Below are 216,731 nucleotides of genomic sequence, written 5' to 3'. Positions count from 1 at the left end.
TTCTAAGTACGAAGGCCCTGAGCTTCTAGGCCCCTTCTCTGTGTTTTGAAAGTTTCTAGTGCCGCATCCGTTAGTCCTGCAAGTGAGCAAGTGCTCCCCAAAGTCAGGGCCCACAGCTTGTCACTGTCCCTATTCCTGCCTCTCAGGCCTACTCTTACTCATTTTCAGGTCTCAGCTGACAAACCACCTCAAGCCTCCACTGCTTTTGATCACTGCTTCCTTTTCCTTCACATTTCCTGGATGCTCTCTTTATTGTCTGCCTCCCTCCTCTCAATTTAATGGCAAAGATGTTACCAGTTCTAGTCACCAGTGAATACCCACCGCCTACCTCTACATAAACCATACATCACTTGACGTTCTCCTCCCCTATGTACATACTTCAAATTTTTTATTGAAAGGATAATACAGATTGGCTGCCAATTAAGTGGCTATCATACCAGCATCAGCTCATTGCTTCTTTCTAAGACGCTTGCAGTAGAAGGTAGACTGTAGGATCTCATGCTGGAGTCGGAAAAGACCTGAATTTGAAACCTCTGCAATTTCCATTGTCAGTCGCGGGGTGATGCCAGGAAAATTTATTGGACTCACCTACACTTTCCTTTTCTTCACCTGTGCACTGGAAACAAGGATGACACTCACCCCCACAGATTGGTTAAGAGGAATCCATGAAAATAGGCCACCTGGAAGTTCTCTGAACCTTAGCTCATAATATTGAGTAATGCACAGTAGATGGGCAAGTGGAGTCTGAACCTCAGTATCTCTCCCTCAGGTAGTAGTTAAGTGTCCTTGACTTGCTAAACACGGAGGGGGTTCCCAGCCTCCAATGGTGCACTGAGCAGACAGTGTTCCTGCTGATGGTGTGGATAGTATGTGAGCTCAGCTGGCTCTCTCCCACGTTGACCAGCTAATATGTGATAGGAAAATGTAAGTGCAATGGAAGGAAAGCCCTGGGTGCAATGAGATCATAACACAGGGCACTCCTGGGTTTATGCCAGCTCCCAAAGGATGAGCAAGAGCAGGGAGAAGGAGGGCACTGGGTAGAGGAAACAGGATGTGCCAACATCCTAAAGAAAAGAATGTGGGAAGAGAACGGCTCATTCAGCTGAGAGGGAGGTAAGCACAGTTACGTTGGGCAGGGAGGGCCTCGTGAGCTTTTCCTGGAGTGCAGTAGGAAGCAGGAGATTCCCATAATTGCTCATGCTGCAGGGTGGAGACTGGGCTGAAGGAGGACAGGAAGTGATGAGTCCCTTTAGGCCATTGCCATGGCCCAGGTTGGAGAGGACAGCGGCCTGCAGTGAAAGTGGGAGAGGTGAAGTTGGACGAAGTCAGAGGTAGAAAGGTTAGCAACCCGGGAAACAGACCTGAGAGGTGAGCCCGCGAGCAGCTTTCTCTGCCGGTGAGACAAGGGGGACGTGAGTGCCAGAGTCTGGCTTTAAGGCCAAGATGGCTGTTGGGAGCAAGTTCATAGACCGTACGTTGACGTTGGATTCCCAGGTTAAGCAAAACTGTTCTTTTAGCACTTGGTCTGTGATACATTTTAAGTTAATTTCTGTGTATGGCATCAGGTAAGATGGAAGTTCATTGTTGTCCTTAGGGATGTTTAGTTGTTCCAGCATCAGTCCTGAAATGTCTGCTCCCGCCCTGAATTACCTTGGCACTTCTGTCAAAAATCAGTTCACCGTTTAAGTGTGAGTCTGATTCTGGACTCCGTATTCTGTTGTTGATTGAGAGGTCTGCCCTTACCCTAAGACCACACTGTCTTGATAACAGTAGCTTCAGTATAAGTTTTGAAATCGGTATTCCTCTTCCTTTGGTATTCTTCTAAATTGTTTCAGCTACTCTAGGTCCTTCGCCTTTCTGTGTAAATTTTAGAATCAGCTTATCAATTTCTACCAAAAAGTGCTGGGATTTTGATTAGGATGGCATTGACTCTGTAGGCCAATTTGAGGAGAATTGTTCTCTTAACAATATTAAGTCTTCCCATCTATAAACATGGTGTATCTGTCTGTTTATTTAGGTCTTCTCTAATTTCTCTTTGCTCTTTTCAGGCCTTTCCTACTCTGCTGAAATGACTGTTTTCAAGGTCACAGGCACCTGCCTATTGCTGGATGCAGGAGTCCGTTCTCCTCTGCGATTTCCATGACCTGTTGGCAACAGTTGACATGTTACTTCCTTAGAACATTCTATTCACTTGGCTTCCAGTGTCCCCCACACTCTGGGTTTCTTCCCCTCCCATCGTCTGTTCCTTCCCAGGCTGCTCCATAGCTGCTCTTTCCACCTGACCTTAAATGAACTACCTCAGGACTTGGTCCCCGATGTACCTTCACGCCCTTGTCTTCCAGTCTTGCCGACCTTCAAAAGCCATCTGCATCCTATAGCTATCTAACCCAAAGGAGTAGAAAACAGGTATGTGAATAAATCCCTACAAACAAATCGTTATTGCTGTTTCACTCTTCACAAAAGCTAAACGTTGGAAACAGTCCAAATATCCATTAACAGATGAAAGGATAGACCGTGCTGTACACATTCGATGGAATATTCAGCCACAAAAAGGAATGAAGTCCTAATACTTCATTCCTTCGGATAAGGATAGGCCTTGAAGCCATGGTTAGTGAAGGTAGTCAGACCCTCAAGGGCACGTGTTGTAAGTCTGTATCAAATGCCCGGAATAGGCAAATCCGTACAGACAGAGCACATGGCCCGGGAGCTGGGGCAGGGGGGAGTGAGTAACTGTTTAATTGGTTCAGGGTTTTATTTGGGGATGATGAAAATATTTTGGAACTAGAGGTAGTGCTTATACAACACCGTGAATGTCCTAAATACCACTGAACTGTTCATTTAAAAATGTTTAATTTGGGGCCCCTGGGTGGCTCAGTGGGTTAAAGCCTCTGCCTTTGGCTCGGGTTGTGATCCCAGGATTCTGGGATGGAGTCCTGAATTGGGCTCTTTGCTCAGCAGGGAGCCTGCTTCCTCCTCTCTGTCTGCCCCTCTGCCTACTTGTGCTCTTGGTCTGTCAAATAAGTAAAAAAAACTTTTAAAAAAATGTTTAATTTGGGGGCGCCTGGGTGGCTCAGTGTGTTAAAGCCTCTGCCTTCAGCTCAGGTCATGATCTCAGGGTCCTGGGATAGAGCCCCACATCGGGCTCTCTGCTCCGCAGGGGGAGCCTGCTTCCCCCTCACTCTCTCTGCCTGTCTCTCTGCCTACTTGTGATCTCTGTCAAATAAATAAATAAAATGTTTTTTATTAAAAAATTTAAATAAGTTAAAAAATTTAATGTTTAATTTTTTATATGAATCTCACCCTAAGTTTTATTTAAAAAATTAACATGCCGATGGTTCCCAAATGTTTATCTCTTGTCTGGACTTTTCCCTTGAGCTCTAGAAACCTGCCTCCCAGATGCCATCATTGGATATTTAATAGTTTAATTTTCAGTTCCGTCACATCCCTATTTTGCTCAAAACCTCCAGTGGCTCCCATCTTGCAAAAAATCAAAGGCAAAGGGGCGCTTGGGTGGCTCAGTGGGTTAAGCGGCTGCCTTCAGCTCATGTCATGATCCCGGGTTCCTGGGATTGAGCCCCGCATCAGGCTCCCTGCTCAGCAGAGAGCTCGTCCTCCTTCCTGTCCTTTGCTGCTCCCCCTGCTTGTGCTCTTTCTCTGTCGAATAACTACATAAGATATTAAACAAAGAATAAAAGGGAAAGACCAAGAGAATGAGAAGACGAGCCACAGAGGAGAAGAAAATATTTGGAAAGACACCTCCGATAGAGGATTACATCCAGATTGGCTGGCTCAGTCTGTAGAACATGAGACTCTTGATCTCAGGGTTGTAAGTTCAGACTCCTCCAGCTGCACATTTGGTGTAGGGATTACTTAAAAATAAAATCTTGAAAACATGGGTGCCTGGGAGGCTCAGTGGGTTAAGCCTCTGCTTTGGGCTCAGGTCATGATGTCAGAGTCCTGGGATGGAGTCCCACATTGGACTCTGCTCAGCAGGGAGCCTGCTTCCCCTTCGCTCTCTCTGCCTGCCTCTCTGCCTACTTGTGACCTCTCTCTCTCTGTCAAATAAATAAATAAAATCTAAAAAAGAAAAAGAAAAGAAAGAAGACTGTTATCCAAAATGTAAAGTCCTGAAACTCCCACAGTAAGAAAATGAACAACCTCATTAAAAAATGGGCAAACCCGAACAGACAACCAGGGATGGCAAATAAGCCTGTGAAAAGATGTTCAACTGCCATTGAGGAATTGCCAATCCAAGCACCAAGGACATGCTACCCTACGCCTACTAGGGTAGAATAGGGTAAATCCAACTTGGAAAACACGAAAAATGCCCACGAGGGTATGGAGCAACAAGAACTCTCATTCTCAGCTGGTATGAATGGAAAATAGTACAGCCACTTTGGAAGACAGTTTGGCAGTTCCTTGTAAAAACACTCTTCCGGGGGCGCCTGGGTGGCTCAGTGGGTTAAGCCGCTGCCTTCGGCTCAGGTCATGATCTCAGGGTCCTGTGATCGAGTCCCGCATCGGGCTCTCTGCTCAGCAGGGAGCCTGCTTCCCTCCCTCTCTCTCTCTCTCTCTCTCTGCCTGCCTCTCTATCTACTTGTGATCTCTCTCTGTCAAATAAATAAATAAAATCTTTAAAAAAAAAAAACACTCTTCCGTATGACCCAGTATTCGTACACCTTGATAATTACTCAGAGGAGTTGAAAACAGGTCCACATGAACACCTGCACGGGAATGTTTATAATAGCTTTATTCGTAGTTGTCAAAACTTGGAAGCAGCCAAGATGTCCTTCAGCAGCTGAGCGGATAATCTGCAGTCAGTCCAGACAATGGAATAATAGTGTTAAAAAGAGATGAGTGGGGGCTCCTGGGTGGCTCAGTCTGATAAGCATCTGCCTTCGGCTGAGGTCCTGATCCCAGGGTCCTGGAATCGAGACCCTGCTTATCCCTTTCCCGTTTCTCCCGCTGGTTCTCTCTTACTCTCTTTTTTGTAAACAAAAAACCCCCAAAGTCAGGCATCCCCAGGGGCTACCGGGCCTTTGGTCCCTCCGGGTCTTTGGTCCCTCCCTGACTGGCTCGTTCCACGTCACCATGAGCCTCCTCATTCTCTGTTCTTCAAGGCGGCACATCCCTGCCCTAGAGCTTTGCCCATAGGCTCGACACCTGCATGGCCCCCTCTCCCTCTGACTCCGTGTGATGTTGCAGAATCCCCCTCCTTCTTTCCGGGTTTATTTTTCTGCACGTTCCTAATACCCCATCCTGGAACATGAGCTTTGTGTCTGTCTCCATCACCTGTATATCCTGTTGATTATAAGATGCTTCCTGAGACCTCACTATTACACCCCCACGTCAGACGCCCTGGGGAGAATGACCTTGGCCTAGAGTCCCATTGTTAGGCTCCACCCCTCAGCTCAGGTGTCCTTGGCCAAGTCAACTTCCTTATCTGCCCCTCCTGCCTTCCCTGGTGGGAAGGATGGTGTGAGGTGTTGGGGGCGGGGGGCATCACTCCCTGCTCAGCAAAGATAAAACTCCAAGATGGCTTTAGCAAGCTCGGAGGCTGCAGGTTCAGGTCCACATCTTTACGAATCTGTTGCTGGTATCTGGTGGGAGTTTCTTACATTTTTCATGTGCCTCGGAGGGTATGCTAGGGTTTTCCAGAGACATGAAAAATATGTATGTACATATTTGTTCACTTGATTTCATTGTGTCCACATACAAGCATACCTCCTTTTATTTATTTTAAAGATTTTTATTTATTTATTTATTTGATAGAGATCACAAGTAGGCAGAGAGGCAGGTAGAGAGAAGGGGTGGGGGAAGCAGGCTCCCCACTGAGCAAAGAGCCTGATGCTTGATCCCAGGACCCGGAGATCATGACCTGAGCCCAAGGCAGAGGCTTAACCCACTGAGCCACCCAGGTGCCCCCAAGCATACCTCCTTTTATTACACTTCGCAGATGCTGCATTTTCATAAATTAAAGGTTTGTGGCAACCCTGCGCTGAGCAAGTCTATCAGTATCATTTTTCCAATAGCATTGGCTCACTTCATGTCTCTATGTCATCTTTCAGTCATTCTCACAATATTTCCAACTTTTTCATTATTTTTATATCTGTTCTGTGATGCAATTATGATGCACTGAAAGCTCAGATGATGGTTAGCATGTTTTAGCAATAAAAAATTAAGGTAGTACTTTGGATTTTTGAGACATAATGCTATTACACACTTAATAGGCTAAACTATAGTGTAAACATACTTTTATATGTACTAGGAAACCAAAAAAATCCATTTGGCTCTTTTTATTATGATACGCACTTTAGCATAGTGGTCTGGAACCGAACTCACAATGTCTCTAAGGTATGCCTCTGTGTGTGTGTGTGTGTGTGTGTGTGTGTGTGTGTGTGTGTGTGTATAAAAGAGGGAGAGAGAAGGAGGAAGAATTATTTTGAGGCATTGGCTCATGTAATCCTAGGAATTGGCAAGTCACAATCTCGTCTCTTACGTGTATATCGCACATTCCTTCATCTGTCCTTGGGTTGCTTTCGCATCTTGTCTATTGCAAGTAATGCTGCTGTGAACGTGGGAGTGCAAATATCTGTTTGAGTCTCCAGTGGTAATCCACTGCAAAATGATAGTATAGTGATAGCCTACGTATGTGCATATACATATATGCAAGTGTGTGTGCACGAGGGTATGTATACACGTATAAACATACACACATTATGACCAACACGCTGGATTCAGGGAGAAGCACATGTTGCAGTCTTGTCTCAGAATTCTACACGGCAGCAGCCTAGAAACTCGAGGGGTTCTATGCAACAGTCTTAGAGAGATTTTAAGATTTATTTATTTTAGGGGCACCTGGGTGGCTCAGTAGGTTAAGCCTCTGCCTTCAGCTCAGGTCATGATCTCAGGGTCCTGGGATCAAGCCCCACATCGGGATCTCTACTCAGAGGGGAGCCTGCTTCCCCCTCTCTGCCTATTTGTGATCTCTGTCTGTCAAACAAATAAATAAAATCTTTAAAAAAAAGATTTATTTATTTTAGGGGCGCCTGGGTGGCTGAGTTGGTTAAGCATGACCTGCCTTCGGCTCAGGTCATGATCCTGGAGTCCCAGGATTAAGTCCCACATCGGGCTCCCTACTCGGCGGGGAGTCTGTTTCTCCCTCGACCTATCCCCTTTCATACTCTCTGTCTCTCATTCTCTTTCTCTTTCTTTCAAATAAATAAATCTTTTTTTTAAAGATTTTATTTATTTATTTGACAGACAGAGATCACAAGTAGGCAGAGAGGCAGGCAGAGAGAGAGGAAGGGAAGCAGGCTCCCCACTGAGCAGAGAGCCCGATGTGGGGCTCGATCCCAGGACCCTGGGATCACGACCCGAGCTGAAGGCAGAGGCTTTAACCCACTGAGCCACCCAGGCACCCCAAATAAATAACTAAATCTTTTTAAAAAAAATGTATTTATTTTAGAGAGAGAACAAGCAGGAGGGGCAGAGAGAGGGAGCGAGAATCTCAAGCAGACTCCACACTGAGCAGGGGTGGAGCCCAGTGCAAGGCTTGATCTCACAACCCTAGGGTAGGACCTGAGCCAAAACCAAGAGTTGGATGCTTAACCAACTGAGCCACCCAGGTACCCTGAGACCGTGCAGCTTTTGGGGAAGCCTCCAATCTTTGCTCTTAACACCTTCAACTGGGGTGCCTGGTGACTCAATTAGTTAAGTATCTGCCTTCAGCTCAGGTCATGACCCCAGGGTCCTGGGATTGAGCCCCACATCGGGCTCTCTGCTCAGCGGAGAACCTGCTTCTCCCTCTCTCTCTGCCTGACTCACTGCCTACTTGTGATCTCTGTCTGTCAAATAAATAAAAAATCTTTAAAGAAAAAAAAAAGAATTTTATCGGTGTTTTATTCTAACTATAGCATGTTTTATTTGAGGTTGACTTTATTAAACTTCTTTGAATTCCTCTACTTTGGGCTTCCATCAAAAGTAAGCAACTTTACATATGTGTACATATGAATATCATATGTATACATCACATAAAATTTGGGCTAGGTTTGAAATACTGAGACATTTCATCCCAGAGGATATCCAGTTGGCAAATAAGCACATGAAAAGATGTTTAGTTAGTATCTTAGCCATTAAGGAAACGTAAATTAAAACCACGCTGAGAAATCACTACCACCTATCAGAATGGCTAAAATGAGAATTGATGACAAGACCAAATGCTGGTGAGCATGTGGAAAAACTGGAGTACATCAGAATACACATGGACCTTATTGCAGGTGGAGATATAAAATGGTACAGCTTGTCTGAAGAACAATTTGGAAGTTTCAGAAGAAACTAAACAGACAAGTATCACACGACCCAGTAATTGCACTCCTGGCATTTATCCTGAAGAAATAAAAACATGTTCACACAGAAACCTGTGCATTAATGTTCATAGTAGCTTTATACCTAATAGACAAAAACTGGCAGCAGCCCAGGAGTCCTTCACACAGGTGGAATGATTAAACAGACCATGGTCCATCCATACTAGAATACCACTCAGCAGGGCACCTGGGTGGCTCAGTTGTTACTCATCTGCCTTCAGCTCAGGTCATGATCCCAGGGTCCTAGGATCGAGTCCCACATCGAGTCCTACATCAGGCTCGCTGCTCAGCAGAAAACCTGCTTCTCCTTCTCCCACTGCCCCTGCTTGTGTTCACTCTCTCGCTGTCAAATAAATAAACAAAATCTTAAAAAAAAATACCAATCAGCAATAAAAGGGAATGAACCCTTGATTCATGCAACCAACCAAATGAATGATTCTCCAGAGAATTATGCTGAATACAAAAAAAAACCCACAAAAAAATGACAATTTCAAAAGATTACAAAATGTCTGATTCCACTTATACAACATTTTTGAAATGGTAACATTTTTTTCTAAATGGGAACAGAAGAGCAGTTGATGGAAGGAAGGAGGGCTGACTCTAAACGGGCAACAATAGGGATAGCAGTGGCATTGGAACTGTTTGTAATCTTGACTGTGGTGGTGGATATGGAAACCCACCCACATGATAAAATTGTATGGAACTTAATACATACACGCAAACAAACAGATGCAAGTAAGCCTGAGAAAATCTGAATAAGATTAATGAATTGTGTCAGTGTTGATATCCTGCCTGATAAATATCAATAAAGCTGGAAAGAAAAAATAGCAGGAAATTTATCTCTATCTTTATCTATAATCTATATATTTACCTCCTGGTTGTGATACTACACATCATTTTGTAAAAGATTGCCACTGGGGACTCGAACAGATATTCGCACACTCATGTTCGGAGCAGCATTACTTAACAATAGAGAAGACATGGAAGCAATCCAAGAGTCCATCAACAGATGAATAGAGAATGTGATGAATCCACACAATGGAATATTATTCAGCCTCAAAGAGGAAGGAAATTCTGATGCCTACTACAACAGGGATGGACCCTGAGGCCATTATGCTGAGTGACATAAACCAGACATAAAAGGACAAGTACTGTATGATTCCTCTTTTACGAGGTACCAGAGAATAAGCAAACTAATAGAGACAGAAAGTAGAATGGCAGTTCCCAGGGGCTGAGGAAGCAAGTGGGGAAGTTGGTATTTAATGGGGACAGAGTTTCAGTTTGGGAAGATGAAAAAGTTCTGGAGATGGGTAGTGGTGATGTTTGCACACATCAGTGTAGATGTACGTAATGCTACTAAATTGTACGCTTTAAAATGGTAAAGTGTATGTCACATGTGTTTTACCACAAAAACAAACAAAGCGGAGGCGCCTGGCTGGCTCAGCGGGTAGAGCTTGCGACTCTTGATCTTGGGGTCATGAGTTCAAGTCCCACTTTGGGCATAGAGCTTACTTACTTAAAAAAACAAAAACAAAAAAAGTTACTATTGGGGGAAACCGAGAAGGTGAGGAATCTGTCTGTATTATTTCCTAGAACTGCATAAGAACGAACAATAATCTCAATAAAATTTTCCATTAGAAAGCTTCAAGAATATGTAATGGGCCAGAGATACTCTCTTCAGTAGCGTTGGGAAAATGGGACAGCTATGTACAAAAAGAATGAAATTGGACCACTTCCTTATACCATACAGAAAAATAAACTCAAAATGGATTAAAGACCTAAATGTGAGACCTGAAACCAGAAAACTCCTAAACACATAGACCATAATCTCTTGGATATCAGCCTTACCAACATTTTTCTAGATATGTCTTAAGTAAGAGAAAGCAAAAATAATCTATGGGGACTACACTAAAATAAGATGCTTTTGCACAGCAAAGGAAACCATCAACAAAATGAAAAGGCGACCTACTGAATGGGAGAAGATACTTGCAAATGATATCCGATAAGGAGATAATATCCAAAATATGTAAAGAACTTATATAACTCAACGTTAGCAAAACAGATGATCCTATTAAAAATGGGTAGAAGACCAGAATAGACATTTTTCCAAAGAAGACATACAGATGGCCAACAGACACATGAGAAGATGCCCAACGGCACTCATCATCAGGGAAATGCAGATCAAAATCACAATGAGAGGGCGCCTGGGTGGCTTAATGGGTTAAGCCTCTGCCTTCGGCTCAGGTCATGATCTCAGGGTCCTGGGATCAAGCCCCACATCCAGCTCTCTGCTCGGCAGGGAGCCTGCTTCTCCCTCTGCCTACCTCTCTGCCTATTTGTGATCTCTCTCTCTGTGTCAAATAAATAAATAAAATCTTTAAAAAACGCACACACACACACACAATAAGATATCTCACACCAGTCAGAATGTCTAGGGTCAAAAAGACAAATAACAAGTGTTGAGGGCACGGAGGAAAGGGAATCCCATGCACTGTTGGTGGGAATGCAAACTGGTACAACCGCTGTGGAAAACAGTATGGAGTTGCCTCAAAAAAATTAAAAATAGAATTTATCGGGGAGGGAGGTGCCTGCGTGGCTCAGTGAGTTAAGCCTCTGCCTTCTGCTCAGGGCATGATCTCAGGGTCCTGGGATCGAGCCCTGCATCGGGCTCCCAGTCTGGTGGGGAACCTCTTCCTCCCTCTCCTCCTGCTTGTGCTCTCTGTCGCTATCTCTGTCTCTCCTTCTCAAATAAATAAATAAAATCTTTAAACTCTTTTTTTAAAGATTTTATTTATTTATTTGAGAGAGATCACTAGCAGGGAGAATGTCAGGCAGAGGGGAACCAGGCTCCACAGGGAGTCTGATGTGGGGCTAGATCCCAGGACCCTGGGGTCATGACCTGAGCAGAAGGCAGAGGCTTAACTCACTGAGCCACCCAGGTGTCCCAATAAATAAAACCTTTTTAAAAAATGCAGAAACAAAATAATTAATTAATTAAATAATTAATTAATTAATTAAAAATGCAGAAACAGAACACAAATACAGAGAACAAACTGGGGGTTGCCAGAAGTGGAAGTGTTGAGGGAATGGGTGAAACGGGTGAAGGGGATTAAGAAGTACAAATTTAGGCCTGGCTGGCTCAGTTGGTAAGTGTGCAACTCCTGATACTTAAGGTCGTGAGTTCAGTCCCCAAAAGGGGCAGAGAGTTCACTTAAAAAAAAAAAGGTACAAACTTCTAGTTACAAAGTAAGTCATGGAGATTAAAAAGTACAACATAGAGAACATAGCCAATAATACTGTGATGACATTGTGTGGTGACAGATGGTACGTACCGTTACCATGGCGAGCCTTGTGTAGGATCACCGAATTATAACGTACACGATTGTCGAATCACTACATTGTACACCTAACATCCACTAACATAACACTGTACATCAACTTTACTTCAGTTAAAAAACTGACATCAATATGCAGATAATTAAACAATCCAAACAGTGTTGTATGCTTCGACTATGACAGAAGCAGTTGGTTTCTAGCGCAGTGTAAGTCTTCTTCGAAGATTTTTTTTTTAAAGATTTTATTCATTTATTTGGCAGAGAGAGATCACAAGTAGGCAGAGAGTCAGGCAGATAGAGAGAGAGAGAGAGAGAGGGAGAAGCAGGCTCCCTGCTGAGCAGAGAGCCCGATGCGGGACTCGATCCCAGGACCCTGAGATCATGACCTGAGCCGAAGGCAGCAGCTTAACCCACTGAGCCACCCAGGCGCCCCCGAAGAGTTTTTTTTTTAAAGATTTTATTTTATTTATTTATTTTTTAAAGATTTTATTTATTTATTTGACAGACAGAGATCACAAGTAGGCAGAGAGGCAGGCAGAGAGGGAGAGGAGGAAGCAGACTCCCTGTAGAGCAGAGAGCCTGATTGGGGCTCGATCCCAGGACCTTGGGATCATGACCTGAGCCGAAGGCAGAGGCTTTAACCCACTGAGCCACCCAGGCGCCCCCCCCCCAAAGATTTTTTTTCAAAGGTTTTATTTATTGGGGCGCCTGGGTGGCTCTGTTGTTAAGCGTCTGCCTTCGGCTCAGGTCATCATCCCAGGATTCTGGGATCGAGCTCCCCTTCAGGCTCCCTGCTAGGCGGGGAGCCAGCTTCTCCCTCTTCCACTCCCCCTGCCTGTGTTCCCTCTCTGACTCTCTCTCTCTCTGTGTCAAATAAATAAATAAGATCTTTTAAAAGAGATTTTATTTATTTAGTTGACAGACAGAGCACAAGAAGGGGGAGCAGCAGAGGGAGAGGGAGAAGCAGGCTCCCCACTGAGCAGGTAGCCTGATTGGGGGGTGGGGGCTTGATCCCAAGAACCTGCGATCGTGACCTGAGCACAAGGCAGGCACTTAACTGACTGAGCCACCCAGGGGTCCCTAAAGAATTTTTTAAGATATAGATAAAGATCTTACAGATCTCTGGGGTGAAAATTCTGATAAACATAATACCGTGAGATTAAAAAAAGTACAGCTGCTGATCACTTACTTGTATTTTCTCAGTGGTTCTAAGCTTCCATCTAGAGAAGCAGGCAAAGTGCTTAGGACAATGTTTACCAGGAAAACTTGGGCTCAGAGGCCTTCCATATCCATTTGGGCCTGTTTGGGCTCTCCTGCTCTTGGGAGTGAGCGTGTGTGTGTGTGTGTGTGTGTGTGTGTGTGTGTGTAATCATACTTCTTGTGGCCCTTCTGAGTTTTCACCCCTGAAGAATCAGCAGAAGCAGCCATGGGATCTGGTCAGGGCATCAGTCCTCACAGCATCACTCTGCCTCAGAGACTGTAGGAACCTTCCACAGCGCTCTACAGTCTAGAGAACTCACTACCTGGCTTTTGTACCCCGAGCTGTGTGGAAAATCTGCTTATTTCACTCCACCCAGCCGGCGGTGGATGCATGAGTTTGGGCCAATGACCACATGAGTAGATGCTCCTGCTTATTAGTGATCTCGAAAGATTTGCTAGGTCCTCTCTCTGTGATAATCATACCTCAGTTGCTAGAAGAAAATTGTAAAGGAAAGTGGGGCATCCGGTGGCTCAGTCGGTGAGGCGTCCGACTCTTGGTTTCAACTCAGGTGGTGATCACAGGGTTGTGAGATCGAGCCCCATGTCTGGCTCCCCGCTGGGCATGGGGCCTGCTTGGCTTCTCTCCCTCTCACCTTCTGCCCCTCCGCCTCTCAAAAAAATTAAAATTAATATAAGAAAATAAAAAAGGAGGGTGTCTGGGTGGCTCAGATGGTTAAGCATCTGCCTTCGGCTCAGGTCGTGATCCCAGGGTCCTGGGATGGAGTCCCACATTGGGCACCCTGCTCTGTAGGGAGCCTGCTTCTCCCTCTCCCTCTACCGCTCCCCCTGCTTGTGCTCTTTCACTCCCTCTCTCAAATAAATACATAAAATCTTTAAAAAAAAAAAAAAAAAAAAAGCAAAGAGGTTCTCCCCACTGGGAGCTATAGTCACAGTGGGGAGCAAGACAACTGAACAAAAACAGCTTAACTCGTCACTTGATTTATTCATCTGTATTGTGTCACTCCTCTGCCCTGACACAGGATTCGTTCTAGAGAAATCAGCAAAGAACTCGCCTGAGCAGGGCTTCCCACCTTCGCCAAGTAGGCACCCGGGCAAGGGGGCTGTTCCAATCCCAAGCCTGGAGAAGCTCCTGGAGGTTCTGAGACCCTCGCTGGTGGACATCTGGAATTTGTGTTTTTATAAAAAGTACAGTGTTAGTCTTACCATCTGGAAAATCTGTGAACAGCGGAGGAAGCAGTGCCTCCAGTGGGGCAAACCCACGGACTCCCCAACCTACCCTGCCTGCTTGCCAAATCTCAGAGAAAGTCAGGGTCCTCCCAGCAAGGAATTCCCAGCTATTGTGACCATGTGATTAAAGTTACCATTTTTTTTAAACTCCAGATTTAAGTGTGTGCTAGAATCCACATTTTTAAAATTTTTTTTAAAAAGATTTTATTTATTTCTTTGACAGAGATCACAAGTAGGCAGAGAGGCAGGCAGAGAGAGAAGGGGAATGCGGGGCTCGATGCGGGGCTCGATGCGGGGCTCGATCCCAGGACCCTGAGACCATGACCTAAGCCTAAGACGGAGATTTTAACCCACTGAGCCACCCAGGCGCCCCACAGAATCCACATTTTTAGAGTGGCTACCAGAATCCCTCGGAGGGTCTATCACCCTTCGGAAGGCTGGGCCACACCCACAGAGCAGATCCGGGGCGGGGCTTCAGAACCCGAATGGCCTGCGAGCTCCCACGTGAGGCTGTCCCTGCGGCCCCGGGACTGGGTTCTTGGATGAAATCCTCAAGGCAACCCGAGCAGATTCCGCCTGTGATCGCCCAGTGGCCTCTTCCCAGACGAGGCAGCTGAGCCCTGAGGTTAAGGAACTTGTCCTGGATCACAGATGGTGGGGTAGGCCAGAAGGGGGGAGAGAGGCGCAGGCCCCCTCCAGCTCAGCTCTGGTCTCCTGACTGGGAGGAGCAGCCATCTCGGAAGGGAGATCTACCCCTTTTAGGCTAAGTGTAGGTTTTACCTGTTTAATCAGTCCCGGATGCTCAGAATGCGGAGTGTGCCCCGTGAGGCCCCGCTCCCCTCCGCTACCTGCAGTTCTTGTCAATCCTTTCTCCACCTGCTTCAAAACAGCAGCTGCGCGCACCTGACCGTGGGTCCCCTTTTGTTCTTTTCTGGTCTTCAGGCCTCCACACACGACCCTTCAGCATGACTGCCCTCACACGCGGCCTCCGCTCCCCGGCCTCCCTCCTCCGCGCCCACAAGGATTCAGCTCAGACTTAACTTGGTGCCCTGCCCAGACTGGTTAGACACCCTCCTCTGTTGGGACAAAGAGGAGCACTTGAGAAGGCTTCTTTAAAAGGTGTTGAAGAGGGGCGCCTGGGTGGCTTAGTCCGTAAGTACCTGTCTTTGGCTCAGGTCATGATCTTAAGGTCCTGGGATCCTAGGATTGGGCCCTTCGTGGGGCTCCTTGCTCAGCAGGGAGCCTGCTTCTCCTCCCGTTCGCCCTGCTTGTGTTCCCTCTCTCGCTGTATCTCTCTGTCAAATAAATAAAATCTTTAAAAAGGGGGGGGGGGGGCACCTGGGTGGCTCAGTGGGTTAAACCTCTGCCTTCGGCTCAGGTCATGGTCTCAGGGTTCTGGGATCGAGCCCTGTATCGGGCTCTCTGCTCAGCAGGGAGCCTGCTTCCTCCTCTCTCTCTACCTGCCTCTCTGCCTACTTGTGATCTCTGTCTGTCAAATAAATAAATAAATTCTTTTAAAAAAGGGGGGTGGCGCCTAGATGCCTCAGTGGGTTAAGCCTCTGCCTTCGACTCCGGTCATGATCCCGGGGTCCTGGGATCGAGCCCCACATCATGCTCTCTGCTCAGCAGGGAGCCACTCCCTCCCCCTCTGCCTTCCTCTCTGTCAACCCGTGATCTGTCAAAAAAAAAAAAAAGGCAACAACAACCAGATGTCCACAGACATGACCATCAGCACACGCTATGCCCTAGCTCCTGTCATCGCCCTATGTTATAGCTGGAATGAGGCCCAGAGAGGGATAATAACCCACCCAAGATCACACAGTCCTGCAGAAACTGGCATTACCTGCAGGCTAGCCAATGCTGGTGTTCGTGCCCTTAACCTTAACCACCGCACTCTTCCGTCTGCTGCCAACACAGCACTGGAGATGGGGTGGGAGGCGGCCCTCCAGAGGTGATACGTGAAGCCATCGAGGGGAGGGGAACCCTAGGTTTGCACGTGCGCTCCGTCGTCTGTGACAAACAGTGCTGGTGTTTTGGTTTTTTTTAGAAAGTCTTGTCCCACTTCTGTCAGCGTGTTCCAGAGAGATGGAACGAGTCAGATGTGCACGTGGATAGAAGGAGATTTGCTGTGACCTGGATCGTGTCCCCCCAACCCCCAAATTCATATGGAAGCCCTGATCCCCAACGTGACTGCATTTGAAGATAGGCCTGTAAGGGGGTAAGTAAGGTCAAATGAGGTCATGGGGGGGGCCTAGATCTAATGGGGTTAGTGTCCTTGTAAGGCCAGACACTGGAGAGCTCCATCTCCCCCTCAGCAAGTCTCCCCCCCACTCTCTGCCTCTCTCTGCCTAGTGAGCACACAGCAGGAAGTATCTGTCCATAAGCCAGGAAGAGAGGGCTCACTGGAAAGTGAATTTTCTGGCACCTTGAATTTGGACTTCCTAGTCACCAGAACTGTGAAAAAATAAATTTCCGTGGTTTAACCCTCCAGCTTCTGGAATTTTGTGATTGCAGTCCAACTGACTTTAAGAAATTGGGTTCAGGGCCTTGTATAGCTTGCCAAGTCCAAAACTGGCAGGCTGGAGACACAGGAAGGGTCGATGCTACAGGGTAGGCTCCAAGGTCATGTGCTGGCAGAATCCCCTTCTGCTCAGGGAAGGTCATCCTTTGGTTCTATCCAGGCCTTCAGCTTATTGGACAAGGCCCACCTCCATTATGAAGGGCAATCTGCTTTACACAAAGGCTACTGATTTCTGGGAATATCATCCCAAAAACACCCTCACAGAAACATCCAGAATAATGTTTGGCCTTGTGTATCTGGACACTGTGGCCAGGCCGAGTTCACACCTAAAATGAACCGTCACATCCCCAAAATAGACTAGAAATGCGTGGACACCAGATCACAGTTCCTTGGACACCTTTGGCATGGACATACTGAAAAATTCGGTTTTTGTCCCAGGGCCTGGCAAAGGAGGTCTATTGTCTCTTCTTTGCCAGGATGAAGCTGGCCACAGGGAGTGTAAACTCCAAACATCTAACACGTGGCATTTCTCCCTCTTCTGTTCGGGTGACGTAAGCAGGCCGTGAGTGTTGGGGTTTGGCCCATGGTGGGTCCATTCTACCCAGGGTGTTAGAAGGTGATCTCAGGCAGAGGCTCCCCGCCCCAGCACCATGAATGTTTGGGGGCAAATAATCCTCTGCTTGGGGGGCCAGCTTGTGACCGTGGGGTGTTGAGCTGCAACGGGGGCCTTTGTCCATCACTGGCCTCATCCAGCACAAGGACTGGGGCCTGGACTCATTCCTCAGTGACACGCTGGGACTCAGGTCTGCGTCTGGCCTTTCTTGTAGAAGCATCCTTGTGGCAGACAGTCCAGTGTTCATGGTGTCCGTCCTTTCTCTTCTTTTAGTATTTCACCATGACTGAGCACGACCTGACCGACCATCCCACTGTCTGCTGGCTGCTCAGATGATGGTGAAGGAGAGATGGGGTTGTCTGGGTGTCTCTCCCCTCTGTGTCCGCTCTCCAACATGTCCATTCTCTAGAACTACCTGGGTCCTCACCACTAGGCCCCGTTTCGTTTTTTTGTTGGTATTTTTTTTAATAATTTTTTTTTTGAATGATAGAGAGTGTGCACACGTGGAGAGGCAGAGGCAGAGGGAGAGAGAGCATCTTAAGCAGTTTCCATGCCCAGCGCTGAGCCTGACGTGGGGCTCAGTCTCACAACCCCGAGACCATGACCTGAGCCGAAATCAAGAGTCAGGTACACGCCCCCCTGCCTGGTTTTTTGTTTTTTTTTTTAATTTGAAAGGCCAAGGGTGGGAATATTATTCAACCATGAAAAAGATAGAAATGTTGCCATTTGCAACAACAAAGACTTTGAGGGCATTGTACCAAATGAAATAAGTTAGACAGAGAAAGACAAATACCAAACTCAACTCAACAAAAACAAAACCAAGCTCATGGACACAGAGAACCCATTGGCAGTGGCTAGAGGTGCCTGTGGGAGTGGGTGGAATGAGTGAAGGGGATCAAAAGGTAACAAATTTCCAGTTATAAAGTGAATGTCGTGGGGACTAAGGTATAGCATAGTGACAGGAGTGAATACTGTCTTGTGTATTTGCGTATTTGAAAGAGCAAATCTTTTTTTTTTTTTTTTTAAGATTTTATTTATTTATTTGACAGAGAGAGAGAGAGCGCAAGAGGGAACACAAGCAGGGGGAGGGGGAGAGAGGGAAGCAGGCTTCCTGCCTCCGAGCAGGGAGCCCGATGCAGGGCTCGATCCCAGGACCCTGGGACCATGCCCTGAGCTGAAGGCAGACACTTAACAACTGAGCTCCCCAGGTGCCCCTAAAAGAGCAAATCTTAAAAGTTTTATCAGAAGGAAAAAAAATTTGTCACCATTTACCATGATGGACGTTAGCTCAACACTGTGATGACCATTTCACGATGTACACAAATACTGAATATTACATTGTACGAGTAAAACTAATACAGCAGTCGTATGTCAATTTTATTTATTTAATTCTGTTAAGATTTTTTTTAATTAACAAATAATATATTATTTGCCCCAGGGGTAAGATGGTAAGATTTTTTTTTAGTTGTTATGTTTATTATTTTTTTAGTAATCTCTACACCCAACATGGGGCTCGAACTCATGACCCTGAGATCAAGGGTCTTGTGCTCTTCCCACTGAGCCAGCCAGGTGCCCCAGTTATACCGCAATTTTAACAAAAGAAATAAAAGGAAAATACCCCTACAGGAGAAGAAAACATGCCGAGGATGAGAAGGGATGGCCACGGACTCGCTAAGGCAAGTCCCTCCGGCCTCCAGCTGGGGGTTCAGGGCCAGGGATGACCTTTCAGAGCATCTGCTCTTTCTCCCTGCCCTGTCCTCCCTCCTTGGCCCCAGACGCCAGGCTCTGAAGCCTCCACCACTGTGGATGTCTGTGCACGGATGTGGGGACAGAGACCCCCCTCATGGCCAGCCGAGGGCGGGACTGTCCCTCCATGTTGGGTGTACAGAACCCACAGTCTCCAAGACCCATTAAGTTATGATACTTCAGTGACTCGTATTTTTTTTTTAAAGATTTTTATTTATTTATTTAATTGACAGAGAGAGATCACAAGTAGGCAGAGAGGCAGGCAGAGAGAGAGGAGGAAGCAGGCTCCCTGCGGGGCAGAGAGCCCGATGCGGGGCTCGATCCCAGGACCCTGAGATCATGACCTGAGCCGAAGGCAGCGGCTTAATCCACTGAGCCACCCAGGTGCCCCTCGTATTTTTTTTTTAAGATTTTTTTATTTATTTGACAGACACAGTGAGAGAGGGAACACAAGCAGGGGGAGTGGGAGAGCAAGAAGCAGGCCTCCCACTGAGCAGGGAGCCCAATCCGGGGCTCGATCTCAGGACCCTGGGATCATGACCTCAGCCAAAGGCAGACACTTAATGACTGAGCCGCCCAGGCGCCCCAGTGACTCGTATTTAATCTTGACCTCCTACTATAAAGTATTCTGTATTTATGTGACTTCAAAGACTTCCATGTGAAAAAAAAAAAAAAAAGAACACCCTCCCTCTGGTTTAATACCCCGTTCCAACCCCAAAAGGGTGGGGCAGATTTTTGTGTTTATTGGTCTGGGTCTGTAGGCCTACAGGTCCAGAATCCTGTTTCAGGTTTTAGAATGCTTTCAGTCTTTTCTGAAATAAAAGTAATTCCCACAGGAGAGCGCCTGGCCAGCTCCGTTGGAAGAACATGTGACTCTTGATCTCAGGGTCGTGAGTTCAAGTCCCACACTAGGTGTAGAAATAACTTAAATAAACAAAACTTTAGGGGCACCTGGGTGGCTCAGTGGGTTAAGCCTCTGCCTTCAGCTCAGGTCGTGATCCCAGGGTCCTGGGATCGAGCCCTGCACCAGGCTCTCTGCTCGGCTGGGAGCCTGCTTCCTCCTCTCTCTCTGCCTGCCTCTCTGCCTACTTGTGATCTCTCTCTGTCAAATAAATAAATAAAATCTTTTAAAAAAATAATAAACTAAAAAAACTTTTTAAAAAAGGTAATAATTCCCCTAAACAAAGAAACTCCCACAACTCTCCAGCCCCAGGGTTCTGACAACCCAAAAATGTCTTCAAACATCACCAGGTGCCCCTTGGGGGTCAAAATGGTCCCCCAATGGAGAAGCACTGATCAAAGGTGGCTCCTAACGATCCTTTCCGCCTCACCTGTTGCTGGAGGCCCATAGTGGGAATGACAGGTTACCCCGGCCCCGGGGTTTGTATGGGTGCACTCTTTGCCTCTCCCGTACGTTCTCTTCCCGGTCTTTCCCTGACCTCATCCCAGTGCAAATTGGGCCTGGGAGTGGCATCCGTGAGACTGTGGCAGAACAGGTTGTCCCACCCCGAACTGGAGAAAGGAGAACCTGTCTCCGCCTAAGCCGGCGTTCCCAGGACGCCCCCGGCTCGTGCCCTGGCTCGCAGGCTGACCTTGGGAAAGGAACAGGTATGGGGCCTCGCTGGCGCGGATTCTCCCAGGAGCAGAGTTTCACTGTCTGGGCCTTATCTGGCTGTTACTTCTCCCTGCGGCTGCTTGCTGGTTCATCTGATGACTTTATTAACCCAAGACGCAGTCCTCTGAAGGCGGAAGCTGCCTCTTAGCTCTTGAAAGTGACAGCCAGCTCACACCTCATCACGATGGCTGCCCTCCAGAAAACAGGAGATAGCAGGTGCTGGCGACAAAGTGGGGAAATCGGAGCCTTTGTGCACGGTTGGGAGGAGACCGCAGGACAGTTCCTCCGACAATTAGAAATCGAATTAACCATATGTCGCAGCAATTCCACTTTTGGGTATAGAACCCCCCAAAAATGGAAAGCAGGGTCTCAGAGCTGTTCGTCCATCCATGTTTAAAGCACCACTCTGCATGAGAGCCAAGTCATGGAAACAGCCTTCATGCCCATCACCAGGCGATAACAAAACACGGGCACTGTCATTCCAGCTTAAAAAGGAAGGACATTCTCTCACCTGCTGCAATGTAGATGAACCCTGAGGACATTAATGCAAGAAGCCAGACACAAAAGGACAAAAGGACAGATACTGTCTGCACCTTCTTACGTGAGGTCCCAGGAAGAGTCAAACGGATAGAGACAGACAGCAGGATGGTGGGAGACAGGAGCTGCAGGACGGGAATGAGGATTTAGGGTTTCATGGGCGCAATGTCAGTTTTGCAAGACATAAAGAGTTCTGGGGACGCCTGGGTGGCTGGCCTGATCCGTTGAGTGTCTGCCTTCAGCTCAGGTCATGATCCTGGTGTCCTGGGATCGACCCCCACATCAACTCCAGGCTTGGCAGGAAGCCTGCTTCTCCCTCTCCCTCTGCCACACCCCCTGCTCGTGCTCTCCTCTCTCTCTCTCTTTCTCAAATAAACAAACAAAATCTTTAAAGAAGATATACAGCATTCCGGCGACGGGTGGCCATGATTGTTGCACAACAGCGTGAGCGTATGTGGATTAACGGCATGGAACTGGACATGGAAAAATGGTTACGATGGTCAATTTTTTTTTTTAAAGATTTTATTCATTTATATGACAGAGGAACAGTGAGAGAGGGAACACGAGCAGGGGAAGCAGGAGAGGGAGAAGCAGCCTCCCTGCCGAGCAGAGAGCCCGATGTGGGGCTCGATCCCAGGACCCTGAGATCATGACCTGAGCTGAAGGTAGAGGCTTAACCCACTGAGCCAGCCAGGTGCCCCACGATGGTCAATTTTATGGTGTGCATATTTTACCCCAATTTTTACAAAAGTCCTCACAAGCAGTAATAAACCCAGGCCGTCCAGCTAACTTCCGCCAAGCCGGCCCAGGTCCTCACAACCAAGCTCAGCTGCTAGCTGGGCAACAGGAAGAGTCTCCAGATGGGAATCCCCAGTCCGGGTTGCCCCTGGGAAAACCTGCTGTATGGAGGGAGGGCGCGCGCAGGTCCCCGGCACGATGCACGATGCTCTCCTCGCCGGCCCTTCGGAGATCGGTGGTGCGGGCACAGGGCAGGATGGAATTAGGAAAGCACCAGCCCTGAGTCCGCACGCACACACAGTGATTCCTGCTGAGAGGCCTTGCCTGGCAGGATCGGGAGGAAGAAAAGCTGCTCTTTCAGCAGCTCCATGGCAAAGTGGCCGGCCGTGCCTTACATTTCAATTGTTTTTCCTTCATATTTCAAATTCCCCAAAAAATAAAGTAGAAGAGGCCCTGGATTATGTTTCTAATGCAAGGTGAAGACCACATTTCTTACTTCTGAAATCAGCCTCTAGAATCTTGCGCTAGAGGGACTGGACCAGCGGCTGCGCTGACCTGGGCTGAAATCCTCACCGTGCCCCACGAGGCCCCTGCCCTCATCTCAGCAAGTCCCCACTCACTGGCTCACTCCAGCCACACCAGCCTTCTCGCCATTGCGCCAGCCTGCCACAGGGCCTTTGCTCCTGCTGTCTTTCTGCCCGGAGTGTTCTTGCCCCCATCCCTCAGCTCCGTCACACGTTTGTTTTGATCTCAGCTTCTCTGATGACTGCATTTCGTAGTGCAACTCCTCCCTCAGCACCCAGCACCCAACTCTCCCAACTCCCCGCGTGCTTTCCTGTTTTTCTGTGCCCCTCGTGTACCTCTCCCACTAGCACTAGAGCGCTGTGGGAATGCGGGGGTTTTCTTTCTGTCCATCAGCTTATCCCACGTGTCAGTAATAGTGGATAGTACGTGCTTGGTAAACACTAGTCAGATAAGTGGATTTACCTGGGCCACCAATATGACACTTTGGTTTACAGTTTGAAAGGTGAAAAGGATTACCAGACTGTGAATGATTTTTAATTATTTCTATGTTCGTATACTATATTTAAAAAAATAGCAACGGGGGCGCCTGGGTGGCTCAGTGGGTTAAGCCTCTGCCTTCAGTTCAGGTCATGATCCCAGGGTCCTGGGATGGAGCCCCACATCTGGCTCTCTGCTCAGCGGGGAGCCTGCTTCCCCCGCCCCCCCCCCCCCCCCCGCCTGCCTCTCTGCCTACTTGTGATCTCTGTCAAATAAATAAATTTTTTAAAATCTTAAAAAAAAATAGTAACAATTTTGTGTGTCGGCAACTGCAGCTCCGTCCCTCCAGGGACTCAGGCCAAACATCTCAAGAGCACCCTGACCTCTGCTCACCCCCACATCCAGTCCCTCTGGAAATTTCTAATGGTTCTGTTCTGTGGTATTGTGAACGTCTGTTTGGTTTTTGTCCTAATCCTAGCACAGAGCTCCTAAAACCCTCGGAATGCCGTAAGTGATAAGAGTGATAAAGGTTTGGGGGCACCCGGCTGGCCCAGTCGGAGGAGCACACGACTCTTGATCTCAGGGTTGTGAGTTTGAGCCCCACACTGGGTGGAGAGAGGACTTAAAAATAAAATCTTAAAAAAAAAAAAAAGAGTGATAGACGTGTCTTGATATCCATAACAAGCACCTTTCAACCACACCTGAGTTTGTATTAACGAGGGAACTTTTGGAAAGCGCAGAAGGATGGGGGCTGGCTGTCCCACAAACCAGGTATGTGATTGGAGGACTGGCACTTCCGATCCCTCCCCTCCCTGCTCCCGCCCCCCACCCCGCCTCCAGGGAGGGGAGAGGGGCTTGAGGATCACATCAAGGACCAGTGGCCGATGATTTAATCAAACACGCCTATGTCATGAAGCCTCCATAGAAACCCAAAAGGATTGGGTTCAGAGAGCTTCCAGGTTGGTGAACCAGACGCATCAGAACGCGGAGCCCCAGACACTGCAGGACAGAACCCCCGTGCTGGGGATCTTACACCTGGTACTTCTTCATCTGGCTGTTGATTTGTATCCTTTGATCCGCTGTGGTAACCTGCCAATCTGGTCATGAAACGATTCTCTGAGTTCTGTGATCTGCTCCTACAAACCGTTGGAACCAGAGGAGGGGGTGGTGAGAACCTGTGGTTTACAGCTGGTCCATCAGACGCACAGGTGACCGCCTGCACTTGTGACCGGCAGCAAAGGGGCAGGAGACAGTCTCGTGGGTCCGAGCCCTGAACCTGCGGGATCTGATGCCATATGCAGGGGCGTGCGGGGGACCATATGCATCTTGTTCTCAGAAAGCTGTCATACATTTTGACCTGCCCTCAGGTCCTGCCACCACCAAGGGACCTGCACTAAGGCTTAATTTTGCGTCACCTCCCTCAGAGTCATCCCAGGGCTGGGGCCACTTTCTGGGCGGCCTCTGTCAAAAGCAGTAAAGACATCGGCTCCCCCAGGGTTAGCAGAAGGGGCAAGCAACAGACAGACCAAAGAGCCTAGGGAGGATGGAATCGAGATGGGAACTAGAAAAAAAAAATCAAACACAAAAGAAAGCGCCCTGGAGGGCTTCTGGAACAACTAGATATGAGACCTAGAGGAAAAAAAAGTCCTAAGCGTCTCTCAGCAAATGTCTCTCCAACCTTAACTGTGGCCAGACGCTGGAGAGGGAACATCCAGAAGTTTTGACTGTCTCCAGGGATGTGTTATCTTCCGAGCACATCGCTGTGTGACATGACATGGATTATTGCCGACCAGGAAAGCGCACCCAAGGTTCAGAGTTTTTACTGGGGTTTCATTAGGTAGGAGTGACTGATTGAACCATTGGCCGTATGGATCCATCTTCAGCACCTCCCATGACCTCGCATGGCTCAGCTCCTGCCAGCCGGTCACATGGCTGGCCTTTTTGGTGCGGTCAGCCCCCACCCTGAGTCATCTCGCGTAAACTTTCCAGGGGCCCACCCTGAGTCATCAAGTCCACATCAATTACCCAGTGCGGTCTGAGGTTCCCACCACGAGAAGCCAACCAGGCTCCTGCCGGGAAATCCCAAGGCTTTAAAGGTTACCTCCGAGGAGCCAAGACAGAAACCAGACCTCTCTTTGGGTAATTCTTTACTATACGGTGTTACACCTCAATTTAAAACTTATCAAAATAATAGTTCCACATCTAAGCCAATTGTAATAAGACCTAGACATCAAAGAGAGAAAGAGAGACAGAGAGGGATATGACTTCAACCAGAATAAAACAGCAACAATCCTACTGACCGCTGACATTGCAAAAGCAACAGTGAAAAGTCAGAAGACAGGGAATCCCATCTTCAATGTACTGATTTTTATAAAAAACCAGGGCGCCTGGGTGGCTTAGTCATTAAGCGTCCGCCTTTGGCTCAGGTCATGATCTCGGGGTCCTGGGATCGAGCCCCGCATCGGGCTCTCTGCTCGGCAGGGAGCCTGCTTCTCCCTCTCTCACACCCCCTGCTTGTGTTGCCTCTCTCGCTGTGTCTCTCTCTGTTGAATAAAATGTTTAAAAAAAAATATTTTCTCAATGAGGCTAATCATCAGGGAAATGCAGATCAAACCCGCAACAAGATACCACCTCACACGCATCAGGATGGCTATCATATAAAAACAAAACAAGGAAAATTGCAAGTGTTGCGAGCACGTGGAGGAGAGGAGGCCGGTGCAGCCACCATCCAAGACAGCTGTCGCATGTCGGGACTGCCTGCCTTTTTGAGACGGAATCCTATTCAGTTGCGTGCTTAAATCTCTTTTTGTTCATCCATTCATTCATCGACGGGCACTTGGTTTGGCGGTTGTGAATCCTGCTGCCGTGAACATGGGCTCACACACATCTGGTCAAGACCCTGCTTCCAGTTCTTTCGGGTGCCCACACGGAAGCGGAGCTGCTGGGGGCGCCTGAGGGGCGCAGTCGGACATCCAGCTTGGTTTCGGCTCAGGCTGTGATCCCAGGGTCCCTGAGATCCGCCCTGGACTGGGCTCTGCGCTTAGTGGGGATTCTGCTGGAGATATTCTCTCTCTCTCAAATAAATAAATTAATTAATTTAAAAAAAAAGTGGAATTGCCAGATTACATGGTAATTCTGGGTTTCTTCTCTGGAAGTACAGTTTTCCATAACGGCAGCACCATTTTACGTTCCTAGCAGCGATGCCCCAGGCTTCGGCATGTCCTCACCAACCCTTACGATGCTCTTTGCTGCCGTCATGGTTTTTATACTGGCCATCCTGGTGGGCGTACCTCATAGTGCCAGCCTAATATTTTGAAAGCACTTTAACTCTGTAGCAGCTTTATATATATATATATATATATATATTATTTGAGGGAGAGAGAGAGAATGTCAAGCAGACTCCGTGCTGATCGCAGAGCCCTACTCCGGGCTCGATCTCACGACCCTGAGATCGTGACCCCAGTCGAAATCAAGAGTCAGAAGCTCAACTAACTGAGCCACCTGGACGCCCCAAACTGCAGGGTGAGGCTCATGGGATTATTTCCCAAGCCTACACCCAACAGCTAACTGTTTTCAGGAGGAGTAGGGAGACTTTCCAGGCACCAGTATATCAGCAAAGCCACAGCGCAGCAAACCAACTGAGATAAAACCGAGCTGCCGATGTGACATGCGCCGCCACAAAGACTCCAGCAGCCCTTGCAGGAGATGACAAGAACTTCCCACAGATAGCTGCTCCAAGAGTAACTTTCGAACCAACCTGGAAACACACTGCTCACACTATAACTGGTCAGGGCTTAGCCGGACGCAAAATGATGGAAAACTCTAGAAGTTCTAGCATGAATAAAACCGGAGGAACTAGGTTCTCAGAGCACCCCTCCCTGTTGTTGTTGTTTTTTTTAAGATTTTATTTATTTGAGAGAGAGAGAGAGAATGAGAGTGAGCATGAGAGGGGGAAGGTCGGAGGGAGAAGCAGACCCCCCGCTGAGCAGGGACCCGGATGTGGGACTCGGACCCGGGGACTCCAGGATCATGACCTGAGCTGAAGGCAGTCGCTCAACCAACTGAGCCACCCAGGGGCCCCTCCTCCCTGTTTTTGATTCAAAAGATTATGAGAATTTCAAATGTGTTCTCAATTATTTGCTGGGAAGGATCAGAGGCAACTACAGCGTTTGAGGACACAGTTCCCCCAAGACTGCCCTCATTTCTCATCTCAGTTACAAGTTCAGGTTCCCTCAAGGCCACCTGAAGGTTTGATAACTGACTGGAAGCTCTTACGCCCACAGTTACAGTTTATCACAGGGAAAGGATGGTTACAGACTGAGATCAGCCGAGAGGGAGGCGCACAGGGCGGCATCCAGGAGAAGCGTCACAGGTACAGTTTCCGTTGTCCCCTCCCGGTGGAGACAGGACAGCTTTCCTCTCCCAGCATCCATGGGTGATGCAACACAGAGTATCACCGGTCAGGGAAGCTCACCCAAGTGCAGGGTCCGAGTTCGTAGGGGGCACTATCGTGTGGGCACAGTTGACTGACTGCACTGGTCCCACGTGACCCAAAGCCCCCACCTCAGACCACGTCATGGGTCTTTCTGGCCCCCATCCTAAGTCATCCCACTGGACTCTCCGGTGTGACCCACGGCCTCCTGGCAAACAAAGACCCTCCTACCCAGCATGCATCTCTGAGATGACCTCCCAGAAGTGGGAGACGAAGTCCACACCTGGTTTTGGACAAGGAGAAACTCTGCTTACTGTGCAGTGTCCTGGTCCGTTTCCTCCAGGAAACTCTAAAGGGCAGAAGGGCGGGAACTAGAACCATCTGTGTCTCCCAGGGCCAGCGATTTTGTTGGATGCAAAGAGTGGGGACGACTGAAAAGGGAAATTCTTCTAGGACTGAAGTATTTGGGTCCTCGTCATAGGAAGCGTGGATGGGGCTCTGCCTCCAAGGCTGCCCCCGAGCTCTTGTTGGAAGAGAAGCCTCTTCCTCTCCACATGACGGCGATTGTTCTGGAATGAATGTGGAAGCCCCCAGACCCCATCTGTTGAAATCCTAACCCCCAAGGTGTTGATATTAGGAGCATGGGGGCCTCTGCACAGCGATTAGGTCGTGAAGGTGGAACCTTTGTGAATGACCATTCGTGCCCTTATAAAAGAGACCCAAGAGACCTTTCTTCCCTTCTTACTGCTAAGTGAGAGTCCCCCGAGATGTCGACCATCTCCAGGCCAAGGAGAAACATCTCCTCTGAACCTGACCTTCCTACCACGTTGATCATGGACTTCCCAGAAATCAATCTTTGTTGATAAGCCGCCCAGCCTGTGGCAGAATGAGGCCATACTGGGCTGTCCCCACCACGCCCTGCCTCTCCTGAGCTCACAGAGTCGCTTTTCAACAGCAACCCCACGAAAGAGCTCACTAAAAAAAAAAAAAAAAAAAAAAAGTGCTTTCTGCTTCCTAAGAGCAGAAAACGCCCACTCCAGGGACAGAGACAGGGCTCCCCTGGTCAAGCGGCTTTGGGCAAATCACAACGCCTCTGGGCCTCCATTCCAGTGGCTGGACTAGAATTACCTTTCGGAGGCCATGGGGCACTGTATCACTGGTGGCACGGTGACACTCGGTGGGTGTCAGCGCTGTGAGGGGTCTGCGTCCTTCGAGCTCTGTGCCGTGTTCCTCAACACCTGTCCCCCCCGGCTGACATCTCCATGTAATGAGGTCGCGGCCACAAGGCTCAGGCTCGGCAGCTTCAGCAGGTAACAGTGTTCCCCTAAAGTGCATTTCATCACTGATTTTTAAAAGTAATTTTTTAAAAACCATGTTTAAATATACACAAAATGTACCATCTTAACCAACTTTTAGCGTCCAATTCCGCGAGATTAAGTATACTCAACATTGTTGTGTAGCCAATCACCTCCATCCGTCTCCAGAACTTTCCATCTTCTGAAACTGAAACTTTGTCCCCCCGCAACACTGACTCGCCTTCCCCTCCCCCAGCCGCGGGCGCCACCATCTTCTTCCTGTCTCTTTGGATGCGTTACCCTACATACTTCGTAGAAGTGGAATCACACGCATTTTGCCTTTTGTCACTGGCTTATTTCACTCAGCACAGTGTCTTCAAGACTCATTCGTGTTGTGTCAGACTTTCCTTCCTTTTTGAAGCTGAATAATATTTCATCGTATGGATGGACAATGTTTTGTTTATTTATTCGTCTACGGATGGACCCTGGGGTTGTTCCCACTGTGGGATACTGTGAATAAAGCTGCTTTGAACATGGGTGTTTAGTTATCCTTTTGAGACCTTCCTCTCAGTTCTTTTGGGGAAACACCCAGAAGTAGATTCTTGGACCATATGCTGATTCTCTTTTGAGTTCTTCCAGGAGCCGCCATACTGTTGCCCATAGTGGCCATTATCACGTCTGTTTTTACTGTTCTCTTGTACATTAGAGCGAGCAGTGCTGGCTGCCATGTATGATAATGGTAGAAAATTGTCTTCGAGAGGCTTCCTTAGATGGAATGGTGAACCCACTAAAGTAAAATTAAAAGTCTGCTTAAAAAATCTGGGTGTTGAGGCACACCCCAGCTGCTCTGACTTCGCTTCAGGTGGACTCATGGGCTGAATAGGAAATTTCAGGGTGGGCTTGTTTCTGTTCTTTGCTTTCAGTGTGTTTTCTTTTGCTAATGGGACAAACACTTCTGGAACAAGCCTTCAGCAAGCGGGTGGACTGGAGGATTTTTCTGACGTTCTTTCTGGTGATCTTACGCATTCCATCTTCGCGATGTTTCCCAGAGATACTTGCTGGCCTGTCGTTAAAAACACAAACTCACGCAGACTTTGTAGCAGTCGCATATCCTGGGAGCTGCTGGCATGTTAATTTCCTCACACCCTTTTTTGCCAGGATAATAGCTAGCGCGATCGCAGCTAATAGAACCAGTCCCAGCTGTCTCCATGGTAACAGTGTACCCTATCAATGTCACCTTCATCCCGCCAAGAACATGGTTCATAGGACCAGTCCCAGTCGTCTCCATGGTAACCTTGTACCCTATCAACATCACCTTCATCCCTCCAAGGACGTGGTTGCACAGAGATCAAGGTAGAGCCGGGAGGGGGAAAGATACCAGTATATTTTTAATCTCCACTTAAACAATTTCCATCTCTGTAGATCAAGGTAACAATATTTAAAAGCAGAAAGGCTCATTAATGGGCTTTGACATTTTTATAAGGCAGCATTTCAAAACAGAGTAACATGGAGCAATGGCCTCAAATGGTACAGGCAAGCACATTCTCCTGACCACATGATGAGGCAGAACAGGCTTCATGTGTGGTCTCAGGAGCAGAGACTATTAGGAATCATACTCTGAAAAAAACAATTGCATTATGGTGGAAAGAAATCTGAACGTAAGCTATAGCTACCAGGATCTAATGCCTGGGATCCACTAAGTACCAATCATAAGTACCATCCGTGAATGGGCAGGATTTCACATTGGCAGCAACTTCGGCTCTCATTTGGGATCACCTCAAAGCCCTCGCTACAGAACATAAGGTCCAGGATGTAAATTCATCATTGACAGCAAACAATGACTCTCGCTGACTCTTCAGCCTACTGTACCGGGATACCATAGGCTGGACGGCTTATAAACAGCAGACATTTCTCTCTAAGACCTGAATGCTGGGAAATAGAGGATCAAGGCATCAGCAAATTTGATTCCTGCTTCATTTCCTTGTAAAGTATTCTTACTGTGTCCTTGCATGGTGGAAAGAAGGCAAGAGAGAGCTCCCCAGTATCACAGATCCCATTCACGAGAGCTCTCCCCTCCAAGATATAATCACCTTCCAAAAGTCCTTCCTCCTGATACCATCACAGTGGGGGTCAGGATCTCAACATGAATTTTGAAGGGACACAAACGTTCAGATTATAACATGAACTGAGTGTGTAGTACATGCCAGGCACCAGAGAGGTGGTAGGGAACAGGAGGGACAGATCCCGACTTCTTTGGACCTTCATCCAGGGGGGAAGATGTCAGAGAAGACATCAGTGAGTACCAGGGAGAAAGGCAAAGCTGCTCACGAGGCTATAGAGTGATCTCAAGAGTAGTCAGGGAACACGTTTTTAAAAAGGTGATTCTGTTCAGGCGCCTGGGTGGCTCAGTGCGTTAAGCCTCTGCCTTCGGCTCAGGTCGTGATCTCAGGGTCCTGGGATCGAGTCCCATATCAGGCTCTCTGCTTGGCAGGGAACCTGCTTCCTCCTCTCTCTCTCTGCCTGCTTCTCTGCCTGCTTGTGATCTCTCTCTCTCTGTCAAATAAATAAATAAAATCTTTAAAAAAAAAAAAGGTGATACTGAGCAGAGTCTCAGGGGGAAGTCTGCTTCTCCCTCTCCCACTCCCCCTGCTTGCGTTCCCTCTCTCATTGTGTCTCTCTCTGTCAAATAATAAATAAAATCAAGAGGCGGTATATTATTGGGGCGCCTGGGTGGCTCAGTGGGTTAAGCCTCTGCCTTCAGCTCGGGTCATGATCCCAGGATCCTGGGATCGAGCCCCACATTGGGTTCTCTGCTCGGCGGGGAGCCTCCTTCCTCCTCTCTCTCTGCCTGCCTCTGCTTACTTGCGATCTCTGTCTGTCAAATAAATAAATAAAATCTTTAAAAAAAATTAAAACTGCTCTATAAAATAAAGTCTATGAATTTTCACACCTGTGTCTGAATCCACCGGGGAGCCCTGCACACACACGAGAAGCCCCTCACCTCGATGGGGTCACTCTCTGGGTGGGTCCCTCAGACCAAAACGAAACCCCACCATTCCCAGGCCATTCATTCCCCACTCCTCTCAGACCCTGGTTTCTGACTGAACCAGACAAAAGCACTGTTGGGCAAAAAGATGTTAGAATTGCGCTCATGGGAAATCAGAACTCGGGGCTGCTCTTTCGCCCGCTCCCCCTACAGCCAGACTCATCTCTACAGATGGCAGGTCAACCTGGCACAGCAGTTAGCAAACTACTTTGGGGACAAGCCCCATAAATGCTGAAGAAAAACAAAACAAAACAAAAGAATTCCAAGGAAGACAACTAGGCATGAAACCCGGGTTTTTATTCCAAAGGAAGCGAGTCCAGCTTTCCCCTCCAAGTCGTTTTCCTGATCAGCCCTAGTTCAAGGCAAAGACCAGATCAACCCCAGCGTGGGGAACAGTGCATTGGAACAGAGTGGGGGGACACGGTTGGCACCAGCCTGGTGAGAGAGACAGGGGAATCTGGCTCCCTCTGGTGGTCACTGTGCGCCACACACTCATCCGATGGTGAGGTCACCAGCATGTCCTTCAGCAGGGACATAAATAAACATTGCGTGGTCATCCAAATAGTGAAACACACACACGCATATGCAGAGAGAGAGGGAATCTATACAGACAGTAAAAAGATCAAGGGTTGGTGGGGAGGAGGGATGAATAGGCGGAACCAGATGAGTTTTAAGACACTGACGGAGTGCCTGGGTGGCGCAGTCGTTCGGCGTCTGCCTTTGGCTCGGGTCATGATCCCCGAGTCCTGGAATCAAGCCCCTGCATCGGTTCCCTGCTCAGCGGGAAGCTGCTTCTCCCTCTCCCACTCCCCTACTTGTGTTTCCTCTCTCACTGTGTCTCTCTGTCAAATAAATAAAAATACTTTAAAAATTAAAAAAAAAAAAAAAAGATTAAAGACACCGAAACTATTCTGTACCATAGTAATGGATACAGGACATTATACCTTTGGCAAAACCCATAGCCTGTACGGCACTGAGAATGAACCCTAATGTTGATCGGGGGCTTCAGTTAATAATAATAATAATGTACCAGTGTTGCTTTATCCGTAATAATCAGTTACTAATCCAAGGTCTTAGTAACAGGGGAAACTAGGCGGGGGGTGGTCCGGGAGGATACTCCCTGTATTATACACTCGGTTTTTCTGTAAACCTAAAACTGATGTCGATTTTTTTTTTCTGATGTCTTTATTTGAGGCATAGCTCATATAAAAACCAGTACAAAAAGACAAATGCCACATGAGACAAGTTATAGGAGTTCCCTGAGGAGTCACATCCGTGGGACAGATAGTAGATGGTGGGAGCCAGGGGCTGGGGAAGCGGGAAATGGGGAGTTAGTGTTTAGTGGGGACAGGTTTCAGTTTGTGGGAAGATGCAGCGTTCTGAAGGTTGGTGGTGATGATGGTCACACAGCACGAACGTGCTTAATGCCTCTGAACTGTATTCTTTCAAATGGCGAAGATGGGGGGAGGCGCCCGGTGCTTCAGTCGGTTAAGCATTGGACTCGATTTCTGGGAGATCGAGCCCCACATTAGACATCGACATCACACGAGGCGAGTAGCCTGCTTAAGATTCTCTCCCTCTCCCTCTGCGCTTCTCCCTCTTCTAAAAAAATAATAATAAATAAAATGGCTCTGATGGTAAGTCTTACGTGATGTTGTATTATACCACAATTTTTTGAAAAATGCTTTGAGGGAGAAAAAAGATCACACAATTCTTTGAAGACACTAATCCCTTTCTTTCTTTTTTTTTAAGATTTTATTTATTTATTTGACAGACAGAGAGCACACATAGGCAGAGGCAGGCAGAGAGAGAGGGGGGAAGCAGACTCCCTGCTGAGCAGAGAGCCCGATGCGGGGCTCGATCCCAGGACCCTGAGATCATGACCTGAGCCGAAGGCGAGGCTTTAACCCACTGAGCTACCCAGGCGCCCCAAAAATGGCTTTTCAACCCATCAGAAGATGCTCAACCTCACTCATAAATGAACTACAAATTAAGGGGCACCTGGGTGGCTCGGTGGGTTAAAGCCTCCACCTTCTGCTCAGGTCATGGTCTCAGGGTCCTGGGATCGAGCCCCGCATCAGACTCTCTGCTCAGCAGGGAGCCTGCTTCCCCCTCTCTCTGCCTGCCGCTCTGCCTACTTGTGATCTCTGTCTGTCAAGTAGATAAATAAAATCTTTAAAACGAAATACAAATGAATGCTGCAATCGCAAGCCATCAATTGATAAAAATCCAAAATCCATTTTTCAACCCCCCATTTGGTGAAAAGGCAGAAAGTCTGATAACGCCCTCCATGGCAGGGGCTGTGCAACGCCCGGCAGGTGCTCACACCGTTGCTGGGAGGGAACGTGGGCCGATCCCTGCAGGCAGCAAATGACAATAATGCCCCAAATGACAAACACACACACTTGCGTGTGTGGGAAAATACACATAACATAAAACTTAGCACGTGAGCCTTTTCTAAGTGTCGGGGTCAGTGGTATCATCCACGTTCGCATCGTGCAGCCATCCCCACCATCCGTCTCTGAACCCTTCATCTTCCCAGACTGCAACTCTGGACAGACAGAGATCACAAGCAGGCAGAGAGAGGAGGAAGCAGGCTCCCCACTGAGCAGAGACCCCAATGCGGGGCTCGATCCCAGGACCCCGAGATCATGACCCGAGCAGAAGGCAGAGGCTTAATTAACCCACTGAGCCACCCAGGCGCCCCTTAATTTATATTTCTTTTCTGAGTGAGGTTGAGCATCTTCTGATGGGTTATTGCGCTGAGGTCTCGTCTCCCCCCTCCCCCCACACTCTGGCTCCCACCCTCACACTTCCTGTCTTCATGACCTTGACTCTACTCAAAACACCTCGCACACAGTATCTGCCCTTTGGCGACCGGCTTACTTCACCTTGCATGATGTCCTCAAGGCCCCTGCGTGTTGTAGCAGGTGTCGTGTCCGAGCTGCCTTGCTTTGCGGGGCCGAATCCTATTCCGTTGGGTGGATGGACCACAGTGGCTTTACCCGCTTCTCTGCAGACGGCCCCTCGCCTCCCCTCCGGCTTCAGCTGTTGGGAATCGCGCTGCCAACACAGGTGAGCACGCCCGCTGAGTCCCCGCTTCCAATGCCGAGTGGAGTTTCCGGGTCCTGTGGTCGTCCTACACTTCACCTTCTCGGGAACCCACCCAAACGTTTGTGCGGCAGCCGGGCCACGTGCCATCCCTACCGGCCGTGCACAGGGCTCCTACATTTCTCCGCCCCCGGGCTAGCACTTAGTGTTTTCTGGAACTTCCGGCCACTATTGTTGCCTCACGGACGCGGCTACCGGTTTCGGTGTTTACACACTGGCACCCCGTAGCAAACATTCCCTTGATAGGGGTGCTCCAGGAAATCCAGCCCCCAAAACCTACTTCCAAAAATCCAACCTTCGCTGTTGGGCTCGGTAGGCCCCACTAAAAGATGGGGAGTTTGTGGGCTGTTTGCTCGCACACCGTGGTTCCGTGAGAACTCTTGCATGATCATTTGGACTCTGGAAAGTCTCCTCCAAAGTAATAGAGCTTTTGGTGCCTGGACCCAAATTCCCACCTAACATGTCTGCCAAGGGGCTGTTAAAAAGACAGCCTCGGGCCCAAAATGGCGTCACTTAGGTTAAGTCAGTAAACTGAGTCAGTAAACCAGACTTAAGAACTAACCCTGACTGCCATTCAGCACCTCCAGAAACGTCGCCTCCGGCCATTTCCTGCTCATGCTAGGAAATTTACCAATAGACTCCTTCAATCCCCCTTAAAAGGGTGACCTTACCGGGGCACCTGGGTGGCTCAGTGGATTAAGCCGCTGCCTTTGGCTCAGGTCATGATCTCAGGGTCCTGGGATGGAGCCCCGCATCGGGCTCTCTGCTCAGCATGGAGCCTGCTTCCTCCTCTGTCTCTGCCTGCCTCTCTGCCTCCTTGTGATCTCTGTCTGTCAAATAAATAAATAAAATCTTAAAAAAAAAAGCGGTGACCTTGCCTAAAACGATGGATTCATTGATATTTTACTTATTTTTCCCACTCATTCTGTTTTTTTTTTTTTAAGTAACATTTACTTTTTAAAGATTTATTTGTTTGTTTGAGAGAGAGAGAGAACATGATCCAGAGAGTGTGTGCAAGTGGGGGAGGGGTGCAGGGAGAGACTGTTGTAGCAGACGCCCCGCTGAGCAGGGAGCCCAGCCCAGGGCTCAATCCCAGGAACCTGAGACCGTGACCTGAGCCCAAACCCAGAGTCAGACACTTCGCTGACTGAACTACCCAGGTGCCAGCTTTCTCCCCCTTTAAAAACCGTTCCTTCTCTGGAAGCCCTTGGCAGCTCTCCCTGCTTGCTAGATGGGAAGCTGCCCACTTCGTGAATCAATGAATAAAGCCAATTCGACCTTTAAAATTTATTCGTTTGAATTTTTGTTAGTTAACAGGGGTAAAGGTAGTTTCCCACTTGTCGTGAGCTCCAAACTGACTCCCTAGTACCCCTGAACTTGGGCAGTGCTGAGGAGTCAGTGGCTGGCCTTGTCCCCTGCAAATGTGAGGCCACCCAGCCTGACTTGTTCCCTGACCCTCTCCCCATACGCTTTGATGCTCTCTAACTTGCTACGCAGAATTTCAGAGATACAGAACAGGGGCGCCTGGCTGGCTCAGTCGGTTACGCGTCCAGCTAATGGCTTGAGCTCGGGTCCTGATCTCATGGGTCGTAGGATCGAGCCCTGAGTCAGGTTCCCCGCTTGCATGCTCGCTCTCAAATAGATAAATCAACAGATCTTTTAAAGAAAAGAAAAGAAAAGGGCTGGTTCTTTACAAATGTTCTCCAAGTGCTCACGTGCAGCCACACCAAAGCGGGAACCCTATGCGGAGTTCCTGACTCTCTGGCCGTTACCTCCTCTCTCGGCAGCTAAATCACCGTTGTCCGCATGTTTGGGAGTTTTTCCTTTGAATTTTTGTTTACTTGATGTTGTCTGCACATCGTTTTCTTTTGAGAGAAGGCATTAGGCCAGAAGTAGCCAACCCCCTCCTTGCCTCGCTGGTGTCCCCTATGCTGTTCGGGGGGACGAATAGAGGCGCGTGGATGTGGGTCATTCACCCTCTCTTCCGAGAGGTCCCCGCTGTGTGCCCCGCAGCCCGAATCCATATGTGCGACCTCACCCCCGAGGTGACGGTATCAGGAGGTGGGATCTTTGCGGGACGCTTCTGTCCCCAGCCTGGAGCTCTCATGAATGGGCTGAGCGCTCTTCTAAGAGACCACAGACAGCTCCCCTGTCCCTTTCACCACGTGAGGACGCAGCAAGAAGGCTACAGTTCAGCCAGCCGAGCCGGCGCTCAGATCCCAGACCTCGGCTTCCAGAACCATGAGAAACAAACGTCTTTTTGATCAGCTACCCGGTCTGTGGTGTTTTGTCGGGGCCACTGGACCGAGCAGAGACCAAACCCCAGCAGCACAGGACGGTCCACACTTGCCCTATATCTGACTGATAGACGTTTAATCATTTGCCTCGGACGGTCTGGGTGTCCCCCTGGGGTACACAGCTTCTCTGGGGGAGCTGCCCGTGCGCTCGTGGCAGCTTCAGTGAGGACGCCCGGGTCCCTGGAGCCACCCTCCCACTCCGTGGTCAAGGACAGCTCCCGGTTGTGTCTCTGTGGTGGCCGCTGTTGTCACACTAACCTCGGCCGGTCTGATGATGGTGACATGGCATTTCTGTTGGGATCCCCTTCCTGATGTTCCCAGCAGTCTCGGGCCAGCATGGGTACTCGGCTGAGACCACAGCTTCCGGTCTCCGCAGTGTCATCGGGGCCCTCCCCAGAGGCTGGGAACTCGGGCTCTCAAGGGCCTTTCCGTCAGCAGCCACTCAAATGCTTAAGATCAATCACCGAAGCAGCTTTTTGAAAGAAGTCTGACTAAGGAATTAACATTTCTTACTGTATCCTATTCAGTGATGTCCCACCCTTGGGGTTTCCACCAAACAGCTTACTTGACTAGACTTTTCTTGTTCCACTGAACTTTAACTTCCTGCCTTTGATGTTGTTAAAAACCAAGAATACTTTTTTTTAGATTATTTATTTGTTTATTTATCTGACACAGAGAGAGATCACAAGTAGGCAGAGAGGCAGGCAGAGGTAGGGGGAAGCAGGCTCCCCGCTGAGCAGAGAGTCCGATGCGGGTCTCAATTCCAGGATCCTGAGACCATGACCTAAGCTGAAGGCAGAGGCTTAGTCCACCAAGCCACTCAAGCACCCCCCCAAGGGGCCTCCAGTAAAAGTCGAGAAGAAAACTCAGGGGCCTGGAACAATGGGACATAATTTCTTTTACTAATTTCTGTATTTTTAAATTTAATACAGCGGGCATATTGCCTTGGGGGAAGAGAAGAGTTCAAAAAAAAGTTTGGGAGAGAGAATAACAAATTCTCGTACGAAAAGGTTCAGAGCAGCCTTGTTCCTAAGAGCCCAGAGGTGGAAACAACCCAGATGTGCAGTCTTTGGATGAGGGAGGAAATCAAACTTAGTAGATCCATAAACAGAATATTATTCACCTGTAAAAAGAAGGAAATCCTGATCCTTGCTACAACATGGATGAACCCCGAAAACACTAGGCTAGTAAAAGAGGTCGGACACCAAAAAGTCATAGCGTGTATGAGTCCATGTATATGGCATATCCAGAGGGATACCTGGGTGGCTCAGATGGTTAAGTGTCCATCCCACATACGTGGGATGCCGGTGTCTCCTGAGCTCCGAATAAGGTGGCCGGACAAAAGCATCGGGCTGCATTCCATAGGCCCCTAGTGACATCATTGATTCCAGCCTGGAGCAAAAATCCTTAGATGAGGGGCACCTGGCATCACTTGGGGAGATTTACAAACTGTGGTTGCCAGCCCATGACAGTGACTTCCCTGGTCCAGATGGGTCCCCCAGGTGGACCCAACATGCACCCTGAGTTGAGAACTGATTTGCGAGAACCATGGGGGCAAAGGAACTGTTGAAGGACACAACCAGCTGACAGATCCCAATGTGGGCTCCAGCTCAAGACGGCTAAACCCATTTCTGCAACAGGTCCAAGGTACAGGGACTGGGAGACCTCTCTAGATGAAAAGGGCATTAAAACAACCACATACAATGTGCGGACTGTGCTCGGTTCTAGACTGAAGCAGATCCAAATTTAAGGAGACCCGTTGAGACTGAGCAATGTGATCGCGGACTGGCTTCAGATGATTCCAGAGAATTACTATGGATTTTGTTCGGCGTGACAGTCACGTTGCCACTGTGAAAAATGCATATGTGGTTACAGGGGTGAGTCAATGTGATGTCTGGGATTCTCTTTAAAATATTCCAGCCAAGAAAAAATGAAGAAGGAACACCTAACACAAATGTGGCAAAACCTTGGGCGGCCTGGGTGGCTCAGTCGCTTAAGCATCTGCCTCTGGCTCAGATCATGATCCCGGGGTCCTGGGATCGAGCCCCACATGGGGCTCCTTGTTCAGTGGGGGATCCTGTTTCTCCCTCTGCCTGCTGCTCCCCCTGCTTCTCTTGCCCGTGCTCGCTATCTAAAATAAATAAATAAAATCTTAAAAAAGGAGTGACAAAATCTTAACTTTTTTTAAAAAATATTTTATTTATTTGACAGAGAGAAATCACAACTAGGCAGAGAGGCAGGCAGAGAGAGAGGAGGAAGCAGGCTCCCTGCAGAGCAGAGAGCCCGATGCGGGGCTCAATGCAGGGCTCAATGCGGGGCTCGATGCGGGGCTCGATGCGGGGCTCGATGCCGGTCTCGATCCCAGGACCCTGGGATCATGACCTGAGCCGAAGGAGGCTTCAACCCACTGAGCCACCCAGGCGCCCCAAAATCTTAACTGTTGAGTTGGGCGATGAGTATGTGTGGAAATTCAAACATACTTCTGTGTTTGGAATTTTTCAGGCAAAAGAGTTTTACGACTTTATTAGCTGTTCCCAAACCTTAATGTCCTTTCGGTGCTGCGTCTCCTCTCAGTTGTCTCCCAAACAGGTACCTCTCGCGTGACCAAATTTGGAAGGAGGGTGACTGGCTGAGAGTTTTCCAGAAGTCAGGTGCTTGTTCCGGCCCTCTCACCTGCGGGCTCTGAGCATCACTCTAAGACCCATCCGGGTGGGGCGCGTCTGGAAAAGCCCACCAATCACACTCAGATGATTGCAGCTGTGCTTGCTGCAGGGGCCTGGACTGAAGTGGGGAGGCCCCTGGAGCACAGGATTTAAGGAGGCACCTCCCTCTCCGGGGCAGACCCTGCACTTGCTGGACCTGGACACAGAGTTCCTCCTTAAAGCCTAGACCAGCCATCGGCACCTCGACTGCCTGCCTGCCGCTTGCCATACCAGGTCCTATGGCGTTGGAGGCCTCAGTACAATTCCCAGAAAACTAGGGAACTGGACAGGCTCCCAAGGCAATCCAGGGGGCCCTGCCCATCCCTCACCCTCCGTGAAGTCTCAGGGGAGAGGACCAGGCCTCCTGCTAACAAGGCAGGTGCAGGTTCGAGGGATGGATGTGGTCCCTCCCTGCAGCCCCGACTTCGGCCACGATCTACCCACCATCTCTAAAGAGCAGTGTGTCTCTAAAGAAGGGATGTGTGCTGACCGCGCTACCTCGCCCACTGCTTCTCAGAACAAAAGCAAGTGGTGGCCAGCCGGTCCCACTGGGGTAGCGCCGGGGAGCCCGCCTCGGAGCCATCTCTCTGGTGCCCTCTGCTGGTCGCTCTGATTACAACAGCCTCCTCCGAGGTCAGCGGGGGAAAGCTGGAATTATTAAAACTCATGAAGAGTAAATTTTAAGAAAAAGGGAGAGCTGGAAAATGTTCATATTGTATTCAAGTGTCTTTGGGCTCTGAGAGACAAGTTCCAGGCACTGTCGGTCCTCCGTTTACTGAGCATTCCCCATGGGCGGCCCTGGACCAGCTCTATCCCTGCGGGCTGGGCTCTGGGCAAGACTGGTGAGCCGCGGTCCCTGGGCTAAGGCGGAAGGCTGGGGCATGGCTTCAGAGCCAGGCTCTTACCCGTGGGACACGCCCTGGAATGCACGTGCATGCCCGGTACCAAGTGCTTCCTCGTGGTTTTTGATTTCTCTAACAACCCTGGGGAGAATCGTTCCCATTTACAGATAAGGAACTTGAGGTCTGAAGTCACTCCACCTTGTCGGTCACAAGTAAGTGTGAAAGGTGAGATTCAAACCCTACTTTTTCTTTAAGATTTTATTTATTTATTTGAGGCAGAGCAAGAGTGATCCCAGAGGGAGAAGGGGAAGCAGAACCAGCCTCCTCATTTGGCAGGGAGCCCAACACGGAGCTCATCCCAGGACCCTGAGATCATAACCTGAGCCAAAGGCAGACGCTCAACCAACTGAGCCATCCAGGTGCCCCCAAGCCCTACTTTTTAACAAAATATACAATATTATTAACTGTGGTCACCATGCTAATTATGATATCCCTGTGACGTACTCATTTTATGACTCGATGTTCGTACCTTTGACTCTTCGCCCATTTTGTCCGCCCCACCCCCATCCTCTGGCAGTCACCAATCTCTTCTCTGTATCCGTGAGCTCCTGTTTTGTTTTTTTCTTTGTTGTTCTGGCTTTTTTTAAGATTCCACATATAAATGAGATCACTTAGCATTTGTCTTTGTTTCACTTACTTCCCTGAGCATAATGCCCTCAAAGACCATCCACGTTGTCACAAACGGCAAGATTTCCTTCTTTTTTATGGCTCAGTAATAAAACTTATCATGTATATATATATACTACATTTTCTTTATTCATTCATCCACTGATGTTTTCGCATCTTGGCTATCGTAACTAATGCTGCAGTGAACATGGGGGTGCACATATCTTTTTGAGTTGGTGTTTTTGTTCAGATAAATATCCAGGAGCAGAATTGCTAGATCATACAGTTCTTTTTTTTTTTTTTTTAAGATTTTATGTATTTATTTGAGACAGAGAGTGAGAGAGAACATGAGAGGGGAGAAGGGTAAAGGGAGAAGCAGGCTCCCTGTGGAGCTGGGAGCCCAATGCGGGACTCGATCCTGTGAAATGTCCACCACTAATGGGTCCGTGATTAAAGGAGCAAGACTGGGACGCCTGGGTGGCTCAGTGGGTTAAGCCTCTGCCTTCAGCTCAGGTCATGATCTCAGGGTCGTGGGATCGAGTCCCACATTGGGCTCTCTGCTCAGCGGGGAGCCTGCTTCCTCCTCTCTCTCTCTGCCTGCCTCTCTGCCTACTTGTGATGTCTCTGTCAAATAAATAAGCAAAAAAAAAAAATCTTTAAAAAAAAAATAAAGGAGCAAGACTGATACAAAGCAAAGGTCAAGCAAAGCTTTATTTCGCACCAAGCATCGAGAATCAAACCAGCCAGCCAGGGCCGCCCCTCTTATAGAGAGGGCGACCTTTCTCTGCCTTACAGACTAGCTTATAAGGGCAAAGGCCATGTCGTTGGGCCTGGCCACGCACAGGTGGCCAATGAGATTGTAACACACAGAGAAAGCTGCACAGTCCTGCTAGATCACACATAAGTGATCCTTGAATTATGATTTACCCTAGTAGATATTTGAACCAGCCTATCACCTTGGTCAGAATTGGCGCCCAAAAGGTGGGGCCCACACTCCTTGGTAGCTAGGGAGACATTATGCGCCCCCACTGATCGGATGTCTCCACCTGGCCTGACCCACGCTTGTATTTGGGCTTTGTTACCTGGGACTGGTCTCCCGAGCTTGCTTTTAAGTAAGTCCCTGAGGGGGGACAGAGTCAGTTTAAGTTTTACTGCATAAACAACAAAATCACTGTTTAACCCAAGACGGAATCCTCTGGCTAAATAGGCCCTTATACCTGGACTCCGGGACCATGACCTGAGCCAAAGGCCGTCGCCCAACCAAGTGAGCCACCCAGGTGCCATTTTTTTTTTAAAGATTTATTTATTTCAGAGAGAGAGAAAGAAAGCTTGAGCAGGGGGCCACAGAGGGAGCAAGAGACAAGCGGACTTGCTGCTGAGCGGGGCCGCAGCATCACAGGGCTCCCATCCCAGGACCCCGAGATCATGGTCTGAGCCAAAATCAGGAGTCAGAGGCTTAAACAACTAGGCCACCCAGGAGTTCCTGGATCATATACTAGTTCTATTTTTAAGTTTTTGAGGACCCTCCATACTTTTTTCCACAGAGGCTGCACTAATTTTCAGTCTCAACAGTGCGTGAGAGTTCCCTGCTCTCCATGTCTCGGCCAACACTTGTTGTTTCTGGTCTTTTTGATATGAGCCATTCTCACGGCAGGGGGTGATACCTCATTGTGGTTTTATTTGTGTTTCCCTAATGGTTAGTGATTTGAGTATCTTTTCATGTGCCTGTTGGCCATCTGTTTGTCTTATCTGGAAAAATGTATATTCAGGTCCTCCCCCCCTTTGTTAAATCAGCTTGAGTTTTGCAACTGAATTGTATGAGTTCTTCATATATTTTGGATATTACCTGCTTATCAGATTTTTTTTTTTTAGATTTTATTTATTTATCAGAGAGAGATAAACAGAGAGAGAAAGATCACAAGTAGGCAGAGAGGTAGGCTGAGGCAGAGGGAGAAGCAGGCTCCCTGCCGAGCAAGGAGCCTGATATGGGACTGATCCCAGGACGCTAGGATCATGACCTGAGCCGAAGGCAGCTGCTTAACCAACTGAGCCACCCAGGTGTCCCTGCTTATCAGATTTTTTTTTTTCATAACTGGGTTTTTATTGGTTGTTCTGAGGATCAGTACAGACATTTTAATTTGTACACAATTCCTAACATACGTACCAAAAATCTAAAAAATCACATAGTTGTGATTCTTTTCTAAAAGTTATTCCAGTGACCTTCCAGCTTAAAATTTGGAGGCAATTTTTCCTTAACAGTGTATCAAGTACCAAGAGATTCAAATGCTGATACACTGTTACAGTGTTAAGTCCCATTAATTCACAATTTAATATCATATACACTACATACTCCAATTTTCAATCTTGCACAGCACATTAACAGAGTTACTAGGAAAACTGGACTACCACGACCAAGATGTTACAGAGTGCACAAGAATTCTGACAGGGAGAGCCAAGATCTAGGAGTGGTTTTCTTTAGGCAACAATTCTACCAAAACAACATGGGAAAAGGAGTAATTTAAAATATTCAAGACATATTAAATGCACGACTGACTCCAAATTGCTGTTTAGTATGCTTGGAATTACAGGATATAAAAACTACCCCATCTATGGAATGTTGAGCTGACACCCAAGACAATCAAAGCCTCCCACATTCAATATCCCACTATTTTCTGGTTGTACCAAAAAATAAACAACCAGCGAATGATTTCACCTCTTAAAAAAAAGCATTTACACTTAAAAAATGGGATGAGGTGGGATTCCCTCCTTCTTAAAAATGTTTCTAGAGCTACTAAAAAACTTGCATTTACAAAATAGTTGATAAAAATATTCCTCTGGATTGTACAAGAAGGGAGACAGGGACCACTGATAAGACATGGTATGTGATATTAATCAGACTTGGCTTCTTTCTCTCCTGCTTCATCGGATGCTGGACTCTCCTCATTTTTAGTTTCTCCGTTTTCTGCAGGTAAGTCTTCTTTCGTTTCTTGGTTAGCCACTTCAGCCTGTTTTCCCTTTGCTCCCCTTTTCCCCTTTGTTTGCACTTTTTTGTCTGAAGATTTATCCTTTGCGGCCGCCTTCTTGGGCTTCGCTTCCACTTTCGCAGGCGCGGACAACCGCGCCGACCTCCTCTTGGGCTCCTCCTTCGCCGCGCCCTCGGCGGAGCTCACCTTCCTCTTGGGCATCGTGGCGGCGGGGCGGGCGCGTGCCGGGTGCCTGCGGGCCGCGGCGCGCCGAGAGCCTTCGCGAAGCTGGGCTGCGTGGCCGCTACCGCTCCTCCCGCCCTGCTTATCAGATTTTTGATTTAGAAGTATTTTCTCCCATTTGGCAGGTTGCCTTTTCATTTTGTTGATGGTTTCCTTTGCTGTGAAGAAGCTTTTTAGTTTGCTGTCGTTCTACTTATTTATTTTTGCTTTTGTTGCCTGTGGTCCTTGGTGCCAAATCCAAAAACTCATCGCCAAGACCGATGTGAAGGAGCTTACTGCTTGTTTTCCTCTAGAAGTTTTATGGTTTCAGCTCTTACATTCTTTTTTTTTTTTTTAAAGATTTTTATTTTATTTATTTGACAGAGAGAGAGAGAGATCACAAGTAGGCAGAGAGGCAGGCAGAGAGAGAGGAGGAAGCAGGCTCCCTGCGGAGCAGAGAGCCCGACGCGGGGCTCGATCCCAGGACCTTGAGATCATGACCTGAGCCGAAGGCAGCGGCTTAATCCACTGAGCCACCCAGGCGCCCCCAGCTCTTACATTCTTTAACCCATTTTGAGCTGTTTCTCGTGTACGGTGTAGGATAGTGGCCCCACTGAATTTTTCCCCGTTGCATTCTTTCAAATGTGTCTGTCCAGTTTTCCCAACACTATTTATTCATTTGTTTATTATTTAAAGTGATTTATTTATTTATTTGAGAGAGACAGTGAGAGAGAGCATGAGAGGGGAGAAGGTCAGAGGGAGAAGCAGTCTCTCCATGGAGCTGGGAGCCCAATGCAGGACTCTATCCTGGGACTCCAGGATCATGACCTGAACCCATAGCAGTTGCTTAACCAATTGAGCCACCCAGGCGCCCCCAACACCATTTATTGAAGAGACTGTCCTCCACCCATTGTATGCTCGTGGCTCCTTTGTTGTAAGTTAATTGACCGTTTGTGCATGGGTTTATTTCTGGGCTCTCTATTCTGTTTCATTGATCTGTGTGTCTGTTAGGTGCTGATACCATACCGTTTTGAATCCTGCACCTTGTAACATACTTTCTCAGGAAGGGTGACGCCTCAGCTTTGTTTTTTCTTGAGATTGCCTTGACTATATAAGGGTTTCTGTGGTTCCCTACAAATTTTAAGACTCTTTTTTTTCTATTTCTGTGAAGTCCCATTGGAATTTTGGTAGAGTTGTAGATTGTTTGAGGATAGCATGGACATTTTAACAATATTCTTCCCATCCATGAGCACTAAATATCTTAGCATTTATGTGTCTTCAATTTTTTTTTTTCATCAATGTCTTGTAGTTTTCAGAGTACAGGTCTTTCAGCTCCTTGGTTAAAATTATTCCTAAGTGGTGTTTTTGATGCCATTGTGAATGAGATTGCTTTCTCAATTTATTAGTTTGTGTAATTCAACACTTTTGTGTATTTTGTATCCTTCGACTTTACTAATCCTCCTTTCCAATTTATTTGGCTTTCTTTTTTCTTATCTACTTGTTCTGGCCCAGGGCAATCACAACACTCGTGGGAAAGCTGGGATTCAAACCGTACTTTTAAGTTCCACTTCTTCCCCAGATCCTGCACTCCTTATGGAAAGAGCTCATCTGCTTTGCTGTTTCTAGTACTGGTAGAGTTGGGGCGGTGGGGGGGGATCTCTTCTGGGCTGGCAGCCAGTCCTGCAACGCTTCCCTCTCCCCAGCAGGATCACAGGAGCTCCTACCCACAGTGGGCACATGCATCATCTCCTTTAACTTTCAGCATTTGCTGGGGCCCGCACTGGACTAAGCACTATAGGGTGTTGGGAGCTCAGCGGTGAACAGACACCCGGACCCACCCTTTGGGAGCCTGTGTATACCCCAACACCCAGTCCCCTTGTCTGATCTAACAGTTCCAGTCCACGGGCTTTACAACAACTCGGGAGGCAAGAGGTACTGGGTTGGGGGAGGGGGGGAGGCAAAAATATGGAGGACTCCTCTGGGAAAGGCTGACCTTCCAACGGAAGACAAAGACACACAGACTTTAGGCCTACACTAAGCCCCTAAATTCCTAGGAACACTGAGTTGTCTACTTGGTTGCCAACTGCTCCTTTCAGCTTCACACCTACAGGGGGTCTGCATGAAACCCACCCTGGCTGAATGTCAGAAATGGCATTTGATAACCAGCTCAAGGGGTGAGGCCATGCCGCTTTCAGTACTTCTGATCACAGTGAGGAACAGGTCTCACTTGATGCCAGTGTGTCTTAAACCTTTCCCTGAGGTTGGTTAGTATCTCTGTTGAACAGAAACATCAGGATTTAGGTCTTTGGTAGGGAACACTGTAAGATTATAATTTAGGATTTGCCGTATTTGTTTCCGTTAATTTCTTTTTCATATTCACTTACTCACTGTATTCAAGTTTTACTTACGGCTAATGATAGCAGCATTTAGTAATGTCTAGCAGGATGCTGTTAGGATCAAATACAGCACCCTGAGTTTGAAGTAAGGCCACAGGGTTGGAAGTTACAGCTTGAATCATGGCTTTGCCACAGCTTTGGAATAATCAACTTTTTTTTTTTTTTTTTAAATATTTTATTTATTTAACAGACAGAAATCACAACTAGGCAGAGAGAGAGGAGGAAGCAGGCTCCCTGCAGGGCAGAGAGCCCGATGTGGGGCTCGATCCCAGGACTCTGGGATCATGACCTGAGCCGAAGGCAGAGGCTTTAACCCACTGAGCCACCCAGGCACCCCTGGAATAATCAACTTCTTGAACACCACTTTTTCCACTATACAATGAAGAGTCTGACTCTTGAGAAAGTAGAGCTTTGTACACTAGCCTATTCCATCCCACAGGATTCTGGGTTTCCAGGGTTATTGAAATATAAACAGAATCTGTGATTCTATAGATAATTCCAGATCAGAAAATGTTTTTCCCTCCAAAATCACTTCAACATCACTGTTGTATCTGGGGGAAAGGTTGTTTTTGCAAAAAGATTCCCTGTAAAATCTGTACCACTGACAGTCCCCTGGTTTGGTACAGTTTGTCGCAAAACATTACCATTTGGGGTAAGCTGGGTGAAGGGTACAAAGAACATCTTTGTGCTATTTTTCCTCTTTCCTTTGAAACTGGTTTTTTTTTTTTTTTTTTTTTTTATTTGACAGACAGAAATCACAAGCAGGCAGAGAGGCAGGCAGAGAAAGAAAGAGGAGGAACAAGCTCCCCGCCAAGCAGAGAGCTGGACGCAGGGCTCGATCCCACGACCCTGGGATCATGACCTGAGCCGAAGGCAGAGGCTTTAACCCACTGCGCCACCCAGGCGCCCTTGAAACTGTTTTTTTAAAGATTTACTTGAGAGAGAAAGGGAGAACAGAGAGAGACAGAGCACAGAGAGGGAGTGAGAGAGAGAAGCAGACTCCCTACGGAGCAGAGTTCCACGCAGGGCTTGATTCCCGGACCCTGAGATCATGACCAGAGCCGAAGGCAGATGCTGGACTGAGCCACTCAGGCGCCCTCCTGAAACTGTTTCTTAGCTTTATTTCAGAATGATTAAAACTACTACTCATGAAAATGAGGATAAACTTTTCAACTCCAAATTTAAAATAAAAATCAGAATGGCCTTAGGATGCCTTGGGAGTCACCTGACAGATGTGACCAACCTTGGTCGAGAAACTGTGAGGCTCAATGAGGAAGGCTCGTGTATGTATTAGACTCACAACTAACTCGACAATGATAAACATCACATGGTCTTGTCGCTTTGCTCTCCCCCAACTCCTAGACCAACCGAGGCGGAGACCTAAACCAAGCTAACTCTGCATTTGCTTCAGCTAACAGGAACGAGAGGAGAGTGGCCAAAAAGTCCGTGAAAACCCAAGGAAAAAATACTCTGCACATAATTTATTGAAGTCACTCTGCATCTGATGCTCGCTCGCACCCACTGCACCATCCGCGCGGCAGGTGGTCCGCCACGGCTTGGGCCCGGTCTGCGCCCGGGCCTGGGTCTCATCTGGGGACCTCCGACCGCACCAGGGAGTCAGCCTGACTCAGGGCGAGTTTGTCTTTCTTCTCCTTCTGCAAGACCTGCTCCTCCCACAGCGCCTGGTCCACCTGATCGTCGGTGAGCACGACGGGCTTGTACTTCTCGTCAAAGAGCCGCTCGTTGGTCTCGGAATGCAGCTGATGCGGCCCGACGACGCGCAGATGAGCCGGCAGGTGCTGGAACTCCTCGTCGTTGATGTCGCAGTCGCGCATCCGGGCGGCCAGCACCCACCAGCGGCCCACGAAGCCCAAGTCCAGGATTCGGTCCGGGAAGTCGGTCCAGCGGGGCTGCAGGTAGCGGCAGCGGGCCTGGTAGAGGCTGGCCTCGGCGTCGACGGGCGCCTCGTACACCAGCGCGCAGAGGCCCAGGTTGACGTGGCGGAGGCGGCCGCGACCCCGCAGCCACAGCAGCCGCTGCACGTAGTCCTCGGAGGCGCGGTTGCGCGTGGCCGGGGCCAGCAGCAGAAGGGTCCCGGACGCATCCAGCAGCGCCTCCTCAAAGGCCGCCTCGCTCGGCGCCAGCGCACAGCAGGCCGCCGCGCCGCCCAGCAGCCCCGTGTACACGGCCGCCCGCCAGGGCTGAGCCCGCGCCGCCGCCGCCGCGTCCCGGCAGGCCTCGGCGTAGTCCCGCAGCAGCACGCGGGCCCAGGAGCCTGAGGGTAGAGAAGCAGAACAAACGGGTGAGAGCAGGCCGCTGCGGCCACCCCCCCCCCCCCCCGCCGCCTCCCGCCGCTACTCACCCAGCCGCGTCCACACGCCTGGCTTCGCGGCCGCTGGGCCACCAGACTCTTCTCGGTTTCGGGACCAAAATCTCTTCAGAGCGGCCGTCGCCATTCTCTTCCGGCTTGGCGTCCCTTTTCCGAAGAGAAATACCGTGTATGCGAAGAAAAAGGCCCGGGGGCCTCCGGCGCAAGCGTGAGCAATGCCGGAAGTGGTTTCCCATCGGAAGAGGATAGAAAAGGGACCGGTGCCGGATGTTGCTGTCCGGGATGAGCGGGATCGGCTGTGGCGTGGAGGCGGGCCGCGCAGGCGCAGAGAGCCTGGGCCACGCCGACTGAGGCAGCGTCAGGTGAGGAGGGCGGGGTGCACCTGTGGGGCGGGGTCGGCGAGTTTCACACCCCCCCCCCCCCCTCGGTGCCTTAGAGGCTAGGCTGGGCTTGGGGCTGAGGGAGAGGCCCTGGGGCACCGAGTAGGGTTGGGGGCGGGTGTCATTGGCCTCTGTCCTCAGAGCGGGATGCGGTGACGCCCCTGAGCGACCATGGCAGCGGCCGACGAGCTGGCCTTCCACGGTGAGTGCGGCGGCGACCCGGCCGGAACCTCCCACCCAGGTTCCAGCTGACCGCCAGCCTGAATCCCCGTCAGCCGTGAGCCCTAACCCCGACCCAGGCAAGATGCCCATCCCGGACTCGAACCCCACTCCTGGCAGAGCCTCTGTCCCAGAGCTGACCCCATCCCAGAACCAGCCATAATCGCAGGCCCTGGCTGGGAGTGGGGGAACACGCCTTCCAGCTGCTCAGAATTTAGGAAGCTGGGCCCTTCGGTGGCCCCAGTTGGAGTCTTGGTCCCCAGATGAGCCATGGACCAAACCAAATTGTCCTGACTCCCAAACCACGCCTGTGTCCCATATTCCTTCTCGATAGAGTTCGAGGAAGCTTCTGATCTGCTGGCCGAGACCCCAGATGCTGCCACCACCAGCGGAAGCAATCAGCTGACCCCACAGGGGCACGTGGCCGTGGCGGTGGACTCGGGTGTCAGTTATGGAGCTGAGGAGGAAGTGGAGGAGAGTGACAGGACTGCGGTGAGTCCCTGCGGGGCCCTGGCTGCCTCCCGCCTGCCTCCCGCCTGCCTCCCGCCTTGCCCCCAGCCTCTGCCCAGGCTGTACGGGCCGCTACTGAAAGCCCATGCCGTTCAGCTCCTGCAGGAGGAGAAGCAGCAGCCGGGATTCTGGACGTTTGGCTACTATCAGAGTTTCTTTGATGTGGACACATCCCAGGTGAGGCCCGCGAAGCTGGTGGGATGGGGCTTGCAGTCACACGGGGCTCCAGCCACCAGCACTGAGCCCTTCCTGGACACCGGAGTGCTGGGGATGCCCAGGTGGGAGAACAACGAGTTCCCACCCAGGCTGGCTGGATTAACTGATTATGGTGTGACCGGGGCTTGTGGGGACACAGATACATGTGCTCAGGCAGGTTAGAGAAGGGCCTCCTGGAGGAGGTGAGGAGTGTGCTGAGACGGAAAGGAGGAGGAAGCCTCAGCTGGGCAGACTGAAGGAAAGCACGTGTTACAGGCACAGGGAACAGCAGATACAGAGGACCAGAGGTGAGAGAAGGTGTCAAGTGTCACAGGAGCCCGCTGTCACTTGGTCTGGTTGGAGAGTGTGAAGTGGGGGACAGGTAGGCAGAAGCCAGAGCACAGAGGCCTCGTATGCTGGGTTAAGGAGTTTGGGTTTTATCCTGAGGGTGCTGGGAAGCCATCGACGGATTTAGAGCAGGAGAGGAATGAGTGGAGTTAGCAGACATGGGGCAAGGACGGTGGGTCAGAGGCCCCAGGCCAGGAAGGGAAATAATAAACTTGGGGCGCAGAACAGGGGACAGAGTGGAGAGAGATGTAGGCAGAAGGAGACCAAGGACTTGACTGTCCCCTACCTCACAGTCCAGACACATCACAGCATGACAGGCTGTTTAGGGCAGCCAAGGGAAGGGGAGGCAAAGGGAAAGATGACTGGCCCAGAAGATTCCTTCAGTGGGCACACTGGGGTATTGAGACTGGCTGGGGGAGGGGCTCCAGCCCATCAAGAATCCAGCGGGAACATCTGAGTCCTTGCAGGCAGGGCAGATGGGAGGTCGGCAAGGAGGGAGCCTCTGAGGGCAGGGCAGGAGCTCGGCCCTCTCCTCTGTGGGGGCTAAGGGGCCCCGTGCAAGGCTTCCATCCTGAGCCCCATCTTGTCTCCAGGTCCTGGACCGAATCCGAGGCTCGCTGCTGCCCCGGCCTGGCCACAACTTTGTGCGGCACCATCTGCGGAATCGGCCAGACCTGTATGGTGAGTGGTGTATGCGTTCAGCTCAAGAACTCACTCGGCACTCGTGGACCGGGTGCTGGCCCGTGGATTCCAGCTGAGAAGAAAGCAGGGGGCACTCCCAGAGAGCGGGGGACACACGTTCTGTCTGGGGAGACGGTTATATACAAGGCTGCCAAGGGCAGCAGGGCTCAGAAGAAGAGCAAACAGTTTAGAGCATGTGAGTTGCCGTTTTGCATGGGTTGGACAGGGAAGACCCCTGTGAGAAGGATGAGGCCTTGTTGATGTTAAGGGATGGTGCTGAGGAGATTTAGGGGAAGAACATTCCAGAAGGGGACACGGGTCCAGTGGTGGGGCAGTATTGTCCTTGGAGTAGTGAGCTGCATGAGGTCACAGAGGTGACAGGAGGAGACTGCGCTTGCCGTACAGGTGTCCGTAAGAAGGCATCTCAGTTAAGGGCTCTGAGGCTTCCTCTGGCCATGGGGGCGGGGGGGCACGGGGTGGGAGCGGTGACTGCCATTTTCCACATGTGGGATGGTGGGACCCAGCACCAGGTGGAGAGCAGTGGTTGGACTGTGGACTAGATGTCAAAGTGGGAGCCGACAGGATGTCCTGACATGCCAGAGGTGGGGCGGGAGGAGAGAGAGGCGAGGATGGCTCTGGGGTTTTCATCGGGACTACCAGAAGGATGGACCTGTCATTTACTGACTGGAAAGGCTGGGCAGGCTGGAGGGGAGAGCACGGGGGTGGGAGGCTGGAACCGGAGAGGCCTAGATGTGCCCGTGGAAATGTTGACTGTAAGCCTGTGGTTCAGGACACAGCCCGGACTTGAGGTATTTGGGAGACATTAGGCTGGATGCGACATAAGGGCCTGAGGCGGGGCAGGATCGTGCAGGGGATGAACGCAGAGAGGAGGCTAAGGACTGTGCCCTGAAGGCCCCCATTATTAAAGGGGTCAGGGACTCACAGATGTTGAGGAACTGCCAGGGGAGTGATGGGGCAGAAGCCAGGAGCATGAAGTCCTAGAAAGCACATGGGGAGTGTTTCCAGAAGAGGGAGATCGGCTACATACAGCAAAAGCTATGGAAAGGTCAGGAAAGCTGAGGGACTGAGCCAGCACTGGCTGCAGCCACCCCAACTGGTCATCACTGGTGATGTGGGGGAGTCAAGTCAGGGTGGAGCTAGCTCGGACCTTGGAAAGAGGCTTGGGTCCCGGCACAGTTGAGATGGGACAAGTCACCTGTCCTGGGAGCCCGGTGCTCCTCACCGCACCCGGCCCGCAGGCCCCTTCTGGATCTGTGCCACACTGGCTTTCGTCTTGGCCGTCACTGGCAACCTGACCCTGGTGCTGGCCCAGAGGAGAGACCCCTCTATCCACTACAGCCCCCAGTTCCACAAGGGTAAGTGAAGTGGGTGAGGCCCCAGCCCTGCCTGAGCTGGGAGTGCCTGGGAGTGCCGCGGAGCCCCGAGGGTGACGGCCTGCCTCGCCCCTGCCCCCCAGTGACAGTGGCCGGCGTCACCATCTACTGCTACGTTTGGCTGGTGCCGCTGGCGCTGTGGGCCTTCCTGCGGTGGCGGAAGGGGGTCCGCGAGCGCATGGGGCCCTACACCTTCCTGGAAACCGTGTGCATCTACGGCTACTCCCTCTTTGTCTTCATCCCCACCGTGGTAAGTGCGGGCCCCAGGCTGGGGGCAGGGCAACACGTGCCCTGCGGAAGGCCTGGCGGCCAGCTGCCCGTGTCACCCCCAGGTCCTGTGGCTCATCCCTGTCCCATGGCTGCAGTGGCTCTTTGGGGGGCTGGCCCTGGCCCTGTCAGCTGCTAGCCTGGTGTTCACCCTCTGGCCTGTCGTCCGAGAGGACACCAGGTTGGTGGCTGCGGTGCTGCTCTCGACTGTCGTGCTGCTCCACGCCCTCCTGGCCATGGGCTGTAAGGTACAGGCGATCGGGGCTGGGCCTCGGGCTGGGGGGGTGGGGAGTCACCGACCGCCCCCCAACACTGACCCCAGGGGCTTCGGCACAGTTTTACTTCTTCCAGCCGCTGCCTCTGGCGCCCCCGGCCCCCCCCACGCAGGCTGCATCTCTGTCCCCAGACCTCCCGCCTCTGCCCACCGCTAGAGCCCACGCCACCTAGGGAATGCCCAGCCCGCAGGTGAGGCCGGTTTCCCGTGGCCCCTGGGGGCTTCTCCGGCCCTTCCTCCCCGAGGCCAGGAGTCACAGCTCCACTCCCAGGCGTCTCTCTCTCAGGCCCAGCATGAGGGGACACCGCTGCCCGCCCTGCCCCTCAGACGATGACCGAAGTCTCCCCTGACACCTCGAGATCACTCTGCTGCTTTCCAGACTTTTCTTACAAAGCAAACACTTTTATTTTCTATGCAAAGGTGATTCCGAGAATTTGTAGAAAGGTGGGAAAAGGGCAGCTAAGCAGAGAGCTTCCAGGGGGGCTGGTGCCCCGGGCTCCCCGCCAGGTCTTCTGCTTTCCCTGATGGGACGCGTGGGAGAGCAGACAGGGCCACCCCGGCCTCGACTGTGCCTGCCCTTCCTGGGTGCCCAGGGAGCGGGTCCCAGGGCCGAGCCTGAGCTCCACCACGGCCGTGTTCTGGGGGGTCGGCAACAGGGGAGCAGAAGTAGAAGAAAACTGCCTGTGCTGAAACATACATTTCCTTGTTTATTTGTTTTGTTGGGGCGGGACGGGGGTCCCTGCAAGGCCCCTTCCCAGGCTGGGGAGGGACCAGAATGCCATCATAGTAATAGGGACTGGAGTCTACAAATATCGAGGGAAATACACAGGCCTAATGTGAGCTACGAGGGAAAAGGACGCCTTCCACGATCGATTCTTGAGGTTTCTCATGTCGGCCCCAAGCGGCTGACGGTGACCCTTCCCTCCAGGCCCAGGGCCCATGGGGCCACCTGTTCTAACTCTTGGCAGGGGTGGGGGAGGGGACCTGCAGGGGCTCAGGGACAGGACAGCAGCAAGAGGCAGGGGCCGAGGACGGAGGGCCTTCCCGACAGCCGGGGTGGGTTGTACATTCAAGTGTGAGGTGAACCCTTTGGTGGGAGGGGGGCCTCGGGTCTCCAGAGGCCTGGCCCCACCCCTGTCCCGAAGACTCGGCAGGGCTGCCCCTCACCACTGAGCCTCTGAGTGGGGGGAGAGGGGCTGCTGGCTCGGCCCGGCCGGCCTGGTTTCTCAGAGGGTCTGTGGATTGACACTGGTTCTTCTCGTAAAAAAATAAAATTAAAAAAAGCAGCATGTCACGCCCATTGTGACCAAGGCCTGGTAGTTGAAGGGGAGGCCCCGCCCAGTCAGGACCGCCTTCCCACGGGACACAGGCAAGGGAAGCAGGCGCCGGGGGACCGGGTGGGGTGGCAGCTGCTCCCCGCCCCCCCCACACCGGGCCTGCAGCTGTTAGCCCCGGACACGCCTGTTACAGAAGATGTCAAACCCAGGTCAGGGTGGAGGGCAGGAGGGGGAAACAGGGCTCCCACGACATGATCTTGTGTAAAATACGGCAGCGACACACGCTCAGGGCCAAGATGTGGGTGGGCGGTGGAGAGGGGACGGCGGCGGCGACGTCGTGTAGAAAAGTGTCCGAGTTCCCAGAGCAGAGGGCTGGGGCCGGGTGCTGGGGCTTCCCCGGTGGGGGGTTGAGAGCCGCCCAGGCGGGGAGGGGGTGGGCAGGGTGTTCATTTGGTTTCCTGGTGCTGTCAGTCTGTGCCACGCCGGAGGGGCCTAGCTCCCGTAGTGCATGGTGTTGGTCGGGATGGACATGGGGGAGGCCATGGAGATGGCGGGGCCGCCCATGGTGAACTGGCTGTTGACCGCGTAGTGGGCGCTGGAGCCACCGCCGCCGCCGCCCTGGGCGCCGGAGGACCCTGTGGGGCGGGGGTGGCACGGGCGCTGAGGGGCCGGCTCTGCCCCCTCGCCCGCCCAGACCCGCGGCAGAGTCAGACAGAGACAGAGAGCAGGCGAGAGGGCAGGCGGGCAGCCCCGGGGGTCCACACGCTCACACCCGCGGGGCCCCGCTCCCGCCGCCCACCGTTACCTTGGACAATCCCCGTGCTCATTATGGAGCCCATCCGGGAGTGGGTGTGATTGACAATCCCCGTGTTGGCTGCGCAGCAAGAGGGAGGGAGGAAGGAAGGGAGACGGCGTCACCGCCCCCGGCCCGGCCCACGCGCTCGTCACTAGGGAGTGGGGAGGGTGGGCGCGGCGGCTGCAGAGTGAGGCAGAGAGGGACGGAGCGGGGCCACTGCCGGGAGCCCCAGGAAGAGAAGGGAGTCGCAGAGAACCCAGGCCCTAGAGAACTGTGGCCGCCCACCCTGCGCCCCCCCCCAGGCCCCAGGGGACACTCACCTAAAGGAATCAGGTTGTTGTGGCCCACGCTGGAGCCGCCGGCTATGACACTGCTCAGGTCGTAGGCGGTCGGCATCCCTGTGTGCAGAGCGGGCGACGTCAGGGGCGGGGAGGCCGTGTCCCCCACCCCCCAGCCCCGCAGGAGCACCCCGCCCCGCGCCCACGGGCCACTCACCAGCCACGGCCATCCCACTGCTGAGGTTGTAGGTGCTGCCCGTGTTCCACATGTTCTCCGAGGGCGACGTGTAGTGGGAGCCGGGCGGGGGCGAGGGCGTCGTGCCCGTGTATCTGCAGCACAGACAGACCAGCGTGCAGGGCTGAGAGGCCGCAGGGCAGGACGGGCACCCCCTGTGTAGGCTACGGGCCCATCCTACCTGAAGAAGGGGTTTTTCAGGTCCAGGAGGTTACTGGATTTGGAGCCCGTCTGGTCTACCTGGGCCACAATACTGATGTCGTAGCTCTGTCTGCAGAGAGGGCAGGGCAGGACGGCCATGAGCTGGCTGGGGAGACAGAGCCCTGCCTCCCCCAGCCCCGGGTGGCAGCACCCACCTTTTGTTGGCAATAAGCAGACATGTCCCTGAGAGCGTGTCCCCGGCCTTGGCGAACAGTGGTGACTGGAACAGGCAGCGGACCTGGTACCAGTGGGTCAGGGGCTCCGTCGGGGCCGTGGACAGCCATACTGTCATTCTGCCAAGCAAGGACAGGCACACGCTGGACCAGGCTGCAGCCCCCACACTGTGTGCCTCGAGCTCTCCCCAGACGTCTCTGATGGGTCCCCTGGGGCTCTGGAGCTGAGACGCTGGCTGGCCCGGCGTCCCAGGCACACGCCTATGCACACACGTCCATGCGCACACACACCCCCACAGCTAGGACGGGCCCACTCACCCTGACCTCTGTGCCAAGAGACGGAGACCAGGCCCCATGAAGGACAGTTACTGAGAACAAGAGAGACGTCCCCCGCCCCCAACAACAGTCTCTGGCTCACAGGGGAGCTCTCACTGCTTTTGCGGGGACGATGAGTCTAGAGAATCCTGTCCTGTGCTAGCCCCGAGCCCGCCCTGGGGATCACAACTGCAGGGAAGTCGCTGGGACTGGGCCGGGGCGGCGCACGTAGCACGCCCTGCGCGCTTTGCACTCACATGGAGCCGATGAAGGCGACATCAAACCAGAAAGCCAGACCGTGAACTAGCCCGGAATGCAGCATGTGGAATTTGAATGGGATTTCTATCCTGGAAGGCAACGTGCAGTGATTGCTGGGGAAGCCAAACACGGACGGCCAGGAGACAAGAGGGGTGGCTGGGAGCAGTGTCCCGGGGCCCCTGCCGGAACGCCCTGGGGCAGAGAAGGCCCGAGGGAGTCTGTGCCGGCCCTGGGCCCTAGCAGGAGCCAGGCTTAGCAGGAGGACCATGGGTGCCGGTACCTGTGCAAATCTCCTTCTTTGGCTTCTAAGAAGTTCACTGTGTACTTGACAGACTTGGCCATCAGGATCCGGATGTCAAATGTGTCCTGGGAGAGACCACAGTGTGACTTGGCTTCAGGCACGGAGGCCAGCTGGGAAGGGGAGAGCTCTGCCCCTCTCCCTGTCTGGCCACGGCTTTGAGGCCGTTCGGCTAAAACCATTCTCGGACGTGCTGGGGGGTGGGGGGGGGGGGACGGACGACGTGGCTCGCCACCACAGAGGACAATGAGGAGACAGCTCTCAAAATAACCATTCACGTGCATTAGAGACTTGGCAGCTCCCCTTCTGGGAGTCTGACCTACACGTGTGCGTGGACGTGTCCAAGCTCGCACACACACAACTAGACGCGCTCCGGAAACTGCCTAATGATGCCACCAACGTCCCATCCATCAGAGACTGAGCAAGGACAGGGAGGCTGTTCGAGAACAGGTGGGGAGGGTCTCGAGATCGACTAAGTTAATAAGCAAATGGGGGAACTGTGTTGCCGTCCACAACCGCCAAGCCGGAGGCTTTAGAGCAGACGGACGCTCCTGTGAACAACTACAGCAGCTGAATAAAATACCGGGGCGGGGGGGGCCTAGTTTGCGAGTCCGGAAGAGCAACAGCGGTGGCCGCCGCTCTGGGAGCCAAGATCCTGGAGACACGCTTTTCCGCCTGTGCCTTTCCCCTTGGGGCAGGACCTTCTGGCGGCCTCCCGGGATGGGGACAGCAAAACGGGGGCTCAGGGTCACCAAGGCAGCTAGGATTCCAGGGCTCAAGAAACAAACGAAAGGGAAATGCAGAAACAGGAGGTAGGCGTTCTGCACGCGATCCCACTCCGCGGCGTGGGCCAGTTCCCGAGCCGCACGGGCCTGGGGCTGAGAGGTGGAGAACTCACATGGGAGCCACTGGGAAGACGCTGATAGACCAAGGGGAGGTTCAGCCGCACACGGGTGCTGGACGAGGAGCCCCATGAAGCAGCCACCAGGCTTGCACTGAGACCCCGACTGCCGGGCCCTAAAGCAGCAGTTCCCCAAATGTGGTCCCTTCCAGAGCACTCGCAAGGTCAAAACTATTTTCGTGATAATACTAACACGTTTTCTGCCTTTTTCTTTGGTTCATTCACTGACTGAACACAGAAGTAGAATCCAACTGTCTTCTATTAAGCCAGACATTAAAGAGATTTGCAAAGTAAAAATGCCAACTGTGGGGCGCCTGCATGGCTCAGCTGGTTAAGCATCAGCCTTTGGCCCAGGTATTGATCCTTCGGGTCTTGGATCGAGCCCCACATCGGGCTCCCTGCTCAGTGGGGGGGGCCTAATTCTCCCTCCCCTCCCTGCTCATGCTCTCTCTTGCTATCTCTGTCTCTCTCTCTCTCAAATAAATAAAAATCTTAAAAGGGACACCTGGGTGGCTCAGTTAGTTAAGCAGCTGCCTTCGGCTCAGGTCATGATCCAAGGGTCCTGGGATGGAGCCCCACATCGGGGTCTCTGCTCGGCGGGGAGCCTGCTCCTCTGTCTCCCTCTGCCTGCTGTTCTGCCTACTTGTGCTCTCTCTCAATCTCTCTGTCAAATAAATAAATAAAATCTTTTTAAAAAGCCAATTGTTCTCACTGTAAAGTTTTGGAAAATCCGTTTTTGTGTTGGGCACCTGGGTGGCTCAGTCAGTTAAGCGACTGCCTTTGGCTCAGGTCATGATCCCAGGGTCCTGGGGTTGAGTCCCACATAGGGCTCCCCCTACTCTATGGGGAGCCTGCTTCTCTTTCTCTCTCTGCCTGCCACTCCCCCTGCTTGTTCTCTCTCTCCCTCTGTCAAATAAATAAAAATTTTTTAAAAAATACTATTTATGGGGGTGCCTGGGTGGCTCAGTGTGTTAAAGCCACTGCCTTCGGCTCAGGTCATGATCCCAGAGTCCTGGGATCGAGCCCCAATCAGGCTCTCTGCTCTACAGGGAGTCTGCTTCCTCCTCTCCCTCTCTGCCTGCCTCTCTGCCTACTTGTGATCTCTGTCTGTCAAATAAATAAAATCTTTAAAAAAAATACTATTTATGTTAACATGTAATGGGCCTGTTATTTTAAAACATGTATTTTTAAATTTCTTTGGCTTAATTTTTTTTTTTTTAAATCCGCTCCACATCCAGCATGGCGCCCAACACAGGGTTTGAACTCAACCCTGAGATCAAGACCTGAGGTGAGATCAAGAGTCGGATGCTCCACCGACTGAGCCACCCAGGCGCCCCATCTTGGACTTAATTTTTAATACCAAGAGATACTGACAGCACAGAAATAGCTAGAACATTAACACAAGCTCTTTAGGATCCTCCATTTTTAAGAATGTGAACAGGTCACCTGAGACCAAAACGCTTAAAAAATCATTGCTTTACAGGAAGCCAAGAAATAACCCAGCAAAAGTCAAGTCTGAAAAGCAGCCTCAAAATATGTCAAATGCCTGACAAGGCCAAGGTGATCTATCTATATGGCTAATTGCCTGAAGAAAAACAAATCCTTGGGAGGGAAAACATCATCCAGGGTCTCCATATTTCATTCTGGCATCCAATAAGCAGGTATATGGAGAGAACCAAAGGATGAGAACCAAAAACTAAGAGAGTAAACAAAAAAGAGAAAGACACTTAGCACCTACATAATAAAAGTGACCAGAAACTTAGAGATGTACAAGGGAAAGAAGGTAGAAAAAAAGAAGAATTTCAGAGGACACAGATAATAAGCAAAATGATATCCTAGAACTGAAATTAAGAATTAGAAAATCAGGGGCGCCTGAGTGGCTCAGTGGGTTAAGCCTCTGCCTTTGGCTCGGGTCATGGTCTCAGAGTCCTGGGATCGAGCCCTGCATGGGGTTCTCGGCTCAGCGGGGAGCCTGCTTCCCAGCCCCCCTGCCTGCCTCTCTGCCTACTTGTGATCTCTCTGTCAAATAAATAAAATCTTTTTTTAAAAAAGGAATTAGAAAGTCAGCTTAAACAGCAAAGAGAAGACTGGAACTGGAAGATGGATCAGTAGGAAATATAAAAATGAAGCAATTCGAGAAAAAAAGGATGGAAAATGCAGAAAAGAGCCTAAGAATCATCTGAGACGAAAGGTCTTAGGAGAAGAAAGAGAATGGGGCAGAGGTAGTGTTTAAAGAGACAGTGCCCAAAAGTCTCCCCAAAACTAGTGAAAAACATCAAGTGGGCGGAAACAATAACAATTTTTTTAAAAAGTTTAGAATAAATTTTAAAAAGATGAGAAATATACCCCTAAAGACCAGTAATCACATCAAATGGAAAATGGTCTCAATGTTGTAATCAAAGGACAAAAAATGTCAGTCTGGTTAAAAAGCAAATCCCAAATATGTGCTGCTTCCACAAAACAAACCTTAAGTAATAGGGACACAGAAAGGTTTGCAAATAGAAAGATGGAAAAACAAACTGTACGAAGATTAACCAAAAGAAAGCCAAGGTAGCTGAACTACTAACAGGAAAAAGAAAAAAAAAATGGGGGGACTTTAGGGCAACTAGTAGTACTTGAGAGAAAAAAGGGAACATTTTTTATGATGACAAAAGGATAAATCTAAGAGGAAGATACAATAATCCTAACCTGTATGCACTTAATAAATTGGTGCCTAAAAACATAAAGCAAAAACTCAGGAACAGGAAATCTACAACCAGCGATAGGAAAAAGCAGAAACTTCCCTCCACCACCACCCAACATTAGGAGATAGACAAGATTAGACCAACATGATTAACTAATGTGGCCTGACAATATAACACTGTACGCAACACGTGATAAATACACATTTTTCTCAAGTACACACAGAACTTTAACCAAAAGAGACCATGTAAGTGGGCATAAAGCAACGGTAGGCAAATTTCAAAGGACTGAAATCACATTTCTCTGTTCTCTGTATGTATGTTCTCTGGCCAGAGGAAGAAAAAGAGTATGTAGATTATGCTGCATTTTGAGAAAAAAAAAAAAAAAAAAAAAAAAAAAGGATCATATACATATAGATGTATTTGTGTGTGTGTTTATACATATACACATATTTGTATATGCACGTTTAGATATAAAACTTCTGAAAAGATATACAAAAAATATTGTTTGCCTATACACTTTTCAGTTTTATATTTTTCTTGATTTTTGAACCACGGGTCTGGGTCAGTTCAAAAATCTCAATTAAAATCAATCAAAATCAGTTCACCAGGCATCAGCCCCACAGCAGTCGGCACGTCCTGCGTGCTTACTGCGTGTGAAAGCACTCTCCACGCGCCGCCACTTTCCCCCGACATTCCTACGTGAGACTTCTGTGTCGCAGCCAAAGCAAGAACTCAGTGGGGACGGTGGCTTTCCTAGGGCTGCACAGCTTGCACAAGGCCTGACAGGAAAGACCACGGCCTCCTCTCGTCACCCCAGAGGAGGGCCATGCCCCGTGCTAACTGCAACAGTGCCTTGGGTGCCCCACTCACCACCACAGGCTGCCGGAAATACTCGTCCACCGCAGCACCTCGGAGGGCTGACAGGTCCACTCCATGGAAAGATGGCTGGTACCTGCAGAAAGCCCCCAGCCCCCACAGCAAGGTCACCAGCAGCAGGAGAGACAGGTGGGGCAGGCTGCCTTTTCTCCCAGCTGGCCCTCATCCAGCCCAAGTCTTTCAGGTCCTACTGAGGATGAGGAGAAAGCGAGAAGCGGGCTGTCCCTGAGAAGGCAGGACACGCAGGTCACACTCACCAGAAGTTGGCCTTGGTGAACTGCTCCATGTAGAGCTGTTCATCCGTGAAGGGTGCGAGATGGACGTCACCAATGGTGGGGAACATGTTTCCTGGGGGCGGGGGCAGGGAGGGTGCTGCCATCAGCGCGGAGCATCCCAACGGGCCTGGCAGAGCTTCCAAATGGCCCCAAGATGCCCAAGCCTGGGACTGCCCAGCCTCTCTCTCATTCACCGCTGCGTTTGCGCGACACAGAGGTCGTGAGCACCTTCTCTCCCCGCAGCCAAGATGAACACTTGACACGCACAGACGCGTTACGCTCGGACGGCCAGCCAGGGAGGCAGGAAGGCCTGTCCTTTTGTTCCACTACTAGGGCGGGGAGCTAGGAAGGCGCCCGCCAAAGCCTCAGGGGCAAGCAAGTGGGGCCTGGGGCACACAGCCAGGCCTCCGGGTCCCCGCGCCGTCCTCCAGGCGGGGTCTCGCGGGTGCCGTCGTCCACGGACAGGCGTGCAGCCAGGGAAGGCGAGGCAAAGCTCTCCGGACCGAGTGAAGGTGAGCCCTTGGCCACACTGTCCGGGCCTTGGATGAGGCCAGAGGCCGGGTGGGGGGTTTCTCTGAACCCAAGCTCTGGCATACAGGGTGGGCCACTGGGCTGCCCTGGTCTGCGACATGGCCTGAAAGGGGAAGGGGCGGGAGGGCAGGGTCCTCCCTCGGACTGATTCGATGACCAGCCCGAGGAGCCGGCGGCAGCAGCAACAAGCACCAGGGCTCAGGAGGTCCCACCAGCCCGGGGAACTCGGGCCCCGGGTCACCTGGTCTCCAGATGTGGGCCTCCCTCCCTCCGATGCAGGCGAGGGGGGCCCGGAGGCAGGACTCTGCCTTCTCGTCCAGCTCTGAGGCTCAGCTGAAGCCACTGGGATGGGGGGGAGGAGGGGCGGCGCGACTCGGAGGCTACACTCCAGGCCGTCCGGCAGGAGGACGCGGCTACCGCCCTGGGACGGCAGAGCCAAGGGCGCCTGCTCTGATGGCACCTCAAGGTATTTGCTGGGGAGGGGATTCCCTTCAGCCCGCCACGGAGCGTCCGGAGGTGGGACGAACCGCGTGTGCAGGCTGAGGGCGGGGGGGCGGGGTGGGGGGTGCTGGCCCGAGCCCCACCGTGCTCCGGCTGCCTGACGACCGCGTGAGCCACCAGGGGCCACCGGAGCTGGAGCCACACCGCTGCTGACATCCTCTAAGAGGAGCCCACTCTGCTGGCGCGCCCCCCGCCCCAGCCAGCTCAGCTCAGGACACAAAGGGAGGAGAGTGGGTCCAGGATAAGCCCCCAGGTGGCCTGGCTTCCCGCTCAGAGGCGTGACACGGGCCACGGCGGCGGCAGTGGGAGGCGCTGCCCACGTCCTTCCTCCAGGGGCGGAGCCTGAGGTCGCTCCCCGCAGCCCAAATCTAAGGAGGCCTGAGGACCAAAGTGGTGCTTCCCCCCCAACAAGCACCCCGGTCCCCAAGAGGCCTGCCAGTCCACCAGTTTCTATGTTCTGCCCTGGCCAGGGTCCTCCCAGGCTACATGCACGCACGTGCACACACACACACACACACACACACACACACACCCTCCTACTTGTACAGAAATACTCGAAATACATACACAATCCCAAACCATGCCCGGAAATGCACGCACGTACACACACACACACACACACACACACACACACACACACACACACACCCTCCTACTTGTACAGAAATACTCGAAATACATACACAATCCCGAACCATGCCCGGAAATGGGACACACCAGCAGGTGTTCGTGGCGCCCACGCACAGACCCCCGGTGACCCAGATAAGGAGATCTGAACAGCCAGTGACCCAGCCGCATGGAGAGGCAGGCACAGTGACACAGACAGGAGGCCACAGAGGGCACACAGACAGCTGCTCCCTGATACCGAGAGCCCCCAGCCCACCCTCAAACACACACACAAACGCCCTCCTTCGTCTCCTCGGCTCGGGGAAACTCGGGGGCCTGCCAAGCCAGGGTGAGGTCTGTGGTGCCTGGACGAAGACAGAAGGCGGCCTCCCGGGAAGGCGGCCACCGCAGAATACCTCTGGACCTACCACAACCCCCATTCCCAGCCAGACACGTCCCCACGACACCAGGGCACAGATTCCCCCGTCATCTGGGATAGTCTCTGGGGACCTGGGGGGGGCCCTCTGTACTCGGGCCGGGCCGGCAGATGTCTGGCCCAGGACTCATGAAGCCACAGCCAGCTGGGGTCGGGTGGGGTTCAGGGGTAAAGGCCTAGACGCCCCCGGCCCCCCAGGCCGCCAACACAGGCAGGCAGTGTCAGGAACCACAGTCGGACCGACCAGGCAGCAGCCACGGGCTCTGCGACGGGACCCCGGCCCGGCCGCCACCCACGCCAGCAGGGACACTCACCCCCGGGCCGCAGGTACTTCTTGGCATGGAGGTAGCTCTCGAGCATGCGCTCGTTGAAGAGCATGTAGCCCATGGGCTCCGAGATGATGATGTCCACCTGCTCGGGGAGCGAGACTTCCTCCACCTTCCCGGGGATGACCACGATGCGCTCAGTGAGGTTGTTACTCTTCACCAAGACCTGTGGGCGGGGGGAGGGAGGGGTTCCAGAGGTGTCATGGGGACCCCTGCCCCCAGTCACACCATGGCTCGTCCCCAAACCCCTCCTCTGAGGGGACGGCTGCGACCCACACGTGGCCGCCAATCCCCTGCCTCCACGTTGGCGTCCTAACCACGGCCATCAGCAGCCACGGCCTGTCGGGAGCTCACCGCAGCCCCAGCCCCGAGGTCACCTCTCCCCTTCGAGGACAAAAGCTGAAGAGAGGAGACAGGACGAGCAGGCTTTGCTACAGTCACCAAAGCTAAACTTGGACGCACCCAATCTAGTGATTCCAGTGCTAAGCACGTGTCCTACGGATGGGACCGCACAGCACAGGGGGGACACGTGCGTCAGGATTTGGCGCAGGAGGTGTTTGTACCGCAAAGATCACCGAGTGGACCGAAGGTCGATGGCGACAAACAGTGGTCCCCCCTCCTCGCTCCCCCCACCCCGCCCTCTGGGCCAAGAGATGCTCTGAAGCCACAGTGAGGAAGCGACAGTGAGGAAGCTTGTCCTGTGGGGACACAGACCATCCCAGACAGGCTGTTCGGGAGCAGAGCACCACGTGTGCTGGGCTGTGTCACAGGAGGACGCCCGCCAGCGTGCGGAGCCCGGGACAGCTCGGGAGAACTTGCACACAGGACTCTCCGGCTCCTGCGGGGTGGGGGGGCCCTGAGGGCTGGGAGTACGGGGGGACCATCTGCCGTTTACCCTCTGCGGCTTTTAGCTTCTGAACCTTGCGAATGAAGGTTTCAGGGCTCGGAAAGGAGAAAAGAAAACGAAACCCTGTTGCTTCCCACGTTGCACAAATGTGGGGGGTGGGGCTCAGAGCAGGGCCACTCGCCCAGACAGTCCAGCCCCAGAATCAGGAGCCTCCGAGGACACCAGACGGGCCCGGACCCCGTCGTGGAGGACACACGGCCTCAGGCCCAGCCCCTCCCTCCCTTAGCCAGTAGGTTCTAGACACGAGAGACCACAGAAAAGCAGTGTCCCCGAGGGGGCACATGCCCTGGCAGGGCCGGCTTCCCCAGGCGGGGAGGGGCACAGAGCTCAAGGACGAGGACGAGCAGGGGTCGCCGTGGGCTGCTGACCTCTGCGTGCTGGGCCATGGTGCTGGCCTCCACCGCGTAGATCTTCCTCGCTCCAGCTTGGGCGGCAAAAAACGAGAGGATCCCAGAGCCACAGCCAACATCAAGAACGATCTGGAGGAGGAGGGGGCAGGGAGAACGAGGCACCGGTGAAGGGGATGGTGATCGTGAGGGACGAGCCTGCCCGGGGTGCTCGCTCCGTCAGGTGCACTCCGGGCCCCGCACCCCCCTTCCCTGCAGCCCCGGCTGGCCGTGCCCACGGCTGGTTTCTGAGAGCCACCTGGACGCATGTGAGCCCCTCATTTGGATCCGAGGGTGGCAGGCAGGGGTTTCTGAAGACTGCTAGGCTGCTCAGACCGTGACACTCTCAGGCCAGGTTCAGAAAGGAGAGTTTGCGCTGTGATCAGTCTACACAGCACGGCAGACGCCAGGCGGTCACGAGCGGGCCTGCAGCTTCTCTGGGAGCGAGCACTCGCCAAGGACACCCCTGAGTCCTGCCGTGCGACTGTTAAGGCTCAAGGCAGACCAGCCAGGCCTACATATGGGGCAGGAAGGGGCGGCCCTTGACCCCTGACCCCGCAGGGCATCCCAGCAATGGGAGCGGTGCCCGGGGAAGGCTCCACTTGGCCCAAACGCACATCTCTTGACTCGCTGGGCCAAGGGCTGTGGTTCTCCACAGATGTGAAACGGTGTCCCTCTGGGTCCTCAGCAGCCCAACAGGGAGGGAAGGAGCCCAGAGTGGGGGTGTCATGCGGTCGGTGGCAGGATCTCTGGGCTGTATGCTGACGGCTAGGCTGGGGTGGGGAAGCTGCCCGGCACCCGCAAGGGCCGCTCAGCCCCCAGGATGTGGACCCTTAGAAGAGCCCAGGCTTGCATGTGGCCGGCTGTCCTAACCCGGGACTGGACCGACTGCTCCCTTAGGGGCCGAATCAAGTCGGCATTTCCGGGGGCGCCACGCATGAGCTTTCTGGAGCAGAACTGCTCTGTGGATAGCAGCAAGCCCAGCGGGGGCACCCAGTCGGGGCGCTGGGACTGTCGGGGCCGGGGTCCAGAGATCTGCTCATGACCCTGAGCTCGAGTCACATACACGTGCCACTGGCTGGGTCAGCGAGGCTCCCGTCTTTCTTTCTAATCACGAGTATATGCTACTTGGTAAGAGTAAAAAGATTTTTCTTTTTTTAAATTAGGTATTTTGGGTTTTTTTTTTTTAAGATTTTATTTATTTAGTCGAGAGAGGGAGAAAGCACGAGAAGTGGAGGGTCAGGGGGAGAAGGAGACTCCCTGCTGAGCAGGAAGCCTGATGTGGGACTCGATCCTGGGACTCCAGGATCATGACTTGAGCTGAAGGCAGTCACTTAGCCAACTGAGCCACCCAGGGGCCCCAGAGGAAAGAGATTTCTAAAGCAACGAGGACAGGAACTAGATAAATTACAGTGTACCCACATGTCCAAGGTGTAGCATTAGGTGGAGGAAAGTGTTTTATATAAAGAACCTACAGAACAGATCTTGTTTTGTAAGCTATTAAATTAACTAATTTGAAAATGCATACGCTGATAGATGGGGGGGGGGGTCCCCTGACTGGCAGCAGAGGTGGGTTTGCAGGAAACTGACAGAATTTTCCCTACCTACATTATACACACCAGGTTACTTTTTTTTTTTTTACACAAAAAGTAGAGTTAGCTTTTGTAATAAGAAAAAAAATTAAAGATCAAATCAACGAGCAAAGAGAAACGTAACCAGGGCTGAGGACATAGCACCGCGGCTCGAAACTGGAGGCAAGAGGCACTTAGGACAGCGGAGGGAGGCCGGGCTCTGCCGGCGGGTGCCGGGCCCGCTCACCTTGTCCTTGAAGTCTGTGTGGTTCTGCAGGATCGCGCGCTGGTAGGTGCCCGTCCGCACGTAGTCCTGCATCATGTTCTGCTGCTGGGACAGGTAGCCATAGAACTGGAACAGAGACAGGCCAATGGCACAAGGCACGCGGCAGGCAGATGGCCGAGGCCCCGGCCGGCCCTGTGACAGAGGAGGGCCCACTGGGGCACGAACCTCCCTCAGGAGGCTGCACCCCCTCCGGCGAGCCAGGCCCTGGTGGCAGCTGCCGGCCACTCCAGGGAAGGGAGCAGAAAGCCAGAGTGGCCCCCGGGAGGGACACCGCCACCGTCACCGCGGCCGAAGTAGGCAGCCAGGTGCTGCCTGGACCTGGACACCAACCCAGGAGAAGTCAGAATTTGCCACGGGAGGGGTCCTGGGACGGGGGGGCCGCCTGCCCCATCTTAGGGTCCCCAACGAAGCAGAGTTGTCGATCAAAACAGAACCCTAGAACTCAGGGCGCCAGACAGGTGAGGTGGTGCGGGGTCTCTCTGTGAGACAACGGGCGAGCGGGAGGCAGCGTGGCACCTGCGCCGGGCCACGGGCTTTGGCATCAGGCAGACCTGGCTTCCCGTGTTGGCTCTGTTGCATATTAGCTGTGTGACTTGGAGCAAGTCATTTAACCTCTCTGAGCCTCAGTTTTCTCATCTGTAAAATGGGGACAATAATAGTACTTACCTCCTAGGGTTGTTGGGAGGATCAAGTGCCTCTGTGTGTGTCAAAGCGCTTGGACCAGGGCCTGACCTACAGCACGGGGTCGGGGCGACCGGCTCCCGTGACTCCGAGCGCTCATGTCCCGAGCTCCACCTGCACTCACATACTTCCAGCAACCCTCCTAGGCAGGCCCTGGCATCTCCGTCTCACAGATGAGGAAACTGAGGCCCCGCAAGTGAAGGACACCTGCCCAAGGTTACATGGCCAGCGAGGGGCAGAGCCGGGACGAGAACCCGGGTGAGCCCGCCCTGTGCTGTGCGGCCTCCCAGGGGCCACCCGGTGGCGACAGCCTGGCTGGGGCGGTGACGGGTACCCACCTGGAAATACTGTACGGCAGAGGACTCCTCTGTGCGCTCGCTGAACACCGACCGCTCCAGGGTGTGGCCCCGACAGGTTTTCAAGATGTTATAGAAGGAACAGAAATCTGGAAGGGGGAAGCCAGGTCACACGTGGCATCTCGGGGGGCGGTCTAAGTGCACAGCCCAACTCTTCCCTTCGAGCACTCAAGCCTGGCGATTGCTCTTTCCCAAATAGTATTGAGACTGGAGAAGGCCAGGCCAATCTGCCCCTTGGTGGCCACCACAAGAAGGCCGGCGTCCCGTATGCTCTGTGAGGCTGGCAGGGATGAGCCGGGCCGAAGCCTCGGAGGACGCACGCCCGCCGAGCCACAGTCAAGGCCTGCGGGTCTGCCCCAGCCAAATAACGGCGAGCGCACCCGGCGGCTCCCGGCAGGGTCTGTGTGGGGTGCAGCGGGGGGCGGGGGGGCTGAACCACAACGTAAAGGTAATTGCTGCCCCGGGACCGCCCACTCAAAATGGTCACGAGGGCCAAGTTGTGTGAAAACACAGCGTTTTTGTGAAAACACAGCATTGTGTGAAAACACAGCGTTTTCAAAGGAGAACAGAATCTGTAAGGCAAGCTTTTAAAAACTGCAGGCGCACAGCCTGGGCAGATGAAGTCCTGGAGGCGGACAGCGGGGACGGCCGCACAGCAGCGGGAGCGCACGGGAGGGCCCCGCGCTCGGCCCCAGGAAGGGTTCAAGTGGCACATTTTCGCTACCCGTACTTTACCTCGATTTAAAAAACTGAGAGAATTAAAAGGGAAAAGAGTCAACTAAATCTCCACAGAGCAGCACCAGACCAGCAGGACCTAGAGCGGTGTAAAGGCGGACTCGGGGCTGTCTGTGCAAGCAGGGCAACGGAGTGGGGGGGCTGCCTCTGCGGGGGGCCGGTCAGTCACCTGGCTGCTTCCTCCACCACCCTCCCCCGCCACCTCCTCCTCCGTGGCACCAGGACAGCTGGGCGGCTCCTGGGCATCGGTGGCGGTGACCAGGCCGGGCTGCCGCACCTTCACGCGCTCTCCAGCCCCAGGCGCCCCGTCACCCCCACTGCTGACCCCCACGAGCCACCAGCAGTGGTGTGGAGACCGCCTGCGTCCACTAGCAGCCCCAAAAAGGGTCTGCTCAGAACCCTCCCGTGGCTTCTCTGTGCACTTGGAACAGGGCTCTGTGCCTCGGGACCATGTCTTGCCCCTCTCCTCTGCTTCTAGGAGGCCCAGGTCCCAGACAGCCCCCCATGGGCTCCCCCGTGAGCCCTGGGAGGCAGCCAGGTGGTCGGGGACAGGCTTCTTGAAGGAACGGCGGTATGAGCCAAGCCAAGAAGGGCCCAAAGGACTCAGCAAGGGGAGGTCTGGGGCAGAATGTTCCGGGCGGTGACAGCGGACACTGATCCGCATGGGCATCCTCTGTGACGGCGACCCTGGACAGAGGGATGGGCCGCGGTTCCGCCAGGCTCCAGGTCCCCCTCGGGCCAAGCGCCGGCAGGACGAAGGGCCACGTACCGTTCGGCGTGGCAAACTGGATGAGGACGCTGTTGCAGCCCAGCGTGATGATGAAGGACTGCTTGCCCACGCGGCTGCACTCCGTCTCCCGGGACACCGAGCACTTGAACACACACACGTCCTCGTCTGCGGGAGGAGAGAGGCGAGCATGAACCAGCAGCTCCCAGGGCCAGCCGAGCGAGGCTCCCCGCCCGCCGAATTAGTGCGAGTCGTGTCCCTGCCCCCCCACCTCCCTCTCGTCACGGCCCCCCAGATGCTTCGGGGGTACCCAACAGCCCACTCGGGGAGCGCCTGCCACAGGGGCCCGCCCACATGGCCCAGGCCGAGGAAGAGGGGATGGCCGGGGAAGGCGGGACAACGTGTGGCCAATGGACAGGAGGGCTGTGCACGGAGGGACCAAGGCTGAGAGTAAGGTGAGGGGTGGCCAGGCGCCATGGGCCCAAGCAGGACCTCCCAGCCTGGGGGCACCGCTGCCAGGACGTACCCTCACAGGGCACCTCCTGGGGCCCAGGCCCCAGGTCATCCGGCGGCACTGAGATGGCTCGCCTAGGCCCCACTGAGGGAGTCTTGTGTGAACGCAATCCTGCTCTGTTACATGGGGGGACAGTGGGCCTTCATCCCTGAGCAGGGTGGCTGGGGGTCAAGAAAGAATTCCAGGGGGTGCCTCCGTACCTTCACCTGACTCCTTTCCCTCTCGTAGTGACGTGGCGCCGGGATTACGAGCGCGGCCACTGAAGCCAGACGGTCTGGGCCCGTGCCCCACCCGCACTGCTCCCAGTAGGACTTGGACAGGTCATTCCGTCTCCCTGAGCCTTGGTTTTCTCATCCATCAAATGGGGCTAACGGTAGGGTAAGCGCTGGGCCCCGCACGCAGGGATCACAGCACCCGCGAGCTGCCGCCACCGCCAGTCCCGCTCCTTCATTCAACAAGTGCAGGACGCGCTGCCCCCAACCCCAGCCACATGGTGAAGCTCGGCAGCACCAGAAACAGGACAGACCAATAAGCCAGCGAGGTCCTGGTGGGGGGCGGCCGGACAGACATGCCATCTGTGTCGTCTGCTTGGCAAAAGCGTTTCCTCTGGTCCTCTCATGATGGTTCCAGATCATGAAAACCTTTTCACAAGCTACAGAGGACGATGGGGGGTGGGGGACGTGAGGGTGCAGGTGTGACAACGTGAAATGACCCAGGCGTGACAACAGCATGTGGTTCTGGAGAATAATGCTCCCCTGCTTCCAAGAAGTAGGGAAGTACCAAGAGTGAATTCTCGTGATGTTGGCAACATGCCTTTGCACTCATCAAACAGACAACTACGAACTGTGCACACAGACACCAGCACCAACACGAATGGGACGGAATGTCCCAGGCCCTCCAGAAAGCCAAAACCACCTTGAGAAAGAATAAAGGCACCCCTTAAGTTTTTGTTGTATGTTGTTTTTAGTAATCTCTACACCCATTGTGGAGCCGGAACTCACACTCCGAGGTCAGGAATCCCACAGTCCACCAACTGAGCCGGCCAGGCCCTCCTGACATTCAACAAGGGTGCCGGGAGCATTCGATGGGAAGAAAATCATCTTGAGAAATGGTACACGGATAACTGGATGTTCACATGCGAGAGAATGAAACTGGACCCCTACCTCACACCACAACTAAAGCCTCACTCCACTAGATCAACGACCTAAACGTTAACAGCTGAAAACTGTAAAACTTCTAGGACGAAACAGAGGAGTAAATCTTCCTGAACCTGGATTTGGCAAAAGACTTCTAGAGGTGACATCAAAAGCAAAACTAGATCAACTGAACATCAGAACTGAAAAACTTTTGTGATCACAGGACACTATCAGGAAAGTGAAAACTAGGGCACCTGGGCAGCCCAATCCGTAAAGCGTCTGCCTTAGGCTCAGGTCATGGTCCCAGGGTCCTAGGATCGAGTCCCGCATCGGGCTCCCAGCTCCACGGGGAGTCTGCTTCTCCCTCTGACCTTCTCCCCTCTCCTGCTCTCTCTCTCACTCTCTCTCTCAAATAAATACATAAAATATTTCAAAAAAAAAAATCTTTAAAAAGAGTAGTGAAGACTACCTACAGAATGGGAGAAACCATTTACAAATCATATGCCTGATAAGGATTGTGTCCAGAACATATAAAGAATTTATTCAGCCCAAAGAGAACACAATTTAAAAACAGGCAAAGGACCTGAAGGGACGTTTCTCCAAATAAGATACAGGACTGGCTAACAAGCACATGAAAAGATGCTCAAACCTTATCGGGGACACAGAAATCAAACCGCAAGGAGACATCACTTCACACCCACTAGGATGGCTATAATTTAAAACAAGTAGGGGAAAATTACAAGTCTTGGCAAGGACGTGAAAACTAGAACCCTCACACCCTGTGAGGGACGTGGGAACGTGAAATGGCACAGCCGCTGTGGAAGAGAAGTTAGTGGTTCTTCAAACAGTTAAACATAAAATTACCACTTGACTCAGCCACCCCACTCCTGGGTACGTACGCAAAAGTACGCAAAAGGATGAGAGAAGCAGCCAAACGAGCACCCGTATACAAATAGTCCAAGCAGCACTATTCACAAGAACCAGAAAGTCGCAACAGCTCGGATGTCCGTCACCTGTGGGACGGACACACAGAATGCGGCAGACCCACGCACTGAGGTGTTATGCTCCCATAACAAGGAATGAAGTCCCAGGGCGCCTGGTGGGCTCAGTCAGAAGACAGAGCAGCTCTTTGATCCTGGGGTTAAGGGTTCAAGCCCCATGCTGAGTGTAGAGATTACTAAAAAATTAAATAAGTTGGGGCACCTGCATGGCTCAGTGGGTTAAAGCCACTGCCTCCCGCTCAGGTCATGATCTCAGGGCCCTGGGATCGAGCCCCACGTCAGGCTCTCTGCTCCGCAGGGAGCCTGCTTCCCCCTCTCTCTCTGCCTGTCTCTCTGCCTACTTGTGATCTCTGTCTGTCAAATAAATAAATAAAATATTTAAATAAATAAAGAAGTAAACTTTAAATCATCTTTAAATAAATAAAATATAAAAATAAATAAAATTTTAAAAAATTTAATCTTTAAATAAATACAGAAGTAAATTTAAAACCCAAAAAACAAAAAACTGAAATCCTGACACGGGCTGCAACACGGATGAACCTCAGAGGTATTACGGTGATTGAAAGAAGCCAGACACAAAAGGCCACATACATGTGATTCCATTTATATGAAACATCCAGAATCCGCTAATCCGCAGAGACAGAAAGCAAACTGGTGGCCGTCAGGGGCTGGGAGGAGGGAGAATGGGGAGGAACAGCTTAATGGATTCGAGGTTTCCCTCTGGGGTGATGAAAACGTGCTGGACCCAGACAAGGGTGGTGGTCACCCCATCCTGTGAATCTAGAAGGGATTTGTTTTTATGTTATGTGAACTTTATCTCCATAGAAAAAGAAAAGTGCTCCCAGCGCATGAACGCAGATAGGAGGGGCCTCGGGTGTTCACAGCTCCCGAGCTCTCCCCTCCTGTAGTCTGAGCACCAGACCTGGGTCCAGCCCTCCTCACCCCTCCGGAGCCAGGTGCCCCCGTCCTGGGAGGAAGGCGCGGCCAGGCCCCCTGACACCGTCCCCCGTGGCTCCCCACGGCTCCCGCATGCAGCCGGAAGTGGGTCCCAGGAAGGACCCCGGCATGGTGCCGCCCTCCACGGCCCTCCTGGGGCGGGAGATAAAGCCAATCTGTCGGCCGCGACAGGGGAACAGCAAGCGGACGAGGAGGGCCTCTGTTTCCCACGCAGCCTGGCAACCCGACCAGTCCCCCGAGGCGCCCCCTGCGAGCTGGCGCCCGGCGAGCCACCACGAGGACCTGTGGCCAAGGGGAGCTTGGCCGCGTCCGGGGAAGCCAGTGACCTGACCTGTCCCACCGTGGCAGAGGCAACCGTGGCCCGTGGAGCCTGCCCCTTGTGAGAGCCACAGCCACGCCACCCCACAGACAAGTCCCAGGAACACAGAAAGGGCTCGGTAACTATTCAACAAACCAAAGGAAAAAAAAAAAAAAAGCTGAACCATGTTCTTCCATTTATTTATTTATTTATTTTAAGACTTTATTTAGGGGCACCTGGGTGGCTCAATCGGTGAAGCGTCTGCCTTCGGCTCAGGTCATGATCCCAGGGTCTGGGGATCGAGCCCCTCATTAGGCTCCTTGCTCAGCAGGAGGCCTGCTTCTCCCTCTCCCGCTCCCCCTGCTTGTGTTCCCTCTCTTGCTGTTTCTCTGTCAAATTAATAAATAAAATCTTTTTAAAATTTAAATTTATTTAAAATTTATTAATTCTTAAAATTTTATTAATTTTATTTATATTAATTAATATTAAAATAATTTTATTTATTTAAAACTTATTTTTATTTTAAAAAAATAAAAAAAATTTTTAAGATTTTATTTATTTGACAGAGAGAGCTCACAAGTGGGCGGACTGGTAGGCAGAGGGAGAGTTCCGAGAAGCAGGCTCCCTACTGAGCAGGGAGCCGGATATGGAACTCGATCCCAGGACCCTGAGATCATGACCTAAGCCAAAGGCAGAGGCTTAACCCACTGAGCCATGCAGGTGCCCCTTCTTCCATGTATTTAAAAGACTCGGAAATCGAAGCTCTTGGAAGGCCCTGTGTGACCCATACCCCTCATTCATCACCCCTCCGGTCTCACAGCAGGCCCGCTCCTAGCCTGGAACAAGCCTTTTCCCCTTTGCCTACTCTGCTGTCTCACTAGGATGGGCCCTCGGGACAGGAGTGGGGTGGCGCTCTGTCTACCCCTGCCAGGGGACAGCCCACAAGGGGCTTCTGCTCATTCACTGCCCAGGGTCCCCCAGGCCCGGATGAGCAGAGCCAGCACGCACACCTCGTCTTCTGGCCAGTTCCCTGGGACAGGATGCGGGGGTGTCCTGGGAGAGAGCGTCTCCCCCCAGGCAAGAGGTCTAGGGCCTGGACCCAGAAGTGGCAATTAGGTACGCACCGCCCCCCCCCCCACCACATACACGCATGCACACACACACACACACAGGAGTGCCTCTGTTGGCCAGGAAACCTCCTGGTAACTCAAAGGCTGGCACTTTCCGCTCTAGTCGCCCCTTTATCCAGCCATCACTGGGTGAGCCATGGGAGAGGCAGGAATGACTCTGTGCCCCGCCTCCAGAAACCCAATGAGAAAACCGATATGCCCTTGTCACACGGGCAAGGGCAGCCTACTGAGGGGCTGGGAGCACAGGGCCCAGAGCGGTGGGGGACAGGGAGAGGGAGAGGGCTTTGAAGGCTGCTATGATGATTTTAGTGGGGGTGACCACAGGGAGAGCTGTTGGCCACGAGGCTGTGCGGGGTTCCTGGTGATTGAGGTCAGCGGAGCTGGGGTTTCTGCCCTGCAGTAATACGATCGGGCGGCAGAGCTCGGGAGGGGCCCCGTCCCCAGGCTGGCTTCTCTGGAGAGGTTCTCCTCCCAAAGCAGGGTCTGAACAGAGGAGTACGCGGGAAACACACCTGGACCCGGGAGTAGTCATCGTGCCACAGACGCGTCCAGCCGGCTCTTGGCCCCAGCCTGGCACCTCGGGCCGGCCTCCCACCTGCTCCGCTGCAGGGCATCCCACTGGGGCTCCGATGCCAGGGGACTGGGGACCAGTTCGCCCAGGGACAAACACAGGGCCAGCATGATGGTGTACTGATGGGAAGCCCAGGGTGGGAGAAGCTTCCTGCACCTTGCTCCCCAAGAGGGCAGGCCCCTGTAGCTCCGAGCGCCCCCAGGGAGCCAGGCCCAGCACCCGCCCACCCCTTGCTGAGACCAGGATAGGGCTGGCATCCCACACTGCACCAATACTCTCCAGGAGCCACACTGTGTCCTGTCTTTATCCCTCAGAGCACCTCTGTGTCTATCTACTGCCCCACTTATCCGTGAGGAAGCACGGCTCGGACAGGTGAAGAGTCTCTCTCGAGGTCGCACAGCGCGCGCGTGGCCCAGCTGACCGGCCCCAGGCTCTGTGCCCCTAACCAAGGCGCTGCGCGACACGACTGTGCTTCCTGGGGTAGGTGTCGGCCAGCTTTCCCTGTAAAGGAGCAGGGAGTAAATATTTGGGGTTGGCAGGCCGCAGAGTCCCTGCTGCTAGGACTCACCTGTACGCAGGCCATGCGCGAGCGAGCACGGCCGTGCGCCGACACGACTTTTGCACAAAGCCAGCAGCGCACCTAGAACCGGAGAGGCTGGGCGCTGAACCCTTGCCGCCCACCTCCCTGCTGGCTCACTGGACACCGGGAAGTGGAGTTACCCTCCCGGTCCCCGAGGAGGTGAGGACAGGCGGTGGGGGTGGTGACAAGGACCCACAAGTAACGGGCACCGCTGCCGGGGCACAGGGACCCCGAGGGAGCCCAGAGATGGCACCTGACTGTGGCTGGGATAAGGAGTGGGAACGAATTCTCCAGCAAGAGAACAAGAGGCACATGGGAAGGCAGGGAGAAAAGGAGGCTGGCATGTTGTGATTTATACTGAACAGACACCTGGCACGGAGCTCCCAGGACTCTGGGAGTGCCTGAGCTGATAAGAACAATAAAGGGGTCTCCTGTGAGTCCGTCAAAGCCCCCCCGGACCACTTGAGTCTATGGTAATGAGGCGACTCTCCAAAAGCCCCTAAGGATGGAGGCTGGTTGCCAGGGGGACCAAGCGAGTAATTAGAGGGCTGGAACTTTCAGTCCCCCTCCTAGGCCTCCAGTGGCTAAGGACTTATCAATCATTCCTGTGTATAAAGTCTCCATCAAGATGAAACCCAAAGGACGGGGCTCAGAGAGTTTCCCGGCTGGTGAGCACAAGCTGGCGCTGGGAGAGGGGCGCCCCTTCCCCACACCCTGCCCTACGCCCCTCTTCCCTCTGGCTGCTCCCGAATTCTATCCTGTCTACATTAACCACCGATCAAGGAAGGGAACGGTTTCCAAGCTCTGTGAGCCGCTCCAGCAAATGCACTGAGCCTGAGGAGGGGGCCCTGGGAACCTCAGATCTGCAGCCAGGCGGTGAGGAGCTCAGGGGACATCCTGGACCCGTGGTGGGGGCAGAGGGCAACAGTCTGGTGGCCCCGAGCTCTTACCCTGGGGGGTCTGACACCATCTCCAGACAGGCAGGAGTGTCAGGATGGAGCCGACTGGGCCATGTGGCTGGTGTGGGGAGGCCCCCACCCACACAGCGACCGGAAGCGGGCAGTGTCAGTCCTCAGAGTAGAGGAGACACCCAGGAGGCTGCTTCTCCTCAGAGGACCCCAGTTGGCAGAAGGAGGGGCCCAAGACAGCCTGGCTGCGGCCAGGGAGCCTGCTGGGCTAGACTCCCAGGCGGGATGGGCAGATGTGGGTCTCCAGAGGCTGGGGAGTCCGGCTGCTCCCACAGCCGTAGGCGGCACCTGGAGGGACTGAGTGCTGAGCCGGCCTCGGGGACAGGGCTGGACGAGCTGCAGGCCAGGCAGGAGAGGAGGGAAGCTGGGAAGCCAGCGGCTCTTGGGGCAGGGGGACGAGCTGCCTGCTCCCTAACCATTACAGAACCAACCCAGACACCCCCTTCTCAATGGCTCCCTGGGCAGCAGAAGCTGGGGGACCCTGCCGCACAGGGGCCTCCCCGGCCCTAGGCTTAAGGGACGTGCCTCGCTCAGCACCTCAGCCCTGGGCCGACCCCAACGCCTGGCCCCCAGGAGGGCCTCGAACAAGCTGGCTGATTCAGGGAGCAGCAGACACACGGGCGCCTGTCTCAGGGGCATGACCAGATGGTCCCAAGGACACATGCTGGGCCTCCGTCACCTCCTGGTCACAATGTCTAATGTGGCCAATCTGCTGTGGCCATTCTCCTGCTTAGACGATGGTTTCCCAGAGCCTTCTGGAACAAGCACAAACTCCTCACAGAGCTCACAAGCCCCTCCTCCAAGTCCCCCATTGAGCCACACTGGCCTTCGCCACCCCCAGACCATGGGCAGGACTTCTTTCTGGCCTCCACGGCTCCCAGGATCCAGAGCGCCCTTCCTCTCTTCCCCATGTCGCAGTTACCTCCTCCTTGAGGTCCTCCAGCACTTCTCAGACAAGTGGCCGGTCACACGTCAAATCTTTAGTTAACGCCCTCCCCCCAACCCCGCTGCCCAACTGATAACCCAGAGAAGCACAGGCCCAGAGGTCCACACGTGGCTACCATGGCGCCCAGACCCAGGGGCACTTGGGGGATGCTGACCTACCTGGTGGGCCTGGGGCGTGGAGTCTGAGAGGCCAGGCTGCTTCCCTACGTGCAGGGGGCAGATGGCGTGGGGATCCCGGTGCCTAGGCCCTGGCGGCACGCGTGGCCTCGGGAAGATCACTTAAGCTAACTTGAAGACGCTGGGCACTGGGCACCCACACAGTCAACTTCCTGCCCACACTGCCCTCCTCTGCCTCCCCCTCCCTCTGGAACAAGCAGTGATGGGACACACAGAGGGTCACTGGGTCCTTCAGGCTGGTCAGACCTGGGTCAGAGGGACCCAGTGGAACAAGGACAAAGGCCTGGAGTTACACTCTCCCCCCGTGGAACCTTCCATCCTCACGCAAGACGGGGGGAGGCTGTAGCATGGAGAACAGAGGCAGAGGGCAAGACAGGCAAGCCGTCACCAGCTCAGGGGGAAACGGGCCACATTCCAAGTCCCTGCCTCTTTAGCGGGGAAACTATCACAGCCATCAAACGAGGACTAATTAAAGCTATTTATCTTGGCAGACTTGGGGCACGGGGGGGGGGGTGGGGGGGTGGAGAACTGCTTGTCCAAACGTGAGGACTTTCACTAGATCACCTCCCGCCACCACACACAAGACAGGCCGTGCACCTTGCAGGGGAAACCACCCGGCCGTAAAGAGGGGTAGGTGAAAAGGAGCACAAGGTGCAGAAAAGTCAAGGTGCTTTCCTCAGCCTACCCTGCTTGGGGCCATCAGCTCCCGCCCGGCCCTGGGCCCCAGCCTTCCAGCACTCCCGGGTGCCAGCGGGAGGCCAGTGGCCCAACACAGAGAAGAGAGGGTAAGAGGGACCAGAAGGAACTCAGGGAGGGGGGCTCTGATACACGTGCACGTGGGGTGCAGGCAGATCACAGCCTGCCTCGGGGAGCAGGCGACACCCCCGCCGAGGCAGGCGCTGGGTGATGCAGGGCTCACCTTCCCGGAAGGGCCCCCGTGTCCCAGAGGCGCCCCGTGCCGGGCAGCAGGAACCAAGTTTCCAAACTGTGGGCACCAGAAGCTTCCCCCAACCCCGTCCCTGTGTGGTGTGGCGTCCCCGTGGCCAGGAGAGGAAGGAGGTCACTCTCGGCTCAACGAATGACTCGTTGAACACGATGCAAAAAACTAATGATGTACTCTTTGCTGGCTAATTGAACAGAATAAGTAAATAAATAAATAAATTGCAATGAATCGAAATGAAAAGAAATGATGGGCATCAAGGAAGATCGGGGTTCGGGGCCGAACTTGCTACTCTCCGGCTGTGTGACTGTGGCCCTACGTTCCTTCATCTTCAAATGGTGAGAGTGACGCAGCCCCCGGGGGGACAGGACATGACCGGTGCGGAAGCCTGACTGCCTTCACTCTCGACCTCAGGGGCCTCATCCGGGAAGGGGGGCTCACAAGTGGATAAGGCGCCCTCCCTGCGGCCCGGCTTCCGTGAGATGTGGGGGGCAGCACGGCACCAAGCACGCAGCAGCCGGAGCGGCCGCTCCACGCTTCAGCAGACCCGCGCCAGTCTCAGAAGAGAACCCGACCCCGGGAAGCCTAAGCCGGCCTGGCCTCCCTCTCGGCCAAGTAACCTAAGCCCGCTCCTCCGATGCTGTGCCAGGAGACGCTCCACACAGCTGCCGGCCCCGGGGGTGTCTAAGGACCAGGAGGTCACCCTGGGCTCCTCTGGCCTGGCCGGGCCGCGGGGGCAGAGCGGGGGAACGGACTGCCTCTGCGCATCTCTTCCCAGGGCATCTGTCAGGGCCTCCCCACCCAGAACCCCCCCCGCCAGCCCTTCGGGGCCTTATCCTGGAATTCCACTTGCCAGTGTCTGCGAAGATAAACCCAGACCCGGGGAATGTCCAAAGCAGCTGAAAACCAAACTGCCCGCTGAACGGGGGAAGGAAGGTGCAGCCAGTAGCAAGCCGGGGGCGGGGGGGTGGTGCGTGAGGGCCGGCAAACATCCAGGTGCCACGGGAAAACGGGGGGTGGGGGTCAGACAAGCATACACACACCGTAGGTCTGGGGGCTCTTCTGGAAAGAAACACCGACAGAATGGCTTCGTGGCTGCCTCTAGAAGGCAGACGTCCTTGGCACCGCGCCACTTTGCTCTCCCAGGGCTTAACCATGCAGAACTTCGGGTGCAGTGGGTTCCCAGGGAGAGATTGCCGAGGGAAAATCCAGGCAGGAAAGTCACACCGGAAGACGACAGGTGATGTGGGACACGGGCCAGGACCAGGAGGGAGGAAGAGAACTTTCTAGGTTCCACCCTCCTGAGCGGTTTGAGTTCTACCCTGGGCACAAGAGATAACCGGACAAATGGCAGTCATGATAGCAGGGGAGGTCTCGTGCCCACTCGAGGCGTCTGGGGTGTCCCAGAGTAAGCAAGTGTGACCACGTACCTCCCTCAACCTGCTAGAGGGCCAGGGGTGGGGGGAGGGGGTGGGAAAGGGCCTGTGACCGGAGGGTCCCTCTAAGGTAAGCGGCTGGACGGCATGGACTTCTCAGCGATGGCTCTCGGCTGGAGCAGAGAAGCACCCACACCCCTCTCAGTGTGACGGGCGGAGGGGCAGTGAGCCCACAGCAGGGCCTGCATTTCAAACAGCTGTCACCCAGGGAAGCCCTTCTCCCCGCATCAGGGAGGCCACACAGTGAGGCACATTTCCCAGAACGCCAGCTCGCATCAGAACCAGGTCAGAATCTGGGCTCTGCTACCCAGAGCCTCTCCCTCCCTGCCAGCCCCAGGAGAGAGGCGAGTTCCCACGGCTCCCTACTGTGCTGGGGACTAACACCCACTTCCTATCCAGCCCGATACCCGTGGGTACAGAGTAGGTGTTACTGGCCCAAAACACCCACCGTGGCTGCCGTGTCCCCAAGGCTTTCTGGCCCAAGGCAGAGAGTGGAGCCCCAGACAGAATTCTGGCCTTATCCCCCCAGCTCCCATCCGGCCACTGGACCAGCTGGACTAAGCGCTCCTCAGGGACACGGAAGCAGCCATCTGGCCGAGGCAGAGAGGGGGCCAGCTTTACCCGGTGCCTGGGAAGGTCTTCGGTTTAGGCCTCGCAAGCTCCCGGATGGGTCTAAATTGAGGCCCTTCTAAAAGGGCCCCAAGTATGGAAAGCACCTCCTTCCCTGTTACCTTCCTGGGAGGAGACCAGATAGGGGCCCTTATTTCTATCGGCAACAGGTTATTTTCTAAAGCAGGGATGGGATCGCACAGTGTGTGTGTTCGTTCCTTTGAGAAGAGTCACAGGAACTCAACAGCGAGCCCCCTCCGTGGGCACCCCGGTGGCACCGGGTGGCAGGGTGGGCAGCGTGCAGGGCAGCCTGAAACCGCAAACGGCAGGTCTCCTTCAGGAGGGGCCCCGAGAACACAAGTCTCTGAGGAGGACACTTCCCGAACTACCCAGCAACAGGTGACAGGACACTGGGACAGACACTGATGGGGCTAGGGGTGGAGGTGGAGGATGGAAAAGGCCCCTGACCTGAGAGGCAACCATCCAGGGGGTTTCCTGCTGGCACAAGGGGAAGCAAGGTCCCCCGTGGCCCCAGCACCACCAGGGCCACAGGCCTCCCCGGCTCCTACTGGGTCTGACTGAGAGCTGCCGGTCACGGTCACGGCGGCACCCCGGGGAACGTGAGCCGCCAGCCACCCTGCACCATCTCCCCCCCAACCGCCCGGGCTGACCCAGGCTGCAGAAGGGCCGGGCGCTAGCAGCACCAGACCCCACGGACTAGCAACAGCTCCGCGAGGTCAGAGCCCTGCAAGGGGGCTCCCCTCAAAGGGCTCGTCCGTGGCTGGGCAGGTGGGGGGGGGCAGGGGAGGCCAGCCCCACCTCCAGGCCCCGCAGGACGGGAACCCAAAGAGGAGTTGAATTGTGGGGTGTGCGGAAGGGCAACCCCAAGAGAAGAAGGGGCAGACAAAGAAAGAGCTTGGCTTTTCTGAAAAGAGTCCTAGGGGGACCAGGCGGGAGCTATTACATGCAAATGTCTCCCCCATCCATGCTAATCAGCTGCGCCGCCCAGGCTTTGTGAGCCACAAAAGGGACAGCAGATGTGCGCCAGGGTTCCCTGGCCTCTGAAAGTTCGGGCTTAGCTGGTAATTATTGGGGGGGGGGGGGGGGGTTAGGCAACAGAACCAGCAGCCCCAGCCCCTGGGCTCCTCCGTCTGGGACCCGGAAGCTGGGACGCACCCACTACTGGGTAAACACCTAAGGCTGCTGGGTGCCTCACTTGCAGCTCCAGACCACGGTCCTTTCAAGAGAGGAAACCGAGGCACAGAAAGGACGTGCTCAAGGGAGCTTAGCCGGGGGACCCGTATCTTGTGAAAGAGCCAAGCCCCACCCCAGCACCCACCGGGAAGGACACGGGCTCTGGGCCCCTGCTGGTTGACGACAGGGGCCATCCCCGAGCCACCACCACAGGGAAGGCGATGGAGCTCGCCTCCTAGGGCTGTGAGGAGTCGCTAAGGGTCTACACCTCCCCCGCCCCCCGCGACGGGGAAGCCTTTGGCAGAGGGGCTACGCAGGGAGGCCTGGGAGGCAGGGCTGGAAGGAGGCATGTCAATGGGCAACAAGAGGACCCCGAGGACCCCGGGCTGTGGGGAGGGGGGCAACCTTCAAAGCGGGAGTACACTGCACCTTTTGGCCCTCCTCAAGGTCAGGGCCAGTGTGCTCAGCCCAGGGAGCTTAGCCGGCCATGGCTGAGGGCCGAGAATGCAGTTCCTGGGGGTTCTGCCCTGGGGCTGGCGGAGGGCCCTTGACATGCAGAGCAGAGTGGCTCCAGAAAGGCTGAACAGGGACAGGCAGGATGACGGGGAAGGGGCAGCCTCAGCAGAGGACAACAGAGGATACCGCAGCACAGGGGCTGAGTGGACTCAGAGGCCACCAGGGGCCCGCCCCTGCTCTCAGGCTGCCTCACCGAATGGGACTCCAGATGAGGCACAGGCCAGAGGGGACAGAGGCTGCCTCACCCCAGGACAGAATCAGCAACGAGGCAGGAATGAGGAAAGACTGGCTCTGGGCCCCAGAGGAGTCCCCGGGGGCCACTTCTCCAACACAGCACAAGGACCAGAAGGGGCAGGTGGGCGCCTCCCCCACGCGCCGTGCAGTCTCCTTTAGGGCACGGATGTCCCCGCAGCGCCTGAAAGGCAGCACGGCTAAGTGGGGGCGCTGGAGCCAAACGGGGGCTGGCATCCCAGTGGCTCCCTGCCCCCGAATGCCTCTGTTTCCTCGTTTATAAACCGGGAGGGGCTGCGGCTACTCAGCTCCGCACAGGGTGTGCATGGCTGGGGGAGCAGAGAATGGGCTGGTTCCCCCCGCGCTCACTGCTCCGCCCAGCACCCCTGTGCCAAGCACACGCGGCAGCCAGCCGGCCCGTCGGGGCTGCTCTCACGGCGAGGCCGATCAATGAACGCAGAGCAGAGCGCCTGGCACGGAGCCCGCCTGCCGGGCACATGGTCGGGCTCGAGCTCAGCGAACATCCGCTATAGCAGGCCTCACGGATAATCGGAGGATGCGGGCAGGGGGTAAGGGGCATCAGAGCCAGGCATCCTGTCGGTGTCCCCCCCCATCCGGGGGGCCCATCCAACACTCAGGACTCCACCCTCTGGCCACACAGAGCCGGGTTCTGTGGGGGGCCCCTCCCGGGCGCACAGCAGGTCTGGAAACTCCAGCCAGCCTTCGCCTTCCCCTCCAGCTCGAGGAAGAACATGGCCAATTTTCTGGAATGTCCCTCTCAGGTCTGCAAGAGGCCCCCCAGTCTGTCTGGGATTCCTTATTCACATGCCCCCTCGAGGGGATCACAAGCGCCCCTTTCTCATTAGAGCACAGACCTGCCAGCCCCGCCCCCAACTGTCCTCACCTGGAGCGTCGCCCACGCCCGCGGCGTCAGGCGGGTTTCTGGATGTGAAACCACTCCGCTCTGACGTGTGTAACACAGCCAGCGCAGACGAACCCCCGCCACACGAACACAATTAGCAGGGAAGCAAACCCGCCGACAATCTTAAAGAACAACAGCCCAGACCCGCTCTTGCCAAAGCTGTGGGTGATGAATTGCTTGAAGGAGACACACAAAAAGAGGGAATAAAAGGGGGTTCCCTCTCTCCATGCAAGGAGTGGGGGCGGGGAGGGGCCCTCCCGCAAACCAGTCTGGACCTGTTTCCAAGAAGGCCCTGCCTGGCAGAACAAAAAGCACCCAGAGGCCGGGGGACACATTCTGGGTCGGGCCTCGGGCGGCGGTTTCACGGGCCACAACAGAACCACCTGACGTTTGGGCCTCTGTGGGGGTTGATGAAACAACAATGAAAACAAGTCATCGAGAGTGTCACGAGACCACAGAGTTCCAGGTCCAGCTCCCACCGGCCTGGGGGAAGCCTGGTCTCAATTTCCTTCATCGAACTGGTTTTCGGGAAACAAAGGGAACGGGGGCAGGGAAAGCCAGGAACTCCAGATTCTTCAACCAAAAGCCAGAGCAGGTGACAGGGTCTCTCGGGGAGGGTGGGAAGGTGCAGCAGCCCTAGCCCACACCGCGCCTGTGACCCTGAATCCTGAAGCCTCCCAAGCAAGTCCCTGAAGTGAGAAAGCAGGAAGGCGGACACACGTGGGGGCAGGGGTGCCCTCCTGAGTCACGGGGACCAGGCACGGCCAGGCAGGATCTCAAGGCCACTGTGGGCCCCTCCCAGCCCTCAAGGTCTCAGGGTTTTCTGATCGCCAGGCACCTGGCCACCCACACCTGGGACCCATCTTCCCTTTTGGACATCGAGGCAGGTTTAGACTCTGTGTATTATCCCTCTCCTGTGCGCTGGGTTCACACCAACCTTCAAGCCGCCCTCCATCATCCCAGAGGAACCGGAAGCTGAACTGCCCTTGCCTGGCCAGAGTCACAAGGTCACATCAAGGTAAGACTCCACTGCCTTTATTCCTCATGACCTCCAGCAGCTTCTGACCCAGACAGAGCTGCCGCAGTCCCGGAGGGGGAAGGGAGAACATTCATTCCAGCTGGGGAACGCTGAGAGAGCAGGATGACCGACCCAGGGAGGCTGCAGACCCCAGGCACCCCCAGAGCCACTGCCCCCTGGTCCCCTCTCTGGCCAGGGGCCTCCCGCCCCCATGCTCAGCCCCTCAGCTGCCATGCTCCGCAGGCTGACTCCTGGGCCACGTCCCCCGCAGCAGGGTGGAGAATGGTGCCTGGCTTGTGCAGAGCTATGCCTCCAGCCCAGCCACAGATGTCCCCCAGCACCTGGGCCACCTGCCACCAGCTGAAGCCTCCCCACCCACAAGGAAGCGGTGATCTAGGAGTCGGAGTCATTAGCCAGGGATCACCCTGCGCGGAAAGGACAGGGGTCTGGAGCTGGGCCGGAGCCCAGACACAGCCGCAGGCGTCACCTCCCTCCCCACCGCTCTTGGAAGAGACACCGTGGAACCCCTTGTGGGGCCCCCACACTCACCCCCAGCATCCTGCTCCAGTAACATCGGGGCTTGCCTGGTGGCAGCCTCGACCTTAAACCTTCCTACTAAGTCCCCCCAGCCCTCCGAGGTAGGTGCCATCAAGAAGCCCATTTTACAGTCACGGAAACAGGCACAGAGCGGTCACGCCGAGGCGTGGAGCCAGGCCTAGGCCCCCCCTAAGCCCTCCCCGGGCCGCACCTGCTCTTCTCCCACAGGCTCTACCGCCCCGCCCGGGCCGGGGGGGCCACCCTGCCGAGCCCCACCACCCCCTCATCCTCCCCAGCAACTTCAAGCCTCTGCCACCTTCGCTGTCTTCTGGAGGACACAGACCACTGAGCACAACGTGTTTAGGTGACTGCGGACTTAGCTCCTGTCACACAACCGCCCCCAGGCCGGCAACTGCGGGAGCATGAGCTTGGCTTGGGGCGTCACCATATCCGCAGCTCCTAAAACGGTAACTGGCACACAGCAGACGCTCAGTGCGTTCTTGCCAGCCGGCCAAAGGTAGACGCGAGGTAACCTACCACCATAAAAAGACGGCAAGTCCCCCGCCCAGTCTGTGCTTGTGGTTGGAGGGAGGGAAGGTCAGGTCTCTCCATCTTCAAAGAACTGTGGCGAGGCCTGGGAGGCCTGGGCGAGGTTGGCCCCCCCTCTCCCCTCCTCCCCTCTCCTGGAGACTCCACCACCCCGCCCCCACCACTGCCATCTGGCTGGGTCCCCTCCCCCAGCCCTCCAAGGGGGTTGCCCCTCCTGACCAGAAACCCAGTAACCTCCCCTTTGCTCTGGCTCACTCTGACAGACATTGCTGACCTCCCGGTCCTGGCCGCTCAGAGCTGCACCCCAGCCCAACAGACCCAGGACCCCCGCCTCTCCCACCGACCACCCCATTCCTCAGAAGCCAGAAGCATCCACTTCAATCCCAATCCAGGACTAACCTCCAATGACTCTCAGCCTTTCTCGTGTCAGAGATCTGTCAGGGGGAGGATCCGAATGGGAAGCCTTTCCCCGGAAACAAGCACAGAGAACCCACAGCAACATCATGGTCATGTCCATCAGGTAGACACACCATGACGAAGCTGACGTGTGTTCCCGCCAGACAGCTGCCACTGTCACCCGCTTTCTCCTTTTTGTCAAGGAGGCTGGTTCAAGGTCACAGCCGCTGACTCTTGTCCCTCTAGACTTCTGCAAAACTGCATGCAATTTCAGGGCATCATGGGACCCCCAGGGACCCTCCAAGGACTTCAGATTAACAGACGTGTCTAGGGACGTCTCGGTGGCTTAGTTGGTTAAGCATCTGCCTTCAGCTCAAGTCATGATCACAGGGTCCTGGGATCAAGCCCCGCATCGGGCTTCCTGATTGGGAGGAAGCCTGCTTCTCCCTCTCCCTCTGTCTGCTACTCCCCCTGCTTGTGCTCTCTCTCTCTCTGTCAAATAAATAAATAAATCTTTATTTTTTTTAAGATTTTATTTATTTGACACAGAGAGAGAGAGCAAGAGAAGGAACACAAACAGGGGGAGTAGGAGAGACAGAAGCAGGTTTCATGCAGAGCAGGGAGCCCGACTTGAGGCTTGATCCCAGGACCTCGGGATCATGACCTGAGGTGAAGGCAGATGCTTAATGACTGAGCCACCCAGGCGCCCCAATAAATAAATCTTTAAAAAGAGAGAGAGGTCTGTCTCTGAGCTGCCCAAAGCCCTTCCCAGCCTCCACTCTCCACAGGGAGCAGCAAGTCTGTCCCAGGTCTGGAACCTCCATCCCACACTCTCCAGGATGGGAATTTCCCATTTGTCCCGGCAAATTCCCAGCAGGTGATCAGCAGATCCCAGGCACCCGGCGGGCTCCCCAGGAAAGGAATGGCACCTGCCGGGGGAGGTTCCCCAGCCTCTCCCACTCTGCTACATCTGACCTGCTCAGATGTCTTGTACCTCTCATCAGCCCTGAGCTCCCGCTATTCTCCTTCTGCCCAAAGGCCCTTCACGCCCACCGTGCCCAGACCCCGACCCGAGACACGGAGCGCTTACCAGGTATGGCTCATGGCGCTGGCCACTTCGCATTTGTGATCTCAGACGCAGGCCCCCACAAGCCCAAAAGGTGTTGGTCAGACTAAACCGGGTGCGCGGGGATTGTAAAGGGCCCCACGTGGCAGCTCAGGTGGGATTCCACCAACCGAAGAGTTTGGGTCAGGTTAGGTTTTGCTGTCAAAGGAGCAGCAAGCCAGTCCTTCAGAACTTCTGGGTTTCCAAATGGCCACTGAGGGGCTTTGGTCAGGTAGAGAGGAGGAAGGGGGGCTGGGAGGTGGGCAGCGGGCGGGACCCGGGACTGGAAGAGCAGACCAGCTTAGGATCCGAGGCAACAGCCCCCCACCTCCATAGGGCTCCAAGTCAGATGCCCAGAGGAAGGGGCCAGAGGCCGAAGGAGGGTGCCGGGTAAGGAACATTTATTTTCCCACACCCGAGGGCAGCCTGGGTTCACAGAAATGCCTCTCTATTTTAAGCAACAAACCACTGCAAGTGGAAGGACAAACGGCTACTGGCACAGAGCCTCCGTGCTGGGGCAGTGACAAGCAGGAAGGGGACTTCGGGCAAATCGGGGCAGCAGGCCCCTTCCAAAGGTGGCAGCACTAATCAGCTCCGCCTCAGGGCACGGAGGCCCGGGCTCGCCAGCCCTTCTGAGTTTTCACAAGTACAAAGTCAGATTTTGATGTGAAATCACACAATTTGAAAAATAGCGGGGGCTCTACTTCTGGTTTAACCACATAGCGGGAAGCAAACCCGAGGGCAGGTCATTCACAACCCGGGCCGCAGGTCATGGCCTTCGCCCTGGGCAGAGCTCACCTTCTGTTTCATGATACAACTTCCCAGCCCCTGACACACTTCTGGGGCGGCTAAGGTGAGACTATTCGGTTACATTCCTATTGTATTTCCTAGTCTGGAAGCTTCCACGGGCCCCTCTCGCCCTGCTCCCCTGCACTGTAACCTGTTGCCACAGTAGTCTTCGGAAATGACATTTTATCACTTAGGCCGCTCCGGGGAAAATGGCGGGCAGCTCCTGATCACACACACGAAAAGGCCCTGTCGTTTGTAAAACGTCACTTGGACCTCAGCTCGCTACCCCGCCTTTGGCTCCCCCATTCTTCAGAGACCCCCTGGCCCCACACCAGGCTGCTGTCCCCCATCCCCACTTGAGCCCTCCATAAACCAGAAACGCCCTTCCCAACCCTGGCTATGTCCACATCCTACCTACTGTGACCAAGGTGACTGACTGCCTCCCAGCGTCTGTCCTCTCTCCTACAGAAAGGGAAGCCCAGAAATTAGCTGAGCTGAGCCAGCGGACCGCGCCGACTGGCGACAGACTACATTTCCCAGCCTCTCTTGCAGCTAGGGGCGGCTCCGCGACCGCATTCTAACCAATGGGAAGAAAGCAGAAGTGCCCAGAGCCAGCCTCCGGACACTTTCCTTAACAGACACCTGGCCCAAGTGTTCAACACCTTTGTCCCTCCCTCTGTCCTGCTGTCTGGACACCAGAGTAATAGCTGGACTCCAGCTGCCACGTTGCTCCACAAGGACAGGACCTCACCCTAGAAACGATGGCAGGGCGCGGGGGTTAGCTGGAAGGACCTGCGCCCAAGGAATTCCTGAGGCAAAGTGTCCACACCAGCCCCGATCTGCCACCTCTCCACCGTGAGAGCACAATAAAATAAAATGCCCTGTTGCTAGAGCCACTGCCTCTGGATCTCCGTTATGCATGAATAAATGGAATCCTGACCACTCTCCACCAAAGCACCCTGCAGTGTAACACACTGTGCCCTTGAGAGCCGGCTCCCCTGCGGGACCAGCCATGTCACCTGGTCAAGCCCTCTCACCTGTTTTTCCACCAATAAAATGGGAGCGGTGTCCCAGACCTCCTGGTACTATTCTAAGTGCTAACACACAGCCACGGCCACACCGTCAGGCTAACAGGCCCAGAGAGTTCGGAAAGTGTAGTCTATCTGGCCTGAGTGATCAGGACACTTCACAATCAAAACAAACAGACGGACACAAAGAAAGGCTCTTCAGTTTCTCTTAAAAGCCGTGGCATGGGGCGCCTGGGTGGCTCAGTGGGTTAAACCTCTGCCTTGGGCTCAAGGTCATGATCTCAGGGTCCTGGAATCGAGCCCCGCATCGGGCTCTCTGCTCAGCGGGGAGACTGCTTCCCCCTCTCTCTCTGCCTGCCTCTCTGCCTGCTTGTGATCGCTCTGTCAAACAAATAAATAAATAATCTTAATAAAAAAAAGCCGTGGCAGATCTGGCAAGCCGGTCTGGGGCCACATTCCCACCGTATCCCTCTCTCCTCCTGCCTGCTTCATTCATTTATCCCAGGGGTCCACAAGCTTTCTCCGTCAAGGGCCAGCAAGTCATTTTCAGCTTTTCAAGACACAAGAGTGTCAGTTAAATATTCTTACTTCAGTTCTCGGGGTGTTTTTTTTTTTTTTAAAGATTTTATTTATTTATTTGACAGAGAGATCACAAGTAGACAGAGAGGCAGGCAGAGAGAGAGAGAGAGAGGGGAAAGCAGGCTCCCTGCTGAGCAGAGAGCCCGATGTGGGACTCGATCCCAGGACCCTGAGATCATGACCTGAGCCGAAGGCAGCGGCTTAACCCACTGAGCCACCCAGGCGCCCCACTCTCAGGGGTTTTTTAATAGACCCTTCAGAAACATACAAAGTTCCCTTTAGTAGTTTAAACAGAGGCCACCGGCCTGCTCTGGCTCCCAGACCATCATCTGCCCATAGGCCCTAATTTATGTTCTTATCCTGTCCCCAGCTGTCCCCAAGGTCCAACATTTGAGTCTGTCCACACCAGGTCCCACAGAGCCTGGTACCCAGTAAATGCTCAGGAAAATGACAGCAGGCAGGAGCACCTTACAGGCACCCCAGGAGTGGGACTGAGGTGTCACCCCAGCTGGACACTGAAGGTCTCAGAGTGGACAAACTCTTCGGCTCCCCCTCCCCCCACTGCCAGGGGGCTACCACACGACTGTGACTGGAGAAAGTCCCAAGAGCTCCTGGGTCTATGGCAGCGGGCCGTTCCTCAACCTTGTTTTCACAAAGGGTTTTTTCTCTGGGGTTTCCACGCCCTGGCACGCCCCCCACAAACTGAAAACGTAGCCCCTATCAGAACCAGGCAAACCGACTTGCACTGACCAAGAAATAAAAGTGACACAGTCATCTCCAGAAAGGACACGGTGGGTCTGAGGAACCGAGAGAGTTCTGCTCTCCGCCGTGGCCGCCCCACAACGGGCTTCCCGAGAAGCTGCCTCCTCTCCAAGGGAGGGCTCCCTGCGTCCAAGAACTCCAGCGGCCGTGCCAAAGCTTCCTCAAGGCCCGGGATGCCCGCACCTCTGCCCAGGGAAAGCGGCCGGTTTTGGTAGCTGCCGTTTAGCCACTGCCATGGACACGGGCCAGGGTGACTTCAAACGGCGAGCAGGGGCGGGGAGGGTTATCGTTCCCCGCGGGGGGACCGGGACAGGGCCTTCTGCAGCTGTCATCTTTCTCACACGGGAGGGTGTAGATGTCAAGGAACAGGGTTGTATGTCTGCTACCCACACCCATCTCCCCAATCCCCCCAGCCCCCCCACTCCGGCCTGAGGCGGAAGTCGCAGCCCCGGGGTCCCTCTTCCATCTGCTGGGGGAGCGAGGCAGCAGCTGGATGGACAGCCCTGCGGCCAAGGGGCTCCCTCCCGGAGAAGGCTCTTGGTCACTCCGAACCAATACCCACACCGTCGTCGGCAACGTCTATGGAAATACGCACGGCTGACCAGCAGGCACCCCGGCTCCACGCTCCCATGGTCCACTTCACCCACATTTCTGGGCCCCGAGTGGTATCACTGCCGAGGAGGAAAGCGAGGCAGCGCGCAGGGGGGTGCAGGGAGAGGTGAGGAACAGGCTCAGGGAGGTGGAGTGGCCCATTCAAGGCCACACAGCCGGTGACCCATGCCAGCCGGTGACCCACGCCAGTCAGGCTTCGCGCTCAGAAACCCTCACCAGCATCCAAGCACGCCTCCGGCTCACCTCCCGCGTGAGGTACGGGGAGATGCGTGTCTTGGTCGACCTCCCTGTCCCTGCCCACACCCAGATTGGAATCCCGGGGATCTGGGATCACACATAGTGCCGCCAGGCACCAGTGGGCAGAACGGGGGTCAGGCCACCTTCTCATTGGGCCAAAGCACTCAGGACCCAGAAGGGTACAGACTGGAAAATGTGGAGGCCAGGGAAGGAAGCTCATCCCAGGACAAGGCCCAAAGCTCTGAGCAGGCCCCAAGCGCCTCTGAGCCACCCAGCGCCACAATCCCTGCACATGCCCGCGGCAGCTGGAGCATCTCTGACCTTCTCCAAGGGACTGCGGGCTCGCACTCTACACCCGGCGGGCCGGGCCTGCTGGCAGATCCAGGAGCATGGTGCACCCCCACACCTCAGCCCTGGTACTCCACACTCCGCCAGCACACTTCGCAGCGATCTCCCCCCGTGCGCCCCGCTCTCCATGCCTCCTGCTCAGGGACGGGTGCTGCCTCACCCTGCGTGGTGACCCAGCCAAGTCTGAGGTCATCGCCAGCCCCAGCCGTTCAGGCAGCAGGTGCTACCACCAAAAGAGTATTAACTTATTGAGCAAACACACGCTATGCCACAATGTCCCGCCACTTCCCCCATTCCACCGATAAACAAATTGAGGCACAAAGACTCACAGATACTAGTAGGGCACTGATCTACTTCTCACAGTAGACCCGAAGAAAGTGTGTCCAAGCCCCAACCCCCCAAGCCCAAGCCCGTGAAAGTGGCTTATCTGGAAAAAAGGGTCTTTGCAGATGTAATCAAGGCTCTCAAAGACAAAATCTTTCTGGACTTGGAGCGAGCCCTAAATCCAATCACGGGTGTGCTTATAGAAAAGACAGAGACACAGTGTGGAGGCCGTGTGAAGACAGGCAGAAGACTGGAGTTTTGTTAACAAAAGTCACTCAAGGCCCAGACCCAGACGAAGACATTCTCCTCCAGGGCCTCTGCAAGGAGTGGGGACCCTCGCAACACCTTGATTTCAGACTTCTGGCCTCAAACTGTAAGAAAATACATTCCTTTTGTTTTAAGCCATCACGTGTAGCATGGCAGCCTTGGGGAACGAACAAAACCAGGGTCAGCTGACTCCAGAACCCACGTTCCCGGCCCCACGTCAGTGCTCCTTGAGCATCGAGGGGGAAACATTCTTTCAGACCCGAGAGGATATCATCCCTGACTGAGGATCTCAATCTGAGAAACGAGGACTTTCCCCCTTTCACAAATGCCTCAGTTATGAATTACCTCTAAAAGACAATGTTATCTTTATAACTAGTAACAACATCGAGATTACCCACAACACAGGAACACAAAACGTAAAACTCTCCTGGAGGAAGGTGTTAAACACAGGAGACACTAGGTGTGGGGCGCCTGGGTGGCTCAGTCAGTTAAGCGTCTGCCTTAGGCTCAGGTCATGATCCCAGAGTCCTGGCTGGAGTCCCGCATCAGGCTCCCTTCTCCCTCTGCCTGCAGCTCCTCCCCCCCCCACCACCCTGCAAGTGAGCTCTCTCTCAAATAAAATCTTAAAAAAAAAAAAAAAAAGGAGACACCAGGTGTGGTGTATTATGAGCACTCTCTGTACTATGTCCCCAATAATTCTATAAATCAAAAACCGTCCAAAAATCAAAAGAAGTTATTTACAAAAGGAAAACTATCTTGGAACTGCTTTGACGATCAGCCTCGGGATCCTAGTTGGAGAAACGCTGCCCATCTTTATTCTTTATTAATGCCTGCCAAATGAATGGCCACGCTTAGCACCTGGGAGAGCCTGCGGAGCATAAAATAGAGCTTAAGTGCCTGTCCTGAGCTCTGAGCCCGACCTGGGATACCCTTCTCCCCTCTCCTCATTTGGTCCCAGAAAACCCGACTCTGCCCCAGCAAAAAGAGCTGAGATACCTAGGAGGTAGGCACAACTCCACAAGTCTGGGGCTTCCAAGCAGAAGTGCAGGGAGAGGGGCGCCTGGGTGGCTCAGTGGGTTAAAGCCTCTGCCTGCGACTCAGGTCATGATCCTGGGGTCCTAGGATCGAGCCCCGCATCGGGCTCTCTGCTCAGCGGGGAGCCTGCTTCCTCCTCTCTCTCTGCCTGCCTCTCTGCCTACTTGTGATCTCTGTCTGTCAAATAAATAAATAAAATATTTAAAAAAAAAAAAAGAAGTGCAGGGAGAGCCCAGTGTGAACCGGCTGCTCTAGATATTTTCCTTTGCGGGGCGCCCCCCCCCAAAGGGGCAAAAAAAATCCACACAGGCCAAAGGCAGGAAAGGCCTCCTCCGTGGCTCCCAGAGCATCAGTGCAAGAAACCCTGAGACAAAGCTGAATGAAACAGAATAGCAAAATGTGACCAAGCAATCAGGAATCAGAACAGATAAAGAGTAACAGAGAAAGAAAAAGGATCAACTACAAAGACTCGGGGGCCTTGGCGAACACATTTGTGATTTTTTTTTTTTCCACTGAAACGTCAGTTTTGAAAGTAGATTCTGAAAATGTAACCAGCTTCTCACATCCCCAAAAAGAAAGATCGGAGGACCGTGGCGAGGGCGGAGGCTGTGTTACCTCTTACTTCGGAGCCGGACATCAAGAAGGAGCCCTACCCTTCCACGTTTCCACCAGGAGCACAGCTAGCGGCTCGCACCACCCTGGCATGGGCCCTCTCTCCGGGTCTAGAAGTTTCCCACACGGAGGTCCAGAACGCCAAAACGCTCCCGATGGGTGGAACCAGGTCCTCCAGGCCGCCTCAGGCCGGGCACCACTTTCCAACTGTCCTCAGCAGTCGTGGGAGTCCCGAGGGATGGCCAAAGGCTGCCCCCACCGCTCCATCCCTCGCCTAGGGCGGCCACACCCGCCCCCGGAGACCCCCACCTCTCCCATACCCCAGGCCCCCTTTCCTCCCACCCAGCCCCCACACCCCCGGCCGGCTACGAATTCACCTTCCCCGCTCGGCCCCCCACTTCCTGCCTGCCCCCTCCCAATCTCAGGGCCCTCACTCCCCCATTTCCCGCTTCCCACCGTACTCCGGGCACCTCACCTCTGGCCACCACGCACGCCTTCTTTTCTCTGTGCCCCTTGACATCGTTCCTCCACTGCCCTCACTCGGGGGCCCCCCACTCCCAGCTCCCTCGGCCCGGCGCCACGGACCCCACAGCAGGCCCCCACCGCTCAGGGCCCCTCACCCTCGGGGCCCCGGGCCCCTAGCTGCGGCCGCGTCCCTCCCGCCCCTGGTCCCCCGCCCGGCCCGCCTCGTGGGCAGCCCCCGCGCACCGCCCGGCCCCGGAGCCCCGCACTCACGGCTGTAGAGGGCGATGCCCGCCGCGTCCGGGCCGGCGCGCACCTCGAGGCGCAGCGCCTGCTGCTCCGCGTGCCGCTGGATCTCGCCGTTCGCGTCGCCGATGGTGAGGAGGCGGGCGCCGGGGAACACGGACACCGCCGCGCAGGGCCCCGCGCCGCCCGGGACCGCCGCCCCTGCGCCGCCCGCGCCCGGCCCCGCCGCAGCCGCCGCCGCTGCCATCTTAGATCCGGCTCCAGGCCCCACCGCCGCCGCCGCCGCCGCCGCCGCCGCCGCCGCGCCCGGGCCCAGGCCGCCGCCGCTGCCGCCGCCGCCGCTGCCGACGCGCAGGCCGAGGCCAAGGCCGAGTCAGGCAGCGCCGCCTGCCGGCCACGCTCCGCCTCGCCGCCACTGCCGCCGAGGTCCGGCCCCGTGGCGCAGCGCCCCCTGCTGGCCGCCTAAGGCACCGGGAGGGAGGGTGCCGGGGGACGGGGTCGCCCCGCCCCGCCCCGCCCCGCGCGAACGGTCGCGGCTTTGTGAGGTGGCTCCGCGGCCCAGGAACGGCGGGGACGGAGTGTGAGCCGGGGGGCGGTGCTCCGTCGCGCGGACACGCCCCTGGGCCTGGGCCCCGCCCCCCGGCCGGGCGAGGATCGGAGGGCCGCGCTTTGTACCGCGGTGCTGGAGCGGAGACGAGAGGAGGGCGGGGACAGGGGCGCGCCCTAGAGGGCGGTGCTCGACCGCGTGGACACGCCCTGGGCCACGCCCCGCGCAAATGGTCGCGCTTTGTGAAGCGGCTGCCGGGCCCGGAAAGGTGGAGGCGGGTCTGACGTCGGAAGGCTCCGACACACCTCTGCGGGTGAGCTCCGCCCCTTGGCCCTGCCCGGCTTTGTGAGGAGACCCGCGGGGGGCGGGGTCCAGCTACGAGGAGGCTCCGCCCCTGTGCCGGTCCTGCTCCCACCCACTGGATGTTGCTTTGTGAGGCGCCGGGCTCTCAACGAGGGCCTGCAAGGGGGGCGGGGCCGGCTCCAGGGACACGCCCCCAGCGTGTGGCCCCACCCCAGCCCTCCAGAAGGGAAAATCAGTTTGGGGAGGCACTCAGTCTCTGCCCTGGACCTGAATCCTTGGGAAGGCCCCCTCACCCAGCATTCAGCCGCTCCTTATCTCATCCGCATCGTCTCCGCCCCCTTCCCCCATTGCCCTCCTCCTCCATCCTTGGCCATCTATTCCTCTACAAAAAATTCTAGAATCCCTCTCTCTGGGCCCCTCCCTTAGCCCCTTCTTCCCCCTCACCGATGACTGGGCCAAGGAATCTTGCAGAGCAGGGTCAAGTGCCGCCTTCTACAGGAACACACACACACACACACACACACACACCCCTATCTTCCAAGTCCGTCTGTCACTGCTTGAGGGCGTCTTTCTCTTCTAGGGGGTCCAAAAAAGATTGTGACGTCTTTCCACCTCCTCTAGTTCCTACTCTTCTCTGGACCTCCTCATGGATGCCCCCCATCATTTCACTCACCAATGCAAGGACTTTAGCAAAGACCCCGTGTGACAGTGTCCCCCCTCCGTACCCCTACGAGCTTTCCCATATACCACCTTGACTGCATGCACCTGAGGGGTACTAGGCATCCGGTGATTAGACCCCAGACATCCTGGGCTTGAAAGATTACACTCCATAGAGACCTCGGGAACTGCTCAACCAACAGGTGTTGTAATTAATAACTTAGGCATCCCAGCAGGACAGGCCAACAGAACATACCCCGGGTACCCTATGTTCCAAAAACCCGGTTGGGTTGGTCAAGTCAGATGTGGCGAGGGGAGGAGGAAATCGGACGGGTGTGTGGAGGGCCCAGACCGCTTATGGCCCAGCTGGGGGCCACAGGGATCCTAACATCTCCTTCTCACTGGTCTGAGAAGCTGGGAACCCAAAGAGAGTCTTCCTGCTTTCTGTCCAGACACCAGGACAATGTCTGTGGCCCCTCTGCTACTCCTGCTTCTCTGTGAAGAGGGTCCCAAAACCAAGGATTCCCTTTGCCTCCTCTGTCAATTCCCTGAGAAAACAGCAGCCAGAAATCCCAGAGTAGCTGGAGGGACTTCAGGCCCTTGAGAGAAGGGGCTGAATGGAGAATGCACAGACACAGAGGGGCCCCCGGTCCTCAGCCTCACTGGCAGGCCCGGAAAGTGCTGAATTCGGGGGGCTCAGGCGAGGATGATGTGGAGGTGGGCCTTTTCCGGGGCCCAGAGCTGCCGGGTGTCTCGGCGGAGCCTGAGCAAGCATCCAGAGTGGCTGCATCTTCTTCTGGATTCATTTTCTTTGTCCATGGAGGGAAAACAGAGAACAGAGTGATTTGAGGTTCCAGGATCCAGGGTCTCCCTACATTCTGAGTCTGAGACACCCCCCCCCCGCCCCCGCCCAGTCCATCCGGTCTCATTTCAGCCCCACATACCACCCCACAGCTTCAGGACCCAGATCCTGTCCTCTGTCCTCCTGCCTATCTGGATGCTGAGAAGGGAAGCAGATAGCATGGGTTCGAATCCCACTCCCACCTTGTCCCACTGAGTAACTTAACCCCTCTGAGCCTCAGTTTTTCCTTTTGCACAATGGGGAGAATGCTCCCGGACCCCTCCTAGAGCTGCTACAAAACATGGAGGAATTAGATAGATAAAGTGGCTAGCACATAGCAAGCGCTAATAGTTAAGTGAACAAAGTTGTGACCATTATCTCTTCCCCTTCCCCGCCTTGTCGCCCTGTTCTGGGCTCCCACAAAACCTGCCTCAAAAGTCTATCCTCTCCTCTACCATAGACGCTCTTGCCCCAAATGCCAGTCAAGAAGAGATGAACTTGGGATGCCTGGGTAGCTCAGTTGGTTAAGCGTCTACCTTTGGCTCAGGTCATGATCCCAGGGTCCTGGGATCGAGTCCCACATCAGGCTCCCTCCTCAGCGGGGAGCCTGCTTCTTCCTCTGTCTCTGCTGCTCCCCCTGCTTGTTCTCTCTCTCTGACAAATAAATAAATGAATAAAAATCTTAAAAAAAAAAAAACAGAAGAGATGAACTTGATAAAACTGAAGTTTGGTGGGTGAGAGCAGACTGGGGTTCCATCACAGCCCCATACGTCCCTAGCTGGATGATCTAAGTAAGGCCATAATTAGCTTCTGTGTCTCTGTCTGGTAAAAAAAAAAAAAAAAAAAAAAAAAGTTGGGGCGCCTGGGTGTCTCCATCAGTTGTGTGTACAACACTTGATTTCAGTTAAGATCATGATCTCAGGGGGCGCCTGGGTGGTTCAGTGGGTTAAGCCTCTGCCTTCGGCTCAGGTCATGATCTCGGGGTCCTGGGATCGAGCCCCACATTGGGCTCTCTGCTCAGCAGGAAGACTGCTTCCTCCTCTCTCTCTGCCTGCCTCTCTGCCTACTTGTGATCTCTGTCTGTCAAATAAATAAATAAAATCTTAAAAAAAAAAAAAAAGATCATGATCTCAGGGTCCTAGGATCCAGGCCGCCATCCAGCTCCCTGCTCAGCAGGAAGCCTGCTCTTGATTCTCTCTCCCTCTGCCCCTCCCCTTGCTCTCTCTCTCTCTCAAATAAACAAAATTTAAAAATTTAAATTAAAAAAAAATGTCAACCCCACTTCCTAGGGCATCCTAGAGCAAATATCAGACCTTCAGCAGGATATCATGATACAAGCTAGAGAACGATTAGCTGTCTCACTTTTATTTCAGCCATCGAATGCTTCAAAAAGAAACTAGAATTGAAAGCAGGGACTCAGACAGATATTTGCATACCCTAATTCATAGCAGCACTGTTCATAATAGCTGAATGGAGGAAACAGCCCAATTGTGCATCAACAAATGAACAGAAAGCAAAATTCTGCCTTCAACAAGAATAAAATTCTGACACCTGCTACAACATGAATGAACTTGAAGACATTATGCTCAATGAAATAAGCCAGACACATGGGGTGCCTGGATGGTTTAGTCGGTTAAGGGTTGGCTTTGGGCTCAGATCAGGATCCCAGGGTCCTGGGATGGAGCTCTGCATGGGGGCCCCCTACTCAGCGGGGAGTCTGCTTTTCCCTCTCCCTTTGCCCCTCCCCCATGCTTGTGCATGTGTTCTCTCTCTCTCTCAAATAAAATCTTTTCTGTAAAACACCAGACACAAAAGGATGAATATTATATGGCATCATTTCTACATAAAATGTCCAGAATACGCAAATCCACAGGGAGAGAAAGGAGCATGGTAGATGCCAGGGGCTGGGGTTGGTTAAGAATGAGAAGTTAGTATACAGTGGGGACAGTTTCATTTTTGCAGGACAGAGTTCTAGAGATCGATGGCGGTGATAGTTGCACAAGGGGAATGCACTTAATACCACTGAACTGGACCTTAAAAATGGCTAAAGGAGCTCCTGGGTGGCTCAGTCCTTAAGCATCTGCCTTCAGCTCACGTCGTGATCCCAGGGTCCTGGGATCAAGTCCTGCATCGGGCTCCCTGCTCAGGGGGAAGCCTGCTTCTCCCTCTCCCACTCCCCTTGCGTGTATTCCCTCTCTCCCTGTCTGTCAAATAAATACATAAAATCATTTTTTAAAATGGCTAAAATGGTCAATTTTATGTTACGTGTATTTTACCGTAATGAAAAAAAAAAATACCTAGAAAAGATCTCACTAGAATTTACTGTGAAGGAAAGGAAGCATGGTAGTGTGGCTAGCATGCTATCATTTATGGAGAAAGCATGAGGATAAACACCCCCTCTTTTCACTTTTGCTTGCATTTCCAAGAAGCTCGTAGTGGTGGTGGCTGTTTGCATGTGGAGGAGGAGACCACGGAGTGGACAGGGGTTACTGACAGAAGGATGCTTTACTGGATAAATAATTTGGACATATGGATATATTTCAAATGAAAAAAAAAATTTTTTTTAAAGTAGGCTCTGGGGGCGCCTGGGTGGCTCAGTGGGTTGAGCCTCTGCCTTCGGCTCGGGTCATGATGTCAGAGTCTGCTTCCCCTATTTCTCTGCCTTCCTCTCTGCCTACGAGTGGTCTCTTTCTCTCTGTGTCAAATAAATAAATAAATAAATAAATAAATCTTTAAAATAAAAAAAAGTAGGCTCTGTGCCCAACATGGGGCTTGAACTCACCACCCTGAGATTAAGAGTCACATGCTCTATCCACTGAGCCAGCCAGGTGCTCCCCTCCCCCAAGTTTTTAAATTAAAAATATATATACATATATAGTCACAAGGACTAAGATACTTTAAAATTTTTTCTCCCTGTCTCTGTTTCCACTTGTTTCATTTTCCCTTTTTCAAAAAAAGGAAAAAAGAAAAATCCCCAGGGTGCTGGTGACTTGAGCAGCACGTCTTCTCACAGAAAGTTTTAGAATTTGCCCTGCCTGCTGGATTTTGGGCAGGGGGAGGGTTTTGTTTTTTGTTTTGTTTATTTGTTTGTTTTCCATTTTTTGCTTTTTCTTAACACCATAGGATTTGTCCCGGAACTGAGACCTCACAGGGCTGAACTGAACGGCGGGGCCAAACCCCTTCCTTCCCACATTCATACACAGTTTAAATTTCCTTGCTCCTCTCTCCGGAACCCCAGTATCGCGTCTGCACCTGCCGTTGGGCGTCGCCGGGTAAGGGGGCGCGTCTCTGGTCCCTCCATGCCCGCGGCTCCCCGGGACTCCCAGCCGCCTCCCTCCGCCCTCTCCCTCCGTCCATCATCCGCCGTGTTTGCTGTCTGACCAGCATCCGTTCCCTTCTTCCACCTCCGCTGCCGACACGCTGGACCAAAGCACCTACCACTTAGCACGCCTGGACCAGCACGGTCGCCTCGGTCCTGGTAACCACTCCCCACCCTCGGAAGACACATTCCGGTCGGCCCACGCCCCCCAAGTCTGTCCTCCCCGCAGCCGCCAGAGGGCGCGGGTGAGCACCTGAATCGGTCACCTCTCCCCCGCCCCCACTTCCTCGCCCGGGAACCCTCCAGGGCTCCCATCACATCGGGGCAACAAAGTTCTCCGCGAGGCTCCCCTCGACTCTCCATTCGGCTCCACTCCAGTTATCCTGGACGGTGCCAAGAACGTGTCCCGGGCCTGTTGGCCATCTCTGAGACTTCCTGGATCTCCCATCTAAGTGAGAAGTAAGCTTCCTTCCCTCTCACTCCTACCCCATGTGGCATCGTCTGTCTCCCGGCCACCCCCCGGGAGAAATTAGAAAGCTCTGAAGAATTAAAGGCCTTGTCCTGTTCTTGTCCCAACACCCAGGAACGGTGTGTTGAACCAACCCAACCCTCCCGCATTAAGGTGCCCTTGGCACACCAACTCCCCACCCAGGCTCCCGGACTGCAGTCCCAAAGTGCCCACTTGCAAAGGGGCAGATTACAAAGAGACCTTCCGCACCTGTAAGAGAAACGCTCAGCTTGGAGATTTAAGCTGAAATCCCTGAAACTAAACATAAAAACAGGCTTTTCTTTACCAGGAGGGGACTACAGTGTGCATCAGACCGTTACAAAGCATGTGAGTCACACCAGTCACCCCGAGTCCCCTGTCACCATTCTGTAGGGTCGGCCCCATCGTGTGCAAAGGCGGCTCAGGGACCCTGTCCAGGGCCATCAGACGGCCTGGACGTGGCTGTCTCCCATCCCCTGGGATTTTCCAGAGCCAACTCTCAGCTCACAAACAAATCCCTGCTCAGGGATTCTGGGCTTTTCCCAGCCCCCCGCCCCCAAACTCAAAGATATCGGGTCAGCCCAGCCTGATGGTGGTCTTCCGGAGGTTAAGACAATCAGCAGAAACCCAGGACCAGGGGCACCTGGATGGCTCGGTGGGTTGGGGCCTCTGCCTTCAGCTCTGGTCATGATCCCAGCGTCCTGGGATCAAGCCCCACATCGGGCTCTCTGCTCAGTGAAGAGCCTGTTTCCCTTCCTCTCTCTCTCTGCCTGCCTCTCTGCCTACTTGTGATCTCTGCCTGTCAAATAAATAAATAAAATCTTAAAAAAAAAAAAAGAAAGAAACCCAGGACCAAGAAATGCAATGACTTACCATGGAGATGGCAAACAGAGAGTTATCGAAGGTCATATCTGAAATGCAAAAAGAAAGGAAAGCCCAGTGCCAGTATAAAATCCCTGCTCACTGCCCTCCGGGGGCCGTCCCCTCAGAGCCACAGGCCTCAAGTCAACTGCGAGGAAGGGCTTGGGACCCATCTCCCAGCGTGCTTTGCTCCCTTCCAGCCCATTCCGCAAGGTGAACCATTCCCAGCTGTAAACTGAACTGCGTTTTTCTCCTCAGAGCCCTCCCCCAGGGGCCTCTTGTGGCCCTCTGATAAATGGGTTTCTCCTCTCTACTCCCACTTTCCGGAACTCCTCTCAGCTCCTCCCCCACCCCAGGCTCTCCCTCTATCCTCTGCTCTCCACCTGCCTCCACACACCCCCCTGCCCCGCATCTCTGCCTAAACACCACTTCCTCCCGGGACTGCCCTCCTGGCCCCAGACAGGGTCCCGCAGGCCATGGACTGTTTCCCCACTGCAGGATGGGCTTGTGAGCAAAGACCACCTGTCTGGGTCATTGAGGGACGCCCCCCAATCGTTAGCACATAGTAGGTACTCAGTAAAAGTATGGACCCGTGGGAGCTCCTGGGTGACTCAGTTGGTTAAGCCTCTACCTTCCGCTCAGGTCATGATCCTACCATCCTGGGATCAAGGCCGAGTGGGACTCCTTGCTCAGGGGAGGGGGGCTGCTCCTCCCTCGGCCTGCTGCTCCCCCTGCTTGTGCTCTCTCTCTCTCTCTCTCTCTCAAATAAATAAATAATCTTTTTTAAATTAAAAAATAGTGTGGAACAGTGAAAGAAGTACAGAGAATGGAATTTCTCCGCTTGGCGCCCCTCCCTGAGCGTCCCCCGCCCCCTGGTGGAAGCCTCCAGGATGACACGTTCTGGATCACAAACGGGGCACCACTTAAGGACAGGGCCAGGCAGTCTGTCCCCCGTGGAACTGAGGGTCCGGCACTGGAAGCAAGTGTTACATACACACTCGTGTTTCTCCCGAGGGGTAAGAAGAATGATAGGGTGCTGAAGGCAGGGAAACAGAAACACATCCCCGGTCTAGGGAGTCAGGGAAGGCTTCCCGGAGAAGGCGGCCTCTAGACCAAGACCAGAGGGAGGAAGAATGTTGTAGGCAGAGGTTAGGGTGACTAAAAGGCCCGAGGATGAGGCGGAGAGAGAAAGTGAGAGGTGAAACCTGGCCCTGGAGGGAGGGGAGGGTGTGTTCTTGACCCTAAGGGAAGTGAGCCGGGGCAGAGAGGCTCAGTAGCAAGGAAGGAGACCCGCTAGCATTTGTGAGGGGGTGAGCCTGCCCTGGCAGGGATAGGAGTAAGAAGGTACATACCTGTGGTGGCGAAGTTGATCTGAACCCAGCAGGATTCCCGCTGTCTGCAAAGGGATTTGGAAGAGTGACGACCCGCTCCTCTCAGGCCAGAGGGTTGTTCCGGGACCCCTGGCTCCAAACTTGGCCTTCACTCCCCACCTTTCTTTGCAGCCTCCCCCGAGTCCCCTCAGAAGGAAGTTCTCTTCCAGGAGCCGCATCGCCTGGTGAAGTCGGGATTGGATCCCTGGGGCTGCTCCTAGCTCTATGCCACCAGGCAGCGCGGGGTCCAGCCCTCTCTCAGGGGAGAAACTGAGGCCGGGGCCGCTGCCTACAGCCTACAAGTTGGGCACCGCACAGCCCCAGAGGGTGCCACTCACCTCTCCCAACTCTGACTTCCTAGAGTATTACAATCATTTTGGGCAGTCAGCGGTTAAGGGATGTGAGCACGACTCAGCCACTTGCTCCCTGCATGGCTAGGTTGAGCCTCAGTCTCCTTGTCTATAAAATGGGACTACTTGTAAAGGCCAGCTCCTGCAGCAGCTGTGAGCAGCTGTGGAATCCTGCAGCGGCTCCTAGCACAGTGCTCCGCACACCCTAAGTGCTTTATAATTGACCCCTGTTCCTCTTAAGCAGCCCTCCCACGAGAGGGCGCTGTTTGGAATGGAGACACCCACCCCCGCACCCAGCACCGGAAGTGCCCCTCTGTCCCCAGAACCTGGCCAGGTCTCAGAGTCCTTAACATGCATCAGGAGCTTCTACCCCATACCCACCAACCATCTGGTGTTTCTTTCCCCCAAAGCACCCTTTGAGGATCTCCAGAAATGATCTCACCTTTTCTTCTGTAAATTTTTTACTTTAACTGGGAACAAAAAAAAAAAAAAATTATTAGATTTTAGTGGTGGTTGCCTCCTAGTTGCAAAAACAAAACAAACAAGACTCCAGGGGCGCCTGGGTGGCTCAGTGGGTTGAGCCTCTGCCTTTGGCTCAAGGTCATGATCTCAGGGTCCTGGGATCGAGTCCTCCATCGGGCTCTCTGCTCAGTAGGGAGCCTGCTTCCCCCCTCCCTCTGCCTGCATCTCTGCCTACTTGTGATCTCTCTCTCTCTCTCTGTCAAATAAATAAATAAAATCTTAAAAAAAAAAAGTCTCCAAAGTCTCCCTCATACATTTGTGACCCAACCTTGCCTTCTCCTCTGGCAAATGTGCCACTCACAGGAGAGCTACTGCAAAACCCTCCCCACCGCCCAATTACCTGAGTCATGTGTATTGGTAAAAGCGTCAAACAAGCATGTAAAAAAAAATTTATTTTTAAGATTTTATTTATTTATTTGACAGAGATCACAAGTAGGCAGAGAGGCAGGCAGAGAGAGAAGGAAACAGGCTCCCTGCTGAGCAGAGAGCCCCATGCGGGGCTCGATCCCAGAACCCTGGGATCATGACCTGAGCTGAAGGCAGAGGCTTAATCCACTGAGCCACCCAGCCACTCTTAAATAACTTTTTTTTTTGTTAAAGATTTTATTTTAAGTAATTTCCATACCCAGCGTGGGACTCGAACTCACAACCCCAAGATCAAGAGCTGCGTGCTCTACCTACTGAGTCAGCCAGGTGCCCCCTACTACTGTTTGGCTTGGTTTTGTTTATTGTCAGTTGCAGTGATTGACAGGAGCTGGGGAGGAGGAACGGTGAGTTCGTGTTTAAAGGGGACAGAGGGGGCGCCTGGATGGCTCAGTGGGTTAAAGCCTCTGCCTTTGGCTCAAGTCATGATCCCAGGGTCCTGGGATGGAGCCCTGCATCCGGCTCTCTGCCCAGCAGGGGGCTTGCTTCCTCCTCCTCCTCCTCTCTCTCTCTCTCTCTCTGCCTGCCTGTCCGCCTACTTGTGATCTCTGTCTGTCAAATAAATAAATAAGATCTTTAAAAAAATAATAAAGGGGACAGAGTTTCAGTCGGGGCAGATGACAAAGTCGTGGTGATGGTTGTGTAACAAATTGAATGTACTCAATGCTGCCGAACTGGACACTTAAAAATTAAGGGTTGAAATGTGAAACTTTGTGTTATACATATTTTATAATTTAAAAATATGTCAGCTTCCCCCGCCCCACCACCAACACTGGTGGAATCTGGAAGAATTCTTTACTGCAAGGTTTGGAGTAAGACCTCCCTAGCTGTGTGCCTCCGTGCTCCTAAAAAATGGGTGTGATCGGGGGCTCATTTACACGTCCCAGCAGTTGCACATCGGGCAGCCTCTGGGGTACACCACCTCTGCCTGCTGTTACCTTTCCTGACCACCACGGCAATGGCCACCAGCCCAGCAAGGAGAAGGAGGGCTCCAGCCAGGCTCAAGGAGAGTGCCAGTATCCAAGTGGGCACTAGAGGAACATGAGAAAAAGAGGGGGGGCAGGTTATGGAGTTGTGGGGTGCAGGGTGAAGGTGTGACACCTGTCATTCCTCCAGATTACCTTTGGGGAGCCAGCCCCTCCCCCATACTGCCCAACCATTTGACTTGGGTGTAGCTGGACCCTGGGGATCTGACAAGTCTTGTGACCGGTCAATTACCATATCCCCCACCCCCCAGTCGCGGTGATTCGTTCAGGGATGGGCATGTGGGCAAAGCAGAGCTAAGGAGAGCTGATTCTGAGTCTTGGCTCCACTACTGGGAAGAGAGGGTTACTCCTCCGGCCAGCATTTCAACGCTGGTAGGATATATATCTGGAGCTCCTAGGCACAATTTTGACACCATGAAGAGGGTTCTTGCCTGAGAATAAGACACAAAAAAGCAGAGCTGAGAGCTGGCAAATGATTCCTGACTTCTTTGAGCACCTGGATCCAGCCATGCCTGAAGTCAGTGCTGCACACTGACTTCAATTTGGCAAACCAACACATTCTCTTTTGTTGCTGAAGCCAGTTTGAGTCAAGTTTCCAGTTACTTGCAGCCTGAGAGTCCTGCTGGCTTCAGCCTGATACGAGGGGCGTCAGATGACATCCACCCCCAGCCCCATGGTGGACCCTGAAAGCCATGCAGAGGTCAGCCACAAAAGCATGAATCTCCAGCTTCACCGTTTACTTCTCTGCAAGGGATATGACTTCCCCTCCCTGGAGAGAGGGGATCTCTCAGGGAGGACAGGAGGAGATGACCCAATCCCTATGGAGACCAGGAGCTAAGCCAGGAAGGGGAGGGAACAGACGTATACTTGATATTCTCACACTGTTAGCCCTTGTTCATTCATTCACCTGGGGCAGGAGGGCTGTTGTTCCCTCCCTACTCTGAGACCACAGACTCAAGGTGATTGAAGGGGCCTTTGACGGTGGAGCTCAAAGACACAGACTGTTTTGCCACCGCAAGGCACTGGGGCTTCCGTGAGCAACAACGTCCTCTTTAAGTGGGGCTTCTGCGGGTAACAAAGTTCTCTTTGCAGCTGGAAAGTTCTGACGGGTGGTGAAGCAGAAGCTCTACCTGGAGACTCCCCTCCCCCCTCCCTCCTGCTCCTTGATCCACAGCCCACACCCAGCCTCCTGTCCTGAAAAGACCACAGGAAAATATCAGTCTTCCAGGCCTTCTGTCTCATTCCGACAAAGAAACGAAGTCCCTGATGCAGCCAAAGGCCCTGCACGATCCTCCTTGCCACCTCCGTGCCCTCTTCTCCCCCAACTTCTCTCCTTGCCCACTATGCTTCAGCCCCACAGAGCGCCCCGGTGTTCCTCAAACATGCCAGACACGTGCCAGCCTCAGGGCCTTTGCACAGCTGGCTCCCTCTACCGGGGACCCTTTTGCCGTAGATCCCCACATGGCTGCCTCCTCATCATTCAGGTCTTTGCTCAAATGTCGCTCCCTCAGAGGCTTTCCCTGACCACTCTCCTCTGTACTTAAGACGATGCCCTTCCCTAGCTGGTACTTTATCCCGGCCTCTTTATTTGGCCCCTGCTGGCTACACTGAATATTTTCTGGCCTCCCTGCTTCTCCCCTGTCTGCCTCCCCTCCGACTGTCAGCTGGGGGAGGTAAGGACATCGTTTCACTCGCTGCTGAAACTGCAGGTCCAAGAACAGGGTCTGGCGCATAGGGGGTGCTCAAAACTGGTACGCGGCCAGGAGGGGGGCAGGGCAGCGGAGTGTGGAGGGTTAAGGCCTGGATATTGGGGCCCATGGGATCCCAGCTCTGCTGCCCTGCTAGCTGTGCAACTTGGCCAGATCCCTTCATCACCTGTGCCTCAGTTTCCTTATCTGCAAAATGGGGAGCATCGCTGAACCCGTCGCGTGGGATGACTGTGAGAATTTAGCAACGAAAGGTGAGTGAGCCCTGGCCAGCTGGAGGCCTGGCTCGTTCCACGGAGGCTTCCAAGCAGAGGGAACAGCACGGGCAAAGGCTCGGCGGTGAGCCAGTGGAGCCGTGGGCTGCGAGGGTGGGCAGGAGGGTCTTACCTGGGTAGGAGACGTTTACCGCCTCACTGGGATCTGACAGCTGCGGCTTCAGGTCCTCACTTAGCACCCGATACTGGCAGTGAAATGGGCCCCCCGGAGCCTCCCTGCCACCGCCGCTTAGGTTGAAGGTGACCCCAAGTTGGTCCACGGGTGCCTGTAGGAGCTGCACCTCCTGCCCACCACGGTAGAGCGTGAAATTTGCCCCCGGGAAGCCCTCAGGGGCCGTGCAGGCGATGTGGATGGGATCTTCCTGGCTGCTGGGGTGCGGGGGCACCAGCAGGATGGACGGCGCTGGGATTGCCAAGGAGCCTGTAATGCAGAAAAAGGGAGGCAGGCTCAGTGGTTAGAGCAGAGGCGTTTCCTGGCTCTGTGGCCTCGGGCAAGCGGCTGACCCTCTCTGGGCCTCAGTCTTTCTTTACAAGTAGGTAGTCGGCCCTATCCCAGCGCTATGTTGAGGGGTTCGGGGACTAGGCACCTGGGAGGGGGTTGCTGCGTTTGAGTCATTTTATTATCGTCGCAGTGGCTATTACATAGCGACGCGATCATAGCCTTACTACTTCCATCAACAGCCCTCACCCGATGCCCGGCCCTGTTAGATGCTGGGGATGGAACATGAACGGGATGGACAGATAGACATGCCTGCCTCGAGGAGCGGACGTTCTCAGGGAGACAAGAAGCACCGGGCAGCCCATCAGACAGGGTCATGGGAAGCCTGCCCTTGCTGGGGAGGCCATGGAGGGCTTCCCTGAAGAGGGGACATAGGACTAGGGGAGAGTATTCCGGGCAGAGGGAAGAGCTCGAGCAAATGCTGGGAGGATGGAAGGGGTGTGGGGTCTTCAAGGAGGCCAGGGTGGCTGGAGCGGATGAGCCAGGGAAAGGATGGGAGGAGCAAAAGGGGTTCTCCTGTTTCCCAGGCCATGGTGAGGAATTGGGGTTTGGGGGGTACAGTTTCCTACAGGAGGTACCAGTGTCTCCCCAGCTAGCCCCAGGCTCCCGAGCAGAGCTCAGGAGAGGTCTACTCAAGCCTCTCCCTCTTTGGCCTCTAGACTTTTGCCTGGGTTCCCCTGGCCCCCAGCAGAATCTCCTGTTGCCCCAGCCCCGGAGGTAACAGCCTGCAGAAGCCAAGCAAGCGGGGCTGAGTCATGGGGCGTGGGCACCGCCGTCCCCAGCAGGGTGGGATTTCTGATAGCCTTGATGTGCGGGTGATGAGGAGCACCCTAAGACAAAGCCATGCTCCTGGGGGCATTTCCAAAACTCTGGGGCAAATCTGTCAGTGTTTAGCCTCCTCCAGCACCTGGGGAAGGCACCCCTGGGCTGCTTTCTGCCTCCAGAGCAGAGGTCAGGTGGGCAGGGGCGGTTGGAGCGGGGTGGGGCTGATGCAGGGGGGACAACGGGCTCACCGGCTGCAAAGAGCAGGATGGTCCAGGGCATCTCTCCTCCCGAGTTTGGCCGGGAAATCTGGCTGAGGCCAGCGTGGCCCACGGCTCACCGCCAGCTCCTCCTGTGGGGCCAGAGCAGGGAAAGGAGAACCAGGGCTGATTGGAACGAATGTTTCCTCACTGGCAGGAAGTTGCACACACACGCTCAGCTGCCGAAAGGGACTCTCTCCTCTCCCCACCCCTTCCACAGACGCACATCAGATTCAGGCACTTCGCTGCACCTTGGTGGCCACATTTCTGCAGAGATGGGAGGAGGGACACATGGCTAAGATGATCAGGTGTGTGTGTGTGTGGGGGGGTTTCCTCCCTGAGAAGACAATTTCTGGTTGGGATGAGGCTGTTTGGGAAACCCATGCCCAAGACACAAACCTCAGCCCAACCTGTTCCAAAGTGGAGACATGTTGGGCAGAGGTTGATAGAGCATAGGGGTTAGTGCTTGGCCTCTGCACTTCTGGCAAGGCATGGTCCATCTCTGAAGCCTCAGTTTGCTGCTCTGCAGAATGGGGTTAAGAGTTGCAGGTATTAGATCCAAAGAACTCATAATATATACCAAAATGTAATGCTAGAGGTGTGAGTGCTCCCCGTGTGAGGCCATGGGAGCATCACCATCCTGGTGAAAGAGAACAGTAGGTCCAGAACCGAGGGCATGATATAGTTTACAGAATAAATTGCCTCCCGTTTACAACCCAGAAACTTCCAAAGGTCTGTCTTACCAGTAAGTTTGCTTTGGTCTCTCTCAACATTTCTGTTCAAGTCAGGCAGGTCCACCTGGAGGTTTACACTAGGGAAGGACGTTAAGTGTGTGGTCACTAAACAACAAAAAAGGGCCATTATGCTGGACGTTTTTATTTGGATACATGAGGCTCATTCCAATGTCAGGACCTTTGCACGTGCTGTCTCTGCTGCCTGGGGCACAATTCTATTAATCTGTTAAAATTCCACTTCTCTTTCAGGTTTCAGCTTAAATATCACTTCTGGGAAATCTTTCCAGATCTCTCTGGACTTAGAAAAATTTCCTTGCTGAATTATACTACAGTGTCTTGTAATTTTCTTTTATTGAAATTAGCATGCTTGTATTTTCAAAGAATTTGTCTGTTTCATCTAAGTTGTAGAGCTTATCAGTAAAAACTCTTCATATTCCCTTATTATCCTTTTAATGTCTGTAGGGTCTGTGGCGATGCCCCTCTTTCAATGGTAACGTGTTTTTTCTCTTTTCTTGAATAGTCTTGGTAGGGGTAAATCAGTTTTCTTAATCTTTTCAAAGTACTAGCTTTTAGCTTTGCTATTTTTCTCTATTTTCTGCTTTGGATTTCATTGTTTTTTGTCTTATCTTTATTTTTTCTTTCTTCTATTTACCTTATGTTTCATTGGCTCTTCTTAGCTTCTCAAGATGGAAGCTTAGCTCATCGATTTTAAACATTTATCTCCCAATATAAGCATTTAAAGCTATATATTTCCCTCTAAGTACTGCTTTAACTGCATCTCACACATTCTGACTTGTCGTGCCCAAGTTAGAAATATTTTATTTCCCTTATGAATTTTTTCTGGGGCTCATACTTTATTTAGAAATGTGTCAATTTCCAAACATTTGGGACTTTTTGGATAGCTTACTGTTCGTGATTTTTTAATTTAATTCCTTTGTGGCCAGGGAATGCACTCCATATAATTTCCATCCCTTGAAACCGGGAGATACTTTAATGGCCCAGAATATTTTGATCCACATTCTTTATGCACTTGAAATGAAAGTACACTCTGCAGTTGTTTTAAATAATAGTTTGTAAACATCCATTAAATTAGGTCATCGTGATTTATAGAACATGCTTGAGTTTATCGAAATCATCCAGTTCTCTTCCTTCCAGGGTGCAGGGGTGGGTCTGTGGTGCCTCCTGTAGTTTCCCAATGCCTACCCCAGTGGTTGGCACACAGTGAACCACAACTATTTCTTGATTGTCTGACCTGAAAGTCAAAAATTATTCAGTCTATTTTTGTCGCTCTATCCTGGCTGTGTAAGATACAGAGTTAAGAGCGACTCCTGGCTTATTTATTCCACCAGCTCTTTACTGAGTGCCACGAAGGGCTCAGAACTGTGCTGAATGCCAGGGACACTATGAGGAAGAAAAACTCCTGCCCTCAGGATGCTCAGAGTTCGGTTAGAGGGTCGGACAGCCAGACGATGACAGTCTAGTTGGTGTAGTGCTCTCATGGAGGCAGTCACTGAGGGGAGCTCTTAACCTAGCTTCTTCTGGAGTTTCAGGGAGAGTTTCTGGGAGGAGGTGTTATCTTTTTTTTGTTGTTTTTAAAGATTTATTTATTTATTTGACAGACAGAGATCACAAGCAGGCAGAGAGGCAGGCAGAGAGAGAGGAGGAAGCAGGCCTTCCGCTGAGCAGAGAGCCTGACGTGGGGCTCGATCCCAGGACCCTGGGATCATGACCTGAGCCGAAGGCAGAGGCTTTAACCCACTGAGCCACCCAGGCGCCCCAGGAGGTGTTATCTGACTCCAAAAGCCTGAGAAGGAGACAAGGGGAGGACATTCTAGGTAGACGTAATAATATGTGCGAAAGACCTTGGATGAATGCGAGGACTTCATCCTGGGAGCATTTAACCTGGTGCAAGAATCTTTAACCTGGAATTTTGAATTCAGAAAAAGAGACACACTTACCTGTATCAGTCAGCTTTCGTACAGATAACGCCTAGAAGAGGTACAACTAGGAGTCATGGGGAGGCTGAAGGGAAATCAGCAAGGGATGTGACTCCCCAGCTCAGGAAGCTGTGACCAGCCCGGGCCTGATGTTGCTAGGGCAGGAGCTGCTTGTGGAACTTAGGGATAGCCGGAGTTGCAGGCTTTGGTAGAAACACGGAGCCCAACAGGGTGGGAGCCAGAGTATATGTTTACCTACACCCACTTCTCCTCCAGCCCTCGGATCTCCTACCGGGGCCAAACCCAACTGGATGTGAAAGGAAAAGGCAGCTAAGTTGGCCTGCTGTGTAGAGATCAGCCTCCAGGGGCACAGAGCAGGGCAGGAAGGGGTGGAGAAGGGCTCAGGTAGGGCACACAAAGACTGCCTAGCACACACACTCAGAATCTTTCGGTTATAATTTCAGGGGATTCCTGGCCTCGAGAAGCCAGTCGGCAAACTCCGCATGGTTGTAAGAAGCCCAGGCTGACTGCAGGCCGACACTACAAAGGGAAGATGGACTCCACGTGACGCAGCCTGTGTAACTGCTCCGTCTCTTCTCTGGCTACTCCCCTCCTGCCGCTCTTCCTTTCTGCCCCTGGAGCCCTCTGAGTGCCTTCTGACCTCGGAGCGTGGTTCTCTCTGCTTGCTTCCTCTCCTTTCTGCTTGCCTCCTCCTCAGGGAAGCCCAACCCCCCAAGCCATCCACCGACCGCCCAACATTTACCCTGCGAAGCCCACAACTACCTGAAATCATCTTAGTCCCAAACTTGGGTATGACTGGCCTCCTCCACAGGAATGGCAGCTCCGTGTGGACACAGAGTCTATTTTACTCACAGTGTCAGACACTCAGTAAATATTTGTTGACTACTTGGGCAGGGGGTAGTGTTTTCAACTGAAGCAAACAAGAAACAGAAACTTCGACAAACCGAGCAAACACAGTCAGAATCAAGTTGATCCGAACTCTGGAAGACAGGCAAAGGTTTGTGCCAACCAAGTGAACACTGAATCAAAATGAAAAGGAAACTTGAACATGGCAGGAAAGCTCTGTGGTGTTTTCCCCCACCCTTTCCTCATCTCTTTCCCAGCACGGTGGAGGTCTTGAAGACAGCAGCCTGGGTCCCCAGTATGGGGCTCCTGCACCCGGTCGCCGAGGTTGGCAGTACAGTGTTTGTCTGTTCTAACATGTCTGGCAGGTTCCTATGGGTCTGACTCAAGGTGCTTGTCTGTTGAACTCAGAATGCTTTCCTGGAAAACACTGTAAGGCAAAGGGAATAACCCAGAGCCACCCGGGGCAAAATATTGTAATCGAGGACAACACTAACCAGGGATTTTACCAGCAAAAATGGGTTTATTCAGGAATAGCAAAGAAATGCAACTGTGAACAAGCTAATCCGCAGCAAACGCATAGGAATGTCTGGAGAACAAAGAAGAAAACTTTTATAGAGGAAAGGGGAAGTCCGGAAGGCTGTTATGAACAAGAAATCCATTGGATTAAACTGGGAGTTGGAAGTGTAGGGATGTTGCATGCGTTGAGCTTCTCAGTCTCTCACTGGCTGCGCTGGTACCAGCAGGAGAAAACATTTCTTCCCCTGCTGAGGTAGTAGAGTCGGGCAGGAAAGTACCAGTTTGCAAGGTCCATCCCTTCCTGTGGGGTCTGCAACGGACAACAACGAGTGGTAGGGTGTGAGAGCTCCCCCTTCTACCTCCTGATTCCATGCTAAAGGAGGTTTCCTCTTATTAATTTTCACAACAATGGACACGCCAAAAGCTGGGAGGAAGAGCTAGGGTGAGAGCTTCTCTGGTAATTAAGGCATTCAGAAGTACCCGTATATACTGGGGGATTTAGTGAACAACATACATGCCCAGGGCAGGAAAAGTGCTCAGAAAAGACCTGAGAAGACCTTGAGCTTTCATCTCAGGCTTATCTCTAGACCCAGCACAAACAGGAAGTGAAGGCTAAGGCAAAATTGTAAATGACCTGGAAAAGCAGGTCTTTCTACAGACACAGGTCTGAGGGAGTGCCCCAGAATAAATCTGAGGGAAGATTTTGTTTCTTTTTTCTTTCCTCTGCTTGCTCTCTATAATATATAAATAACTATTATAACTCAACAACCAAAAGACAACCCAATTTTTAAATGGGCGAAAGACTCGAACAGACATTTCTCAAAACAAACAAACAAAAACCAACAAAAAAACCCCCAAAACCAACCAAAACAAAACAAAAAAATACAAATGCTGAACAAGCACCTGAAATGATGCTCAACATCATTAGGGAAATGCAAATCAAAACCACAATGAGATACTATTTCACAACCATTAGGATGGCTGTGATAGAAATAAATAGAAAATGGCACATGTGGATAAGGATCTGGAGAACTTGGGGCACCTGGATGGCTCAATCATTGGGCGTCTGCCTTTGGCTCAGGTCATGATCCCAGGTCCTGGGATCAAGCCCCGTATCAGGCTCCCTGTTCAGCGGGAAGCCTGCTTCTCCCTCTCCCACTCCCCCTGCTTGTGTTCCCTCTCTTGCTGTATCTCTGTCAAATAAACAAATAAAATCTTTAAAAGAACAAACAAAACAAATAAGGATTTGGAGAACTTGAAGCCATTATACATGGGGTATCAAAATGGTGGGAGGACAAAATAGTGCAGCTCTGTGCTCAGCAAGGAGCCTGCTGGAGATTCCGTCCCCTCCCTCCCCCTCTACTCCTGCCCCCACCCCACCTCGCTCTCGCAGTCTCTCTCTTAAAATAAATAAAACTTAAAACAATATATACACATACATATTTCTTAATTAAAAATAAATTTTCAGGGCGCCTGGGTGGCTCAGTTGTTAAGCGTCTGCCTTCGGCTCAGGTCATGATCCCAGGATCCTGGGATCGAGCCCCATATCGGGCTCCCTGCTCAGCGGGAAGCCTGCTTCTCCCTCTGCTTCTGTTCCCTCTCTGTTTCGCTGTCAAATAAATTAAAAAAAAATTTTTTTTTTCAAAATGTCCAAGCAGCGAGTTTGAATGACAGAAAACTTTGGAAATGAAAAGGAACAGTAACAGTGACTGCACATAAACTTTGACACAACAAGGTGGTGTGACTTCCCCAAGCTCTCCAGAAGCAGGAAAGAGCTGACAGCCACCGGCTGTATTCGAAGAGTAACTGTCAGCAACTGGCAGCCACTCCAGGGCCCATCTTTAAAGACTCAAAATTTCCATCTAAACATTTTCCCTTATGTTTAGACAGAATCACCAAGCAGAGTCTATTTCTCCAGTGACTTCTTGGCTTATCTGCCAGCTTCCCAGAGGGTGGTCGCCTCCAAATATTCTAAGCCAGACTGAGGGAGCAGAGGTTACATGGTGGGCTGCCTAGTGGTGGGCGATCAGCCTGGAAAATAGCAGATAATATACGCTGAGGGTCTATCCTGTGCCCAGCGCCGAACGAGCATTCTCTCAATCTTCACAACAGCCCAAGGCGGTAAGACGAGCATCACACCGTCTTACGGATGAGGATACTGAGGCCCGGTGGGATGATTCCAAGCCAAGGGTCGAAGGGGCAGGGTGGATGTGGGTGGCCTGACTGAGGCTTTGTGGCTCCCAGGCCCACACTCGCCTGCCTCGTAAGCATCTGGCTGTCATTTTTCCTACCCTGGGTCACATCAGTTACTCTGTTTACTTGCTGCCCCCCCTCCCCCGCCCCGAGTTTGGGACCTTTGGGATGCAGACTGGCCTATGTCCCTCTACGGACTCTACGCAAGGAAACGGAGCGCTACGGGCAGGGCTTCGTCTCGAGTTCCACAGCCCGCCCTATAGGGCGGTCGTCCCATCACCCCAATACAGACGAGGAAACCAACGAAGTGATGGCTCTAAAGAGCAAAGGGGGTAAAGGGTCAGGCGTTGAACCTGGAGCCACGGACAAGGAACACGAAACCCCCACATCAATACGAAAGGGTCTCCCTCTCGCCCCCAACTGAATCAACTTATACGTGAGCCCTATGGTCGCGTACAGGTCCACGCCCAGCCCTTATTTAAAGTCCACTCCACCCCGGCCAGGGGCCTCTACGGTCGTCGCGCGCAGCGTACTCTGGGAAAACCGCAGGGAGGTGCCTTAAAAGGTCCCGGGAGCCTCCTACTTAGCTGTCTTAACTTTTGCCTGAGAAACATGCACACTCATAGTAGTTATTTTTATCATTCCTTCACCATCCGTTGCGACTAGAGCTAGAAGCTGCTCAGAAAGAAGCCCCCAGAAGGTTGGGTGTTTCAAGGCACAGCAGGCATTCATCCGGGCAGCTAAGATCTCAGGGGGCCCTTCACTTTTTCTCTCCGTTCGCTTCACACCACGGGCAGAAGGGACTGCCAATGAGCTCCACCGAGTAGCAGAGGGGGGCAGGGCTAGCTCTTAAAGGAACCGCGACCTCTCCGCAGACCGGAGGGTGACCCGGATGATGGCGGCCGGCGCGGCCCTAGCCTTGGCTCTCTGGCTACTATTGCCGCCGGTGGGGGTTGGAGGGGCAGGGCCCCCGCCGATCCAGGACGGCGAGTTCACGTTCCTGCTGCCTGCGGGGAGGAAGCAATGTTTCTACCAGTCTGCGCCGGCCAACGCAAGCCTCGAGACCGAGTACCAGGTACAGGGTCCCAAGTCGGGAAGCATGCGACCGAACGGAGCCAGGGCGAGGGGGCGTGGCCAAGCAGCTGAAGCGAGACAGCGATGAAAGAGGGAGGGGGAGGAGCCGGTGCGTGAGAGCGCGGGGGCGGAGCTAGGAAGAACGAGCGGGAGCTGGTGGAGACGGGGCGTGGGAGCGGAGTGGGTGTGAATAATAGCAGGAGGCGGGGTTAGAGTGAGGCGGCCGGAGGGGGCGGGGCCATCGGTTATAAGCGGCCGCAGGAACCCCGCGAGTGGACGTGGCCAAAAGTTGTCTCGACTTGGGGAGTTGGTGGGCGTGACCAAGATGCGCCACTAGAAAGGGCGTGGTCAACATGAGGCTTTCTCGGGGGTTGGGTTAAGGAAAGCAGGGCCCTGTCGCCTCACTTGGGGTGTGGCCAGGTAAACGTCGATCCAGGACTTACGACGGGGGCGTGACCAGATGAAAGAGCCCAACCCAAAGCTGTCCTATCAATGAAGACTGAGCCAAGGCAAGGGGCGCGGTCAGAGGGACAGGTGGGGCAGGACCAGGTTGCAGGTGTAGGTGTCCGCGCTCAGGTAGGCCCCTGGTGGTCCTGGATGGGTCTGTGTGGGTTGGTCCAGCCCTGGCTTTCCCTGGCAGGTGCCCTTGGCCTACCCCTAGCCCTCCACCCTCTTACCTGTCCCCCCAGGTGATCGGAGGTGCTGGACTGGACGTCGATTTCACACTCGAGAGCCCTCAGGGCGTGCTGCTGGTCAGCGAGTCCCGCAAGGCAGATGGGGTGCACACGTGAGTCAAGTCCCACTGTCTGTCTGGGTTTAGTTTCAGCCCTGCCCCTCCCCGGTGGCCTCAGGTTACTACCTTCCCTGCCTCTCAAAGTCCGGCCAGCGGGCCACTGTGGGTCATGTGCGTCTGTGTGTCTTTCTCCCAGGGTGGAGCCCACGGAGGCTGGGGACTACAAGCTGTGCTTTGACAACTCCTTCAGCACAATTTCTGAGAAGCTGGTGTTCTTCGAACTCATCTTTGACAGCCTGCAGGATGACGAGGAGGTCGAGGGCTGGGCGGAGGCTGTGGAGCCTGAGGAGATGCTGGATGTCAAGATGGAGGACATCAAGGTGCGCCCAGGCTGAGCCAGGGCCACTCATCCCAGATCTCTGGCTTGGGGCAACAGTGCTTCCCTACTCTCCCACCTTGGCTGGGGTCTGCATCTGCCTGACCCAGCCCCCACCGGGTGCCTCCACTTTAATTAGAACAGTAGCCACTCACAGTTAAAATAATAGTGCATTTCTAGGTGTAGGAATTTAAGAGCTTAAATAACTCACGAAATCTCCATATGAGGTAGGAAATGTGCTTCCGATGCCCCATTTTAACTGAGGCACAGGATGGCTAAATAACTTTCCTAAAGCCACACAGCAACTGGCAGAGCTGCATTTGAACTCAGGCAGTCCGGCTTTAGCAACTGTGCTGTTAACCACTAGTAAGTCCATTTTTTTAAAACTTATTTAGGCATTCAATTCTCACTGCAATTCGGAGGAAACTGAGGCCCAGAGAGGCTAATTATCTTGCTCAAGGTCACACAGCCAGTCACCACAGAGAGAGGATTTAGACTCAGGCAGTCTGGCCACAAGAGTCTCCTCTCAGCTCTCTCCTCCTGAAACACAGGCTCACCCCCTCCCCCCAGTTTTCTTGGTCCCTGCTCCCCAAAGGGCAGAGGCCTGACCCTGCCCCTCTGTTCCACAGGAGTCCATCGAAACCATGAAGACCCGGTTGGAGCGTAGCATCCAGATGCTGACGCTCCTGCGGGCCTTTGAGGCACGTGACCGCAACCTGCAGGAGGGCAACCTGGAGCGGGTCAACTTCTGGTCGGCGGTGAACGTGGCCGTGCTGCTGCTAGTGGCCGTGCTCCAGGTCTGCACGCTCAAGCGTTTCTTCCAGGACAAGCGCCCTGTGCCCACGTAGCCCCAGAAGGAAGAACAGGGAAAGGAGGGGCAGCAGGCACCTGTGTGTGAGATCTGGGAGATCCGGGAGATCCATTCCCCAAACTGTTTCCTATGGGAGGGGAGGCCACGCAGTCACGGCCCGAGGTGTGGCCCGCGTGTGACTCTTCCCTGCCAGGAGCCAGGCGAGAAACACTTGGCTTGGCTGACAGGCCTGGGCCCCCCAGGAGGGACAGCTCAGTGACTGCACCTGCTTTCCTGGGAATTATGCATGGAGGGGACGGCACTGCAGCATTTGAACGCGACCTTTGGATCTTCTGGCCCCCTTCCGTGTCCCCGCCGGTAATGCGTGTGCCTTAGCCCGAGGCCCAGCCTGCACTGGCACAGCTCAATGTGGGATGGGGGCCAGGAAGCAAGTTCTCCCTTCCCTTCGCTCCTGGCCTTCTGAGGCAGGAGATGGTGGGAGGGGGCTTGCTGCTTGTGGGACCCCACACCTTCCTCTGTCTCCCTGTCGCCCCACCAGAGGCCTGGTTGCTGCTGCTGGGGGCAGCTCCCGGGCGGGGGCCGGCCTGCTGATGCCAGGGGCCGGGAAGGAGACACAGCTACAGTGTTCTTGCCAGGAGAGTCACTTTATTGAGAGGAAGGAGCCCAGCCCCTCAGCCCAGCACCGGGTGGGCTCGCGGTGGAGTCTCGTACCAGAACTCCAGGAGTGGGGGGGGGGGGGCCTGCACGGCCACCCGCCCCTCCTGCTCTCTCTGCAGGGGGCCCCGAGCAGGGCTGAGGGGTGGCCCAGGCAAAGCTTTTGCGCAGGAGCTTCACGGAACAAAGGGCGGTCTGGCCTGGGCACTGGAATCAATAAATTATGGTCAGAAAATCACAGCCTGGTGACTGGGGCTCAGGGACACCAGCCGAGACAGATCTGCCCCCAAGGGGGCAAACTAGGCAGGCGGGAGGGGTCTCCCACGAAGCTCAGAAGAAAGGCCGGGCGGGAGCCGATGGAGGTGGTCGCCTGGGCACAAGAGAAAAATCAGAAAGCAAAGTTTAACTGTGACCTGGGCTGGGCCGGAAGGCCTTGGACCCGGGTGGAGTCCTCCGGGCTGCAGTAGTGGGGAGGGGGCCCTGACCACGGCTGTTGGGGGGCAGAGGGCTGGGATTCCCTCTTTCCTGCGTGGGTCTGTTGCCCACCCCAGGCCTGTGTCAGGGGCTGCAGCCAGGCCCCTGGGTTAGTATATGTGGAGGGGAGTGGCGAACGTTTGTCCCCATGCCTGACGTGTTCTGAAAACCAAGAGATTTTTCCCTCTAAAGCACGCCTGCCTCTGGAACAAGTGAACTCTCCCCGGGAGCAAGGTGGGGACATGCCCACGGTGGCGGGGTGCGGGGGGTGGTCCTCGTCAGAGGCCTGCCTGGGGAAGGTGAGCGGCCCACGTCCTCAACCTTAACGCCAACACAAAAGGCCCACACGGCAGCCACCAGAAGCTTCTTCCCTTTATTTTAGTTTATTAATAGGATACAGAGTGCAGGCACTTACAGTGGTCAAACCGAGCGAGGAGCGAGCAAGGGCTGCTCTGCGATGGGCCACCGGAGGCCCAGCCCGTCGGGGAGGCCTGGGTGGGAGCCAGGAGCCCCTCTGAGCCGCCCCACTCACTCAGCCCTGAGCCCGAGCCACCCCGGGGACCCAGGAGGAGGAGAGGACCCAGGGAGGAGAGAGCGAGGCCGGCAGGACGGAGGCTTCCGGCCCTGGCGAAGGCACCTCCGGCAGCCGAGGCTCGGCCGTGTGATTAATACGGCCACGGAAGGAATATTTACAACTTGCAGGGTGGGCAGCGCAGGGCCTGCTGGGCCTGGCTCGCTGCCTTGGAGCTCCTGCTGCTGAGAAACGGACAAGCTCCTTGGGCCCCAGGAAGAGCTGGGGGGACAGGCACTCTTGCTGCCCCGGTTTTCCAAAAGGCCTGTTCTTCTCAGGCTTTCCTGGCCAGAGAAGCCCGGGGTGAGTCCCCCCCTGGCCCCGGGGCCTGGATGCTCATTTGAGATGGCGCCCAGAGCACATTCCCTCCTCTGCTACCCTGCAGCTCCATCCCCCAAAGTGCAACGGCCCAGCTCCCGCCCCTGCCCCAGGGCTCCAGGGCTCCTTCTTCAGTGCTGTGTCCAGCTGGGGATGGGGGCCAAGGTTGAGGAGTCAGGGGGCTGCCCACAGGGAGCCTGGTCCTGCACGTGGATGACAGGGCCCGGGCCACCGAAGCCCCCGCATGGTGGGGGTGGGTGTGCGAAGACCCCCTGAGAACACGCCCCCCCCCCTCGTGGCCTAGTCCCCCGTGGCCTAGTCGAGCAGGGATGGCTCGGCTGGGCGGATAATGGTGGGCCGGCTGGGTGCAGCAGGGGGTCTTCTACTGCAAAGAGAATAAAGACAGATGGGGAGGGGAGAGGGGGAGATGGCAGTGAGGCCATAAGTAGGACGAGGGAGGGGACCCAGGCCCCTACTCCCCCCACAGTGCCCGACGCTCTGAACGCTGCTAGATAAGATGGAGCTTGCGTGTGACTCTGGGTGAGTCCCCGCCCACCCCGCACCTTGGGCTCCTCACAGCCTGGCCTGCTGGGTGCGGTGAGGCAAGGGGGGCTGTGCGACAGCTCGTGTGTGTGTGTGTCCTCAGTAAGGAAACGAAGCTGAAAACCAGGAGAAGGGGCCCCAGGTGCGCACTCCCAATCTGCATGGTGGGCCACCCGCTGAGGCAGAGGCCAGGCCGGGGAACCTGGGAGTCAGCCTGACTCTCCACCGCTCTGTGACTTTGGGCAAGCAAGCTGGGCTCTCTGGGCCTTAGTTTTCACACCAGCCAAATGCGGATGAAGGCTCTGTTTTCCGCAGGGCGCAAGGAGAGCTCCTCGATTCCAGGAGAGGCCTCAGGGCGCGGGCTGGCTGGTGGGCAGTGAGGGGGGCAGGGCGGGTCCAGCCTTACCTGGGCACTCCAGGGGGGATGCCGGGTGGAATCCGAGCCGGCCGAGACGGGATCTGAGGTGGGGCCGAGAAGGGGTCATTGTTGGCAAACACGCTCTGGGGTCCAGGCCTGGACGGGATGGGGGGCGCGGCGAAGGAGGCTGCTGCCCCCACTGGCACGGGAATCAGAGGGGGCCCCGGGGTCGGGCCTCTCACTGCTGGGGGCCGGCCCGGGGGATGCACGCTGGACATGGGTCGGCGCTGTGGAGTGGGGCTGTGGAGGAAGGAGAGGGTGTATGAGCTGGAGAAGGGGGTGGGGAGCACCAGCCTTGCCAGGGTGGCGGTGGAAACCCAAGAGGGCCAGGGTGTGACACGGGCTGGCAGCGGCCGCAGCCCGGGGGGCGCAGGGGCATGTCTGCACCTGGGCAGCAGCCGCACGGGTGTCCGGGGCCCCTCCATCTGCCCCGCCACCACCGGCTTCGTGATGGCTGTGCCCCCAGCTGAAACGCCAGTACCTCTCCTCGGCCACCAGGGGTTCCTCCTTCTCTCTGACCTCACTCCTAGGGCCACTTCGGTCTCACCAGTCCTGTTCCGGCTGTCTGCTTCCCGCTTCCTCCAATCCACCCTCATTAAGCAGAGATCCTTCCAGAGCCCAGCCTGGACTCCAAATCACGTCTAGTGCCTCCTACCCTGCCCTGGGCACCCCACGGGCTCCCCGCTGGGCCGGAGCGCCTGCTGTTCCCTCTCCCTAAGTAACTCCATGGCTCATTGAGGCCTTGGCAGGGCTGATTCCCCTGACCGACCCTCTGTGCTCCAGCCACCTGCCCTGTCACTGGTTAGGTGTCCCGGTCTGAGGCTCTGCACTGCCCCTGCCAGTGTATGTCCATCCAACAGCTTGGAGGTGGCCGAGGGGGCAGGAGACAGGCCAGTCATGCCCTCCAGCTGCTCGTGCAGATCCCCCCAACCAGCGCTCTGTGCTCCAGGACCATGAGCCCAGGGCCCCTGCTGCCCTGGTCTCTCTCCCTCTCCGGCTTCTACTTGGGCTTAACGGATGGAAAACACCAGGAGTCAGACGGGCCTTCTGGCCAACCCTTCTCTCTCCTTGTCCTTCTGGCCCAGGCCGGGCAGCAGCTCCCACTGTGACTAGGTCCCCTCACCCCAGCCACCCCCCGGGGCTGGGGCCTGGCAGGCCACATTGGGAGAGCCGGGGACTCGTGGGAAAGTGGCCTCCGCAGACTCCAGGCGACCCGGCCTCTCGGACCTGTGGCTGACAGCGCTCTGGAGCCAGGTGTCATCGACGGGCGGCGGCACGGGCGTGGACACAGTGCTGGTGCTGATGTCCCCGATGATGTTGAGGGCCTCCTTGAGCGCGTGGTACATGCGCAGCATGTCGTCCCGCCGCTGGGCCTGGTCAGCCGACTCCTCCATGAGGCTGCTCTGGTCCGCCGAGGAGTACAGATAGGCCAGCAGCTCGTGGTGGATGAAGGCCTTTGTCTGGGGGGCAAGGGGCAGAGAGGTCAGGGCATCCCCCCACACCTGACCTTAGGATGAGCCCGTCCTAAGCATCTGCCACACCCAGAGGGCTGTCTGGTCTTTAACTTTACGTACGACACAGAAGATGTTGGAACTGCGAATGAGCCTTCTACCTGGCTGTCGGCTGCGTCTCTCCGGGGCCCTGTCACGTGTCCTTCCAGCCAGATCCACGAGACGCTTACTAAACTTCTCAAATCCTACCTCTTTTACTGCCGTCTTTCCTCCCATTTCTTGTCTTCCAGCTGGTTTTCATTAAAAAACTACTAGTTTCTGTTAACTTTATGCTCTGTTCCTTCCTACTGAGAAACTGAGTTGCTCAGTTACTTTTAGGAGTTTCTGGGTTCATGTTCACGTGCCCGGGAGCTTCTCCAACTAGGAATAACTTCTCCTATTCTTTTTCAGAGTTTCGCACCTCCAAATGATTTTTCTGATCAAACTGCATTGGCTAGTAACTCTATAAGAAAGTTTGTTTGCTTGTTTGAAGATTTTTATTTATGTATTTTAGAGCGGGAGAGAGAGTGTGTGTGAGCAGGGGGAGGAACAGAGGGAGAGAGATCCCCCAGCAGACGCCTCACTCAGGGCAGAGCCCGAAGAGGGACTCGATCCCAGGACACTGAGGTCATGACCTGAGCTGAAATCAAGAGTCAGACGCTCAACCAACTGAGCCACTCTGGCGCCCCTCGAGGAAGTTTTAAACCCAAGTGGAGATGGCCAACTTGTTCTTGTTTTTAGAGGGGATGATTCCTGTGCTTCCCCACCAGGGCAGGAGTGGCTCTGAGGCTAAAATGCAGACTCGTAACAGAGGACTCCTACCACTGTCTTTTTTAAGAATAGATTTGACTTTTCCTAGACGAACTTTCAGCATCTGCAAAAATTACCTCGCCTGAGGGTTTCTGCCCTCTTGTTTTCCGGAGCCCTCCCATACATTCTGTTATGTTCCATAGTTTTCCACTTCATGAGGCGAGACTTACTATCAACCCGGAGATCCTCCTCCCCTTCTTCATGTATTAAATGGATTCTATTAAAGGGATAGAGATTTCCAATCTTCGGCCACTACGCAACAACGCTAAGATAACAGGCAAGTACGTATGTGCTCAGTGTGAATATGGGCAAAGGTCTCTGTGGGAGAAATTCCTGCGAGTAGAACTTTGGGGCCAAACCACATATGCATTGTAAATTTCATAGTGGCGGAAGCAAGCATATCGTAATTCCTACAGGTGAAGAACATACCAGCATACCCAGGAAACCCGACAGTGCTCATCCTGAAGCAGATCACAAAGAGCACGGTGAAGAAGAAGGGACTTGGGGTTTTTGCTCTGGATCCTGTTACACCGAAAGCTTTTACAGGCACGACAGAAACCGAGCCTGGTCTACGGAGACCGGTGAGTGCCCAGCTGAGCTGGAGCCCCCCGCATCCCCCAGCAACCTAGAGCCGGAGGTGTCAGGACGGCTGCATTTCACCAAAGAGCAGGCTAAAGCTCTGAGCGGCTCAGGAGCCCTGGCGGAGGCAGATAATGCCCCCAAGCGAAGGGAGGCTGGGTTGCAGGCCATCAGGAGGCCACAGTTTGGGACCTACTCAGTCTGGGTTTTAATCCCACCTCCCACTCTTCTGAGTGACTCAGGGCAGGTTTCTTGACCCTGCTGGGCCTTGTCCTGTCTATAAAATGGAAATGACAGCAGTCCCTCTCCTAGGCTTATCGTAAGGCTGAAAAAATTCAGAGAGAGCGTAGACGTGTGGTGTTAGCTTTAAATACCTAAGAAAATGGGAGTGAGCCCTGTGTGGCCTGTACCTTCCAATTTCCCGGGAGAGGCGGAGAATCCTCCCGGGAGAGGCGGAGAATCCTAATTCTGATGTTAAAAAAGTAGTGACTCACTCTAACTTTATTTATTTATTTGACAGACAGAGATCACAAGTAGGCAGAGAGGCAGGCTCCCCGCCGAGCAGGGAGCCTGATGTGGGGCTCGATCCCAGGACGCTGGGATCATGACCTAAGCTGAAGGCAGAGTCTTAACCCACTGAGCCACCCAGGCGCCTCACTCTAACTTTATATTTCAAGTAAAACAGTGTTGGGGTGCCTGGGTGGCTCAGCCGGTTGGGCATCTGCCTTCGGCTCAGGTCACTATCCCAGGGTCCTGGGACCGAGCCCCACGTCGGGCTCCCTGCCCAGCAGGGAGTCTGCTTTTCCCTCTGTCCCTCCCCTCGCTCATGCTTTCCCTTCCCTCTCTCTCTCAAATAAATAAATAAAATCTTCTAAAACCCAAACCACACAGCGTTCAGGCCGATCCGGCTGCGGTGCCCTGGCCCCCGCCCCTGCACCCGCAGGCCCTCTCCCCTCCCCCGCCATGGCCGGGCACTCACGTTGTTGATCATGAGGTGCATGATGGTCTTTGGCATGAGGTCGCGGATGGACTTGTTGATGATGGCCACGTACGAGTCCACCAGGTTGCGAATGGTCTCCACCTGCCGCTCGAGCTGCGGGTCCATGGAGAAGGTGTTCTCCTGGACTCCATCCTCATTTTCTGCCTGCAGGGGGGGAAAGGGCATTTGGTGAGGTGAGTGTGGGGAGTCTCCCTTCTCTGAGAACTGCTTGCCGCGTCCTGTCCACCACCATCTTCCTGGGGACGTCCCCTCATGGCCAGGTTGACGCTGTGAGGCCCTGCTTGCTCCTGGCCTGAGCTGCCCGGACCTCGGGCGACCGTGGTCCAAGGTGATTAGACCCATTCATGTGGGGACCAGAACGTGTTAATTTAGGGGCTGAGGGCAGCCATGTTCACCCCACCTCAAGGACAGGAGGAGGAGAGGGAACAAAACAGATGGGATCCCAGGCCATGGAGCTCCCTGGCCTTGGCTTTAGTTGGAGAACCTTCTGGACCCTGACTGCAAAACCCTCTCCGCCATTGTTTGTTTGCTCAAGAGAGTACAGGCTACGTGCCTGGAAATGACCCACCCAGGGAGATGCTAGACTCCCTCCCTCCAGGAGGGGCCAGTTCCGCTCAAGGAGCATCAGTTGGGCAGGGCAGTTCCCCACCTGGTCCTTCTCGGGGTAAACCCCAGCTCGGAGGAACGAGGCCTTCCAGCTGTCCACATCCTCCTGGGAGTCACAGGCCAGTTCGATCTGCCGAAGGTCCTTGTAGACGTTCCTGCGGCAAGAGGAAGAGGCCCGTTCTTGACCCTGCCCACAGGCCTGGCCGGCGCAGGAGCTGTAGCGAGGGCTCTGGGGTCTGACGGACAGGGACTCACACCTGAGCCGGGCACAGTCCGAGCCCCGGGATGGCAACAGCGCCTGCACCCTGTTGGGCTGACGGAGCATCAAGTCAGTGCCCACGGCAGCCAGGACCGTGCCGAGAGCAGAGCGTGTGCTCAGCGAGCATCTGCCCCCAGCAGCGTCCGGGGGTTTTGTTTTTTGCCTTTAGTCGATGCCTCTCTTTCTCCTGGGCACCTCTCCTCATTCATGCTCTCCTGCGGGGACTGAAGGCTGCCAAAGATACTCTCGGAAGCGGGCATGTGTCCCCCAACACCCCTGGTTGGGCAGCTCCCATCGAGGTGTCTTCAGGGAGGTGATAGCCAAGCTGTACACAAGAACATTCTGTGATGGGAGAATCGTTCTCAACCGCGCTGGCGGCTGAGGTAGCCGCAAGCCACAGGCGGGTTCTTCGTGAGCACCGCGAGGGCGGCGGAGGAAGTTCACTCAGGTTGCATTTCATTTCAATTTACATTTAAGTGGCTAAATGAGGCCAGCGGCTACTGCACTGGACAGTGAAGGTCTAGAATGTGCGTGGATTCCTGGGGGCTGGGCTGTGGGGAATGGAGGGCTGTGGAGCTGTCCCAGAACAGGACGGAGACTCCCAGCTACCGCATGGGAGATGCTGGGCAAATGTGGGTCTGTGCGCAGAAGGCCGGTGCAGAGCCACAGGCTGGAGGGAAAGCGGACGGACACCGTATGGATGGCATTTATGGATGGTGTTCTGTAGGCCAGATCCCACAAGACAGGTGTGGCCAAGACGGCCCAGCCGTCCCAAAGCTTTTGTGTGAGATCGGAGTTTGGGGTTAGTCACGACCTCGTGATGGAGCTACGGCTGGCTGGCAGTCGGCAAGTCCAGAGTCTGTGCCCTCCGACTTCTGGAAGGAGTCTTAGGGAGTGAGGGGCACGCCTTCGTTGCTCCTTCTCCTCCTCTCTAATACTGCCTGGAACATCATCATGATGGCTGGCGCTTGGGCAGCCATCTTGGAAAGGGAGGAGGAGGGCTCCGGAGCAGGAGCACCTGGGCCTGGAAGCCGGTGGAGATGGCCTCCTGCCCTGGATGGTGAAGCCATAGGAAACCCAAACCTCTGTCTTGTTTCCATGACTACTACTCTGGCTTTCCTGAGCTCACTCCTAAATGCTACGTTAGGTACGACCTTCACCCCCTCACACAGAGGATCAGGGGCTGAGGAGGTGGGACAGTTGCCCTGCGCTCAGCAAGTAAGAGCCTCCAAGTGGGCCTGTCCTGCGACAAAGCCCAGGGTCTGCCTCATGCAGGCTTTTTAAGCAGGGGAGGTGGGGGGGACAGGGGGAAGAGCCGAAGAGATAAAAGGTTTTTGGAGCCAGCTAATGGCCAAAGTGGGCCCCAGAGCTTTTGGCCAGCCCAGAACAGAGTGGGATTTGACATGACATGAGGCTTTTGCCTCGCACCGATGGCAGTGTGGGAGCGGTGGGCCGCGGGAAGGTGGTCCTGGGACAGTGGGGAGAGTGTGTCCACACTTGGCCCTTCCTCCTACTCTCAGACCTCCTGCCAGAGCTGGGCTTCTTCCCCAGCCAAGAAAAGCATCTTTGTTTGTGTTAACGTTCCCCCCACCCCCAGCAATGCCCGTGGGGGTGGATTCAGCAAGGCCTCTCTCTACACGCACCCAGTGGTCTCACCCTGTGACTCTGACCATCGCCTTGCAATAACAACTCCCCAGTTCACACCCTGCCTGGAGCTCGTTCCAGAACATCAGACTCTGGAACCTACACATTCCCCTCCTGGACTCCCCCATGTGGTGTCTCATAGGCCCCTCTCCCTGACCGTCCCCAAGCCTACACTGACTCTGCCTGCCCCATCTCAGCAGAGGGCAGCCCGGTCCCTGCAGTGCTCAGGGTCCCCAGAAAATTCCTTCCTCCTTGTACCTGCATCCACCAGGAGTCTGGTCAGCTCTGACTCTCAGAATAGGCCACCTCCCCCTCTAAGTCCTCGGCCCCACCTGGACCAGCGCCATCCCATCAACCCTGGTCTCTCAGCTCTGGCCCTGTGTTCCCTCCATAGCCACCAGGAGGCGCCCGTGAGCACCCGAGCCAGGGCCAGTCCCTCCCCTGCTCAGAACCCTCTAAGGCTCCCTCCTGCCTTACTTCAACATGTCTCTGCCCAGAGATCCTCCCTGACCACACCCGGAAGCACCCAGTTTTCTGCTTCTTACTTGATTCCCTTTCTAGAACATGACATCCCAGGCCAGAGGCCTTACGCAGAAAGCGCTCAGTGGATGCTGCTGAATGGCCGAACGAGGCCAGCGACCATAGCCCGGTGGGCCCTCACCTCTGCTCTGTGTTGAAGATGGCGAAGACATGCTTGTTGGACATGAAGCCTTTCTCCACATCGCGGATTTTCAGGTTGTCTAAAGGCAGCATGTACTTCTTCTCCTTCTCCTGCGGGTGGAAGGGGAGGGGTCACCGTGATCTGTTTAACTGGGCATCTGAGGATACCCTGGGCCAGACACCACGCCAGGGTCTTTGCTGGGACACTCCTCCTCCCAAGGCCCACATGGCTCCCTTGTGTGTCCTTCCGGTTTCTGGGCAGAGGGGACTCTGCTGGAGAGGCCTGCTCTGTCCCCACCCTGCACTTTGCTTCACTGCCCACTCCCCATTTCTCTTCCACCTCTCGGTACTTCCCCTCATGTAACCGGACCCATCACATCCTCTTGCTTATGGACTTAGGCTACCGTCCATCACCCGGTCTGTCACCCGGCCTGATCCGTCAGTTCAAGGTCAGGGACTCCTACTGCTTTTGTTCACTGCTGACACAGCGCGGATACTCAACACTGGCCAGCTCTCATTCGACCCAGAATCCAACCCCTCCTCCACCAGGAATGAAACCGTTAATGCAACTATGACATCTTTACAATGAGCCTACAGCTGAGTTACCACTATGGTCCCATTATACAGAGAGGAAGACTGAGGCCAAGCGGGGCAAGCAACGATTCAGGAGTGGGGCTCGCATTTAAAATTCATCAGCTTCAGATGTTCCTGGAGCTGGAAAGTGAGCCCCATTGAGATGACGCCTGAGCTCCAAGGCCACGGAAGTGTCACTCGCTTCCTAAGGACAGCCCTGTTCAGGAAGTGCCCGCTCGGTGGCCGGCACTCAGTCCTGGTGACTGCAGGGAGTGGGGGGGTCTGGGTAGGAGAGAGCTCGGGGAGGATGTGGATCACAGGATTGAGCTGGCTAAGCACCTACTGTACCCAGCGTGGGGCAGGAGCCCTGCAGGCGTGTCATCTCAGACCTCCCCATGGGGGCGGCGTGGGGGACCCGTTAACGGGTTTTCTGCGTCAGGAAACCAGAGAACGGCATCAGGCTGCAACAGGATCCCCTGGTTCCCAGGCCCACGTGACCCACAGCCGCTCGATGACCTTCCCCCATCCCTGCCAGGGAGGCACTGCGCTCAGAGAGGTAAGGTGGCTGCCCAGGGCCACACAGCAGGGGGAGTGGCCCACACCGGGATTTCAGAAGCCAGGCCCACGTGCCCCACAGCTAGGTTCTGCCCACCACCCTCTCTTTTACTTCTGGGTGTCTTGGGAGAGGAGACCCCTTCCCCCTCATCTGGGAGTTCACTTCTTTTCACCTGTTTTGTCCCCGGGTACTGGAAGGCCCCAGAACAAAGCCCAACATGGCTGCTCCCTCCAAATTCCAGAGCAGCCACAGTGATCGAGGGGAAGGGGGGCCAGGGGCTCCCTAGCAGGTGGGGACTGGCTTCAAGTTTCAGGACGACAGGAAGAGAGGCAGGAGTGAGCAGCGGGCTTGGTGCCTGGCCTTGGCCCTGTAGCCTTGGGACCTCAGATGGGCTCTGCCCCAACCTGGCCATGTGCTCTTGGGTAGGCCACTGCCCCTCTCTGCCTCAGTTTCCTCATCTGTCAAAGGCGGACAGGAGTCCGGCCCTCCTTGTGCGAGGTGAGGATTAAGGCGAGCGCATGAGGCACTACGAGGGTTTTCTTCTGTGTGTCTGTCTGTCCCTCTTACGGCTCCAGAGTCCGTTCCCTGGGCTCGGGCAGGGGAGGAGGCAGGGAAGAGGGCTCCTTCCGGTCGAGCTACAGTGGGGGCAGAAGAGGGCCCGGTGGCCATGGAGGTGGGAAACCCCCGTTCAGCCCGCACTCTGGGAGTCCAAGGATGGAGGGTGGCGGAGAAAGGCTCCAGGCAAGGTCCAGGGCCCCACCAACGTCCCAGAGAAAAGTCTTGTGGGGCTTAGCAGGGGCCCGGGCAGGGATTCCCCGCCCGGAGGATGGAAGGGCCTCTGCTGCCCCCGCCGTGCTGTGTCAGGAGACAGGAAGCTTCCAGTCGGCCGATCAGGCCAAGTAACTGAGTCACAGTCCTTCTGGGCCCGGAGCGAGACGCCACATCTGGAACTGTTTATAGTGTGATTCCGCCCAGAGGCAGCGGCGGCCTTCCTGAGGCTGACACGCACACACGGAGCACAGCACTCCCGGAGACGCGGCGGCGTGCGCACCCCGCCCCCAGCCGACCCCGGAGACCTTCCCGGCCCACGGAGGCCGCGGACCCAAACCCTCCCTCCCGCCCACGCCCACCCGCTCCCCAACCCCCTCCTCGGGACTTCCTGCAAACCCGCCACTTTCTCCAGATGCGAGCCGGCCCCGGCTGTGCCACGTCAGAGGAGACGAAGCGGATCGGCGCCGCCAGTGGCCTCCTCGCCTGCTCCGAGGGGTCGGGTGCGGTGGCCCTACTCGCCGCCCGGAGGCCTGCGGGATGGACAGCCGGCCCCGCCAACCCAGTGTTCAGACTACCTGTTCAGGGGGCTCTGAATGTGTACAGTAGTCTGCACATTGGTTAGGCTGGGCTCGGGCAAGCGGCGCGTCGGGACCGGCACCCCCCAACCTTGCTGCCGCCTCCACAGCGAGGCAGACTCGGAGGTGAGCGTCGTCGCCCACCGCCCTGCTTCCCACTGGGCTGGAGGCCTGGACAAGAGACTTGGGGAGTCTGGGTGGGGCCTGGGTGGGAGAAGAGCGACCAGGGAGAGGCAGAGGGAGCCTGTTGAGGGGTTGGGGACTCTTGGCAGAATCGGTCCCCTACTCTGACCCCACACGGTGACTGCTTCCTCTTGGTGGCTTTTCAAAATAAAGAAATAACGTTGTCTCGCCTCTCTGAGGGGTCTCTGAGAAAGCGGCCTGATGGTGGGGCGGGGGGGGGGGGGTTTGCTGCCACGTGTGACTCCGAGGGTCCCTGCTCTGCGGGGCTCTGGCTCCTGCCCCTCCTGATCGGAGCCTGCTTTGTGTCTGCGGCGCACGCAGGGCCCTGCTGGTTCTCGTTCCCGCCGGTGGCCGCTCCACCCTCCACCCGCCCGGTGCGTCCTCTGATCTGGGCCCACAGGAGGGCCTGGGGCTCCTGCTCTCAACCCCCACATGAGGGGAAGCCAAGGGAGCCCCTCCTGCCCTGAAGGAAGGTGCTCCGAGAACTGGACGGGGGGGCGGGGGGAGCTGCGAGGACGGGGTTTGGGCCGGGAAGAGCCTCTGCCCCGGCCCCAGGTGGAGATGCCCGGGCCCAAGGTGGAGACCAGCCCTGGCCGGGCCTGGCAGCTGATGCCCCAGAGCAGACTGGCTTTCAGACTGCGGGGGCGGAAGGAGGGAGAAAATGGACAAGCGTCATCCCCACCCGCCCTCAGCCCGGCCATTTTGAGAAGCTGCTCCAGCCACGAGTGTCCCTTCAGGACAGCCTGGTCTCGCCCTCCCTCGACATCCCAACCCCGTGAGGCTCTGTGAGCCTGCAAACGCCCTCCCCCAGTTTAGAAACAGCGGCCAGACAGGGTCCTTCAGGAGGCTCGGGGTTCCCGACGCTCCTGGAAGGTTCCAGGATGAATCTCTGACCTGGTGTCCAGTGGGATGATAGCATTTCTCCCAAAACACCCTCCCTCAAGAGGAACCGTGTCTGGCCTGGGCCCTGAGGGAGTGGTCCAGGCCAGGGCTGAGGTGTCTCTCAGGACAGAGAGCACCTGCGCTGTGACCCCCCGCCCCCCGCCACGGGGACCGTTCCACCCTCTGTGACGCAGGGCAAATCAGCGCGTGTGGCTTGAACCCTCCCTGGCAAACAGCGCAAGGATTTCCTGAGGAACATGTGGCCAGGATGGGCTCTCCAAGCCGGCAAGCCTGTTATAAGGCACAAGAACTGTGTCCTCCCAGGCGAGCAGGACGCACAGTGGCCACGTGACTAGATTCCAGTCCGGGCCGTGAGCAGAGCGATGCATGGACCTTCCTCGTCAGGCCCTTCTGCCCCTTCTTCAGGTTGTTAAGGCCGCAGTGCGATGGGCACGGGGCTTCGGGGACCACGATGGGGAGCCACGTGTTAAGGGGACGATGGGGAAGGCGGAGCTTGGGCCCACGCCAGCCTCACACAACCAGGGCACGGGAAGGAAAGAGACCGCTGTCTGTCAGTGCCTTCACTTCGGGCCTCTTGTCACAGACACCGAACCCCGCCCCGGCCAATGGGGGGCGCCTGAAGGCCCAGGAAAATGAGAGAAACACAGTGGCCCTCCCTGGTGACACTCAGAGGCCAAGGGGCCCTCAAGAGAGCAGCACCAGGGTGGCATCATTCCCAGGCCACTAAGCTGTGGCCACGCTGTTGAAGGAACGAAGCAAAGCCATGGGCCCCTCAGGACGGAGGGCGGGCCCGTGCGGGGACCCCGACAGTCGCGGTGCCCGAGGCCGCCGGCTGGACTCGCAGCCCTTGCCCACAGGGTCACGGAGCCTGCAGTAGGTGGTGGCCTGCGGGCTACTCCTCGGGTGTCCTTTGGACAAGGACAAGCACTTGCAGACCGCTCGAAGCACAGACTAGAGCTAGGCCCGTCACAGGGCCCGTGCTGTTCCACTTCACAGATGGGGAAACAGAGACCCGAAGAGGCTGAGCACCTGGCTGGGCCACTGCAGGCTGCCGACGTCAGAAACCCCGCCCCCCCCCCAGCAGCCGGAGGGGTGTGAGTGGGAGTCCCTGACCTTGTGCCCCGCCCCGTCTGAGAGCCAGGGACGGGGAGCAGGGCTCCGTGTCTAGCGGGCTGAGGGCTCCCCCCAATCTTCCTTCCCACCTAGAGGAGTGGAGCCGCCATCTGGCCGGACACACTGCCTCCCCGCAATCCAGGGGGCTGGAAAAGAGGCCTGGCCATTACCATTCTCTGCGGGAGCCCTGGGAGCCTTGGTTGAATGACCCGGAGGGAGGGAGAAAGCAAGCCTCCCCCCCGCAACCCCCGCCCCCTGCACTCACCTCATCATCCTTGTACCAGGACAGAGACTCGGCAGTCAGCACAAACCAGTACTCCTTGGAGCCGCCCTTCATCAGGCTGATGTTGTTGATGGTCAGCCAGCCCCTGCGGATCACCTGCGGGGGACGGGGTGCTCAGAGGACAATGGCCAACGCCCCGCCAGGCCCACCCCTGCGCAGTGGCCACTACCCTTGTCCCCAGGATGGAAGAGGGACCACGGCAGGGACACCTCCAGCCCGAAGCCCAGCGACCCAACTCCACCTTGCCCCTAAGCACTTCCCACTGGCAACCAACAGGGGACACCCAGGCAGACAGACACAGGGCACGCACTCACCCGCGGGCCTGGGGTAACAGGGAACCGGGCCCCGGGATACCCCTGCCCACAGGGTTAGGTTCAGTACGCGCAGGCAAGCACGGGGATGCCCGTCTGGAAGGGGCCGAGGGAAGGTCCCGGGCCCGTACATGTGTCACATGGGATGTGCCACTGGAGGAACCACAGCCGCAGAAGCAGGCGCCATGCGGCCCGCTGCCCCCTCACACCCTCCTGGAAGACAGCTGCTGAGTGAGGGAAGGCTGGAGCAACTGCCCCCAGATGGAGCGGCTCTTGCTTTCCTTTTGCGGCTGCCCAACTCGGCCGCCCGTTCTGCTGGCTCACCTGCCCAGCTCACTCAGGGGAACACCGGGTGGGCAAGGAGACCTGCTCCGAACGGGGATCGTGGCCAGTCTCCATCCTGGGTCTCCCTCCCCCACAGACTCCTCCCAGAGGACAGGAGGAAGGGATGCTTCCACCCAGAGGGCTGAGGCCAAAGGTCTGAGCCTGGGGAAACTGCGTGGGATCCTGTACCCACACTGGCTTCAAACCCAGGGGCAGGTTCTGGCTGGAGGATCCCCAGATGGGGCTCGTCTGGCTGCAGCGGTCATCTGAGTAGGAGGCCCAACCCAGGCCTACGCAGAGGACTCACCTGACAGCTCTACGTAGGCGGCCTGGGTGGCCATGGTCCTATATTCCCCGGGTCATGAAGGCATGTGTGGGCTGGAGCTACCCATCACTCTGGATTGGGGACCCCGGGGCAGCGGGAAGCACAGAGAGGCACACGCAGGCCCGTCTGGGGCCCAGGCAGCAACAAACCAGGCCAAGCAACAGAGGTGTGGCCGAGGACAGCGGGGAGGGACTGGTGTGGAGTCCCCCCCAGGGTAGGGTGTGGCAAAAGGACCAGTGATCTGGCTACAGGTGTTCCTAACGGGTGCGTCTCAAGAGGGTCCCTTATCCAGTCTTCTGTCCTGCCCCAGGCCTGTCAGATCTTCACAGGGCCACCTGCCTCCTGTGGCTGGAATCGGGCTCTGAGCATGCCCAGGGGCCCCTGCACTACCCAGAAGCCCTTGCCCAGGGTGAGGACAGCACAGGATGCCCCCTGGGAGCCCTTCTCCAGGCTTCCTAATGACGACGAAAGCACTAGAGAGACCTGTGGCCACCAGGGAGCACCTGCCCAACCCCGGCTGCCCAGCGGGCGAGGGGGCAGAGGCCTTCAGCTTCAGTAAGGTCATCCTCCCCGGGCGCCTTGGTTTAGCACCGAAAATCTGTGGAATCCCGGGAATACCCCCCAGGCCCAGGCAAAGGGGGGATGCCTGGTCACACTGGGGGCAAGGATGGTCTCCAGACTCAGGCCCTAGGCCATCCTGCATCGGACCCAGGAAGGAGTCCCTGTTCCAGCCCCCACACCCCACCCCAGAGCGGTGCGGGGCTGTGCATTCATACTGGCTCCTCCCTTCCCCACTGGGGGTGGGTGGGAAGGTGGGGGGATAGGGGGGTGGGCAGGGCCTGCTAGTCGCGGGCCAGGCCAGGCAGAGGAGACACTTGTAGACCTCAGTCACTGACAGCTAGCAGAAGGGGGGCAGGAGGCGGAGCTCACAGGTGGTCAGTGCCCCCCAGAAATCTTTACACGGTGAGGCGCCTCTATTCCGGGGCCCAGCCCAGTTCCTGAGGGGACAGATGTGTCCCACCTGCTCCTCCGGCCTGGCTCACCCGCCTCCACCCTCAGTGAGCCCCAGGCAGAGCGGGCGGACAGGGCCCTGGCCGCGCTGTGGCCTGTGTGGCCTGGGGGCCAAGGAACTGCCAGGCCATGCCTGGAATGGCACATCTTGAGTCTCAAGGCAGGAAGCCGCCGGGTAGGCTTGGAGAAGCCTCCAAGGTCCCCTTCCCCTCGAGCTGCCCAGAGAGCAGTCCGCGTGGGAGCCAAGTGGGGTCAGAGATGAAATCCCACCCTGGGGAGGCCCAAGCTGTGGGCTGCAGACACACGCGTGGAGTCTAGAGGAGAGCCGGTCGAGACTCCTCGTCCAAAAGCCAGACTTGTGCCCCAGGGGCCTGGCTTAGAAGGAGAGGGGTGGGGGAGGACAGAAGAGGCAGGCAGGCTCCCACGCTCCAGGGTGCATAGCGACAGGCATGCAGGCACGCCAGGGATGGGAGGAAGGGCCGCCGGGGGAGCACAGGCGGCAGGCAGGAAGCAGCAAGCTGGGGCCCGCTGGCAGGGTGGGTCAGCCTCCTCCCGGGTGAGGGTCTCGGCCCGAGTCCCCCAGGGCAGGGATGGAAACCATGGCTGGGAGACCCAGGGGTCCACAGCCTTGATGGATGTGGCAGGGTGGCTGGGGACGTGGAATCTGGCAGGAAAAGAATGACTAAACCTCTTGGGGTGCGAGGAGAAGCAAGCCCCTGGGCTGTGTGGAGGGAGGAAACGGTTCCGAGTTCCGAGAGGATGGGGGCAACATCGGGAAAAGCGGGAACTACAGGCTTAAGGACCAGCGATTCCTCCTGCCACTGCCCCCGCGCGACCCTGCCGAGCCCCGATACAGCACAGCCCTGGCCCAGGATCAGCTCAGCCACTTCGACCCCGGGGCTCACCAGAAGATCCCTGCCAGAGGGCAGCAGCCGGCCGCCCAGCGCCTCAGGGGCCGGTGGTGGGAGAAGAGCCCGGAGGAGGAGGCCCAGGCCTTGCTCTCTGACGTAGGGAGCTGGGGTTGAAGCCAGCTGCCTGGGCTTTCAAGCACCTTGAAAACAGCTCACCTCTCAGATGGGAGCAGCACCTGGCCCCCACTGGGCTGGCCTGGGCTGGGCCACACATGGAGAGGTGCTCCCTATAACAGGGATGGCAAATACCATTCATTGTGGGCAGCCACACTGATCAACGGGTAGCAACTGCCACCTCAGTGAGAATTCCAAGTGAGAATTCTGGGCGCAGCCGGAAAGCGTGCCAGGAGTGACTAGTGATGTCTGCCGCAGGCAAAATACAAGGGAAGGGGAGCAAGTGGACCAGGACAGTCTGATCAATCATCACATCTGCCACAGGGACAGAAGGATAGTGGCAGCATCCAGGAGAGAGTTTCCTGATCAATCAGTCATGTCTCTCATGGGTGCGGGAGGGGTGTCACGTGCAAAGCTATCACGTGGAAAAAAAATTCTTTGACCAGTTAGTCACATCTGCCACGAAATGGGGAGTGGTGGCATGTTCAGGAAAGAATGCCGGGATTGATTAGCTATGCCTGCCCCCCTGCACACACAGGGGAGAGGCACAGAGGAATGAGTGCTGGATCCATTAGTAATGTCTGCCATGAGTGCAGGAGGAGAAAAATTCAGCATGGTGATGTCTGCACTGGAGTGGTGGCAGCGACAAGAACACGTTCCAAAAACGCAGGACTTAAGCAAAATCTTCCCTGGCCAGGGAGGTGAGGGGAGGGAAGCGTGGGTGGTGTTAGCTGAGTATTTGCCATCCCTGACCTACAGGAAACTAGCTAAATGTGTCAGGAATGGGCTGGAGAGGTGGGCCTCCCACAAGGGTGGTGGTCAGGTTAGTGTCTGTGTGAGTCGGCTTATGCCCAGGGCAATACGGAGGCCGGCGGGCGCTGGCCATGGCAGGCGGTTTTTAGGTTAGCTTGATTTTTAGTTGGTTCTGTTATTCTGGGGTGAAGGGATGTTACGGGGTGGCGGGGTCTCCACCACTCTTGGGTTCTCTAACGTTTGCTACCACACTAAGTGGGTACTTACCAAGATCTCCCCCTTTGAAAATGCAAAGTTAGGATTGTGGGTAAATCAAAGAAGAGCAGGCAGAGGAAGAGAAACGTAAGGGACATGAGGGGACAGAGAAAAAGCAGGAAAAGCACAAAGATGGGAGGAGAGAAGAGCAGAGGGAAAAAACAGCAAAAGAAAAAAAATTACATGCTATTAATTATATTCATGGTGTTAATATTTAATTCATTATCATCTCCCGAAACAAAAAAGCAACAATATATGTATGACCTATGGCAAGCGCAAAAAAAATCATGCAGTGGTTATATCCTTCTTTTCCAGAGGGTTCCATAACCGTGCAGGACAGAGAGCCCTTATCCCTGCCCCCACCCCCACCCTGCCTACCATGGAGAAGCGGGGCGGGCACTGGCAGAAATTTTTGCAAAAACTGATGTGTTTTCTTAAGAAAAAAAAAGAGGCACCTGCTACCGGCATGTATGAAGCTGTTCATATTGTTCATGGCCAAGGCCTCTGGCTGGGGCATGACATCAAGGTAGAAACCCTTCCCGGGGCTCTGGGCTTCTTCAGGCACGGGGCTCGAAGCCCCCTCAGGCTCCCCAGAGCGGCTTATCGCAATGCAGCCTCCCACCCAGACCCTCCCCCAGATTCCGAGTCTCTGGGGCTAAGGACTGGGAACCCCATTTGGCTGCAGACACCCACTGGTGACTGGGCTGCCCCTCCCTCCAGGGTCAAGTTCTAAGCGTGGCCGTGGATGTCAGATGGGGCCTCGTGGATGTACAAATTTGCCCCCCCTCCCCAGCCTGTGCCAGAGCTTCAGCTCAAAGATACGTTTCCTGAAACATCAAAGCCTGAACAGACTCAAGAGGCTGGGGAGTCGGGGTAAAGGGTTTGGCCAGGCATCATCACTGGGCTCAGCGGTCCCTAAGTGCCCATCCGCTCCCGAGGGTAGGGCTATGGGCTGTAGAGGGGTGGGCTACCTGGTTGGGGATGGCTCTCTTCTTGTTCAGCTGTGTGTTCCTCTGCTGGGCACTGAAAACAAAGCAGAGAGAGCACTTATGTGGTGATGTGCGGGAGAGATGTGGCGGGGTTCTCTCCCCGGGTAGAGGCAGGGTGGGGTGGGGGGCGCAGCGAGTGGCCAGTTAAGGCCAGAGGCAGAGAGAAGCCCAAGGCAAAGAGTCAGGCTCATGCAAGGAGAAAATGTATTTAAACTGAAGCTTCAAGGCCCTGACCTTAGCCGTTCCCAAGGGCACCAGCTACTGCCAGGACTCAACAGTCCCAGAGCCTCCAAGGCGGGGGCCTGAGAAGCTGGACTCCCAAGTGGCTGGGAGGGGGCCACAGTGGCTTCAGAGTAACTTGAGCAGCAGGCTGTCTGGGGGTCAAACCTGAGGCTTCTCCCCACTCTCTCTTCCCATCCCTGACCCCGGCACCAAGTCTTCAATGGCTCTGACCACAGAGCTGGCCAGCCCGGGAGATCAGACCATGGGACAGCCGCCCACCATGCATGTTTCTAGAAGGTCCCTTATTTGTCTACAGTCCCTGATCTCTTTTCTTCTTCAGCTACCCTGTTTTCTGGCTAGTTCGTGCCAAGGAGATGAAGATCACGTATCTTGTACGTGGGAACCTACTCAGCTCCCTTGTTCATCCTGTTTTGCACTGGGACAACCACAGCGCCACCTGCAAACAACGGACTGTGTCCTATAACTTAAGACATCCTATTTTCTTTTCTTGTCGTATTGCTTTAGGAGCTTTCAGAATATGACCAGGAAAGCCACCTTGTTTTATTCCTTTACTGGCTGCCTCTGGGGCTGTACCTGCAAGTTTGAGCTGGCTGTTGGGATAAAGGAAAGAGGGAGAGAGAAGGAAGGGGGAGAGAGAGTTAAGGAAGTAGGCATCTATTCGTATTATTGGTAAAGGTTGGAACATTAAGCACAGGGGAAGAATTTATCCACCGATTTTCCCAACATTCGATGAGTTTATCACAGAGTTTTTTCTCCGGACCCTGGTGGTTGTGTTTAGAGGGCAGTGAGGAAGCAGCCCAGGGCATCCAAGCCCAGGAAGGAGTTCAGTCAACAGCATCAGAAGGAGACGGGACTGATCAGGCCACACACAGTGATGGCTGGATGCCAGCGAGGTCCCGGATGTGCTGCTTCCGAGGGGCTTCCTGGCTCCCACCTTCCCCGGGCAGCCTGTGCAGCTGCTCCTCTCCCCTTGCCTTTGCCCAATCAGGAACGTCTTGCTGTTGGGAATGGGGGCGGGTGGGTGGGAGGGAGTGGACGATGGTGCGGGGAAAGAGTCCGAAGTCCTCCCCTCGGCCGGCAGAGCCCTCCCGGCGATGGGGCCTGGTCTCTCACCTCCACCTTGCTTCGGTCTCCCCAACCCTCCCTGCTTCTTGGCCTTCCTTCCCTGTCCCCAACGCTGTTGGGGTCCCCTGCCTGTCACCCGCATTCTCCCCAGGCAACATCTTTGCTCCCCCTTCCTACAGCCCTTCACCTACTCCCCTTTCCAGCTCTTGTCTGCCTTGTGACAACGTGCTCGGTAACACGTGTGACCAGCCTGCGGGCTCCGAAAGGGAAAGGCCAAGTCGGCCTTGTTCACCGTCCTGCCCCAAAGGCCCCGCACCAGGCCCGGCTTTGACATGGCACTCCATGGCTCTCCAGTGGGCAACCAGGGACATCCCCGCTGCCAAGGCTGGGCCCTGGCTTGTGCCTGGAGCCTGGCGCCCCCGGGGCCCCGCCCCTAGCCAGGGCGACCCCGTTCACACACCAGGAAAAAGGCACACAGCAGGCAATACCCACCCGGTCACCAGCTGCTCAGTATAACAGCTGGGGGAAGTGGGAAGGCCCAGGAATCCAGAGGAAAGAGTGGAGTGGTCAAAGGAAAAACAGGAGAGAGTGTGAGAAGGAACTGTGGATGAAGTATGAGAAGCAGAGACATTAAGGTGAGGAAAACAGCAGCAAACCAAATGGGGGACCAGTGTCTTCAGCTCACACACACCTGGCTGCTGGGGGAAGAGGCACAGGAGGGCGCACCTGGTGTGGGGCCCCGTGGTCAGAACCCCCCGGCCCTCTCACAGCAGGGACGGCCCAACCAGCGCCCCTGGCTCATCCGAGCATGGAGAGCAGCTTCTGATCATGCCCTCATTCATTCGTTCATGACTTCATTCCTTCCACTCACCTACCACGTGCCCAGCAAAGATCAGGTGACCAAGTGTGTTGAGTGCAACTGTGACTGCCCCAGAAGTGCTGAGCCCAGCACAGAGACCCCCGCCCTGAGCAGAAGAGCCTCCTGTCCAGCCTGCTAGCCCAACACGAGGCCCTCCCAGGAACTTCACAAGAAAGCCTCCCTGCCGCCCCGCGGCCGGGCCAGGGGCCCTCCAGACTTAGCACAAGCCTCACACAGCCCTGACCCAGCACTGGTTGACACCGTGTCTTGACTGGTCTGGTGCATGTCTGTCCCGGGCACGGGCCCTTCCTTTAAGGGCGGGGATCTGTGCTCGTTCACTGCTGTATCAGAGCCCCGCAAAGAGCACACACACCAGGGTTACTTGCTAAGCGAATGCCAGGAAGCTGGCTACTAACGTTCTGTGACTCCATCAGGCTCAGCAAGAAGACCTTCAGGAGCCACCAGAACCATCCATGTGATGCCCAAACAGGCTGAGGGCAGACCCGGGGGCGGAGGGAGTCAGTGAGCGGTACCGGAGGCCAGCACATACATCTACATCACGCCACACTCGGAGACCCCTGCTCTGGCCCCTTATCCAGGTGCCACGGGAGGTTCCGGTTTTGAATCTACGGTGTGTGGACGGAAGCCACGGAGAGCCTGGACAGCAATTCCCGCAGAGCAGCCCCAGAGCCGGAGCCCCGAGCCCGTGAGATGCTCTGTGAAAGGGCCAAGTGCAGATGGGGGAGCCTGGGGAAAACTGCTCGGCTTATGAAAGGCTCTGAGACGTCACGTAGAAAGGAAGGCACTGCGTGCTGCCGGCCTCACCCTTTCTGGAAGTCAGCCCCACAGGAGGCGTGTTGAGGACAATGAGGAAGGGGACTGCTTTAGCCCAGGAAAGGCTCCAGATACCCTCAGGTGGCTCCATGCTTCACCCCAGTATCCTGACAGAAAGACCCTCTTGCCCTTGTCGGCTAAGGGAAGCCAACTCGACCGCCTCCCTCGGGGCCTGGCTCTGAAGGCAGGTACTGCTACCTCCCACCAGCCGCGGTCCTGAAAAGTACCTACTTAGCAAATCCAATGAAGTCCTCGTGGTTCGTGTTGATGTAGGACTGCTCGATGTCAATCAGAAGAAGAATCTGGAAAAAAGCGGGGTTAGCTATGAGCACAGATCTGAAGTCAGCAGGAGCCCTTCCCAAACCCACCAGCAGGGGGGGCTAGAACCATACTGCTTCCCAGGCAGGAGACCTGGGAAGGCACACACACACCCCTCCAACACACACCTTGCGGTACACTTGCAGGGGGAAGGGGGCGTGGGCACTCTGAACCTTCAGAGCCTCACAACAAAGAAAGACTGGGCCAACAGAGCAGAGTGAGGCCGCCATGTGGTGGCTGCCGGCATGGTCTCTGGGGTGGATCACCCAGGCTGCTAATCTCGCTCGGGGGCCCCTGCCTGGCCGTGTGACCCTGGGCCTCAGGTTACCCAACAGTGGAAAGGGGCAACGAGAGGCCCGACTGCATAGGGTCAAACAAGTCAGAGCAGGTAAAGTGCACAGAGCAGCACCTGGCGTGTTCTAAGTGCTGCATTAAAACAGCAAAGCCAATTTGGCCAGGCGAGGGCATGAGAACGGAACCCGTCACGATGTCCCATCAGCTAAGGGACAGGCCTTTACACAACACCCTGCCCCTTCCTGGCATTTCACTGCACCTCTGAGCACTCCGGCATGAAACATGCCAGGCACTCGGACCTGGTGGGGTTGCTGGAAAATGCCGGGGGACCCTGTGCATGGGAGCCACTGCTGCGAGTTTTCTAAGGCCTGAGCGCCCGGGGCTGGGGCCCGGAAGTGCTGGCGGTGGGACAACCACGCACTGTGGCATGGCAAAGGGACAGCCACGTTCTTGACAACAAAATGAACTGGAATCTTTCAAACTTTTGATAAAACTTCCGGGGTATAGAAGCCACATGGGCTGGGGCACAGGATGACTGCGGGACCCTCTGAGGGACAAACGAGCCAGGTTCTCCACCGATGGGCGACACGAAGGCCTGTTCCGGTGCTGGTTTGAACAAACACCTGCCAGGAGGCCACCGCGGACGACTGAGGGGGAGGACGGAGACCAGACGTAGGCCCCCTAGGGAGCTGAAAGGACAGCTGCGGGCTCCCTCAGCATGTGACAGGTGAGACCCAGGCGGCGGCCGTGTGGGGACCGGCCCCACTCTCCCTCCTAGTGTGCGCCTGGACGGTCTCCACAACGAAACTGTTAAAATCTAGAAACCACCCACACACCCTCTGCTGGGCGAAGGGATGAATAGGCTGTGGTCCACATGCCCCACGTTGATCGCGCTGAGCGATCAATGGCAAGAACCTTCGCAAACACCACGAACAGCAGGGAAGAATCCTGAGTGCTCTATGCTAAGTGCGGGAGGGCAGAATCGAGAGGTTACACACTCCAGGAGTCCATGTGAGTGACATTCTGGATAAGGGAGCAGACCGGTCATTGCCAGGGGTAGGGCGGAGGCGGGGGGAAAGACAGGGATTTTGAGGGTCACAGAAGGGTTCTGTACCTTGACTGAGGTGGGGGTCACCTTGTTTAATGCGTTTGTCATTATTCAAGGCAACGTATGCTCAAGATTTAAGCACATAAAAAAAGATGTACACGCACAAATTCTACCTGAAAACTCAAACAAAAAGTCAATTACCTGGTCCTTGGTTCTCCCCTCCCGTTCCCGGATGTAGGTAGTGACGATTCGCTCCGTCTCTTCTCGCAAGCGGGGGTAGGAGCTGAGCTGGGGGGCAGGGGAGGGAGGTAGAGTGGTGGTATTGGCGGAGTCCTCGTGGCCCAGGAAACAACACGAACCACGCAGAGAACATGGGGGAAGGGAAGTGACCAGGCGTGGGCCTACCGAGTCCCCACCCCACTCCTGTCTCATAGCTGCTCCAGCTGAGAGACAAGAAGGGACGGTGGGGGGACGGTGTGCCAGACAGAATGACAGGGCGCCCACGCACGAGCAGAGATGATTTTCGAGAAGGGATATGAAGGTGGAAAGTGGCAAGAGAAAGTGGGTGGTGTGTGTCTGCTGCCCGACAGTGACGGCCACCCCCTCCGCCCAGCACGGGGTGAGAGCAAGGACACTGAGTCAAGCGTCAAGGCCACAGGCCCATGGAGCAGAACTCAGCCAGCTCGTGAGTGAGCAGCGCCTGTTCTAGGATGATGGGGGCAGCATCTGGGCCATCTCCCTCAGAGGGACCCCCTTACAGAAGACTCTTCTCCCATCATAACCTGAACCAAACGCACAGAGAAGCCCACCTTCCGGGGTTCGGGTTAAGTCCACGTGTCAGGGAAAACCGAGGAGCCGGTCAACATCACTAGTGGAAAGCCTCCGAAATGCTCCACGACACGCGAACACACACGTCTGTGCACTGATCGTGGTTCACGCTGGGGGACGGGGCGGACGCCCTCCTCCTCTAAGGTTCTCTAAGGCACTGCCCCTGGTCCCCACTGCCTGCTTGGTGACTGTCCCTGGCCACACCCCAAGCCTCTCCTCCCCCGCAGAGCCCAAACTGGAAACATGGAACACCCGTGTGCCGCGATGCCCCCCTCTCTCGTCTGCTAGGCAGAGCTGAGATGTCACCAAGCGACAGGAGGCCCATGGAAGAGGGTGCCCGCTGAGGCAGAGTTCCCAGATGCGCAGGTGGAAACTAACATGGGGGGTGGGGAGAGGAGACGCGGGACAAATGCGCAGGTGACAACAAAACCTTCGGTTACCTTCTCGGCACACTTTTTAATGACCGTGGCCAGCTCTGAGACCACGAGATCAACACACTTCAAACTCGGCTCTTTGAGCTTTACAATCTGTTTTTTCACAATGGCTTCAAAGGCCATGTCGGGGGTGAAGAGCCCCGTCCTGGGTCATGCGGAGGGCGGGACGAGGTAGAAAGACACCCAGGGACAGTGCAGGCCACACACACGGGATGGGAGACAGAAAGAGAAGAGAGGAGAGTCAGCTGGTTAGTGACATGCAGGTAGGAGCCTGTGCCCGCATTTGCCCCGGAAGCTACTTCAGATCGAGGAGGAGTCCTGGGTCGGAGGGGAGGCTGGGGCCGGGGCGGGGCCAGGGGTCAGTGTCACGGTGTGGACGGTGAAGGAAACGTGATGGCCTCGAATTTTCGCACCTGTGACAGTGGGCTCTAGGGTGATAAACCCCACCCCACCTAGGTTTTTCTCTCTCTCTCTCCCTTTTCTAATCGAAGAAGCTTAAGAAGCAAATGTGGGCTTTTCCAGACCGAGACAGAAGGCTCAAGCAGTTTCCCTGCCTTGGGAGACCGACCCCGGGCTCTGGGGCCCCTGCGGACGTGCAAACACAAACCGGCCACCGGCAAGCACTTCAGCAGTCTGGCCGAAGCGCACTGCCCTGGGAGCCAGGCCTGCGGGGGAGCCCAGCGCGACCCGCTGGGTGGAGACGGTGGCCTGTGAATACCAGCACACGGGTGCGGGGGACCTGGTGGCTGGGAGGACGTGCTGCCTGGAGGGACAGCTCCGTTCCTGGAGGGAGCCAGGGGTACTGGCGGAGCTGCAAGGAGCCGAGCTGGCTTCGCGGGGCCAGGCACCTGAGCACTCATTCTGCTGGTGGCATTTGGGCCTTTGTTGGTGTCTTGTGGACAGAGAGGTGGCTGGCTCTAGGAAGGCCCGAGGGTGCCAGGCATTCATCAAGGAGTGATGGCTGGGGGGCAGGGTTCAGGGAGCTTGGCCTCCAACAGCTGACGCAGGATCCCTCTCTGCTTCCCAGAAGGCAGCAAAGCGACAGCCCAACGACACCCCCACGTCCATCAGACACATGCTAGGCTTGGTATCAGGGTCCCAGGGAGCCCTGCCCACCAGTCAGGCCGGTTCTGGAGGCCTGGCGCACCCTCCCACCCCACAGACATTGCGCCCAGGCCAACACGCCCCCGCCCCAGCCCCAGGGAGAAGGCCACATTCTTGGAAACTGAGGCAACCTGGGGGGAAAGGGCACCAGCAGGGCAAAGGCTGGAGCAGCACTGGGAGCCTGATACCAAACCCCCATACCCCCGCTTCCACAAGGCCAGGAGTCACCCTGCCGAGGGCCCAATACCTTACTGGTACACTGCCTAACTGTATTGATTAGCTCCTGGATAACCAGGTCGACACATTTCAGACAGGGCTCTTTCAGCTTGACGACCTGCTTTTTCACAATGGCCTCGAATGCCAAGTCCGGGGTGAAGAGCCCGGTCCTAAAACCATCCGTACCCGGGGGTGGGGGAGATAAGTCAGAGAGAAACAAAGCACGGTCAGCAATTTCATAGGCACGGGCCAGGTCCCCGAGAGGTCCACGAGCCAAGGTCACGGCAAGTCTGGGGGTCAGATGCCTGCATCCACTGCCTGGAAACCCACAGGATGACCCGAGGACCCCAGGGCTGATGTAAGACTGGACAGCCAGGGTGACAACTTTTGTCAGATAACGGAGGGGACCTAGGAGCCTCACGGGGGACCTGTGATGGGGACGCATGCTGGGTTCCTGTAACCGTGACTCAGCTCTGGCTCCCCACAACCCCCCAGGGCAAATCTCCAGTGAGTTTTCTCAGCTGGGCTCATGCCAACTGACTGGGCAGTTTAACCTACATTTAACCCAAGGGCGGCAAGCAGCCCCGTGGCCTATAACAAATCCACACAAGACAGCACACCCGCCCCTCGAGTGCCCTTGGAGACCCACAGGGAGAGACTTAAAGCTACTGAAAACCACCCAGGAGCTCTCTCCAGGCCTCACACTCAGGGCACCTGGAGAGAGGGGTGACCAACTGGCTGGACAGTGGTGCCGCGGAGGTGAAGGGAACATGGCAGCTCTTCCCTTAGAACTTGCCTGACTCCGTGGATGTTCTTAATGGCGTAGCTGATCTCGCGTCGTAAATCCTTCTCGTCAAACTCCATCTGAGAGCAGACAAATCACCCACATGCAAAGAGGTACCTGTGGCACCCCCATAACGGGTGCGTATTTGGGGAACGTATGTCCTGAGTGTGGCTGTTTTCACATGGCAGACTATTTCACCGGTCAAAATTTTTAAAAACATTAAAACCCAGTTTCAGCAAGGATGGTTTGAAATGAACACTCTCACTCTCTCTCAGAGGAAACGTGAATTCACTCTCTCTCAGAGGGAACATGAATTCACATAACTTTTTTATGGGCTATTTGGCAGTACCAATCAAGGGCCTCCAAACACATAGCTATACTTTCAGGCAGTTTTAAACGTTCTAGAAACCTACCTTGAGGAATTCGTAAGAATCAGTTATGTTCACAGAACTATTCATAACTGCTAAAAAATGTGAAAACAAATGTCTAATAATGGGAGATTGGTTCAATGTATGATGGGACATCCATAAGATACTATCTTGCCGTTAACGACGCACGAAACGTAAATGACTGGTTTGGAAAGATGGCCACCATAAGAAAAAAGCAGGATACAGAGACACACAAATTATTTTTCAAGTATGGATGAGCAGATATGCCATGTTTTGTGTAGGCCGGGGACTTACCCATTTGCACAGAAATAATCCGGAAAGGGCAAACACTGAGAAGTTAATAGGAGTTGTCTGTGGGTATTAGGATTAGGGGTGTTTTTTATCCCTTTAAGCTTTTGCCCTTTGTTGAAAATAATTTTACCGGTTTTTATAAAAAATTATGTATATTCTTGGTAAGAAGTGTAAGACTTCAAGCAAATCAACAACAACAAAAAAATCTCAAAGCCCAGAACGGACATCTTTATGAGCCCTCTTGCAGATCTGTCTGTGCAAAGACACACACGGAGACATCACAGCCTTCACGAGGAGGGACGCTGTAACTACGCTATATGCTATCCTAGACGTGCTGGCTCCTTACCCTGCCTGTTTTCCCCTTCACCGTGATGAGGACACTTTCTCATGAGAACTGACCCATGTTCTATGTACTTTGCAAAGACTGTGTATTGGTTTTTGTCAGAGGGCCAAAATGGAACTTCCCTAGGGGTCCACCGGACACCTCTGCGCTGTCCGCTCAGGGAAGGAGGCCCGGAGGTCACACCTCCTCCCCGAACCCCCGCCGCACTGCCACTGGCACCACCTCTGCCCACCGGAGGTGGACGCTGGGAAGAAGGAGTTCAAGACCCAGGGCCTGGGAGGAAGGCCTGAACAGAGTCAGGAGGGCCCACCCGGCGGCGCTACCTTCACCAGCTCAAAGGGAAACCGCTCGTGGAAGATGCGATTGATTCGGGCGCCCCCGGAGAGCTCTAGTGTGTCCACTTGGTCTCCAGAGCCTTCGATCCTCTTTTCAAAGTCCACCCCAAACTGCTGGACCATCCTACCAGGAAAAAGAGAACCCGACGTCAGAGGGGAAGGATCTGACACAGCGCCAGAATCATGCTCCGAATCAAGCCGTGGCTTACACGCTCCCTTTCATTTTCTCAGCAGCGAAATGTATGCAGAGACCAGAACAAATCAATCCCAGGACCGCCTACGGTGCGCAGTCAGGACACACCAGGCCCGTTCTACAGGCCTGTTACAGCAATTCATTCACCAAAATTCACCAAAGTGGTTCTTAGTCCCATTTTGCAGATGGTAAAAGTGAGGGGTGGGGTCACAGCTCAGCGACTTCTGCCCTGACCAGGCAGAACTGTGCGTGAAACATGAGCTCCTCCACACAATTCTGGTGTCCTTGCCCCCTGAGCCTGTGCATAGTGAGTTGATCTTAACGGTGTCCCTACATGGGGCCACAGCGAGGATTCGAGGAACTTCTAGATTTCATCAACTCCAAGGAATCACCGATCCTAAGGAGGACTGGTCTGCACCCCCCAGAAAAAAGAGACAACGCAGCCAATTACGGTAATTCACCTCAAACTTTTGAATTCAGGGAAGTTAAAATGTTTTTTCTTTTTAAAAAGTGCTTACGTAAGTGATGAAATATGTTACCATCACATTTGAGCCCTTGGAACGCAGCCCAGCCCTTAAAACAGTCCCCAAGTGTTGCTGATTGGTACTGTGACCAGGTGAGCAGGCGAGAACTAAAGTATTTGTTAGCGTTTGGTTTTCTGTAGCATTTCTAGTCATTTCCCCAGCTTCCTGCACTCCCTGCCTTAGTCATTTCTGTATCCCCGCCGCCCCCAAATTCTTGATGTCCTCAAGCTCTGTGTGCAGTCCGCCCTGAAGGGGAGCTGCTGCCGTCGAGGGACCAGCCCCCACTGGGCCAGCGGCGTGGAGCACAGCTTGCTAGAGAAGAGACGTGCAGCTCTCATGGGCAAACACCGCCGACGCCCGCAAGATGCCAGGGAGGCCAGGCTTGGCGCCAGTGAGCGGGGTTCTCCCAGAACACCTGGTGGGAGGGCAGGCATGGGGTGTCTCATACCCCAAGAAACTCTGCCCGCAAGAAGTAAATGGTGTTAAACTTGAGCATAAAAGCATTCTCACCCCTGAACCCTCTAGCATGCAGTGCTGAGTGGCGGGGTGGGGGGACGAGGACAGCAGAGTTATGACAGCTACTGCGGGTGGTGGTGTCCCTCTGCCGTGTCCTGGGGACGAACCACATGTGTGGTACCATCTGCCTTATGAACTGCCAGTGAGTTTCTGGATCCCACTCTAGCCCAGCGCCCAGGATTCCTGACAGTCAAGAAACTGGAGTATAGAGGCAAGAGAAGCCGAGAGAGGGAGAGAGAGATTCTGGGATTGTGGGGCACACGTACTCCCCCTCCTCACAGCAGCGCGGCTGTGGAGAGTCCCCCACAGCTCTGAGCTGGGACAGCCAGTGCCCACCCAGAGTCAGGGTGAGAATTCCAGGAGACAGAGCAAAAACAGCTGACACAAGGCCAAGGCCCCACCCCAGTCTCCCCTGTCTGTCCTCCCCACAGCCCCTGGAAGGCACCTAGGATACCTGAATCAGGCCATCCCTCCACGGCTCCCACCTTACTCAGAGCAAAAGCCTAATTCCTCCCCGTGGCCTACAAAGACCTGAATGCTCTGCCCTGTCCCCTCCCCTCCTCCACTCTGCCCCTCACCCATTCTGTTCTGTCATACAGCCTCCTCCAGCACTACAGGGCACAGTCCTGCCTCAGGGCCTTTGCACTGGCCACGCCCCCATCCCTGACCTCTTCAGATCTTTGCCTGACTTTCACTGTCTCAGGGCAGGCTTCTTGACACTTTGTTTAAATGGCACCCCCAGGCCCATCCTGGCACCCTAGCCCCTTCCCCACGTTAATATCTCACCATCTAATGCACTACACATTTTCGTACTTATTTCCTGTCCCATCCCTCCACCCTCCCCTTTCTAAGCACGTGGGGCAGGGACGGCTGTCTGCCCCGTTCACTGGGGCGACCCGAGTGCTTCCACAAATGTTACGCTAAGTGCACAAATGGACGAATGAGGATGGACACCCAGCCTGGACCCAGGACCCTGTGGCTGGGCGGAGGCCCCCCACGAGCCAGGCTGGGGGGGCTGGGAGGTTGGGAGGGAGACACGTACTGCAGCAAGGCTTTGGTTTTGCGTGTGGGGTCGTCCGGCCGGAAGTTCTTGTACTCCTCCACCTCCTTCTCCAGGGACAGCAGCTGGCTCTGCAGCTTGCTCCGCAGGGCTGGCAGTGACTCCCGGATGTGGTTGGTCAGTTGCTGGGGGAGGGAGAGAGGTCAGAGGTCAAAGGTCACAGGTCAGCACGGGAGGGTCTGGCCTGCTGCACCTGCCGAGGGTTGATGCCGAGATGGCCCCTGAGCGCAGCACGCCCCCCAGTCTCAGGAGAAAGCAAGGGAACTATCCGGCCGCAGCCACACTAGCGCATGGGACGAGGAGAGGTGGCACGTGCTGCCCACAGCCGCGAGACGCTGGGAGCGGCCCACGGGGCCTCCGCAGAGTAGCCAACCAGGGTGTCCGCGCCGCAGGGTACACATGACACGCGTGCCGACCCACGGCAGCCTCGCACAAGTGCTCCGGTGAGGGGCCCAGGAGGCCACCGAACGACCCACGCACTGAAGGACTGGCCGGTGGGTGACAGTCCACGTGGGCCACGGAGCAACAGGCAGATGGAGAGACGTGGGGCTGGGCCCTATAAACCAAGACGCAAACAGCTTCCTGGCAAAAGGAACGTACAGAGCACGTGCTCCCTTCTGTGAACGAGGGAGAAAGAACGAACATATTTTTAGTTGCCTGAACAGAGGGAAGGAAGCTCCACAGGAAACAAATGCGGAAGAAAGGCTGGAGTGGGGCAAGCGGGTGGGAAGGGAGCCTCTCACTGTGGCCCCTTCTCCTCTCATCTGCTTCAGAAACGTGTGGATTTTTTTAAAATTTTATTTATTGGGACACCTGGGTGGCTCAGTGGGTTAAAGCCTCTGCCTTCAGGTCAGGTCATGGTCTCAGGGTCCTGGGATCAAGCCCCGTATAGCGTTCTCTGCTCAACAGGGAGCCTGCTTCCCTCTCTCTCTCTCTGTCTGCCTCTGCCTCCTTGTGATCTCTCTCTGTCAAAATAAATAATAAATAAAAATTTTTAAAAAAGATTTTATTTATTTATTTGACAGAGAAAGAGAGAGATCACAAGGAGGCAGAGAGGCAGGCAGAGAGAGAGGGGGAAGCAGGCTCCCCGCTGAGCAGAGAGTCCGATGCGGGGCTCGATCCCAGGACCCTGAGACCATGACCTGACCCCAAGGCAGTGGCTTTAACCCACTGAGCCACCCAGGTGCCCCTCGAGTGCATTTGTTAATTGTTCACAAATTGTAAGAGGAAGCAACACTGCAGAAAAGGTTAGAGAGTAAGCCTCAGGTTGGATGGAGAGAGAAAAACATGAGAGAGAACACAAAATATACTGCTGTTACGGTAGGGAAAGAAGTAAGGGAAGGCAAGGGAAAGAAAGTGGGGATGGAGGGGAGGAGGGAGAATGTGGGGAGGACGGAGAGGGAGGAGGGGAAGGGAGGTAGTGAGGAGGGGGATACAGACACAGTGTCGCTAGAGGGCAGCCCGGTTAGTGGTGACTGTCCAGCACTGGGGAAAGGACCCACCACCAGATGGGAGGAAATGGGAGATTCACTGTACTTGGGCTGCATGACTTTATTTTTTACTATACTAGAGAGAAAGAGACACGGAGAGGGCAGGAGGGAGGCAGGGAACAGAAGAAAAGCCATAAAGGCAGCTATTGCCCGACAAGTGAAACGCGCTCGCTGCCGGCTCTCCTACAAGAGACAAATGCACTAGCATCCATCGAGCTAGGAAGGACGCTAGCGTGAGCCTCGCGCTCCAGCTCACCACACTGTGCTTATGAACCTGACGGCCCCGCTGAGGGCCTCTGGGGCCGGGACCCTGCCCCAGCGGCTGCCCCCAGACCCCTCCGTGGGAGCTGCAGGTCTTTAGGGGGGCACTGAGGCTACACGCTCTGCAGACCGTCCCCCCGCCCCCGTGTCCGACAGCATCCTAGAGCACGAGAGCAGCCCCAGCGGCTCATGGAGAAGTGTGGGGGGTGGGGGGTGCGGGCGGGCAGGCACAGCTCCAGGAAGTGCCATGAGGCACAGCCAGGCCCCCGGGAGGCCAGCCAGGCCCCGCCTGTGCGCCAGCCCTCAGAGGAGGCCCCCCGACACCTGCGGGGTAGTTTTACTTCCCTTCCTCTCCCTCTGCCCCTCCACCCAGGCCACCCGCTTCCTCCTACTGGACACATCCCGTCCCTCCCCTCAGCTGCCCTCTCCGCCTTCCTGCTCTGCACCGGCTCTTCCCGGCCCCCATCGCTCCCTCACCCTTGATCGTGCCTTGACCTGGGGACTTGCTCCCAGTCTGTGCCCCCGCATTAGAAATATGCCTTCCCCGAGGACACGGTCCCACTCTGGCATTGCCGCTGTGTCCCTGCGGCCTGGCCGCAGGGACGGTCCTCACTGTGGCTCCCAGTCCCTCCCCGCTTCCGGGAAGCTGCCATCAACTGTCCAGAGGGCACGTCTCACAACCCTGGATGGACAAACCAGGCCCGACCCGAAGGACAGGCCCGGCCTGGTGCGGCGTGCCTGTACCAGCCCCCATCAGGGACTCTCCAGAGAGAGCCACACGCGAGCGGTCCGATGGTAGTCACGTTAACGGCCACCTGCGTGCACCAGGAGGATGAGAAACCATCTCGGCCGCTCTCCAAAGAGAGGCTGGCTGGACAGCTTGCAGCCCATGTGTTCAGAGACGACGACGCAGCCACGAGAAAGAACAAGGAAGGGCGCTTCTCGGCCCAGGCAGTGCTCCAGGAGATAACACTGAGCAGAAAAACCCAAAAGTGGGGCAGGACGGGGGTGGTGGGGAGGCATCCACAACTACGTCATCCTTTACGGTAAGAAAGGGAGAACTAGGATTCTCAGAAGACCTTCTGGCATCTGTGGACGTCTATGGGCCCTGTGGGTGAGAGGGACGGGGCAGACGGGGTGCCTCACGGCACGCTCGCTGTTTCCGAACCCCGAGAATCCATTCCCTGTACGGGAAGAGCGGGAGGAAAACAACGCTACAGCGGGGCAGCGTATGTATGGGGCACGGACACCACAGCCCCAGGAGGCCAGCTGACGCCTGGGGGGACGGGGGCTCGGACAGGCCGGGCCACCCCGTCAGAGGTGGGGCTGGGCTTCGGACCCGCAGAACTCAGGCCCCACAGTCCTCCCGCTGAGGTCCTGTCCAGCGCTCCTAGCCACCCTGCCTTGGTGCAGGCCAGGCCGCTGTCACCCGGGTCACCCAGGCCAATGTCTGGGTACGCTGATTACATAATTCCAAATATTTAATTATAGTGAAAATAAAAGCAACAATACCAGCGGTGGCGAGAATAGTGCTGTTAGCGACTCACGAACACCCAGCCGTCGCCAGGCCCCGAATCGAATGTGGTTGGAGCCCGCGTTGCCGCAGACCAAGGCCGGCAGTGTGGCGGACTGCCGCAGCACGGAACCCTGGCCATACCTGATTCAGGGTCTTCTGCAGGTGCGGGGTGCCCATGCGGTCAGCCATGTGCCGGTAGGCCGGGTGGGAGAGGAAGAACTTCCTCTCAGCCGCCAGCGCCGCGCGGATGTCCTTCTTGCCCTCGATGTCCTTCTGGCTGCGGTTCACCACACCGATGTAGCCTGCGGGGAGAGAGGGTCAGGGCAGGGGCAGTGCCAGGTGGGCCAAGGGGCCTGGATGCCCACCGTGAACCGCAGGCAGACACGGGCGCTGTCCCACAGGTCACTCACGGATGAGGCCCCCCAGCCAGACCTGTTCCTCAGAAACGCGGAGAACATGAACACACAGAGCAGTCCTGAAAAGCAACAGAGTGTCTGGAGGAAGGAGGGGCAACGCCGAACCCCGTGAGAGGCAGGGGAGAAAGGAAGGCTCTGGAGAAGACGAAACCCCCAAACTGAGCTTTAGAGAAGAACTGAGCTTTAGAGAAAGAAAACCACCTCAAAAAAGAAGGGCAAGAGGGCCCAGCTCATCTTGCCAGGTATTAAAACCTGTTCCACGGCTGTTACGTTTGTCGAGCTTGGATATATCGGGCACGGATGTCCAGAGAAATGAATGGAACAGAACAGAAAAAAGTCCAAAACCACACATGATGGCAGGTGGGAACGGATGGCTAATGCTTCGGAGCCAACAGGAGGGAAGCTCTTTAGAGATGATTGTATGTGGGTTAAAACGTTCTGAATCAGATACAAGAAAATGGGAGCCGTGACTGACTACATGAGAAATGGGGCTTGCGGGAGGGGCGGGCTACTTTCTCCTTCACTGACGGGCCTTCCGAACCATTCTGGAATTCTTTAATCACAGAAGACAGCACTGAAGATAAAAATGCTAATATGAAGAGGGGCGCCTGGGTGGCTCAGTGGTTTAGGCCACTGCCTTCGGCTCAGGTCATGATCTCAGGGTCCTGGGATCGAGTCCCACATCGGGCTCTCTGCTCGGCAGGGAGCCTGCTTCCCTCTCTGCCTACTTGTGATCTCTCTCTGTCAAATAAATAAATAAAATCTTTAAAAAAAAAATTAAAAAAAAAATGCTAATATGAAGAAAAGATCTGCCCTCTTAGGACAGGAAGCAACTGGAAGAGTAGAGAACAGGAATGGTGCTCAAAAAGCCAGAACAGGCCATCTGAGCGTCTGACTCTTGATCTCAGCTCAGGTCTTGATCTCAGGGTCGTGGGGTCAAGCCCCATGCTGGGCTCTGCACTGGGCATGGAGCCTACTTAAAAAAAAAAAAAAAAAAGGGCAGAATAGTCCTGGGTTCCCAGGTATGGACACATGGCACCAAATAGTACAGATGTGTGCATGGGGGGTGGGTATCATGGGACATCGAGAACTCAGCCAAGAGCCTGACCCACAGTAGGTGCTCAGTAAACAGACGTGGTGACTGTTTTCATCCCGGCTAACATAATGAAAGTTGGAGAGGTGGATTGGGGAGAGGCAGCCAAACGCCCACAGGGATGCATGCACACAGACATACCCCACTCTCAGTGGGAGGCATCCAAGGTTTCCCTTGGGGAGAGGGGAGTAGTGCCTGCCTGCCATGTATCCCGACAAGCCTTGTGCAAGACTGGTTTCCTTTCATCCTCTCCATCTTTGCCGTTATGTCCATTTTACAGATGAGGGGACGTGACCAAGGTGAGGTCACAGAGAGGGGCCGCAGGAGAACCAGATGGGAACCCAGACCGGTGAGAAGCCCAAACTCACTACCATCCACACAACAGTAAGCAGGAGGGAACAGCGGGGAGCCGAGCCAGTGGTCTGGCTGGGATTCTGGTTCCTAAAAGCATAGGAGTTCTGAGTCTTTTGTAAGCCAAGAAGAAGGACGCAGCTGGTGAGATTCTAAGAGCCACAGGACGGGAGGAGAACACTGAGAGTGGAAGGCCAGAGGGCACAAGTCAGTAGCCGGCAGACAGATCAGGGAGAGGAAGGACTGACTTTCTTGGAAACAGACAGGAAGGCAGAGGAGGGCAGACGCAGACGACAGTGGGGCGGGGAGGAAGGAAGCCGAGGAGGTCTGTGTCATCCAGCCACCCATCACCGATGCTAAGCCTACGTAGCATCCCTTGGGACTAAGATTTAGGCCCAATACACATGGGAAGAGCACGGGGTTAGGTTAGGGTGGCTGGTAGAGGGGACAGGGACATGCGGGGTCCACTTCCCTGTTTGGCACCAACCCTTCCTTCCTAAACCTCTGACACAGACCCTGACCCTGGCGGCCACCTCTCCTTACTCAATGTCTCAGCACGGCTTGGGGAAGGTGGAAACCAAGGTCTGGAGGTTGTCCCCATGTCCATGACACACACGGAGGAGGGAATCCCTAGGGGCTAAAGAAAAGATCTAAACAGTGCTGGCAACACCAGCGCGCAGGCGCCGACAGCTGACAGCAGATTGCCCGAGGGAAGGAATGGGGCAGGAAAGGGAACCAATTAAGAAAATGGCTTAAAAATTTTTTTAAAAATTGGGGTGCCTTGGTGGCTCAGTGGGTTAAAGCCTCTGCCTTCGGCTCCCGTCATGATTCCAGGGTCCTGGGATCGAGCCCTGCATTGGGCTCTCTGCTCAGAGGGGAGCCTGCTTGTGATCTCTGTCAAATAAATAAATAAACTCTTTTTAAAAAAAAATTTTTTTTTTTAGGGGCGCCTGGGTGGCTCAGTGGGTTAAAGCCTCTGCCTTCGGGCCAGGTCACAATCCCGGGACCCTGGGATCAAGCCCCACATTGGGCTCTCTGCTCAGAGGGGAGCCTGCTTCCTCCTCTCTCTCTGCCTGCCTCTCTGCCTGCTTGTGATCTCTGTCTGCCATATAAATAAATAAAATCTTTTTTTTTTAAAGATTTTATTTATTTATTTGACAGAGAGAGAGATCACAAGTAGGCAGAGAGAGAGGAGGAAGCAGGCTCCCCACAGAGCAGAGAGCCCGATGCGGGACTCGATCCCAGGACCCTGAGATGATGACCTGAGCCGAAGGCAGCGGCTCAATCCACTGAGCCACCCAGGCGCCCCTAAATAAATAAAATCTTAAAAAAAAAATTTTTTTTAAATAAATAAAATCTTTAAAAAGAAATTTTTTTTTTTTTAAATTAAAGCCTTGATGGACACTCAACACCTCACCACAGTGACAAACAGTAATAACCTAAGTGTCCAACAAATAGGGACTGAGTAACGGCCCACAGATCCTCATACAAGGGATTCCACGGGACCTCTGGAAGTCACCTCAGAGAGTATTTGCCCGTCACAGGGAAACACTCTGCTGTTGTGCTAAGTGAAATGGAAAAGTAGGTCGCCAAGTGGCAGGAGGCCAGAGGGCCAGCATTCCAAACCAGCTCGTCACATCCTCATCTCGTGAGCTGGGGCAAGGCATTCAGCTTCTCTGCCCCTCGGTTTCTTCATCCATAAAATGGGGATAGAAAGGCACCGCATAATCTGGATCTTCTTTAGTAGGACTCAATGAGCTCGCACACATCAAGACGGCAGAGCAGGGGGGCGCCTGGGTGGCTCAGCGGGTTGGGCCGCTGCCTTCGGCTCAGGTCATGATCTCAGGGTCCTGGGATCGAGTCCCGCATCGGGCTCTCTGCTCAGCGGGGAGCCTGCTTCCCCCCCTCTCTCTCTGCCTGTCTCTCTCTCTACTTGTGTCAGGTGAATAAATAAAATCTTTAAAAAAAAAAAAAAAAAAAAAAAAAGACGGCAGAGCAGGGGTGCCTGGGTGGCTCAGTGGGTTAAAGCCTCTGCCTTCAGCTCAAGTCATGATCTCAGGGTCCTGGGATCGAGCCCCGCGTCGGGCTCTCTGCTCAGCACGGAGCCTGCTTCCTCCTCTCTCTCTCTCTCTCTCTCTCTGTCTATCTCTCTGCCTACCTGTGATCTCTCTGTCAAATAAATAAATAAAGTCTTAAAAAAAAAAACCAGCATTAAAAAAAAAAAAAAGACCATAGAGCAGTGCCTTGTACATCACAGATAACAAGTATCTGCTCTTCTGATTTTTTGAAAAGAAAAATATTTAGGCTACTCCTGTCAGAAGATCTAAACTTGATCCTAAACCTGAACTTTATCAGGTTCTCCGTCTAGATTTCATTGCCAATTTTGGGGAACAACTGGCCCAATCCCAAGTGTGGGACACGATCTGGTTTCTTCCACAAAAAAATGATATGGGAGAAAAAAGGGGCCAGTGAAGGAGCTGTTGAGCCAGAAACTTAGTTATTTATGTGTAAAAGGATTGAAAGCCAAGGATTTGCTCTGCAATGCCCCAGGGAGCAAATAAGGGAAGGACATTCAGGCACTGGAGATTAGCTGTGTATTGATAACCACTAAGACTGGGTCTACTGGGCTCCTTGTACTTCTCTACTCTCAAGAATGTTTTTTAAATGTTCACAATAGAAAGTAAGCATGATCGTTAATAAAAATTAAGAATTCTGGGCGTCTGGGTGGCTCAGGTATTAAGCATCTCACTATTGACTTCGGCTCAGGTCATGATCTCAGGGACATGGGATCCAGCCTCACATTGAGCTCCCGCTCGGTGGGGAGTCTACTTGGGATTTTCTCTCTCTCTCTCTCTCCCTCTGCCCCTCCTACTCACACACTTTCTCCCTCTCACTAAAATAAGTAAGTAAAGTCTTGGAAAAAAAAAAAAAAGAAAGAAATTATAAATCCTGGGGCACGTGGGTGGTACAGTCAGTTAAGCATCCAACTGGTGTCAGCTCAGGTCGCGCTCAGGGTCATGCGATCCAGCTGTGCGTTGGGCTCCAACCTCAAAGCAGAGTCTGCTCTGCTCCCTCTGCCCACCACCCCTCCTCTTGCAAATAAATAAATTGAAACAAAGAAAGGAAGGGAGCAAGGGAAGAAGGAAGGAAAGAAGCAGGGAAGGAAGGAAGGAACCAATCAATCAATTATGCATCCTGGGGAACGTTTTGGGAGGAGAGCCCCGAAGCATGAACTGGTCGGAGACGCTGTGCTGGGGATGACTGTGGTGTCCTTTCTCTGTAGGCCTGTTTACGTCCCTGAAGTGAGCAGCTGTTAACTGTGTAACTGGGAAATCAATGTGTACAGATCAGAAGAAAAAGATACATGGGAAACGGTAGTTACTCCCGGCACCAGGGAAACAGGCAGCAGTGGGTGCTTATGTGTGCATACTTCCTGGCATCGGTCCAGGTTTCGGTAATGATAAGGACAAAAACATTATCGTCTGAACCTCCTCCCAGCCACTGCACCCCGCCCCCGGCTCCCCACCCAAGCGCACCTCTTCTCAAGGGGAGCAGCTTGTTCTCTAGGATGTCCCTGGCGTCGGTGCCTTCATCCATCAGGTCAAGCTTGGTGATGACGCCGATGGTCCGCAGGCCTGAAAGAGCCCAGAGGTCAGAGGATGCGGTGAGGGAGGAGCCTGGGCTGGCAGCCTTGGGTGGGGGGTCCCCACTTCCAGGTGTGGGACCTGGGACAAGTCATAACATCACCTGCCTGGACCCCAGTTTCCTTCATGTCAAGTGAAGACAACAGCCACACCAGTCTGAGAGGGCTGTTGGTGAAGACACACTGGCTTGTGACAGATGCGCCATCAGTAAATACTGGCCACCAGCACTGTGACCTGCTGACAGTGTCTCGCTGCCACAGTGTTAGGGGGAGACCTCGTGGAAACTCAAAATCCCAGCTCAGTCTCCATGCTGCACTGAGTTAGCTGCAGAGTCCCAACATCATACGCAAACTCACGGCGACTGTTTCTAGGGTTACCTTGCACCTGAATGGCCAAAATTCCACTCTGGAAACCACCTCATCGGATTCCTCCTATCCCCAGGTCACCTCGCGAATCAAGGGAAACCCTCTAAGCAAAGCTGCTCGCCTACAGATCAGCTGCCCCCAGCAGGCCTACGGATCCCCTCTGCAATGGCGCCCACGGATGTGTGGGTGTGTGTGTATGTGTGAACCACACGAAGCCCAGGGAGATCCTCAGAGGATGCAAAGGGGGGCTTTGAGGGGCTGACAATTGTGCTCTCCCTGGCACCCCTGCCTGTTCACACTCAGCCGTAGCCTGTGAGCTGCCATCACCTTTCTGGAGAGCAAAGGGGCCACAGCTGTGTACACCCATAAAGCTTGTGCCAGGCAGGGAGGGGAGAGGCAGAGTGAGGGAGGGGATGGGACCGCAGGACTCTACTGGAAATGCTGGATTTCACTGGAGCATTACTTACTAAAGACCAGAAACAATCCACATGTTCAAGAACATGTTGACATGTTCTGCCCCCGTCACAATGGCCTCCTTGCCATCTCCTGGGCACCCTAGGCTCAAGAGTTGACAATGGGCAGACTGGTGGGTGCTGTGTACACGCATCCCACTGGTAACAAGGAAACGCGCACACACAGCACAGAAAAATAAGGAAAGGTCTCCGCATTTTTTTAAAATGTGAATTTACACGGGAGAACAAACTGCGAGACTATTTACGAGGCGTGGCCAGTGATACCTCCTGGGAGAAGGAAAGCGGTCACTTTCTTAGGTTCTGTGTTTTACAACAGTGGCATTTTGGGGGTAATGATCACGAACACTTCCAGAGACAGAAGAAGAGCTAACATCAAGTTCACAAGTGTAACTGAAGCCACGCCCATTTCCTCAGCGCCCGATCAAGCCTCTGTGGCATCTCTGTCACAATCTGGCTCTATCCCATGGGACTGGATTGGGGGGGGCCACAGGGAGGCTGTGGGGGGGCGCCGGGTAGGGGTAGTCTCTCCTAGGAGACCATGCCTGGGGTGACCCTGGGGACACAGCGCCCCCTTCGCAGGACAAAGATACTCAGAACACAGTCCTCAACTCTGAAAAGCTCGAAGTCCACAGTGCGAAAGGGCCCTCAGTTCCTACCCCTCCCTGAGCCGTCCTCGGGCCAGACCGGAACCGGAAGCCAGGGAGCAAAGTGCCAGAGCCCGTCTTTCCCCAGCTCCTCCCTGGTCCCTGACTCCCTCCAAACCACTAGGGAATCAGGCAGTCAGAAGGCATTTCACAAACCGTATTTCAGTGTGTGTCCCCCTCCACAACCGCCAACACATGCAGGACACACCCAGGTCCCCACAGCAGCCACCAAGGCCCCTGGGACAGTCCCACCTCCCACGTGGCCTCTGCTGCCCCCGTCACAATGGCCTCCTTGCCATCTCCTGGGCACCCTAGGCTCAAATCAAGCCCAGCCTATTTAGCGTCACTGGCCATTTCCCTGGATTTTGCCTCTTTTCATCATTCGCCATTCTGGTCTTTTTTTTTTTTTTTTTAAAGATTTTATTTATTTATTTGAAAGACAGAAATTACAAGTAGGCAGAGAGGCAGGCAGAGAGAGAGAGGGGGAAGCAGGCTCCCTGCCGAGCAGAGAGCCCGATGCGGGGCTCGATCCCAGGACCCTGAGATCATGACCTGAGCCGAAGGCAGAGGCCTTAACCCACTGAGCCACCCAGGCGCCCCCGCCATTCTGGTCTTGCCTGAAACCTCACATCTTCAGAGACCTCTCCTCCCCACCCCCACCCCAGCCACGCTCTCAAAGGGTTAAATTTTCCTCCAGTGCTTGCTTCTGGCTGAAACTGCCCCACCTGCTTATTTTCTTATGGTTTTCTGTCTCCCTCCCTGGAACATCAACTCACTAGGGCAGGGGGCCCTTGTCAACTTTGTCCCCTACAGGGTCCCCAAGGCCAAAACAGAGCCTGGGATATAGCAGGTACTTAACTGACATGTACTTAATCAATGGCCCAAGGAAAAGTTTGACCCGGAATGCCTCGAGCCAGAGACGCCACAGTCCACACTGATCCCTATCGCCCCATCGGACTTCATTAACTCATCCCCCTTTTACCTTTTCTGCCTGGCCCCTGAGCATTACACGGACCTCTCCAGTCGTCTGAGGAGCTCTACAGGCTAGGGCTACTGTTGCCCTACAGAAGGGGACCAAGCCAAGGAGAAATGCCCAGCTGCCACACAATAGCCTCTCGGGCAGTCCGTCGGCCCTGCTGGTCCCCAAAGGAGAGGCTGTATCCCAGGAGGGCCTTTTCCTAGGGGTCATAGGCCAAAGGCAACACAAATGACCTAGAATCAAGGATGCTGGGCAAGCTGCCATGCTCCTAGGCCCTTGGAAGGGGAACGCCTACTGTGGGGCTCAGTGGTTACCTTGTGGGTCGACCTCCTTGGCCAGCTTGAGGGCATCCGAGTTGGCCAGGTCCATGTTGGCGGGGGTGACAGCGAGGATGAGGCTGCTTTCCCGGTTGATGAACTGCAGGATCATCTCCTTGATCTGGTACTCGATATCTGGGGGCTGGTCCCCCACGGGCACCTTGGTGATACCCGGGAGGTCGATGAGGGTCAGGTTCAACACTGAGAGGAAACCAGAGGGAAAGGTCATCAGAGACAGAGGAGGGGAGGCAGGCAAGGCCCCATGGCCCCACAGCTACCCAGCCTGCTTCCCTAAGTGCTGGGGGGTCAGGCCGCAGTCCTCCTCCTGCCCTCCAAGCAGATCACTCCTTTTGATCCAGTAGCTCCTCTTCAAGGCCCCCTCCTACAGGCAGCCTCTCTCTGGTGCAGCGATACAGTTCTAAATCAGGACGTTTGCCCTGGCAGCCTGGAATTGCTCTCTCAGTGGCTAAATAAATGTCGGCCCAGCGATGCAGCCATAACCAAAGGCTGCTGTTTGCCAGTAAAAGAAGATACTCTGGTAAGAGACACACTCTGAGATGTATTCCTACCAAGTAGCGGCATTTTATACTGCGCTGCGGTCTGAGTAATAGCGGTGAACGCACAGGCATGAAATACACGAACATGACCGTGACTACTGACTCGGCCCTTAGAATACAAAGTACGTTCGTAACACCGAAGGCTCCAGGGTAGGCTTTTGCTCGATACTCTTTCATAATTTTTGAATTTCTGTGCCGCGTAGAGGCAACATTTATTCAGAAATACATCGATTTAAAAACTCATCACCAAGAACTCATGCTGAGGAGTTCCGGGTCTGCTGGAATATTCTCCGAATGCCATCTCAGCAATCTATGCCCTGGGGCCACAAGTCGTACTTGGTGGCAAGCTCTAGGTCACTGATGGGAGTTTTAAAATCAGAACATTTTACAAAGAAGACTGGCTTTCTGGCTCCTCTGCAAGGCCTGGAAGACCCTGGGTCGGAGTCCTTCTGGGGCCGCCAGGACCTGGGAGCCACACAGCGGCCACCCCTTTCCACAGGGGCGTACAGCTGCGAACTGCCCCACTCCCCACCACGCCTGACAGCGGGCTTCCCAGCATGCTGTTTCCTGAGAGCTGAGACTGATTCCCCAGCACCATGTTCCTATCAAAAAATGGGAAGCCCGAGATCAAGAGGGCTGTGTGCGTGTGAAGAATGGAAGGGGTCCTATTTCTTGGGAGCACAGCTGACCCCACCCACCCACAAGCGGCACAGAGTCGGCTCCCCTCCACCGCGACACCCAAACGGTCTGCGCCGGTGCTGCCTACCGTGGGGTGAGTAGACCCGCAGGTTGATGGGCACTGGGGAGATGCCTTTGTTGGTCCCCGTGACCCTGTCCGTCTCCGCTTCGATCTCCTGCCGGACTTCATCAAAGTCTGTAAACTTTTTGGACTTACAGTGCAAAAACTCAGCATATTCTGAAAAAGGAAGAAAGATGCTCGAAATGAGAAAGAGAAGACGTCTCACTCGCGGGCAGGGAGCTGATGGCCTTCTGGGACAGGTGCCTTGTCAAGCAGAGAAAGCGAAGTCAGTCACAGTGGCTCCAGGAATTTGGGGGGCAACAGATTCATTCTCAGAGAAATAGATCTGCAGGCGGGCTCCATCAGCCGGGCCTTCTCCCAGACCTCAGGGAATTCCTCAAGGAACAAAAACCACCAGAGACCCTGTCCCCAGGGAGGGAACAGAAACTCTCGTGAAGTATTTTGTGAAACGACACGTCAGGACGCGCTATGAGAAAAACAAAACAAAAAGCCAACAGGTGGGTGTAACCAGCAGTTGTCACTTTCGGACGAACAGGACAGAAGGGGAAATACGGGCACGTGTCGCCAGACAGCAGGTGGGGTGCGTGTGAGGAAGCTGCCTCCTTGGTGTTCTCCGTGAGATCGAGTCCGGAATCGTGAGGCGCAAACTCCCTCGCTGTGGGTCAAAGGAGACGCAGGCCACCGTCCCAGTGGGATCCTGGGCTGCCAGCCCTGTCCAGCTCGCCAAGGTGCCAGACGCATGTCCCTGGGACCCATCTGTCCCTCCTCCCCAAGCACCTGCACGGTATGGGGAACAGGGAGCCACCAAAGCCCGTCTCACTGTCTCTCTTCCCCTTCTGGCCGTTGGCAGGGCCCCCCACCTAGACACGGACCCCTCAGGAGAACAGCTTCTGTGGACAGAGGAGGCCTCTCCATGCCTTCTGAGCCGAGTGACCGACAACCAGTGCCGGGCCCCTCAGCTCTGAGATAGAGCAAGAACAGAACACGTTCGTCCTCAGATGTAGGGACGGAGCCTACTGGTGCTGGCTGTGTAATTCTTCAACTTTCCCGTATGTTCCCATTTTTGTGGTCAATGTTGGGGAGGGGGGACCCCGTAGGCTCAGAGACCACGGCTCTGTGGTGATGATAAAAAAAAAAAGACGGAAGTCAGACTTGCTGGCAAACAGCCCAAAGGACCAGACCACTACAGAGAGGCTGCGTCCTCTCTAAGAGGAAAGAACGAGAAATCGCCTCGGTGTCCACCAGGAGGAGACCTGGCTACACAAATCCCAGCACGGACATGCCATCAGCTGCCTCAAGAGAGGATGGACATGGAGGCTGACAGAGGAGGCCCAGCAAGAATGGAATGCCAAGAGGCTCGCCACCCCATCACCGTGACCTAACCAACCGCGGCCCACGTTCAGCCCCTGCGGGCTCCTGCCGAACCCTGTGCGCGCACCCGCGTGCTCCCACGGGCCCCTCAGGGGCGGGCACCGGGGCGGCAGGTGTCTGTGCCGTGCAGGAGGAACCTGAGGCCCACAGAGGGGAAGCGACTTGGCCCAAGCTCAGTGGTGGAGCTGGGATTCCGACTGCAGCTCATCTGTCTCCAGGTAGTGGCTCTCGGGTCACGTGGTCTTTGTGAGCTCCGCCCCCCACCCCCCCAAGGCTCTTAACCTCTCTGAACCTCTGCTTCGGGGACCCCGGGGGACTCCGTGGGATCAGATCACGGAGAACCACCTCCACCGTGGGCACTGGCCACTTGGGGACAGGGGCAACGAGGACACCGCCAGCATGGGCACCCCCACCCCACCCCCATCAGCTGACCCAGTTCCCAAGGACAGTCATGCTCGAGCCCTCCACAGGGACAAGAGGAAACGCTTGGCTGCTCTTCCGGCAGCAGCCTCCAAAAATGGAACAGTCCCCCAACCCCCCACAGCATACCTCAGTTCTCATCCTGCTCAGGGCCCTGAGCTCAGCACCGGCAAGAGACCATCCCCCTTCCAGGAGCACAGCCACAGGACGCCACAGGATGCAGGCCCTCCCGCTTGTAGACTGGGCCCCAGAGGCTTGGTGCCTAGAAGGCCCACTCCCACCCCTTCCTCCCCCAGGGCCTGCCTGCCCGCTGCCTCTCACAGGGAGCCTTTCTAAACTCCAGGCCGCCTGACCCCTCATCCTGCACCTTGGGCCTCCTCCCCCCATCAGAGCCACGTCACCCTGGGATGGTGTTTATGGGACCAGGACCTGCCGGCTGTGACCCGTGGAGTCCAGGGTGCGCTGGCCGTCACCTTTCTGCTGACCCCTTCGTCTGCAGGAGGTGCAGACGGTGCCAGAAAGTCGCGGCTTCTCCCCTGGGAACCGGGGGGGGGGGGGGAACCACACCCTCTGTGCCTGAGAGGAGGGTTCAGGAGCCTGCCAGGCCCATCCCTCGCTCCCCACTTTACTGGGCTCCTTGTCACTTTGGAACCACGTGCCAGATTCCAGGGTTGAGACTAATCTTCAAACGCTCCCACCAAGCCTGCCTTCCCGCCACAGCACTGACCCTCTTAAAGCCAGACCTCGGCCCTCCTTTCCTCAGAACCCTCCACAGCTCCCTACTCACCACCTCCCCAGAGCCCTACAAAATTTCCTTCTCCCCAGCTTCTGACTTCAACACATTCCCCTCCAGCCAGCCGCTCAGGTCTCTGCCCAGGACCTTTGCACCGGCTCTTCTGCCTCCAGGCTCTCCCCAACCTCCTTTCCGTTCAAGTGTCACCTTCTCCATGAGGCATGCGCTGGCCCCCAGCCAAGAAGGCGAACCTCTTGAGTCTCTCTCCCTTCCCTGCCTTATGACTCTCCAAGCACTGGTCGCCTTCTAACAACACTGACCTCCTCATCCTGTGTTATTTTCCAGGTTCACCCTACTGGGCAGGGATCGCAATCACTCTGTGTCCCTGGGCTCCCTCTGGGTGTTCCTACTGACCTGCTCAGTTACTGGACGTGTGACTGAGCGACTATCAGAAAGACAATGTGGTCCCTGCCTCGGCGTCTCTAAGTGGGCCCAACACCAAGGCCACCCAGCTGAGCAGATGGGAGACTGGACAGGGACTGAGTCTGGCAAGTTTCTGCTGTTGTTTCCTCCCTCCCTCCTTCCCTCCCAAGATCTTGACGCTAAAGGCCCAGTCCTGAACTGGGCTCCTGGTCTGGTCCAAGCATGTCCCAGGAGGTGGTGCCACAGACACTCCAAAGAGACCCACACAGCAGAAGCCAGGGGCGGGGGGGGGGACCTCCTGGAGGGACCAACCAGCCCGAGTCCAGCCCCAGGCCACCCCAGGGCGAGGGAGGCAGGCCAGGGCAGCGGGGGCAGAGAGGCCAGGCCTGCATCCTCTCTCCGAGGTGGCGACTTCCCCCCCATTGCCTGAGGATGCTCTGGGCCCAGGGGGTCTGGGGACAGAGGGGAGTCACTGCGGGCCAGGTCTGCCTCTGTGCCAGTCTCCCTGTGGAGAGAACAGAAGCCTGAGAAATAGACGGAAGGGGCTTTGCCTGGGGCTCCACGGCCCTGTAGGAGCTGGAATGCCCTGGAATGCTGACGATTTTTTCATGATCCCCTGTCTCCCTAGTCGCAAAGAATAAGTCAGAGGCCTGAACGCTGAGCTCAGAGCCTGTGATGCCTGGAGACTCCCTCTCAACTCCTTCCCAGCAGCCAAAGTGGAGGTGCCCGCAGCAGAGCTGCTCGGCGCTGTCCCCAGCCTGATGCTGCACAACTGTTCCCTGCTGGTGCACAGAGAACAAGGCCAGACCCCCCCCCCCCACACACAACCTTCGGTCCCAGAGCCCAGCGGCAGCACTGACAGCCCCAGCCCCACCCCCAATGCCAGCCTGCCCTTGGAGCCAGGCTCTTCCCCAAGAGTTTCCAAGAGACCCAGCCCCGGGGCCTGGAGCACAGCAGGAATGAAGCAAGAAGCCGGGCCCTTGTCCAGCACTCGTGCTGCTGACCCAGAGGCGCCAGCCACCCTCTCCCACTGCCAGGCTTCCCACGCACATCCTGACTGCGGGGCAGGGAATGCACTCGCAGTTTTTTTCTAGAAAGACGTTCTGAGGAGGACGTGTTCCCTCCTCTCCTTCAGGTCTCAGCCCTAAACGGCCCTCGGAGGGGAGGCCCACCCTGACCACCCTGGCCCCTCCCCCAGAACCTCCCCACACCGCACCCCTGTGCCTGGGTGTCCCTGCTAAGGCCGGAGCAGCAGGAGAGCAGACCTCGTTTTGGTCACTGCTCTCTCGGGCGCCTGGTAGCTTGTAGGTGCTTAATAAAAATTACTGAGTGACCTATTAATTCCAAGTCGTTAGGTGCCGCAGCCTAAGACCACATCACCCTGAGTCCCACGCAGGTCCCCACTGTGCTCTGGGCATCTCCCAGGCCCTTTGGGAAGGTGTCCTCAGAAGGGAGATGACAAGCACGTGCTGCCAGCTTCGGGGTAATGGGCAACCCGGGGCACAAGGAAATAGCCCCAAGATAGTGGCCGCAATTCCCTCAGGCTTGGCTTCCCAAGAAGTCCTTATGCCCTCCTGTTTCAAAGGAGCTGGAGGAGGTCCACAGGACACGGAAGGTACCCTCCCCACCCTACAGGCAGAGCCGGGGACAGACGGAGCTGAAGTTGGCCTGGAACGACTGGCCTGGGAAGGGTGAGTCAGACCCCACAACATCACGTGGGGAGGGGACAGGAAGGAGAGGGCAGCATGCCTAGCCACGCCCAGCTCCGTGCCTCAGTTCCCCTACAAGGAAATGGGACAACAGAGAACACAGCTGCAGGGCTGCTAGGAAATCAAATCCCATACCCCCCCCCCCCCACCGCCCCCGCCAGTGCCAGAATTCTACAAATAGCTTAGCTGCCAGTCAAGGAAATGCACAAGGCTGGCCCTGGGGTATCAGGGCTCTTCTTTTTTTTTTTTTTAAAGATTTATTTATTTATTTATGTGACAGAGCAACAGCGAGCCAGGAGAGGGAACACAAGCAGGGGGAGTGGCAGAGGGAAAGGGAGAAGCAAGCTTCCCGCTGAGCAGGGAGCCTGATGCAGGGCTCAACCTCAGGACCCCAAGATCATGACCTGAGCAGAAGGCAGACATTCAGTGACTCAGCCACCCAGGTACCCCCGCTTTTCTTGGGGGAGAGAGAGCACTCATGCATACTTGGGGCGGGGGGGGGTGGTAGCAGATGAAGGAGAGAAAGAATCCCAAGCAGACTCCAGCGGGAAGCCCAACTAAGGGATCAACCCCACGATCCTGAGAGCACAATGAGCAGAAATCAAGAGTCAATCAAACACTTAAACCACCTGAGCCACCCCGGGGAGCCCTGGGGTGCCCTGCCCGGGTCTTCATGGACATTTCCCATCCCTTCCGCGTTCTCAGTCCAGCGAGGACTGGAACACCAAGCTGACTCCTGGCAGCAGGAGATGGGGTCCGGCTTCCCCTAACTGGGCGATGACAGGCATGTTCACCTGCGGTGGGAAGACAGACCTGGGGACTCAGATATACTCGGAGACCGTGAGTCTGATCAAACGGGTTGGAACAAGAGGAACTCTGCAGAGGCTTTAGCCAACCGAGAAGAGGCAAAGCATGCGGCACCCCCAAGCCTGCCTGGTTCTCAGGCTCCCTCGGATTCGGGACAAGTCGCGCAGACCTCCCATTCTAGGACACCCCGCCACTGGGAAGGTGTCTGATTGTGATTTATAGTAAGAAATACATATTTGTATTTCTTCCCTCCATTTTTGACACAAGAGCTCCTAAAATCCTTAGAAAGCCCTAAGTGATAAGAGGAATAAAGAGGTCTTAACATTTTTATTTATTTATTTTTTTTTACAGATTGAGAGAGAGAGAGAGAGAGAGATTACAAGTAGGCAGAGCAGCAGCCAGAGAGGGGAGGAAGCAGGCTCCCTGCCAAGCAGAGAGCCCGATACGGGGCTCGATCCCAGGATCCTGAGATCATGACCTGAGCTGAAGGCAGAGGCTTAACCCACTGAGCCACCCAGGCGCCTAGAGGTCTTAACATTTCTAATAAGCCCCTTTCAGCCCCACATCAGTTTATGCTAATGAGGAGACTTCTGGAAAGCACTTAAGGATGGGAGCTGCTTGCCAGGGGGACCAATTTATGTGATTAGAGGAACTTTTAGCCCCTCCTTCCCCACCCCCACCTCGAGAGGGCTGGAGGTTGAATCAATTGCCAGTAGCTAGTGATTTAATCAGTCATGCCTGTGTAATGAGGCCTCATAAAAGTCCCAAAAGGTCGGGACACAGAAAGCTTCCCAGCTGGAGAGCACGAGTTGGCGCTGGGAGAGGGGCGCCCTTTCCCCACACCCTGCCCTACGCCCCTCTTCCCTCTGGCTGCTCCCGAATTCTATCCTTTTTACATTAACCACCGATCAAGGAAGGGAACGGTTTCCGAGCTCTGTGAGCCGCTCCAGCAAATGCACTGAGCCTGAGGAGGGGGCCCTGGGAACCTCAGATCGGCAGCGAGGCGGTGAGGAGCTCAGGAGACATCCTGGACCTGTGGTGGGGGCGGAGGGCGACAGTCTGGTGGCCCCGAGCTCTTACCCTGGGGGGTCTGACACCATCTCCATACGGGTAGGCGGTGTCGCAACGGAGGTGACTGTGGGCCACGCAGTCCACGTCCACCGTGAACTGGAGAACTGCTTGGTAGTGTGGGGAAAATGCCACATACACCAGAAAAAGTGACAGCCCCAGCCCCAGCTGGCATTCCGGCCAGCCCCCCGCCTGGCTCGCACCAGCTCCTGGCTCCGTTTTCTCATCGGGACACAAGGCCCTCTCCCTGAGTGCTGCAGAAAAGGCCCCGCCAGGGCCAGGCTCCCGGGGAAAGGTGCCAGAGAAAGAGCTGTTGATAATCCCGCCCGCCCTGCACGGGCAGAGAAGAGGAACGGCAGCAGCCCACAGGGGGTCAGGGTGCTGGGCACTGGAGAAAGCTGTGGACAAAGCACGTCAGGATTCGGGGGGAGAGAAATAATTAAGAATATTAAGAATAGGATGAGGGGCGCCTGGGTGGCTCAGTGGATTAGGCCACTGCCTTCGGCTCAGGTCATGATCTCAGGGTCCTGAGATCGAGCCCCGCATCGGGCTCTCCGCTCCGCGGGGAGCCTGCTTCCTCCTCTCTCTCTGCCTACTTGTGATCTCTCTCTCTGTCAAATAAATAATAAATAAATAAAATCTTTAAAAAAAAAAAAAAAAAAAAAAAAAAAAAAAGAATAGGATGAGGTTACTAGGTAGGTGGTGCTGAGGAACTCAGGCAGCAGGGATAGGATGGGGGGGTGGGGGGCGCTGGGCTCTCGGGAAGGTGGGCAGTGAGGGCAAAGGCCTGGAGGCGTGAATGAACGAGCTGACCTTGAAGATGAGCATGGAGGGAAGACAGTGGCTGCAGCTAGGGACCAGGAGGAGGCGAGGTCCCAGAGGCCAGCAAGGCCCTGTTGGGGTCAGAAGGCTTTGGGAAGGAAGCTGGGAGCCAAGCCCTGCCATCCTCTCTCTGGAGCCTGAGAACACCAGCTGAGGTCAAGGGCTCGGCAGGCCACATTCCAGACAAGAACGGTCCCCACCACCCAGGGTTTACCAGGCCAAGGGGTGGTACCTAGGGAGAAGCAAGGTTCACCCATGGACCATCAAACTTCCTGGTGGCTGTGGTTTTAGGTATTACTTTATAAAGATTTTAAGAATCTCTACACCCAATGTGGGGCTCAAACGTACAACCCCAAGATCAAGAACTGCATGCTCTACTAAGCCAGCCAGGTGCCCCATGTGGTCTTCGGTAATTTTTAAACTAAGCAGATTAAAAGTAACAGCTCACTAAGAGCAGTCTGGACCAGAAGGCAGGCATCACTGCGTGTCACAGGCATCAAGAGGACAAAGGCCCCTGGCAGAGACACATCGTGGGATGCCAGACTGACCCCACAGGAGGCGGCAGCCACACCAAAGCCAGGACCACAAGGGAGGTACCGCTATCACCCCATTTTACAGATGAGGAAGCTGAGGCAGAGAGTGGGAAGCCACTTGCCCCAGGCCCCAGACACTGGGGTAGTGTGTGCTCCAGAGTCCTGCTCTCCAGAGTCAGCTGGACAAAAGTCTACTCTCTAGAAGCGATGCCGCCCCACGTAGCCCCTAGAGGACCCTCCACCAATCACCATGTCCCCCACTACGCTTAGCCTCCTCCCTCTTATTAGTGGGATGTCCCGCCTCGCACCCAGCTAGGGCACCTCTGCTGTTCATCACCCTGGACCCCCCCACCTCTAGGTCACTCTAGACTGCCCCTCACTCCCACGGCACTGCCCTGGGCCAGACCTCATCACCTCTTGCCTGGTTCGAGGCTACCCTCTCCCTGGCCTCTCTGCCTGTCCTCCTTCCACAGGGCAGCCAGTGGGCTGAGCCGGTCTCACGCCACCCATGTGCTCTTTGGGCTCTCATGCCTAATCCCTCACCAGACTGCCAGGCCACGTCACCTGCCTCCTGACCCTCCCTTCACAGCTTCACACATGCTGTTGCCCCTGCCCAGAATGTTCTCCCTGGGCCTCTGGCCCAAAATCAATCTAACGGCCAATATACTGTCCCACACCCCCAGTCCTGCCGCCTTGCAGCCTGACCATGGCATCCCCTGTCTGCTGTCTCCCCGGCATCCGGCAGAGGTCCAGCTCGGAATGGTCACACATCTGCTAGCAGCAACGAGACCGGAGATGCCACAGTCAGGTGGAGAAGGAGGAAGGAGTATGTGTGCTGGACCACAGAAAGGGCCACTCCCATATGGGACATCCAGGCCTCACTTCCCACCTCCACCACCAGACCAAGAGGATGCCACCACAATTCTATCTCCACGGCTGCCACCCTGTCCCCACCTGCCCCCAGGCACCACTCCCACCTCTTCCAGTCCCCTGCCCCGGGAGGGCTCCTGTGGTCTCTCCCTCCAGCAGCCACAGGATCTGGACAAGTGACACATGGGCCTAAGGGTGCACCCCATCAAGTGGGTTTAGGGCTGGGCTCTCACGATGACCCTCCTGTGTGCTCTTGGGCAAGTGGCCTCATCTCTGGAAGCTCCGGTTCCCTCCTCCGTAAAGTGGGGATGACGGGAATGGAGACCCTAGTGTTAATCCAGGTACTAGGCTGATGTGCACCCTCGGAGTTTCTGCCTTCAGTGCTCTTCGCATCTGCCTCTCTCTGCTGGAAGGAGAGCTCCCCCTTCCCTGACACCCCAGCACACCTGTCACCCTTGGCTCCAACATCACTTCTTCAGAGAAGCCCCAGGATGCCCCACCCTCTGGGATGAAGTTAGTCACTCTCCCCTCTCCACACACACACCAATCTGGTGGGGGCCAGGCCTGCCTGTCGCCCCCCATCTCCCGCTTCTGTCCCCTGGCACCAACGGGAATGCCAGGTGGGTATGCGGCAGGTGGTGGCAGCAGCCTTGGTCCTGTCACTGCTGTGCCCTGGGCCTGGAGCAGCCTGTGGCATGCACTAAGTGCACAGTGGACCACAGCTGGTGACGGCCACCGTGGAGATGATGGGGGAGCCCTCCCGCCATAACACAGCCTGCCACCTTCCAGTGCAGAAAGCCAGCAGACCTGTTCTCCCCGCAGGCCATCTGGAACAAGCCGGCAGAAAGCACAAAACCGCAGCCCCTGCCTCAGCAACGCACAGGGAGGACCTGGAGTGTGCCAGGCACCGTGCTGCGGGTTGGACGTATTGAATAACGTGGTCTTCATGGCAACCAACAAAGTCAGCGCTATTATCATCTTCACTGTCCAGACGGGAAACATCGTGAGCAGCCACCCCTCCCCAGGGGCCAGTAAGCTACAGAGTCACTATCTGAACCCAGGCAGTCTTAGCTCCCAGGGCCGACGCACCAGGGCAGAGGCTTTCCCTTGTGTGGCCCTGGGCCAGAAGCACGCCCATCAGCATCAGCTGGGAACTCATTAAAAATGCATATGCTCAGCCCCCCACCCTCTATCACCCTGCTGAATGGAAAGCGGAAACCCACTGGGCCAAGCCTTCTGTGACTCTCTGACGCACCGTCATCCGAAAGCCCCGACTCTGCTACCGCCAGTCTTGGCCCAGCTGACTGGACACTTAAATCCACAGGGAGCAGCTCACTGGCTCGCCGGTGGCCTATGACAGGGCAGAGCTCACAAGGAAGAGGTGTGGGCCAACCGGCTACGGGCTCTCACTGGAGCCACGCCCTCTGGCAGGTGGGCTGGGCGGAGTCAGAAGACGAAAATGAGAGCACGTGACTAGGCACCACACAGGGGAGGGACTGAGATCTGACTGGGTGACGCCCGCCCTTGTCGGGTGCCCAGCGTAATGGCAGGTGGCCTGGTTAAGCTTCAGTTTACCCGTAAAATGGGGGTGTGTCAGTTGCCTTCCTAGCACGGATGTGTCTAACCGGGCCGTACAGTGAGCCTGGCGCCCTCTGAACGCTGACCTGACCAAGGCCAATATTCCAGGCACGGAGGCCACTCGGGGCTCTGGAGGGGGCTCTGGAGGGAGGCAAGGTCATGCCACCAAGAGCTCCCCAGTCCCCTTCTAGCTTCTGACCCGAGGTGCTTTCCAAGAAGACCTCAGTGGGTTTTATGCTTGAAGACACGCCCACCTCATGCCAGACTTGTGTGGAAAGAACAGAAATAAATGGGGCCACCCAAGCGAAGGCAGAAAAATATCCGCACGGGCCATTCTATATTCAGTGGATGGGCCTCTCCCCACAGCCACCGTGGTCATCAAAACAGACACAGCGGTGATGCTGCTCTAAGGAAAAGAGGAGACAGGACAACGGAGTGTAGGAGGGGACTGATCAGAGCAGCTGGAAAACTAGCCAGAGGAGGTACCTCGGGGGACAACTGGCAACGTGAGTATGGCCTGGGCATCAGATACCAGGCGGAAATGATTACTTTCCTTGGGTGAGGCTCCGTGGCTGTGGGAAGGTGTCCTTAGTGCAAGGGGAGGCTCTCACTGGCGCACTCTGGGTTGACGGGTCACAATGTCTGCTACTTTTTTTGAAAGCGTTCAGCGAAAACGTGTCATCCACAGCGTGGCCAGCAAACGTGGCGACTAGCGGCCTGGTCACAGTGGAGGATAAGAGGCGTGGCTGTTCACCGAACTGTGCTTCAACTATGCTACCTACGTGGAGACCATGAATTCAAGCCCAAAGGACAGCCCAAGACCCTGGACGCCGCCATCGGCCCCCTCACTCCTGCCGGGCGCCGCGGCCACACTCATTTCCTGCTGCAGCGGCGGGCTGTCCCACTGTACCTGTTTTTGAGAAGATGAGCTGCAGAATGAGAGGTCGCCGGGTGACGATTCCTGAACCTCGGGGAAGGAAGTCCCTGTGGGAGGGGAAAAGGACAGAAGTTACTCACGCGGCTGGCTTGCAAGGCAGGAAGTGTGACCACACATGTGGGGCAATCCCGTCTTGCAAGTGGGGCAACGTCGGCAAAGACACCAGTCCCAGCCCGGCGCTGGGAAACGCTCTGACCTCGGAGGGTCCCGAAGCCACAAGGGGCAGAGGAGGGACTGGAATGAAGGCTGCCGATGAGTGGTCCCGTGTCCCTCTGGCTGGCCGCGCTCCAGCCTCAGCCTGCCCAAAGAGCTCTTTTATGGACAGATATTTGAACAATGTCCCCCACACCTCAAAGAGATCTGTACATTTCCTATATACATGTTATACATTGATATAATGCCATATGTATGATCGAAAGAGGAAATAAAAGTAGTTGATGAGGGGCGCCTGGGTGGCTCAGTGGGTTAAAGCCTCTGCCTTCGGCTCAGGTCATGGTCTCAGGGTCCTGGGATCGAGCCCCGCATCGGGCTCTCTGCTCGGCAGGGAGCCTGCTTCCCCCTCTCTCTCTGCCTGCCTCTCTGCCTACTTGTGATCTCTGTCTGTCAAATAAATAAAATCTTTAAAAAAAATAAAAATAAAAATAAAACAGTGAAATAAAAAATGTTTCCTGTATCTTTCACTACAGAAACAGGCACCACCCACACCTGCTTACACTAGCAATGTGGATGCATGCCCAGTAGGGCGACCAGAAGGCACTCCGGACCAGTGAGAAAGGAGAGTCAAAGAGCAGGGATCCAGGTGAGCACTGGAGTAGAGGGGGACTTTCAGCGATCACTAAAGCCGTGCAGAGGATTCTTGTGTTGCCTCATGTAAACATGGAGAAAGGTTCTAGGTTCGGAGAATTTCAAATAAGGAGTGTGCCTAGATAAAATGTTTAGGTCATCTGCAATCTGGGCAGGACACAGGCCAAGTGGTACAGGGCATCCCCCCTGGGATGGTCAGAGAAGGCCCCTCAGAGAAGCAGAAACAAGAAATGAGCCGCATGCAGGGCTGCGAAACGGCAGGGCAGGGAAACAGCAAGGAGGCCCCCAGCTCACCAGGCCCTAAAGTCAGCTAGCTCTTCAACAAGATCCTCGCCAGAAGGGGCAGCCCAGTGTCTCCAGGAGAACAAAGCCACTTCACGGCAGATGCCAGGCTCTCCCGGGACAGGGCAGGCCTACTGGTGGCTGTTAACCTCAAGCACCACACATGGCCTTGGCCCTTGTCCCAGGCTAGAGGCAAAGACCTGAGAGGCAGGGACAGGAGACCCCTTGCACATCAGAGACATGGCCTCCTGGAAACCATCAGCGCAGGCCCTCCAACACAATCAGCGACAGCTGCGGTGACAGTATGTGCGTTTTTTGCCAGAATCTCCCACTCTGCCTCTTCGACGCAACCCAACAGGTCCGTGACGGAACGATACAGAAACATGGGAACGCATCCCTCCCCCACCGCGTGTGTAAGTGACAATATCCTTTTCCCTACTGACCCATGTTCGGTGGCATGGATGGGACACAGTTTGCTTATCTGCTCTCTCGCTAACGGGACATCTGGGGTCTTTCCAGTTCGGGGGCATTACAAATACAGCTGCTGTGAACATCTGCACACGGGCCTCTCGCAGACACACACCCCCATTTCTCCTGCTGAGTCAGAGGGTGGACCTGAACAGGCAAAACTCGTCTCTGGAGATAGAAATCAGAGCAGTTGGTTCCCTTTGGAGAACTGATTAGAAGGGGCATGAGGAACTTTCTGGGATGACAACATCCTCTATCTTGATCTGTCGGGTGGTTTCCTGAGAGTATGCATTTATTTAAAAAAGAAAAAAAAAAAAAAAAACCAAGGTCACTAGGTGTCAGGGAGTGGTGGGACTGTGAACTGAAATTCATGGGGTCTGGCCTCTGACCCCAGGTCACCCGGCCTCTGGGCCCGCACATCTGACTCAAAAGCCGCTGGCATCTCCCCAGCCCGGGCCTAGCCTCTGGCCACTGGTATCGGCACACGCTGTCCTGTGACTGTTCTGGGCGTGGCTGGGGAGCCAGGCACCATGAGCACAATGGTAACCCGACAGACAACAGACAATGAGAGCTTCAGCAGAACGCGAGGACCAGCACGCCGCCCGAGAGAGCCCTGAGTGCTCTGGGCACATGCAGAGGAGGCAGCTTTCTGGGGCTGGGACTTGGTGGGGAGTGGGCAGGATGACTGGAGGTGCAGCCTGGACAGAGGAGGCGCGGCCCGAGGGGGAGAAGGCTGAAGGATGAGGCTGGGCAGGTGCACAGGGCCTCGCACACCAGCCCAGGAGCAGCAGGAGCCCTGGGATTCCTCCCACTGTTTCCAGAAGTTCTCAGACTGCTGAGTGGAAAGAGGAGCAACACCCACCCGCAGCCTGGACAGTCCCCTCACAAGAGCAGCTCCCCAGAAATTCCCAAGAGTCTCAGTGAGGGGTCTGTCCGGCTGCGCCCCGAGGCCCACCCAGAGGGTTTTCTTTTTTTTAACTTTTTTTTTTTTTTAAGATTTTATTTATTTATTTGACAGACAGAGATCACAAGCAGGCAGAGAGGCAGGCAGGGAGAGAGGGAGAAGCAGGCTTCCTGCTGAGCTGAGAGCCTGATGTGGGGCTTAATCCCAGGGCCCTGGGATCATGACCGGAGCCAAAGGCAGAGGCTTTAACCCACTGAGCCACCCAGGCGCCCCAGCCCCAGAGGGTTTTCTGACACACAGCAGCAGGAGCTCTTTGGGGGCCTTCTTGAGCAGGAGGAGCACTCTTGGAGCCTTCCTTCCCCTGGGAAGGTAACCACCTCCCGGGGTAGCTCTGCCCAGGACACTGTCCAGTAATCGGAGTCAACTCTCAAGCCTCAGTCATCTGCTGCTTCTGCCCTGACCCACCCATGCCGGCCACGGGGGCTGCTGTATGCCCAGGCCGCCCTGCGCGCAGTGTGACTCGGGCCAGCTTCCCTGTCTCTCTGGTCTCAGTTTCCTGGAAAGATGGAGTAACTCCACCCACCCGAGGTCCACTGGGTACCAAACAGGCACCCCCATGACTCACCCCCCCCACAGCTCAGGCTCAATTGACACTTTTATAGGGACACTTCCTACCCTTGCTCACAGCTCTAACCTCCACCTCAAGTCCCTCCTACCTTTTTTTCCTTATCACTAACTCTCCAAGTCACTCGTCTTCTTACCCACCCCTTCCCACCATGTAGCTCCCCAGGACAGGATCTCAGGTCTGTTCTGTTCGCTGGCACAAAGTCGTGGTTCAATAAGTGCTAGCCATGATCATTGCTGCACCAGGCCCGGGCCTGGTCCCACGATCCTCCGCCCCGCTTCCTCCCGGGCTATTTACAGTCATCGTTCTGAAGCAAAAACCTCCAGGGATCTAAGCCTCCCTTCTGAAGAAGTCACTCGATCCATCCCACATTTCACAGGGTCCTCTACCTGCCCATCCCACCACCCCCATCCCACCCCTGCAATTTCCATATACTTCTGGCTTCCAGCCTCTGCAGGCACTGCTCCCTCTGCTAAGACACCCCTCCCCTCCTGTACTGCGCACCCACCGTGGGCAGATGCAGTGGGCTGCACCCCTCCTTCCCAAACATATACCCCTTCTTACTCCCACAACCTGGTCTTCAACAGTAGTCCAGACCTGTGAGAGCACATGACTTCACCTGGCCTAGTCACTATCGGATCCCCAGCACCTAGAACAGTGCATGGCGTACAGCTGGCGCTCATTAAATGTTTGGCGAGTGGCGGGGAGGAATATGGGCTCTGAAGCCAGACAGCCTGGGTCCAAAGCCCGGTGGCGGCGGCGGCGGGGGGGGGGGGGGGGGGGGGGGTAACAACAGGAGGTGGCACCCGGGGGCAGATCAGAAGCCCCAGCTGTGTATTTACTGTTGTTTGAACGGAGCCTAAGATCCCACCAGGAACCCTTGGCTTCCAGCCCCCCACATGGGCAGGGTTGCCTGCCTGGGGGAACAATGGAGGCTTAAAACCCAGGCTGACAAGTGGGCAGGTGGAGGCCTTCCAGGGAGTGAAAACAAACAGATAAGCCAGCAGAGGATGAGTCAGAGCTGGCAAGCGCCCAGGTCACCCCTCACCTGGGCAGCATGATGGCAGGAGCCCCAGCAAATGCCAGAGCCTGGGATCCCTTCCTCATCACCATATCCTCGTGGGGGTCACTTGAAGCCTCAGTGTGACCAGGAGCCCTCAGCACAGCACCAGCCACGGGAAGAGCCCTCAGCAGGAGGCCCATGCTCGAGGGACCTGTTTGTACCCAACTCACTGCCTCAGGCTGACAAGAGCCCAGACGGGGAGCACTGGCTGTCCCCAGCCCAGCTCGAAGCCCATCTCTGCCAACATCTCAGCAAACCCTCTAGCAACACCAAAAGAATGATACCAGCGCCAGGTAGGCAAACTAAGGCTCAGAGTTTCAGGGCGTGCCCAGGCAACTCGGCGAGGAAGGAGCAGAGCTGTGATGGGAACACAAGTGGGATGTCAATGAGGCAGACCCCCGCCCCCAATCACCTTCATGCCCCCCAGGGCCTCCGCTGTGGCTCTGCTAGAACAGAGGCAGAGTTTACCGCTTGGCCTCTGGAGCCTCACCATCCAGTCCACATGCCCCACGGTCCCCACCCAGTGCCTGCCTCATTACCACCCATCTGGATGCCATCCAACAGTAACCACTGGTCACCCAGAGCCCAGCCCACACTCAGTGGCCCCAGGCTGGTGCCAGTGTATCTTTGGGGTCACCGCAAGGGGCAGGCAGGCTGACTGAGACTGCAGACCCAGGGCTCCGCCCAGCCGTCACCGCCCAGCCCGCCCCGACGCAAGCCCGGCTGGCTCCACCTGCACAGCCAGCATGAACCACCCCCTTCTCTGCCCATCCAAGGCCATCACGCAAGCCATCCGTGCTTGCCCGGACCAGAGCAGCTGCTGCCTCTCTGGCTACTCTCCAGCTACCCACCCTCACCCCCAGAGTGGCCACAGGGTGCCTGTGGGTGCCACGTCAGAGCACGGCCCCCCTCTGCTGGGAGGCTTCCCCACGCCCCCCCCCCTCGGGGTAAAACCTCAAGTCCTCTCTGAGGCCCACAAGGCCCTGCACGACCTGCCAGTCACCATCCCAGCCCTGTCCCTCACTCACTCAGCTCCCGCTATACTGTTCTCTGCCATGTCCCCCCCAAAAAGGTAGGTTCCTGCCTCAGGGCCTTTGCACTGGCTACTCCCGCAGCCTCAGACTCTCTCCCTGCAACATCCATAGGGCCAACTAGCAACTCCCGGCTAAACTGCCTCTTCTGCACCCACTGCGCGGCACCCCCGATTATGAGGTCCTGCCCTGTTACACGCCATCGGCTTAATTCTCAATTCTTCTCATGACTGGCACCTTCCAGTTTACTCATTTGTCTATAGAGCGGTGGCTGTCCCTTCCCTCCCATCCTCTCCTCAGCTCTCAACAGCGAGCCAGGCATGAGGCAGGTGACCAATGTCTGTGGGATGCGGGACCAAATGTGCCACTGTCCAATGAGACTGAGGCTCAGATGGGGGGTGGGCAGTCCTGCTGACTTTGCCAGTCCCACTCCAGGTGCCTCCCCTTCACAAATCCCCAGCAGCCTCCTCCCTGCTCAGCAATCCTGAGGTTCCAGAACCTGCCCCACCCTTGGCTCTCCGCCATAGGGTCACCTGCTCCAAGGTCTCATCTGGAGGCCAGGCCAGGAGAAGAAGTGGCCTATGGAGACGAGCAGCCATGGCTCTTGGGCCTCTCGGACCCCAGCTGGAATCAATCCAGGCACTCCCAATTCTTTTCCGGACTATCTGTGCAGGTCTGGTCACCTTTTCTTTTCTTTTTTTTTTTTTTTTTTAAGATTTTATTTATCTATTTGAGAGGGAGAGAATGAGAAAAAGAGAGAGAGCAGGAGAGCGGGGAGGATCAGAGGGAGAAGCGGACTCCCCGCTGAGAAGGGAGCCCCATGCAGGACTCGATACCAGGACTCCAGGATCACCACCTGAGTCGAAGGTAGTCGCTTAACCAACTGAGCCACCCAGGCGCCCAGGTCTGGTCACCTTTCTGTGCCTCAGTTTCCTCATTTGTAAAGTGGGGATAATGTCACCTGCCTCAGATGGTAGTTGGAAGGGTCTGCAAAGTTCTTACCATGTTACCCAAAAGAAACCATTTGCCCTATACAATCAAGGGAAAACTGGGCACGATATGAATCTGACCATGACCCTCCTCGGCTCCAAAGGGCTCCTGATGGCCTCCAAGGCCCCGAGCAATTGCCCTATCACCTCCCTACCCTCACCACCACCCTCGCTCACTCCCTCAACCACACTGCCGGTCAAGGTACAGCAGACAGGCCAAATCTACTTTTGCTGTGGGAACTTTGCACGTACTCCTCATCTGCCTGGAATGACCATCTCCTCTGAGCCTTTCCACAATCTTGGCTTCCTCTGGTCACTCAGAACTCAATTCAGATGTCAACTCTTTTGAGAGGCTTAACTGTCCCTTGCTGACACCCCCATCCCACATCACCCTGTTTTTCAATCTCCTCCATGGGTCTGCAAGGATGGCCTCTCCCAGGGCACCTGGGTGGCTCAGTGGGTTAAGCCTCTGCCTTCAGTTCAGGTTATGGTCTCAGGGTCCTGGGATTGAGCCCTGCACCGGGCTCTCTGCTCAATGGGGAGCCTCCTTCCCCCACCCCCTGCCTGCCTCTCTGCCTACTTGTGATCTCTGTCAAATAAATAAATAAAATCGTAAAAGAAAAAAGGATGGCCTCTCCCTGTGGCAGGGCTTTCCAGAGTGAAATCTGTTAACCACCTAGATGTCCATCGGCACGGCACTGGCTAAATCAATCTTGGAGCTGGCCCAGGAGGCAATCCAGGCCATAGTGCCGAAAGCAAAGTGTGATGTACGGAACTGACTATGTCCTCCCAACTTCTTTTTTTTTTCCCCCCCAACTTCTTTTTTAATGCCTGTGCACATTCCTGCCTGTGGGGGGACAACAAACTTGGAGGGGACACCTGAGCCCTCGATGGAAGTCATGTACGGAAGGCAAGTGGAAAAACTTTAAGTTTCCAACATGACTTGAATTTCGGTCATCCATAACTTTTTTTTACAACTTTTGTAACAGGTAAACATTAATTCTGGGGGCACCTGGGTGGCTTGGTAAGTACGTGTCTGCCTTTGGCTCAGGTCACGGTCCCGGGATTCTAGGATCAAGCCCCACATCGGGCTCCTTGCTCAGTGGGCAGGCTGCTTCTCCTTCTCCCTCTGCTGCTCCCCCTGCTTGTGCGCACGTGCGCTCTCTCTCTCTCTCATAAATAAATAAAATCTTTAAAAATATGTATATATTAATTTTTAATTTTTCAGTTGTACTGAGAATCACTAAAGCAACCCGTCGGCCAAGCAGCATTTTCACAGTTGACAGAGAAACCACTGGCATTTGGGGACCCAAGCTCTTGAGTCTGCCCTCCTGGGGGTCACCTGAGCATCCTCACTGCTCTGCCCTGCAGCAGAAAGCCCGGGTGATGCAGCCATCCCAGCTGCATGCCAGCTGTGTGACCTTGGCAACAAGGTCACTCACATCCTGGGCCCAGCCTCCTCGTCTATAAAATGGGGTGTGGCGGGGACAGGAGAAGACAGTGCAGGTGCTGGGGCGTCAGTGAGTCCCCACTGCATCTCTAGGGCCTGGCTGGCCACACACGGATCCCTAGTTCTGTGCATGTCACCGTGCGGGCGGCCCAACTGAGCCAGAGGGAGGCTGCTGGTAAAGAGGAAAGAAAGCCAGGCAGTGCCCCACCACACTCCCAGCATCCCAGAACCATCCTCCTTGCAGGCTCCTCCTTCAAGAAGGAGGATGGGTGTGCGTCCTCCCCAGTGCCCTCCCCAGAGCCTCTCCCAGATGTCTTCCAGACAGAGGGTGTCACACAAGACGGGATGGCCTTACCACCCTTTCTCCGGCCATGCCTTTCTCACCCCCAACAGCCGATCTGTCAGCAAATCCTGCCTTCAACACACCCGAATATATCCCCATCCCCTGCGCGGTCCCAAACCCTTTAGGCTGAGTCCCCTGGGTGGCGGCTCCCATCCCTCCGTGCCCCACCCTTGCCCTGCCCTGTGTGTTCCCAGCCTGGCAGCCAGGGAGAGCTTTGCAAACCGCAAGTCAGATCACACTGCCCACATGCTTAAAACCCACCCGTGGCTACTGTCAAAAAAAAAAAAAAAACCACCCGTGGCTTCCAGCAAACCTGGGACAAAACCAACGTCCTTCCCGCAGCCCACAGGGCCCAACGCTAGCGCCGTCACCTCCCTGCCACTCTCTGCTGGCTCCCCCCGCTCCCGCCTCCGGGCCCCGCAGACATCTGACGTCAGTCCCCTTCTGGGCGCCTTTGCCTCCAGATGCCCCCACAGAGCCCTCCAGTCTTACTTCGGACACTGGCTGGAAGGAATCTGCAGGGAGAGGTCCCCTGAGCACCTCGCCAGGCTGGGCTCTGTCCCCTCTCCATGCTTCCTTCCTGCGTACTGGTCCCCATTCTAAACCATCTGCTTTGTTCATGGCCTGCTCCCCTGCACCCAGCACCGCGCCTGGCACACGACAGGTGCTGAGAAGCGCATGTAAAAGGGGGCATCTCCAGGGCGAAGCCACCTAAGCTAACAGCAACCCCTGCCCACCAATACCAACCAGTGAGGCACCAACCCAACTGGCTTCATTCCTGTCCCCACCTGCCGGCACCACCCTGGTCACCAGACCGGAAACAAAGCTGTACCCTGAAGACAGGACGGCCAGTCACAGCTCCCTGCACGTACAAAGTGGCCAGGAGATCATGACAGCAGAGAGCCCAGAGGCTGCAGCTGGAGAGCTCAGCCACAGCCTCGCCGTGAGACCTGAACAAGGGCCTTCACTTGCCCGGATCTCGGTTTCTCCATCTGGAAGATGGGGATGGTCACCCCGCCCTCCCCGTCAGGCTGTCAGCAGGATTCGGACAAGTCACATGAAGCCCGGTGCCTGGCACATATAGGGCCCTATCGCACCAGACTGGTTGATGAGGGAGATGGCAGATAGGGAGACTTTCCTTGGCACCTCAAGAAGGACCCTGGCAGTCTTTCCTGGCAGGTCTGGCAAGATGATTCTAAGTCAGCTCCCACTCCGACACAGCAATCCCCTTCCGGGGATCAGCCCTGGGCACAGCAGACGCACAGGCTGGTCGCCTCAGCCCAAGGCCCGGGCTGGAGGGGGAAACCAAAAGCTCACGCAGGAGAACAAGTGGACTGAGTCGGGCTGGGCTGGACTGAGGCCCAGCAAGCAGAAGTAAAGAGAGCATGAGACCAGGGAAACAGGCAAGTCAACAGCAGGGGCCAGGAGATGTCAATACCCCATCCTCAATCACGGACAGAACACTGGGCAAAACATCAACGAGGAAACAGAACACATCGACGCCAGCATAAACCAATGAGATCTACCAGGCCTGCAGAGAACCCTCCACCCAACACCAGCAGAACACACATTCTTATCAAGGGCACATGGAACATTCTCCAGGCTAGGCTGTATTAAGGTCAGGCCATAAAACAAGACTCATAAATGTCAAAGGACTGAAAAATCACACAAAGTATGTTCTCTGGCCACCATGGGATGGAATGAGAAATCAGTAACAGAAGGAAATTTGGGGAAATTCACAAGTACGTGGAAATTAATAACAACACACTCCTGAATAACCAGTGAGGCAAAGAAGGAAATGTAATGGAAATTAGAAAATACTTTGAGATGAATGAAAATGAAAGCACAACACATAGGCCAAAACTTACAGGCTCCTGTACAAGCAGTATACAGAGGAAAATTTATAGATGTAGGCACCTACGTATGTTTTCTTAAGATTTTATTTATTTCTTTGTCAGAGAGAGAGTGGGGGGAGCACAAGCAGGGGCAGCAGCAGGCAGAGGGAGAAGGGGCTCCCGCTGAGCAAGGACCCAATGGGGGACTTGATCCCAAGACCCAGGGACCATGACCTGGGCCAAAGGCAGACAGTTAACTGAGTCAGCCACCTAGGCATCCCAAGGCACCTATATTTAGAAAAAAAAAAAAAAAAAAAAAGTGGGTGGGGGGAAGGACAGGAGGATGCTGGGTGGCTCAGTCAGTTGGGTGTGTCTGACTCCTGGTTTTAGCTCAGGTCACTATCTCATGTGTTGTGACACGGAGCCTCACGCTGGGTTTCCCTGCTCAGTGGGCAGTCCCGCTCGAGATCCTCTCTCTCCTTCTGCTCTCCCCCATACTCGCTAATAAATCAATCTTAAAAAAAAAAGAAAAAAAAGATGGGCGCCTGGCAGGCCCATCAGAGAGCATGTGATTCTTTTTTTTTTTTTTAACATTTTATTTATTTATTTGACAGACAGAGATCACAAGTAGGCAGAGACACAGGTAGAGAAAGAGAGAGGAAGCAGACTCCCTGCTGAGCAGAGAGCCTGATGCGGGGCTCGATCCCAGGACTCTGAGACTATGACCTGAGCGGAAGGCAGAGTCTTTAACCCACTGAGCCACCCAGGCGCCCCGAGCATGTGATTCTTAATCGGGGTTGTGAGTTCCAGCCCCACACTGGGTGTAGATATCACTTAAAAATAAAATCTTCAGGGCACCTGGGTGGCTTAGGCAGTTAAGTGTCTGCTTTTGGCTCAGGTAATGATCCCAGGGTCCTGGGATCAAGTCCTGCATCGGGCTTCCTGTTCAGCGGGGAGTCTGCTTCTCTGGCCCTCCCCTGGCTCCTGTGCATTCTCTCTCTCTTCCTCTCTCACTCACTCTCTCTCAAGTAAATAAATCTTAAAAGTAAATAAAATAAAATACAATACAATAAAATCTTAAAAAAGAAAATAAAAAATAGGGCACCTGGGTGGCTCAGTGGGTTAAGCGTCTGCTTTTGGCTCAGGTCATGATCCCAGGGTCCTGAGCTTGAGTCCCACATCTGGCTCCCTGCTCAGCAGGGAGCCTGCTTCTCCCTCTGCCTCAGCCTGTCTCCCCACCTTGTGCTCTCTCTCACTCTCTCTCTTCCTCTGAAACAAATAAAACCTTTAAAATTTTTTAAATAAGTTACTTAAAATAAAAAAGACAGACATACAGACTATACAGGTTGTTCTATACCAATTATACCTCAATAAAGGTTTAACATTTAGAAATGTAAAAAAAAGAAAAATTTAAGGGGCGCCTGGGTGGCTCAGTGGGCTAAAGCCTCTGCCTTCGGCTCAGGTCATGATCCCAGGGTCCTGGGATCGAGCTCCGCATGGGGCTCTCCTCTCCACCGGGAGCCTGCTTCCCTCTCTCTCTCTGCCTGCCTCTCTGCCTACTTGTGATCTCTCTCTCTCTGTGTCAAATAAATAAATAAATAAAATCTTAAAAAAAAAAAAAAAAGAAGTTTTAACACAGCCTTCACAACCTCTGCCAAAAAATAAAAGAGGAAGGAACACTTCCCAACTGGTCCTATGAGGCCAGCACTATCCTGAGACCAAAGCTAGATAAAAACATGACAAGAAAACAGACTAATATTTCTTATGAATACAGACCGAAAAAATCCTCAAAACAAATACTCAAAACAAATATGGGTAAGCCAAATCCAACAACATATAAAAAGGATTACGCACCAGAGCCAAGTGAGATTTATCACAGGAATGCCGGAACCTCCAAAAATGCAAAGATCAATCAATGCAACACACCCTACGAAAAGTAAACGACAAAACTATACCATGATCTCAACAGACGCAGAAAAGGCATTTGATAAAATCCAACACCCTTTCACGATAAAGACACTCAACAAACTAGGAACAGAAGGGAATTTATCTCAACCTGATAGAGGGCATTTACACAAAACCTACTGCTAACATCCTACTAATGGTAAAGCACTTAAAGCGTTCCCTCTAAGATCAAGAACAGACAAGGACTTCTTTTTTTTTCTTTTTAAAGATTTTATTTATTTATTTGACAAACAGAGATCACAAGGAGGCAGAGAGGCAGGCAGAGAGAGAGAGGAGGGGAAGCAGGTTCCCCGCCAGGTGGGACTCAATCCCAGGACCCTGAGATCATGACCCGAGCCAAAGGCAGAGGCTTTAGCCCACTGAGCCACCCAGGTGTCCCTCCACTCTCACTTCTATTCAGTATTGTCTGGAAGTTCTAGCCAAGGCAATAAGACAGGGAAAAAAAAAAAAAAAATGCATCCAAAGGAAGAAGCAAACCATTCAAAGATGACATGATCGTGTCTATAGAAACTTGCTACAGAATCCACCAAAAACAAATGCAAAAACCTAAATAAGTGAAAAGACATCCGGTGTTTACAGACTGGAAAACTTAATAATATTAACAATATTAAGATGGCAGTACTCCCCAAATAGATCTAAATCTTTCCAACAGGGGCACCTGGATGGCTCAAGTCATGATCTCATGGTCCTGGGATCGAGTCCCGCATCAGGCTCCCTGGGAGCCTGCTTCTCCCTTTCTCTCTCTCAAATAAATAAATAAAATCTTTTAAAATAAATTAATGAATAAATAAATCTTTTCAATGAATAGTACTGGGTCTACCAGACAGCCACATGCAAAAGAATGAAGTTGAACTCCTACCTCAAAAGATATATAAAAACTGACTCAGAATGGATCACAGACCTCAACGTAAGTCCGAAAACTATAACATAGTTAAAAGAAAATATAACAAGAGTATTTACAATAACTAAGATATGGAAATAACCTACGTGTCCATCAACAGATGAATGGATAAAGAAATTGTGAATTGTGGTATATGTACACCCACTGGAATATTATTCAGTCATTAAAAAAAAAGAAGGAAATCTTGCTATTTTTGACAACAGGGATGAATCCTGAGGGCATTATGCCAAGTGAAGTAAGACAGAGAAAGAAAATGGCTGTCTGATCTGTCTTATATGTGAAATCTTAAACAAACAGAAAAACAGAAAAACCCGCCAAACCCAGATACAGAGAACAGATCAGTAGTTGCCAGAGGTTGGGGGAGGAGGAGGGAACAGGGGATGAAAAAAAGATAGGCATCCAATTCTGTTCTTTCAATTTGGCAATGCTTGCTTTCTTTTTTTTTTTATTTTTAGAAATTTTTAAAATTTTTTATAACCATATAATGTATTTTTATTCCCAGAGGTATAGGTCTGTGAATCGCCAGGTTTACACGCTTCACAGCACTCACCATAGCACATACACTCTCCCAATGCAATGCCTGCTTTCAAATGCACTTCTTTTTTTTTTTTTTTTTTTTTTAGATTTTATTTATTTATTTGACAGAGAGAGATCACAAGTAGGCAGAGAGGCAGGCAGAGAGAGAGGAGGAAGCAGGCTCCCCGCGGAGCAGAGAGCCCGACGCGGGGCTCGATCCCAGGACCCTGAGATCATGACCTGAGCCGAAGGCAGCGGCTTAATCCACTGAGCCACCCAGGCGCCCCTCAAATGCACTTCTTAAAATGACTTTGTCTAACTGAAACACTCTCCATAACAACCAATGTAATTTTAGGTTGTTTTAGTAGGATTTTGACTTTTTTTTTTTTAAGATCTACGGGTTCTGTAACCACCGTCCTACCCAAAAGGGGGACTGCTCAATTATCTGAAACTTAAGGATACCATTTCTTCAGATAAGCCTTGGGTCTCCCACAGCCAAATTAATCCCTGAGTGGGGTGTGGCACTGGGTGGGGACGCTGCGGTGTTTTACGGTGTATCTCACTGCACGGAATTTTTCTTGAGGTTGACAGGGGCCCTAGTGTCACTCCAACCTGCTCCATGGCCAGTTCAGGAAGCCTGGGAGTCTTAGACCCAGGGGGCAAAAATATGGGGGGAAAAATTTATACAAGAAAACACAGGACTGAATCTTCATGACCCTCATGGATTGAACAACAGTTTCTCAGATCCGACACCAAAGCCGTAAGTGACAAAAGAACAATACAGGGATGGGATTTCATCGAAATAAAATCTGTCGTTTTTTTTTGTTTTTGTTTTTTTTATTTGACAGAGAGAGAGATCACAAGTAGGCAGAGAGGCAGGCAGAGAGAAGGGGAAGCAGCCTCCCTGCTGAGCAGAGAGCCTGATGCGGGGCTCGATCCCAGGACCCTGGGATCATGACCTGAGCCGAAGGCAGAGGCCACTGAGCCACCCAGGCGCCCCAAGATTTGTCTTCTTCTAAGGACGCTATCAAGAAAGTAAAAACACAACTCAAAGGGAGAAAGTATTTGCAAATCACATAGCCCATAAGAGATTTGTCTTGATACAAGATATAGAGAACTTTTATAAACCAACAATAGACAAAAAAACCCAATTTAAAAAAGGACAAAGGATTTGAATAGACATGTCTACAAAGAAGATAGAAAAATGGTCATTAAGCACACAAAAATTCATCAGTCATTGGGAAATGAAAATTTAAAAAAAGAGCAAAATACCACTTCATACCTACTACAAAACTACATTCAAAAAGAAAGATAATAACAAGTGTCGACAAAGATGTGGAGAAATTGGAACCCTCCTATAGTGCTGATCCACCGTAAAATGGGGCAGCCACTGGGGAAAACTGGAAGTTTCTCAAGGTTTAAGTTGACCATAAGGATTACCACATGGGGGGGGGGCGCCTGGGTGGTTCAGTGGGTTAAGGCTCCTGCCTTCGGCTCGGGTCATGATCCCGGGGTCCTGGGATCGAGCCCCGTTTCGGGCTCTCTGCTCAGTGGGGAGCCTGCTTCCTCTTCTCTCTCTGCCTGCCTCTCTGCCTACTTGTGATCTCTGTCACATAAATAAATAAAATCTTTAAAAAAAAAAAAAAAGGATTACCACATGGTTCAGCAATTCCAGTCCTACAAAAAGACTCAAAAGAAATGAACACATGTGCACACGAAAACCTGTACACAAATGTTCACAGCAGCGCTATTCCTGATGGCCAAAAAGTAGAAATGACCCAAATGTTTGTCAACTGAGGAACAGGTAAACACAAGGGGTCATAATCTGTGCCATGGAATATTATTCAGCCATGAAAAGGACTGGAGTTTTGATTCGTGGAATAGCAAGGATGAACCTTGAACACACAGTACAAAGTGCAAGGAGCCAGACACAAAAACCACATTGTGTACGATTCCATCAATATAAAACGTCCAGAGCAGGCAAATTCATAGAAAGCAAATTAGTGGTTGGGATTGGGGGTGGGGGAGTGGGGAGTGACTGCTGGTGAGGACAGAGTTTCTTTTGGGGACATGAAAAGGTTCTGAAATTAGACAGTGGTGATCGCCACACAACTCCATGAAGATGCTAAAAATCACCTGGTGGTACGCCTGACTTTTTTTTAAGACTTACTTTTTAAGTTATCTCTACACCCAATGTGGGGCTCAAACTCACAACCTTAAGATCAAGAGTTGCATGCTCGGGACACCTGGGTGACTCAGTCGGTGAAGCATCTGCTTGCAGTTCGGGTCACGATCCTGGGGTCCTGGGATCGAGCCCCACATTAGGCTCTCTGCTCAGCGGGGAGCCTGATTCTCCCTCTGCCTCTGCCACTCCCCATTTGTGCTCGCTCTCTCACTCTCTCTAAGAAATAAGCAAAATCTTCAAAAAAAAAGGACACCTAGGTGGCTGGGTTGGTTAACCGACTGCCTTGGGCTCAGGTCATGATCCCAGAGTCCCAGGATCGAGTCTCACATCACGCTCTTTGCTCCTCGGGGAGCCCGCTTCTCCCCCTGACATTCTTGCCTCTCATGCTCTCTCACTCTTTCTCTCTCGCAAGTAAATAAATAAAATCTTTAAAAAAAAAAAAAAGAGTCACAGGGCGCCTGGGTAGCTCAGTGGGTTAAGTCTCTGCCTTCGGCTCAGATCATGATTTCAGAGTCCTGGGATCAAGTCCCGCATCGGGCTCTCTGCTCAGCGGGGAGCCTGCTTCCCCCCTCTCTGCCTGCCTCTCTGCCTACTTGTGATCTCTGTCTGTCAAATAAATAAATAAAACCTTTATTTAAAAAAAAAAAAAAAGAGTCCCATGCTCTATGGACTGAGCCAGCCAGGTGTCCCCTCCAACAGTACTTTAAAAGGATGAGTTTTATGGCATGTGAAATGTACTTCAGTTCAGAAGAGATGCTATTTAAAAAAAAAAAGCAGGGGGCAGGGCGCCGGGGTGGCTCAGTGGGAGCCTGCTTCCTCCTCTCTCTGCCTGCCTCTCTGCCTACTTATGATCTCTGTCAAATAAATAAATAAATAACTTAAAAAAAAAAAAAAAAAAGCAGGAGAGCAACCCATGTACCAAGAAGGGAGCAAGTCCATCATCTATGGGGCTCCTGAGTGGCTCAGTGGGTTAAAGCCTCTGCCTTCAGTTCAGGTCATGATCCCAAGGTCCTGGGATAGAGCCCTGCATCCGGCTCTCTGCTCAGCAGGGAGCCTGCTTCCCCTCCATCATCTATAAAAACCACTGCTGGGGGCCTAGGCGGCTCAATTGGTGGAAAAACCCCTCCTGCTGCTCACTTGCGCTCTCTCTCTTTCAAATAAATAAATAAATCTTTAAAAAAAAAAAAAAGATTTTTTTTTTTTTAAAGATTTTTTTTTTTAATTTTTATTTATTTATTTGACAGCGAGAGACAGGAGATCACAAGTAGGCAGAGAGGCAGGCAGAGAGAGAGAGAGGGAAGCAGGCTCCCCGCGGAGCAGAGAGCCCGATGTGGGACTCGATCCCAGGACCCTGAGATCATGACCTGAGCCGAAGGCAGCGGCTTAACCCACTGAGCCACCCAGGCGCCCAAAAGGATAAAAACCACTGCTAACCCACACAAATCCTCCCAGAAAGGCCCGGGCCTCTGACTGTGGCCTGGCCTCATCCTGCCCTCCTCCGGCCTTATCCCCTCCATGACCCTGATCTTAGTCACAGCCTCCATCTCCTGGTGGCATGCCTGCCCAGTGGGTGCCTCCCCCACCCGGCCTGACTCCAAGCAGCGACAGCAGAGGGGCAGCCCAGGTCGGAGCGGGGCCCGGAGCAGGCCAACTGCCTTTGCTGAGGGAGTACCTGTTAGCGACTGAGACGCACGGCTCATTTACGAGGAGGAGAGGGCGTTCTAGAACAACTAATATGCACTGGGCACCATACAAAGGGCAGGGGCACCCCCAAGAGCAAGGCCCCGGCAGCAGGGCACCGACCTTCCACTGGGTGGAGATGGACAATAAACCAAGCAAACGGGTAGAACCATGACAGGGAGTGACGAAGGCTTCCAAGAAAAAACAAGCAGAGCAAGAGGATGGGGTAACAAGACGGAGGCGCTTTAGCAGTGGGGTCAGGCAGGGCCTGTGGAGGAGGAGGCCTGACCACCGGCTGGGCGGAGGTGACAAGTGATCCATCAGGTTATCTCAAGGAATGGGCTTTCCAGGCAGAGGAAGAGCATATATGCAAAGGCCCTGAGGTAGGACCCTGTTTCACCGCTTTGAGGAACAGTGAGGAGCCCAGTAGAGCCAGAAGAGAACAAGTAAGGGAGGGAGGGAGGGAGGGAGAGAAAAAGAAAGAGAAAGAGGAAGGAAGAAGGAAGGAAGGAAGGAAGGGAGTACTGACACAATTGGACAGTCATATGCAAAAGAATCTTAACCTCCATCTGTATCTCCTAAGTCCTACATAAATTGACTCAAAATGTCCCTGACTCATGAGCCACACAGAGCCAGGAGCACACGTGTTTCCAGCAGCATTATTCACCATCGCCAAGAACTGGAGACAATGCACCGGGTGAGCAGATCAGCAGACCGTGGCCCGGTCACACCATGAAATACCCCCCAGCAATAAAAAGGACCGAAGGGCAGCTGCCTTCAGCCCGGATGGTTCTCCAGTGTGCTACACAGAGGGAGACACCACGGACTCAGAAGCTGTGTGGGCTCATTTACATCAGATTCTGGAAAAGGCAAGACCATAGGGTGGAGAGCCCACCCTCAGGTGCCAGGTGCACAGGGTGGGGAGGGGGAGACCACAAAAGGGCGCAGGGGGACTCCTGGGGGGGACTGCAGGTGTTCTGTCTGTTGATCGTGCTGGTGGCGACACAAGCCTGCGTGTCTGTCAAAACAACTTTATGCTAAAAACGGTGCGGTGCGTTTACTCTATGTAAATGATACCTGGAGGGTGGGAAACAAGCCGGAGGGGCGAGCAGGCGCTCTTTGTGCCTATGCCGGGAAATCTCCAAGAAACACTGTCCAGTAACAAGCTCGCCGCTCCGACCGGGGTGTAAAGCTGTGCAGGAGGGAAGGGAGAACAAACACACACGTGTTTGCTTCTGTTGGTCCGGAGCCCGGGCGGGCACACGCCCCCGGGGAGCAGGGCAGCGAGCTGTGAGGCGCTGGCTGCAGGGGCCGGCAAGGAGTTAAGACCTCCCTCTCCATCCATTCTGGAATTTTGAAACTTGGTGCCATACTGAACATATTACCGATTTAAGCCATCCAGAACCACCTTTGAGGCTTCCAAAGGATGGTGTATGAAAAGGAGAAAAAGAGTGAACCACTGCGGGGAAAGCTGACAGACACCGCCTTGACCAAGAGATCAAGGTCAGCATCACCCAAAGGAAGACCTGTCAGGGGTCATGAACCCAACAGGATGTGGAGGGAAGGGCTCCTTACTTCTGTGTTCTTCTCCCCAAACCTGGAGCCCCCATCTCATCATGGAAATACCAGAAAAACCCAAACCGAAGGACATTCTATCAAATGCCAAAGGCATGAAAAGCAAGCAAAGAGGGTAGTGTGGTCACAGACCAGCAGAGACTCCGGAGGAGGGACGACTGGCCTGCAGCGTGGCATCCCGGCTGGGGTCCTGGGACAGAAAAAGGACACAGTGGGGAAAGCTGGGGAAATGCGCAGTAAGTCTGGCTTTCCTTAATGATAACAACCTACCAAGGTTCATTTCTCAGTTTGAGGCACCCACGTACCATGGGGCAGTGGCTACATGGGCGCTCTTGCTACTGTCTTTGCTCCTTTAAACTTAAAACTGGTTTATTTTCGGGGCACCTGGGTGGCTCAGTCATTGGGCGCCTGCCTTTGGCTCGGGTCGTGATCCCAGGGTCCTGGGATCGAGCCCCACATCAGGCTCCCCACTCGGCAGGAAACATGCTTCTCCTTCTCCCACTCCCCTGGTTGTGTTCCTTCTTTCTCTGTCAAATAAATAAATAAAATCTTAAAAACAACAACAACATTGTTTATTTTCGGGGCGCCTGGCTGGCTCAGTCAGGTAAGCGTCCAGCTTTGGCTCAGGTCATGATCACAAAATCCTGGGATCGAGCCCCAGGTCGGCTCCCCATTCAGCACAGTCTGCTTCTTCTGCCCCCCCCACTCGTTCTCTCTCTTTCTCCCCCCTCCAAGTAAATAAAATCATTTAAAAAAAAAACAAAAAAACTTTTTCTTCTTAATTTGGTCAATCTAAAATTGTTCCAATATAAAAAATGTATTACAAGCAAAACAAAGGCAAAAACTCCTCCAGAGAGTGAAGAGCAGGAATTTGGCTTGAGGCGGACACATTCTGGCAGGACTGGGGACTCTCAAACACGGGCTTCTAATGGCACGGGGCAGGGGGGGGAATGGGCCGCAGGAACCTCTGCCTGACCCCAGGTGCGTCCTAAGGAATGACTCTTACCTCACAATGAACAAATAAATCTTAAACTTAAAAAGGAAAAGAACTGAAAACTCAAGCCAACGTCTCATTTTCTGCCGGTGCCGGCAGCGTGTTCCGGGGGGAGCCTCCCTCCTTGGCCCGCGCGCCCGGACACCCCCTTCCCATGGTGACCGAGGCCGGGCAGCGCCGGTGGCAGGTGTCAGCAGGACAGACGCCAGAGGCTGGACTTCCGTGAGAACGGCTTCCCCCCAGACGAGGGGAACTCAGTGTTGCAAGACAAGACGAGCCGACTCAAACCACAGGAAGGCTCCCTCAGGCTGAGTGGGTGGCTCCCCGTCTCTGGTCGCGGTCCCCCAATCCTGATTTAGAGAACCCTGGTACTCCGTCGCCCCGCCAGGGAGCGAAAGAACAACGTCTGACGGCGTCATCCTCAAAACCACTGGCTCCCTGGCTGCGGGGCCAGCTGCGAGCCTCCCGGACAAGGAGGCTGTGGCCATCCGGAGGAACCCTCCCCATCAGCAGAGAACACAGAGGCCCGATGGCCTGAGACAGGCAGGGCTGTGTCCCAGGCCCACCACAGGGGCGTCCTCCGGGGCCGGCCTGGCCGTGCCAGGGTGTATCACCCAGCAGGCGGCTGTCACCCCAGCTGGGACTGTTCCTGCCTGCTTTGCTCGCCAGCCAGCCTGCCGGTCCCTGAAGACTCTTATCGCTGGGAAAATGTATCATGCAGTAGAGTCTCCAGGACGCCTTCTCCTCCTCCGTCTGGGCCTGGGGGTGTCACCGGAGGGGCTGGGCAGCTCTGCTGGCCACCTGTCCATACCCTGCGGGTCTGTGGTCTGAGCGGGTTCAAGTTTAGCCAGAAGAAGTCTCCCGTTACAGAGCACGGGTTTTCCATGCTATGGCTCATGACTAGAACCCCCGGGAGTTTTACGTTGGTCTAGGGAGGCCTGCGGGTATTTCACGACCTCTCCCCCAGCTCCCTATGGGAGGACGACCCCCAGTGGCTCTCTTTCCACAGTTCTCTGGTCCAAGTGGGGACTCGGGCATCCTGCCTTCAGAGCTCGGGGCCCCTGTGGTGAACGTGCTGGGCAAAGTGGCGCCCACTCCTGCCTGGCAGCCAGGTACAAAGCAGGAGTTAAGGGGGCAGCTCACTGGAAGGTCTGTGGGGCTTCCACTGCCCCAGCCTAGGGTGGGGGCCCCTCTGACAGCCGGCAAAGTCAGCCCAGACAGACATCCGAGCTTGGGTGGCTCTGGGGTCTCAGCGCAGTACTGTTATTACTCAGTGTCCACAGGACAAATCACAGCCCTGCCCATGAAGAAGATGCGTGTGCTTCTGGCCCCCTTGGAGCAGCCCATGCCCCAGTCTCCACCGTGAGCCCAGCAGGGAGTCCCAGCCCCGTCCTCCAGCCCCTTTTCTCAATGAACGTCTGTGCAGTGAAACCGATCCAATTCTGGTCTCTAGGGACATTCACTGAACAAATGCGCATGCTCCTACTACGCAGCATGACAGTAAGGAACACACAGACACAATTCCCTGCCATTCTGTTGGGGGTCAGGGGAGGGGGAGGGGCACAGGTGGTGCGGACAGAGAGAGACACAAAACAACAAAAATAATTTCAGGTGCTAATAAGAGCTCAGAAGAAGGGGCGCCTGGGTGGCTCAGTGGGTTAAAGCCTCTGCCTTCGGCTCGGGTCATGATCCCAGAGTTAGAGCCCTGCATCAGCTCTCTGCTCGGCAGGGAGCCTGCTTCCCCCTCTCTCTGTGCCTGCCTCTCTGTCTACTTGTGATTTCTGTCTGTCAAATAAATAAATAAAATCTTAAAAAAAAAAAAAAGAGCTCAGAAGAGAACACGTCAGGGAAGGGGGTCTAAGAGAGTGTCAGGCCCAGTGTGAGCCAGGGTAGGTAAGGGCTGGCCTCGCAGAGAGGGGAGCTTTCCGCAGGGACCCAAGAAGAGAGAGGCAGGCAGGTCACACGGAACTCTGGACAAAGAGGAGATGCAAATGAGGGACAAACGACGCCTCAGGTGAGAGTGAGCCTGGGGGGTTCCGGGAGCAGGCTGTGTGGCTGGAGGGATGACGGAGGGGGAGACTGGGAGGAGGGCAGGGCAGAAGGTGGGGGGAGGGAGCACAGAAGTTGGGAGGGAGGCAGGACCCAGGGCAGGTCGTGCCAGAGGAGGGACGTGCCCCGACTCAGGGGACCACGGGCACCCAGAGGGGGTGGGGGCGGAGGGCAAGACCCAAGGAACCAGGGTGCTGGTGGCTATTCTCGGTCAGACTGAGCTAAAGGGGAAGAGCAGGGGGGGAGGACCTGCTGACCAGTCCCAAACCAACCCCAGGGAAGCGGCTCCGCGATGGTGTCTCGACCACCATACTGGGGGAGGGGAGGACCACACACCCGCGCTGGCCACCGCGCTCCTCTCCCGCATGCTGCGCAGGTGCCCCTGCCCACGTGCAAATCCTGGGACTAGATGACCAGGAAGAGCCTCAGCATCCACCCCCATCCATTTGCAGGCTGGCAAATATCCAAGGTGCCTCGGTACCCCGCCCGCGACACGGCCACGACCAAGAAGAGGGGAGATGAAGGGGGGTGCGTGTCGTGATGAGGGCCCAGTGTTGGGCTGGATGCGATACTGCACACCTGAAACCAACATAACACTGTCCGTTAACTAACTGGAATTAAAATTAGAAAAACTTAAAAAGCTGAAAAAAAAAGGAAGAAAGAAAAAAGAAAAGGAGAGAAAAGACAGCACCGATGAACAGGGCTCAAGCCACGAGCTGGGGCCCACAGCCAGGCAGGATGGGCACAGTATGAATTCAGAGGAATGCCAGCTCCTGCCCATTCTCCTCACCTCAACAGAAAGACCTATGCCTCCTCCAGGAAGCATTCCCTGACCACCACTGCCGCCCCAAGGCTCCCTAGCAGAGCCTGTGTCTTCCACGTGCCTCCACACCCTTTGTCACTGTGCCTCCCGAGAGGACAAGCAGCTCTGGGGGCTCACTCACGGCAATGCCCCCATTCAAGCCCAGCCTCTGCCGCTTGCTAGGGGGGCGCCATTCTCCCCCAGGGCCAAATACTGACTGAGGGACTCCATGGGCAAGTGCGGGGACTTGGACACCCCCACCTGCATGCCTCCCGCCCCAGCTGCCTCGTCTGTAAGACCGGGCCGTCCCAAAAGGACACACAGACAGTGCTCCGCACCTGGCACGCGGCAAGCACGTCGAGGATGTGGAAAGTCTGTTCGGTGTGGGAGGAAGCCCAGGGCCACCCCCGACGCCCTCTGAAGGAGACCCATCAAGCCCCTGAGGTGCGGTACTGGGCCCGCCAGGGGGCACTGTGAGGACCTGGGGGGGTTGGTTTATTCGATACCTGGCCTTGTTCCAGAAATCTCTGAGGCCACGGTGCAGGACAAACAGGGCAGGGAGAGTGAAAACTCGACCCTCGGAAGTTGGGCCACAGGTTGAGGGTGTCACTCCAGGTCCAGGCCAGCAGGCCCCGGGGAGGCCGCCCATGAAGGTCAAGGCTCTGGGTTCAAGTCTGACCACCCACAGCCCCAACATCCCTGGACAGGCCTCTCTCAGTCTCCTCACCAGTTAACAGGGACGGAGCATCGACCGGCCTCAAAGTGAGAAAGGCGCCCGGTGCCAAGGCCCCAGCGTGGATGACACACACGGAGGGTGCCGCCACTTCTCACAGGGACAGTCACGGCAACTCCCGCTGGCCTCCTTCCTCCACTCCTTAGCCCGCTGGGGCCATCAGGAAACCCCAAGCAGCAGTGGCAGGGCTCCACGGCAGAAAGCATCTGGGACGTGGGAAGTGGCCAGAAAGCAAGTTGCCACACTACGTGGCTGGAGTGGTCTCAGTTCTGGAAAGCAGGCACGCTGAAGAACCACCAACTGCGGGCAGGGCGACAGATTTTCCACAGGTGCCGGCAGGGATTTCTGGACAAAAACACGCCAGAGGGGTCTGGCAGGATCCACCCCAACCTGACGACGGGGCTTCCTGTGGAGCCAGAGGACGGGATGGGGCTGAAGCGTATTCTTCCTCATCTTTCTTCCTCGGCAGTGACCCTTTTCACGAGAACTTGGCCTTCGGTGTCCTACTTGCGTAATGAAAGTTTAGGGAAAGCAGGCCTCCCACGGGCACGCTCCTGACCCTCCCGTGCCTGCTGGTTCAGGCCTGCATCTCAGCCCCCTCTCCAAGAGCGCAGCAGCGATCCTGCCGGGATGCGGGGCCCTCCGTGCCCGCCCTTCCCCCTGCAGGGGACACGCTGCCCCCAGGCCTTCGAGCGGCCCATTCCATCGTGGGGCACCCACCAAGCCCCTGTCCGAAGCAGCTCCCACCCAGCCGCTCTCTCCGTCCCCCGACCATCGTCGCCGCACTTCATGTTCAGAAAGTTGTTCTTATAACCGTTCACCCAATCTCTGTCCATCCTGGTCCCCGTGGGACTCCCAGCACCCGGCAGGGGAGGTGCTCCCAGACCCGGTGCGGCTGGACACGCGGCTAACAGCCTCAAAGGATGCTGGGAGCCAGAAGCTGCTCCACCGTCCCCTCAGCCCCCTCCTCGGACACAAGGGCCATGGCATCCACTGTCCACTCCATGCCTTCCCATCCCTAATGTCCTTGAGCACCTGGCTCTGGAGGAGATGCGCCCAGTTCAAGGTCCAGCTGCTGCACTCCTCCCTGCGTGACTTCAAGTCAGTTCCCCTCTCTGGCCTCAGTTTCCTCACCTTTGCAAAGCAAGGATGCTAAGCACAGCAGCCCAGGGCTGCCGGGACCACATGATCAATTTTTAGACAGAAATCCCCAGGGGAGGACACAGAGTGATGCTCGACAAACATCACCTCCTACTGGGTCATAAACATTCAGCCGGTGAAACCAGGAGTCACCCGGCTCCCTATTCAAGCTGAGGGTGACTCGGGGAGGGAAAATCTCCAGCACCCATCAGGGACCTCACTGCCAATATTAACAGGAACCCAAAACGCACCCAGAAGTGGAGTCTTTTCTCTCCCGGGCCATCTTGCTTCAGAGGCAAGGCAATTTGTCTTTTATTCGGATGGGAGCTAATGCCCTATAAATATCTCATTATTGGCTTGCATTTTCCCAAAGCTTTCACACAATAAGGGCTTAATTACAGCATGTGGTTAGCAACGCCAGTAAATTAAGGGTTCGCTGATGTTCCCATTTTTTCTTGCAATTGAGGGCCCTGTAATTTCGGCATTTCCACTCAAATCCGGCAAGAGCTTGGCAGATGTGGCTCTGGCCCAAATGCAAACACCTGGCGAGACACGTGGTTCCCTTCCGTCGGCGCGAGCTCTGAAAACCCTCAATCTAGAACTGTCCACAGGCTCGTCCTCTGCCCTCGGCCGGAAACGACCAACTCACTGCCAGGGGATTTCAATCCGTGACCTAGTGAGGGCCAGTATCCCTGGACAAGTAAGTCTGAGAAAGCCCTTGGCCGCCCGGAGCTCAGCTCTGGAGAAATCTGTCTTCCCGGCCATAAACATAATCTGAACAAGCAAAACCAAACCAAGAATCATAAGGGGAGACCACCCACATGGGGCGGGGGGTGGCTTTCTGGCGGCATACACCTTCCCAGGCTCTTTGCTCCGAAAATACAACTGCTTTGAACAAGACGAGAGCACACCTCCGCTGGGTCCGGGAAACGAACGGGTCTCACACAGCCTTCCAGACCCTTAAATCCTCTCCTCGCTCGCTCCCTGGAGGCTATTTCATAGCTGGGTGCCCAACACCCTGTCTAGCCAATTCGCTGCTGTGGGGCATTTTTGCTCCCCATCTCCCACCAGCACAGGCTAAGTGAGCATGAATGACTCTCACACCACATCTCTCACTCCACTTAGCAACGCACCAGTATGAGGCCCCCGCTAGCATTTCTGGATCTGGCTCAGTGGACGGTCCTGGTTAGATCCCCGCCGGGCCAAAGCCGGAATGAGGCCTGCCGCATGAGAGGTACTCAATTTATGGTTCCACTAAAATAAGGTGGTTTTATATAAACAAAGTAATTACGAATTCCTTTTCTTGCAGAAAAAGAAATTAACTGATGGTGAGTCCTCAATTGGGGCTTTTGCAAAACACAGCGCTCTCCTATTTCACAAGGATTAGCTCATTTGAGCCTCAGCCCGCTCCCAGGAGAGAGGGAACATCCTGAACCCCATTTTCCAGAAGTGAGGCCCAGAGAAGCGAGGTCATTCGGCGGACCTGTGACAGGGACAGCCACATTCCCACGGGCGCCTTTGGACGCTCCCCATTCAGGCTCGCCCTGGTACTACTGACCACACAGGCAAAGGAACTTTAGTTTTTCACCGCAAGGAGAAACAGTGGAAACGGCTGTCCTTTCGAAGCAGCTTCAGACACCTAGGACCGTGAGGGCACATGCCGGTCCCTCAGTCTGGCAGGGGCGGGAGCAGCCAACAGCCATCTGACAGGTATCTGTCCAGCACCCACTGTGTGCCAGGCAGCCTGGTGCGGCCACGTCTCCTGCAGGGACACATCACTGAAGACCAAATGTAAATGGGCTGGAGACGGTAGAGACCCATGGGCAGCTGAGTCTTGTCAAAAGAAAAATGGCGCCGGACCCCTCTGTGAGCTGGCAAGTACTGCTCACTGAGAAAGTCAAGGTGAAGGGGAAAATCAAAGGCAAGAGCCCTCAGCTTTCCCAGAAGGGGAAAAGACTGGAATCCTCTGGATTGGAACCACGTCCAGAAGCGTTGGAATGGCGCCACCACAGCCTTCCCTCTACTCAGAGCCTGCCCAGGCCCCCACCCCACCCCACCCCAGCACCTGCTAATCTCATCTGCCCTGACTGTCCTGCTACACCCGCCTGCAGGCAGGCCCACCTCAGGGCCTTTGCACTGGCCGTTCCCACAGCCTGAGTCGCTCCCCCAGCAAATTTCCACCAGTGGCTCTTCCCTCACCTGCTTAAGTCTTAGCTCAAATGTCACTTTCTCAAGGAGGCCTTCCCTGACTGCCTCCCCCCGGCCCCTCTTATTTAAAACCCTAACTTGCCCCTGCCCTCTCCAAGAGCCTGCTCTTCTCGTTTCCACCCTGTTTCTTCCTTATCTGCCCCCTTTCTTATCTGCCCCCCAGCACAGGGGTTTTGGTATCTTGCTCAGGGCCGTGTCTGCAGCCCCCAAACAGGGCCGGACACACAAGTACATTTTTCAGTGAAAACTGCACAGCGTTTTAAGCACTTTTCCTAGGCTAGACACTCTTTGGAGCATTTAGTCCTCGCTCCACCCTCAATGAGAGGCACCAGATGACTTTATCCTCCCAAGAGGTGAAACACACCCATCTGGTCACCTGAAAGGGGCCCATGAGAGGACACTGTTAACAGCCCCATTCCCGAGCTGGGAATACTGAGGTTCAGAGGGGAAAGGCTCACGGGATCAAGCCCAGCCCTGGGGAAATTCTGAGCTGGGGGCCTCAACCTCAGCCTCTTCTCCCAAGGAAAAATTTCCCAAGCTCCTCCCTCCATTTGGTTGCTGAGGCTAAAAGACCAGGGTCACTGGAGAGCCACATCCTTTCCCCTTCTTGGGGCCACATGCTAGTACAGGGCTGACAAGCCAAGGGTCTTAACCTCAAAGGTTTCCAGGGCCAGGCAAATGTAAAACGAGCCTGGGTGAGTATTAGGGGGTAGTGAGGAGTATGGCACCGCATGCCAAGCAAGACTCAGGCCTAAGGAGGCCAGAATACGATGATCGTAACAGCTGCCATGGGCACAGGGTCCATGCACTCAACACCCATTAACTCATGCAGTCCGTTATCACCCCGTTTTACAGAAAAGGAGCCTGAGTCCACTTGGCCAAAGTCACACACGCAAACACGCTGGAAGTCAGGCCTGTGGCCCAGAGCCCGTGCACACCACCACTACACTCGAAAGGTGTGCAGCTAAGCACTGCAAAAATCTGAATTCTGATGCAAACTATAAATACTGGCAGCTAATTAGAAACAGTAAAGATTTTAAACACGACGCAGGTGAAACAAAAAGACCAGCATGCAGGCCTGGGCCCCCGGCTGCCGCTCTGCAACCACCGGTACAGGCTGAGCTAACTGGGCCATTCTCCCTCCGACCACATGCTTAGAAAACCAACAGGAGGTGGAAATGAAACAGCCGCCCCTGCTGACCCCCAGGCGCGGGCCCTTGACATACTCTCTCGCTTGTTCCTCGAAACCATCCAAGATGTCCCCCGTTAAGGGTCCACAGCCCAAAGAAGCAAACAGGTTCTCATTCAAAATGAGGCCCGCCGGCTGTCCCCCTGAGGCAGGGCTTGGTAGCTAAGAAACCTTACCCGCGCTCCAGAAATAAAAAGAAGTTAGCTCTGTTTGAGCAACCCATACCCGAGAAGCTTTTTTACAAGTTCTCAGGCCCTGAACTAATGCTCTTAACGACCAAGGTCACATTGCAGGCTTCTGGGAGCAGGTTGCCACAGGAGCCCACTCAGTTGTAGATGCCTGGGAGGGTGGGTAAGAGAGAAAGGGGAGGGGCAAAGAGGCGAAGGGGAGGTGGGCAGGGGAGAGAGACCCCGAGTCCCCAACCTAGAGCCCCCAATTCCTCACTGAATGGCCCTGATCATGAGTGCTCTGCTGAGCCTCGGTTGTCTGATCTGTAAAGTGGGATCATAGCAGTGTCCGCCTCATCGGGCTTCAAAGCAGTCCAGTGTGTAACTCGAAACACTTTCATTCTGATCAGTTTTTGTTGCTGATATGAGAGGAACCAGAGTGGGGAGTAACAGCCTGTCCGTGTCGACCTACTGTGCGCCGGACACTGTGTTAAGTACTTTCAACACACCATATCCCTGCATCACGGCAACAGTCTTGTCGAGGGACTCATCACCCCATTTTTAGGAGGGGGAACTGAGGCTCGAGAGGTGGTTACCTGTGCAAGGTCACAAGGCAAATGACATGGACAGAACTTTGCTGTGTGCTCACTGAAAGCCTGGGCAGGGAGGAAGATAACCATGCAAAGGGGCCCACAGCCCAGCCCAAGGCTCAGCCCAGGCCCTGCTGACCCCAAGTCCACACCTTTCCGCCACAGTGGACAACAGGCAAGGCGCCAGAGACGGAGCAGCAAAGGAGGAAATTCATGCCGCTGAGAGCAAAACTCCGGGCCTCCGGGAAGGCAGGGTGGGGCTGGGCACCCAGCTGGGTTCCAACGAGCCCTAGCCTGGTGCCCTTGGGCCAAGGATGAGTCTTTACTGAGCCTCCCTGCTCGTGCCTAAGCTGGGGATAAGAGAACCTCCACCTCGCTCACTGTGGGGCTCAAGATGCTGACAAAAGAACTCAGCCTGCGGCCGGCCACAGGAACATTACCCCTGAACACCGATAACAACCACAGTCATAATGACGATGACTATGATGTTATCATTCAGCAGCCACCGGCACAAATCGAGTCCTTCCCAGAATGGAGAAGTGACAGTCCATCTGGGAGGGAGAAGGGCAAGAAGCGGGGGAAGGAAGAGGAAAGAACCCAACACCCTTGGAGGCCACATGTCCAGCTCTCATTCATCCGCTTCCTGAATCCTGGAAACAGCCCACAGAGCAGAGTCTGTCCACTGGACACATGGGTAAACTGAGGCTTCCCAGGGCTGCCCAAAAGCCTGATCAGGCTCCAACAAGGGCCCCCAGTTTGCAGGCTTTCGCTTGGGATGTAGCTTGTGTTCTGGGGCCCCAGAGCACTGTGACAAGGGCAGGGAAAGAATCCTGCAGAAAGGCTCTCCCGCAGGGTCCTACTTCTGACTGACAGGGAAATTCAGGTTTCATCCTTCAGTTCCCTTGTCCTCTGCATGCTCCCACCACCCGCTTGCTACTGCAGAGGTGGGGCCAGACAGCCAGGGCCTGCCAGAGCACTGATGGGCAGACTAAGATAACGCCAGACTCCTGTACAGACAGACAAAAGGATCCATTCGGGAGAGAAGCCAGCGTTTGCCAGGGACCAGGCTTTGGAGTCAGCCTAGGAGAACCAGACAACCGAGTCCCCCAGGGTCCAGCGAGCCAAGTCAGGCTGCAGAGGCCAGCCAGAGTAACCCAACAGAGGCACGGCTAAGTGTTAAAGTCTGCGAGCGGCACGGACCGGTGGACAGACAGCACAGGTCACCCCAGACAGCTAGCCAGGCAGCAGGGGCCGCCCTGAGGAACTGGACAGATGGACAGCCAAATGGTGGTGGCAAGGAGTTCTATCCAGGACAGAGAGACAGCCAACCAGACGGCAGGGGCTGCTCCAGATAAATCAACAGCCAGCCAGACCACAGGGGTCGAACCAATAGGTATCTAGCTGGCAGGTTTCGGACAGACAAGAGAAGAGGGACCTAACCCTGACCCACTGGCAACCAGATGGTAGAATTCAGCCACGAAAGCTGGGGACCAGAAGAGTCAGCGACGGTCCACCGCACTTCCTGGCCCACGCCCCCCAGTCGGTGAGACGCTCCAAGGGCCTGAGCCGGATCCCCAGACCCTGCAGGAAGCCCTCCGCCCAGGGCGTCCCACAGAGCCCGCCTCCCTGTCCCCGTCCCCGTCGCGGGCACGCAAGCGCCGCAGTTACGCCGGCTGCGCAGGGCGCGCCATTCCCGGTCCGCCCTCCGCGCCCTAGGCCGCCGCCCGCCCGCCGTCGCCGCCGCGCTCGCTCACCGGCCGACGAAGTTCTCGAGCACCGAGCTCTTGCCGGCGCTCTGGCCGCCCACCACGGCGATCTGCGGCAGGTCCAAGTGGCAGCTCTGGCCGATGGAGCTGAAAGCGTCCTGCAGCTTGTTGACCAGGGGGATCAGCTCTTCCATCCCGCGGTTGCCCATGGCGCCGGTGGCCCCGGCCCGAGCGCCCCGCGCTCCCCGCCTGCCCCGGCCCTTAACGACGCGGCCCCGCGGCGTCCGCGGCCGTTGCTCCCCGCCCGCCCGGGCCTCGGCGCGACGCCCGCTCCCGGCTCGGCCTCACAGTCGCCGCCTCATCCGGTTCTCAGACGACACCCGACCCGAGCGACCTCCCGCCCGGGCCCCGGGGCTGCGCCCAAAGCCCTCTCACCGCTCCCGATTGGCCGATCGCACTGCCACTCGTACACGCGAGCCAATGAAAGAGAGGTATAGGCCTGTGGTTGAGTGACCCTTCCCCCGAAAGACCTCCCGGCGGGCCCATTGGACTCCAGAACTGTCGCTTTTGCGCAAGAACCAATAGCGTGGGGGCAGCGAGTTGTCAAGGCCAGGAGGCGGTGTTTCGGAAAATATAGGCAAAATAGGCTCCGCCTGTTGTGGGAGGCACCCTATGGCAAGAACACCCAAGTCTTATTGGTAGGAAGAACCGCCAGTCAACAGTGCCGGCCAATGACGTTAGGGATCGATTCATCGACTCTGGTTTGTCACTTGACGCTACCTAGTTCCCTAAGAATTCCCCATTGGTTTATATAAATATCACTCCATTCCTCTAGCCAACAAAGCCAAAGAGGACGGGCTTTGACCTCCGAATCCTGACTTTGATCGAGAACTCCTCCGTCAATCAAAGATCTCCCGTTCTTGTGATTGTGGTAAGTCTGTTAGAGAGTCTTCTGGAGTAAAGAACAAGGCGCACCATACTCGCCGAAGGGCGACACCTCGTGGTCGGACCCGGTAGTGATAGTCGCTTCTGAGTTTCCGGCCTCTGGAGAAAACTACAAGTCCCAGAAAACATCTCGGCCCGATGTTGCAAACCAGCATTTCGCGCGGTGTTTCAAAGCGCTTTGAAGGGCAGTCCGGCGTTGTTAGTTCCTGGGGAGAGGCGGTTTAGCGCTGCATGGTTGGCTCTCATTTTCATTCCTGTAAAGTCCCACCTCCACGCTTTTGCAAATGCTGTGCCCTTTCCTAGGATTACCTTCCGCTCACGCCCCGACTGGATTCCGCTACCGCCTGCAACGTTATTTCCCTTGCTTCTTTCTTCAGCTTGAGCGTTTCGTGACCTTTTCGAGTACCCAATGAAACTCAACGGATCCTGTCCCCAAGTAAAGATACTATTTTGCAATCGGTGTTGGGGGTTCTGGAAACTAGGAATCTTGACCTCGTGGGAAAAAAAGCCAGGGATAGGTGGAAGTATTTTATAAAGTGATTCCCGGGGGCATAGACTGGCCAGAGAGAAGCCCAATAAGGAGTCAGATGCAACGGAGGTAGGGAAGGGGGCTGATGAGGCAGTAACAGGGGAATGGCAGTGGCCAGTGGTATATGCCTGCTCCAAGACCTAAAACCCGGGTCCCAGAGAGGTGGGCAAAAAGTCATCCTACAAGGCTTGGCATTGCAGCCTTGACCGCTGTGACAGAAGCCTGGAAACACCCTACATCCCCTTCGCTGAGCTCGTTAAATAAATACTGTGCAACAGCTGTAAGACAGGAAGTCTTCATGTTCTGACGTGTAAACAATGTGAAATATACCCAGAGGAAAAAAAAGTACAGAACTGCACACAAAGGGCGCCCACATTCTTGAAAAATATATATACATGGAAAATCTCTGGGAGAATACACAAACCGATCAAATAGTTTCATTTTTATGCTATTAGAATAGTGGCTCCTACACATTGTACACAGGATCACTTTTTCAATATAAAAACCCATATCTTCTCTTCTAAGAGCATCAGCTCTATAATTGGTCCCATCTAGGTTAGATCAGGTGCCTATTTTTTTGCTCACTTCATTCCTCTGAACCTGTCTCCTCATCTGTGACACAGGGACTGTAGCTACAAATGCATCACAAAGTTGCAAGAATTAAACACACATGGCAACTACTTAGAACAGTACTGGGGGGGGCACCTGGGGGGCTCAGTGGGTTAAGCCTCTCCCTTCTACTCAGGTCATGGTCTCAGAGTCCTGGGATCGAGCCCTGCATCGGGCTCTCTGCTCCGCGGGGAGCCTGCTTCCCCCTCTCTGTGTGCCTCTCTGCCTACTTGTGATCTCTCTCTGTCAAATAAATAAATAAAATCTTAAAAAAAAAAAAAAAAAGAACAGTGTAAGCACCTGCTGGATCACACCTACCGTCACCATCACTGTGTTTACCGACAGCAAAATTAAGCCATGCATCAAGAGTCAAGGCTCAGAGCAGGAGCTCCGGAGCCAGGGGCTTCCTCTCAATGGTGACCTTGGACAAGCTACTTTCCCTCTCTGCCTGTTTCCTCACCTGTGGAAAGTTGGGGAACAAGTACCCACCCTCAGGCTGGCTGGGGGGCCTGAGCCACGGGAAAAAGGACACAGCTCCCGTGCTGGGGTACGTCCTACATGCCGAGCTGCGCCAGGTGGTTTCCAGAGAGCAGCTGCTGCCAAGGTCACTTATTATCATCAATGGGGGGGAGCGGGGGTGGGGGGGCGTGGAACTGGACACAACACGGGAATGACACACTGGCCACAGGGACACTCAGAAGAAGAGGACCAAGACAGGCCACCTTCCCAAGAAGGCACAGATAACACTCTAAATTCAATAATAATTAAAAAAAAAAAAAAATCCTTCGGTACCTCCCAGTCCCTTCCCTCCCGCCCCCCAAACCAGATCAACTCAGAGTGATCCCCACCGAGGCCAGGGCTTCGGTGGCCCAGGTGGGACAGAGGGTAGGGTCGCCGTACATGGTGCCCATGAAGTCCCGGACGAAGTCGGGGAAGCGCTTCTCCACGATGCTGGCCCTCACGGCGCTCATCAGCTGCAGCTGCGCGGGGGAGGGGGGATGTCAGCCAAGGTGTCAGCCAAGGGGCCCCAGGACCCTCCCCAGTCCCGCCCCCAGGGCCTGGCCCACCCGGGCACCTGGTAGGCAATATTGTGGATGGTGAGGTGATGCAGGGCGGCCGTGTTGTCGCTGTGCAGCAGAGCATGCAGGAAGGCCCGGCTGTGCCTGCGGACAGGAGGCTGCGGCTCAGCCCCGCGGCGTCCTGCTGCCATCCACACCCTTCCCCCCGCCCCCCCCCCCCCCCCCCCCGGGCCAGCTTCCCCTACTTCTGGCAGGTGGGACAGGCACAGTCGTTGTCTATGGGCCGGAAGTCCTTCTCGTACTGCTTCTTCTTCAGCTGCAGGTTCCCGGTGGGCACCAAAGCTGAGCCAAAGCGCTGGGGGAGCGGTGGACGAGGGCAAAGGGGGGGGGGGGGGTGTCAACCAGGTCTTCTTCCGCACCGCCCCCCCCACCCTGCCCCCAGCCCACCCCCATCTGCCCCGTGCCCAGGGCCTCACCGCCGTCCGCGTGGGGAAGACGCAGTCGAACATGTCACATCCAAGAGCCACGCAGACCACCAGATCGGTGGCATAGCTGAGAGGACGGCCGTGGCAGGAGGGAGCAGAGAACCTCATGCCCTGCTCACACACTCAGGTCTCCCCCCACCCTGCAGAAACCCCGACTCCCCGGACACTGGGCCACCTTCCCACCCCCCGAACCGCCCCCAGAGGAAAGCCGTGTCCTCCTCCGGTCCCCTCCCAGGCAGGGCTGTGTCCTTCCACCAACACCAGCCCCCGGCAGGAGTGCCCAGGAACCTGCTCGCTCCCCACAGGTAGGGCCGCATCCCCTCCCTCCACATACCCGACCCCCATCAGGTAGCGTGGCTTGTCCTTAGGCAGCCTTGAGGTGCTCAGCGCCACCATCCTCCAGAACTGGCCCTTGCTCTCGCCCCCGCTCAGGCCCCCGATGGCGAAGCCCGGCACGTCCCTCTTGGTCATCTCTGGGGGTACAGGGCAAGGTGAGGGGCCACCAGGCAAAAGAAAATACGCCTCCTCCTTGGCAGCCCTGGGGCAGACCCTGCCCAGACATCCACAGTCCCTCGGGAAGAAAGGAGGGGAGTGTCTGTCTGTCCGTCTAAAGGCCGCTGGCGCTCTCAGCTCCCATTTGTTGGGCGCCTGCCGCGTGTGACACCCTCCCCCCCGCAATCGTCAGGACAGGCCCACAGCCTCTGCTCCCTTCACCGACACCGAAGACAACACCAGGTATGTTTGGAAACCGAGCATTTCCCAGATTCTAGAATCTAGAACATCCCACGTGCCGGATAATAGTCTGTCCTCAAACTCTGTAACGTTTCGGCGGCAAAACATGTAGAGACTCCCACCAACTAGGGTAAATAACCCCACAGGTCTGGGCTGGCCACCAAAGGAGTTAGGGGCAAGTTTCCGAGCATTCTGCATTTTAAAAGTGGGCCAGTAGGCCCCAGAAAGGCAGCTCTGCACCGTTGTTGGGGGTGTTCGGGTTTCGACGCTGGCCAGAGGCCGCATATGCCAGAGGCTGGATTTGAACCCGGGTCCAGCCTCCAAGCCCAGCCGTGTCTGGGGCCCCAGTTGCCTAGTTCAACCCAGGGAGGCCACAGCATGGACAAAATGAACCCAGTCCAAGGGTCAGTTTTCGAAGCTGGAATGAGCAGCCGAATCAACGGGGTAGGGGGACAAGTTGTTCAAATGTGGCCTCCCAACCCCTCCCCGCGGACCCTGATCCAGTTGTGGGGAAAAGCCAGACAGTACTGGTACAGGCGAGCTTGGAGCATTTTGAGAAGCAGCGTCAGAGTGGCCGCAAACCAAATCTGCTAGGGCAAGACCAGCGTGGTTTTTTGTTGTTTTTTTTTTAAATGAGTGAACAGAGAATGCCAGGAAATGTTTCACATGTTAAGGCTAATGTTTCCTGAAGTCTTGGTTTCTGCTTTCATCTATGTCCACACATACTGAGCTGAGACAGGAAATGTGTCTCTGCCTGGGGGGTCTCTGTTAAAAAGACTAACTGGACTGGGAGCTGGGCACTGGGAGCTTGAGAACAAAAGGAATTACAACAAGGACGCTCTGCCCAATGGTACACACGGATGCCAGGCGGAGGCCCAAGACTTTGGACAGACTTTCCTGTTTGTCCTCTCACTTTGACCCATGACTTTGGGAACATGTGCCCATTTTACAGAGGAAAAAAGGGAGCCTCAGAGAGGCCAAGCCACTAACCCAAGGGTGCACAGCTATGATGCAAGAGATCAGCGGTCTGGATCCGGCCGCCCAAACTCCAGGACTCAGAGTCTTGCCTATGATGCTTCATTGCCTTTGAGTCCCCATTTCTAGCTCCCTTTTGTCTCCATGGCCACGGCCTTCATGTAGGCCTGTCACTCTTCCCCTGGGCAAATACTCCAGCCTCTTTATGTGCTTTCTGCTTCCTATCCTACAGGGATATTTTCCATGATGTCTCTTGATCGCTGTCACTCTCCCACTCAACAGCCCCCCATGGCTCCCCAGTACCTCAGTGAGGTATCCCAGGGCCTCCAATGTCAGCACAATGCCCTGGGCCCCACCCCTCACTCCTGACCCTGGGGAGGAATCAGCACCTGCATTGGTAAATGCTGTGGGTTCTACAGCCCGAGAACTGGGTCTAAACCCCAGCTCTGCAACGTCCAGACTGCGTGGCTTGGGATAAGTGACTGTACAGCCCTGTGCTTAGGTTCCTCTTCTGTAACTTCAGGAACCTGGGAGTTCCCACCTTATAGGATGGTTATGAAAACTCTGGATCAATCTGTGACCGGTCTACGGCGTAGCATCCAGTGAACACCCCCCAACCGCCAGCTGTTGAAGTGACTATCATTCAGCAAACATTCTAGTCCATTCTGCCCCCGGGCCTTTGCTTCAGCTATTCCTTCCACCCCTCAATAACCACCGTGCGCACCATCACATGCCAGGCCCATGGGGGGCCCTCAGTGATGGACAAGCCCTGGATGGACCAGCGCATGGGTCTACCTTCGAGGCAGGTGGTCCGGAGATCCGCGTCTAGCCCACCCTGGATGATGGCAAAGAGGTTTTGCTTGTCTGGTCGCTGATGGGCTGCAATGCACCGGTCCAGCCAGCGGATGGACCTGTGAGAGGGCCCAAGTCATGAGCCGTAGGGGAAGCGGACAAGGCTACAGGACTAGGATCCGCTCCCTGAGACACACACACCTGTACATGGCCTCCTCCACGCGTGGCCCCGTCACAGTGCTGCTGACCACATCATCTAGTTGCATGATGATGTCCGAGCCTGGGGGGTAAGACAGAAGCACCATCACTGGGAAAGCCTTCACTTCCTGCTGGGGAGAAGCTGGACCTTCGAAGTGCCTCCCTGGGTCTTGCTGGCTTCCACACAGCACCCCCCCCCCAGTCTGTTCATACAACAACCAGAGGGAGGTTTTGAAAATACCCATCAGATCTCACCTCACCCCAGCTAAAGCCCTGCCCGGGCACAGGGAATGAAATCCCGCTCCAGCAGAATTAACCTTTGCGAGCAAAATGCTGTGTATACAAAGCAAACCACCCTGGTGTGGCAGGCAACGGGACCATGGGAGCCCAGGTGCCCGTCAACAGGTGTCTGGCTCACAGTAAGTCAGGGTCCAACCCTTAACACAATGTTTCTTTCCCACAATTCCAAAATCTAGAAACTTCTCAAAACCAAAGACTTTATCTCACGCCTACGGCATATTGAATTTGGCAGCAAAACCCAAGATAGTCATCATCTTTAATAAAATCCGATTTAGCAAGTGACTTATTCAGTCTCAAAAAGGAAAAAAAAAATACTACAATGTCATGGCCATTAGGCTCAGTGAACAAAGCCAGACACAAAAAATGACAAATACTGTACGATTCCATGTATATGAGGTCCCTAGAGAAGTCTAGGGACAGGAAGTAGATGACGGCAGCCAGAGGCTGAAGGAGGGGGATGGAGAATTCGTGTTTAATGGGAACAGGGTTTCAGCTTCGCAGCATGAAGAGTTCTGGAGAAGGATGGTGATGAACGGTTGCACAACAGTGTGAATGTGCTTAGTGCCATTAAATCAGACACTTAAACACAGTTAGAGTTAGGGCAGATGGCTGGCTCAGTCAGTAGAGCTCCCCACTCTCCGTCTCACAGTCATGAGTTCAAACCCCACATGGGGCATGCAGCCTACTTAAGTAAACTTTAGAAATAATTTTTTTTTTTAAGATTTTATTTATTTATTTGACAGACAGAGACCACAAGTAGGCAGAGAGGCAGGCAGAGAGAGAGGAGGAAGCAGGCTCCCAGCTGAGCAGAGAACCCGAGGCGGGGCTCAATCCCAGGACTCTGGGATCATGACCTGAGCCGAAGGCAGAGGTTTTAACCCGCTGAGCCACCCAGGCGCCCCTAGAAATAAATTTTTAAAAGGGCTATAGTGCTAGCTTTTTTTTTTGTTAAGATTTTATTTATTTGTATTTGACAGAGAGATAGAGAGCACAAGTGGGCAGAACGGCCCGCAGAAGGAGAGGGAGAAGCAGGATCTCTGCGGAGCAGGGAGCCCAATGAGGGACTTGATCCCAGGACCCTGGGATCCTGACCTGAGCCGACTGAGCCACCCAGGCGCCCTGATAGCTTTATTTTTTAATGGTACATTTTATGTTACGTGTATTTTGCCATGATTTATTTTTTTTTTAATTTTTAAAATTTTTTAAAAAGATTTTATTTATGCAACGCAGAGAAAAAGAACACAACAGGGGGAGCGGCAGGTAGAGGGAGAAGCAGGCTCCCCACTGAGCAGGAGCCCAGCACGGGGCTCGATCCCAGGACCCTGGGATCACGACCTGAGCCAAAGGCAGACACTAAACCCACCGAGCCACCCAGGCACCCCACCATCTTTTTTTAACGGAAAGAGGAAAGTTGGGGCGCCTGGGTGGCTCAGTGGATTAAGCCTCTGCCTTCGGCTCAGGTCATGGTCTCAGGGTCCTGGGATCAAGCCCTGCATCGGTGGGGAGCCTGCTTTCCCTTCTATCTCTGCCTGCCTCTCTGCCTACTTGTGATCTCTCTTTCTGTGTCAAATAAATAAATAAAATCTTAAAAAAAAAAAAAAACAAAAAGAGGGAAGTTTAACAGGGAACTGCCCAGACCTACCAGGACACTATGTGTGTTGCATTATCCTTCTCAAATACTACAATTCTGGATTAACATGAAGAATTTCAGATGAGGGGCTGTGGATTTAAACGTGTTAGAAAAGCTCAGGGGAACACTGCCAAGATGCATCAGTCCAGGAAAAAAGCACGGTGCATCACACAAACCAAAGATGGGGCAATTGGAGAATCAATATGGATTGATTCAACTGAAGAAACTGAGACACATCAAATACATCTAAACCCATGGTTAAATAAACAAATAAGCAAACCAACCAACCAACTCACAGTTACACGGTGATCCTAAAAACACTAAAGATTCATTCATCCCTGCTAGAATATGCTAAGTAATCAATCCACGAGAACTCGTAAATAAGGAAAAGAATGAATCCTACTTTTCCTATATAAATTGAACTACTTCATCTACCAGGAGTAGGTAGGTGAGGGACGTTTCTCTTCACAGAAATAGCCGGGCTGGGGCGCCTGGGTGGCTCAGTGGGTTAAGCCTCTGCCTTCGGCTCAGGTCATGGTCTCAGGGTCCTCGGATTGAGCCCCGAATCAGGCTCTCTGCTCAGCAGAGGGTCTGCTTCCCCCTTTCTCTCTCCTGCCTGCCTCTCTGCCTATTTGTGATCTCTCTCTCTCTGTCAAATAAATAAAATCTTTAAAAAGAAAAAAATATATAACCTGGGTGATAGATGAAGAAAGAACATGACCACTTTGGAACTCCTAATGGCATGAGAGTCCCAGGCAAAGAGCACGATGGCTCCCGGGGAGATCCCAGCAGAGGTTAGGCGCTCCCTGATGGAAATACACACACTGTGAAGCTCTCTCGCTACAGGAAACCAGAACCTGATTTGCGCAAACCTCGAGATCTGACTACCAACTACAGTAAGTCCAGAAGGCAGAAGAAGACGGTTACATGCACCGTGGGGATGTGATCAGCAAAATTCAGAGCCTGGGACACCCTGCGGAGGAAAGGAACTCATCTCTTGAAGGAGCAAATTTATGAATAAATGAACGAACAAATGAATGAATGAACGATGAATGAATGAATGATGAATGAATGAATGAATGAATGAATAGGGCCTGGGTGAGACGGAGTCCCACCTCCAACAATGAATGAATGAATGAATGAATGAATGAATGAATAGGCGCCGGGTGGTGAGACGGAGCCCCACCTCCAACCCCACCTCTGCCTCCTCCCTCAGCAGGGCCCCGCTTGGGATGCTCTTTCTGCCTCTCCTCCTGGCCCTCCCCTCCTCTGTCCCAAATAAATAAATAAATAAATAAATAAATAAATAAATAAATACGGGCTTTTCAGAAAGGAAGACAACAGGAAGGAGGTACAGCTAAAAACTACATAATGTGCACTATATATATATATATATATATATATAATATATACCACAGAAATGTTCATTGTCTTTATCAAGGGATGAAGGATATTGATGGAAACAGGAAGGACAGAAGGCTTCCCCCATCGCCCCCTTGTTGCTCTCGTTTTCCAATTTATCCTTGCCCCGCTAATTTGCCATTTAAGAGAAAGAACAGCTTTAGAGATAATGACAAAAGCTCCTACATGCCAGGCACCGTGTTAAGAGATGTACGAACACTGCGTCATTACTTCCGTGAGCTATCATATTTGAGTTGGCTTCTCTGGAGCTCAGGCAGGGGGAGTGACTTACCCAAAACCGAGCATCCCCTAAGGACCCGGCCCGCCTCACCTCCACCCTCTAGAGGCAAGGCAAGCGGAGGTGGCCTACGATTCGCTCACCTAAAGCGTTCTGGATCTCCACGGACTTCTCCGGGCTCAGAAGGGTCTCGTCGCCATCATAAGGGGAACGGAAGCGGACGCCCTCCTCCGTCACCTCGGAAAGGGACACCAGAGACACCATCTGGAAGCCGCCGCTGTCCTGAGGGAAATCCCACCGCAGGGCTGTCAGGGGGGTGGGATTGGAGAATGTCCACCTCCGAGAAGCGCCCTGGGATCCCGGCCCCGACTCCACCTCACCGTCAGTAGATTGTGGGGCCAGTTCATGAAGCCGTGCAGACCGTGCGCCTTCTGGATCAGCTCGGGGCCCTGGGTCAGGAGAAGAAAGGATCAGGTTAGCGGGGAGCGCTACCCTGAGGGCTCATGATAGAGGACAGGCCTGGCCACCTACGGTCCCATCCGCTCCCTCCTGCCCGTGCCTCGGAGGTGCCCGTACTCCCCACTACCTGCCATCTCCCCATCAAGACAGAACCGACCCACCGGCCTCAGACCCAGATGATAGGTGTTGCCCAGGCAGATGCGGCAGCCCAGAGCATCCAGCTGCTCGGCCGTGATGCCCTTCATCGTGGCCTGCGTGCCCACTGGCATGAACACGGGAGTGGCTACCGGCCCGTGCGGCAGCCGTAGCTCCCCTGCCCGGGCCCTGGATCGGCTGCACTCCGCCACCAGCCGCATGATCCGCGGGGCCGACTCCAGAGACGTCGGGCTGACTGCTGCCGCCATTTTAGCTAAGGGAACCACGTGGGCACTGCAACACCCTGGGCGGCGCCATGTTGATTAAGATCACGTGAGGGGGGCCGCGGGCGGTCTCTTTGGAAGCGGGTGAGGGAACCATGGCAACGGACGCCTGCATGCTCGTCCCCGCCGAGCGGCTAGTTAGTTCCCACCCGCTGTGTCTGGTCCGACAAATAAATATTGTTATGGATTCGAATCCTACCCCGGTCACTTCTCTGCTCTACAATCAAAGCCTCTCTCCAAGCGTTAATTTTCTCCTCTATAAAACGGGGCGAATAATGGTGTTTTGGTATTAAAAACGTTGTGGAAGGGGCGCCTGGCTGGCTCAGTCGGTAGAGCATACCACTCTTGACCTGGGGGATTTAGGTTCAAGCCCCACACTGGATGTAGAGATTACTTAAAATCTTTTAACAAATCAATAAAAATAAACTTTGTGAAGATTGAGAAGCATGGATGTATAGAGATCGTAATAAGCTGCCTTGCGCAAGCTTTTGTCTATCTTGCCCACTGATTTGTCCCAAGAACTTAGAACAGCTCCTAGCACACAGTACGTGCTCCATATACCTTGGTTTATACAATAGAGCAAGAATCCCAGATTTAGAGAACAGACTTGAGACTCAGAACCTAGCCACATTTATACGCTCATTTATTTATACATTCATTATACCTACTAGTGCCAGCCTTCATGCCGCACAAGGATGAGAGGGGCTGGGTCATGGATTTATTGAGTACTGCGTTCTCCAATACTAACAAAATATTACGTACTAGATTAATTACTATTGTTGAAAATGGAGCTGATATCTGTCCCGGCCAGCAGAGGGCAGCATTGCCCCAGAATCCTTCGGCTCCGTCGCTCACCGGCCTAAATTGCGCGGATCTGAGCGAGACTCTGACCTTCAAAGAGCCTTGGGCTAATGAAGCTAAAGACCGACAGTCTTCCCTGAGGCCAAGGCCGGAAAACGCCCAACCAAGAGGGCCACTCCAGGGCCTTTGCACTAGCTATTGCTTTTATCTGCAAGACTCTTCCTTTCTGAATTTCCCACGGCTGGTTCGTATTTTATCAGTTGCTCCTGACTTCCCCAATCTTAAAACGCTCCACCCCTATCACTGTGTATCATGTTGCTTGTAACTCCTATTGTGCCTGTAAAACCTCTATACATCGATAGTGCTCAAATTTGTATTTTCAGTGTAGTCCTCTCCCATTGAACTCCCATCTCCTCTTTACAGATGGCTCCTTGACATCTCCACTGGGTGTGTGTCCGCACTCAAACTCCAGATGTCTAAAACAAAGCTCCTGATTGTCCCCCCAAGCTAGCCTAGGTCCTTCCATCTTCCTCTTCTCAGTAATAGTAGTTCAATCCTTCCAGGAACTCAGATCAGAAATTTATGGGTGGTCCTTGAGCTCTCATTCTGACCCAGCCACCAGCATCTCTTACCTGGATTATTACAGTAAAGGGCTCACTGGTCTTGTG

The 216,731-nt window shown here is 54.6% G+C and overlaps 8 protein-coding genes and 1 long non-coding RNA gene across 25 annotated transcripts; 3 read left to right on the top strand and 6 right to left on the bottom strand.

Annotated features, from left to right (window-relative positions):
- The first annotated feature begins 15,098 nt into the window (after positions 1–15,098).
- LOC123932251 lies at positions 15,099–17,792 on the top strand. Its single transcript, XR_006816405.1, has 3 exons — positions 15,099–15,301; positions 16,221–16,367; positions 17,557–17,792. It is a non-coding gene; the product is annotated as an uncharacterized LOC123932251 (long non-coding RNA).
- A 25,596-nt stretch (positions 17,793–43,388) lies between these two features.
- LOC123932700 (non-histone chromosomal protein HMG-14) lies at positions 43,389–44,611 on the bottom strand. The gene has a single exon (XM_045991238.1). It carries the CDS (start codon positions 44,495–44,497, stop codon positions 44,201–44,203), a length of 297 nt encoding a protein of 98 aa, XP_045847194.1. The 5' UTR covers positions 44,498–44,611; the 3' UTR covers positions 43,389–44,200.
- A 3,378-nt stretch (positions 44,612–47,989) lies between these two features.
- Positions 47,990–49,438, bottom strand: TIMM29 (translocase of inner mitochondrial membrane 29). Its single transcript, XM_045990518.1, has 2 exons — positions 49,256–49,438; positions 47,990–49,168 (listed from the first exon to the last, which is right to left on the bottom strand). The coding sequence occupies exons 1-2, from the start codon at positions 49,347–49,349 to the stop codon at positions 48,480–48,482; spliced, it is 783 nt and encodes a 260-aa protein (XP_045846474.1). The 5' UTR covers positions 49,350–49,438; the 3' UTR covers positions 47,990–48,479.
- Positions 49,439–49,484: 46 nt separating this feature from the next.
- On the top strand, positions 49,485–54,186 carry YIPF2 (Yip1 domain family member 2). 9 transcript variants are annotated; one of them, XM_045990511.1, is made up of 10 exons: positions 49,485–49,584; positions 49,744–49,804; positions 50,156–50,313; positions 50,428–50,508; positions 51,468–51,555; positions 52,815–52,931; positions 53,033–53,199; positions 53,282–53,464; positions 53,553–53,681; positions 53,762–54,186. In XM_045990511.1, the coding sequence occupies exons 2-9, from the start codon at positions 49,774–49,776 to the stop codon at positions 53,661–53,663; spliced, it is 936 nt and encodes a 311-aa protein (XP_045846467.1). In that variant the 5' UTR covers positions 49,485–49,584; positions 49,744–49,773; the 3' UTR covers positions 53,664–53,681; positions 53,762–54,186. The 9 variants fall into 9 exon arrangements, with proteins under 9 accessions (XP_045846467.1, XP_045846470.1, XP_045846471.1 ...); XM_045990514.1 differs by lacking the exon at positions 49,485–49,584 and having other exon boundaries at positions 49,615–49,804; positions 53,568–53,669; positions 53,757–54,186; XM_045990515.1 differs by lacking the exon at positions 49,485–49,584 and having other exon boundaries at positions 49,615–49,804; positions 53,568–53,671; positions 53,774–54,186.
- Positions 54,187–54,922: 736 nt separating this feature from the next.
- On the bottom strand, positions 54,923–95,433 carry CARM1 (coactivator associated arginine methyltransferase 1). Of its 2 annotated transcripts, XM_045990505.1 has the most exons (16): positions 95,165–95,433; positions 70,149–70,274; positions 68,627–68,733; positions 67,569–67,673; positions 65,733–65,843; positions 64,446–64,623; positions 62,040–62,130; positions 61,777–61,858; positions 57,304–57,389; positions 57,023–57,112; positions 56,433–56,570; positions 56,258–56,347; positions 56,059–56,171; positions 55,884–55,961; positions 55,573–55,641; positions 54,923–55,402 (listed from the first exon to the last, which is right to left on the bottom strand). In XM_045990505.1, exons 1-16 carry the CDS (start codon positions 95,382–95,384, stop codon positions 55,260–55,262), a joined length of 1,827 nt encoding a protein of 608 aa, XP_045846461.1. In that variant the 5' UTR covers positions 95,385–95,433; the 3' UTR covers positions 54,923–55,259. The 2 variants fall into 2 exon arrangements, with proteins under 2 accessions (XP_045846461.1, XP_045846462.1); XM_045990506.1 differs by lacking the exon at positions 55,573–55,641.
- Positions 95,434–96,843: 1,410 nt separating this feature from the next.
- Positions 96,844–109,389, bottom strand: C20H19orf38 (chromosome 20 C19orf38 homolog). The gene is made up of 7 exons (XM_045991705.1): positions 109,297–109,389; positions 107,897–108,205; positions 105,756–105,848; positions 104,315–104,342; positions 103,505–103,548; positions 102,165–102,202; positions 96,844–97,453 (listed from the first exon to the last, which is right to left on the bottom strand). Exons 1-7 carry the CDS (start codon positions 109,325–109,327, stop codon positions 97,304–97,306), a joined length of 693 nt encoding a protein of 230 aa, XP_045847661.1. The 5' UTR covers positions 109,328–109,389; the 3' UTR covers positions 96,844–97,303.
- A 6,972-nt stretch (positions 109,390–116,361) lies between these two features.
- Positions 116,362–118,603, top strand: TMED1 (transmembrane p24 trafficking protein 1). 2 transcript variants are annotated; one of them, XM_045991277.1, is made up of 5 exons: positions 116,494–116,627; positions 117,047–117,202; positions 117,316–117,413; positions 117,556–117,739; positions 118,365–118,603. In XM_045991277.1, exons 2-5 carry the CDS (start codon positions 117,119–117,121, stop codon positions 118,581–118,583), a joined length of 585 nt encoding a protein of 194 aa, XP_045847233.1. In that variant the 5' UTR covers positions 116,494–116,627; positions 117,047–117,118; the 3' UTR covers positions 118,584–118,603. The 2 variants fall into 2 exon arrangements, with proteins under 2 accessions (XP_045847232.1, XP_045847233.1); XM_045991276.1 differs by lacking the exon at positions 117,047–117,202 and having other exon boundaries at positions 116,362–116,627.
- An 836-nt stretch (positions 118,604–119,439) lies between these two features.
- Positions 119,440–204,900, bottom strand: DNM2 (dynamin 2). Of its 7 annotated transcripts, none has more exons than XM_045991275.1 (21): positions 204,580–204,899; positions 174,311–174,384; positions 163,073–163,222; positions 161,747–161,950; positions 158,864–158,962; positions 153,609–153,769; positions 150,183–150,325; positions 147,896–148,031; positions 146,562–146,629; positions 145,797–145,935; positions 143,385–143,471; positions 141,755–141,825; positions 138,505–138,556; positions 137,546–137,557; positions 133,512–133,625; positions 128,574–128,683; positions 126,053–126,164; positions 125,383–125,547; positions 122,752–122,984; positions 121,513–121,764; positions 119,440–119,570 (listed from the first exon to the last, which is right to left on the bottom strand). In XM_045991275.1, exons 1-21 carry the CDS (start codon positions 204,738–204,740, stop codon positions 119,531–119,533), a joined length of 2,583 nt encoding a protein of 860 aa, XP_045847231.1. In that variant the 5' UTR covers positions 204,741–204,899; the 3' UTR covers positions 119,440–119,530. The 7 variants fall into 7 exon arrangements, with proteins under 7 accessions (XP_045847231.1, XP_045847226.1, XP_045847225.1 ...); XM_045991270.1 differs by lacking the exon at positions 119,440–119,570 and adding an exon at positions 120,029–120,945 and having other exon boundaries at positions 204,580–204,900; XM_045991269.1 differs by lacking the exons at positions 119,440–119,570; positions 145,797–145,935 and adding exons at positions 120,029–120,948; positions 144,452–144,590 and having other exon boundaries at positions 204,580–204,900.
- A 1,386-nt stretch (positions 204,901–206,286) lies between these two features.
- Positions 206,287–215,290, bottom strand: QTRT1 (queuine tRNA-ribosyltransferase catalytic subunit 1). The gene is made up of 10 exons (XM_045992300.1): positions 215,005–215,290; positions 214,765–214,833; positions 214,528–214,666; positions 210,819–210,897; positions 210,621–210,736; positions 208,453–208,591; positions 208,110–208,185; positions 207,879–207,988; positions 207,690–207,777; positions 206,287–207,594 (listed from the first exon to the last, which is right to left on the bottom strand). The coding sequence occupies exons 1-10, from the start codon at positions 215,245–215,247 to the stop codon at positions 207,442–207,444; spliced, it is 1,212 nt and encodes a 403-aa protein (XP_045848256.1). The 5' UTR covers positions 215,248–215,290; the 3' UTR covers positions 206,287–207,441.
- Between the last annotated feature and the right edge of the window lie 1,441 nt (positions 215,291–216,731).

Source organism: Meles meles, chromosome 20 (genome assembly GCF_922984935.1).
Source record: "Meles meles chromosome 20, mMelMel3.1 paternal haplotype, whole genome shotgun sequence".
NCBI classification, from domain to species: Eukaryota; Metazoa; Chordata; class Mammalia; order Carnivora; family Mustelidae; genus Meles; species Meles meles.
Note: the sequence above shows the minus strand (reverse complement) of the source record. Positions and strands in the feature narration are given on the sequence as shown.

Bases quoted from the DNA above. Each gene is read 5' to 3' on its own strand.
- YIPF2 (XM_045990511.1), top strand. From the start codon at position 49,774: ATGGCAGCGGCCGACGAGCTGGCCTTCCACG. The intron at 52,932-53,032 runs GTAAGTGAAGTG...CCTGCCCCCCAG, and splicing joins CAGCCCCCAGTTCCACAAGG to TGACAGTGGCCGGCGTCACC. The intron at 53,465-53,552 runs GTACAGGCGATC...GCTTCGGCACAG, and splicing joins TCCTGGCCATGGGCTGTAAG to TTTTACTTCTTCCAGCCGCT.
- TIMM29 (XM_045990518.1), bottom strand. From the start codon at position 49,349: ATGGCGACGGCCGCTCTGAAGAGATTTTGGTCCCGAAACCGAGAAGAG. The intron at 49,169-49,255 runs GTGAGTAGCGGC...CTCTACCCTCAG, and splicing joins AGGCGTGTGGACGCGGCTGG to GCTCCTGGGCCCGCGTGCTG.
- QTRT1 (XM_045992300.1), bottom strand. From the start codon at position 215,247: ATGGCGGCAGCAGTCAGCCCGACGTCTCTGGAGTCGGCCCCGCGGATC. The intron at 210,898-214,527 runs GTGAGCGAATCG...CTTACCCCCCAG, and splicing joins GGAGATCCAGAACGCTTTAG to GCTCGGACATCATCATGCAA. The intron at 208,186-208,452 runs GTATGTGGAGGG...CCGTCCTCTCAG, and splicing joins CGCTACCTGATGGGGGTCGG to CTATGCCACCGATCTGGTGG.
- DNM2 (XM_045991269.1), bottom strand. From the start codon at position 204,740: ATGGGCAACCGCGGGATGGAAGAGCTGATCCCCCTGGTCAACAAGCTG. The intron at 161,951-163,072 runs GTAGGCAGCACC...GTTTCCTCTCAG, and splicing joins GCGGGTCTACTCACCCCACG to TGTTGAACCTGACCCTCATC. The intron at 121,765-122,751 runs GTCCGAGAGGCC...CTTCCTCCACAG, and splicing joins CAGAGCGCTGTCAGCCACAG to CCCCACTCCACAGCGCCGAC.
- CARM1 (XM_045990505.1), bottom strand. From the start codon at position 95,384: ATGGCAGCGGCGGCGGCTGCGGCGGGGCCGGGCGCGGGCGGCGCAGGG. The intron at 70,275-95,164 runs GTGAGTGCGGGG...CTCCTCCCGCAG, and splicing joins GGGCATCGCCCTCTACAGCC to ACGAGGACGTGTGTGTGTTC. The intron at 56,172-56,257 runs GTAGGATGGGCC...TCTGTGCTGCAG, and splicing joins CTGAAAAACCCCTTCTTCAG to ATACACGGGCACGACGCCCT.
- LOC123932700 (XM_045991238.1), bottom strand. From the start codon at position 44,497: ATGCCCAAGAGGAAGGTGAGCTCCGCCGAGGGCGCGGCGAAGGAGGAG.
- C20H19orf38 (XM_045991705.1), bottom strand. From the start codon at position 109,327: ATGCCCTGGACCATCCTGCTCTTTGCAGCCG. The intron at 104,343-105,755 runs GTAACAGCAGGC...TTTTGTTCCCAG, and splicing joins TGCCGTGGTGGTCAGGAAAG to TTAAAGTAAAAAATTTACAG. The intron at 97,454-102,164 runs GTAAGTCATTGC...CCATGGACAAAG, and splicing joins CTCTGTTTGCCATCTCCATG to AAAATGAATCCAGAAGAAGA.
- TMED1 (XM_045991276.1), top strand. From the start codon at position 116,445: ATGATGGCGGCCGGCGCGGCCCTAGCCTTGGCTCTCTGGCTACTATTG. The intron at 117,414-117,555 runs GTGAGTCAAGTC...TCTTTCTCCCAG, and splicing joins AAGGCAGATGGGGTGCACAC to GGTGGAGCCCACGGAGGCTG. The intron at 117,740-118,364 runs GTGCGCCCAGGC...TCTGTTCCACAG, and splicing joins TCAAGATGGAGGACATCAAG to GAGTCCATCGAAACCATGAA.